A 238,234-nucleotide genomic window follows, 5' to 3' on the forward strand; every position below is an offset into this window, starting at 1 on the left:
ATTATATTTCGGAAATCGTTAGGGGATTCAATATGGCGAGATCCAAATCGTCAAGACTGTGCCGAGAACACCAAATTTTAGGCATTATCTCTCACCACGGACAACGCAGTGGTCGCGGCCTTCACTTAACGACCGAGAACAACATCGTTTGTCAGCAACAGCCTAGAGTTGTCAGTATTATCAGCCAAGCTAACCTGCGTTAAACGACTGCAGAAATCATTGTGAGACGTACGATGAACGTATCTGTTAGGACAGGGGTGCAGAATTTAGCGTTAATAGACTGTACCAGTACACGACCGACGCAGGTACCTTTGTAAACAACTCGATATCGTCTGCACCACCTCTGTTGGAATATTGACATTAGACTTCTGGAAATCCGCGAACTGATCACATGAGTCCAGATTTCGGTTGCTAAGAGCGAACCCCACGTAACCATGGGCCCAGGTTGACAGCAAGGCGCTGTCCAAGTCGGGGACGGCTCCACAATGTTGTGGGCTGTGTTTGCATAGAGCGTATTGGCTCCCCTCGTCCAATTGAGCCGAACGTTGCCTGGAAACTGCTATGTTGTGCTGTTCGGAGAACATTTGCAGCCATTCACGAACTTCATGTTGCCAAACAACAATGGAATTTTTATGGATGACGGTGTCCCATGGCACCGGGCCACAAAAGTTCACGATTGGTTTTAAGAATTTTCTGCACAGTTCACGTGAATATCTGCCCTCCCAGGTCGGCCGACATGAATGGAAAAATATGGGACATAATCGAGACGTCACTTTGTCATAAAATCTTCCAATGGCTACATTTCCGCAGTTCGTAACGTATATTCAACAAATAGATGTAACGTAGCTACAGCCAAAATTGCCTATGTTCGTCTGTGAAACTGGACTTGGTAAGCAACGTGAGCTATCAGTAAGCGGAATGTAACCTGCATATAACACTGTGCGCGTGTCGTATGAGTATCAGATTCACTGTCACTTCAGCCCTCAGCAGACCGTTACATGAAAAACTTAAAACTAACATTTGGATGAGCTATCTGACTGCGTATTTTAATATGAAAAACTACAGGAACAAATGAACCTGAAACAATACCCAAATTATGTGACTGCATTTTTGAACAAGAATTGAAAAGTGATGCAGAATCTGACTTGTGCAACGGAATGTACTGGATTCGAGTACATGACATGTTGTGGTGAGTCAGTGTCTCTGGTTTGGCCCCAAGTTCTGCACTCACCTCTTTAGATGGCTGCCTTTTGCCATGTGGTTTACAGCAATGCACAGCAGTATGCAGCAGCAGCGGCTAAAGCTTATTGTTGCTAAGAGTAAATTTAATAAAAAGTAGTTTGCTCGGGCCCTGTAAACTACTAAATGACTTGTAAGAAGGTAATTAATCAATTAAGTCTATTGTAAATTTCAGAATCATCATGAACAAGTATTAATAATGACAATGACAAATGACATATGTGTCAATAATGGCTGAGTGTCAGATTAAAAAATTATTTCAGTTTCAGAATTGCGTTAACATTTAGTAACCACATCATATTATTTATATGTGGAGAATATTTATTATTATTTGCTCTATGCCTTCTTTCACTGACAAGTGAAACATGGGATTATTGCAAACTCGAACTAACAATCACGAGTCTAACCTTGCAATTGCTTTTGCGCTAGGCTTGCGAATTTTACCTGGAATTCCATCTCCAAGCGTAGTTAAGCCATCTAAATCTCTCCTGGCTGTATAAATGACATCAGGCCTCGAGTGTGGTGAGGTCTGCCGCCACAGCCGTGAGGGCAGCATGACACGTCTTCTGTCTCCGAGGTCTCGACCGACATCACTGCTTCCACTCCCGCAGACACACCTCGTCTCACAACAATTCTTAGAATCGCGCTCCCATCTTTCGCCCTCTGATTGTTACTACCGATATCTGAGTGCTTACACAATGGAAAGAATAGCGTTGAGTTGGATATATTGTTTTATGTAGTGGAGAGTTCTGACACACTCTTTACAAATCAGTGGCGGCTATAGAGGGAGCATGGTTCAGTATTTCGGCAGGGGCCTTCCAGCGACTTTTTGAGTCTATGCGACGTCCAGTTGCTACGCGCCGGCGAGCAAATGGTGGTCTGACACGGTATTAGGAGGTGTCTCAAGACTTGTCACCTCATAGTGTTAAATCGTGAAAAAGTGTACGTTCTGTCTTAGTGACATATCACCTGTACACTGTACATACAAAATATGGGATGTAGAACGTAAACCATTAAGAGGTTAAGCCTTAGGTCTGTTCAGTCTGGGCAACATCAGACTGATGAGCTGTCAATGACCGTGGCCCGGCCGGCCGGAGTGGCCGTGCGGTTCTGGGCGCTGCAGTCTGGAACCGAGCGACCGCTACGGTCGCAGGTTCGAATCCTGCCTCGGGCATGGATGTGTGTGATGTCCTTAGGTTAGTTAGGTTTAATTAGTTCTAAGTTATATGCGACTGATGACCTAAGAAGTTAAGTCGCATAGTGCTCAGAGCCATTTGAACCATTTTTGAACCGCGGCCCTTGTGATTGTCATGTAGCCAATAATCCATCTGCTACTGCCACAGATGAATCCTGATGGTATCACCAGTTCTTTATTCGAGGTGCTACTCCACTGGCCTCAAGGGCTGGGTGGACCCTTTTCCAGACTTCCTGGCCTCATAGAAACACTGAGGTGGTTCCAGGATTCGAACTCTCTTCCCTCTGCACTGAAGGCAATGACGATAACCATTCGGCTATGCTGGCAGCAAAAAAAATAGTAACTCATATATATATATATATATATATATATATATATATATATATATATATATGTTTTAAATGAAACCGCACTTAGGATTGAATATGCAGCAGGATTTTGGAACATGTATTGTATTCGAACATTATGAATTACCTCGAACCAAAGAGTCTATTGACACACAGTCAACAATGATTTACAAAACATCGTTCTTGTGAAACACAACTATCTCTTTATTGGCATGAAGAGTTGAGTGCTATTCACAAGGGATTTGAGATTGATTCCCTATTTCTGGATTTCCGGAAGGATTTTGACACTGTACCACGCAAGCGGCTCGTAGTGAAATTGCGTGCTTATGGAATATCGTCTCAGTTATGTGACTGTATTTGTGATTTCCTGTCACAGAGGTCACAGTTCGCCGTAATTTGATGAAAAGTCATCGAAGAAAATAGATGCTCTTTCTGGCGTTCCCCAAGGTAGTGTTATAGACCCTTCGCTGTTCCTTATCTGTATAGACAATTTGGGAGATAATCTGAGCAGGCATCTCGGTTGTTTGCAGATGACGCTGTCGTTTATCGACTAATAAAGTCATCCGAAGATCAACACAAATCGCAAAGCGGTTTAGAAGAAATATCTGAATGCTTCGAAAATTGGCAGTTGACCCTAAATAACGAAACGTGGGAAGTTATCCACATGAGTGCTAAAAGAAATCCGTTAAACTTCGGTTACACGATAAATCAGTGAAATCTAAAGGCCGTAAATTCAGCTAAATATCTAGGAATTACAATTACGAAAAACTTAAATTGGAAGGAACACACAGAAATTATTGTGGGGAAGGCTAACCGAAGACTGCGTTTTATTGGCAGGACACTTAGAAAATGTAACATATCTACTAAGGAGACGGCCTACACTACACTTGTCCGTCCCCTTTTAGAACACTGCTGCACGGTGTTGGATCCCTACCAGATAGGATTGACGGAGTACATCGAAACAGTTGGAAGAAGGACAGCACATCTCGAGATATGGGAGAGAGTGTCGCTGAAATGATACAGGATTTGGGCTGGACATCATTGAAACAATGTCGTTTTTCTATGCGACGGAATATTCTAACGAAATTTCAATCACCAACTTTTCCTCCGAATGCGAAAATATTTTGTTGAGACAGACCTGCATAGGGAGAAACGATGATCACGACAAAATAAGGGAACGGAGAGCTCGTACAGAGAGATACAGGCGCTCGTTCGTTGCACGTTATACGAGGTTGGAAAAATAAAGAATTGTGAAGGTGGCTCGATGAACCCTCTGCCAGGCACTTAAATGTGATTTGCAGAGAATCCGTGTAGATGTATATGTTGTTGATACTCCCCAAGTGAAGGTCAATAGCTGTGCAGCTGAAGTATGAATTCCTCATTATCTATAGGTAATGATAGCTTAACTTTTACAAACGTTTGATAGACATATTACGCTTTATCATTCACGGAGACTCAAAGAAGCTGTTTAATTTCCATCAATATGGATATCAGCAACTCAGCTGACGGATCACTAACTTAATCACAACTATTTACTTGAATTATGGAAAAAGTATCAAATTATTCCCTGTACTTCTGTAATTACCGCCTCCGTTGCACCATTCTGCCTAGGGTGGGTTCCATTTCATGTCTATCTTTGTGAAATTTGTTTGACTGTCTTGTGTTCATAGGTCACAGTTTCACTTTTGCCTGAATGGGAACTTCTACCCTTTTGACAACTTTATTTGGATGATGAAATGTGTGCATGATGAAATGGAGATGGTATCAGTTTCATTTTTGATGTGTAAAATATTCCATTTCCCATCCATGGACCATAGACCTTGCCGTTGGCGCGGAGGTTTGCTTGCCTCAGCGATACAGATACCTGTACCGTAGTTGCCACCACGATGGAGGGGTATCTGTTGAGAGGCCAGACAATCGTGTGGTTCCTGAAGACGGGCAGCAGCTTTTTCAGTAGTTGCACGGGCAACAGTCTGGATGATTGACTGACCTGGCCTTGTAACAGTAACCACAACGGCCTTGTTGCTCTGGCACTGCGAACGGCTGGAAGCAAGGGGAAATTACAGCCGTAATTTTTCCGAGGGCACCGCTTTACTGTATGGTTAAATGATTATGGCGCCCTCTTGGGTAAAATATTCTGTAGGTAGAAAAGTCCCCAGTTCGGATCTCTAGGCAGGAACTACTAAGGAGGACATAATTATCAGGAGAAAGAAAACTGGCGTTCTGCAGATCGGAGCGTGGAATGTCAGATCCATTAATCTGGCTTGTACGTTAGAAAATTTAGAAAGGGAAATGGACAGGTTAAAGCTGGATATAGTGGGAATTAGCGACGTTCTTTGGCAGGAGAAACAAAACTTCTGGTAAGGGGAATACAGGGTTATAGAGGTAATGCAGGAGTAGGATTAATGATGATTTAAAAAATAGGAGTGCGGGTAAGCAACTACGAAAAGCATATTGAATTCATTATTGTAGCCAAGATATACACAAAGCCCTCGCAGTGGTTGAGAAGGGAGTGAGACAGGGTTTTAGCCTATCCCAAATGTTATTCAATCTGCATATTGAACTCAGCGGTACATTTTCTGCAGTTCACCACGCTGCTGACTAGGGCACCCGCCCTGCCAGAGTTGCTGCACCTGCAGGCGCTCTGCTGATGTGACACCTGGTGCAGGGAGATGCACAGACGACGGATGGAAGGCAAAAATTGAAAAAGGGAAAATATGCTGCAGCACCCTGCAATGTCACCGTGAAGGTCTATTTTACCCCACACATCGTAATGTGTTGTGGAACTACAGTTTTACAGCTCTGTTGGGACATGTGTTACTAACGGTTTTCTACAATTCGTTGTAAATAAACGTAAACCTATTATATTGTTTCATATCATGCGCAAACGATATGGTGCAAATATTGGTACTAACGCCATGCCATGAACACACTAGCTTTAAAACCATCTCTACTGCTGACACATGAGTAAATTTAGTCTGGGATCAGAACTAAGTGGTGTGAATATTGCTATTAATGTCATATTATAACAGAGGTCGCCAATTAATGTATCGTCTGCACACACAGAAGCAGTCTTAGATTTGAAGTGAAAGTGCATTCTAACCATAGAGTTCATATGCCAGTAATATGGATGTGCCACACACGTGTTCTGTTTTCTTGGCACCAGTGTGTATCAGTAGCTCACGGGCATTCTTTGGTTCCAGCGAAGCTAAGAGTTCCTAGCTCCGCTGGTCAGCCGTAGGTGCCCGAGCACAGGGTATTTTGGGCACATGAAGGACAATTTTACATGGCCGACGGAGAATTTCGTGGTCAGAGTCATGGACGCTGAGGGGGACCTATTATTGCTGTGTTTGCGGTTGTTGGACTTTGCAGAGTCTTGGATTGTAGATGACCAATGGAGCTGCGTGATTAATACATCAGGCCTTAGGCGGAAGGAAAATGGTTTGGACTGCCCGATACTGCGATTCTTGTAATTAACTGTGACACTTGATATTTCTGACCAAGTACTGGTTTCACATCGCAGTAATACATCGCATTCTGGTTCCACCTCTATCTTTGTTCAGTTAATGTTCTCCTCTATGATTTTGCTGGTGCCTTTACCTCGTCAATTTGTACAAAGTTTGGCAGTTATATATTGCGTGCAGTGGTGGAACTTCAAATACATTTCTGTGTGGTCAATTCATGGGCTGTGAGAATAACTGATCTTCGGTGTTAACTGCAGATTTCGTTAGTTGTGATTGATTTGTGTTAGTATTCCGCGCTTCTCTTACACACCTATGCTCTGGTTTACAATATGTTTTAGTGTGAGCCAACTGATGGACTGTTCTGAGAAAACTACTGATTTGGCTGCTTGTTATTTATTTTTGTTGTTGTGTACTAATTCCTACTATTCTTGCCAGTGACTTAAGATCTAGTATAAATGTCCATTATTAAATAAAAATACGAATAGTACAGGCCTAAGCCAGGTTTTGTGACCAAGGTCATTACTTGTCTTAAAGGGGAGTCTGGCTAAGTTCAAAATTGTACTAATCCACGTAACACTGTTTATCCACTGTCACTCATTCTTTGTTCGTATCGTAATTGAGGTATTTGGGTATGTTACGTTTCCTTTAATAGTAACCGTAGGCCAGTGTGTATTAATTGCATAGTGAGCTTATTTACTCTTCCTCGTGAGCCTCCTACAGGTATCCAGCGTAGTGTTAACTTTACTCTGTTTGTAACCTGTGGAGCGCTGTTGGCTGTTGGGCACTACTCTGCCCAACAAGACTTCTGCTAAGTCGTTGCAGTTAGAGCAATTGGTTACTCAAGTTTATTTTCGTCTTCTTTTTATATACTAGTTTCACACAATAGGTATAAGTTTATGTCAAATTATATGTATGGTCACATTTGACCGACATATATGAAGTTCCTTTTCATACATTCATTTATTTACAGAGAGAAGTTAAGCAAGAGCGCCTTATCTGATGCCTCTTGACCAGCTAAAACGCACACATCAAGAAAAGCTTTGCATCAACTCGGTTTCGGAGAGTTTCGGAATATGTACAGAATGTGGAATAGAGCTCAACATAAACATCATTTCCTCCCTTTTTATTGCCCATAAAAACCACACACTGCATGTTGACCACCATAGAGCGAGACGTTCAGAGATGGTGATCCAGATTGCTGTACACACCGGTACCTCTCACCCCCAGTAGCACGTCCTCTTGCATTGATGCGTGCCTGTATTCGTCGTGGCACGCTACCCACAAGTTCATCAAGGCACTGTTGCTCCAGATTGTCCCACCCCTCAATGGCGATTCGGCGTAGGTGCCTCAGAGTGGTTCAAGGGTCACGTCGTCCATAAACCGCACTACCTCTCCCAGGCATGAGCGATTGGGTTCATATCTGGAGAACATGCTGGCCACTCTAGTCAAGCGATGTCGTTATGCTGAAGGAAATCGTTACAAGATGTGCACGATGGGAGCGCAAATTATGGTCCATGAAGACGAATGCCTCGCTAATATGCTGCCAATATAGTTGCACTATCGATTGGAGGATGGAATTCACGTATCGTGCTGCCATTATGGCCCCTTCCATGACCACCAGTGGCGTACGTCGGCCCCGCATAATGCCACCGCAAAAGAGCAGGGAACTTCCATCTTGCTGCACTCGCTGGGCAGTGTATCTAATGCATTCATCCTGACTGGGTCACCTCCAAACACATCTCTGACACTTGTCTGACTGAAGGCATATACGACTGTTACCGGTGAAGAGAACGTGATGCCAGTCCTGAGGGATGCATTCACATATTGTTGGGCCAAACTGTACCGCACTGCATGGTGTCGTGGTTGCAAAGATGGACCTCACCATCGACATCTGGAGTGAAGTTGTGCATCATGCAGCCTATTCCACACAGTTTGAGTTGTAACACGACGTCCTGTGGCTGCACGAAAAACATTATGCAACATGGTGGCGTCGCTGTCAGGGTTACTCCGAGCCGTAATCCGTGGGAAGCGATCATCCACTGCAATACTAGCCCTTGGGCAGCCTGAGCGAGGGATGTCATCGACAGTTCCTCTCTCTCTTTATATCCTCCATGTCTGAACAACATCACTTTCATTCACTCTGAGACGCATGGACACTTCCCTTCTTGAGAGCCCTTCGTGACACAAAGAAAAAATGCGAACGCAATCAGACCGCAGTACTGACCGTCTAGGCAGGGTTGAACTACAGACAACACTAGCTATGTACCTCCTTCTTGGTGGAATGACTGGAACTGATCAGCTGTCGGACTCCGTCCGTCTAATAGGCGCTGCTCATACATGGTTGTTTACCTCTTTGGGCGGGTATAGACAACTCTGAACAGTAAAATAGACTGTGTCTGTGATACAGTAGGCAAAGTCAACATCTATCTTCAGGAGTTCTGGAAACTGGGGTGATGCAAAACTGTTTTTCATGTATGTAATTGGCTTAGAATAACATGTAAACATAATCTTAAATTACTCTAGATGGGATACAGCTCTGAGCATTGTTTGATATATTGTTACATTGTCTCTTAAGGTCAGATTAATAATATTTTACCTTTTATTTCTTACGGTTTGCACTTTGTGCAGCATACTACATGGAAGAACCAATCAGTAATAGTTTTACCAAAGATGATTTATTTTCATGATGTGGACTCCTTCAATGAAAATTTCTGTGGGTGTATGCCTTATCATGAATTTTGGAAATTGTTGCATTGTGAACACATTTTCATCTCCGCAAGACATGGATATAATTAGTGAATGTGTGTTTCTCTTGTAAATGCTTGTTTTGGCAAATAAGAAAATTCTTGATGTTTTTAAGAAGTGCTGTAATACGAGGGCAGTTCATTATTTTTCTGAAACAGGGGTTGTTTTATTCAGCATTGAAATACACCAGGTTATTCCCCAATCCTTTAGCTACACAACACTATTTTTCAACGTAATCTCCATTCAATGCTACGGCCTTACGCCACCTTGAAATGAGGGCCTGTATGCCTGCACGGTACCATTCCACTGGTCGATGTCGGAGCCAACGTCGTACTGCATCAATAACTTCTTCATCATCTGCGTAGTGCGTCCCACGGATTGCGTCCTTCATTGGGCCAAACATATGGAAATCCGACGGTGCGAGATCGGGGCTGTAGGGTGCATGAGGAAGAACAGTCCACTGAAGTTTTGTGAGCTCCTCTTGGGTGGGAAGACTTGTGTGAGGTCCTGCGTTGTCATGAAGAAGGAGAAGTTCGTTCTCATTTTTGTGCCTACGAACACGCTGAAGTCGTTTCTTCAATTTCTGAAGAGTAGCACAGTACACTTCAGAGTTGATCGTTTGACCATGGGGAAGGACATCGAACAGAATAACCCCTTCAGCGTCCCAGAAGACTGTAACCATGACTTTACCGGCTGAGGGTATGGCTTTAAACTTTTTCTTGGTAGGGGATTGGGTGTGGCGCCACTCCATTGATTTCCGTTTTGTTTCAGGTTCGAAGTGATGAACCCATGTTTCATCGCCTGTAACAATCTTTGACAAGAAATTGTCACCCTCAGCCACATGACGAGCAAGCAATTCCGCACAGATGTTTCTCCTTTGCTCTTTATGGTGTTCGGTTAGACAACGAGGGACCCAGCGGGAACAAACCTTTGAATATCCCAACTGGTGAACAATTGTGACAGCACTACCAACAGAGATGTCAAGTTGAGCACTGAGTTGTTTGATGGTGATCCGTGGATCATCTCGAACGAGTGTGTTCGCACGCTCCGCCATTGCAGGAGTCACAGCTGTGCACGGCCGGCCCGCACGCGGGAGATCAGACAGTCTTGCTTGACCTTGCGGCGATGAGGACACACGCTTTGCCCAACGACTCACCGTGCTTTTGTCCACTGCCAGATCACCGTAGACATTCTGCAAGCGCCTATGAATATCTGAGATGCCCTGGTTTTCCGCCAAAAGAAACTCGATCACTGCCCGTTGTTTGCAACGCACATCCGTTACAGACGCCATTTTAACAGCTCCGTGCAGCGCTGCCACCTGTCGGAAGTCAATGAAACTATACGAGACGAAGCGGGGACGTTTGAAAATATTCCACAAGAAATTTCCGGTTTTTTCAACCAAACTTGGCCGAGAAAAAAAATGTGTTGCATTACTTATTGAACTGCCCTCGTATCTTTATGGTATTGTAAGAGGAATGGTTTGTTTTGAGTAATCATTGTTATTTTTTCCACAGTAACTGTGATACTGTATTACAGTATTCTGAGGCACAAACTAAGCCTCTGGGGTTTCCTTGGGGATGACTGATGTTCCTGCTCAATACAACATGCTCTTTTTCTGTTCAGACGACTGTCTTTGGACTTTCATCATAACTGTTTACTTAAAGTCATACTTGGCCGACCTGCACTGGCAGTGTTTACAAACTGCACAGTTGGCTCAATAAATGAATTGTTCTTGATTAAATTAAAGATTTATTGTTACTGTGGTCCAACAACTTACCGCAACAGTACAGCGCCTTACTGCCACACTGGATGTGGTGTTATTTGTAGTAGCATATTCTTACCAATTACTTTACAATAATGAATTTAGTTAAAAACATGTTTATTATTAATGATATACGTTTCGATTATTGTTGAGTTTTCATGGAAGGAAACTCGCTTCTTGCTACACACATTAGTTTATATGAATCTCACACTGTCGCTACTGTTGTGATTTTGGTAGACTAGCGTTGTTTTTACTTCAGAGGTGTGTATTGTACTGCTAGTCTCGTCTTATCCTGTCTATCCAGTGTTGGTGGTTGAACTGCCTGGCGCGGTCCACTGGGGTTTTCCCCTTGTGATTCCTGGCCCCGCTGTCAGCCCCTGCATCGAGTAGTGCAATCGCCTCCTCCGTGCGGCCATGCTCGGCCGCGAAGTGCAGCGGCGTGTCCCCGTCCACATTCCTGGCATTGGGGTCTGCAGAGGCCTCCTCCAGCAGCCGCACCACGGCCGGCCGGCCGCCCCATGCAGCCCAGTGCAGCGGCGTGTTCTGGACCCAGTTCCCGGCGTCCACCTCCGCGCCAGCCCCCACCAGACAGCTCGCCGCTTCCACGTGACCCTGCCAGGCTGCCCAGTGCAGCGCAGTATTCTTGTTCCCATCCGTCGCACTCTTGTTCCCATCCGTCGCACCCACATCAGCCCCAGCTGCCAGCAGCATCTGCAGCTCTTGCACTGCCCCATCGCTAGCTGCCTTAATCAGCCTCCTTCCTTTCTCCGCTGCTGAGAGGGTCCTACACAAAACACAGAAATTCTCGTACTTTTGTTCAAACACACACTTCTGATGAAGAAACGTATCAGAGTGGTACAACTGTAACCAATTCTATAACTCATCTCTCTGACAACTGATAAATCTCCCTTCTGTGATACAGAACCCTGAGAAAGTTGTTTTATATTAACGTACAGATGCACAGTTACGTCATCCTCTCAAATTCTTCATGCACTCTCTACAAAAAATTCCTACACTCCAACTCTCAAGATACAAAGTTATCACATTTTGTCACTTTAATTCGTGATCGTTAGTTTTTTGACCTTAGAATTCAGTCGTTATAGAAGTTGTTGCCTTCCACTTCGTTCAGCCATTACTACGTCTCTGTGTGCAGCAGTCCTCTCTGAAACTTGCAAATGTGACAAATAATGCTAATGACGTCTCCTGCTATTTAAAGAGAAGTTTCTGTTATTACAGGGGCAAAAGTAAACCCAATTATCAACAAGTTTCTTGACACAAACTCGTCAAACAGAGAAAGCCACTGTTAACCAGGAAACCATTTAGTAGTTACGTTTCGGATACAGCAATAATACCAAACTGGACTCCTCTACCACTACACACAATCACACTCATTGACAGATGCACATACACACAGGAACTAACACAAACAAACAAACAAACAAACACACACACACACACACACACACAGAAACATACACACAGAGAGAGAAAGAGAGAGAGAGACAAAGAGAGAGAGAGAGAGAAAGAGAGAGAGAAACTTTCGTCTTATATTCCTCTGGCTGTGATGCGCCTTAAGGCGACAGCGAGACCGTGAGAGTAAATTAAAGTTTAATGTACTTGTATCGATATGACAACCGTTGGAAAGTAAATCTTGTTTCCTGGAAAGTGCTGAAGTATGTAACTTACATGCGACAATCTCGCTAGGACGGGTCTAAACGAAAATACCTACATGCTGATACAACGCACTGTGTGGCATGTGCTCAGGGGAGGAATTTAGTAACATTTTTTGAAACTAAAGGCAATTAAGAAGTAATTATTTCCATTATTCTGGTAAATGACGTATTAAAATAATGAATCCAATATCCACTGATCGATAAAATACATAATTCCTTTTTCTAGAAATATTTTGGGCAGACAGATTTGCAAATGTTGCTGATTCTATTGAAAATCATACAGTTGACATACTCAAAACTCATTTTATAGTTCTGATAACTCCATCAGATAATAATGGATGTTTTCTATATAGAGAGAAACAGACGTCAATCCTGAATGACTGTACAGGAACGAACAGCTCTGAAGCCCTTTTGACTCCCACAGTGCTTAACTTGGTGTGGTCCTGGTGAAGGCAGTGTATTTATGTTTGCCTCGCACACATGTTTGAGTGTGTGTGTGTGTGTGTGTGTGTGTGTGTGTGTGTGTGTTTGTTTTGTGTGTGTGTGTGTGTGTGTGTGTGTGTGTGTGTGTGTGTAGTCTGGTGAAGGTGTACCCACGGTGTGACACTGAATGTTTGAAGTAGTGCTACTTTGTTTTTAAATGCACAGATCACTGACAGACGTCAAAGTCACATCTCCAGATTCAAAAAACTCCTACAGATGAGAGCCAGACTCTGAGCTGTTTGGGCAATTTAATACGGAGCTGTGGAAGCTGCTTCACAAACAGGCGTTAATCTATCATTACTGGTACTTTAATGGTAATCATTTATAACCTGACCAGAATCAGTGACGATTTAAGACACTTAATCTACTACGGTTTCTCATTACTACTGAATATTTTGTGGAACCCCCACTTTAATTACAGCTCGTTGCCTCATGAGTACACCCAGTGCATGATCCCCTCTCCTCCAATCCAACAGATTTTCTGGGTGGACAAGATGCTGCAATTCTATATTCTGTTAGATCAGTCGTATGTGGGCTTCTGTGCCACAAAGTGTTTCGCTGTTAAAAAATGATCCGCTACTCTGTACTCTAAATCTGTTGCTGAAGCAGCCACACACAACTTCTACAGAGCGATGAGTCTTTGCCTTTCATATGTGTGGTTATTGGGGCTGGTAGTGGTACCACCCAGCATGGGCGTGCCTCAGCTATGAACCGATGATAGCCACCTCCTATACTCGAGTGATCTCTGATGGGGTGTGGTGTAGCAGGCAATTTGTTGAGTGGTGTTTCTAGCACTGATGTTCAATGGATATGGTAGAGACCTGCCAACCATGCCCAAAATTGCATGCATGAAAATGAAAACTACACATCATAAGCTTTCCTAGCATTTTCTCTCATATTTTTGACAAATATTACATACATATAAACTTTGTTAGTAATAATGAGTCACTCCCAATTCTTTCAGTATTTAGCAGCGGTCCTTCCACTGCCCAAAAAATTTCCTAACAGAACACAGCCAGTGGTGTGTCACTTTCTATGTAATGACAGCATCTTCAAGACTGCCTTTAGTGCCACAATGCTACAGTACATGCAGATGTAGGATCTCAAACCATGGGACTGACCGTGCTCCCATAAATTAAAAGTTTTCTCTCTGCATATGGATTACTGTACGTAGAATACTAACAGGAAATGGGGTAACTTATGATCCACTCTGAAATGTATGAATGACTTTATAAAAATTTTGTTACACTTAACGGACTTTTAGCTGAATGATTCTCAAAACAGTGTTTTTCATTTATAATTTTGGCACACAATTTTTCCTCTCTAGTGATGAAAAATAATGTTTCACCTCATGAAAGTAGCAGGAACACAAACCTACTATAAAAATATAATTCAGTTATAGTAAGTAGTTTTGAGAGGCACCCGGCCGGGGCGGCCGAGTGGTTCTAGGCGCTACAGTCTGGAACCGCGCGACCGCTACTGTCGCAGGTTCGAATCCTGCCACGGGCATGGATATGTGTGATGTCCTTAGGTTAGATTGATTTAAGTAGTTGTTATAGGGGACTGATGACCTTAGAAGTCCCATAGTGCTCCAAGCCACTTGAACCATTTGAGAGACAGTATGTGCCATAAGCAATAATTGAAGTGAAATTAATCTAATGCACTAAGAAAGAAGAAGCCAATCACACTGAAAACAATGAACATGCACTGAAGTGAAATGATATCCTGGAAAACCACTCAGAAAACTTGAACTTGCAAAGTAATGTAATGAACATTAGTGACAGTTTAAATTTTGTTTCACATCACGACCGCAAGTTAGATTTCCTGCTTAGCATGAACAGACACTTTAACAGATTTTTTAATCTTTCACTTTGAGAGACAGTTAATAGAATTTCTTTTCTTTAAAACAGTGATTTAGTGCATTAGTGATCAGTATATTTCGGTTTAGGAATGCACTTGAATTCCGTGTGTTTGTAAGTTGCTCTGTTGGTGAACATGTTTTTTCCACCATGCAGCTCCATTCTTCGTTTGTCTACTATTCAGAATTGCAGGCAAAGTAAACTTGGAGGGATAGGAAACTGTATAATTTATCTGTGACGGGAACATTATCACAAATTACCTCCTACCTGCTGGCTCTGAGTTTTGTGGTCAGCAAGGGATTATTTAGATTATTCCCTGAAAAAAAACTGTGTCCAACTAATACTCAGAAACAGAATCTAGCTTGTGATTTATTAGATCTACATTGATCGAAGTGTATTTGCTAGATGCTTCATATGGAATGAGAATGCATTTGGACATAGCAATAATTTCTTGTCTTCCGTGACGTTCAGTTCCATGGCTTGAGATCCAACATTTGCATGTCCTGTAGCATTGTGACACTAAAGATGGTCTTGAAGGTGCTGTCATTACACATGAAGGAATACACCACTGCCTGTGTTCTGTTTGGAAATGTTGTGGACAGCGGAAATACTACTGTTAAATGCTTTTACCAATGGTATAAGTCTTCATGAAAGATACCACTTGGATCTTATAAGTAATTTTTGTGTCACAGACGTCTACCCTTTCAAACACTGACATACGGTTATGTTCCTAACTAACTCAAATCGTATTGTAAATTGTGGGAAAATACATAAGATCCGCAAGCATCCTCTCGTCTGTTACATTTATGGAGACGATATTTAGGCTAGTTTTATGAGCTGGAATTGTTTCGTAGTCAATTACTGGTCTTGCTGTTCAAACGTGCGCAGTTTTCTGCAAATTTTAGTTCCTGTTGAACGGCAAACTGATTTATGAGCATTTTCCTTACATATCTTCTTCATCTTGGAAACCTGAAGTCCTTGTCATATTACGAGATGTGATTTAAAATCAGAAGCGTGTGATGTTGCTGGCAGCAGACATCCCATACTAATCTGGGTATAGTGGTGTCATAAGATGCTGACTAACGATGACTGTGGATGCCTCGTTAATTATAACACTGTATATCATGTTACTCACTCATCTGTTAAATCGCATTTTGCTCACAGTCATATTAAAAATTGTTTTTCACTCAGTCATATGCATTGTCAAACCCAACTATCATTTTCGCTGGATGTGATTTACAAGCTGAGGTCTGATATAAAATATATATGTACATTCTGGCAATAGATCTGACTTGTTCCTAGCTATAGTACTGCGAAAACTGCATTGAGCTCGATTCTTTATGAGAAGCAGTTTTAGTTGGTTGGTTGGTGTGGTGAATAAAGGGGTCAAACTACGCTGTCATCTGTCCCTTTCCCAACATTCAAACAGCTCTCGGGTTAAAAACATTACCAAAACGATTTCGGGAAAGTAAAAGGAGAAAGACTGACTCGAAACTACACTGAAGAAGAAAACAAAAAAGGCTAACAAAAGGGGAAAACGTAAACTAAAAGAAAAAATAGTGAATGGTATCAGAATAACATAGCAGATGGCCAGGACTGGGTGATCACGACAGAAATAAAGGATGAGCGAGCCACTCTGCAACACACTAAAACCTCCAGCCTTAAAGACAAGGCTAGACGAACTTGTACAGGGAAAATACGAACACCAAGGCTAAAAAACAGCAAAGAAAGAGTGAGGAAGAGTTAAAATAAAGGTAGATTGTGTGATAAAAATTCCCCTCGCAAATAAAACGTAAAACGATGTCAACCGTTAAGACATTGACTCCAAACACCGTTAACAGTGTGATGGGAAGGTTAAAAGTCCACTGCAGAGCAACTAAACTAGGGCAGTCCAGTGAGATGAGGACGACAGTCAAGTGGGACCTACAGCAACACTGAGGTACAGCCTAGCGACGGAGGAGGTGTCTATGAGTCAGCCAGGTGCGGCCGATGTGGGGTTAGCTAAGGACAACAGACTCCCTGCGAGTAGCTTGCATGGATGATTATCACAGATTCGTATGCTCCTTGACAACACATAGTTTATTTGGTGTACTGACCGTGTGTCATTCAGCATCCCAGATCCTGAAAACTTAACAGCATATGGATTGGGGGAAGAAATGAAAGAGGAAGCCGCCTTGTAGAAGCTTGCAAAGGGTGGTGAGGGAAGCACTGATTGAGAGCTTGTATGCTACTTAAAAAGTCACTACAGATGACGAAGGACTCACCTGTGCAGGAATGGATATGCTGAAGAGTGCAAGAGATAGCTACCAACTGTGCAGTGAAAACACTGAAGCAATCCAGCTAGGAACTCTGTTCAGCATGTCCAATGTGAGCATAAGCGAAGCCAACAAGAGCCATTGAGCCATCTGTGTAGACTGTTTCTGAGTCCTGGAACTCACCAAGAACAGAGAAAAACTGCCATGGAGGCCACAGGTGGAACTGAGCCTTTTGGGCTTTGCGATAGGTCCAGACGAACCAGTGGCTGTGGTATGGACCACGAAGTGAACACATAGAAAAGTGATAGAAGGAAAGTGTCGAGATCAGTAAGAAGCAAACACAAACTGCAATTGGCATCCCCAATCTGCGCTGCTGTTGTCAGGGATGGGTAGCCATATTAGGGAAAGGAGATCATAATTTGAATGGTAAGGCGAATAACGAATATGGGCAGTATAGTTCGCAAGCAACTGCTGTCACCTAATTCGCAATGGAGGAACACCAGCCTTTATTAGGACGCTGGTTTAGGAAGCTCCTGTCGCACAGTGGTGTATAGAGTCCAGCAGTTGGAATGCTGAGGGCAAAGCAGAACCACACACCAGGCATCCATAGGAAAGGACTGCAAAGTGCTTTGCACAGCTGCAGCAGTGTAGGGCGATCAGCACCCAATTCGTTGTGGTGCAGGCATTGCATAACATGAACATGCTGCCAGCACATTTTCTTAAGCTGACGAAGATGGGGAAGCCAAGTTAAAAAAGTATCAAAGACCAGTCCCAAAAAGCAGAAAGTCTCCACTACATTAAGTAGTTGGTCATCAAGGTAAAGTTCCAGATGGAGATGGCAGTACAACAAAAACAGAAGGGCATGACACAAGTCTTGGCAGCTGAAAACTGAAACCTGTGAGTGAGGACCCACTGCTGCACCTTTTGTATGACTTCCAGCAGTCGACGTTCAGCCACCAACAGAAGAGGAGCAAAGGGAAATACAAAAATCATCAGCATATAGGTGGGGAGATATTGAGGACCATTAACGATGATTAAAAAGATTGGAACGCTCAGGACAGAGCCATTTGGGACCCCATTCTCTTGGATGTGAGGCGAACAGTGTGAGGCACCAGCTCGAGCTCTGAAATGCGTAGCGACAAAAAGTTCCGTATAAAAATCGGGAGCGGGCCCCAAAGACACCACTCATGCAGAGTAGAGAGGATGTGGTGTCGCCAAGTGATATTGTAGGCTTTCGTCAGACCAAAAAAGGCGGAAATCAGGTGCTGACGCCAGGAGAAGGCCATTCAGATGGCAGTCTCTGGGTAGAGTAAGTTGTCAGTGGTGGAGCGAACTCGCCAAAAACCGCCCTGGGAGGGAGCCAGAAGACGCTGAGACTTGAGGAGCCAACACAACGGCCAGCTCACCATACATTCAAGCAGCTTGCACAGAACGTTGGTGAGGCTGATAGGACGATAACAGTCCAAATCTAGCAGGTTCTTACCAGGCTTTAGCACTGGGATGATCATACTTAACTGGCACTGCGATGGGGAGTCGCCATCGCTCAAGATTCAGTTGATGATGGCAAGGAAGTGGCGCTGATAATCCACTCACAGACATTTAAGCTTTCGGGAATGGATGTAGTCTGCCCCAGGGGTTGAGTCAGGAGAATCGGCAAGGGCCCTGAGCAATTCCCACTCACTGAAGGGAGCACTATATGTCTCGGATTGGTGTGGAGCGAGAGATAGGAATTGTCGTTTCACCACGATTTAATTGTCAGATGCAGAGACGCGAAGATAATGATCCACAAGACATTCTGCAATTACATGTGGATCGGCATATACAGCTCCATCTGTCGAAATTCCATGTATACCTGAAGGAGTCTCATATCCGTAAAGGCATCTGAGATTGGTCCAGACCTGGGAAGGAGAGGTTTTTGTGCCAGTGGTGGAGATGTATCGTTCCCAATAGTCCCATCATTCAATGAGCTGACAGACCTGGACACAATGCAGTTTGAGGGCAATGAGGTGCTCTAGAAATCAATGGCGCTTATGATGTTGAAGGGACAACCTACAGTCTCTAATGGCCACAGCGATTTTGAGTGACCACCAAGGCACTGACTACCACTGGGACAACCTGAGGAACAAGGGATTCAAGATTCAGCTTGGGAAACAATGATAGTAATGGTGGTCCCATGCAAAGGAGATTCAATAGTTGTAGTGCCCTTGAAAGCATCCCATTCAGCCTTGGTGAGAGTCCATATGGGCAAGTGTCCAAGCGATGCTGGGGTAGGGACAGAAAGAGTGGTAAGTGGTCACTACCACACAAGTTGCCATGAGATCTCCAGTGGATATAAAGGAGCAGACGAGGACTGCAAACCAAGGGATCAATGGCTCAGTATCTGTCAGATGCCACACTAAAGTGAATGGGAGCACCTGTAATGAGGAGGCAAAAGCCGAGGTGAGTTAGTAGATCCTCGACAGCTTTACCACAGCAGCAATCTTGGTTCCACCCCAAACAAGGTTGTTGTTGTTGTGGTCTTCAGTCCTGAGACTGGTTTGATGCAGCTCTCCATGCTACTCTATCCTGTGCAAGCTTCTTCATCTCCCAGTACCTACTGCAACCTACATCCTTCTGAATCTGCTTAGTGTATTCATCTCTTGGTGTCCCTCTACGATTTTTACCCTCCACGCTGCCTTCCAATGCTAAATTTGTGATCCCTTGATGCCTCAAAACATGTCCTACCAACCGATCCCTTCTTCTAGTCAAGTTGTGCCACAAACTTCTCTTCTCCCCAATCCTATTCAATACTTCCTCATTAGTTACATGATCTAACCACCTTCTCTTCAGCATTCTTCTGTAGCACCACATTTCGAAAGCTTCTATTCTCTTCTTGTCCAAACTAGTTATCGTCCATGTTTCACTTCCATACATGGCTACACTCCATACAAATACTTTCAGAAACGACTTCCTGACAGATCTATACACGATGTTAACAAATTTCTCTTCTTCAGAAACGATTTCCTTGCCATTCCCAGTCTACATTTTATATCCTCTCTACTTCGACCATCATCAGTTATTTTACTCCCTAAATAGCAAAACTCGTTTACTACTTTAAGTGTCTCATTTCCTAATCTAATTCCCTCAGCCTCACCCGATTTAATTTGACTACATTCCATTATCCTCGTTTTGCTTTTGTTGATGTTCATCTTATATCCTCCTTTGAAGACACTGTCTATTCCGTTCAACTGCATTTCCAAGTCCTCTGCTGTCTCTGACAGAATTACAATGTCATCGGCAAACCTCAAAGTTTTTACTTCTTCTCCATGAATTTTAATACCTACTCCGAATTTTTCTTTTGTTTCCTTTACTCCTTGCTCAATATACAGATTGAATAACATCGGGGAGAGGCTACAACCCTGTCTCACTCCTTTCCCAACCACTACTTCCCTTTCATGCCCCTCGACTCTTATAACTGCCATCTGGTTTCTGTATATATTGTAAATAGCCTTTCGCTCCCTGTATTTTACCCCTGCCACTTTCAGAATTTGAAAGAGTATTCCAGTTAACATTGTCAAAAGCTTTCTCTGAGTCTACGAATGCTAGAAACGTAGGTTTGCCTTTTCTTAATCTCTCTTCTAAGATAAGTCGTAAGGTTAGTATTCCCCCACGTGTTCCAACATTTCTACGGAATCCAAACTGATCTTCCCCGAGGTCGGCTTCTACCAGTTTTTCCATTCGTCTGTAAAGAATTCGCGTTAGTATTTTGCAGCTGAGACTTATTAAACTGATAGTTCGGTAATTTTCACATCTGTCAACACCTGCTTTCTTTGGGATTGGAATTATTATAATCTTCTTGAAGTCTGAGGGTATTTCACCTGTCTCATACATCTTGCTCACCAGATGGTAGTTTTGTCATGACTGGCTCTCCCAAGGCCATCAGTAGTTCTAATGGAATGTTATCTACTCCCGGGGCCTTGTTTCGACTCAGGTCTTTCAGTGCTCTGTCAAACTCTTCACGCAGTATCTTATCTCCCATTTCGTCTTCATCTACATCCTCTTCCATTTCCATAATATTGTCCTCAAGTACATCGCCCTTGTATAAACCCTCTATATACTCCTTCCACCTTTCTGCCTTCCCATCTTTTCTTAGAACTGGGTTTCCATCTGAGCTCTTGATATTCATACAAGTGGCTCTCTTCTCTCCAAAGGTCTCTTTAATTTTCCTGTAGGCAGTATCTATCTTACCCCTAGTGAGACAGGCCTCTACATCCTTACATTTGTCCTCTAGCCATCCCTGCTTAGCCATTTTGCACTTCCTGTCAATCTCATTTTTGATACGTTTGTATTCCTTTTTGTCTGCTTCATTTACTGCATTTTTATATTTTCTCCTTTCATCAATTAAATTCAATATCTCTTCTGTTACCCAAGGATTTCTATTAGCCCACGTCTTTTTACCTACTTGATCGTCTGCTGCCTTCACTACTTCATCCCTCAGAGCTACCCATTCTTCTTCTACTGTATTTCTTTTCCCCATTCCTGTCAATTGTTCCCTTATGCTCTCCCTGAAACTCTGTACAACCTCTGGTTCTTTCAGTTTATCCAGGTCCCATCTTCTTAAATTCCCACCTTTTTGCAGTTTCTTCAGTTTCAATCTGCAGTTCATAACCAATAGATTGTGGTCAGAATCCAGATCTGCCCCTGGAAATGTCTTACAATTTAAAACCTGGTTCCTAAATCTCTGTCTTACCATTACATAATCTATCTGATACCTTTTAGTATCTCCAGGATTCTTCCAGGTATACAACCTTCTTTTATGATTCTTGAACCAAGTGTTAGCTATGATTAAGTTGTGCTCTGTGCAAAATTCTACAAGGCGGCTTCCTCTTTCATTTCTTCCCCCCAATCCATATTCACCTACTATGTTTCCTTCTCTCCCTTTTCCTACTGACGAATTCCAGTCACCCATGACTATTAAATTTTCGTCTCCCTTCACTACCTGAATAATTTCTTTTATGTCATCATACATTTCATCAATTTCTTCATCATCTGCAGAGCTAGTTGGCATATAAACTTGTACTACTGTAGTAGGCATGGGCTTTGTGTCTATCTTGGCCACAATAATGCGTTCACTATGCTGTTTGTAGTAGCTAAGCCGCAATCCTATTTTTTTATTCATTATTAAACCTACTCCTGAATTACCCCTATTTGATTTTGTATTTATAACCCTGTAATCACCTGACCAAAAGTCTTGTTCCTCCTGCCACCGAACTTCACTAATTCCCACTATATCTAACGTTACCCTATCCATTTCCCTTTTTAAATTTTCTAATCTACCTGCCCGATTAAGGGATCTGACATTCCACACTCCGATCCGTAGAACGCCAGTTTTCTTCCTCCTGATAACGACGTCCTCTTGTATGGTCCCCGCCCGGAAATCCGAATGGGGGACTATTTTACCTCCGGAATATTTTACCCAAGAGGACGCCATCATCAAACAAAGTTAGGGGCATTAAAATCACCCAGAAGTAGGAAAAGTGGGGGTGGAGGCGAGAGATGAGAAATTAGTGCAGCTAATACATGGTGCAACACTTCACCGTCTGGAGGGACGTATAACTTGCAGATGGTAATTTCTTGTATTGTCCTCACAGTTTCCAAAAGTGTTTCAAGGGGGAATAGGTTCGCTACAGACATAGACATAGATGCAGACTCCACCTCGCAGTCTGTCACAGTGAGTACAATTTTTGTAATACCCCTGTCAGGCACAAAGAACTGGGGTCCACATCACAGGAAACAACGTTTCTTGAAAAGCAATGCAGAACGCAAATCTAATGCTTAAAAGTTGTCATAATTCAGCGAGGTGGGAGAAAAAACCGCCACAGTTCCACTGGAGCAATAGGTTGTCAGTCATTTGGTAACCCATGAAGGGATCAAGGAGACAGTTTATGCCTCAGTGTGACCATGAGTGCTGGTATCGAGGACTGTTGCGTCTGAAGCGTCAGCACGATATAGGACCTCGTCATCAGACCTGGAACTGCTAGGGACTGGTGGTGTTAGGACCACTGGTGACCTATGTTAAAGTTAGCTTTGAAAAGCGCGCCACAGCACGTAGCGTCAAGCAGTTGCCCTCCGTTTTCTGGCGGTGGCGCCGTTGTCGCAATTGAAGGCATTGGTGTCTCCCTCTAGAGGGAAAGGGGAAAAGTGAGCTGTTCGCGTGGGTTTAAGATGTGGCTGTATGGGCTCTTGTGGATAGTTGGCAGTTGCGGCATGAAGAAGCACTGTGAGACTTAACATCTGAGATCAATCCCCTAGAACGTAGAACTACTTAAACCTAACTAACCTAAGGACACATCCATGCCCGAGGTACGATTCGAGCCTGCGATCATAGCAGTCGCGCGGTTCCGGACTGAAGTGCCAAGTACCGTTCGGCCACCGCGGCCTGCCACCTGCGGGTTTATTCGACTGTTAGCCTCTGCTATGTCTGTGAAAGTCTAAGGCACCAATGGTTGTACTGTTTAAAATGCAGGGCACTAAGACCTGATTCATTCTCTCGCCTGCCATAACTGGTATTACTAGACTCACATGTAAAAGGTACTCTAAGAAAGAAGAAAAAATTCCTTTTTCCTCGTGGTAAAAACTAGTCAATAGCATAAGGAATTCCTGCTCATCTGGAAGCTCTGACTTACGTAAATTTGTGTTTATATATATATATATATATATATATATATATATATATATATATATATATATATATATTATATATGTGTGTGTGTGTGTGTGTGTGTGTGTGTGTGTGTGGCTATAATCAAGCAAGGTTGTTAATGAAACTTCCTGGCAGATTAAAACTGTGTGCCAGACCGAGACTCGAACTCGGGACCTTTGCCTTTCGCGGGCAAGTGCTCTACCAACTGAACTACCCGAGCACGACTCACGCCCCGTCCTCACAGCTTTACTTCTACCAGTACCTCGTCTCCTACCTTCCAAACTTTACAGAAGCTCTTCTGCGAACCTTGCAGAAGATTCAGTATAACTGTCACCCTTACTTAGCCTTCCTGTGCATAATTCTGATTAAATTTATGTGTGTGTTATCTCTACATTTACACAACACTGTGCTCTCGAAAATTATGGACTATTGTTTTGTAAGAGTGGAGGTGGCGTCTGCTAGCGGGCCAGATGTGTTCCATCAGGTTGACACTATGCAAATTATGTGGACGAGACAAGACGAGTTCAGTATCATTCTCCTCCAGTCACTGTACCACAATCCTGTCTTCGTGACAGGGTCATCGTCGTTGAGGAAGACATAAAGCGTGAAAATGTACAGTTTATCTGCATTAGTGTACAGGTAATCCTCAGCTGTCATGGTGGCATCGGTTACAGATGCCATGTAAGCCCAGATGATTACACCCACCACATAGTCCAGCTCTCACTGTCCAGCATATATGTTGTGCATCTTTTGGGTAACTATTCACCTGGATGATGGCATGTCTGGATATTGCCATCAGCATAATGTAACCAAAAGAACATGATTCATCCTACTAGACCATACGTTTCTAGTGATCTACTGTCCAGTCTCGATGAGCCTGCTCCCACTACAGTGGTAATGACTGTTCTGGTGTAACAACTGGCGCCAGAACGAAGACAAAGAACGCAAGACCAGAGAAGGCAGTGAAACGACATGGGCCAGTGGTGCACTGATTAGGACCGCACCATGACTGGAGTGACAACTGCAAGAAATGAATATAGGCGCCGCTCCTGCTAGCCTCGGCCAGACATTAGTGGACAGCATTAGCATGGCCTAGCAGAGACTGCTACGAGAACTGATAGTTGTGATCCACAAACTGAGAGACAGACTTGCCTGAACATTGCATACTGCACTAGACTAATTTATATTGCATTTCGCCCATCGCTTGCGACTCCTTTTTACATTGAAGTTAAGTATTGTCAATCTGCTTTAACGAAGTAAAACTATTAAAGTTATTTGCTTGAATTGTTGTATAGCATTCTGAGAACGAAGCATCCATTAGGCACCCTACACAAGACGAGAGGACAAGATCCAACAATGATGCTTTAATTCTGTCCACATGCAAACTTGTATCAGGTCATATAGTATGAATATTCACATTCAACAACTTGTGTCAAACTTTGTGCTGTGAACCACTTGTGCCGGCACCAGAATTATAATGTGTCGCCAGATCTGCAACAAATCACCACTTGCCCTGCTGTACAAACCTGTGACCTCGGTGTTCTGAGATGAGTTGTGGGCGCTCAACACATCACTATCTGCTCTTGGTTTCACTGATTTCCAGCCACTTTCTCTAGATGCCGACAACGCTGGCACATTCGAAGCCTCTCCGTTTCAGAGGTTATCATTCGTAGGCACTTAGTCTTTCATAGCTTGTGATCTTTTATGTAAGGTGTTTTACGCGATCGCACAGCTGTCAGCGAGAAAGGTCTTAACTTTCTTCTACCTGTACATTATTGGAACCATGCATAACGAAAGTCTTTCTCGACACACGTTCTGCTCTCTTCTTGATATACTTACTAACACAATTCTCGGCCATTCATTTAAATTCTGTCGTAATTTGTTTTGTGATCTGTTTTAACATTTGTTTCCTTTTCCAGTGAGTTCCCTCATCGGTTTTTGATATTTTATTGGGACTGCGTCCCTCAAGTTTTCGTAACTCTATAAATTGGTATAATTCCTTTTCTGTTACGTACTTTACCGAGATTCCACTAATTTTGAATATACTACATACAATATATTTTAAAGTATTTCCTCGACAGTATGTACACTGTGTTTAACAATATCGTATGTTTTGCGGTGTGCATGTTTGCTTGTCACCTCAAGCAGAGAGGTACCTGGCATTTCTACAGATTCTCGCTGTGGTCTGTCTCTTTAATAATTTTTTCGATTCTTTCTTCTCGTTGGCTGTTAGCATGCACCTCTTTTTGTGTTACATCACCTGCATTACTTTTATGCACGACATTTGGCAAATGCTTGTCAGTTTCCAGTTCGTGATGTAACTTCAGAATAAGTGTTCTGTCTTCCATGATTAGGTATTACTGTGTGTGAATTGTATAGTCCACCTATGGCGTACGAGGCTTTTAAATGTAAATTGGATCCACAGTTTATGCATGCCCATGGCTGACTGTCCTGGTTCACCAAAGCACGAAGTACTGGAATCTCTGTGGAGCAGGCGTTGTGTTTCCTTAAATTCACTTACGGACTTTGTACCAAAATATATACTTTACAAAACTTCTTTCGCTCCCATACATCCCCCTGAATAATAAAGAAATTCTTATGTCAAACAATGCCTTATTGTATTACACCTTAATTATATTAAGAAGGCATGTTGAACACTGTCATTGTTGCTAATTGTGGGCATGTATACGCATTGTTCACGTGCAAAATTCATTGTCTTTGACTTTAACAGTAAGTGCATTGGCAATGAAATCAGTATATGGCCCTGTGCATGCGCTACAAACATATGACACAGCTCTCTCGGAAGCCTTACTATGCTTCGCAGCAGGTGCATAAACACACTGCCTGTCCAGTGGCCTATAGAAGCAGAGTGAGGCTGGGGCAGAGGAGCATGCTACTCAGAATGCTGCGTGCTTTTGGCACCACGTCAGTAGAAGCCGTGTGTGTGGATCTGGGGTCTTGCCGCATTGACGTCATTATCTACCACAGAGTGGTGGTGTGCTGGGTCAAGAGGGGTACACACTACAAGATTCCACGAATAACAGGAGAAAACATTGTAGACATGAGTCAATTAAATAACTGCCACCTTGACACCTGAAAAATGGACTGGGAGATGACCGACAAAGGTCATCGTGTTTTCTCCGTCTTCCACAATTTACAGGTACAGCTTCATCACAAGCATACGGATCCACCCATGCCATTGTTCACATTGCGACTGGGCTTGAACGGAGTGTGCCTTGGCTAAAGTACTACATGCATGTGTGGTGCATATATGTCTCCTGAACATGTGACATTACATTCAACACCCTCACACATATAAGATCTGTAACAGAGCATAACGACATCAAAGAAATGCTACGAGACCCAGACAAATAGTGTGCTCTAAGCAACGCAACCGTTAAGGTTTCAAGAACACTGCACGAAATCTACAGACGAGGGAACTCATATGGCAGATCTCAGACAGGCACATAACAACCTCAATAACACGATCCTTGGGATGACACAAACTCAGACACATCACAGACATTGACGTAGATGTGGGCACAGAAAATGACACAAGCACAGCAACAACATCAGACAAAGACTCATATTATAAGAGGTTCAATACCTAAAACAGACAAAAAAAGATAACTATAAGAAAGGAGGCATCGCATGTGATTTTTTCATTTACCTGATATACATTTTCAATACAACAGTTAAAAATGGGAAGGAAAATGACTAACTGAAGAACTGAGACACTCATTACATGTAAGGAATATGCTATATGGTGAGGCGAATCTTTAGGTTCTGTGGTTCCACTCCAGCCTATGACATTGCTTAAAGATAAAAACATCATGCTCAGAGACATACAAGATAACAGCACACATACGACATGTATATGGGGAACTACATCTAGCCATGGCAACACAAATAGTGCAATAGTATGCCCTAGATAAGATCTAATTAGTGTCACTACTCCATAGACAGTATAAACAAATACACTCGCAGTCACTCGTGATGTATTTCATTTCGTAAGGTTTCTGCCAAGGCCCTCCCACATGGAATGGCAACGACACAAATCATAATTTATATGTTATATTTTGTTTTAACAGTAAAATAATATTTGGAGATCATTCCTTTCCTATGTTTCTATTTTCTGTTCTAAATTACCATGATTTATTGATAATCTATTTCCTACAACTAATTTAATTTACTTTGTAATTAATTGTTATTTCCCTCCTTTTATAGCTCAAAACTAATTTTACTAGTGATGTAGAACAATGCAGTATTATAGGTAAAATTGCATAATGCACGAGATGCTTTTTAAAGTGTCAGGTAGCAGGTCTTTAAATATGCAACAAATGTAATGCAATGTGCCTTCACATTCGTGAAGCCAACTACCATTATCTGCTACCATCGACAATCGATTTGCATTAATATAAGTCGATATCAGGATCCATTTAGGCAGAAATTTCCCCATGCTGAGTCAAGATCTGTTTACAGAAGACCTAGTATGCCACTACATACGACTCCACCCGACCACACGCGCAGCAGGATTGCAGATTAGCACGAGCAGCCATCTTGACCGTTATGTAGTGACCACCGAAAATTTGTCCCATACTGGCTGTCGAATACGGACTTCTTGCTCATCACAAGCAGTCGCCTTTACTACTAGGCTGCCTTACCACACGACTGCACGTGTGACTTCCAGTTTCATTGAGTCTGATGTTCCAAACAAATGAATTCCAAGAACTACTGCCAGACGACCTCATATTCAGCTCTCGTGGCAGACTGAACCTCCATCTCTTACAGACGCCATTCATCCAATGGTGCTGTTCCGGCTCATTCTGTGAAACGCAATTACAGTGTCTGCAAAACAAACATGGAAATAAAACTGACAGCTGAAAGTTTGAGCCAAGTGAGATCGTTTGATAGGATGACCTACTAGTTAAGGCTACTGCTTGTTGCAAATGTTAAAGAAGTATTTTACACCCAGTATGGCGCAAATTTTCAGTTGTTGCTAAATACTGAAACGTCAAAACTAATTTGAAGAAAAAATGCAGGAAATCACATAAAAATTAAACTTCACTCTACAACATTCCATAACCTTATTCTGCTGATGGATATTATTTTTACGTCTTTTCCTTCATAATGACCCATCATCATTTCCTTTTGACGACCATAACGAACTTTTACATAATTATTTATTCGCATTAAAGTAATATTTTTAGTAACAATGCATAAATGTAGCTGTAACACCAATTTTATACAAATTTACTTTAGGAGATGGAAAACCACCACTGACACGATAACTTTCACCCGACACACCTATTCATTCACTAAATATGGAGAGAAAATGTTGTTTGTCGTACCTTTGTCAAATAACTGCATGAGTGGACCAATTGTGGTCTGAACAGGTTGTAATTCACACTCTGTTCCCACAAAAATATCTCGAGAAACACTATGACAAATGCTTACACAAACATCAAAAATTAACAAATAAAATGCCGTTTCTTGACAATTATAACTTCTATTTTATCGAAAAACACAATAAAGTGAAATTCTGTTTTTGGATAATATCACTTGGCTAACGCCCTCATAAGTGGTATGGTGAATGTGGAAATCGTGCATGTATAGCGACAGTACTCACCGCAGGAAAGAGACGGAAGCGTCGTCAAATGTGGGAGTGGGGCAGGTAGCTGTGTGCTTTGCAGCTGGAACAGCAGCCCTGCTGCAGTTTTTGTGGCCCATGGGCAGCTGACTGGTCGGGGTGACCTCGCTGTCTCCAGTGGCTGGAGTGCTGTGCAGAGACACAGGGTGTGGTCACGCAGTGCACACGGAGGACAGAGGGCAGCCTACTGCAGACAATGCTGCTGAGAATTTGTCCAGACACAACTAACAGAACACACACTTTCAACATCAGTAGTGGGTCCTCTGAGACGAAGGACTTACCCCTGTGCTAATCGGTTTAGCCCCCACACTAGTAGCATCGCTTAGCAAACAACAGGCTGAATAAATTAAAGTACAAATAAAAGGTACATGCTAAGGTCAACATTTAGGTTGAACTGATATGACAACTAGTCATCAGCGTAGTTTAAATACATAAAAACAACATTCCCACAGAAATAAAAATGGAAATAATCTCTACATGTACAACTTGTACCATTATCATCAGATTGTATCGGTAGCTGTGAAACGTCCCCTTTCAACAATTATGCATGACTGTGTTTAAGCTGAAACACAATATTTTTAGCGCAACGCAATCTGACTTTCAAAAATCCATACAAAAGAATGGCCCTGACTAACATTAACCTATACGTTTCACAAATCACTTACCTCACAAAAATCTTCGCTACTCGAGCTACTGCCACCTAAATAAAAGATTCAAACTATGGAAGGCACTAACTACTGATAGGGATAGTTAGCAAATGAAAGATATTAATAGAGAACAAACACTGTATTTACCTTAATAGTCATAATATATAAATATAGCAGTTCATGACAAATTTCAAAACTCCGCCATCTCTCTCCCCACATCCACCACTGCTGGCGGCTCACCTCCAACTGCGCAATGCTACGTGCTGTTCACAGCCAGCTGCCTAACACTACAATGGCGAGTATTACAACAATGCAAAGCAGACACAGACTGCACACAGCACAGCCAGTGATTTTCATACAGAGGTGGCGTTACCAATAAAAAAACCTAAACAGCCTACTTACATAGCCCCCATGCACCGCTCTAAAAATTTTACAAATTGTTTTGGGCACTGGGCAATACATATTTGTTAAAATTTTACATAATCGTAATTACAATAACAAAGAAATCAAATGCACACACTTATTGATACAATATTGGTCAAGAGCTAAAATTTTCTCACAGTCCATAAAGATAGTCCTGATCATTCATCATAATAGTAATTACAGTTTTTTTTTCACAAAGTCTCATTAGTAAAAGAAATTGCACACAGAAGTAGTGGATTTCCATGCAGTGTTGAAGAAGTAGTGTTGTCCTTCCAACGGAAAGACAGTGCTGACTCTTGACATGCTGACAGGTAATGGGCCACAACAGAGCAAACCCACAGCAGAGTCAATCGACGTTTTGAAGAATATTGTTAGGTAGGTCATCACAGAGTAGACCCACTGTAGTCCTGGTAGAGATTACGGTATTGGTGGGCCACCAGAGGTGTAAACCCACTGCAGTCCTGGTAGAAATAATGGTACTGGTGAGTCAGCAAAGGTGTAGACCCACTGTAGTCCTTGTAGAAATGACCAGCAGCCATCTGTTGTGACTGTGCAGGTGCATAATCACCATTGAAGAGTCTTGCGGACAATATAGCAAGTCCATAAACCACCACTTGTGCACTCACAAAGTTTTTGGAATTGTCCTTAGAACCAGCAATGCTGTTATCCAGTCCCTTGCTGAATTATTAACACACGTGCAAACACTAACAGTCCCTACCTCTCACATATTGTCCATATACTATGACCAACAGAAATGTGTGCAGTGAAATGGAACTTACAAGTTAATAATATGATGAACTGGTGTCAATTACAATTTTATAACATAAGAATACAATTACAAAGGTACAAAATACATCATTAAAGAACATAACAATACAGTTGACATTTGTAGTAACAAACTTTACAAAAGAATCGAAATAACATATACATCAGTGTTACAGGAATTATGACATGAGTACATACATAAAAGACCAGAATAACTTTCGAAACATCAACTTCACACATGAGCAGTAAAACAGAAAAGAGTAAATAATGTTTAAACATCTTTACAAAGTAAATAACATAGTATAAATGCAAATTATATTTGAGGATAACAGTATTCCTCATCATAGTGAATGTAGCTTAGTACTAGAAAAATTCTGCAACATAAATCTTATTAACTAAACACATAAAGACAGGAAGAACACAAATACACAAGGGTACACAAACACATACCAGAATAACACAGGGGGAAAGAACAGTGTTTGTTTTACTGCAGTATTTTGCAAACAAAACTTCTTTACTTCTTGGAGATCTCCCTTTGTTCTTAATTATTTCAAAAAGTCCTATATATAACTGCTTTCTGTAAAGGGACGAGGCAATGCAGCAGTACAAAACAATTAACACAAACAGCAATGACAAAATATTCAAATTGGCCAAGCAAGCAGCAATATTACAGCTAATATTACGCAATGAGCAGCAAACAAGAAAAATAAATCAGTAGTAAAACTGGCTTAACAGAGTAATGTAAAGTGAAATTTAGTAGCGCTATGCCTGGCAAACAGCAGAAGCAAAGGTAATAGATTATATCTAAACATGACAAAGCTCAAGCAGAAAAATATTACAGTAAAGACAACAATGCAGACAAGGGAAATGTATATTGACATCTTAATGTTTATGTAATTAAAGTGGTGCACCACAACTTATTCTACTTGAAAAGATAATTATGAATGCAGTTCCTGTGAAGGTAAATGTCTTTTTGTGCTCCCTCATTTTTTTGAAAAAACTATTATTTACTCGATCTGTAAACAGAAAATATTTATATTAGTACATCTATAAAATTTTATTTTAACCAATGCTGCAGGGCAGCTAGAAACTAGATATTAAACAAATTGAGCAATCTCTTAACTAGAAAGACAATGGATGTAAAATGTTTCTTATCATTTAATTAGGCATTTTAGAAAATATCATAAATTAAGAGCTCCACAGTGTAATCATATGTTTTCAAGTTCGACCGTGTCGTTTTTGCGATGCTTTCTACAAAGGAATGTCAGAAGCGAGGTTAATGGCCTCCTTTTTCTTCTCCACCTAATGGCTTTTTCTCCGGCGGCTGGCCCAGCTGGGCGCCACAACGCATTACATCAAGGTCACTTAGCTTTCTTACCAAAATATTTACGACAGCAGTTTCCGCTACAGTGGCAGTCTCATATAAAAAAATTCAGAGGTCGAGAATTTTCGTTGCAAATGTGTAGATACAAAATCCTATGAATATAACAGTGTTCAAAATGTTTTCGTCGGCATTGTAATACATTCACGCATTTACATACATTTCATAACTCTTAAAGTACGATTCTTGGTTTCCAACAACCTGTTTCACAAACCAGAGTGAGTCCCTAACCACTACTCATTATTCCTTACCTTATTCGTCGACACTTCTTCAATATTTTATGATAACAGATACGTAGCATACTCAGATAACTCATATAGCATCAGCTTATTGATCATAAACATACCGCAACAGCATAATACACATAGTCATCGTAATAATATCATAACACCTCAATCAACTCTCAAAATCGTCGTAGCTTCCTCCAATAATTTCAAAACCTAAAAAAAAAAAATTCTCTGCTCATGTCAAAAGTGTCATCTGCCTCAAACGTACTTTATAAATCGTGATCCCATTTCAAATATATCATTCAAAGCTCTCATAGTATCACAATGGTTCCAAAAAAATATGAACAGTTCACAAAGTACAAACAACATACAATTTCGTAAGTGTGAAGTTATCCAACTGTGTAATTACGTAAACATCTGTCACTGACGTAGTAAAAAAAATGTTTCTTTCTCTGTTAAATGATCAGGTAGCTGTGTAATTTATGTGTTAGAGAAATATGGTACGGATGTGTAAAGTTGTATAAGCAAATACCATATTAGCTAGGGCTCCTTGTGCTTGCCAAACACATGGTACACAAAGTAAGTGTGTACCCCCCTGAGGATTAATGTAAGTATACCCTAAGGTGTTACAGATTATTGCAATGGAATGAAATGTATCACGGAAAAACTTCATATCATTGTACTTCAAATATCGTTAAAAATAAATGTTTTAAATACAAAATTAATCACTCAAATATGTGTCCTATAGCGCTAAATGTGCGTCTTGCTGTAAGATAATTCTGTGGAAGTGTCGTAATTATCGTCCTCCGAAAGCTAAGTTCTGCAGAAGTCAATGTACTTACCTGATGATAAACAAAAGTGAAATGCTTCGAGTATAGATATCTTAGTTATTACACTTATTGCCGTGATGAAGAAAGTACTGTGCTGTAATGTATTGTTGTGCTACAGAAAAGCTGTCTCCTTGTAGCTATACCACAAAAGTTACTACTAAAATATGTTTTACTTTCCAGAAGAATTCAGAAAAACTGTGCAGATATAAAACAGATACACCGCAAAAGCAACAAGGCAAATTGTGTCACACATTAGTAGCGTTGTGCTATAGTCGTGTAGCTGTCGAATAAACTAACCACTGTGTCATCTGGTATCTCACAGTAAGTACTTTAAATCCAGAATGTATTTTCAAGTAAACCAAAATGTTGCATTAAAATCTCATTAGCAGTGCCAGTATATATGTTCTAAGTATGTAAGCCTTATAGTCCTTACGTAATCGTGCAACTAACAAGCAAGAATGTACAAATACAACACTGTGTCATCTGTTCACTATGACAATGCATTCACAATTTCTGTTGAAGTAAGTTCTCTTGGTTCTTGACTGAATATTTAACTTCAAACAGTGTTGCATGTTAACAGTTTCTTAAGTCTGACAAAGCATACTAGAAATGTGAAGTGAATAGTTTTATGGCAAAGACAATATTAAAAAGCAGATTATTTTTCAATAAACGGTTTTACATGCGAAATGTGGTGTAAACCTTTGCTCTTCCTAGTACTCAGAGTTTCAACTTTAACGCAATTATCAAGTGGTATACGTCAGTAAAGAATACTGGAATTTTTCTCAAGGTTAGCGTCTATGTTATTTTTCCCTGAGCCAGCTGGCGCACGCGGCTGCCTGCTGTGCGGGTCATTGTCTGTCTCTTTGTTGGCGTGCTTCGTTATTGGGATTAGGAGACCTAGCTTCTACAAATTCACGTTGTCGAAAGTGCCCTGCTCTGTTTGAATCCCGCCAGTTCTGATGGAATTCAGGTCTGTCGTTATGATTATCTCGTCTGTCGTCATGTCGGTAGATTTCATAATTTCTTTCTTTTCGGTCATGTGGTGGAGAATTTCTTCCTGGATCGTAACTGCGCGCTGAACTGTTGCGTCTGAAGTTATTCTGTCTCCCTTGATAATAATTGTTTTGGTACCCATATTGTCTGTTTCTATGGTAATCTCTGTCATATTCATTGCTACGGAAATGCGAACTTTCTCTGTAACTATTACTCTGCCAGTGGTTGCCATACAGGTGGTGTCTGTTTTGGTCACGATTTACGTTGCAAGAATAGCCTTGACGTGTCCAGTTATTATTTCTTTCATCGTCGAATTGCGACGGATGTGACCTGTAATTGTTGTGGTCCTGTTTCCGCGTTTCGCGATTGTCAGTGTCAATTTCTAATTCTTGTAAGAGTCCCTGAAAAGCTTCAATGTCGTCTTAGCAACGTCCTGCCAAAATAATATGTCGTAAATGTTCAGGCAATTTGATTAAGCAAATGCGGATGAGTTCTGATGGGCTGTATGGGTTTGAAAGATACTGATTCTTATGCAACATGTCTTCAAAATATTTGACAAGACTGGAAAATTCAGATTGTTCAAAGTGTTTCATCATCATGATGCTATGTTTTACTCGGTCTTGTGTAGCTTGAGACCAATATGCTGAGAGGAAGGCATGGTAAAATTCTCCTTCACTGTGACAATCGTGAATGACCGATCGCATTCTTACAGCTGGTTCATTCTCTAAATAGCCACACATAAATTCTAATCTGTGTTCTAACGACCAGTTGGGAGGAAAACAATGAGAGAATTGATGGAGCCATGCTTGTGGATGAATGTCGTTGCCAGAATTCTTAAATGTTTTGAATTTACGTGTAGTAATGAACAGCTTATAGTCAAAGTCATCATGTCGGCGAGTCGCATATCGGTCATTGTTATGTCGTTTCCCCGGTTCCATTTCAAAATTCGGTGCACCTTGCCAATTTCTTTCATAATTTCCGAAATGCGCTGTGTTATTATTTTGTAGCTGTTCCGTATTTCTATGTCCCTCTTCCCGTATTGGGGCGCGAGTGTCCTTTGAAATACGTAATTCTCGTATTAACTGTGTCAGCTGATCTTGTACTTCCCGGATTTCTCTTTGGTGTTGCGTATTAATTTGATTCTGATTTTGTTTGAATTTCTTAATTTGTTCATACTCTTCTGTGTCAGTGATGGCTACAGGTCTTGTGTCATTCAGATCATCATCTACCGTTGCAGATAAGTTCGTGAACTGATCCGAAAGTTCGGCTACTTTCTCCGATAGTGTACTTATTTCCTCAGTGTGTTTTTCTGAACCAAGTTTCAGAGGGTCCATTTGTGTTTAAATCGTATCTACTGTGTCCTTTAAGTTTTCTTGAGTTTTTGCAAGTTGCGTAACCGAATCGGTAGATGCAACTGAGTCAATTTTAGCTTGCAAAGTGTCGTGATTTTCATGAACAATAGTTTGCAATTCTTTTATGACTGCTTCGTGATTCTGTAATGCATTTTCATGACGCGAAAAAATAGGTTGGAAATGCTCACAAATTTGTGTTTTTACGTCATTACAGACTTTTTGACATTTCGATTCGATGTTATGTAACTCAGTAGTTAAATCTTCACGTGTTTGTTCAAGCGTGGTGTGAAGATTTTGTTCCATTGCTTCTAACTGTTGCTGTGTTTGTCTCTGGTGTTGTTCCATTGGGTCTAACTTTTGAAGCTTTTGCTGTGTTTGTCTCTGATTTTGTTCCATTGTGTCTAACTTTTGAAGATTTTGTTCCAGTATGTCTAACTTTTGAAGATTTTGTTCCATTATGTCTAACATTTGAAGCTTTTGTCCCATTTGTTGCTTTAATTGTAATAACAATGCACTGGTGTCTGAAACATGTTCCTCAGTGCTATTCGGCAATGCATTTGAACCGGCAATATTCGCAGTTTGAAAAGCAGAAAATGTGTCTTGACTTATTTGAGAAAACGGTGAGGACGCAAAACCTGAATCTACAGTATTTGCAAGATTGTGTCCTGTCATTTCGGATTCCTGAGGCAAGCTGTTGCCGACCGATCGATCGATAATGCTTCCCTGTTCACTAATTGTTTCACTGTCTACACCATTGTTTGCAGCCCACTCCATTTCCCTATGCACAATTACCAAATTACTACTTTGAACATCAGTTAATTCATTACTCGGTGGCGCTAACACACTGCTTTCATTTTCACTGTCATTTCCCAGTTTACTTTGGAGCCTAGTATTACGTTTTTCACACGCCATTATTGTCACAGTATTTCACACGACAACACAGAAAAACACAATTTGGAGAGCAAAAATAAGGGAACACATTAACATAACACTGAAAATAATATCTAGTTAATTGCAGCTGCGAAATACTTGGTGCAAATCTACATGCATGCCACAACTGTTTTACTGTACAACAATGAAAGACTGCAACTACAAAGGAGATTCTCTCTACAATCACGCGCCAGCAATAAACAATAGTTACACTAATTACACAAACTACAAGAAAAAAAATCAGAAGATTCCAGTGAGGTATCCTCGGCCAAGGGTCGCCATATAAAACGTCCCCTTTCAACAATTATACATGACTGTGTTTAAGCTGAAACACAATATTTTTAGCGCAACGCAATCTGACTTTCAAAAATCCATACAAAAGAATGGCCCTGACTAACATTAACCTATACGTTTCACAAATCACTTACCTCACTAAAATCTTGGTTACTCGAGCTACTGCAATAAAGCGAGCGCCACTACTGCCAGCTAAATAAAAGATTCAAACTAAGGAAGGCACTAACTACTGAAAGGCATAGTTAGCAAATGAAAGATTTTGATAGAGAACAACCAACGTATTTACCTCAATAGTCATAATATATATAGAAGTTCTTGACAAATTACAAAACTCCGCCAACTCTCTCCCCACATCCACCACTGCTGGCGGCTCACCTCCAACTGCGCAACGCTATGCGCTGTTCACAGCCAGCTGCCTAACACTACAATGGCGAGTATTACAACAATGCAAAGCAGCCACAGACTGCACACAGCACAGCCAGTGATTTTCATACAGAGGTGGTGTTACCAATAAAAAAACCTAAACAGCCTACTTACAGCTGTTAGGGACTTGGCTGTAGGATGCACAGCTGGTAAATTACAGAAGAGCAGATTCTGAACTGTGCACCAAAAGAAATTTAGAGAAGCAAGGGATACCGATGTGTGATACTGTGCAGCTATTCCCTTAATACGTTTAACTGTCACCAAAATAGGCAAGTAAATATATTTGTTTCACATTGGCCAACGAGCACTCTCAATAAACTAGCGAACATTGAGCAATGAGTAAGATAAAAAAGGCAAACAGAAGCATTCTATACATACACTTATGCATGATATGTAGTCAGAAGTTGTTATTCGAATGAAAATAGAAATTATGTTTAATTATTATATTCTATATATACAGTTCTATCAGACTGTGATAAGAAGATCTCCTGTAGAACACAGGAAAGAATTGGATTTAAATTAAGGAGACATGGGTTATATAGCACAGGAGACAATGCAATGTTGTGTAAATACGCATTAAATCATTATCAGTCATTAAATGTGACTAAAGTAAGCTGTGGTTGCTACAAGTGAGGAGAAGATACAGGTCGATGAGTGGAAACTCTATCAGTGACGGAAGCATGCATAGGGTGTTCGGAAATTCTCTTTAAAAACTACTAGGACTTGTAGAGGGGGGAGAGAACGTAATATGTTGAACAGGAACTCCGTCTGGAAATGTACTGCATGCATTCTACGACAGTTTGAGTTCACATGTTTAAATCATTCACTTCTGCTTCAGGAAGTGAATTAGGCATGATGTAATACAGTTATTAGGTAACAGTCCGAAAGTAAACACAGCTAAGCATCCCTTTATCAGTTCCACACATCTGTTTGCATTAACACTTAAACATTACCTTTTGTTTTGGAGTAATGTGAACACGTAATATTTAAATGATAATACAAACAAGGAGGCTTAGCTGATAAAGGAATCTTTCGTTGTGTTTCTTGCGAATTGTTATCTAGTAACTGTACTGCATCACACCTAACTCAGTTGCTCAAGCAGAAGTGGATGAGTGAAACATCTGAACTGAAACCGTCGTAGGAGGGAAACGGTATGTTTCTGGACATGGATTCCAGTACTCACTCCCCTCTACAAATCATATAAGTCTCTAAAGGAAATTTCTGAACCTACTGTACACACAGACACAGACACACACACACACAAAACATCTGCAAAAAGCAAATATGTGTGAACTATTGGGCATTAGGATTTTATGGTGCATTTGTTAAGTGATGCGGCATATAGAAAATGATAATGTGACAAAAGGTCTTATGAATACTCATATTGTGGGAGATGTATCAGTAACTGCAATGTATGGGTTAGGGAATGTCCTAACACTGTGAAAGGAAATGGGAAGCGTTATGTGGATCTGCGCATTTTGTGGATCTTTCTGGGTTGCAGAGACTGGTCTGTTGTCTCCTGAAGTGGCCGCAAGCTCTTTGAGGAGTAGGTACCTACAGCTTCCTGCAGGCGTACTTGTGTCACGTCCTGCAACGGATGTCTTCCTCATGATTCGATTCAGCACCGCACCCTTCTTCTTGGATTCTAGCACACATCTTAAGACCTATATCTAATAACACTCTACTACTTGGGGAGAATAAACAAAGTTTGTTCTGTGAACCGTAGGTATATTTCAGAAATGAACATAGAAAGTGAAGGAGAAACATAGAAATCAAACTGCAGTAGTGATGTGGAAATAGCGATCAGTCTGACCGTCTTCTGTACAGCACCTATTTTTTTCCAAGGATTAATTTTTATGTCATGACAACATCAGAGATGGAAAGTTTTAAATTCTTTTCTGATCTCTCTGAACTGCGCTGCAGAGTTCCTGGTGTTAATGCCGGACTACACGCTTGTTGATCAACGCCATCCTTCCTTTATGCAGCATATGTCGGTTGTAAGTATCTCATTGTGAACACCAGAAGAGACAGCAGACAACAATATATGTAATATTGAGTAAAGAGATTTTGGTGAATTGCTCAGCACACAGAATAAAGCCTGCAGGTCGCTGCCATGGCTGCTGACACTACACATCGTTGTGTCTGGTGTACATCCGTTGTGAGCAGCACATCACTGTGTCCACCCCACTGCTGATACAGCTCCTGCCCTCTTCACAGCAATATACAGCTTATTCAGATACTTTACACCAGAACCTATAAGGCTGTTGCACATATGCAGTTCAGCACAACTAATGGCCGCAAATAATGATAAAACCATTTATAAATCTACGAATAATTAAGTTCTCCAATGATTTTTTTAACCTAACCTATCCGGTAATAAACCCAGTTGGATCTAGTACTTCTTTAATTCTAACAGGTGTGAATATTACTGAACTATCAGTTTAAAAAGTAACAGCAGAATAATAATAAACACGAATTCTTTACAGACGAATGGAAATGGTAGAAAGCGAGCATGGGGAAGACCAGTTTGGATTCAATAGAAATGTTGCAAGATGTGAGGCAATACTGACCCTACAACTTATAAGATAGATTAACGGTAGGTAAACCTACGTTTGTAACATTAGCGGACATAGAGAAAGCTTTTGAGAATGTTGACTGGAATACTCTTTTTCAAATTTTGAAGGTGGCAAGGGTCAAATAGAGGGAGCGAAAGGCTGTTTACAATTAGTACAGAAACGGCAGCCATAACAATAGACAGGCTTGACAGGAAAGCAGTGTTTGGGAAGGGACTGAGACAGGGCCGTAGCGTATCCCTGATGTTATTCAATCTATATATAGAGCAAGCAGTAAACAAAAAACAAAGAAAAATTAAGAGTAGGAATGAAAATCCATGGAGATGAAATAAAGACTCTGAGGTTTGGCGACGACATTGCAATTCTGTCACAGACAGCAAAGGACCTGGAAGAGCAGTTGAAAGAAAAGGACAGTGTCTTGAAAGGAGGATATAAGATGGACATCAATAAAAGTAAAAGGCGGATAATGAAATGTAGTACAATTAAATCAAGTGATGCTGAGGGAATTAGATCAGGAAATGACAAACTTAAAGTAGTAGATGAGTTTTGCTATTTGGGGAGCAAAGTAGCTGATGATGGTCGAAGTAGAGGGCATATAAAATGTAGACCAGCAGTGGCAAGGAAAGCGTTTCTGAAGAAGAGATTTTTGTTAACATCGAGTATAGATTCAAGCATCAGGAAGCCTTTTCTGAACGTATTTGCATGGAGTGTAGCCATGTATGGAAGTGAAAGATGGGTGATAAATAGTTTAGACAAGAAAAGAATAGAAGCTTTCGAAATGTGGTGCTACAGAAAAATGCTCGAGATTAAATTGGTAGCTCACAGAAATAATGAGGATATACTGAATAGAATTGGGGAGAAGAGGAATTTGTAGCACTTGACTGAAGGAAGGGATCCGCTGCTTGAACATATTCTGAGGCATCAAGGGATCACTGATTTAGTATTGCAGGGCAGCGTGGGGGGTTAAAACTGTGGAGGGAGACCCAGACATGAATATATTAAGCTGGTTCAGAAGGATGTTGGTTGCAGTAGGTACTGGGAGATGAAAAAGCTTGCACAGGATAGAGTAGGATGGAGAGCTCCTTCGAACCAGTCTCTGGACTGAAGACCACAACAACAACATTAAACTAACATGAGAAATCAATGTAAGCATCGCGAGATATCAGAAAATGTCTGTCAGTGATGGTGTATTTTGCTGCACAGATACACGTAAAGGAGCTGGAAATACACGCACACACACAGAACTACACAGCACTGGACAACGTAGACATGTAGCTTGTCTTGTATTTACCTGGTTTCTGCTGGTGACTCAGACAGCAGCTTGAGCACTTCAATTAAACCTTCAGGCTGACAATGTAGCGCATCTGCCCAGCCCTTCGTGGCCATCACGTACAAAATATGAGTCTTTATAAAGGCGGCGGCGGCCTTCTTAAGGCTGCTACAGGAGTTCCGAATAGCGAGCACAGCTGTGGCCACCGCAGTCTCAACAGACAGCTGTGCAGCCAACTGCTGCTCGCACTGTGCCTTCAGGCCTGACAAGCCGTACATATCAGCCGCGACCAGCAGCTGGGGGGCCATTCTGGCCAGCTGCGGGGCCTGCAGGGTATACATGTAGGCCACGAGGTGGCGCAGCAACTGGCCCCCTACGTCTGGGACTGCGGCCTCCAGCGTGCCGTGGCTGAAAATAGAGGCGAACACGGGACTCCTGGCGGCAAGGACGGCCCTGTGCGCTGCCAGACGTGTGTCGCCCGCCACCAGAGTCACCACGGCGCTGTCTCCAGCGTCCAGCAGGGTGCCCAGGTCCACAGCTGCAGCGTCTTTCCCCTCCTGGACCTGTCCTGCTGGGGGCGATTCTGAAACACAGCGTCACTGAGTAGCCTTCCCCCTTGCACAGCACTCTCCATGTGAGAACATGCTTGAGCCACAAGTGGATCTGCATCAACCATCACTTCCTAACACTAAAAGAAGTAGACTTCGCCATACCGCTGGTAGTATCATGTGGGTCATTTTTTACCTGCAGTAGAAAACCACCATTTTGTTCGTATTTGGGTGGTATTTTGAGTGTCTTCATGTTGACAACACGTCTCTAAAATGAATAGTACACGGTAAAATATAAATTTTCTCTAAGTAAACATTTTTTTATTTTAAATGTCACACAAGAAATTCCACAATCTTTCGTAAATTTGGTAAAGCAATGTTGAAATGTTTTTCTTTATAAAAAGATTGAAACAGAATCAAAACATATTGTTTATGTATTAATAGTATTTTTCCTTTTATATAATAATAAGATAAGTACCAAATATTTGTGGAAGATTCTAAAAAGCCGCAGGTGACTAAAATGCTCTGCATTTTTTGTAGTTATTGCTATGAAGGAAATAAAACATAAGAACAAATAACTTCAGCCTATAATTATAAATATTTAAGTATATTTAAGAACAAGGACGTGACAGAATTGCCTAATCTGGGGTTCTGGGATTGGCCACTGGCAGTATCGAGTGCCTGTAAGGGGAGACTGACTTTTTTCTGCAGTGTGTAACAGGCAGCGAGGTCATCTGCTACTCTGAGGATAAGGTCCCGAAGTGAAATCTTCTTAGACATAGGTAACTTAAAAATTGTGCGAGCGTTAATCATGGCGGGCTCAAGGAAAAGACATGTACAGGGTATCGTTGGGTAACAACTTAGAGACTGTAGTATCTAGCGATTTGGTCAAAAACATTATAAAACTTCACAGTTTATGGAAGTTACCTCTCAGTATTCTCATTCATCTGACATCCAGCAGGCATGTTATTTTTTTTCTTTATTGTTACTTAAACACCTTTACAAGAAAGGTACGCCGGCAGCGGCCTATCTATGCCGCTCTTTGGTCACAGATAACACACATGTAGCATGATGAGAGACGAAAAAACAAAACGAACATGGTGGATAAAAACCGGTAGTCAGACATATTCACAGGAGCAATGTCCGAATAAAAAACGTTCAGTACTTGTTCACAAACAGAGAAGACAGAAATTACACATGTGAAACGTTGGAGCACTAACATAGACACACTTAAGCACTAACACGAAGACACACACAAACACTAGCGACAATCTCCGGCGCATGACTATTCACTGTTCATGCATAAAGCCAGGGAACTGCCAAAGGGGAAAGGTGTGGGTAGGACGGAGAGGGGGAGGGTGTAGATGCCAGTGACAGAGGAGAAGTGAGGGGGGGAAGAAGGAAGGGGAGGGAGGGAGGATGAGATGAGGAAGAGAAGGAAGAGAGGGTGCCCTGGTGAAAAACCTCAGGTGGAGGAAGGGGAGGATTAAAATTGGTAGGAGGGGTAGGTGGAAGGGGTGAGGGCATCATCAGGGAGGGGGAGTTGGCAGAAGCCACCTTGGGGAACGGTATGGAGTGTGGAGAGATGGAGAGTGGGTGGGATGTGGGAGTACAGGCGCAGAAGTGGACGGGGGTGGGAAAGCATGGAAGAGACGAGTGGGTGAAGGGAATCAAGTCTCAGGAGGTGTAGAGGATCTGTATCAATTCAAGGAAAAGGAGGAGGTGTGGGAATGGAATGAGGTCCACGTGGGGGAGGGTAGGCAGATGCAATAGGCGAGGCAGAGCACATGGTGTTCCACGATTTGAAGGGATTTGTAGAAGGTGGAAGAGTCAGAGATCCAGGTGGGATGGGCATAGCAGAGGATAGGGTGGATGAGGGATTTATAGATGTAAAGGATGGTGGAGGGGTCCAGACTCCATGTGCGGCCAGAAAGGAGCTTGAGGAGGCGGAGTTGGGAGTGTGCCTTGGCTTGGATTGTCTGGAGATGGGGGATCCAGGAGAGGTGACGGTCAAGGGTGACGCCAAGGTACTTGAGGGTGGGGGTGAGGTTGATAGGATGGCCATAGATGGAGAGATAGAAATCCACAGAAGGAAGTGGTGGTTTTGCCTACAGTGATTGCCTGGGTCTTTGAAGGATTGACCTTGAGCAACCACTGGTTACACCATGTGATGGATCGGTCAAATTAGGATTGGAGAAGGTGTTGGCAGCATTGCAGGGTGGGGGCGAGGGGAAGGAAGGCGGTGTCATGGGCGTAGTGGAGAAGGTGAGTGGGGGCTGAAAGTAGTGGCATGTCCGCCATACATAGAAAGTAGAGAAGAGGGGAGAGGACAGAACCTTGCGGCACACCGGCGGAGGGGTATAAGGTGTAGGAATCCGTATTATGGATGGTGACATAGGAAGGACGTTGCAAAAGATAGGACCCGATCAGGCGGGCGTAGTTAATAGGAAGGGCGAAGGTTTGGAGCTTGAAGAGGAGACCGGAATACGATACACAGTCGTAAGCACGTTCAAGGTCGAGCTAGAGGGAGATGGCGGAGAGACGGGAGTTGAGTTGTTCAGAGGGGAAGTGAGTGAGGTGAGGGAGAAGGTCATCAGCAGCGAAGGAAAGCCATGTTGGGTAGTGAGAATGAGTTGGTGCTGCCTGAGATGCTGGTGGATGCGTCGGGTAAGGATGGAATGCATGCTACTCGGGATACAGATATCTTTTACTTTTTCCTGTGGTAAGCTGCGAGAAGATGGTCGCCTGACTTGTGTGTTGCATACCATGTGTCCTCTCTACTTCGTGCTGCAGGAAGAATCTCATTGAGTGAACTCCAAAGACCACAAACTAAACTTGTTCCTTTTCGTTTCAGCTCATCTGCCTGTTTCATGGAGGTGAAGAAGCTGTCAGTCGTGACGTTCCATAAGGTCGACGCGACTGACATTTGCTGTAGTGTAAGAGAACTGTTAGCAGTGCTCCAGACAGTAGTGTAGGAGGGGGCGAGGGGATTCTGCACTGTATAATATATTGTCTCGAATGAAAAACAGCCCGCAGTTGCACTAAATTTTGTTTATTTTAAATATGGACCATCGTTTCTGCTGTAATAATATAGCCTTGTTCAGAACTCATAAACACAAATAAATGAAAAATGTCTTAGACCAGCAGCTGCGTCAAGACCAATAAAATAGCTTCAAGAGACATAAGCCTGTTCCGAACATAAATGAAATTACATATGGCAACGTATGTACTCCGGCACTACCTCTTTTATACTGTCGCTGCCACGATGAAAATAATGAAGTGTAATATGTCACATATTATTCTGTAGTTTTGCAATGTTACTCCGCGTAGGTCTGCACGTCGCCAGTTCATAGAAAACGGAAAGCCTCGCTGATATAAAGTATCATTCGACAACCGAATAATTTGTATTTAACATTCTTTTTGGCCCAAAGTATAATATACTCTAACAGCTCGTGAATAACGTTGAGGCGTGCCCAGATCATATTTAGTGCCAGAAAACTTGTATTACCTGATGTCAAACTGTGCTTGAAATAGATACGGGTCAAAAATGACCCACATCGTACTACTGATATAATAGATAAATTTTTCGTACTTATAGGTGTGTGAGCTAGGGGGGATGAAATTTGGGTAAGTTGTACAACCCCATAAATGATGAAAAGTCACGGGAGCATTTGGTCGTGCGATGATTATAGAGGCGGGTAAGCTGGGTCAAAAATGACCCACATAGTACTCCTAGTAGAAATATTGTTCTTCACAAGTCAGTAGAACAATACGACATTCTTCCTGTGTCAAAAAAATGAGTCACGTGAATACCCACATATCCTTAACGACGCCATTTGATCCAGCACATCTTAGATTCCACCTTAAATGAAGTGGACGAAGTCATGACGAAACTATTTTTAATGGTTTGTGACAAAACGACGACAAATCAGCGTCCGAGTACCTGTCGTGGATGGCCACGTACTCTAACACCTTGTTGCTTATTTAGGAAATAAAATAGCTGGAGGAGTAAGGAGTGAGGAAAATGTAAGAATCAGAACAAAACCTAGAAAAAAGATGTTAGCCTCTAAAACTGACTGATAACACACCAGAAAAATGCTTCCAAAAGCGTTTGTAGCGTTGCATCTTGTAAATGTGAGACCTGGACTCTATGATATACGGAACTGAAAACCGAATACTTTTGAAATGTGTTGTTAAAGGCACACTGTGAAATGTCAAAGGGACTAATAAGATAACAAACAACGAAATCAATAAAATAATGCTGGCTAGAAGGGGTTTGTTGATTATCTGTTTAGGTGCAATGGACATTTATATATCATCAGAAAAATACCAGAGGAAGTCCACGGTTGAAGTTCGAGAATCAAACTACGAGAGATGCCTGCTGCCACATCCACACAGAGGTAGCAAAATCATGGGATAGCGGTATGCATTTTCACATATGGCGGTAGTCCGGCATACAAAAGGTATGAAGCGGCAGTTTATTGGCCGAGCTGTCGATTGTATTCAGGTGATTCACATGAAAAGTTTCCAGCTTGATTATAGCCGCACGACGGGGATTAATAAACTTTGAACGCTCATTAGAAGGTGGAGGTAGACAAATGGGACATTCCATTTCGGAAATCGTCAGACAATTCAACATTTGGAGATCCACGGCGTCAAGAGTATGCCGAGAGTACCTCTCTCCACAAACAAGGCAGTGGCCGACGGCGTTCATTCAGGGGCCGAGAGCAGCGGCGTTTGTCAGTGCTAAGAGGCAAGGAACACTACGCGAAACAACCGCAAAAATCAATGTGAGACATACGATAAACGCATCTCTTAGGACAGTGCAGCGAAATTACGTTAATGGGCTATGACAACAGGTGACCAACGTGAGTGCATTTGCATAACAGCACGACTTTCCCTGTAGCCCCTCTCCTGTGCCCGTGATAACATTGGTTGGACCCTAGGCGACCGAAAGACGGTGGTCTGATTGGATCACGAAGTCCAGGCCCAAGCTGTCAACAAGACACAGTGCAAGCTGGTGCTAGCTCTATACTGGTGTGGACTGTGTTTACATGGAGTGGACTGGGTCCTCTGGTCCAATTGAGCCGATCATTGATTGTAAATAGTAATGTTTGGCTGCGTGGAGACAATACACGATCGGGCTTTAACTGTGAGATAAGTATTTGTTCGCTAAGTATCAAAAAATTTTATTACCACATGAAGCTACAACAATTCCAAAACTTTTCTATGCCTAATGCAATTTATATATTTCCCCTCACTTTGCAAATTTGCCAATATCGTACATTCAACTTTATTTAGTTTACTTTGCCAAAGAGGACGGTGTCTTCCGTAAGTACTGTCTGTTTTTCGCTATGACAAGTCTGGTAAAGGTAGTAATCAAAATGTTATAGCCCTGGAAAACTCCAAGTTTCTGGTGTACAAGTAATGATCTTCAATATTTCAACATCCAGGCCTGCAGTACTTACTATATAGCTACTCCAATTCATGGTCAAAATTTTGTTCACATGATGATGAACAAGGCAAGAGATATGAAACATCGCCAGGACCAAGGCTTGGTGGAACAGGTGGGAAGGAAACAGAAAAGGGCTAGACCCTCTCATCGATGTGGTGATTATCTGTGGATGTCAGGAGATTGCATTAAGGCCCCCTTAACGACTTAGATCCTACTGAAGTTGACAAACAAGATGACAAATACATGGGTAACTTCCGTGCAATTATAAAGCATGTTTCTGAGGACAGGCCTATGACTGTGCTGCATCTATGTGGGGGAATGCCTGTGGGGTTCATGCATTCATACATCAGAACTACCCTTTAGCTGTTTATTCTCACTGTGGAGCTCATAATTTCTGCACAATCCATCTGTTTTTCATTATTGAGTATCCAAGTTGAAGCAAAATATATTGTCTTAGTTTCATTATTGTCCGTTCTAAAGGCAAATTAACTGTTTGTCACAATTTTTAATTACAATCTGACTATACCTCCTCTGCGTTTCCGAACAAAATACAATTCTGTGGATTTGGCTCCACCTAAATCCCTGGAGCCGGAACTAAACATTGAAATGACCAACATTCAGTGAGAGCTGTTTTCCAAATCAGAAGCCTACTTCTCGCCGCTACATGTCGTCATCGATGGCGTATAGACAATAGCATGAATCGGCCAACTTTCGTCGATGGGAACTGTCCACAGTGATCCCTGGGTTTCCTTAAATAGTTATTCTCCAGGAAGAACCGTGCTGTCCCACTCTAACTCGTGACCGGATACAGGCACGGTCTTGCGATAAGGCCAGCGACCTCTTACTTTTGCCTGTCGAGATATCTATTGGTCTGTAGTTCTTGGTGCGCCTTCTGAAAATCTTGCGTGGCTGCTATGGACTGCATGAGTGTTACATTCTGTGACATACATGGTACAACCATAGTTCATGTTGCCGCTGCCCGCCCTTCTCCCCTAAAATTGCATCTAGGCCACAGCAGGCCCTGGAGGCCTCGACTGTGTTGGAGCATTCGCCATTCTGGGGGGGGGGGGGGGGGACTGGATCCACTTCTATTCATATGGGATGAGAGTGTGACGAATTTTGGCTGGCCACAGGAGGTCTTGGGTGGGGGAAATGGTAGATGGCGCAAAGAGAGTCGCATTACAGGCGTCTGGAGTGCAAGAAGGAGTTATGGCACCCATTAGTTGTTTGGATCCATTATGGGCCCTTACTTCATGGATATGCCAGCAGCAACAGCTTCTTCACAACAACTGGAATTCAAACATTGCCTGCCCAATCAAATGGAGAATAAATGGAGGGTGTCCACAGCTGCACTGGATCCTGCAAAGAAAACCTACACCATCTATAGATCCAAGAAGGTATGGGGCTGTTCTGATTCTAGGGAAAATGGTGATTTGTGAGGTTGACCATGTGGACTGATGAAATTAAATTGAACAGCAAGAATCAGAATTCTGCTGATGATAATTGGGGCCATTGTCAGTGACCAAGGCTTTTGGGACGCCTTTAAGGGCGAACAACCATTAAACAATCTGGATCGTCTTCACTGAGGTTGTGAATGGCATGAAAAACACAAAGCAGAACCCACTGCTCACATTCAAAATCAGACGCCACACGGATCCAAGGAATGGGCCAGCAAAGTCCAAATGAAGACAGGACCAATGAGTCCCCATAGGAGGCCATGGAAAATACTGACAGGGGCACAGCTTGCTTGTTTTGACATGTGAGGCACTCTTTCACCATTCTCGCATCAAGTGTCTCCACACCCTTCCAGTGGATGTATTGCTAGGAGAGTCAAAATGACTTCCCAATGCCATAGGGTTCTGGGAATGAGGACCTGAGCGCGGCCCATCACGACCTTTATCAGCACAATGTGATGCAAAGATAAAGACGTTTGCTGCATGCTACAGAAGGCTTGGAGGTCTGGGTACACGAGACATTACTTTGTCAGCAGGCCATCTTTCTGTTGTATAATGCAAATCCTCCTGGAGGACATGGCCTGTCACTGTGTGTTATGCCACAAGGCGTGCATCAATTTGGGAAGATAGGTCTTTGATGATGGCAGTCTCACTGTCCTCAGGAAAACAGACTTCTGGATCCTCATGAAATTCTGGGTTCTGGCTGACATGAAATCGCGATAGGATATTGGCGGCATTAGGGTGATATTGGATACCATAGGCATATCCTGAGAGAAACAGAGCCCACAGTGGCAAGTTGCTGAATACTCGAAGAGACGCATTAGAGGCTTATGATCAGTCATGAGTGTGAAACGGCGGCTATAGATGTAGGCATGGAAGCGTTTGCTGCCAAAGATGATGACCAAAGCCTCCTTTTCTATGTGGTTCCTCTATCCTGCTGTAAGTGTCTTGGATACAAACGCAGTGGGTCACTCCACGCTATTCTCAATATGGGACAAAAGTGTGCCAGTCAGCATCGACCACTAACACCAATGGTTTCGTTGGATTGTATGCCATGAGAGAAGTAGGTCGAAGAGGGCCTTCTTCTGGTTTTGGAACACCTTATTACATTAAGATGGCCACTTCCAGGGAACTCTGTTACAGAGCGAGTGGTGCCAGAATCGCTGAAGCATGGGGCATGAATGGTCTATAGCAGTTTCGCTGACTTAGACTTCGGCTGGAATACATCTATCGAGGCCAGTAATTTTTGGATGGCAGGCACACAATGTGGTGTAAGCCATTTTCCTGATGTCCTGAAGATGTGTCGTAAATATTCGACCTGGTGGATTGAAAAAGAACATTTGCCAAGATTACAACGAAGGTAAACTTCTGTGAATGGGGAGAAGAGCAACATCAGCTGTATACTTTCCAACAACCAGAAAATTGTCAAGGTAGCTCACGGTCCTTGAGACATCCTTTTAAGTGTCGCTCATCCCCCCCCCCCCCCATGAACCATGTACCTTGCTGTTGGTGGGGAGGCTTGCGTGCCTCAGCAATACAGATGGCCATACCATACGTGCAAACACAATGGAGGGGTATCTATTGAGAGGCCAGACAAATGTGTGGTTCCTGTAAAGGGGCAGCAGCCTTTTCAGTACTTGCAGGGGCAACAGTCTGGAGACTGACTGATCTGGCCTTGTAACAATAACCAAAACGGCCTTGCTGTGCTGGTACCGTGAACAGCTGAAAGCAATGGGAAACTACAGCTATAATTTTGCCCAAGGGCATGCAGCTTTACTGTATGGTTAACTGATGATGGCGTCCTCTTGGGTAAAATATTCCACAGGTAAAATAGTCCCCCATTAGGATCTCCGAGCAGGGACTACTCAAGAGGATGTCGTTATCAGAAGAAAGAAAATTGGCGTTCTACGGATCGGAGTGCGGAATGTCAGATCCCTTAATTGGGCAGGTAGATTAGAGAATTTAAAGAGGGAAATGGATAGGTTCAAGTTAGATATAGTGGGAATTAGTGAAGTTCGGTGGCAGGAGGATCAAGACTTTTGGTCGGGTGAATTCAGGGTTATAAATACAAAATCAAAGAGGGGTAATGCAGGAGTAGGTTTAATAATGAATAAAAAAAATAGGAGTGCAGATAAGCTACTACAAACAGCGTAGTGAAAGCATTATTGTGGCCAAGATAGACATGCAGTCCATGCCTACTACAGTAGTACAAGTTTATATGCCACCTAGCTCTGCAGATGATGGAGAAGTTTATGAAATGTATGATGAGATAAAAGAAATTATTCAGGTAGTGAAGGGAGATTAAAATATAATAGTCACAGGTGACTGGAATTCGAGAATAGGAAAAGGGATAAATAGTAAGTGAATATGGATTGGGGATTAGAAATGGAAGAGGAAGCTGTCTGGTAGAATTTTCCACAGAGCTTAACTTAATCATAGATAACTCTTGGTTCAAGAATCATAAAAGAAGGTTATATACATGGAATAATCGTGGAGATACTAGGAGGTATCAGATAGGTTATATAAAGGCAAGAGAGAGATTTAGGAACCAGGTTTTAAATTGTAAGACATTTCCAGGGGCTGATATGGACTCTGACCACAATGTATAGGTTATAAACTGTAGATTGAAACTGAAGAAACTGCAAAAAGGTGGGAATTTAAGGAGATGGGACCTGGATAAACCGGCTAAACCAGAGTTTTTACAGAGCTTCAGGGACGGCATAAGGGAACAATTGACTGGAATGGGGGAAAGAAATACAGTAGAAGAAGAATGGGCAGCTCTGAGGGACGAAGTAGTGAAGCAAGCAGAGAATCAAGTAGGTAAAAAGACGAGGGCTAGTAGAAATCCTTGGGTGACAGAAAACATATTGAATTTAACTGATGAAAGGAGAAAAAATAAAAATGCAGTAAATGAAGCAGGCAAAAGGGAATACAAACGTCTCAAAAATGATATCGACAGGAAGTGCAAAATGGGTAAGCAGGGATGGCTAGAGGACAAATGTAAGGATGTAGAGGCTTACCTCAATAGGGGTAAGGTAGATACTGCCTATAGGAAAATTAAAGAGACCTTTGGAGAAAAGAGAGCCACTTGTATGAATATCAAGAGCTCAGATGGAAATCCAGTTCTAGGCAAAGAAGGGAAAGCAGAAAGGTGGAAGGAGTATATAGAGGGTCTATACAAGTGCCATGTACTTGAGGACAATATTATGGAAATGTAAGAGGATGTAGATGAAGATGAAATGAGAGGTACGATACTGCGTGAAGACTTTGACAGTGCACTGAAAGACCTGAATCGAAACAAGGCCCTGGGAGTAGACAACATTCCTTTAGAATTGCTGACGGCCATGGGAGAGCCAGTCCTGACAAAACTCTACCATCTGGTGAGCAAGATGTATGAGACAAGCTAAATACCCTGAGACTTCAAGAAGAATATAATAATTCCAATCCCAAAGAAAGCACTTGTTGACAGATGTGAAAATTACCGAACTATCAGTTTAATAAGTCACAGCTGCAAAATACTAACACGAATTCTTTACAGGCGAATGGAAAAACTGGTAGAAGCCGACCTCGGGGAAGATCAGTTTGGATTCCATAGAAATGTTGGAACACATGAAGCAATACTGACCTTATGACTTATCTTAGAAGAAAGGCAAACCTATGTTTCTAGCATTTGTGGACTTAGAGAAAGCTTTTGACAATGTTAACTGGAATACTCTCTAACAAATTCTAAAGGTGTCAGGGGTAAAATACAGGGAGCGAAAGGCTATTTACAATTTGTACAGAAACCAGAAGGCAGTTATTGAAGTCGAGGGGCACAAAAGGGAAGCAAATGTTGGGAAGGGAGTAAGGCAGGTTTGTAGCCTCTTCGTGATGTTATTCAATCTGTATATTGAGCAAGCAGTAAAGGAAACAAAAGAAAAGTTTGGTGTAGGTATTAAAATCCATGGAGAAGAAATAAAAACTTCGAGGTTCACCGATGACATTGTAATTCTGTCAGAGACAGCAAAGCATTTGGAAGAGCAGTTGAACGGAATGGATAGTGTCTTGAAAGGAGGATATAAAATGAACAGCAAGAAAAGCAAACGAGGATAATGGAATTTAATCGAATTAAGTCGGGTGATGCTGAGGGAATTAGATTAGGATATGAGACGATTAAAGTAGTAAAGGTGTTTTGCCATTTGGTGAGTAAAATAACTGATGATGGTCGAAGTAGAGAAGATATAAAATGTAGACTGGCAATGGCAAGGAAAACGTTTGTGAAGAAGAGAAATTTGATAAGGTCGAGTATTGATATAAGTGTCAGGAAGTCGTTTTTGAATGTATTTGTATGGAGTGTAGCCATGTATGGAATTGAAACATGGACGATAAATAGTTTGGACAAGAAGAGAATAGAAGTTTTCGAAATGTAGTGCTACAGAAGAATGCTGAACGTGGGTAGAACACATAACTAAGGAAGAAGTGTTGAATAGAACTGGGGAGAAGAGGAGTTTGTGGCACAACTTGACAAGAAGAAAGGACCGGTTGGTAGGACATGTTCTGTGGCATCAGGGGATCACAAATTTTGCATTGGAGGGCAATGTGGAGGGTAAAAATCGTAGAGGGACACCAAGAGATGAATACACTAAGCAGATTCAGAAGGATGGAGGTTGCAGTAAGTACTGGGAGACGAAGAAGCTTGCACAGGGTAGAGTAGCATGGTGAGCTGCATAAAACCAGTCGCAGGACTGAAGACCACAACAACAACATAGTACCTTTAAAAAACTGATGTAACTTTGGCGATGCCAAACGGAAGCTTTGTATATTGGAGCAGTCTAAAAGGAGTGGCTATGATGGTTATGATTACAGTCTCCTGGGAGCCGTTACGCAGTTTGAGGTGGAGATAAGCATCATGAAGGTAATTTTTGGCAAATAAGCATAATGAAGGTCATTTTTGGCAAATACCATAGACCCAGCGAGATGTAAACAGTGTCCTGAAGCATGGGAGTGATATATCTGACGACTACAGATTGGGCATTCACAGTATCATGGAAGTCACGACAAATGCAGCCAGTGACTGATGGTTTCTCCACAGTCAAGTTGGAAGGGCCCTCTGGCTGTGTGTTACTGGGTTGAAGACGCTCTCGTCCTGAAGATGTTGCAAGTCCTGTTGACACTTATCCTGGTGTGAAAACTCGACGCTACAGACTTAAATAATTTTGGAGCTGCAGTAATAGATATATAAGTCTGGAGCCACAGGATGCTCACTGGCAGAACACTGGTCCTAATTTAACCAAGATGTAGGTGGTGTAGGGAGAGGCACAGGGCTTGGACTGCATCAGAGGTAGCGCAGAACTCAAGCCCCAAGGCATGGAATAAGTCTACGCTGGATAGATTAGAGACCTGAGGCGCCACAACCATCAGAATCCAAGCTGGAGTTACTGTGGCACCACAGTAGCGTTTGCTATGGAAAAGTCCTCTAACAGATACGTCCTGTAACAGAAATGGTGTTGTTACTAGAACTACATAACTTGTTTGTGAAGGTATGGAAATGAAAATGCCGTGTGACTAGGGTCTCCCGTCGGGTAGACCGTTCGCCTGGTGTGCCTGGAGGAGACTTAATGGCTTGTGTAGGCCAGTCGATTACTGTAGCTGATGACCCAGTGTCAGTCTGGAAGGTGACTGGCTTGCGTTACAACTTAGCTTGCATAGAAAGCAACTGAGTAAACTGCAAGATTATAGCCTGTACCAGTGTCGCTTCTGTAAACTATGGATGGGTAGAATATTCCTTGGTGTCGCCCAGTCACCAGTCCACAGACATAGAAGTGCACGGGTGGCAAATTTCAGCTTTGTGGGTACGCTAACACCTAGTAACACAATTCACCTTGTGGAAATGGCATTGAGGACTTTTCCAGACTTGGGCTACAACCAATGTAGCAAAGCTTCCAATTTGGGTTATGTGGCTAATACCAGATTTGGGTCTTCGATAAAAGCTGCTGCTGTGGCAGCCTGCCCAGAAGCTCGAATGATAGGAAGTCATGAGATGAGCAATGGATCTTTGAGGTTCAGAAGATTCTATTGGAGGTTTTTATCAGGAACGTGAGCTAAAATCTTGTCACAGATGAGAGCTGATGCACAAGTGGTGCATTGTGGCACATGGGGACCAGCATTCCTGAGAGAGACCCCGGACCCTAGCTATTGATTTAGGAATGTAGATTCTGACAGCTAAAGAGCTTGCATTGAGCCGCAGCAATGTGTATCGGAGCATTGAAGTTTTATACGGCTTTCATGCGTTCATGGCTGGACCATGGGTGCATGGTTTATGCATTGGCGAGGCCTTTTGATTTGAATTGACACTGTCCACCTTGAGGGGCTCCAGTTGGCCACAGGTCGCTATAGGACCAGTCCCATACCCAGCCTATGTGCAGAGGCTGGGGGGTCACCGGCAGCTCCACCTAGTGCATCAGGCATGCAAGTTCCTCACAGCTCCAACTTCACCCACACTCTATAATGTTGTTCATCCCCCTTATTTCCAACCATTTAAGAGCCACATGCCATTTGCGATCCAGGTGCACCATGTACTGCCCCAAATCCAGGGTTTTAACTGCCTGCTGCCATGGTTACTGGAGAGACCCAGAGTGATTTTAGATTTGGGGCGCTACAAGAGAGATTACACTCCTGCTTCCGCTTTTAATGACATATTTCCTGACATTTTACCTGGGCACCACAATATAGCTGTTTTTATGCATGTATCGCTACAAGGGGATCCTGTTGGTTGCTCTTTTTTTTTTTGACAGATCTTGTCCTCAAGATCAGATTGCCTTAAGCGCTTACTGTCTTTTATGCAGAATTTTATGCGATCTTGCGGTCATTGGAGTAGGTGAGACGTTCTTCCAGTGATAAATTTCTTGTCTCATCCGATTTTCTAAGTTCCCTTCACTCTGTAAAACGTTTGTACTCAGCAGGGAAGCTAGTCCCTCCTCCATCTACATCGACTGGGGATTTAGGTGTCTTTTTGCTGGGTACCAGGACACATAGGAATTGCGAGGAACGAAAGGACAGATCTGGCAGCCAAGAGGATTGTCTCGTTTCTCAAGTATTACAGTGTGCCATCCTCCTGTATGCTATCGCCTCGATGTTGAGCTTAATAGTCTTGCATCCGTGGTGAGTGGCTGGAGGAGACTTTGGTCCACAAAGAAAGCTCTGTTCTGGAATACAGATGTAGCGTAGGTGCATAGGAAACACGACAGAACCCAGACGACAAGTGCTGCATTCCACTTGGTAATGTATGCAAGAGTTAAGAAGAATCAGGATACTTGTATAGAATTCTTCGACCTAGGAAAAGCGTTCTACAGTGTGAAATGACTAGAAATACTCGGAAATTTGGGTATACAATAATATGTATAGGAACACAAAAGAAGCTATATGAACAGAAGACTATGAGAAAAGAGATGTGCTTAATGAGAGTGTAAGGTAGTGAAACGGTGTTTCTCTCCAACTGTCTAATCTGTACATTTAGGAAACCGTAATGAAAATAAAAGCGAAATGTAGGAGTTGGATTAACAGTCATGGTTATAAAGTGCCATGGGGAAGATTCGCTGAAAACATTACTGTCAGTGAAGACCAGGAAGAATTATAAGGTCTGTTGAATGGAATGGGGAGTCAAATGAATGCAAATATGTACTTAGTGTGAACAAATGACCGATTAACGTAATGAAGAATGCCAGAAATGAGATTAGCGTTAAATTTAACGTCAAAGACTGGGATGACAAAATAGATGAAGGAATTTTGCTTCCTTGAAAGCAAAATTACAGATGAAGGACAAAGTAAGGCGGATTTGAGAGGCAGACATGCAGAGGGAAATATGGCTTTCCTCCGCCGAAGGTGTCTACGACAACCAAACATAAGGAAAACATTTCTAAGATATTACATCCTGGTATGAATTTTCAACATGGTACGTGAGATAACCCGTTCTACTCTGAAGGTAAGAGGTTGGCACAGGGAGGAAGTCGCGACAGTGCATCAGACTAGGCAGAAGGCACATGACACACACTGACCAGGTACATGAGATGCTCAAATGTCACTGACATTAGACTTGCAGTGTATATCGTACAACAACTAACTCCCAATATTTTACATGAAAGTTATGAGTCACCTGTGTGTAACCACTGGGTAACTCAACCACACCATCCTGTCTTCCAGAAATAAGCATCACATCATGTGGCAGTACATCATGTAAACAGCTGAAAACCTACTCTGGGGAAATAGATGGAATAAACAGATTTCACTTATGTTTTAATGCAACACTTCACCACAGTATTGGTCTTATCAAAATGAAATACACCATCATAGGAACTCTTTAGAAAAAGGTGCCCTACACAAAATTCCAGGGAACTCTAATTGGATGTTACAAATGTGGAGAACCTCAAATTATTAAAATAATTAATTCATACAATTAAATGTATTTAATACTTTGCAATTAGGAATAAAAATAATTTGGCTTTCAGAGGAATATTCCTATCTTTGTATTTGTGTATACCTTAGAGCATTTAAACAGAAATTCTTTTTCTGTAAATATCTTGTTTGATTGGACTAAAGCCTTTGTGCTGTTCAGCCTGCTATTAGCAGTTATAAAATCAGTAACTCATCAGTTAACTGGCTAAAATCTTGTCCCATCACAGGAAGTTTCTGTGGCATCGGAACAAGGTGTTACATTTTTGTATAGCCTAGCGTCCCCTTATGCTTCGAATTTCTGGTAACAATCTGCACACAGAAGGCGTTAATTAGATGTGAAATTAAATTAATGCTTACAGACGACACCAACGTGGTTACTTAAAATTTATGATCTACAGACATCAATTACGTCCCATTCTTGAATGACATTTTGTTTACCATGTGGTTCCTTTGAAACAGTGTGCATATCAGCTACATACTGCTACGAAAATGTAGACCTACTTGTAGTTACTTTCTGTAACGTATTGTTACAGAAAGTAAATAGCAATAATTTGATGGACATTCACTCAGATAGCAATCATAATAGAGAACATGACATATCTCACACTGTGAAGAGGAACATGGTTTATTATTGAATTACTTATATTACTAACAAGAGAACGACAATGCTACTGGTATAGTTGCAGCATGTGCCATGTAACTGGCTCTTAAGCTCATACCTGTCTTCCTAAAATAATCATTATTTCCAAGAAAAGAGAAACTAGTATATTGTTCAAAATAAATTGAAGGAGTAAGTGCTACAAGTTATCTATATGGATGGGAATACTTAACACTCCTTCAAAATTTACTGTTTGTGCCCATGTGAAGGTTCTATGGAACTCTGTTCTACATGCAAGCAAATGTTCAGCTGAACCACAATGATGACATCCACCATTTATTTATAAATTCTGCCGCTGATGAAAGGACACGTTGGAAGCTAACGTACCATAATTTTGAACCCATACCTCAATGAATTTAAACAGATAAGAAACAGGGAATAACATAGTCAACACAAGCATTACAATTTCTGATGGATACCTCCTGAGATGATTACCATTGTCAGATTCGTGTTTTTAATTGGTTATATAAATATTGTGAACGTAAGAAGGTTTCTCTGTAGTCAATATAAATTTATGGAAGGCGGTGTACAATGTACTACCGTAATCCTGGAAGACATGTCAAATACCTGTATACCACGACTACTTATGTGAAATAGATGCTGTTTAGCTTCGTCTATTCATGTGTTATATTGATCTAGACGGGACCAGTAAACCTTTATGAAAATAATTTAGAAAAAGGCTATGATTACCACTCTCAAGGTCTACCAACACGTATGTAACACATATGTAAACTGTATTCCAACTCATACGGACTATAAAAACAAAAATAATAATATAGGAACTCAGTGAAGTTAGAGATTTTACACATAATAATAAAATGACCCAAATCAGTTATTAAATCATCAAATAATTCTAGAAATGAGATAAGTTTGCACTGCATGAATTTCTTGAACCATGAAAAGTTTCTGGAAGTAACGGAAAATAATGGCACTTACTCAAATTGTCAGTTTCAAAGTGGTAGACTGTGAGTTCAGGATCGAAAAACAAATATATAAAATACTTAATGAAAATATGGAATATGTTCTTCATTACCTACTAAAACTGGTTATTCATTATCATATACAGACTTACGTAAATTTATACAAGTAAAATCTTTACCTGTACTGGGATGAGAGTCGCTATAGTCGGCAGCTGTGAGTACTGCGACAAAAATGCAGATGAACCAACTAACGCTTCTGCAGAACATGATGTAAGGACAATGCTGTCAGGTCAAATAAACAACTGCTGGAGAATCTGTAAATTTATGAGTAAGTAAATCTCCACAATTTATTTACTTTCAACAAACTGGATAGAAAATCTAAATTAATATAACAACCTAATCTGGATTACGATGGTTAATGGTGAAACCACACTGGGAGGTTCGAAAAATCTAGTTTTTATTGTATAAGTCGTTAAGCTAACTATCCAAGAATACTCTGTCAAAATTTCAAAGCGAAATTCGCATTCGTACAGAAGGAAATTCTTCCGATATAAGATTTATCAGGGGATGAATTACTGGAGAAATATGTAGGTGGCCACACACAAAATGCTAATGAAACTTTTAATTCCACTATTTGGTGATTAGCTCCCAAACACTTGCACTCCGGACTAAAAGTGGTTGATTTGGCGTCGTATTTAGCAGCTGCCTTATTCAATGAAGGAAATTCATCCCTTCTGATGGCCATGAACGAGGCAGGAATTGTAAGAGACACGTAAAGATTCAGTTATGCCGAACAAATAGATAACCAGCGCGTATGCTGGCACAATCGACGTAGTTCATTGAATCGAAGGAAAGACGGAAGGCACGTAAAGCACTGCAGCAAGCGCAAAATGAAGCCTGTGAGGAAGAAGAATGGTTACTATATGGCACTGGAATCGCAGATGAATTGGTAAGTATTTTACATTATTGTTGACTTCCTTGAATTTCCAGTTTCCAAGAATTGATTTCTCAAACGCGTTCATCTCCAAATGACTTTTTTCACATTTGCGTGCAGTCTAACTCAAAAAGTATTGAATCGATCATTATTAAATGTGATAGTATGATTGTGTGTAAAATTACTAATTATATGAACCAACTTATGAGGAGATGTCATGATTTCACGGGTATTTTTCTTCGCCTAAATGGAGAAAAAAATGTGAAAATCGCTGTAAATTGTTCCAACGCCTGCACAGTTTTTAATTTACATTATTTTCACCTGCACTGAGGCTCATATTCTTAGAAAATAAGTTAGTAACGTAAAATCAAATACTTTCTGATTTCAGATGAAAATCGGAATGGCTACACTGCACGTAATTGGAGAACTATACTCACAATCTTCAGCGGATATCACAGAGCAACTTTGTTATTTTTGGCTGAATTTAATCAAAAAATTCAAAAAAAAGTCACGGACTTTGAACATCGTCTGGCGATTAGACGTCACTTTTATAATACGTGTGTATGCGAGATTTCCACACTCCTACACATCCCTAGGTCCACTATTTGACATGTGACAGTGAGATGCAAACGTGAAGCGCCAAATACAGCACAAAAGCGTACAGGCCGACCTCGTCTGTTGACTGACAGACTGCCGACAGCTTGAGAAGGTTTTAATGTGTAACAAGCAGACATCTATCCAGACGGTCACACAGGAATTCCGAACTGCATCAGGATCCACTGTAACTACTATGACAGTTAGGCGGGAGATGAGAAAAGTTGGATTTCACAGTCGAGCGGCTGCTCGTAAGCCACACATCGCGCAGGTAAATGCCAAACAAAGCCGCGCTTGCTGTAAGGAGCGTAAACATTGGACGACTGAACAGTGGAAAAACGTTGCGTGGAGTGACGAATCACGGTACACAATGTGGCCAGCCGATGGCAGGTGTGGTTATCGAGAATGTCCAGTGAACGTCATCTGCCAGCGTGTAGAGTGCAAACAGTAAAATTCGGAGGCGGCGATGTTATGGCGTGGTCGTGTTTTCCATGGAGGGAGCTTGCACCCCTTGTTTTTGCGTGGTACTATCACAGCACAGGCCTATATTGATATTTTAAGCATCTCATTGCTTCTCACTGTTGGAGAGCAATTCGGGGATGGCTGTTGCATCTTTCTAAACGATCGAGCACCTGTTCATAATACAGAGCCTAAGGCGGCAGTAGAAGACAATAACATCCCTGTAACGGACTGTCCTGCACAGAGTCCTGATATGAGTCCTATGGAACACCTTTGGGATGTTTTGGAACACCGGCATCATGCCAGGTATCACCGAAAAACCGATATCTCCCTTCATTGCAGCACTCCATGAAGAATGTGCTGCCATTCCCCAAGAAACCTTCCACCACCTGATTGAACGTATGCCTGCGAGTGTGGAAGCTGTCATCAAGGCAAAGGGTGAGCCAACACGATATTACATTCCAGCATTAGTGATGGAGAGGCCACGAACTTGTAACTTATTTTCAGCCAGGTGTCCGAATACTTTTGATCACATTATGTATTTCCAAGGTCAAAATCTTACATGAGTCATCTCGCATATATTAAGAGAAAATCAGGCACTCCCTCATACATTACTCACTCACGTTCTTTATGTACAACAAAGCATTTGCACAGCATTACACAGAATGTTACCAGTTTCCTGTATAGTGGTAAAGTCAAAACCAGTTCACAGTAATTGTACAAATCGCACCAGTTGTGGAAGTGGACTGTGTCAAGAATGCGAGAGAAGAGCACTGGCAGAGAAACCAACATTCTGCTACATTTTGAAAACTACGGAGTACGCGAGGTCTTGTCCAGGCTGGAGTTTAGGGACGTTCATCAGTCTGTTAGTGAAGTACTGGTGCAGGAAAGAGAGAAGAAGGTAGCGCGCGTTTAGAGCAAGCTGGTTTCTGGACCAGAGAGCAGAGAAGGGAAAAGTCGGCAAAGTGCGGTCAGCTACGACAGAAGGCTGAAAATACAGGAGCGTCTGCTCTGCATGGCGACTGCGTCACAAGAGGGCGACTTGAGTGTCCTCTGCTCCACAGGACGCGCCCAGTGGCAACACGTGACCCCTTTCTCAAGCTTCCCAAATGGCTGTGGGGTACATTCAGCAGAGGAATGAAATCGTACCCTGTCAACGGATTTTTATAGATAGAGCCCCATATGCTATGCAGGGCTCTACATCTACATCTACATCTACGTGATTACTCAGCTACTCACAATAAAGTGCCTGGCAGAGGGTTCAACGAATCACCTTCAAGATGTCTCTCTACAGTTCCACTCTCGAATGGTGCGCGGGAAAAGCTAGTACATAAATTTTTCTGTCTGAGCCCTAAATTCTCTTGTTTTATAGTGATGATAATTTCTCCCTATGTAGGTGGGTGCCGACAGAATGTTTTCGTAATCGGAGGAAAAAACTGATGATTGAAATTTCATAAGAAGATCCCATTGCGACGAAAAACGCTTTTGTTTTAATGATTCCCACTCCGATTCACATATCATTTCTGTGGCACTATCTCCCTTATTTCGCGATAATATAAAACGAGCAGCCCTTCTTTCAACTTTTCAGGTGTCATCCGTCAGTACCACCTGATGGGGATCCCACACTGCACAGCAATACTCCAGAATATGGCGGACAAGCGTGGTGTAAGCAGTCTCTTTAGAAGACCTGTTGCGCCTTCTAAGTGTTCTGCCAACGAATCACAGTCTTTGGTTTGCTCTACCCACAACCTTATCTATGTGCTCGTTCCAATTTAGGTGATTTGTAGTTGTAATCCCTAAGTATTTCATTGAATTTGCAGCCTTCAGATTTGTGTGAGTCATCGCGTAATCGAAATTTAGCGCATTTCTTTTAGTACTCATGAGAATAACTTCACAGTTTTGTTTATTCAGTGTCGATTCCCATTTTCCGCACCACACAGATACCCTATCTAAATCATTTTGCAATTCGGTATGGTCATCTGATGATATTGTAAGACAATAAATGACAGCATCTTCTGCAAAGATCCTAAGATGGCTACTCAAGTTGTCTCCTATGTCGTTAATACAGACCAGAAATAATAGAGGGCCTATCACACTTCCTTGGGGAACGCCGGATATTACTTCTGTTTTACTCGATGTCTTTCCGTCTGTTACTACAAATTGTGACCTTTCTGACAGGAAATCACGAATCAAGTCGCACAACTCTGGAGATATTCCATAGGCATGGTTGGAAGAAGCTTGTGAGGAACGGTGTCGAAAGCCTTCTGGAAATCTAAAAATAGGAATCCCCCGTCGACAGCACTTATTACTTCGTGAGTAAAAAGACGTAGTTGTGTTTTAAAAGAACGATATTTTCTGCGTACTTGCTGATTATGTGTCAATAGATAGTTTTCTTCTCGGTGCTTCATAATGTTCGGATGTACTGGTTTGTCACATAGGAACTGCAAGAACTCATGCTAGTTTCCAGGACAGCAGCTTGGATGCAGCTATATGCGTAACAGAAAATGTAAAGTATACATACAGGGTGACTAACATAAAATTTGCACCGAAAATATTGCGGAGATGGAAAGTGCTATTGATGCGCAGTTATCACAGAACGTACAGGTAGTCAGGGCTCCGTATTGTTGGCCAATAAACAGTTTGTAATAATATTTGTAAAGTGTATTTTTTGTGCAAAGGTACACTTTTTGAATGGAACAATGCTTACTGTCATTAAGAAACTAAAAATAGTGTAAATTATAATGTTGGTTGGTTTGTTGCAGGATTCTAGTGCAAGCTGCTTACAACATAAATACTTTGTAAAGTGGCCACACTGTCAGTTGTACAATACCTGTGGTAGTACACACTAAAGGACAACGTAAATGCATGCACTAGTTATGTGGATTCTGGGCAGTAACGAGGTAACTGACCATCACAGATTGTGTTCAAAATGACCACCAGCAGCGGCAGCATACGTTTCCTATCTGATATGGAGCGACTGCTGCACACATGCTAGCATTTCGTCGAACATCTCCTAGCAGGCTACAGTTATGACTCGTTGCGTATCATCAAGTGTAGTCGGTATGTCCTTGCAGGCAGTGTCATTCAGCTTTCCCCACAGAAAAAGTCTACACGCATCAAATCTGGAAAATGGGGCAGCTAACGTACTGGTCCTCGCCATCCAATCCAACGTTTTGGAAACAATTTGTGAAGACACGCTGTAATACTCCACGCACTATGTAGTGCACAGCGGTCATATTGGTAACACAGGTTCCTCTCTGTGTGCAGAGGAAAGCCTTCTAGTATCTGTGGGAGATGGTTTGTTAGGAGGCTGTGATAGTTGTGCGCATTCATTGTTCTATCTATGAAACTTATGCCTATGATTTGATGTTTTACTATCCCACAGCAAATGTTTACACTGCATGGGCACTGATGTTCCACCCAAGGAAGCCAATGGGGATTGTCCACATACCAATAGTGCACGTTTCCACCGTTTTCTTGGCTTCACCACGAAAGAAGACACATGAAACATCTGGAGTACTAGTCGTAATGCTTATGTACAGAAGTGAACACGATTCTTATAATTGTTTCCATGGAGCTCTTGACTGAGGTAGATGTAATGGGGATGGAATTTACGCTGATGGAGAATGTGTAGGGCACTTGCCTGACTCCTGCCACTCCCACAATCGATTGCACAGGAGGTACTGTGTTGATCAACTGCAACAACAGCAAGAAAATTAATTTCCCCCCATCTGTCATCACTTGTTTCATTCTGTTGCGTTCCATAGTTGTTACACTATCATTTTCACACAACCGATTGAGAAGATGGCCGAGATTGGCCTCCTGCCGCATGCACTGCATTCCTACACTCTCCATACACCATGAACATGTCAGCTCTTTCTGCACCGATAAATCCCATTGTACACACATGAGATACTGCTTAGACTGTCACTTAGTAACTCATAGCAGTGCACTCAAGGAACACACAAGCACACTCTAAACCAACGTAACAACATCGATCTAACAACTATGCAGGTTGAATGGCACAAAGAAGTGTCAATGTGGAAACATTTCACAATGTGATATCCCATACCTGGCTCGCACTAGACTTCTGCAGCAAACAGCACTGAAATTCTAGTTTACCCCATTTTTAGTTTGTTACTGGCAATAAGATTTGTTTCATTTGAAAAATTGCAGGTACAGAAAATACAGTTTCTAAGTATTATTACAATCTGTGTATTGACTAACAGTACAAGACTCTGGCTTCCAATTCATTCTGTGAAAACTGCACTTCAATATCACATCCCATTTCCATAATATTTGCAGTGCAAGTTCGAGATGGTTCACCCTGCAGTCGCCATACAGAGCACCACAACATATAAATCAAGAGAAGAAAATGGCCTCAAGCCCTTGACATGTAGGCCACACAGTATTATAGGTGTGTTGTGGGAGTATTATCAGCTTGTTTTGTCATCACGTTTAATAGGGGCTACATGTCTGGGGAGGTTGAAATACATAGGGAAGGGAATGCTAGAGAAAGGGGCAGATGGGGATGGATGGGGGTAAAGAGGGATGGAAAGAGAGATGGAGCACCAAGAGATGAATACTGAGAGCTTTATAGCGTAAACTCACGAATCCAGTCACAGATGATACTCCACAGGTATGCAATTTTATTAGAAGCTGGTTGTGAGGAACGGTGTCAAAAGCTATCTGTGGGTCTAGAATTATGGAATCAATCTGTCGATAGCAGTAATTACTTTGTGTGGACAAAAAGCCAGTAGGGTTCCATAAGAAAGATATTTCCTGAGTCAGTGCTGTCCATGTGCCGATGATTCAAGGTACTTTATAAAGTTGGATCAGCCTGTATATTCCAAAATCTTACTGACTATAATGTCTGTGATATGGGTGTACAGTTTAGAGGATCAGTTGTATGTCACTGTTCCCACAATTTCACTTGCAAACCTGTATGGCACATATATTGCATACATCTCTGCCTGCATACTGTCTTCATTCATCTCCTCCTCACCCCTCTGTCTGTCTGTCCAGTCCTATGTCCTCATCATTTTCCATCTTACAACTACTCACCTACACTATCCATCTGGCTCCTGCAACCCCTGTCTCAGTTCATCTCATTCTCCCTCTACCTCTGATTATCTCCTCTTTTTTCTCTCTTTCTACATCTCCTCCTCCTCCCTCTCACTCTGTCCATCTTCTCCACCCCCTCTCTCCATTTTCTCCTTTCCCTTTTCTCACTGTCCACATCCTCCTCCCCACGTTGTCCATAGTCCTTCCATCACTCTCCCTCTCCACCTCTTCCTGCCTCCAATCTGCTATTCCATCTAAATCTGCCCCCTCTATATATCCATTTCCTCTTGCACCCTCTCCCTTTGCAACTCCCATCCTTCCCTATCCACTTCCTCCTGGTCTCTTTCTCTTATCCATCTGCCACCATTTCTCTTTCCATTATCTCCTACACCTCTCTACCTTTCTGTCCTCCTCTTCTCCAAACCCATCTCTTCTTCACTGGCGGTTCTAGGCGCTTCAGTCTGGAACCATGCAGCTGATACAGTCGCAGGTACGAATCATCCCTTGGGCATTGATGTGTGTGATGTTCTTAGGTTAGTTAGGTTTAAGTAGTGCTAAGTCTACAGGACTGATAACCTCAGATATTAAGTTCCATACTGCTTAGAGCCATTTTGAAACATCTCTTCTTCCCTACATTTTTTCCTCTCCTCCTGCCCATCTCTCCTACCCATCTCCTCCTATCCCCCACTCATCTACCCCAGCCGCCTCTCCTCATTCATCTTCTACCCCTGGCCACTCAGTGTTCACCTCCTCCCACTCCCATCTATGTCTTCTCCTGCTCCTTCTCTCTCGGTCCATCGCCTCCTATCATCTCCCCCTGCCTCCACTTACCCAGTCCATCATTTCCTGGTCCCTCCCTCAGTCCATCCCCTCCTCTATCCATTTAGAAATTCCCCAGCCATGCCCACCCACATATGTAGCCATTACTAAACATGTCGATAAAGCAGGCTGATAATATTCCCACAACAAACATATTGTGGATTGCAGCTTACACATGAGGGACTTGAAACCAATCAGTGCCCCTGATGTCATGCAAAGAAAATCGATAAACCAGGTCAGTTCTACTTGATCCCAACACACTGTTGTTCAGTACAGCCTACCCACTGTAAAACCATTTTGTTCAGTCGATTAGTAGGCATCACAGCAAAGCAGGTTCCTAAGACCAGCCACCTCTATATGAACACAATATGCCTATTATATGGAGCAGCTGATATGGCATGAGCTGTCAAAATACGATATGGTCCATATTCCCACTCATATCGACCTGGAAGGCTACAAGACAAGCAGTGATGATGCTCATACAGTCATGTAGTTTGTTTGTTTGTCATATTTCGGTGAAATGGGTCCAGGGGTGTAATGGGAGGTCATAGGCAAACACTACGAGAAGAAAAGCATCCGGACACCCCCACAACAAAAGCATCCGGACACCCCCATAAACATAAGTTTTTCATATTAGGTGCATTGTTTGCTACCTACTGCCAGGAACTCCATATGACCGACATCTGCAGTCATTCGTCACCGTGAGACAGCAGAATGGGGCGCTCTGCGAAACTCACAGACTACGAATGTGGCCAGGTCATTAGGTGTCACTTGTGTCATACGTCTGCACGCGAGATTTCCACAATCCTAAATATCACTAAGTCCACTATTTCCAATGTGATACAGCACAAAAGCGTACAGGCCGATCTCGTCTGTTGACTGACAGAGAGCACCTACAGTTGAAGAGCGTCGTAATGTGTTATAAACAGACATCTGCCCAGACCATCATACAGGAATTCCAAACTGCAATAGGATCCACGGCAAGTACTATGACTTAGGTGGGTGGTGAGAAAACGTGGGTCTCGTGGTCGAGCGGCTGCTCATAAGCCAAGCATCTCGCTCGCAAAACTGTACGAGGTTAAATTAAAGCACCATTTCTATTTATCTTGTTGTTACTGGTCTGTTGAATCTAATAAAACATGACCCAGACGTCTATCTGCAGTGGAACGTCCAGAGAAGTCAAGGTTGTTATACAAGTAAATTTGTTTACTTTTCATTAAGAATGTAGAAACGTTTATGTCATTGTTGGTTACCATTAATGAGTTGTTTCAGTCGTTCCCTAACCTTCACACGAATTAGTTTTCTGTACTGTTCAGTCAAAGAACACAATAAGAACAGTGTATTTAAGTAAGATTATTTCTGAAATAGGGATGCCTTTCAAATTTACGAAGTATGAATACGCCGATATATTGTTTATTTATGGAAAATGTGATGGCAATGCTACGGTTGATATTAACGAATATCGCGGACGTTACCCATCTCGGAGGATTCCGAATGGACGAATCATTAGTGGAGCATTTCGAATGTCACAGGAGACAGGTTCTCTACCTAGCGTTCATAATCAGTACGAGAGCTCGACACGTGAAGACGATGATGAAGATATTATGGATGCTGTTCAAGGTAGCCTGTGTATGGTACACGGCGTATCTCTCAACTATTAGGCATTTCACAATGTAAGGTATGATGTACACTGAAGTGCAATAATGTGTGTCTCTACCATAAACAAAAGGTGCATCATTTACACCTGGGAGATCCTGCCCTTCGCTTGGAGTTTTGCAACTGGTTAAAAACTAATCGACAGTTACACAAATACGTTTTATTTATTGATGAGGCACTGTTTACTCGAGATAGTATAAACAATTTTTTTAACGAGTACGTATGGTCTGAAGGAAACCCACAAGCAACAGTGCAGCGCAATTTCCAGCAGCGATTTAGCATAAATTTGTTGTCTGGTATAATCAACACTCACTTTATTGGACCATTCATTTTCCCAGGACGTCTAACTGGCATGTCGTACTTACAATTCCTTCAAGAAGAAATGCCCCACTTGCCCGAAGATATTCCGCTTGCTACGCGACTGTAAATGTATTTTCAATATGACGGCGCGCCTCCACATTTAACCAGCGCAGATACTGCACATTTAAATGAACATTTTCCCCAGAAATGGGTTGGTCGTGGTGCTACACGTCTCTGGCCACCCAGATTGCCCGATTTAACACCAATGGATTTTCGTTTATGGGGATGGATGAAAGGCATAGATTATGATGACAAAGTCAATAAACGTGAGGCACTACTTGGTTGCATTATGAATGCAATAGACGAAATTATGAACAAGTCTGTGAAACTGAAAGGAGCAACAAAATCTGTTCATACACGTGCAGCTAAATGCACTGAACTCGGTGGAGACGTTTTTGAACATTTATTGTGATTGTGATTGTATTGCGAAATTTTATGTACTTTGTACAAGTTTCTTAACAGTGAGCTTCGTTTTTTTTTCGGTTTAACACGAATTCACGTGTGCTGTAGTATAAATAAAAGCAGATTATGTGACACATTCATACAGTTGCAGTTAATGCTTTTACCACAATTATTCCAAAATTTAATTCTCTACAACTTCTGTTGAAAGCTTTCTGCAATTGTCAGGAATTTAAAAAAACAAATTAGGCCAAGTATTTAATAAATTTAAAATTTCACGAAATTACGCCTTTGCTTCTCTGGATATTCCGGAAAACTATTGTAGATACATGCCTGGGGCACGTTTTATTAGATTCATCAGACCAATAACAAGAAAATAAATGGGAATCGTGCTTTACTTTAATCTCATCCAGTTTTGCGATATCTTCATATTAGCGAAGTTGCTAAATTTCAGGCAAAATTTTTACTAGCCATAACTCCGTAACTAAACATTTGCATATCTTCGTGAATCACTCTGTATATGAGGACTGTACGGCAGTATTCCAGCAGATCTGTACTCCTTCAGTTGTCAGATCTGACAAGTTTGCATCGAAAGTAGCATGCGCTCGGGAACCTGTTTCTAGTGCACACAACATGTAACAATAGTTAGTGTGACCAGTGGCGCCATTACGTCGACTGTGCCGTAAGAATCAGTAGCTGCTGAAATGTGTAGATGACGGGAATCGATACCGGAATGCATATCAAGAGTTGTTGCGCTAGAGGTCGTAGAAACATTTGAGAAAATTGTGTTGAAACTCGGTACCACCTCTAGCTAGTCTCGTTTTCACAGATACAGATATAAAAGGAGGATAACATTGAGACCGTCAAGTTGAGGAAAGTGATACGCACAGCACATCGCACAGTGCTGGAAGAAACACATAGAGACTTACCAGATGTGTGAGTTCTGTCCTGTGCCGCTGCGGCCAGTGTAGTGGGCTGTCGCGAAGACCGCCTTTTATCCTTATCTTGGGCACTACCGGACTACTCTGTCCGCAGTGTGCCCTCCGCTCCAGAACCCCTCCCCCTCTCATCCCTTGCCCCCCTCCCTCCTCCAGCGCTTCCTGGTCAAACTTTCTCGGCATCCGACGTTGGAAGTATTCTTGCGCAACGCCTCGCAGCACTGACCTCAAGGGCACGAGATAATTATGGCAACTGCTCTGCTGCTCATTCTGTCCTCGCGGCATCTTCCAAACTGACTCCGCACAGCAGGGTGCTCACATCAGAGCCTGTTCCAGTCCATCCCCTGACAAGCACGCCATGAGGATGCAAATACCGTCAACACTGTGTGTACCCTTGACAGTGGCCTCCATTCGGCTACGAAGGAAATACACGGATTTCGCATGATATGCACCAAATGATGACTACATCTGCATAGCTACTAGTCGGGGGTGAGCTGCGATCACACGCTGTTCCAGGAACTCACAGACTCGCATTTCTATGGGACTAAGGTCGATAGATTTAGTGGGGCTATTAAGATGTGATCGGGTTCCTGAGCGTTTGTCAAGAGGGGAACGTATCCATTCAGTCCTGTGAATGTGGCTGTTGTAATCTATCGAAATGGGAGTGTCTACAGCATGCTCATCAGGAAGTGCAGAAGTGAGTGGTAAGGTGGTAGAACAGTAAGCAGGGCACATGGGCTTCTGGAGTGGAATGTTGGCCTCATTTGTGGACACAAAAATTTATTCTCACGACGTTAATTAAAACAGAGCACGGTTAACAACACAATGCTTAATTAGCATTAGCAAATTGGGATGATCTACACCGGTTATTCAACTGAATAAAAGCAATGAGAATAATTCCAAACATAATTTTAAAGAGAAACAGCCTCATGGTCACAACTTTAAATTAATAAAAAATTACTTTACACAAATGTAACCGTATCATAACTACAGTTCTGAGCTCACTAATCACTTGTGAATATGAAAAATTACAATTTGTAGAAGCTATTTGCTTTCAAAACAAATACTCAAATAGCAAGGTCTGATAAACACATGAAATAACTATTATGGAAAACATTCGTGAATATGATGTTACGATAGCCTGAAAGGAATCAGCACCTTCTCGACGTCTGGCGTTCACATCGGCTGCGCACCTGAATTCCATGCTCGAGAGCTAAAGTGACACCAACAGGCAGGAGAGCCTTCGCAAACCAATAACGGCTTCTAGATCACACAAACCCAGTATTAATACACAGTTCACTAAAATCCTAAAATCAGCAGCCAAGTACTGGATAGCGCCAAACGCTGGACGAGATGTTAAACGTTATAGTGTGTCAATCCCAGTTACTGTTAAAGCAATAGTTCATTACACAGTCTCCAATGACGTCAAATTTCACTTGATAAATTTTTAAACCACAACTAGTTCAAGGTGATAATGATCAGACAATCCGGACACATCGTTAAAAAGCAAAGCGCCGTTTGAAGATGCAAAGTTGTTACTATTACAGTTGCCAACGACAATGAAGTTGGCAATTCCAGTTTAAATTGGCGGCTCGAGTTTTATACAGAGAATAAGCTTTGACTCATAAAATTGACGACTTAACATATTAACAATAATAGTAATAAAAGGAATCGCCGAATATCGGCCACACTTGTAGAGCAACAGAACCAGGGCACAGTGCAGTTAGACGGACTTGCAATACCAAGTATCCCACATCCAGGTGGTTGAAGGAATGACTAGCGGAAATCAAAGAGGCTACACGGAGCAATGACATCCAAAAGTTCTACAACAAATGGCTCACCATTTACAGTTAGTCCAGGAGATCGCCGTTAAGTTGCACGGCAGGGTAAATTCCCGCGCTCTGCTCAGGATTCCAGACAGACCCGGCCCTTTCAACAGAGCCCGTGTTGGCCGGTGACTGCTTCCGCCAGACCCAGGCGCCGGAGTGTCAGCACGGTGCGTCCCCGCAGTACACGGAGCGCCGGCCGGCTGCTCGCGGCGCCCCGCGCGCTGCCTCCTTCCCCCTCTCACTGCCGCCTCTCCTCGCGAGCCGCGGCCGTCCCAATTAGAGGGCGCTGGCCAACCTGGACGCCGCAAAGTGCGTAGCTTCGACAGAGAAACTATCCTGCCAATAGCATGGCAGGAGATCACGGCTCAGTAACGGCATCGCCTGGACACCGAGAATATACGAAAGTACACACGATGGTTCATGTTCACGGTAACCTGAATGAACGGGCCTGAGTAACGGTAGACGAAACACCGCGAAAGCTGACTGAGCCGCTTCCAGCGTGAGCTGCAGCCTCCACACATACCGGGCAGAACGCCTCGTTGCTTCTTCGGTGCACTCAGGGCCTCGCGTCACTTGACGAGGGAGCAGACCTGTGATACGTCGGGCCAAACGGCACACCTGCAGCCGCCCACTGCCCAGTTCCTGTGCTGTCTGGCACAGCTGAAGACCAGCAGTCTCGTGTGCTGCTGGCTACCAACGCTAAATGCCCATTGCATTCGGTTCTCTCAGCAAAGTTCACTCGCAAACTTGCCGAAATGGCCATACATACAGTGGCAGCAGCAATCAAAAAATGGCTCTGAGCACTATGGGACTTAACATCTATGGTCATCAGTCCCCCAGAACTTAGAACTACTTAAACCTAACTAACCTAAGGACATCACACAGCAGCAATCAATAATAGGTTTGATGCCTGCTGTCGTTAACGAGGTGTGACACTCGTCTTGCTTGTTACGATCACTGTTCCCATGTCGCATTACATGGAGTGAGCATTAAGACACGTTGGGCAGTCCGCTTTGGTATACACTCAAATCAGCCACCTTTATTCAAGTTTTAGTCCTACCTTACAATCATCATACAACTTCCGTTGATTGTTTCCAATGAGGTCATCGGTCTTTTAATTCCTGTATAACTACAGCAATCTATATTCATTTCAACGTACCTACTCTACTCAAGCCTCGGTCTCCTTCCACAACTCTTACCCCCACTGCCCACGTATCTTTACACAATGAAATTGACAATTCATTATTGCATCAAGACGTCTCCTATCAACTAGTTTCTTCCTTTAGTCAAGTTGCGTCATAAATTTGCTTTTCCCCAATTCATTTAAGTACTTCCTCACTTAATCAAATGAAAGTATATGGCTCCAGAGATCTCTTCAAGTCTGAAACATCAGATATATGTAGACTGGAGAGATGAATGAAAATTCATACCAGGGCCAGGATCTGAACCTGCCTGGCTGCACACTAGGCAGCTGTGCTGGTCAGTACGCCACCCTGCCACAGTTGGTTTGCAGAACAGTGTGCACTACCCTTGCATGCCTCAATGTTCAATTAAAATTCCCATTCCTACCAAACGGCCTCAGGTGTGAATATGGATTTGGTTTTGGGAGGGAGGTGCTCTAGGATAGTCTGTGGAGTTGTGCAAAGCCATTGTCCCAGCGTGGCGTAGTGGTTACTGCTTCTCCGAAGTGTGCAGGATCCTCATTTCAAATCCCTGCCTTGGTACAAATTTTTGTCTGTCTCTTCTATCTTCTTCATTTGTTATTCAGTCCATCATACCTTCAACATTTTTTTTAAATAGCACCATGCTGTAAAAGCTTATATTCACTTCTTGTCTGATCTGCTAATCATCCACGATTTACTGCCAAACCAATACCTACATGTCATACTCCCTAACACTTAAACTGATATTACACCTTAACAAACACTTCTTCAGTATAGCTTTCCTTGCTATTGTCACTCTACACTCTATATCATCTGCACTACGATCTTCATCAATTATTTTGCTATCCAAACAGTAAAAGTCATCTACTACTTTTAGTGTCTCATTTCCTAATCGAATTACCATGGCACTGCCTGATGTAATTCTGCCACACTTAATTGTCATTGATTACTAATCTCGATGTTCATCTTATAATATATCATCAAGTCGCTATCCATTTATTCCCAGTGCTCTTCCAAGTCCTTCGCAAGCCTTATAACATTAGGATGTCGTAACCATACTTAAATGTTTTTATTTTTTTACGCTGAACTTTAATTACCTTCCCAAATATCTCCTGATTTTACTTCAAAGCTTGCTCCAAGTACAGACTCAATAGAAGCGGCGATTGTTTACAATCCTGTCTCTCTCCATTCTCGACACTTATAACCACCTTCTTGTTTCTGTACTTAATTGGAATAACCTTTCACTACGTACAGTATCTGACCAAAACTATCCAGACACCCGGTTCATAATGACTTACAAGTTCGCGGCGCCCTCCATCGGTAATGCTGGAATTCCTTTTGGTGTTGGCCCCCCATTAGCCTTGATGACAGCTTACACTTTCTCGTGCATACCTTCAATTAGGTGCTAGAAGGTTTCTTGGGGAACAGCAGTTCATCCTTCACAGAGTGCTGCACCGAGGAGAGGGGTCGATGTCGATCGCTGAGGCCTCGTACGAAGTCAGCGTTCCAAAACATCTCGACGGTGTTCTATAGGATTCAGGACAGGGCTATGTGCAAGTCAGTTCATCCCGGTTCTTGTCGTGTAACCAATCCGCCACAGGCCGTCAATTATGAACGGGTACTCGATCTTGTTCAAGGATGCAATCACCATCCCGAATTGGTCTTCAACAGTGGGAAGCAAGACGGTGCTTAAAACATCAATTTAGTCGTGTGCTGTGATAGTGCCACGCAAAACAACTAGGGGTGCAAGCCCCCTCCAAGAAAAACACCACCACACCGCAACACCACCGCACTACACATGCTGGCAGATGTCGTTCACTGGCGAACCATTCCCACACCCTGCCATCGGATCTTCACATTGTGTACGGTGATTCGTCACTCCACACAGCGTTTTCCCACTATTCAATGTTTACGCTCCTTAAACCAAGCGAGGCATCGTTAGTCATTTACCGGCGTGATGTGTGTCTTATGAGCAGACGCTCGACCCTGAAATCCAAGTTTTCTCACCTCCCGGCTAACTGTCATAGTACTTGAAGTGGATCCTGATGCAGTTTTGAATCCCTGTGTGATGGTCTGGATAGATGGCTGCCTATTACACATTACGACCCTCTTGTACTGTCGTCAGTCTTTGTAACTTAACAGACGAGGTCGGCCTGTACGCTTTTGTGCTCTACGAGTCCCTTCACGTTTCCACTTCAGTATCACATGGGAAACAGTGGACCTAGGGATGTTTAGGTGTGTGGAAATCTCGAGTACAGACGTGTGACACAAGTGACACGCTATCACCTGACCACATTCGAAGTTCAGAAGTTCCGCGGAGCTCCCCAGTCTGCTCTCTCACGATGTCTAATGACTATTGAGGTCGAAGGTATGGAGTACCTGGCAGTAGGTGACAGCACAATGCAGCTAATATGAAAAACGCACGTTTTTGGGGACGTCCGGATATGTTGGATCACAGAGTGTATATTTCATCTCAGTGTCTTTGAGAACTCGAAGAGGTATTTCAATCAACATTGTCAAAAAATTTCCCTAAATCTACAAACGCTATAACAAAATGTTGCAGGGTAAGTGCAGCCTGGTGTATGCCTGCATTTCCTTGGAGCATATGCTTATCTCTCCTGACATGGGTTTTTTGTCACTTTTTCCGTTCTTCCATAAATAATTCGTCTGAACATGTGGCGACTGTACCTCACTAAATTTGTGGGTCTGTAGAATTTTCACTTGTGAGCATCTGCATTATGTGAAATAGCAACTCTCACATTCTTCCAGTGGTCTGAGGATATTTCGCTTGGGCCTGTCAACACTGATATTGACTGTTGATGACTGGAAACATGTTGACTGGTCGGACGAGTCACGTCTGAAATTGTATCTAGCGTCCAGACGCCGCCTCATGAATCCATGGGCCCTACATGTCAGCAGAGAGAGGTCTGTTCACTGTTCTATAATGGTGTGGGGCGTGTGCTGTTGGAGTGATATGGGACTCCTGATACGTATAGATACGACTGTGACAGGTGACACGTATGTAAGCATCTTGTATGGTCACCTGCATTCATTTCTGTCCATTGTGCATTCCGACGCACTTGGGCATTTCTAGCAGGGCAATGCGACACCACCACACGTCCAGAATTGCTACAGAGTGGCTGCAGGAACACTCTTCTGAGTTTAAACACTTCCGCTGGCCACAAAACCCCCCAGACATGAACATTACTGAACATATGTGGGATGCCTTGCAGTGTGCTGTTCAGAAAAACTTTCCACCCGTTCGCACCCTTACGGATTTATGGACAGCTCTACAGGATTCATGGGGTCAGTTCCCTCTAGCACTACTTCAGACAATAGTGGAGTCCATGACACGTCGAGTCCATGACACGAGACACGTCGAGTTGTGGGACCCTCTATGAAAATAGGCAGGAGTACCAGTATCTTCAGCTCCTTCAGTATATATGATGCAATTAAGACTTTTTGTAATTTTGCAATAAATTCTTTAGATATGGTAATGTTAATAGCTGATCTTCCCAAAACCCATATATATTTGCAATTAATATGAGAAAAATAAATATAATATATCATATTTGAGTAAAATAAATTATCTGAAATGAATGGGCTTAATAGAATGAGAGAGATGAAATGTAACAACGTGAAATCATACCAGTGCAATGAACACATCATCAGACATTAAGATTCAATTATTTTTGAAGGTTTTGTGGAACTCCTTTCGTCGTGGAATGACAGTCGAATCGTTTAGTTGTGGTTTCGAAGCTTGCTTGAAACCAGTGGCCAGCTGCACTGATGAGTGACTATCCAGCATGAAAACACTCAGGCGCTTTCTGGACGCGTCGCGGGTCAACAGCGTAGGGGTCGCCAGCGATAGCGCGGGCCTCGCCTTCACCAGAGCGTGCCGTTTTGCGACCAGATAACACGAAGTAAAGGAGAGTTCATTTCTTGTTGCCGTTCTAATGAAAATTCGAATGGCAAAAACCAAAAGAACAGCTTTAAAACAAGAACAAGTGGAGCAACGAAGTAAATGAAAAAAGCACAAGTCTTGACATTTTCCAAGAAGGAAATTAGAAGCAATCATTGCTGACGTCAAGCTGCTGTTGAGTTATGGAACAAGTTTTATGCTCACGTATCACGTACTCTCCTTGAGTGTCACAGCGCTGTAGACATCGGTGGCCAGCTTGATTCCTCCTAGTTTACTGACTTCAGGAAGTCACTTGGGACAGTGCCGGCTCTCCGTTTGCTGAGGAAACAAAACGTCGCCGGTCAGGGGACCAGGCTCAAGTCTTCCCTGCGGCCAGAATTCAGCACGCTGCTCTTAAAGGAACTGCATCGTCAGGTGGAAAGGTGATTCCATTCGCATCAGAAGGACGTGTCAAAGGACCGATACTGTTAACATTACATACCGCGTGTTTCCGTAAGATCGAACAAAAATTCAACAGGACATAGAGATTGCTCCACTGAACAATTTGAGGTATGGAACCTGGGGTCTGAGAAACAAGCTTAACAAGATATGGGAGTATACTCGTCCACCGCTCTGTCTAGTGTTACTGTTCTCCAGCTTATTTTCAAATAACACGTGTAGAAGTTTACTGTTGGCCCTCTGAATTTTACTGTTGGCACGACACACACTGGCAAAAGACGTTCACTTCGCATTCGACATACCACACCCTGCCATCGGGTTGCCAAACTGTGCTGTGATTCGTCACTCCACACAGCGTTTTTCCATTGTTCAATCGTCGAGTGTTTACGCTCCTTACAGGAAGCGAGGCGTCGTTTGCTATTTACCGGCGTGATGTGTGGCTTATGAGCAGCCGCTCGACCACGAAATCCAAGTTTCACTCACCTCTCACATACCTGTCGCAGTACTTTCAGTCGATCTTGATGCAGTTTGGAATTCCTGTGTGATTATCTGGATAAATGTCTGCCTATTACACATTACGACCCTCTTCAACTGTTGGCGCTCTCTGTCAGTCAACAGACGAGGTCGGCCTGTACGCTCTTGTGCTGTACGTCTCCCTCCTCGTTTTCACTTCACTATCAAATCTGTAACAGTGGACCTATAGGATGTTTAGGTATGGGGAAATCTAGCGTACAGACGTGTGACACAAGTGACACCCAAATCACCTGACCACATTCGTAGTCTGTGAGTTCTGCAGAGCGCCCCATTCTGCTGTCTCACGATGGTTAATGACTACTGCGGTCGCTGACATGGAGGACCTGGTAGTACGTTGCAGCACAATGCACCAAATACCAAAAACGTATGTCTTTGCTGGTGTCCGGGCACTTTTGATCACATTGTGAAATTTTTTTTCTCTTTTTTTTCCCTACACTCTACTAAAATTAAATTTTGCTCTCCGTTAACTTATGAATAATTTCTTTTATTTCATATTAAATTGTTTCATTTTATGTATCATTTGCGAAGTTGGTTGACGTATAAATCTGGTACTGCTTTGGTTGGTTTTAGCTTCCTGTTTATCTTCGCCATGATAATGCATTCTCTGCGCTGTTTACAGTGCGTTAGCCACGTTTCTGTTTTCTTCTTCATTGTTAGACCTACATCTACATTACCCCATTTGACTTTGTATAGGTAAACCTATATTGACTTCACCAGAAGTCCTGTCCTTCGTCCTACCACACTTCACTACTCCCACTGCATCTAAATTGAACCTGTTCACTTTCTTTTTAAATTCTCTAAACAACCTAAACGGCTAACGTATTCCCCTCTATGACCTCTAGAACGCCAGTTTCGTTTTTTTTTTCTGTTGATGACTTCCTCTCGAGTTTCCCCCGCCCAGAGATCCTGATGGAGGACTACCATACCTCCATAACATTTTACCCGACAGTGTGCCCCCATTATTTAACAATACAGCAAAGCTGCAGGCGCCGCGCGGGATTAGCCGAGTGGTCTTAGGCGCTACAGTCATGGACTGTGCGGCAGGTCCCGGTTGAGGTTCGAGCTCTCCCTCGGGCATGGGTGTGTGTGTGTGTGTGAGTGTGTGTCTTTGTCCTTAGGATAATTTAGGTTACATAGTGTGTAAGCTTAGGGACTGATGACTTTAGCAGTTAAGTCCCATTAGATTTCACACACATTTCAACAAAGCTGCAGGCGCTCAGAAAAGTGAAGACAACTAGTAATATTTTGATAATAGATTTTCTTCCTGATCCTGCAGCGTCAAAAGACGGCAGAATATTTAATGAAGTATGTATGTATTCTCCACACATCTATGTTCCCTCGACACACACTGGGGATTGTTATAAACTAAAACTGTACTCCGTCCGAACAGGCCATGAAGGTCCAACTGTAACAACCGGCCGCCGTATCACCGTAAGCCTACATGCGTCACTGAATTCGGATATGGAGGGGCATGTGGTCAGCACACAGCTCTCCCGACCGTACGTCAGTTTACGAGACTGGAGCTGCTACTTCTCAGTCAAGTAGCTCCTCAGTTTGTCTCGCAAGGCCTGAGTGCAGCCCCCTTTGCAACACCAATCAGCCGATCATATGGTCACCTATCCAAGTGCTAGCCCAGCCAGACAGTGCTCAGCTTCAGTGATCTGACGGGAACCGGTGTTACCACTGCGGCGAGACCGTTGGCACTAGGGTTTATTGCACGTCGTTGTTAAGTTCAGCTCTGCAGCCTGCCCACTGAATTAGATACGGCCCTCTCTCCCTGAAGCAAGAGAAATTAAACCCCTGTTTTAGCAATGCTTATTATGACTAACTTGTTTTAGGTGAAAAGTATACTCGATGCACAGTAGCCACGTTCTCGCTTGCCCAGATGGCAAGGCAACTTCTGCCACGGTATATTGACTGCCGTCCTCTAAAATCGCTACACCAGGAAGAACAGCAATTAACAAAATATTTGTTGACGGTATGCAATATGACAAGGAACACACACGATTAACTCTGTAAGTGACATAAGGTATGGACCTTGGAGAGGCTGCTACACCGCGCGGTCTCAGGCGTCTAGTCACGGTTCACGCGGCTCCCCCCGTCGGAGGTTCGAGTCCTCCTTCGGGCATGGGTGTGTGTGCTGTCCATAGCGTAAGTTTGTTTAAGTTAGGTTAAGTAGTGTGTAAAAATAGGAACCGATGACATCATCAGTTTGATCCCAAAGGAACTTACCACCACCCCATCACCTTAAAACTCTGAACAAAGGTGAAGCCAAAACGAAAATTAGAATTTAATATCTCTCCTTAGATAGTTTAAGAAATTCGGTATTGTTGTTATTGTTGTGATCTTCAGTCCAGTGACTGGGTTGATGTGGCTCTCCGTGCTACTCTGTCCTGTACAAGCTTCTTCATCTCCCAGTACCTACTGCAACCCACATCCTTCTGAATCAGTGTATTTATCTCATGGTCTCCCTCTACGATTTTTACCCTCCACGCTGCCCTCAAATACTAAATTCATGATCCCTTCATGACTCAGAACATGGCCTACCAACCGATCACTTCAGCTAGTCAGCTTATGGAACAAATTACTCTTCTCCCCAATTCTATTCAGTATCTCCTCATTAGTTACGTGATCTATCCATCTCATCTTCAGCATTCTTCTGTAGCATCATATTTTGAAAGCTTCTATTCTCTGCTTGTCGAAACTATTTTTCGTCCATGTTTCACTTCCATACATAGCTACACTCCATACAACTACTTTCAGAAAAGACTTCACGACACTAATTCTATACTCGATGTTAACAAATTTCTCTTCTTCAGAAACGCTTTCCTTGCCATTGAAAGTCTAGATTTTATATCCTCTTTGCTTGGAACTATTATCAGTTATTTTGCCTCCATAATAGAAAAACTCATGGACTACTTTAAATGGTTCAAATGGCTCTGAGCACTATAGGACTTATCTTCTGAGGTCATCAGTCCCCTAGAACGTAGAACTACTTAAACCTAACTAACCTAAGGACATCACACACACACATCCACGATGGAGGATTCGAACCTGCGACTGTAGCGGTCATTCCAGACTGAAGCGCCTAGAACCGCACGGCCACACCGGCCGGTGGACTACTTTAAGTGTCTCATTTCCTAATTTAATTCCCTCAGCATCACCTGATTTAATTCGACTACATTCCATTACCTTCGTTTTGCTATTGTTGATGCTCATCTTATATCCTCCTTTCAAGACACTGTCCATTCCGTTCAGCTGCTCTTCCTGTTACTATGCTGTCTCTGACAGAATTACAATGTCATCGGCGAACCTCAATGTCTTTATTTCTTCTCCATGGATTTTAATTCCTATTCCGAATTTTTCTTTCGTTTGCTTTACTGCTTGCTCGCTATACATACTGAATAACATAATATTCCATGTAAATGTCGTGTGGCTAGGACCTCCCGTCGGGTAGACCGTTCGCCGGATGCTGTTCTTTCGAGCTGACGCCACTTCGGCGACCTGAGAGTCGATGGGGATGAAATGGTGATGATTAGCACAACACAAAACCCAGTCCCCGAGCGGAGAAAAATCTCCGACCCCACTGCGAATCGAACCCGGGCCCTTCGGATTGCCCTTTTTTCGCGCTGATCACTGAGCTACAGGGGGCGGACATAATATTCGGTAAAATCACATTCGATGTTATACAATAGATTTCGATAAATGATGTTTTCTTTATGATTCTTAGAAAAAATAGTAACTAAGCACCAATCTATGGGAGGACAGGCAAGCGGTGGTGGTGGTAGGTTCCTATGGGACCAAACTGCTGAGGTCAATGGTCCCTAGGCTTACGCACTACTTAACCTAACTTAAAGTAAGTTACGCTAAGAAAAACACACCCACGCCCATGAGAGGGCTCGAACCTCCGACGGGGGTAACCGCCCGAACCGTAGAAACGCGCCCAAGACCACGCGGCTACCCCGCGCAGCCACAACTAGCCGGTGAAACCTTGGAACCTCAAGCAGGGCTGCACTAGTATGTGCGTGGGACTCTGCGGCACAGTTTTTGTGCCCGCAGTTCGCAACACGAGAAGAACATAACACTAAGTAACCTACACCTGAATCATACATCCTAAGAGACTTTCAAGATGTTCTACTATAAAGAAGCTGGTTTAACGCTGGACTGCTGAATTTCTTTTCTGTGAATACAACAAATAAACAGCTTAAGCAAAATTTGGAAGCTTTTTGGTGTGCTTGCAGGAGTGTAAAATCTAACACCGAATGAACTGAATACTTCTGTTTCAGAGACGCTCACGCATAAAATACAGAAAGGAATATGTGAATCGAATTTTGCCTCAGTTTTTCTTGTATGTCTTCCCAATACTTCGCTAGGTCACAGCTGTTGCTGAAGTCGAACAAACATTTTTTTTTAAAGGTAACGAACATTCTCAGAGCTACGACGGAGCTGCAGTTATTGTCGGTCATTTGTGTGGACACGACTTCTAATGCAATGTTGGGTCACCGTTTCGCTCATCATCTGAATTCAGTGCTGTTGCTAGTCTTGTCAGAGGTAAATGCAGTAATAGTTTCCCCCCTTTAAATGGTCTCGTTCCTTCCATTCCACCTGAACCCATTTCACTTGAACTCTATAGGAGAAATTAAACAAACGAATGCCTTGAGCATGAGCCGTGTGGTGCAGTACAGCATATAGTTTGGCAGACAGGAGTACGTACCCAGAGCGGCAATTTCACAGGGCGCCAAGTTCATATTCTTGAAGAAAGAAACCTTGTTTCACATGTCGTCTGAGCATCTAGTGCATGTTGTCTATTCTAAGTTGTTATCTGAAAGAATCATAAGTTGTTTTCGCGTGTATACATAGTGTAAGTGATATCTCTACCAGGGAATTCCCTCGCGTCTAGAAATAAAAGCAGAGGACGGTGCTATACGAGCTGAGCCGAATAATCCCGAACGGGTGAATGCTATTTGCAGTTTGTTTATGTGGTTGATTGGCAGTGCGAATTATCAGCGTTATTTTATTAGTTAAATCCATAAATTCAGACTATCAGAGTGGAAATAACTGGTAAGACGGATTACATATTATATTTCTGCGCTTATCCAATAAAAGGAAATTTTGACAGACAATTTTTGCCAGATCGCTACATTACCAGTTGTACACTCCCCGGTTAGCAGTCGCATTAAGTTCTGTTCTCGGTAGAGAGCGGAAAACGAGTCGTACGAATACGTAATGACTCCTGAGCGGGGAATAAACGCGCGATAATTGAACCTGTGGTGCTGGCAGGGTTACTGAAATTAACCAGAGAATAAGTTTTCACAATGGAAGGAATACTTACAGAATTTTTGAAGAAAAGATTCTTGTTAGAACGAGGAAGGAGAGGAAACGGCGACACCAAACAAATTATGTGGTAGAATATGAAGACTGCAAATTTATATAAAAGATTTGGTACTACTGTTTTTCGATCTTATGAACGAAACGTGATACTATTTCTTTATATAAAACTTTCTGCTTGTAGTAGGTCTAATAGGCATTTCATATTGATACTTCGTGAATTATGCTGTCATGTTACTTACGTAAGCGAGGTAAATAAAAATGATCATTTGTGCGAAAACAGTCTCACTTATTTGGTGTGTCTTACAATTGCAGCAATATTAGGAAGGCCAGTTCATTTTATCTAGCAGACAATGGAAAAATAGACATAATCAAGTCGAAAAACCACACAAGTCTTGAGTACTACGCGTATTAACAGTTTTTACAGTATTAGAAGACGACATCTTGATTTTGCATATAGCAGACCGTTTGACGGACATTGATGAGGTAGTAGATTCTTTCACAGGAAGGAAGGCACACCATGTAAATCTGTAGCAAGATTAGAGACAAAAAAATTCTGGGACCTAAGGATTAAAGAGATGTGTATTGTTTTGATGGTCTCTTGTTTTTACTGTTTTTTTGTTTCTTCCATAGGAGGAGGCAGGATGTGAAACCGAATGACTAGGAGCAGGAAAGACACTACAGGACAATTTAAATTCCACTGCCCTGAATATACGTTTGATGGCTTCCACTGCAAAATATACACGATCGAATTCCACAGAGCAAAATTCAGTGACGTGTGATAGAAGAATGCTGTGTGAAGAGGCGTGGCACTCCAGTTTGGCATACTTAAGACCGAATAACTTGTCTTACATATCCTAGAACATATATATTTTATACATCAAACCCTCGAGAAAGATGCGCAGTTCAAAATGAACATATGTTTGAATAATTTAATCTTTTTAAATTTTTTACGTCATATCACAAACACTCGAGGTGGTGGGGGGAGGATGGGTTCCACTACGTTCCTGCCTCGCTCGCCATGTTGTAACTCTGCGAACTGAAACAGCCTCTCCAGAGCACCGCGCTTTGTCGGTGTGACGTAGGGAGCCGCCGACTCAGCGAAGGCGAGGCGCCGCATATCGCTTGTGAACCTGTGCCCTCGACCGCCAGCAGTCGCTATCAAGGTTTATTTTTTCTTTTCTGAGAAGTAATTACTCACCAGTGCAGCTGAGCGACAAACAAACTGCGAAGAAGGGGGCTGCACATGAGGAAAAAGACGTAAAGTCTCTCTCTGTAGGTGTGGAGTCGGCCCGCATCTCGTGGTCGTGCGGTAGCGTTCTCGCTTCCCACGCCCGGGTTCCCGGGTTCGATTCCCGGCGGGGTCAGGGATTTTCTCTGCCTCGTGATGGCTGGGTGTTGTGTGCTGTCCTTAGGTTAGTTAGGTTTAAGTAGTTCTAAGTTCTAGGGGACTTACGACCACAGCAGTTGAGTCCCATAGTGCTCAGAGCCATTTTTTTTTTCTCTCTCTGTATGCACATTTTATGATATGTTTCATATACAGTTCACGTCAAATTATATCGCCGTTTTCATTATACAGGGTGTATGAAAAAGAATCATCCGATTTGGCACGTCTACATTTTTGAAACTAACAAAGATATAGGAGGTTGGTTCATTAAGTAATGCCCCACATTTTTTCCTCAGAACGTATATATTGTTAAGACTCAGAATTTTGTGACAATATACATCAACATGTCTTGTTCATGTCCTATTTTTCTACGTAGTCTCCATCACGATCTTTGGCTGTACCCCAATATTGTGGAAGAGCATGTACTCCCCGCTGGTAAAAGCTCTTGTCGTGAGGGCGTAGCCATGTTTTCACTGCATGACTGACACACTCGTCATGAACGAAGTGTGTTCCCCGTAGAGAATCTTCAAGCGGCCCAAAGAGATGGAAGTGGGGGGGGGGGGGGGTGCAGGTCTGGACGGTAGGATGGATTCGGTAATGATGTACATCCCAGTTTGGCGATGTGTTCCCGGATACTTATGTGCGGGCATGCATTATTGTGTAGGACCAAGATCTGGATTCTTGTCCGATCGGACATGTCGGAAACGATTCTTTATTCAGAGTCTTCAGGTATGTCAATGAATTGATGGTTGACTCCCTTGGCATCACATCTACCAGAATGACGCCATCACAATCGCAGAATACTGCTATCAGGATTTTTCCGGCAGAGAGGGTTGTCTTGAATTCCTTCTTTTGTAGTGAATGAGGATGATCCCACTCCATCGACAGCCTTTTTGTTTACGCGCAAAGTGGCGCACCCAGCGTTCGTCACTGGTAACGATTCGTGACAGAAAGGTCCCTCCGCCGGTCTCAAAACTTCAGATGAAGTGGCTTTTCTTTGAATCTTGTGGTCCGCTGAGAGCATTCGTGCAACCTCTCGTGAGCCCCTCTTTGCATATCCGAGAGTCTCGATCATTGCAGACGCATTTCCAATGCTGGCAGACAACTGCCGAGGCAATTGTCGAGTTGTGATGCGCCGGTCGGCACGAGTAATGGCTTCCGCACGACTCAGCATGTCTGAAACAGTGGCTGTGACAAGACGTACCGAGCATGGCTAATCATGGAGTTCTGTTTCTGACATTCCTGAGGCTGTAACTTTCTTTACCCATCGACAAACTGTACTCCTATCAACTGCATCATCGCCATAGACTGTACGCAAAATTTTATGGATGTTCACCCCAGTTCGTTTTTCCGCACACAAGAATTCAATAACAGCACGCTGCTTGTAACGTTAGTCGTATGCAGACGCCACGTTGACTCTGTACTACGGCACTGCCATCTACCAGAACGGTTCGAAACTTCACCGGGCACATAACAAACATAAAATGTGAAGCATCAACAAGGACATTTGTCTTTTTACATTAACTCATTTTCCAAAAAAAAATTGGAACATTACTTAATCAGTGACCCTCGTACAATGAATATTCTTTTTTCATTAACGGGAAACTGAAAAAGTTTCTTTTTCATACCTTTCAGTAGGTGTTCAATATGCTTCCCTTGACATGAATGGCAAATGTCAATCCGGTATTCAAACTGTTCCTCACTGCAGCTAGCATGTCTTGAGTTACAGCCTCCACAGCTGCTCTCATGCGATGTCTCAGTTCACTCATTGTTGTGGGTAATGGAGGCAAATAAACACAGTCTTTTATAAACCCCCATAAGAAATAATCACATAGAGCCAGGACCGTAGACCTAGATGCCAGTAATGTAAGGGTGAATCATTTGGTCCATTGCGATCGATCCATCGTTCAGTAATCCTTTGATTTAAAAATTCCCGCACTTCCAATTGCAAGTGTGGCGGTGCCCCATCCTGTTGGTAAATGAAGTCGTTCGAATCCAGTCTCCAACTGTCGGATAGGATCGCTCACAAGCCTATCGAGGCTTGTGCTTCCTGTAACAGTGTTCTCGGTAAAGCAAAATGGACCGTACATCTTTTACCGTCTAACTGCACAAAACACATTAAAATTTGGAGAATCCCTCTCATGTTGTACAACTTCATGTCGTTGTTCCGTACCCCATACTCTCGCAGCATTACGGTCCACCTTTCCTTTAAATGGAATGTTGCGTCGTCACTTAACACTAAGGGTGGAAGAAAACTGTCACCCTCCATCTTGCTGACACCGAAATTACAGAACACACGTTGTTGTTTGTCACCTTCACGAAGAGCTTGCAGTGGCTGAATTAAGTACGGTTTCGTGTGTAAACGTCTACGCAACACACGCCAGACGGACATCGGAGGCATGCTGAGCTGTCGGCCTGCACGACGAACGGATTTCTGCGGCCTCCTTGTGAAACTATGGCGGATGCGTTCGACGTTTGTGTCAGACACTCGCAGATGTCCCGGCGATTTGCCTTTACAGAAACAACCTATTTCTCGCAACTGTTCGTGCCATCGTCTAATGCTCTGTGCTGTAGCTGGATCCACACCATACCCAGTACGAAAGTCACACTGAAAAGCTATTACCGTCCTGCACTGCACAAAACGTAGAACACAAAACGCTCTCTGTTGTCTTTACTAGAACTGAAGTGGGTGCACACTACTGCTACTTGGCGAGAACCATGTAAAACTTTAGAGTCTTCTCTTTCCATCAGTACATTATTCACGCACGTATCTCAAGTAACGTAATAGTTGCATTTTTACCGGGTCATCGAATTTTACACTTACTTGATTGGAATCGAAAGAAGCTCAGAAAACTCGGAAAGAACAGCTGCAAGCGCTAAACGGAGCATATGAGGAAGATGAAGGGTTACTATTTGCTGCTGGAATCGCAGAAAGCAGTTTACAGTATTGTTAACTTGAATTTCTAGTTTCCGAGAATTTATTTTTCAAAGGCGTTCATCTCGAAATGACTTTTTTGACATTTGCGTGCAATCTAACTCAAAAAGTACAGAGCCGATCAATATGAAATTTAATCAAAATATCCACGGGTGTACTGCCGGTCTACAGTGTCCAACGGGCACAGTATTTCGGCGATCATACATGTCGCCATCATCAGGTGAACTGACGGACTGAGCTCCTGTGAACGTGCCGGCACGGAGATCCGTACACTATGGCTGCTCAGGGGGAACTGGGTTCGGTCGCGGCGGCGGCCGATTTAAATACCCTCCGCCCACGGCGCGCTCACTCCGCCGTCCGCGCCCCGCGCCACGGTCGCGCGGTGGAGCAGATTGGGACGGCGTCTGAGATGACGTCGGTGTGATGGCTCTGTCCGCCGTGGTCGTCACAACTTTACATTTGCTCGATTTACTCTTGATTAACCCAGTCGCTGGTTCCCAAGCCTTGCTAAGATTATAGCCACAGTCACGGTTTATGAGGTCGTCATTGGTGCGAATTTCGATGGCCTCTCTAGCAACGCTGTCCCAGTATCTCGACGTCTGTACCAGAATCCTCGTGCGTTCATACTCCAAATACGAAATTTGATAGTATGATTCTTTATAAAATTACGAAATATTTGAACCACCGTGTGAGATGATATCCTGGTTTTAAGGGTATTTTTCTTTGCTTAATTAGAGAAAAACAATCCTGAAAATCGAAGTAAATTGTTGCAATGCCTGCACACATTTTAATATTCATTATTTTCACCTGCACTGAGCTTCATATTCTTAGAAAATAAGCTATTAATGTAAAATCAAAAACCTTTTGACTTCAGATGAAAATCGGAATGGCTGCACTGCACGCAATTGGAGAACTATACTCACAACCTTCAGCGGACATCACAGCCTAACTTTGTTAATTTTAGCTGAAATTATTCAAAAAAATTCACAAAAACTGTTCGAAATATGAGTTAAGTGATATAAAAATTGCTTAAAATTCTGATTAAATCTTCTCACCCCAAAATAATCTCGAAAATTCAGTGTCAAACAGCTTCCTCATGTGGTTTCCCCCATCAATCACAAGATTATCGACATTTTTATTCACTTTCAGGCGCGAACGCCTTCTCGTCCAACAGGAAGAATATAGAAAAGGCCAAGGACTGTTTGGAACAGCGAGAGATATGTAGCAGTCGAGATCTTCTCAATTTTGTAGCTCTACAAATCTGGTCATCAATTGTAGGGCGCATCGCTGGATCGAGACCACTGCCATGGCTGGACGTAGTGATGACGGCACGTGCGGGGCGTCTCCTGAGGGCGAGTAATTGTCTGTCCGGGGTGCGTATCTCGCAGAAGGAGAGGGGAAGGCCACTGAAATGAACACCTCGTGGTGGGCAAGTACGTCGCTGTCGGGGAATGGAGTGGGCAGAGGCTGGGAACGAACAGCATCTGATGTGGCCCCCGTGGCTTTCTGCTAGTCAGAGGTTCCAGCCACTCTGTTCCGCGATCGCTTATCTCAGTCTCTGCAGTTTCGGGCTTCGTGCGATGGTTGAAAGGAGGGACCGTATTTCGCGGTGAAGCAGTTTAGAAATAGCGAATGCATCACTTTGCATTACGGTGCCAAAATGGCCACTGGGCGACAGAATACGCGATATGAATTGACTTACAGCCTTTGCGTAAGAGCAAGAATTCTTAGTGTTTCGGCTAAGATCACTTGGCAGAAATATTTCGAACGTCAGACCTATCCTAGGGTTATCGTTGTCGGTGCGGAGGGGGGAGGGGGAAGGAGTGGGGGAGGGAGGGGGTCTCGAGGAAAACTGCGGACAGAGTGGGTGGGAGGCGGCAGCCCAGTCCAGCACAAGAGGCGAGTCTCGCTGCCGACCACCACTGCACTGGCTGCCGCGGCGCCCGACGTGTCTGGTGAGTCTCTACATACTCCTTCCATCAACATACGCTATATACTGTGCGTGTAACTTCCCTCAATTTGACATTCTCGTGTTCTCAGTGTTATCCACACTTAAAAGCGGCGGGTATGAAAACGGGGGAAAACTAAAGGGAGACCGAGACGTTTTTCTCTTCTCCCAACTCTTTTCCTCTGCCTGTAGCGTGACAGCTCTTATTATGAACTCCTGTATTGTATCATGTCAGCTATGATCTTTGGTAAATACTGATTCTTACAGCACAATGGAAATAATGGTGCTACTAGCAGTAGTTATTATTGTCCCGAGTTGCATGGTTTTGAAAGTGGTTTCAGAACGAATGTTGCTTTTGATGCATACTTGTCGGATCTAAATGACAACTGCAGCAGGCGAGGCTTCCGCAGTAAAATTTTCCCTCCGCACCAGAGTGTGCCTAATATGAATCTTCCTGGCAGAGCACTTTCCAGAGAAAGACAAATGTCCCGAGTTCGGGTCTCGGTCCGGCACACGGTTCTGATATGCCAGGACGTTTCAGGCGACAGTTGCTGGAAGATTTCTACAGAGTGGTAATGTACCTAACATCTGTTTTCCAGCAGGAAGAACTTCAGATGCTCTGGGTTCATAAATGTTTTTACTAAACTAAGTAACAACGTGGAGGAAAGTTGAATGTTCAGTTTATGTTCAGGCTGATTCCAAAAGTTTACTCAGCAACGTTGTGCACAACAACAGGTGTTCGAAACGACGACTAATTGGAACGCCTGCAGCCTTATCTGTGCAAGTACGTGAAGTACACGATGCCACATATCCCAGTCACTAGATCGAATGGGGAGACCAATTTGCATGTCTCCTGCGCTCCCCTGATCGGACGCCTCTTAATGTTTTTCATCTCTTATCATATCAGAAACATTGTCTACATGACACGGTGTCTGTAAAAGTTCAGTTTCGTTAACACATGTTGCCGTAAAATTTACAGTCCGTCACTCAAGTTGGATGGCGTCATTTTATTTGATGTCACACTTTTGAGAACGTGTGTTTTGGTCCTGACATTAAATAATTTGTGCAATACTTAATCAGTTTATTACTTCCCATTCGCTCAAGCACCAAGTCGGTACACACTCAAGTTTTATATCAAAGTCTGCAAAAAATGGTTCAATTCGCTCTGAGCACTATGGGACTTAACTTCTGAGGTCATCAGTCCCCTAGAACTTAGAACGAATTAAACCTAACTAACCTAAGGACATCAACACATCCATGCCCGAGGCAGGATTCGAACCTGCGACCGTAGCGGTCGCGCGGTTGCAGACTGTAGCGCCTAGAACCGCTCGGCCACTCCGGCCGGCTCAAAGTCTGCACCATTGCTGTAGTTCGCTCTATTTCTCAGACAAAATAACTCTTTTATTTCGTACACAATCTCTCTTAGTGTAATGTATACCCGTGTTCTGTAATAACTATTGGTTCCTTCTCGTACTTCCCTTTTCTCCACACTTCTTCTTAATAATCTTATATCGTTTCCCTCGATACACAGCTGAAATTTGAGTTCTTGGACCTTTTCTCTTTCCTTCTGTCTTCTGACTTCTCTGTCGATAATTTCGAAACGAATAGTGGTCTCTCCACACATTTTTGTATTTTAATGCGACAGTGCTGCTGTGTTACTTTGCTGGCTACTTTATCTTTTCCTTAGTTTCTGCGTGCTCAGACTACTTCCACTGCCGGCGTGGTATAATTCGTTTCCACGTATTGCACAGTCCGGCTATTACTATATTCTTTTCAGTAAAATCATTACTTTTCCTACTATTAAAACAAGACTGCCCTTCGGCCCACCTGTACACAACCACATCCCTGCTTCAGCTAACTCGCTTTCGTGTTAACAAAATTTCTACATCTGCATCTACATCTATGTGATTCCTCTGCTATTCACAATCAAGTGCCTGGCAGAGGGTTCAATGAACCACCATGAAGCTGTCTCTCTACCGTTCCATTCTCGAACGGCACGTCGGAAAGAAGAGCACTTAATTTTTTCTGTGCGAGCCCTGGTTTCTCTTATTTTATCGTGATGATCATTTCTCCCCATATAGGTGAGTGCCAACAGAATGTTTTCGCAATCAGAGGAGAATAGTGGTGATAGAAATTTCTTGAGAAGATCCCGTCGCAACGAAAAACGCCTTTGTTTATTGATTGCTACTCCAGTTCACGTATCGTGCCTGTGGCAGTATCTCCCCTACTTCGCGATAATACAAAACGAACTGCCCTTCTTTGTACTTCTTCGATGTCATCCATCAGTCCCACCTGATGCGGATCTCACACCGCACAGAAATACTCCAGAATAGGGCGGACAAGCGTAGTGTAAGCATTCTCTTTGGTAGACCAGTTGCACCTAAGTGTTCTGCCAATGAATAGCAGTCTTTAGTTTGCTCTACCCACATTATTATCTATGTGATCGTTCCAATTTAGGTTATTTGTAATTGTAAAACCTAAGTATTTAGTTGAATTTAGAGCCCTCAGATTTGTGTGACTTTTAGTACTCATGCGAATAACTTCACACTTTTCTTTATTCAGGGTCAATCGCCACTTTTCACACCATACAGATATATAAATCATTTTTCAAGTCGTTTTGATCATCTGATGACGTTACAAGACGATAAATGACAGCATCATTTGCAAACAATCTAAGACGGCTACTCAGGTTGTCTCCTTTGTCGTCAATATAGGTCAGGAACAATAGAGAGCCTATAACACTTCCTTGGGGAACGCCGGATATTACTTCTGTTTAACTCGATGACATTCCGTGTATTACTACGAACTGTGAACTTTCTGACAGGAAATCACGAATCCAGTCGCACAACTGTGGCGATACTCCGTAGGCACGCAGTTTGCTTAGAAGACACTTGTGAGGAACGGTGTCGAAAGCCTTGTGGAAATCTAAAAATATGGAATCAATTTGACATCCCCTGTCGATAGCACTTATTACTTCATGAGTATAAAGAGCTAGTTGTGTTTCACAAGAACGATATTTTCTGAATCAGTGAAGACTATATGTCAATAAATCGTTCTCTTCGAGGTACTTCATAATGTTCGAATACAGTATATGTTCTAAAACCCTACTGCAAATCGACGTTATTGATATTGGCCTGTAATTCAGTGGATTACTCCTACTTCCCTTTTTGGGTATTGGTGTGACTTGAGCATTCTTCCAGTCTTTAGGTACGGATCTTTCTGTGAGCGAGTGGTTGTACATAATTGCTAAATATGGAGCTATTTTATCAGCACACTCTGAGAGATACCTGACTGGTATACAATGTGGACCGGACGCGTTGCCTTTGTTAAGTGATTTGAGCTGCTTCCTTACTCTGAGGATATCTTCTTCTATGTTTCTCATCTTGGCCGTTGTTCTTGATTGGAATTCAAGAATGTATACTTCGTCTTCTTTGGTGAAGGAGTTTCGGAAAACCGTGTTTAATAACTGTGCTTTAGTGGCATTGTCATCAGTGACTTCACCGTTGTTATCGCGCAGTGAAGGTACTGATTGCGTTTTGCCACTGGTGTGCTTTATGTATGACCAGAATTTCTTTGGGTTTTCTGCCAGATTTCGAGACAGAATTTCGTTGTGGAAATTATTAAAAGCACCTCGCATTGAAGTACGCGCTATATTTCGAACTTCTGTAGAACTTTGCCAGTCTTCGGGATTTTGCGTTCTTTTGAATACGGCATGCTTTTTTCGTTGCTTCTGCAACAACGATCTGACCCGTTTTGTGTACCATGGGGGACCATTATCATCAATTTGCACAGATTAAAATTCTCATATAGAGCTAAAGTATTCTCTTTTACTCACAAAGCAATAGGAATTTTATACACACTGCGATTAATTTAGTTTAAGATCAGTAATGCCTACTTTTGTTGGCAACAGCTAATTATTGTTTGTATGAAATCTCACTTTTAAGTCGCTGGAAGGCGATATAGTTTTATGAGGATTAACAAGAAGAGTGTGCCTTTTACCGATGTCTTTATGGGACCTCGCACGCTATTTTCCCCCATTCGGAGGCCAGTTTCATTCCTGTGACACCCATCTATTTCCGTTATGAAGGTCAGTCTCCACCAGTGCAGAAAGGATTCCGTTAACGCCACAGCTGCCCTGTAGAACTTTGTGGCCTACACAGTCAAAGACTTTGGCCACTTCACAAAATCTACAGCGGAATATTTGATTTGGCTTACCTCTGCAGTCATTCATTTACTGAGGTTCGGTCCTGTTTTCTCCATACAGAACTCGTGGCAGAAGTGAGCGCTGCTAAGACGTTCTGGCTAGTCACATGAGTCAGTATTCTATCCGAGCCACACTCTCATAGACTTTTGGAAAGAATTGAAGTACTCTAGTAGATCTGGAACTAATTTCGCCTATCTGCGTTTTTACAGATCTCTGTTTCCACGCGTCATTGAAGTCTGTCAGGAAGTACGGCCCCAGTCATTAAATGATCACATGCAGACTTAATAATATTCCTATCAACTCAGAACCAGATTAAAATAGAAATAAATCTATTGCGCCTGTACTGGGTTTGTTGCCACTTTGAAGAAGTAACCAGAGTCGCTATGGCAGAAACTGACACGGTAGCGGGTCGGCCCCACATGGAACTGACCCTTTGCACAGATACTAGGTACACTCCTGGGAACAGCAGTTATACCTGTGTGGAATGCTACTTAGCAACTACGAAAGTTTGACCATTACCTGCAGAGGGAAAGGAAGGACTGAAAACCGTACCTCTTATTGTTAATAAACTGAGGAAGGAATGAGGTAACAAGTCCACATGAGCATTTTACACTATGTCCAGAACACACATGATCACACTGCCATGCAATTGTTGACCAGGTATGTAAGCATACTTCATCATTTTTGTGTTGTTGTTGTTGTAGTAATGGTATTAGTAGTAGTAGTAGTAGTAGTAGTAGTGGTAGTAGTAGTTTATTAGTAGATCACGTTTTACATTTTAAGTAAGTTAAGGTAATTCGCATATATAGACTTATGCACGCTTATAAGTGTAGAATGGCAAGATTGCGATAAGTAGTTATCTGTTGCCTTACAGTAGGAATAAACCTAGCATTTACCTGAGATGATTTACGGATACCACGAAAATCTAAATTAGGGTGGGTGAATGAAGAGCGGACCACCCACCCTCCCGAATACAAGGCTAGTCGGTTTAAGATGGTGCTACCTCATTCGGTTTATCCCTTACGTACAATACTTCTGGCGGCAGGGAACTCGGTTGGATGGGTAAGGTGCTGGTGGACAAATGAGCCAATCTAGCACACAATACGAATTCATCAAACAAACTCGATATCTTGAATAATTAAAGAAGTCGAGCATTAAAGCATTAAGCATGATACATGATAACAAAATTTAAATGTAGTTATTAGTCTGAGGTCATATAGTAAGATTATACATGCTTCACAGAGCAACAGCAGAGGTTGCTTCGAACTTTATACCGATACAGGTACTTAGTTAAATTCAGACTGAATGAAATAATTTGTCAAAAAATGAAGGAATCATTAAGTGAAATTAAATGCGTATTAGGCTTGCAGTCAAAGAAATGCATAGCACAGTAACCAATAGCAAAGGATATACTAGTTACATAAATAACAAAATCAAAATGACTTAATGAACAATATGGAGATGCTCTATACAAGCAACAGCTGCAATAAGAGCTTATACTGATTGAGTTTTCCCGGTAACTTAGCCAAGACAAATATTCAGGGAATCTGACATCACTTACACCTTATAATGGTCGGTCGGTGAGACAATTCCAAGTTTCAATTAAATACCAAAAATCATGACAAGCCACTCAGTTGAAACTGGTGAGTTAATGGCTCAATTTATTATTTAACACAAACATGCGCTTAAAAGGTGAAAGGCTCGCCAAAACACATAAAATGAGCATGCTAAAAGCTGCCAAGATTCAACAGTTATTAATCTTGGGCCCAGAACACAACGAAACAGTTTGCTGATGTAGGGAACAAAATTAGGACCAACAATTATACATGTTGTCACACAGGCTAGCACGCTGTGGAACTAACTTTAAGCTCTCTCGGATTCAGCAACTTAGGTAACCAGACATCCGCCCCAAAGCAATGGTCTACCTTGGTTCGTTTAAAACAACTTCGTCATAACTGAAACATGTGGTTTTTGTGGTCTTCAGCACAAAGATTGGTCTGATGCAGCTCTCCATGCTACTCCATCCTGTGCAAGCTTCTTCAAGTACCTACTGAAACTTACATCTCTCTGAATCTGCCTAGTGTATTCATCTCTTGGTCTCCCTCTAACATGTTTACCCTCCGCACTGCCCTCCAGTACTAAATTCAACATCTGTTGATGGCTCAGAACATGTTCTACCAAACGACCCCATCTTCTAGTCAAGTTGTACCACAAATTCCTCTTCTCCCCAACTCTATTCAGTACCTCCTCATTAGTTACGTGATCTATCCATCTAATCTTCAGCATTCTTCTGTAGCACCACATTCCGAAAGCTTCTCTTCTTGTGTAAACTATTTATCGTCCAAGTTTCACTTCCATACATGGCTACACTCCATACAAATACCACCAGAAAAGACTTTCTGGCACTTAAATCTATACTTGATGCTAACAAATCTCTCTTCTTCAGAAACGCTTTCCTTGCCACTGCCGGTCTGCTTTTTATATCCTCTCTACTTCAACCATCATTAGTTACTTTATTCCCCAAATAGCAAAACTCATTAAGTTTCTCATTTCCTAATCTAATTCCCTCAGTGTCGCTTGATTTAATTCAACTACATTCCATTATCCCCGTTTTGCTTTTGTTCATGTTCATATTATATCCTCCTTTCAGGACACTGCCCATTCAGCTCAACTGCTCTTCCACGTCCTATGCTGTGTCTGACAGAATTACAGTGCAGTTGCAAGACCCAATGTTTTTATATCTTCGCCATGGATTTTAATTCGTACTCCAAATTTTTCTTTTGTTTCCCTTACTGCTTGCTCAATGTACAAATTGAATAACATCAGGGATAGCCTACAACCCTGTCTCACTTCCTTCCCAACCACTGCTTCCCTTTCATGCCCCTCCACTCTTATAACTGCCATCTGATTTCTATACAAATTGTAAATAGCTTTTCGCTATTATACCCCTGCCGCCTTCAGAATTTAAAAGAGAATATTCCAGTCAACATTGTAAAAATCGTTCACTAGGTCTACTATTGCTAGAAACGTACGTTTGCCTGTCCTTAATCTATCTTGCAAGATAAGTCGTGGGGTCAGTATTGCCTCTTGTGCTCCAACATTTGTACGGAATCCAAACTGATCTTCCCCGAGGCTGGCTTCTACCAGTACTTCAATTCGTTTGTAAAGAATTCGTGTTAGTATATTGCAGCTGTGACTTATTATACTGATAGTTGGGTAATTTTCACACCTGTCAACACCTGCTTTTATGGGATGCCAATTATTACATTCTTCTTGAAGTCTGAGGGTATTTCGCCTGTCTCATACATCTTGCACACCTGAAGGTAGAGTTTTGTCAGGGCTGGCTCTCTCAAGGCTATTAGTAATTCTAATGGTATGTCTATTCCCTGTGCCTCGTTTCGACTTAGGTCTTTAAGTGGTCTGTAACATTCTTCACACAGTGTCATATCGCACATTTTTGAGACGTTTGTATTTCTTTTTACCTGCTTTATTTACTGCATTTTTATATTTTCTCCTTTCATCAGCTAAATTCAATATCTCTTCTGTTACCCAAGGATTTCTACTAGCCCTCGTGTTTTTACCTCTTTGATCCTCTGCTGTCTTCACTGTTTCGTCTCTGAATGCTACCCATTCTTCTTCTACTAGAGTTCTCTCCCTTATTCTAATAAATTGTTTCCTAATTAAAAAATGGTTCAAATGGCTCTGAGCACTATGGGACTTAACATCTATGGTCATCAGTCCCCTAGAACGTAGAACTACTTAAACCTAACTAACCGAAGGACATCACACAACACCCAGCCACCACGAGGCAGAGAAAATCCCTGACCCCGCCGGGAATCGAACCCGGGAACACGGGTCCTAATACTCTGAAACTCTCTACCACCTCTGGTTCTTTCAGTTTAACCAGGTCCCATCTCCTGAAATTCCCACCTTTTTGCCGTTTCTTCAGTTTTAATCTGCAGTTCAATAGATTGTGATCGGAGTCCATATCAGCCCCTGGAAATGCCTTACTATTGAAAACCTTGTTCCTAAATCTCTGTCTTACCATTACATAATCTATCTGAAACCTTTCAGTGTCTCTAGGCCTCTTCCACGTATATAATCTTCTTTCATGATTCATAAACCAAGTGTTAGCTATGATTCAGTTATGCTCTTAGCAAAATTCTACGACGCGGCTTCTTCCTTCTTTCCTTACCCTCATTCCTTGTTCAGCTACTACTACTTTTCCTTGTCTTCCTTTTTCTACTGTTGAATTCCAGTCCCCCATGACTATTGAATTTTCGTCTCCCTTCACTCTCTGAATAAATTATTTTATTTCTTCATAGATTTATTCAATCTCTTCTTCATCTGGGGAGCTAGTTGGCATATAAACTTGTACTACTGTAAGCTTCGTATCAAACTTGGCCACAATAATGCGTTCACTATGCTGTTTGTAGTAACTTATCCGCATTCCTATTTTTTTATTCATTACTAAACCTACTCCTGCATTACCCCTATTTGATTTTGTATTTATAACCCTCTATTTACACTACCAGAAGTCTTGTCCCTCCCGCCACCGAACTTCACTAATTCCCACTATATCTAACTTTAATCTATCCATTTTCATTTTTAAATTTTCTAACCAAAATGCCTGATTAAGGGATCTGACATTCCACACTCTGGTCTGTAAAGCACCAGTTTTGTTTCTCTTGATAACGATGTCCTCCTGAGTAGTCCCTGCCCTGAAACATACAACACAGTAATAACCGAGCAATCCAAAATACAAAGGTAGACATTTGTAAACACTAAAGGAACAATTTAGTACCCAAATGTGTAACACCAAATTCTTTTTCTCGAGTGTAGGAACTTGACAAGTCCTTAACCTGTTACCTTGTTTGATCATGACACATACCACAACCTTTAACTAACGGACATAGTAAGGTATTCAGATTCAGTGTCATATCCCACATGCCATTACACAGTATAATAGAGAAACCATAAACGGCACATAGTCTGCTTACAACAGAAATAGACACAACATTAAACTTCAGAGGTAAGATATACAAATCCGAATACACACGGTGAGAAGACTTCTGAGTGAACCCCAACTGACAGCCCACACACTAATGATAATTTGAAGCGTCAAATTCTCTGTCCACTTGACAGGAATTTACAAAATAAAAATTAGAACTCTCATGGGATAGGATTACGAGACGCACGACCGACTGACACTTTAATTCGGATCGCACTTTATGAAAGTTCAGTGGGCCTGTGGTAATTTAACTGGTACGGCAAACGGCCTTAATGCATTCAGCCCAGCTCACAGCCAAACGATCATTTGTAAAATGAAAAGGAGCAATTTAGTACACAAATGTCTAACACCAAAGGCTTTTTCTCGAGTACAGGAACTTGACAAGTCTTTAACCTGTTAACCTGTCTGATCATGATACATACCGAAACCTTTGACTAACACACACAGTGAGGTATTCAGATTCAGCGACACGGCCCACGCGCCATTACACAGCATAATAGAGAAACCCTACATGACACACAGTCTGCTTACAACAGAAATAGATACAACATTAAATTTCAATAGTATAAAATAAAAATCCGAATGCACACGGTGAGAAGACGTCTGGATTGAACCCCCCCCCCCTCTCCCACTGACAGCATAAACGGTAATGACGCATTTAAACGTTAACTACTCTGTCCCATTAACAGGAAATTAAAGTACAACAGTAATTACAAAATGACAGTCTGAACTCTCATAGGATAGGACTACAAGACGCACGACCGACGAACGCTTCAGTTCGGATCACACTGTACTTCAGTGGGCTTGTGGTAACTTAACAGGTACGGCAAACGGCCTACATGCATGCAGCCCAGCTCGCAGGCAAACGATCATCACAACTCAGCACAAGTGCCTCGGCGACACAAACATCAAAACCCGCTTACTGAACAGACGCTGGGATGCTCACCGTAAGGACCGGATTGTAAAGTCCCAGTTACACGATGCGCATAAACCGTATGCCTATGCACCAGCGCCCTAAGTGTGCATATCTGTAACTACAGACTAGTCCATGTCGACCTATTACACTACCCACGAGGGAATGTACCCGTCGCACATGCGCAATAGATGGTAGTAACGCGCGAAACACAAATAGAACTGTCTGATCTCTTGTAAAGTCGTCCGTTCTACCGCTAGAAACACAAGTGGAACGGTGTGATATATTGTAACGCTATTCGATCAGGGTACCTGCTTAATAAGAAGTTGTTTTCTTATTATTATTTATTCAGTAATTGTTATTCTCTAATGTAGGTTACTACTGTTCATAATTACAGACCCAACAGTTAGTTTTATATTACGACACTTGGTTACAAATGTATATGTATATCAAAATTTACATTTATACCGCATTCTACACACGGAGGCCGCACTTGTCTTAGGAGTTGTTGCTCTGGTAGTGACTGTCAATCTTCGGATTAGTACAGAACGACGGTGTGAACGAAGAGCCAGATTTTGTTGGGTTTGACTCTGGGACAGGGCCTATGCGTTCCTTAAGAGTGCTTAAAAGCCAGTGGCTGAAAGGGAGGAACGAAGGCATTCAAATATATTCACTGCTAATGAAAGAAGTGAGGCCCGGAGATCCACAAGAATTTCGGAACTTCGAGAGGATGGACATGGCTTGATTCCAGAAACTGTTCTCTGAGATTGAAGAGGGAATTAGCAAGTGTGACACAGTCATGAGGGTGGCTATCCTATCTCACAATCTCGAAAAAGAGAATTAAATCATATGTTTGCAGGTCTTGTGATCATACCAGCCTAGATCACTGATAAAATAACGGCTCATGCCCTATTATGTGGCAGGCTGTTTGTAACATTACGTTACCTGGCGACTGTGGAATCTTGCAAGTCCGGCTTTTAGCCACAGGATAGCACAGCCCACCATCCGAAAGTTGTTTTGGGTATATTCACTCCATTTAGCAACACTTTAAAGGCCAAATATTTAAAGGTGCACTCGTGTTATTTTTCCAAGTTCGGTATATATATATATGTCCTACTCTGCTTATTGCAGGCCTCATCTGTCGCACTGGGAAAAAATGCACGCTGTGGAACTAATTTTTAAGCTCTCTCGGATTCATAACTTAGGTAACCAGACATCCACCCCAAAGCAATGGTCTACCTTTGTTCGTTTAAAACAACTTCATCATAACTGAAACATATTGTTTTCGTGGTCTTCAGTACAAAGATTGGTCTGATGCAGCTCTCCATGCTACTCTACCCTGTGCAAGCTTCTTCATCTCCCAGTACCTACTGCAGCCTACATCCTTCTGAATTTGCTTATTGTATTCATCTCTTGGTCTCCCTCTACGAATTTTAGCCTCCACGCTGCCCTCCAATACTAAATTGGTGTCTGGAACCGCGTGACTGCTGCGGTTGCAGGTTCGAATCCTGCCTTGGGCATGGATGTGTGTGATGTCCATAGGTTAGTTAGGTTTAAGTAGCTCTAGGGGACTGATGACCTAAGAAGTTAAGTCCCATAGTGCTCAGAGCCATTTGAACCATTTTTGAACCATTTGAACTAAATTGGTGATCCCTTGATGCCTCAGAATATGCCCTACCAACCGATCCCTTCTTCTAGTCAAGTTGTGTCACAAACTCCTCTTCTCCCCAATTCTATTTAATACCTCCTCATTAGTTATGCGATCTACCTGTCTAATCTTCAGCGTTATTCTGTAGCACCACATTTCGAAAGCTTCTATTCTCATCTTGTCTAAACTATTTATCGTCTATATTTCACTTTCATACATTGCTACACTCCATACAAATACTTTCAGAAACGACTTCCTGACACCTAAATCAATACTCGATGTTAACAAATTTCTCTTCTTCAAAAACGCTTTCCATGCCATTTCCAGTCTACATTTTATGTCCTCTCCACTTCGACCATCATCAGATATTTTGCTCCCCAAATAGCAAAACACCTTTACTACTTTAAGTGTCTTATTTCCTAATCTAATTCCCTGAGCATCACCCGACTTAATTCAACTACATTCCATTATCCTAGTTTTGCTTTTGATCATCTTATTTCCTCCTTTCAAGACACTGTCCATTCCATTCAACTGCTCTTCCAAGTCCTTTGCTGTCTCTGACAGAATTACAATGTCATCGGCGAACCTCAACGTCTTTATTTCTTCCCTATGGACTTTAATACCTACTCCGAATTTTTCTTTTGTTTCCTTTACTGCTTGCTCAATATACAGATTGAATAACATCAGGGAGAGGCTACAACCCTGTCTCACTCCCTTTCCAACCACTGCCTCAATTTCATGTCCCTCGACTCTTATAACTGCCATCTGGTTTCTGTACAAATTGTAAATAGCCTTTCGCTCTCTGTATTTTACCCCTGCCACCTTCAGAATTTGAAGGAGAGTATTCTAGTCAAGGTTGTCAAAAGTTTTCTATAAGTCTAGAAATGTTAGAAACGTAGGTTTGCCTTTCCTTAATCCTTCTTCTAAGATAAGTCGTAAGGTCAGTATTGCCTCACGTGTTCCAACATTTCTATGGAATCCAAACTGATCTTCCCCGAGGTCGGCTTCCACCAGGTTTTCCATTCTTCTGTAAATAAAACACGTTAGTATTTTGCAGCAGTGACTTATTAAGCTGATAGTTAGGTAATTTTCACATCTGTCAACACCTGCTTTCTTTGGGATTGGAATTATTAAATTCTTCTTGAATCGAAATCATTCTGGAATCTTCTTGAATCGTTAGTGTGGTAGAGTGATAATCTGGTACAGTTAATGGATCGTTCGTTCGAGTCTCGCCTTCGTCATTTGTTTCGGTCAATTTCACATACCTACATCTAGTAATTGCAAAATTCATCATTTTTATGAGTAATGCTCCTCTTCTTGCATCAAATTACTAATTCTGCGCGAAATTCCTGTTTTGATTAGAAATATAAATTCTTAATCATCGAGTTTTATGAAAGATTGTTAATAAAGGTTGCTTAAATTAAGAACACATAACAATTTAATTTTTAGGCGTAAAATAATAATAAACAAACACTCTTTATTTGCACTGTGTCCATTGTTTTATACTATTGATGTAGTGTCACACGAACGAGAGTGATGAGTGTCGCAGAAACATGAGAAACAATCATTTTCACAACATCGAGCACGCCATAAAAATGTAGCATTCTTACGGTTGTTACTGTTCCATTACAATATGAATCCAACAGCACTGATCTGGTGCCAAGCTAAGGGAATGGCTTGAGAAATAACAAGAGTGTTAATCTGCCAGACATACGTACTGGAACTAACGCACACAGCTTTTTCACATGCCATTTCCGAACGCCGGAGGGATATAGAAGGGTGCCTTGTAAAATAAGACGAGAAAATACGGCACCTGGGTGACTTCTAGGATTCTGTTGTTGATCGCCTCGTTATCAATGTAGCAGATCATAGCTCCAAAACTGAAATGTGTTTCTCGCATTCAGATAAAGAGGAAGCTGAGAGATTACCAGACGACTGACTGTAATTAATGCTTTCAGTAGCTTCAGTATTCAACAGTATGGTGAAATACATGCAGTATGCTTTTGTATCTCACATAGCTCGCTCAGAATATTGACCTTGAATTTAAGTTCTAATCACTCTTGTTTGTAGTTAGAATACTACTGAAATTTCCCCTTTGTATGTAAATAATGACAGCGCTGGAAAAAATCTTATGTTATTTGATTTTCAATCAGCTCAGTAAAATTCAACGTACTCAGACAGTTTTCTCTTTACTTATTCTGATCATCACTAAACTGACAGATAACATTTTAGAGCAACGCAATGTGACTTTCAATAATCCTACAGAAGAACTACTGCAATACAGCGAGCACCAGTACTGCCAGCTGAATAAAAGATTCTGACTACTGAAGGCAGTAACTACTGACAGGCATGGTTAGCAAATGAAAGAATTTCATAGAGAGCAAACAATGTATTTACCTTAATAATATTCAAAAGTCATAATAGACATCCAGTCTTACAAGTTTCCTTTTTTCTGACGGACACACGTCCAGATCGTCCGCTCATAGTAATCTCTCAAAATTCCGCCATCTCTCTCCCCACACCCACCACTGCTGGCGGCTCACTTTCAGCAGCCCAACGCTACGGGCTGTTCTCATCTAACTGCCCAGCGCTACACAAACGAATATTCCAACCGTGACACTAACCAGCCACGTACTGCACTCAGTGCAGTCAGCGATTTTCATACAGAGCGCTACGTGGCATTACCCACATAAAAACTTAACAGCCTACTTACATAGCCCCCATGCGCCCCACAAAAAATTTTACAAATTGTTTTCGGCAGTGGAAAATACTGATTTGATAAAATTGTTCATAATTACAATAACAAAGATATCAAATGCACGCATTTATTCATACAATGTTGGTCAAAAGCAAAAATTGTCCTCACAGTACACAAAGGCAGTCCTGATCCTTCATCACAGTAAGAATAATAGTTTTATGCCCAAGCCTGAGCAGTAAAAGAAAGTGCACACGGAAGTAGTGGATTTCCATGCAGTCTTGAAGAAGTTGCGTTGTCCTTCCAACTGAAAGACAGTGCTAACTCTTGACATGCAGACAGGTAATGGGCCACAACAGAGCAAACCCACAGCAGAGTCATTCGAAGTTTTGAAGAATATTGGTAGGTAGGTCATCACAGAGTAGACCCACAGTATTTCCTGTAGATATGATGGTAATAGAGGGCCACTACCGATGCAGACCCACTTTAGTCCTGGTGGAGATAATGGTATTGGTGGGCCATCAAAGGTGCAGACCCACTGTAGTCCTTGTAGAGATGGCCAGCAACCATCCATTGCGACAGTGCGGGTGCACAATCACCATCAAAGAGTCTTGTGGGTAATATAGCAAATCCATGAACCACTACTTGTGCAGTCACAAACTTTTTGGAATGTCCTTCGAACCAGCAATGTAGTTAACCAGTCTCTTGGTGAATTATCAACACATCTCCAATCACTAAGACAGTCATTTAGTATCCGAGATTTTATACATACAATATTACCAACAGAAATGTGTGCAGTAAAATGAATCCCTACTATTCACTTAATTTGAAGAACTGGTGTATATATAATTACCAATTTACAGCATAACAATACAATTATAAACGTACTGAAAACGTCATTAAAGAACATAATAGTACAGACAACATTTACAGTAATACAGGCTTTACAAAAGAATAGGAATAAGCATATACATGAGTATTGTGGGAATTGTGACATAAGCAAATAAATGAGAAATGAGAATATTCTAACATTAATCTGACATATGATCATTAAAGGAAAACATAACAGAATAAATAATATCTAAGCATTTTTTCAAAGTATTTGAGGATAACAGTTCTCCTCATCATAGTAAACTCAGCTTAGTATTAGAAAATTCTAGAACATTACTCATATCAGATAAACACATAAACACAGGAAGAACATAGACACACAAGGGTACACATAAACACATAGCGGAATAACACGAAACGAAAGGACAGGGTTTGTTTTCAGTATAACATTTGGTACTACAGTCCAACCCAAAATTTCATTCAGTAGATCTTTCCTCTCATTTCAAAATAATTTTTCGCAAAAAGGTCCTATCTAAGCATGCTTTCTGTATTTACCATTACCGTAACACATCATTTATTTTTCATTATCTTACCTCATCATTTGTTTCCAAGAAAATCCTGCCTAAACCTGTTGTCCCTAAACTCTACATATTTTGTTTATATCCTCTTTCAAAATAATTATTCTTCATTGTGCACAACATTTTTTTTGCCAAACCTTTCTCTTATAGCTTCTCAATGCATTCTTCCGCTATTCTTCATACTCATTTTCTTATATAGTATCCGCCCTCCTAATTTAACTTAAGTCTACTGAGCTCATATACATAAACTAAGGGACGAGGCAATGCAGCACGACGGACATTAATACAAATAGAAATGACAAAAAATGGAAATTGGCAAAGATGCAGCAGTATATCTAAATTAGCAAAGCAAATGCAAATTACAACTAATATAAGGCAATATGCAGCAAACAAGAAAAATAAATCAATGGTAAAACTGGCTTATAGGAATAGTACAAAGTCAAATTAAGTAGGCCAATGCCTGACAAACAGCAGCAGCAAAAGCAATAAACTATACCTAAACATGACAAAGCTCAAGCAGAAAAAAATTACAGTAAAGATAGCAATGCAGGTAACGGAATGTCTATTTGCTTGTTAATACCTGTCTCACATCATGACGCTAAAGTGATGTACCACAAAAACCTATACTACAAAAAAAAATTACCAAGTCCTTGAAAAGGAAATTATGTATTCAGTTCCTGTTATCAATCACTTCTCCTTCTTATGCTTCTTTCGTTTCCTAGTGCTCCTTTAAAAGAATGTAGATCATAAAACTATTATTTGATAGATCTGTAGACAAACGGTATTTACATTAGTACATCTATTAAATTCTATTTTAACCAATGCTACAGCGCAGATGGAAACCAGTTATTAAACAAAATGAGCAAATATATACAAGGCAAAGCATACAGATTTCATTCCCTAGCCATATGGCATTTCAAAAGGCAGTAAAAAACCGCTCAACCAGAAAGACAGTAGTCATAATCAGGCATATAGATGTAAAGTATTTCTCATCATTTCATTAGGTATTTTAGTAAGCATCAGAAAGTATGAGCTCCAAACTGTAATCATATGTTTTTGAGTATGAGAGTGTCGTATTTGCGATGGTTTCTACAAAGAAATGTCACTACCGAGGCTAGTGGGCTCTTTTTCCTACACCTGCGCCTCTGAAAGGCACAGACTAATGGTTTTTCTTTTCTGGGTGACTGTCCCACAGCGCATTATGTCAAGGTCACTAACTTTCTTTACTGAAACACTTGCAACATTGGTTTCCACTACAGTGGCAGTGTCATATAAAAAATTTGACAGGTTCAAAATTTACGTTACAAACGTGTAGAAACAATATGCCATAAATATAACAGTGTCCAAAAATTTTAGTCAACATAGTGGTAGTCACAGTCATGCACCCTTCATAACGACCACAACCACCCCTCAACATCACAATTCACATTGTTGTCGAAATAATAACATCATAACACCTCAGTCAAATCTCAAAAACGTTGTAGCTTTCTTCAATCATTTCAAAATCTCTAAAAATGCTGTCATAGTATCACAGTGGTTTCTAAAGTAAGTACGAACAGGTCGAAAAATGTAGGCAAAATCCAATTTCATAAGTGTGAAGTTATCTAACTGTGTAATTACATAAACATGAGTCGCTCATGTAGTCAAAAGAATGTTTGTCTCAGTTAAATGACCAGATAGCTGTGTAATTCTGTGTTAGAGAAATGTGGTACTGAGGTGTAAAACCGAATAAGCAAATGCCATATTCGCTAGGGCTCCAGGCGCTTGCCACAGGCTTAGTACACAAAGTAAACTTGTACCCCATGAGGGTTAGTGTAATTATAACCTCAGGTGTTACAGATTACAGGAATGGAAAGAAATTTGTCACCAAAAATCTTCTTCGTATCTTTGTAATTCGAGAATCTTTAAAAAATGATTCAAGTACAAAAATTAATCACTCAAATGCGTGTCCTATAGCTCTCAGCTGTGCGTCTTGCTGTAAGATAATTTCTGTCATTACTTAACGGTAAAAAATGTCCCAAGTGTCTGAGTTACGTCATCCATAAAAAAATTTCAGCAAAAGTCAATGTACTTACCTCGTTATAAACAAACGTTAAATGCTATGCGTATAATGTCGTAGTTATTACGTACATTACCATGACCAAAACAGTATCGTACTGTAATGTATTGTTGTGCTACAGAAAAGGCTGTCTCCTTGTAGCTATACCACAAAAGTTACTACTAAAACATATTTTACTTTCCAGAAGAATGTAGTAAAACTGTGCTGATATAAAACAGATATGGCGCAGAAGCAATAATGTAAATTGTATTACTCATTAATAGCGACATCATGTAGTTGTGTAGCTGTCAAATAAACTAACAACTGTGCCATCTGTTATCTCTCAGAAAGTTCTTTAAATCCCGAATGTCTATTCAAGTAAACCAAAATGTTGCATTAAAATGTCATTAGCAGTATATGTTCTAATTATGTAAGCCTTATAGTCGTTACATAATTGTGCAGCGAACAAGCAAGAATGTACACACAATAACATTGTGTCGTGTGTTTACTACAGAAATGCATTTGTAATTACTGTCTAAATAAGTTCCCTAGGTTCTTGACTGGATAACTGACTTCAAAACATTGTTACATGTTAAGACTTTCTAAGTGTGACAAAGTGTACTAGTAACATGAAGTAGAAATCTTATAGCAACGACTAATTCAGAAAGCAAATTATCTCTCAATAAACGGTTTCACTTGTCAAATGTGATGTAGTCCTTTACCTTTCCTAGTACGCAGAGTTTCAACTTCAATGCAATTATCATGTGGTATATGTCGGATCCTGTAAGGTCCATTGTAAATCAGAAAGAATTTGTGGCTCAAGTGTTTTTTCTTATGTGACAACGAATAAGCTTTAATGAGAACTCTCTGACCAATATAGAGTTTCTTTGCATTTGCTTTACCGTATAGTTTTCTCCTTTTGTCTGCAGCAGAATTTATATTTTTAATAGCCAAATCAGTCATGTCTTTGTGTCGAAGTTTACGTGTATTCGGAAAAGGTACAACCTCTCTGATACTGTTTGGTGGTTCTTCATTCTTCAGTACAAGAACAGGTGATAAAGCAGAGGAGTCATGAGGCATTTCATTCAGCACGTTTTGAAATAAGTGTAAATATCTGTCCCGATATTGATGCTTTCTGTGACAATAAAGTCAACGAAGCTTATTGATTTCTTTCATAATCCGTTCAGAAGGGTTGCAATGTGGTGAGTACAATGATATAATAATAGATTTGATTTTACGATTCCGAAGCATGCATTACCAAACCGCAGATATGTATTGCCGCCCGTTAGCTGATATGACATTAGCAACGTGTCCAACTTCACGTGAGAAGTTTTTATCAAAGGCATTGGATACAGACCGTCCAGTGGCTTTACGTAACGGTGTGAAAGAAATAAATTTTGAAGTTCAACAGCGATTAAACGCACTAAAATCCATTCGATGTTCAGACAAGGGGTCCCAGGAGATCAACAGCAGCAAATTCTTTTAATTTGGAAGGATTCATAGGAAACAACGGAGCACGATGTGAGATGGTAGATGGTTTAGCTTTTTGACGAAGTTTACAAATAGACAAGACTCTTCGAATTTTTTTTTCCATATTGTTAAAATAACAAGTCGTCCGAAGAATTTGATAACATTATCGTGGACAAAATTGTGCGTACCTGAAATAAATGAACCTTATTGACAAAATCGTCAGGAATGCAAAGTACGCATATCTAGTCATCAACAGTGCAACGTTTGAAGAGTATGTTGTTTCTTACCAGATAATAATACCGAATCTGTGTGTGTGTATTTTCATGCCATTTACTTGTGATGTCTTTCCAAATCGAATCTTTATCTTGTTCATGAGCTATTTCCTTTAAAGATGTGATGATGAAGTTCTCAAAGGGGACATTTCGAATGTAAAGAATACTGAAATTTTTCTCCAGGTTGCTTCTGTGTTACTTTTCTCAAACGCAGCCGGTGCATATGATAGTGCGTCCGCAAAAATGTTCTCCTTGCCGGGAATGTAGACTATTGTGAAGTGGAATTCTTTCAGAAACAATGCCCAATGTTTTAACCTCTCAAGATTTAATTTTGAAGACATAAGAAATTGTAATGCATGATGATCACTGTATATTTTTACGTGTTTACCGGAAAGAAAGAAACAGAATTTATTGAATGCCCAAACGATAGCTAAAGCTCCTAATTCCGATTTTGTTAGGACGTGACTATCAAAAGCAATGGTTTTCTGAACAGTGATGTCATTTTATATGGCTTTTTGAAACAAATGGGCACCAAGACTGACTTTAGAAGAATCTGTGTTAAGGCCGAAATCTTGTAACAGGTCTGGATGAGCGCATTAAGTAGCGCTTCTTTCAAAGAATTGAATTCCTACTGTGCCTCTTCGTCCCAATTCCAAATAGTATCTTTTCCGGTGAGAGAACAAAGTTTTGGCGTTACTAGAATTTGCATATTCACAAAACGACGGTAAAAGTTCACGAGATTTAGAAAACTATGGACTTGTTTTTTTGTGGATGGAATTGGAATGGCTCTGATTGCTTCTAACGCTTCAGGATCCAGCTGAATGCCTTCAGAAAAATAATGCGTCCCAAAAACTTCACCTTTGTCCTACTGAATTCAGACTTTTCCAAGTTAACTGTAATTCCAGATTCTGAAAAAATTTGTATTACACTGTTGAGGATGCTATTATGTTGTTTCCATGAAGCTTCTGCTGTTAGAATATCGTCCACATATAAGGTGATGTGACGTTTTAAGAACTCAGGTAATATAGAATTTATCCCACGAATAAATGCTGCTGAAGAAATGTTCAAACCAAAAGAAATTTTCCTAAATTGATAACAAACGCCGAAACAAAGTAAATCTGTGTATTTTCTACATTCTGGATGAAGTTCGATCTGATAAAAGCTGGATCTGAGATGAATAGAGGACAACACTTTTACACCATTAAAATTTTGAAGAATTTCTTCCAACGTATGTGGCCTGTTTGCTTCAGGAATGATGATAGTATTGATTTGTTTCGAATCTAAGACAAGCCTGATCGGTCCATTTTTCTTCTTAACAACATGTAATGGATTGTTGTATGAGCTTACTGCAGACTCAATAACGCCCTCGTCAAGCATAGATTTTATTTCTGTTCTAACACGGTCCCTATAATCTGTTGGAATTACGTATGGTCTAACACAAAATTTAGTATGGAAATCCTTTGATGGTTCCTGTTTCGTGAGTAAAAACTGTGGAATGTCAAGAAGGTGCTGCCTATCAGTGTCACTACATTTCTCAATTGTTTGAATTTTTTCTGAATTAAGTCATAAGTATCGAATACTTCGTCGATATCATCCCTCTCAACACTTGCTGAGTGATTGTTAGTGTCAAGTCCCGTCGGAAGTGTCGAACTGTTGTCTAACAAGAGGTAAGGCTGCTTAATTTCCTCATCATGGTTTGAGAGCCAATCTTCAAATTTCCAAGCTATTGACTTACCTTCTTTCTATAAACTTATTTCAGCATCGTGAAGGTTTAAGATTGCTTCGTATTTATTCAAAAAGTCTACTCAGAATATAATTTCTGTCGCCAATAATGGAACGATAAGAAAGTGCATAGTGAATCTGTGGCTTTGACAAAAGAATTCTGTTTGTTGGCGTTTATCTACACCTTTTCCCAAAATTGCTCCTTGTAATTTAATCTTACATAGAGGAAGTGTGGGGCAATGGTTCGATTTGTTGCATTTGCTAAAAGCTGTTTCACTAATTACTTAAATGGGACTGCCAGAGTCAAGCACTGCCATAAATTTTACGTTATACTATAATGTGAATTACGGGATATGCAATGTTGTTATGTTTTACGTCGTGTTCCTGGAGTAAGAAGTCCCTAAAGTCTTCCATTTTTACGTAATTAGTAGCCACGGCAGCTACATGGTCAGCTCCATAAGTACGTTTTGTGGCTGCCGGCGGTGTGAGTCATTGTCTACTGTCTCTTTGTTGTCGTGGGTCGCTATTGGAATCTGGAGATCTAACCTCTGCAATTTCAGCTTTTCGAGAGGGCCGTGCCCTGTTTGAACCACGCCAATTTTGGTTAAATTATGGTCTGTTGTTCAGACTATATCGTCTGTCATCATGTAGGTAATTTCTTTATTATCTGTCACGTGATGGAGAATTTCTCTCTCAATTGTAACGGTGCGGTGGGCTGTTGCGTCTTAAGTTATTCTGTCTCCCTTGATAAGAATTATTTTGGTTCCCATATTGTCTGTTTCTATGTGTCTGTCGTAGTCATTACCACAGATAGGTGATCGTTCCCTGTAATTATTATTACTCTGCCAACGGTTGTCATACGGATGGTGTCTGTTCTGGTCACGATCTGCGATGTAAGAATAGCCTTGTCCTGTCCAGTTAATATTGCTGTCGTCACGGAATTGTGACGGATGTGACCTGTAATTGTTGTTTTCTGGTTTTGCGTCCCGCGATTGTCAGTGTCAGTTTCCTTTGTAAGAGTCATTGAAAAGCTTCGATATCGTCTTTGTAACGTCCTGTCAAAATAATATGTCTTAAATGTTCAGGCGATTTGATTAAGCAAATGCGGATGAGTTCTGAGGGGCAGTATGGGTTTGTCTTCAAAATATTTGACAAGACTGGAGAATTCAGATTGTTCAAAGTGTTTCATCATTATGATGATATGTTTTACTTGGTCTTGAGTAGCTTGAGAACTATATGCTGAGAGAAAGACATGACAAAATTCTCCTTCAGTGTGACAATCACGAATGACCAAACACATTCTTACAGCAGGTTCATTTTCCAAATAGCCACACATAAATTCCAATCTGTGCTCAAATGACCAGTTGGGAGGAAAACAATGAGAGAATTGAAACTTCCTGGCAGATTAAAACTGTGTGCCCGACCGAGACTCGAACTCGGGATCTTTGCCTTTTGCGGGCAAGTGCTCTACCATCTGAGCTACCGAAGCACGACTCACACCCGGTCCTCACAGCTTTACTTCTGCCAGTAACTCGCCTCCTTACAGAAGCTCTCCTGCGAACCTTGCAGAACTAGCACTCCTCAAAGAAAGGATATTGCGGAGACATGGCTTAGCCACAGCCTGGGGGACGTTTCCAGAATGAGATTTTCACTCTGCAGCGGAGTGTGCGCTGATATGAAACTTTCTGGCAGATTAAAACTGTGTGCCCGACCGAGACTCGAACTCGGGACCTTTGCCTTTCGCGGGCAAGTGATCTACCATCTGAGCTACCGAAGCACGACTCACGCCCGGTCCTCACAGCTTTACTTCTGCCAGTATCTCGTCTCCTACCTTCTGGAAACATCCCCCAGGCTGTGGCTAAGCCATGTCTCCACAATATCCTTTCTTTCAGGAGTGCTAGTTCTGCAAGGTTCGCAGGAGAGCTTCTGTAAAGTTTGGAAGGTAGGAGACGAGATACTGGCAGAAGTAAAGCTGTGAGGACCGGGCGTGAGTCGTGCTTCGGTAGCTCAGATGGTAGAGCACTTGCCCGCGAAAGGCAAAGGTCCCGAGTTCGAGTCTCGGTCGGCCACACAGTTTTAATCTGCCAGGAAGTTTCATATCAGCGCACACTCAGCTGCAGAGTGAAAATCTCATAATGAGAGAATTGATGACGCCACGATAGATGAATGTCATTGCCGGAATTCTTAAATGTTTTGAATTTACATGTAGTAATGAACAGCTTATAGTCAAAATCATTATGACGGCGAGTCGCATATCGATCATTGTTACGTATTGTCGGCTGTTCCATCTCAAATTTTGGTGCACCTTGCCAATTACTTTCATAATTTCCGAAATGACCTGTGCCATTATTTTGTGGCTTTTCCGTATTTCTAAGTCCCTCCTCCTGTGTTGGAGCGCGATTCTCCTCTGAAACATGTAATTCTTGTATTACCTGTGTCAACTGATCTTGTACTTCCCAGATTTCTCTTTTATACTGTGTATTGATTTGATTCTGATTTTGTTTAAATTTTTTAATTTGTTCATACTCTTCTGTGTCAGTGAAGGGTACCGGTTTTGTGTCATTCAGATCATCATCTACCTTTGTAGAGAAGTTAGTAAACTGATCCAAAAGTTCTGCTACTTTCTCCGATAATGAACTGATTTCTTCCGTGTGTTTTTCTGAACTTAGTTTTAGAGTATCTATTGTGTACTTTAAGTTTTCCTGAGTGTTTGCAAGTTGCATAACCGAAGCGGTAGATGCAACTGCGTCTGTTTTAGCCCACAAGGTGTCGTGATTTTCATGAACATTAGTTTGCAGTTGTTTTATAGCTGCATCGTGATTCTGTAATGCATTTTCATGCCGCAAATAAATAGTCTGAAAATGCTAACAAATTTGTGTTTTTACGTCATTACAGAATTTTTTACATTTAGTTACGATGTTAAGTAACTCAGCAGCAATTCTTCGTGTGTTTGTTCAACCGTTCTGTCTAACTTTTGAAGCTGTTGCTATGTTTGTCTCTGATTTTGTTCCATTTGTTGCTGTGATTGTTTTTGATTTCGTTCCATTTGTTTTTGATTTTGTTTCACTTATTGAATTAATTGCAATAATAATGTATTAGTGGCTGGAACTTGTTCTTATATGCTTTTCGGCAGTGCATTTGCACCCGAAACATTCGCATCTTGAAAAGCAGAAAATCTGAGTTGACTTATTTGAGAAAAAGGTGAGGACGCAAAACCTAAATCGACGGTATTTGCAAGATTGTGTCCTGTCATTTCGAAATCCTGGGGGGTGCTGTTGACGACCGATCGATCGACAATAGTATCCTGTTTACTAACTGTTTCACTGTCTACAACATTATTTATTGCTGGCCCATTTCCCTATGCACAATTATCAAATCACTATTCTGAATATTCGTTAATTCATTACAAGGTGGCGCTAACACACGTCTTCACTTTCTTTTCTCAGTTTACTATGCAGCCTAGTGTTACGTTCTTCACACGCCATAACTGGCAAAATATTTGACACAATAACCCAGAGAAACCCGATTTGAAGAGCAAAATAAGAAAACACGCTAAAATAGCACTGTAAATAATATCCAATTAATTGCAAGCGGGGCTGCTAAATACTTGGTGCAAATCTACATGGATGTCACAACTGTTTTAATGTACAACAATGAAAAACTAGAACTAAAAAGGAGATTCCCTCTACAGTTGCACGCTACCAATAAACAATAACTACACTAATTACACGAACTAGAAGAAAAAATCAGAATATTCCAATTAGGTATCCTCGGTTAAGGGTCGACCCATGAAACTGGCCCTTTGCATGTAAAGAATGACAGCGCTGGAAAAAATTTTACGTAATTTGATTTTCAAACAGCTGAGAAAAAAATTCAACGTATTCAGACAGTTTTCTCTTTACTTATTCTGATCATCACCAAAGTGACAGATAATATTTCAGCGCAACGCAATCTCACATTCAATAATCCCTACAGAATAATAGCCCTGACTAACAATAACTTATACCTTTCATGAATCACTTATCTCACAAAAATCTTCGTTACTCGAACTACTGCAATACAGCGAGTGCCAATACTGTCAGCTAAATAATAGATTCTAACTACTGAAGGCATTAACTACTGAAAGGCATAGATAGAAAATGAAAGATTCTGATAGAGAACATAGAATGTATTTACCTGAATAGTGTTCAAAACAGTTTATGACATCCTGTCTTACAGATTTCCTTTTTCTTACGGACACACGTTCAAATCGTCAGTTCATAGTAACCTCTCAAAACTCTGGCATCTCTCTCTCCCCACATCCACCACTGCTGGCGGCTCACCTTCAAATACCCAACGCTACGCGCGGTCCAAGTCTAACTGCCCAGCGCTACGCTAGCGAATATTGCAGCAATGAGTCCAACCAGCCACAGACTGCACACAGCACAGTTAGCGATATTCATACAGAGAACTACGTGGTGTTACCAACATAAAAACCTAAACAGCCTACTTACACTATTCCAGGTGAGAACGAGAGAATTTTATGGTTTCCGTCTGGACAGCTAATAAGCGTGTGATAGTGCTGGAGTTTTGCCGAAAGTTATTTCATTCTCTTTAAAGATTAGACGACATTGGAAGCTCATCTCTTTCTATGTCTGAACTGCAACTGCTCACATCACTGCAGTTCAGTTGGACCAGATGGTTGGCCAGTGCAGCCCAAGTTTAATGCGTGCCTACACCTGTTGTCCTGCACTATCACGCAGTCTATGTGCAGGTAAACACAGCATAAAACGTATCCTTATGACCGTACTTGATGCTACTGGACACAGCTTCGGTTCCGCTCCATGTGATACCTCACTGTCTTCAAGTGTAAACACGGCTCAGCTCGGCTCACGCTGCCCGGGCCTCTACAGCCTCGTTTTCGGCAGCCTCGCGGCCTTCTCAACGCGGGAAGTCCCCAGGCCAGGATGAGGAAACGGCGCCCTGTTGACGGGTAGCCGGCACCTTGGCAGGAAACTTGCGTGCGTGGCACAGTACTGTCTCACAAATGGGTTACTTCACAGTGATCAAACGCTAATGCTACACTGTCCATTCACTTCTCACTCACAGTCAGTTCACACTCTAAACACGCTGTACACACACAGCACTGCTTACGCACACACTATCAGCTGACGTCAGGAGCATTTAGTGCATCGCAGCTTCGCATCCGCTAAGCTGGAAATCAGAGCCTGCAGCCCTCTATAACGAGTGGGGTGCTTAGCTCTGGTAGAGGACAGCGTCTCACTCGTATACACTGCACAGCTTTGGGAGGCGCAATCCCTCCAGAGAAAAGGAAGGGAAAAAAAGGGGGGGGGGGAAATGTAGAGTGAAAAACTTACGTCGAATGTTAGGTTTTTTACTATCGTTATTTTTTGTATTACATTTTCTTACCAGGCCATTCTCTGCGTTATGTAAGTATTCCTTTACTGTATAGAATGTTTGGATTAACAGGTACATTTCAATTTCCTGCTTAAATAGGTTTGTTTTAGCAATTTACTTAATCTCCTTCGGAAACCTAGTGTGCAGGTTTATTCCTTGACTTAAAATTCTGCTTATTTTTTCTTGCTAAAGGCAAGTTCCGTCTTTATCCTGTTCCAGCTCTTCGTGCAGTAAAAGCGAATGTCATCTTTGATGTGTACAACTGGTTTGTAAATGTACACACACGGTGCACTTAAAGCCCCAGCGTTTTGAACAGATCTTTGCAATCACCTCGAGTACTACGCTTGGTTACTGATGTTATGCCACTTTTCTGCAGTTTGAAAGCTGTGATCGTATTTTGTACACTTGATTACCAGAAGACAATATCATAATTAAGAATTGAGCGTACACATGAACGGTATGTAACTAAAAGATGCTGGCCGTAATATACTGAAGAGTCGAAGAAACTGGTACACGTACCTGGCAACGTGCAGGGCTCCCGCGAGTACGCACAAGTGCCGCAACACGACTCGACTAATGTCTGAAGTAGTGCTGGAGAGGATAGACACCACGAATCCTGGAGGGCTTTCCTTAAATCCGTCAGAGTACTAGAGGGTGCTGATCTCTTCTGAACAGCACGTTGCAAGGCATCCCAGATATGCTCAATGATGTTCATATCTGGAATTTTCCTGCTGGAATTGGCCAAGCCCGTAGGAATGCACAGCGGACATCAATCGGTGAAGGTGAGCAGAAGGATTCTTACGCACATGTCACCTGTTAGTGTCGGATGTAGATATATGCGGGGTTCCATATCAGTCCAACTGCACATGCCTCACACTATTACAGAGCCTGCACGGGCTATAACAGTCCCCTGCTGAAATGCGGGGTCCATGGATTCATGAGCTTGTCTCCATACTCGTACTCGTCCGTCCGCTCGATACAATTTAGAACGAGACTCATCCGACCAGGCTACAAGTTTCCTGTCGTCGGTAATACAATTTCGGTGTTGAGAGGTCCAGGCGAGACGTAAAGCTCTGTGTTGTGCAGTCATCAAGGGTACACAAGCGGACCTTCGGCTCCGAAAGCCCATATCAATCACGTTTCGTTGAATGGTTCGCTCACTGCCACTTGTTGATGGCCTAGCATTGAAATCTGCAGCAACTTGCGGAAGAGTTGCACTTCTGTCAGTCATCATTGGTCCTATCTTCCATGATCTTATTCCGGCCGTAGTGATGTCAGAGATTTGATGTTTTACTGGTCTCTCGGTATTCATGGTAGGCTCGTGAAATTGTCCTACTGGAGAATCCCCACTTCATCGCTACCTCGGAAATCCCATCCCTCGTGCGCCGCCTGTAACACCACGTTCAAACTCACTTGAATCTTGACGAAGTGCAATTGTAGCATTAGTAACCGATGTAAAAACTGCGTCAGACACTTGTTGTCTTATGTGGGCGTTGACGACCACAGATCTGTATTCTGCCTGTTTAGGTATCTCTGTATTTGAATACGCATGCCTATACCAATTTCTTTGGTGCTTCAGTGTATAATGACGGTGGGTCTCTAAGGTCATAGCATGCTGAATACGTTACCTCGCAAGTACCTTTGGCTGTTCAACTGAGAATCAGTATTCATCCCTAGAAGTTTTCCATTTGTTATATTGCCTATAGAGGTGCCATCTTCATTTAACTGATTAGGATCACTTTCACTCTTAAAACTGATATTCATGCCGTTCGTTCTCTTTATGTTCAGTGTCACTTTATTGCATATTGTCCGTTTGTAAAACTCCTTAAGGGCCTTGTTTTCTCCCTCTACAAGGAGTTCCCTAGTTTTCTCAGAGACTACAATGTTGCTGTCATCAGAAAAGATATTATTTCTCCATGACTGTCACAAGTGGAAAAGCCTGAGATGTATATGTAGAAGAGTATTATTCCCAACACGCAACCCTCCTTCACTTCTGTATTAATATGTTTTGACTCTTATAAATGCTTTACTAAGACATTAGACTTATTTGAGGTATGTGTTATCTGTACAATTTGTACCCTGTGTGCTAGGTATGATCAGAACCAGTCGTTAGCTACTGCTCTTATCACTAATGTTTCTAACTTATTTAGTAGAATGTTATCGTTTACAGTATCAAAAGCATTGGAATAATCTAAAAATTGTGTGTCACTCACTCGTCTTTGTCAAGAGCATCAAGTTATGAATTACACTATGGCTAATTCTATACTCCTACTACTTCGAAAACCAAACAATTATTCACTTAAAATATTGTATTTATTCAAGTAAATCATTAATTTGTCTTTCATAAATGTTTATATTTTCTTAGAATGGTCATAACAGCGTGATGGGCCACTAATTTTCTATACTGTCTTCTTACTTCTCTTTAGCAGGGATGCAACTCTTGCCTGTTTTAATAATTCAGGAAATTTCCCAGATAAGATTTCACCTGTCGTGTTTATTAAGGGAGGTTGTATACTCTCCACGCAGTGTTTCAGTACACACATTGTTACTTCATCTAATCCTTTAGACCTTTTATATTTTAGTTTTGCATAGTTTTACTAGCTTCTTGCTCTGTTGTTGTAGCAACAAAAGTGTACTTATGACTTTTTGCCGCAGTTAGCAACGTTTTGTAAATCTTTCGGCACCTTCGATAAAGATTTAATAGTTCTGGCTCATTGCATTTTTAATGTAACTGAGGCACAGAAGGATTTGGAAGGACTTCTTAACAACTGCTGTTATACATTTATTTTTGTGAAACATTTTTTAGTGATTTGGGTGCTTTTCAAAAGGCCTTTTGAAAATTCAATTTAAATAATGTTGAGAATATAGACGATTTTACATTTACATTCGTTTCTCATTACAAATCATCCCAGGTTTGGTTTGCTGGTTCTTTTGAAAAATCTTGTATTTTGATTTCTGATAAATGTACGTATTTTAGAAGTTTGCAGTTTAGGGAATTTTCCATACCCGATTTTACTGTTATTTGACAGAAACGCTCTGAGAATCCAAGATCTTGTACAGCTATTTCACACTTTTCTCTGTCCCTACTTTTGGCCACATGGTGAATCACTGATGCCGTTGTTGTAGTAACCATTGTTGTACTATTGACCAACTGGGACATCCAAAAACTCTGAAGGGTATTTATGAGGATGCTACCAATTTCATTTATGGTACCTGTGTTTATGTTTATGTCTTTACACAACAATATGTAGACTTTTCTACCTCAGATTTTAGCTAGTACTTCCGTTAATTTAATGAGCAAAGTGTCCACACTATCACTAGGATATCGATACGCACACGTGGTGATTAATTTCTTGGCGTCATTAGGCCCTGTCCATTCAATGGCCGATATATGAGAGAGTTTTTCTTCACTTATTGTACTAAGGCCATATCTTGGTTCGAACTCTGATCTTTTTCTGAAATAAATACATGACCCTCTGCCATTTGAAGTAGTCATACAATAAGAGTCTATCCTTTCATCCAACGAAAATACTGCATGTTCTATATCTGTGACTCCACACAAATGCTCAGTGACAGAAAATATTGTACAGTTGAACGATTACACTCAAGATAAAGGTTTTGTATTTTACTTTGTGTCTATTCCATGTTTATTTCTTATTCACTCTACCTATCTAATCTTCAACGCGCTCCTGTTGCACCACATTTCAAAATGTACCATTATCTCCTTGCTGAACTATTCACCCATCACATCTCACTTCAAATCACGGCTGCACTCGTAACAGATACCACTAACTGGCACTTAAATTGCCATCAGATCTTAATAGATTCCTCCTTTTCAGTAATTCCTTTCGTGAAGTTCCAGTCCGCATTTTATATCCCATATACACTGGGAATCAACAGCTATTTGCCAGTCCGTAGAACAAAGTTTTGCAACTGCTTTTAGTGACTCATTTCCTAACCTAATTCTCTAGTCAACACTTCATTTAATTCGACGACATTTCAGAACTATTTCACACTTTTATTGGCGCACATTTTACACCCTATTTTGAAGACTGTATCCGTTATGTTCAACTGATCTTTCAAATCATTTGCAGTCTGTGACATAATTACAGTTTCGGCAGATAATCTTAAGTTTTACATTTCTTCTCTCTTAATATTTTATTTCCTTTCTCAATTTGCCCTTGGTTTCTTCACAAGACGATCAACGTGTACTTTCAATTACGTACGCTATATGCTTCAAAGCTACCGTCTCATGTCCTTATAATTGCAGTCCTATTTCTGTACAAGTTGTAGATAACGTTCCATTACCTTTTTTTATTTCTAATACAATAAGAAATTGTAAAGAGAGAATTCCAAATCTAGGAACGCTTCGCTCCTCAAATGACGTACGGTATATTGCTGCTGGAAGAGGAGAAAATTCTTTCGCATACTGCAAATAGAAACAGATTGATGTTCTGTCAGATCCAGTGCCTATTCCTCTGCAGAATAATTTCAGTTGTTTTTCTTTCCAATGGATATTTATTTCGATATCTGTTGTGCAGACGTTCGCTTGATGAATTAAACAAGGCACCATAGTAAGATCTTCCCGAGCGAAACAATTTTGGAAACGAAGTTTAGTCTGTCCGCTGTCTGTCAACCCCCGTTTCGATACCATTGCGTCACATAGTGTCGAGACATATGGCTTCAATACTTCCACTGAATTAACTTTCAAATTTGTTGAATCATAAAGCTTATTGTCTTTTGTCCACAGTATTTGGAAAGAAGTAGAATAGAATAATTTATTTTTCCAGTTATTAAGTTCTGTACTGAGAGTAGAAAACTTCATATTTTCTTACTTCCAAAAGAATTCGTGAATTTACGTACAACAAAGCTTCGGTTCGATGTTCAAAAGACATAAATCCTAAACTGTAAATTTTATTTGCAGATGAATATCCTCCTTGTCTTCTGGCAGCGGTGTCTGGACGCCGCAAGGGGTTATTGCTGTACACCTTATATTTAATATAGCCGCACAATGAGGAGTCACATGTGTTCATATCCGGAGACTATGGCAGTCAGTCAAGGCTCTGGCCGGGGGCCTCTGGGCACCCAAGTTCCAGGATGCGGTCCCCAGAGTGCTTCTCCAGGACATCAGACACTCTCCTGCTTCGATGCTGTCGAGCTCCGTCTCGCTTGAACCACATCTTATTGATATCAGGGTGATTTTGGATGATGGGGACGACATGATTTTCGAAAACCTTCACGTACCTTTCGGTAGTCACCGTGCCATCAAGAAATATCGCACCGATTACTACGTGACCCGTTGAGGATGGAGAGATTTCTCGATCGCGGAGTACGGATTCTCAGTCCCGCAAATGCGCTTGTTTTGCTTATCGACGAACCCATGCAAATTAAACCGGGCTTTGTCACTAAAGCAAACCAAACGCATGCTGATATTAATTCCCATCATGCCACATGGCTAACCGCGTAGTTTTAACGTCCTAACGCAAACCGTTGACACGTTATGGCGATTTTATTTCATTCACTTCAATAATATTCACCCTGTAATTTCATTTCTGCCTTGATTCTCACTAGTACGAAGCTAAAGTTACAACAAGTTCTCCAAAATAAATCATCGAAACTATATTTAGAGTATTCCAAATCCTGGACGAAGTAAAAGTGTGGGGCAGAGCTCAGTAAATTAAGGGAAGTCCAGCGCTCTGCACCCACAAACAGTTCGCGTTAACTCGCCGACCAGATCACTGTTCAGATCTACCTCTCGTGAGATCAGCGGAACGACAGTCCGAGACAGGAAGCTGCCGAAACTCGAACGACGAAACACCAAATACCGAATGAACCGAAAGACGCAAAGAGAACACGCGCAGTGATCCACGCCCTTCCACATTCTCTGTGGCATCGCCCAACACTGACTGGACGTTTAACACTGAGAAATATTCATATTGAAGGCTGTCCCTCATACGTACTTTACATTAAATTCCAAATCATTAAATTCAAAATAATCTCAAAGTTATCACAATCATTTTGTGACCACTCAAAACATCAGCTGTGTGGTATTACCTAATATATTAAGAAAAATGTAAATCATATTTAGGTACGTTGTTCAGTACTCTCAAGAATTGTGCTACTTAAATATATACGATTAATGTGTGACTAATGTAAAAGGAATGTTAATCTGCCATCTGTTCATTTATTCTTTAAAACTTGAAGTGCACATTTTACTAACGCCGATTTGCATTTATGAATAAACCTAGTATGAAATGGTATTCAACATTAACTATGGTATTCATCATCGATTATGATTACCTATGCAACTGAGTAACTTAAACTATCATCTTATTTCGTTCAACTGTGGCTAATTCAGAATATTGTCACATTTACTCAATCGTGCTGCTAGAAGACAGAGCAAGTTACATAAATGAAATCAGACTTTTTTTAGTGTTTATGACCGCCTTTAGCTTTGATTTGACACCATATATGGCACGACACCTCGAAGAGCGAGCTAGTTATTAATTATGAAAGGCCTATCGCAATATTCGTAATCAAAAGCATTCCTAAATGTTGCAATAAATATCGCAAAATTGTGATCCATGTTGTGGTGAGGTCATTTCTTCTCGAAAATCTCTCTCATATCCTCGGTTTCATGATATGGTGTTTAGGAGAGTGTCGCGTTTCGAGCCACCGTCAGTTGCCGACACTATACAGGCAGCATCAAAAATAATCATCCTATACGGCACACCTATACTTCTGAAACTAATAAACAAATACAATTGATTTTGTTTTTTTATGAACGGGAAATTCAAATTTTTTTTCATACCTTCTCATAGTTCTTCAATATGCCGGCCTTGAGACGTACGGCAAATGTCAATGCCGTATTCAGATTGTTCCCATACTACAGCGAGCATGTCTTGAGTTACAGCTGTTATGAGATTTCTCAGTTCGTTCACTGTTGTTGGTAATGGAGGCACGTTAACAAAGTCTTTCATAGACCCTCGAAAGAAAAAATCACATAGAGTCAGGTCTGGTGACGTTGGGTGCCAGTTATGTAAGGCTGAAACGTTTGGTACAATGTGAACGATCCATCGTTCAGTAATCCTTTGATTTAAAAATTCCCGCACTTCCAGATGCCAGTGTGGCGGTGCCCCACCCTATTGGTAAATGCAGTCGTTCGAATCAGTCTCCAATTGTGGGATAGGAACGTTCTCAAGCATATCAAGATATGTATTTCCTGTAACAGTAACCTCGGCAAAAAAAAAAAAAAAAAAAAAAAAAGATAAAGGAAAAAATGGGCCGTACACCTTTTACCGTGAAAGTGCACAAAACACATCCGATTTTGGAGAGTCGCTCTCATGTTGTACAACTTCATGTGGTTGTTCCGTACTCCATATTCTCACATTATGGCGGTTCCATTGAAATTGAATGTTGGCTCGTCACTAAACACTAAGCGTGGCAGAAAACTGTCATTCTCCATCTTCCCAAGAGCGAAATTACAGAACTCCAAACGTTTATGTTTGTCACCTTTACTAAAAGCTTGTATTAACTGAATTTTGTATTGTTTCGTGTGTAAATGCCGAAGCAACACACGCCAGATGGACATCGGGGGCACGTTGAACTGTCGAGCTGCACGGCGAACGGATTTATGACGACTTCTTGTGAAACTATGGCGAATGCGTTCGATGTCTGTGTCAGACACTCGAGGATGGCCCGGCGATTTGCCTTTACACAAAGAACCTGTTTCTACGGATTGTTCATGCCACCGTCTAATGCTCTGTGCTGTAGGAGGATCCACACCATAGCTAGTGCGAAAGTCACGTTCAACGGTTATTACTGAACCGCACTGCGCAAAACGTAAAACACGAAACGCTCTCGGTTGTCCAGACACCATTTTTACTACAACTGAGGTGGGCGCTCACTCCTGCAAATAAGCGGGAACCATGTAAAGCTCGAGAGTTTGCTTTTTCCTTCAATATGTTGTTCACGCACATATCTTAAATAGCATTATAGTTATGATGTTTTTGAAATGGGATTATACTTTTTCATACAGAATTCGTTTGTTAGAGAGCAGTTTCCCCGAGCACCACACTCGGAAGTACCTGCTGGAGAGGCCTTACCCGCCCAAGGTTCGTCTAGCCGGCTAACGCCACTGCTGTAGGCGAGACCCGCCCACATCCTAGACCGAGCGAGGTGGCGCAGTGTTCAGCACACCGGAGTCGCATTCAGGAGGACGAAGCTTCAACCCAGCGTCCAGCCATCCTGATTTTGGTTTCCCAGGCAAATGCCGGGATGGCTCTTTTGAAAGGGCACGGCCGACTTCCTTCCCCCTCCGACCTCGCCGTCTGGCATCCTCCGTCACAACAACCCCCTAATCCCCCATCGTCCCCCTCCCCCCTCTGCACAGTAGATCACCACGTATTGACATGCACACTACTGCCCATTAAAGTTGCTACACAACTAAGATGACGTGCTACAGAAGCGAAATTTAACCGACAGGAAGAGGATGCTGTGACATGCAAATGATTAGCTTTTCAGATCATTCACACAAAGTTGGCGCCGGTGGCGACACCTACAACGTGCTGACATGAGGAAAGTTTCCAACCGATTTCTCATACACAAACAGCAGTTGACCGGCGTTGCCTGGTGAAACGTTGTTGTGATGCCTCGTGTAAGGAGGAGAGATGCGTACCATCATGTTTCCGACTTCTTTTATAAAGGCCGGATAGCAACCTATCGCGATTGAGGTTTATCATATCGCGACATTGCTGCTCGCGTTGGTCGACATCCAATGACTATGGAATCGGTGGGTTCAGGAGGGTGATACGGAAGGCCGTGCTGGATCCCAACGGCCTCGTATCACTAGCAGTCGAGATGACAAGCATCCGCACGGCTGAAACGTATCGTGCAGCCATGTCTCGTTCCCTGAGTCAATAGATGGCTACTTTTGCAAGACAACAACTATCTGCACGAACAGTTCGACGACGTTAGCAGCAGCATGGACTATTAGTTCGGATACCACGGCTGCGGTTACCCTTAGCACTGCATCACAGACAGGACCGCCTGCTATGGTATACTCAACGACGAACCTGTGTGCACGAATGGCAAAACGTCATTTGTTCTGATGAATCCAGGTTCTGTTTAGAGCATCATGATGGTCGCATCAGTGTTTGGCGACATCGCGGTGAACGCACATTGGATGCGTGTATTCGTCATCATCATACTGGCGTATGACCTGACGTGATGGTATGGGGTGCCATTGCTTACACGTCTTGGTCACCTCTTGTTCGCACTGAGGGCACTTTGAAGAGTGGACGTTACATTTCAGGTGTGTTACGACCCGTGGCTCTACTCTTCATTCGATCCCTGCGAAACACTACATTTCAGCAGGATAATGCACGACCCCCTGTTGCAGGTCCTGTACAGGTCTTTCTGGGTACAGAAAATGTTCGACTGCTGAACTGACCAGGACATTCTCCTGATCTCTCACCAACTGAAAACGTCTGGTCAATGGTGGCCGAGCAACTGGCTCGTCACAATACGCCAGTCACTACTCTTGATGAACTGTGGTATCGTGTTGAAGCTGCATGGGCAGCTGTCCCTGTGCGCGCCATCCAAGCTCTGTTTGACTCAATGCCGTTATTACGACCATAGGTGGTTTTTCTGGGTACTGATTTCTCAGGATCTATGCACCTAAATTGCGTGAAAATGCAATCACATGTCAGTTCTAGTATAATGCATTTGTCCAATGAATACCCGTTTATCATTTGCATTTCTTCTTGGTGTAGCAATTTAAATGCCAGTAGTGTACTATAGTTTCATTTGAAAAAGAGAAGTTGATCCCCATCTCCTGGAATGAATATGAGTATGACAACGGACTATACGTCGCTCTCTCATTTAATCAGGTGCAAACATCATAAAGATCTCTTAAATGCTTTCAAAAGTTTTTGAAGTAAACAGTTCAGCTGATCAGCCAGTATACAGATTGATTTACGTTATGCAGGTATTTTAATATTTTATTCTACTAGTAAAACTAAAGGAAAAAGTTCATATAAACAGAGATACGCAAAAGTTTAGTTACGGAGTTACGGCTAACAAAAGATTTTGCCTGAAATTTAGCTACTTAGCTAATATAAAGCCATCGCGAAACTGTACGAGTTTAAAATAAAGCACTGTTTCCATTCATTTTGTTGTTGTTGATATGGTGAATCTAATAAAACATTTTCCCAGGACGTCTAACTGGCGAGAAGTACTTACAATTCCTTCAAGGAGAAATGCTCCACATGCTCGAAGATCTTCCACTTGCTACGCGACTGCAAATGCATTTCCAACATGACCGCGCGCTTCCACATTCCACCAACCCGTCACTACACACTTAAATGAACATTTTCCCCAGAAATAGATAGATCAAAGTGCTACACGTCTGTGGCCACTCAGATCGACCGATTTAACACCAATGCATTTTTGTGTATGAGGATGAGTGAAGACATAGTTTATGAGGACAGAGTCAATAGACGTGAGGCATTGCTTGCTCGCGTTGTGAGCGCAACGGACGAAATTAAGAACAACCCTGTGAAACTGAAACGAGCAACGAAATCTGTTCATACACGTGCAGCTAAATGCATTGAATTCAGTGGAGACATTTTCAAACATTTATTGTGAATGTATTATGAAATTGTATGTACACTGTACAATTCCCTTAACACTGAGCTTTGTTTTTTCCGGTTTAACATGAACTCAAGTTTGCTATGATATTAAAAAAAGCAGATAATCTGACACCTTCATACAGATTCAGTTAACGTTATTACCATCATTTTTTTCCAAAATTAATTTCTCTGCAACTTCTGTTGAAAACTTTATACAGTTGTCTGGAATTTAAAAAAAAACCAAAATTGGGGCAAGTAATAAATTAAAAATTTTACGAAACTACTTATTTGCTTCTATGGATGTTCTGGAAAACTACTGCAGATACACATATGGGGCATGTTTTATTATATTCAGCAGACCAATAACCACAAAATAAATGGAAATCGTGGTTTACTGTAATATTCGTTCAGTTTTGCGATGGCTTCATATTAGCAAAATCGTTTATTAGCCGTAACTTGTTACTAAGCATTTGCGGATCTATGTTAACTTGAACTTTTTTCTTTAGTTTTACTTGTAGAATAACATATTAAAATATTTGCATCTCTTCGTGAATCACACTGTATATTCGGAACAACGGAGTGGCATCCACCTTGTAAAATGGTGTGATTCAATTTAATTTACGCTACTTTATTTACTAGACAGGTAGTGGCAAAAAAATGTGTTTTGTGGTTACACTTGTTCGTAAAATTTCAGGTTGTTCAGCAGACTGCAAGTTTGGTGAATTTATTTTGAGAGAAAAGTTCCTTACTTGGCTCGACACCTTCGTCCTTCCACCATGTTGTGCAGAAGTTTTAGTTGGTTCATCCGCATTTTTGTGGCGGTGGCCATATTTACTGGCTTCTGTCACCCAGTTCCTGTTACAGGTAAAAATTTTACTTTGTTCGATTCATAAGAGTCTGAGTATGATAATGGATAACAATTTATTGTGAAATAATGAACAATAAGTTTAATTTTTTTATTGAGATTTTTGCGAATTTCTTTTTCAGAATCCTATACCGGAGTCACCTTGCATACTTTAACAACCGACAACTCAGGTAAGTGTTTGATCCGTTACTACTAAAAACACCTCATGGTCCACGGGGTTCATTTGGTACTATTTTATTTAAACACGGCAGTCTTATCTGGTGGTCTGAGACGTCCACGAAGGTGCCGTGGGGCGGCGGTCATATTCAAACACAGTAGATTGCTACTTGAATATATCGAGCTTTTATTTTTAAAACAGCGATAGATGATCTAAAATAATTGTTCACTAATTTAATCTTAATAATGTGATATCTCATTTGTTCAGAATGCTGTCTCGTCCAAGGGTCACATAAACTTGTATTCAGTACTGTTCATTGCTCCTGGATGACAGGCAATACGTACGTCCCACGCTACTGCTTTGCCAGTAGCGTAACACCCGTGGTATACGCCGGAGTGACCTTGTTCGGATATCTGCTTTGTGTCACGTTGCAGACATAAGGATACTGCGAGCGAACTTCGCAACATCATTGGGTATCAGCGTATCATCGCTTTTGGTGTTCTAGAAAGCTCCAGTTCGAATGCCATTTAGTCATCACGTAGCGTATACAGGATGGTTTTTACCACCGTATACAGACTCTAGGGATTGATCGATGAGAGGATACGGAACAAAAAGGTCTAATGAATTTATGTTTGGAAACGCATGGTTTCCACACCAGACACAAATTATTCATACAGTGTTACAAAGACTGCGGTCTAATACTCGCTGTACCACGCAGCGACAGGTACAGTACGTAATGAAAATGGTTTCCATGTGCCTCAACGCACGCGTGTATACGCGCGGTAGCGTGCTCCGTCTGTCACGTTCAAATCGGCCAGGCTGCATACGAACAGCGTCATAGGCAGGATGAATACACTGCTCCAGTGTCTCCACATCTGCAATGTCCTCTGCGTACACGATACTTCTTAGGTGGCCCCATAACCAGAAATCGCACGAGTTGAGATGCAGTGAACGAGCAGGCCATGCAACTGGACCCTCTCATCCGACCCTTCAACCTGGGAAGACACGTTTGAGATGCATCCGGACGGTAATGGCGAAGTGGGCTGGAGCACCATCATAACATAACCATTAGAATCATCAATGGCACTTCTTACAGCAAGACGTCCGTAAGAAACGCCGATAGTTCCCGCCTGTTAGGTGACATGGAAGGAAGACTAGTCCCAAAATACGGTCGCAAATTATCCCAGCCCACACATTCCGGCTGCTCCGATGCTGATGATTCGCTGTCATCGTACCACAGGGGTTCTGCATTCTATCCCACCGATGACTGTTATGAAAGTTGAAGATGCCACTCCACGTAAGGCTGGCCTCATCGGTGAATAGGATGGATGACACAAATCCTGCAATCATGGTTGCCTGGTGAAGCAACCGGCGACAAAACTGCTGCCGATGTGGAAAGTCTGTCGTTAGTAACCCCTTCACACGCTCTAACTGATAAGGGTAGCAACAATCGTCATGGAGAATGTTCTACACGGTCGTCTGGCTTACCCCGTACAGGCCGGTCCATTGCCTGGTACTGACAGTTTTAATCACATTTTTTTCCATGTCTAGTGTCTCTTCATTTCGGGTACGTCCTTCATGATTTCCTGCATGTTAGGTCATGACGTGCGAGAAACAGTACGACCCTCTAGGAGGAAAAAATGCATTCTAAAGTATGGCTGCGTGGTATTGCACTGCAGCTTCTGTAACAATGTATGATTAAATAAATGGTCTCTGTCATGGGAACCATGCGTTTCTGGACATCATTAGAACATTTTTGTTCCTTATCATCTCATTGATCAACCCCTAGTGTCTGTAGATCGTAGAAAAAAATCACCTAGTATCTTCCATAGACCCTTACAGTGATAAAAGCAATCTGTCTACGGAAGGTAATAGTAAAATTTTCAATGAGGGTTACCAACGCGCCTTTAGTTGCATTATGCTGCACACTGTACGTCTTTTTTTTTTTTTTTTTTTTTTTTTTTTGAGACGTACTGATGTTGCAGACTTCATCTTTCACACGCAAGTGCCAAATGTGACACGAAACCAGCAAAATGGAGAATCCGGCAGTTCCCTTGGCTACTCAATCATAATTTCGTATACAAGCCAACTTCCGCTATTTCCTTCGTGTCCGAGTAAAACCAGATGTCTCAGATAAATTCGCCTCTAAAAGTCACATCCTAACACTTCATATCAATTTTAAACAAGTTATTCGTGTTAACTGTATCAAAATCCGTGTTTGTGTCGCACTGTATTCCGTATTTTCGTACGCTGTGTGCCATGAGAAACCAATTTTGTGCTATAGCATCCGTTACGAGCAGCATTTATCCTCTATAAAAATTCCGGAGTAGCAATCTCATTCAATAATACGTTTATCCCATCATTCATTGTATATCAACGTGAATAAATATAAATTTTTGAGAATTTTGATAAGTTACCAGTGATGAGAATTACGTCTGTCGTAGAAAATCAGTGCTTTTGTAGCGCTTGTTGTAAGTTGCATGTCGTGTTCCATTGTCTGCATTCACCGCAAAGTAATTATTTTCTTGATTTTGTTTTCGACTACCGTCTCTAAAAAAATTCTGGAGATTAGTAGCGTTTATAGAAGGTGATACTGAGGCTGTAAAGGAAACATCGATTTCAGTACGGACTGCTTCAGACATTAACGGTAACTGGTCATACTTGGAGCTTAACTGGTCCAGAGTATAAAAATGATTCTCTAGGCTTAATTTAATGACACTTGTTTACTATTCTGTAAGACATTACACCAGCCACACTGCAGCCATACTATGAACACTCTCCTCGAACGTGGGAAGAGTAAGCCGACGTTCATAAGCTAAGATCAGCCGCCTGCAAGCTGCTGTGCGTGGGTGTTTCGGGAGAGTTACCAACAGTCATGTATCCGATATACCACAGGTACCTGAGTTACTATCATATCTTGCTGTCACTTCTACACGAGGTACATGATCTGTCACCGCTCATGCACTTGGCTGTGAGCGGTCTGCTAGTGGTAGTACTAGGCTGCATGGACGGTGGAGGCAGGGACCGGGGAGGAGTCAGCACGTGGTACTCATCACCATAACCAACAAATATGAGGTGCAGGCTTCCACTCAAATCGAAACTGAGTCAGTGAGACTGACTTCAGCTGTTGAGTAACATGGTATGTGCTGTGTCAAGAAGAGGCAAACATAAAAGGATAGGATCTATTAACAGCAGGAAGTTCAAATGTATGGCAAGTGAATGTATCCCTTAGGGAAATGCAAAAAGCGATGTGAGGGAACACTAAGTGCACTCAGTGTGTATGGCTGGGAGCCTTATTCAGCATTCTACAGAGGCCATTAAGTCAGCCACTGAGAGAGCAGCGCGCTACCAGCTGCTGACTGTGCTCTGCGGCCACACTTGAATCATTCAAATGGCAGAGAAGGTTGACAAAGCTAGCCTCATCTAATTTCAGTGAGACTCACAATTTGCTGCAGTGCAAAACTGGTCGTGCATCCCACGTTCTGAATCGAATGGAACGACTGACTCAGAGTTCGAAGGTTCTGTGACAAAGCAGCCTGAAAATTCTTGGACTTGCATCAAGGGGTTGAGTACGCTATGGACACCCTAAATGGATCAGATGTGTGGTACACATCAGAGGCTGCTGCTCAGGTAGCTGTTTGGGTGTGGAGTGTACATGTTTTTAGATTAGACTACTCTTCATCCAGTCCAGATAACGATAGGGACCTGAAAGTGTCAGTAATAATTCCAAAGAAGTGTCACATACTTGCAAGAGTATTAGAGTTCAAATGACTAACTTCCGAAGCACTGATATCAACGTGCCAGGGTTTGAAGCTGCCCCAGTACAGCTCACATAATACCCGGTACAGAAAGTTGGTGAAAACGCGGAATGGACAGCAGTGAGACACTGATAAAACTTTCAACCTGTATCGAAAATATACACTGAGATAGTATGGCATTTGCCGCAGGTCACAAACAAATTGTACCAACCAAAACAGAAACATAAATTGCGTGTGAGGCTTTCTGGGAAAGACTCAGTATCATGGTGGGCATTAATTTGGAATCCGGTCCCTCTGTCAACTTCTAGACCTACTCCAGATGCAACCAAAAATTATGCAGAAGGCTAAACCACTGTTATATAAGTTTCCAAGTCACTCTCTTATTGTTGAAATAGATGTTAATTGTGCAACAATCTACTGGTTAAATGACAGTTCAGTAAGGGGTGGGGGAGACAAGACTTCTGGTGAAACATTTCTAAATGAGTTGTCTGATGATTACCTAAAACAGTCTGTTTGGGAGCCCACTCATGATGTTGCGCCTGATAGTTTCAAAATGACCATACCTCTTTGAGGAAGCTCACACAGAAACTAGTATCAATGACCATGATTTACAACATGCAAATGGCCACTACAACAAGTAGCAGAATACATATATGTTCAGCAAACAGGATAAAGAAGCAATTGTGACCTATTTGAATACAAAACTCGAAATATTTAGCTCTTGAGAACAACATGTAGAAAAATTGTGGTTGAGGTTTACAAGAACAGTCAGCTGTGCACTTGATACGTATGTAATGCAGTTCACGATAAGAGGGACACTCAACAGTCTACATTCATTTGAAAGAAACATCTAAAGAAAAAGAGACAACTGGTCAATGAATGCTAGGCAAAACGTAGCCCTACATGTAGGAAGATGCTAAATGTATTTGGCTGATGAGAGAAAATTCCGTCCAACCTACTAAACCTACTGAGTCAGAGATAGGTACAACAAAAAGACTCTCATAATTAAATAAACACTGTCTTTCGTGGTGGAATGACGGTTATGTAGTGCTGGATGGGAACTGGGCACCTTGCTGGATGGGTGAGGACAGTGACTGACAAAGGTTCCCACAACCTGCCTGGTGTCCTCCTTTGTTAGTCACTGCCCTCACCCATCCAGCAAGGTGCCCTGTTCCCATTCCAACACAACCCAGCCATCATGCTACCACCACCCCAGTCTTTTTATTCCTCTACTTTTCTGCTACTTCCCCTCCCTCCACACCCTTCTGCTGCCCTCTGTCTAACCTGTAGCACTTCACTGTCCACCACCCCACCATCCTGCCGCTCCTCCTCTCCCCACACCCAGTCGCCACTCCCACCATGCACTCGGGCTGCTGGTCACAATGTGGTTTCAGTTGCCTGAGACTGCAGTCGTGTGTGTGAGTTGCGTTTGCTCTTGCGTTTCCACGCGCGCGTTTGTGTGTGTGTATGTGTGCGTGGGGGGAGGGTGTACGTGTATGCATGTCTGTCGTCTATTGTTGACAAAGGCCTTATTGGCCAAAAGCTTTAATTCTGAGAGTTTTTTGTTGTGCCTATCTGCAACTCAGCATTTCCGTTCTATGGAGAGTTGCAAGTTTCCTTTTCGTAATATTGTCACATTCCATCCTGGATTTTTCATAATTTGCTTCCTACTAAGACTATTGTAATAGAATAGGAAGGATCTCTCACAAAACCAAGGAAATTCCGGTACTATGTAAAGCTGGTACCAAAGTTAGTGTTCAGACACTCGTAGACTGGGTAATGACAGCAATTAAGAATAGCAAAACAAAATCAGAAACTCTGAATTAGTTTTCCGAAATGTTTGTTTAGAGATGGTACTGTGGGGTATTGCTCCAATTTGTGACAATGACAGATGTAGATGTAGAATTAATGTCACTAGTGTTAAGAAACAGCTGAAATTTAACAAGGCTCCAGAGCCTGATGGACTCTCTATCAGATCCTACACCGAATTTGCGACTACGTTAGCCCCCCTCTTAACCAAAATCCTCGTACAAATAACACAATAATAAATTGTAAATCTCTATCACAAATAACAATGTCCAGTAGTTGGAAGAAGTCCGAGTAGAGGGGCTGCAGGAGTCATTCACAAAACTACCGTATAATATCCTTGCCATCCATTTGTTATAGGATTCTTGAACATATTATGAGCTCAAAGGTAATGAGGTTCCTTGAATAGAAGGACCTCATTGTCAATCAGTATGGATTTCAAACATAGTGACATTTACTTCATGACATCCTTAAAGCCATAATCGAGACAGTACGACAAATGCAGTAATTTCGGATTTTCGATAAAATCATTTGACTCAGTACCATAACCACACTTATTACCAAAAGTAAGATCATATGGCGTATGATGCGAAATTTGTGGCTTAACTGAGGATTTATTTGCTAGGGAGGACTCAGCGTGTTACCTTCAAAGCAGAGAAATTGGTGTGGACAATGTAAGTGTATTGGGACTCACAGGTTCTGCTATATATTAATCGCCTTGCAGCAATTTAATAGTTTTATAATTTTCGTGGATGATGCAGTTATCTATAATGATGTACTATCTGAAGAATTCTGCACAAATATTGAGTAGGACCTTGATAAAAAAAAATTATAGTCACCAATGAAAGAGTACAGCTGGTACCAGTTAATTCATACAAATCTCTGGGCGTTACAATTTGGGACATCAAACGGAACGATGATGCGCTCTCAGTTGGAGATAAGACTGGTGGAAGGCTTCTGATCATTGGTAGAATACTAGGGTGTTGGAATCAGTCCACAGAGATGATTGTTTACAATTGTCTCATGTGACGATACCGAGAATAGTGCTCTAGTGTGTAGGAGCCGTATCAGATAGGACTGGCAGCAGGTATTGTAAACACGTAGAGAAGACCGACACCAACATTCAATGCTTCTTTGATCCATGAAGAAACTGAACTGGCACACTTTGAAGATAGACGGCAACTATTCCGATAAAGCCCACTCTGAAAGTTTCAAGAAGCTGCTCTACACCTCGAATCTAGCAATATACTACAACCCACCACTTATCGCTCTCACAGGTGTCGTGAGGATGAAATTAGCAGACTTACAGGACGCACAGAGGTAATTTAAACAATCATGCCCAAGCTCCATATGTGACTGGAATGTGAAGAAGCAACTGATACATTAGGAGGTACCCTCTGCCATGCACTTCAAAGTGGTTTGCAGAGTATGGATGCAGATGTATAAGTAGATGAACAGAGTTGATGGGGTTATCGAACAGAAAATGTAAGATTTGTGTTTGAGAAATAACTTCCCTTTTTCTTAAGCGTCTAAATTCAGTGGAGAGTGAGTTAAAATTAAAAGCTATTAGTTTCTAATATCTCCGTTAATCAATAGCCGATTTTTCAGTCCATTGTGGATCCCACTATTCTGGATTACGAGAAAATTTGCCGTCACGCATACTTGAGGACCCTACATGACAGTTTCAAGCGAGCTCTCGTAGCGATCACTTTTTGATGTGCTCCCGTGTGTTGACTGTGTTGCGTGTTTGACGATTCGCACTCTACACGTTCTTATAAGTCTTTTGGTACTTGTAGCGTCGTTACTGTAGAGGAGGAGCGTATAGTGTGACGTCCACACCTCAGCCTAGCCACACCTTCAAGGTCGTAGTCATCGTCAGTTAACCTCACAGGTCGCCGATCCTTCTGACACTATCCTGGTCATACCGCCACCCTAACAGCTTCATTCTTGACACCAGTGCAGCAGGCCATTAGCAGCAGAAGGGCAGGCCATATTACTAAAATGACCTGTGCCGACTCTCTAATACTGTCCCAGACTGTGAGGTACTGGGTTCAGATCCCCTTCTGCTGTCGGCACAGTGCTGAAATCAGGCCCCCACAACCGTACGAGTGGTCGACTGTGAAGAGCGGACAAATTGAATAGCTGGGCGGCGGCCATTAGAGTGGTAAACTGACGCGCGGAGTTCGAATGTTTATACATCGCTTTTGGTTATAAAATGCCTTCCCTCTAGTTAGGTCACAAACATAATGCCTTATTTAAATACGTTACTACAATATACTTTTTAATTTATGAACAAACAGCAACTAGTCACTGTTTATGAATTTATCTTACGTAGTACATGGAATCTGCCGTTGCTCAAAGTTATGTACTGGACCCCTAGCATTTTTCGTAGTTCATTTACGATAGACGCACGCAAAATGCATCAAAATACTCGAAGACTTGCCCACTATATTAATAGATATTTTCTGACTCTACCTTGCTTTAGATTTTATGACGAGAAGTGCGTTATATATGGCATAGTGCTTTGGCAACTCACGACCAAATTATCAAGTTTCAACCTAACCTAGACCATGAAAACACTACCGATCAGGCAACTTTCTTCAAAATGATCAGAACAAATAAAAATTTATTCTGTAGGTCGGAAATCTTCCCTCCTGACAGCATGTAACCATTTCTGTAACAGCTGTGGTTTTGAGAAAGGAAACCTGCAAATAGATGCACAGACATTATGCTAATACTGTGTTACAAAAACATTTGTTAAGAAAGTGGACTGACATTAAAAAAACAACTTAAAATATCCATGTACCTGTGAAATGTAATATGCGTTCCTTTCTCGAATTTATTTGTACAATTAATCGCTGCACAACTCTTCACCATTGTACTTCTTCTGATTGGAACGTACAGACAGAAGAATTACGAGTAACAAATACTGTATGTACGCCCCAACAAATATACAACGTTGAATTAAGGGTCTTCATAAACAAGAATACTACACAACACATCAGACTACAACCACTATAATGGCGTCCAGCCGAAGGTTCAAATTATCCCGCGACTGCAGCGCCATAAGTGAGTCTAGTTATTTTTTACAAGGTCTTTGGCTGAAATACAGAGAATACTCTCGGGGTCATCCCCCGACCCCCCCCCCTTCCCCCACCACCCCACGACACATTTGCGCGGTCAAGTGTCTACAGTGTGAGTCACTAACTATTGCCGCCAAGAATAACTTGAAAAGTGTGATAGAACCTGAAACGTTTGTGGGACAAAGGGTGCATGGGACGATGGGGGCGATAATATGACGTTGGTTTTTTGTTGCTTGGTGGAGTCGTGTCAGAGATATGAAGGTCAATTTTGTTTTTTTTAGATAACATGCTACAGTTTGGTACTTAGTTTATGATAGCGGCTATCGAGACGAATCCAATGACGTGTAAGTTCTTTGAAGGTCAACAGGGTCACAAAGGTGGCATGAACGTCAATTTACAGAAGGTGTTCGAATGGCTCCAACCTTCTTATCATGGACTGCGTGGTATTCGTCATCACATCAGCACTTATGAAAGCACCATCTCTGACATTTCTCTCTTGAATATCTTAGGTGTAGTAGGAACGTCTTTATAAATAATGTCTTTTACGAATCCACATAAGAAAAAAATCCAGAGGTGTCAGGTCTGGCGAATGAATCCGCAACGACACATCTCCTACGCATCCAATCCAACAATTTGGGAATGGTCCCTGCAGCTCATTTGTAGCCATCAGCGAAAAATGTGCCGGACACCCATCGTGTTGATACCACATTCTGTTCCTCGTTCCTAAAGGTATTTCTTCCAATAACAGACCTAATGTTCCTTGCAGGAAGGTGGTGTACTTCCTACCATTAAGATTTCCTTGGATGAGTAGGGGCCTATAATTCTGTCCTCCAGCATCCCACACTATAGGTTCACCAACCACGGTTTTTGGTGTGGTTCAAATGGCTCTAAGCACTATGGGACTTAACAGCTATGGTCATCAGTCCCCTAGAACTTAGAACTACTTAAACCTAACTAACCTAAGGACAGCACACAACACCCAGGCATCACGAGGCAGAGAAAATCCCTGACCCCGCCGGGAATCGAACCCAGGAACCCGGGCGTGGGAAGCGAGAACGCTACCGCACGACCACGAGATGCGGGCTTTTGGTGTGCAACTTGCCACTACCAACATGAATTTTCAGTTGCTCACTAATGCATGTTATTCAGATTAACATTTCCATGAATGTAGCCTCGCCAGTAAATAAAATCAAATTAATAAATCTGTCATCCCTCTGAATATGTAGTTGAGCCCGTCGGCAGAATTCAATGCGACGCATACAATCGGTAGCAGTTAATTCTTGGTGGAGACTGTTATGGTAAGGATGATATTTATGTAGATGCAGAACACGAACAACACTACTCTGGCTCAAGCCAGATTCCCTTGTGATTTGACGTGATCTAACACAAGGATCTCGAACCGCAGTGGCAAGAGTACCAAGTTCCGTTTCCTAGTTAGTAACTTTCCTTTGCCAGATATGCTTCCGATACGTTCAATTTCCAGTTGTTCTCAATTTATCATACACATATTTAAATGTACGTCGTGTAGGGTGAGTCGGTTGAGGATATCCTTCAGCATATAAGTCTCTATTTCTCACTGAATTTCGTTGGCGCTCCCCGTAAATGAGAAACATATCGACTTGTTCTTCGAAGGAATACATCATACACATTCGCTTGATTCGACGATATTAGTGCTGTATTGCGAAACCGTCGAATGGTGTTTACATGTGAAAGGCACGTTAGATGGATATACCATATTCGGCGAATATTTACTATTTGCATGATATACGAGAGAGAGTTGTCAGATTATGTGCTTCTCTAAGTGGTGATGTGGTAAGGAATACCAATCAATCCATGATAACAAGATTGCAGTAATGCATTGATACTGATGGTCATCACTTGGAACACCTTCAGTAAATGGACGTTCATGCCACCTTTGGACATTCGTTGACCTTCAAAGACCTTACTGTTACACATCATTGCATTCGTCTCGATAGTCGTTATCAGAAAACAAATACCAAACGATAGCATCCCATTTAAAAAAAAAAAACAAAGTTAACCTTCATACTTCTGACACGACCCTATCTAGCAACAAAAAACGAACGTCATATTGTAGCCCCCGTTGTCCCATGCAACATTTGTCCCACAAACTGTTTAGCTACTGTCATACTTCCGGAGTTACTCTAGGTCGCATCAGTTAGTGGCTCTCCCTGTACATACGGTACAGTTGATCTGATGCATGCCCATACTTCCTCCTCGTAGATAACTTCGATAAGGACAATGGTAAACTCAGTAACATTTATTTGGGTTTGTGACTGCATTGTCAGTATATAAAACTGCTGGCGTTTCGGTCGCTATTGCATATGTCCTTCTTCAGGGTGCTTTTGTTTACAAAACATTAAACCAAAACACACTGAAGAAGGTCACTTGCAACAGTGACAGAAACGTCGGTGGTTTTACAATGCAGTCACAAACCCAGAAAAATTTTACTGCGGAAGACTACGGTTATATTTAACATTGTTAAACTCCATCTTGTGTTACTGGCCAAGCTGTTGCATGCCTGTAGCTCTCATTTAAAGCGCGACATTATCAAGATTAGCCTGCCAGGCAGAAACAGAGTTAATATATGACTGAAGTCCGATGTGGCTGCCAGTAGAGTCGTCCGTTCTCAAAGTTCGCTGTATGTACCACTACCTTCCTGCTTCATACATAGCGCATTATTCGCCATGTTGGTGTTAATTCGACAGACAAGCAGATAGGCGACGAAATGCAGAGCCTGTACCATATCGCAAGCTCCAAATGCTAAGTCAACAAACATCATTTAAATCCCGAATTAAATGTGCTGCTTCCAGTCTGCGTGGTAATTTTTCGATCACAAACTACCCTCACATGTTGCTGTCTTGGGGACCGACCACTGTGTCGAACCTGTTTGTCTGTATTTGTCTTGCATCTTATGTAACTTCTTTGCTCGTTTCTACTTGATACGGCTTCTGTATGCAAAGCTCTTTAATGTAACAACGACCCAGCATTGAAATCACTCGAAAACAACTTAAGCAATTGGAGAGACGAGATTATAGGAGAGGTGGTGCGCATATGTGGCTATTCATCCAAGTAGCGTTCCATACCCGAAAACGGCGGTTCAGCCTTATGCAACCTGACTAATGCACATTTTCGTCAACTGTGGCGGTGGAACATTTTACCAAAACAAGGAAACGCCACACAAGGACTGTGTAAATGTGGGAACCCAGTTTGTTTTTGCCATATAAATAAATTATACTTCTCTTTCAGCTCTAAATATTAGCCAAAGCTAATTCATAATGTATTAGCAATGAATGTAATATTCTGAAACAGACAAACTAAATACGTTAAAAATCAAAAAAAATTTTCTGCTTGCACAACAACTCATTAATTTTTCAAGATGTGTGGGTAATGTGCAAACGCCTTAAAATTGTGGAAAACTGACTGCTTTAAACGAAAACTGTTGAAAATATTAGAAACTAATTTATTTTATATTGAATTAAAATTAGACAAAAATATTTTTAAACGAAACAGTAATAGAAAAATGCTTCATATGCGAAGTTCACTTGCAAAATTCGCATATGTTAAAATCTCCTTCATTTTCGGCACGCAAAGGGTGACTCCACTCCTCACGCACTACACATTTAATCTACAGTTCTCCCTGAACGTCTTTGGAAAATGCTCCTCCAAAAAAAAAAAAAAAAAAAAAAAAAAAAACACCAATGGCATCTTCTTCAGTAGGTTATTTTCCCCACCTGGGAGATCCAAATCTGACTCACCTGAAGAGACATTTGGGGCATTGTGCTCTTGAACTATTCCTCAGATAACTTAAGCCGTTTTCTGCATGGTTTTCTAGGAGGAGCTTCACGTTTCTTCTTGCTTTTGGCAGGTGCCTCAGGAAGCTTCTGTTTCCCTTCATTAAGGGGTCTTCAGGGCGTGTTTTATAAGGCGAAGATGTCAAAGCAGCTCTGTTGTAAACCTTCCTCTTTAGAGGAGGGATTGGCGTGATGTCTTGTGCAGACACACCCGTGTTTGATGAGGTATTTGACAACGATGTTGACCTTCTGTTTTCTCTTTGGCCATCTTCACTTGGGCTGTCAGTTGTCACAGGTTTCAGTGCGTTTTGAGTGTCTTCTTGTCTGAGGTCATCACTTCCACCTGGAGATACTGGATTCTCATCAGGTCCTCTCAGACTTCCGGCCTCATCTTAAGCCGACGTTACAGCTATAAAGTCGATTTATGCAAAAACAGTCCTGTCACATAGGAAAATTCCCGTCTCCAAAAATCATTTTGCAGCAGTAGAGCCAGTCTGGCACTTTAGGTAGGCTTTCCCAAACAACACAGATATGTCATATGGTCCTAAGGGCCGGCTACTGTGCCGCAACTATTGACGAACAAAGCGTAATAGGTTTTTAGAGTGACCATAAAGGTCTTATCAAGTGGGTGAATTTTATGAGAGGTGTGAGGCGGGATGCTTACGATTGTAACATGGTTCTCCCTTGCACGTTCTATAATTTGAAGGTTTCTGGCATAACTGTTGTGCCCATCAAGAATTAGCAGCACAGAAGATTCTTTTGAGGGATGTGCCTTAGAGCCGGCCGGTGTGACCATGCGGTTCTAGGAGCTTCAGTGTGGAACAGCGTGACCGCTACGGTCGCAGGTTCGAATCCTGTCTCGGGCATGGATGTGTGTGTGTGATGTCCTTAGGTTAGTTAGGTTTAAGTAGTTCTATGTTCTAGGGGACTGATGACCACAGATGTTAAGTCCGAAAGTGCTCAGAGCCATTTGAACAATTTTTTTTTTTGTTCCTTAGAAATGAAGTTGTCAAACCACTCTGAGAAGAGCTCAGTTTGAATCCAGCCTGAAGGATGGCATTTACTAATTACCCTTAGGGCTATTATAGTCTTAATCATGTTTTCAGCATCCCACTTCTTCACAATAACTCTTGGTTTCCCATCAGTTAGCTTTCATGGCATCTAGAAACAGACGCAAAACGTATTAGAAGTAATGTATTTGATGTTGGTATTGAGGAAACGTTTCCACAATGCCATCCTATGTATGCTTCCACATTACCTACACAATGGCCATTTTCAATTTCGGTAGATTACATTAAGCAACTATCCGTTTAAGGTTGACAAAGGACTGCTAAAACCTTCTATGCACCTCCCTTTATAAGCTATCAGATGTAAAGAAAGATAAGTACAAAGTAAGTAGATAAATATAATACCACAACTTACCTCGAAAAAGGTTTAGAAAATGCGCGAACGTAAAGTGCATCATTGTCACAGCGTCTGTTGCCCAACTGACTGCTAACCCTCAACCATGACAAATAGGAACTCTTGTAACAATTTCTGGCTGCCCTATTAGAGTACAACACTCTGCAGGCCAGGTACCAGACGTTTCCACATTACCCATACGCTTCCACATTTGCACCCCTACCTCTATATATGAACGTTTCTTTATTTGTCCTTCCTTCGATCCTATACCAATCGAATATTTGTAATTGAACTTTGCTGATATGTTGTGTGTCAACAAACGGAGGCTTTTGAATTGTATTAAAGTTGTTTAAGGAAAATCTAGAAACTGTAAGTGTCGAGAATAGAACACGCCAAGAAAAAACAAGAGCAATTATTGATAAAAGTGAAGCAAACATTTTAGCAGCAGTAACACACAATGCAAATGTAACTGAGACGCATCTCGGAAGTTGCCAACTTGCAACTGAATGCAAGTGGCGGCAGGTGAAAACGCTATCCGTCTGTGCAGGTGCGCCAACATCGAGGCGTTACCATAGACGTCTACTAAAATTTTATTTTCGAATATGTGGTGCGCTGTCCTTTCAACATATTTGTGTGTGTCACATTGTTCAGCGGCTGTTCTTACATTCCCGTATGTATGACGTATGTGAAATGAGTTAAACATAGATATTGATATCTCAGTTCGTGTCTGACGTAACAAGTGGTGTTAATTATAATCTTCAAACTGCAACTCGGCATAACACAACTGACTCCATCTTCTCTTCTTTTTACAAACTAATTGTAATAGTTTCCGCGAAGCAATACTTTCACTTTCAAGCGAACCGGATGGTGCAGTCCTTACCAAATTGGATCCTTATTAGGGAAGACGAAGGTTTCGAATCTGTGTCTGAGCATCCAGATTTAGGTTTTCGTGATTACCTTAAGTCGCTCCTGGCAAATACTGGAGTGGTTTCTTTGAAAGGGAACTGCCGGATTCGTTCCCCGTCATTGAAACATTCCGACCGTGTGCTCCGTTTCTAATGACCTAGATCTCGACGGGACTTTGAGCCCCAATTTCCTCCCTTCCTCCCTTCAAATCAGACTTTTACAAAGAGCTATTGGTCAATGTAGACCTCTAGCACGGAAGAAAAAGGCATCACAAACCGCAGAAACAAACGAGCAACGTGAAGTAAGAACGGAAAGCGATCGACAACGCGCTTTTCGATTCAGACGAACACTGCATACCGATCTATATCTTGGTGAATTAGACTGTGGTTCTAATTATGATTTGAGGCTAACACAGGTGGGGTTATCGTAAAAACTGATAATTGGAACTTGTAGTGCCCTCTAAAATGAAACACCAGCAATTCCCTGAGCAGGTGGATAAGAGAAACAGAGGAAATTACATTCATCACCCTCAACATTATCATTGTTAGTGACAGGTGACATAACCCTATCAACATTTGTTTGCACAAATGACCACTCAGGTTATTTTAACATATTCACACGCAGACATTCATGGGATGAAGTAAAGGAACTTAGGTTGACTGGAGGGTCATCACCTGAATGTCATAATATGTTCTGCGCCTGACATTAACCAAACACAGAAGCTCTGAATAAGTTTCATTGCAGATCATCATGGTTTTGGAGAGACACGCTTCTGGATGTATTCCGTTGAACGGCAAAGTAGAGGAGTGTCACACGTATACATTTCTATTTTATTGACCACAAAATCCAGGCAACTTCACACTGATCAACAGAAGCACAAATACCCGAAGTCGACATTGACCCATACTTAATAGAAGTCTTCAACAAAAACATGATTTATAGTCCATATGACTTCTGCAACAGCGATTATCCCTGCATGCCTGTCGTGAAATGCAGGAAAAGTAAGAAAAGATGACTGTCGGCGAGACTACACCTGGCAGTGATACCAGTTTTGTCGTTGACCATTGACTGAAGATACCGGAAAATCGATCACTTTAAAACTATGTAACAATGATAGTGAAGTAGTTAATTCCTCGAAAACGTGCAAGTCTCACACCAACAGCGAGTAGTGGAATTTGGCAATTTGGGAAAATGTTAAATCCAGCCTAGTCGTTAAATATGGGGCGCCTAGATAAACCTGCTTTCTCGGACCGCTAGGCAACACTCAGACAAGTCGTATTCGTGAGTTTTATTACAAAAGGAAAAGATAACAAAACTTTGTCAATTAGACAGATGTGTCGCAAGCAAAGGGCGACATGAAAAATACGCAATGATCTTCAGTATAAACGCCGGCCGCTTTGGCCGTATGGTTCTAGGCGCCTCATGCCGGAACTGCGCTGCTGCTACGGTCGTAGGTTCGAATCCTGCCTCGGGCATGGATGTGTGCGATGTCCTTAGGTTGGTTAGGTTTAAGTAGCTCTAAGTCGAGGGACTGACCTGAGAGTTAAGTCCCATAGTTCTCAGAGCCATCTGAACCATTTTTTCAGTATAAAAAATCCTAAGTCTCTGATATACAAGTGCCTAATCTCGAAGTTGTTGTAGAACTTGCTGGCCTTGAAGCTGCCACTCAGTTTGGGCGCGGCGCTAATGTCGTCCTCTGGCGTTGTCTTCCTGGAGAAGCGTCGGCCAGCGTGCGATTCTCACAGCCACCTGCTCTCTGTCGTTCACGACTGGTATACCGGCGCTTGAGTTTACGCTGCAACAGAAAACATAGGCGAACAAGTTGCAACGCCGCCAGGAACGTAGAGCAGTTGCAGGACGTCCTGGTTTGTAGTCGTCTGACGGGTTAGGCCGCTTGTATACTGGTCACCCAAACAATGCAGAATGCTTTTGTTTACGATTCAGAATAACGATGTCAGTCATGCGATGTATGTTCCTGTTATCTGCTTGAGATTTCATAATATGAATTCTAGGGAAGAAAGAACAACTAATGGACGCGCTACTCTCACTTAGAAATATTTCGAAATTTCATTATGAACTGTCAAAAAATAAAAAATAAAAATAGCTGCTCAGAGTATTTGACAGTTGATGAACTGCTTTGCCCGTTTAGACGGAAATGTTTTTACAGGGTTTATATGAACTCGAAGTCTGCTAAATATGGTATCAAGATTAAGTGCCTTTGCGACGCTAAAACACACTGTTTATACAATGCTTTTATCTATACCGGCAAAGCAATTACTAATAAAATAAGCCAACTTTCAGTTCCAACACAGAATGTACTGCAGCTTGCAGAACCTTTATTTGGAACAAATAGAAATATAACTGCCGATAATGGGTTTTCTCCTGTGGAGCTCGTTGACAGACTGATTGAAAATGGTTGGACCTTCATTGGAACGATGAACAAAATTAAAAGGGAAATACCACCAGAATTTTTAGCCAATAAACAACGGGTAGTAGGATCTACGTTATTTGGTTTCATGATGGATAAAACATTGGCATCTTATGTCCCTAAGAAGGACCGAAGCGCAGTTGTGATCTCATCAATGCACCATGACAATTCAATGAAAGTAGTGGAAAACCCGAGATAATTGAATTTTACAACAGAACGAAAGGTGGTGTTGATACATTACATCAGAAATTCGGCAATTATTCAGTCTTTACAAGAACATTCAATGTTGCGAGTGAAAATGGATTCGTATTATGGAAGGCATCAAATGGTGGAAAACGTACGAAAAGTAAGAATTACAGAAATGAAATTGGACTAAATTTGATAAGGCCTTTTATCACAGAAAGAAAGATTCTTCATGTTCAGTAGATTTGAGAGAAGAATAGAAAATTTTAAAGGGGCAGCTGATGAACCACAAAATGACCAATGACCAGAAAAATCACCTTTTAATCAATGTGGATCACGAAAAAGAGGAAAACGTTATTTATATGGTCCTAAAACTGACAGCAAACAGTCACAAAAATGCGACACTTGTTTTAAATCCATCTGTAAACGGCATGCAGGAAAAGAAGTGTTGTGCGCCAAGTGCTGTTCTTCGTTCAGGTACTGATATAGATAACATTTCGACACCTCCATGTTTCATTTTCATTATTTTTGTTTCTGACTGATGGCATGTAGAGTCGTTATTTATGTTAAGCGGAAGTTATGAGAAACCCCACAGTATATCTAGTTTTTTTATGTAAGCAGTCATGTAGCATTCCAAAGTAACATGCTAAAAATTCTATATAAAATATAAAACATAGGACTTAAAGTTAAACAAATAACACAATATAAAACTTTTCCTCAATAAAAGTTTATTTATATTTGAAATAAAATTTATTTAAATACAATCATTACGCATTTACATATGAATTATATCTTTTATGGGGATTGTGTTGAATTTTTATTCAAGGGTCCATTTGGACCCGCGATTTTAGTTACGTTCGTTAAAATATCGCTTTCAGTTAAGGGTTAACATCCATGCATTCTAATAATCAAAATCCGAACATTCGATTCACGCCAAACCTCTATAACGAAGTAATGGTTTCGATGGACGACATATGCTTATCAGTCCCTAACAAACTATTGGGAATGGCTGCCCCGAATCTGCCTCAAATAACGTTTTCGTTACAATAAGCAGCAGGAAACACTCTATGACGTTTAATAATTGGGCACATCTGTTCAAACGAATCTTCTGGGATTGGTTCCAGAACAACATATAGGCTATGACACAACCACGCGTACAATTACAAGTCAATGTCGTTGATAGTATATCCTACACGCCCCAGGAGGCAAAATCAGAACGTTGTCCGTTTCATTTACTTAGAAAACATATGGTGGGAATAAAGTAGTACCCTTGCAGCTGCATCATCTGGAACTGCAGCAACTCTTTTCGATAGTGGCCAAGCATTGCTTTCAGCAACTAAATTACTGTCGACTGTTCAATCAGTGCGATATCTCCATCCAGTACCCACAAAACTGCCGTAATGGGTACAGAACTCCAATCACGTCAGCTCATTATGAGGGACGAATGCACTACAGAGCAAAAAAGAGCTCATCGTACTCTCAGAGTTGAGAGAAAATGAAGAGCACTTTGGTGGCGCACTCGCCTTCTTGTCTGCTGCTTCTTGACGAAGCTCTATCAGTTATACCTCATTCAGAAGCCACTGATGAAGTGAAAGCACTTCTCAAATTATCGCTATTATAGAAATATGTGCAGAACGGGGGTGACCCACAGGATTTCCTAATGGCGACCCAAGAGGCAATCGACTATTTATTATCTAAGCTGGACGTCTGATTGTGATTGCTCTTCTGTGAGTGTAAATTTACAATTGGCTGTGTCCTTATATAGAAACTGTTATTTGTTGCTCTGTTTATACATACGTGATTTTTTTAAATCGTGTTGTTTCTGTAATTTTTACTGTGATGTTATGAGCCATACGCTAAATAAATAAATAAATAAATGTGCAGAACTGACTTTGGAGACGAATATCAATGAGAAACAGCTACATGATGCATTTGCTGAACGTTATGCAGCACAGTTGTTCTATATTTGGAATGGAAGGGTGACAACCGATGAATCAACACAATGCATCACATTGGCAACGAACTTCCGCAAAGCCACAGCAATCATATACAAAATGATGCTCAAATTTTTCAAAATATCCCACACAATTACAAAAATTGTGAGATGGGCGATCCAGTTCTTTGTACACAACTACTCCTTTAGGGATATTTCTTCTTATTGAATTAGTTGGATGAACCAGAAGTGAGCAAAAAACGAGAGCAGTAATAAAAACCCACAAACGCCTAAACCACGCAGCCACTCCGCGCAGCAATAATTAGAAAGTCATATTTAATAATTTCATTGCCTACAAAACTGAATACAATGATGATGCTTGTGGGTACGCCAGGAGCCTCACCAGTGTATGTCCAACAACTTGTTGCAAGGCTTTTCAGGAGAAGTCAATACGGCGCCTAAGTGTCGATTGGGATGAAATGATGTTGAAGTCAACACAACACCTAGTCCCTGGGTGGAGAAAATGTCAGCTATGCCTCATTGACCACTTTTTTTACCATATTTCACACATTCTTGACTATAAATAGGCATACAAAGAAAAGAAGAAGTTAATACCATCGCCACTCTTGTCTTAAACTTAATAAGAAGCCCCCCCCTGAAAAAAATCTCCTCAATGAGAAAACGTGTAGCCCCAGTTAATAAGACACCATTAATGTTTACCAGAGGGGAAAGGAGGATACAGCGAACTTCTTTTTTAATTGTGATTTTAAGCCATCTCCGCTGCACCAGCACTTCCCCATGAAGACTGACGATAGCCTTCAGCATCATCGAGAGAAAATCTGGGTGGTAGGGATGCGTTAGCAAATCACTGACACATAGCTTTTCACAAGTGTGTATGAATAACTGTTCAGGGGATAGATTCTGTAAAATGGAGGAAAGGAAGGCATGTCGCTGTTGCTAGCACGCATGATCCAGCTGTGAAGGTGGTTACAGAAAACACCCTTGAGAATGTCCGATAAATATTGTTGGTTCTTAAAGTTCTTGACAACTGCACAATGACAGTCATTAAGGTACTGCCACAAATCGACCACCACCAAACAGGTAGTCCGCTAATCCAAGCTTCTGATTGAGTCTTAGTCCACAGGAAACAGTCCATAGCTGGGAACAGAAGCTTTTGGGCTGTGATAATGTCAGGAGTCATGTGTGAAATAAATGCCGACATCTGCTGGGCCAAAGTCTAAACATTACTCGCCTGGCCTTCACAGCCATCGTTGTAGGCCACATGTGGTATATAATGGCGATGCTACGAGGTGTATCCTGGATAGAAGCGACTCCAATACCTGCTTCCCAATAACCAACATGTATCAGGTGGATTGGACATCTGACGAAATACAGCATTCCACGCAACAAGGGATTGTTTCTCCTCAATCACATTCAGCAGAAGCTACGATTGCAAGTGAGGCATAATCTTGGTCATCGGTAGATGCGGAGGAAGATGCGGGGTCCAGATGTAGTTGTATTAATGGAAGAAATAGCTCCAGCAGGGAAAGGACATTGGGACATTTGTCAACGGCATACGGGCAACGAGAGCGACTGCTCAATGAGCTGATCAGACGTCAAAATACGTTGCCACATCTTGACATCCAAGAATTTAAAGAGGACAATTGCTTGATGGTGGAGATGACAAAGACTGAGGCCTCCTTTGCCCTTCACAAAGGTGGGGTAGTCATAGCTCACCTTAAACAACATGCCAGTGTGGATAACTTGTGTCTATCCATTGACGGCGGGATGGGAAAAGTCTGGGCCATGTGCAGGATTTGCGATGCAACATAAATGTTTGCATACTGTGTGCATTGTAGATGTGCAGGTTTCAGAGTCAATGGTAAAGGAGCTCTGCCCAGATCCAGCATAATAAGCGCCTATTGTTAAGGGCGACAAAACACCCCAAGTTGGCTGTAAAAATTAATGCCTAGACATGTTATCACGTCACGGAGCTGCAGCAGAGCAACGCATTCAGCGGGCAGTCCACGTCCTATAGGCAACGTGCGAGATTTGCAAACGTTAATGACACTGCCTGAAGCAATTCCCTAGTACCCCACTCACTTCAGTGTTGCTTGAACGTCGTTTCTGTTGCGCAGGACAAGGATCAGGTCGCCCACAGACTCACTGAGGAGTTGGTGGAGGCCGCAAAGTAACGGTTCCATGGCGAGAACGTACAGGACTTTGGGAGAGCATCTGCCACACGAATCCTTGTACCAGGATAGACGGCATAAGTCGACGATCATATAGGATCCAAGATGTTGCGCACCAGAGCTGTCTGGGAATCCCATGTTCTGCATCACTGCTGCCAGATAAGAGTGATGAACCCTTTCGAATGTAGCCGGCCGCGGTAGTCTAGCGGTTCTAGGCGCTCAGTCCGGAACCGCAGGACCGCTACGGTCGCAGGTTCGAATCCTGCCTCGGGCATGGATGTGTGTGATGTCCTTAGGTTAGTTAGGTTTAAGTAGTTCTAAGTTCTAGGGGACTGATGACCACAGATGTTAAGTCCCATAGTGCTCAGAGCCCTTTCGAATGCCTAGCTGAAATCAAGGGAGGCCAAGACTCCCATCAGACACAGTGTCTGCATAAGCACAGTAATGTTACAGTACCGACATAAGGCAGTGCAGATCTTGTGACAGCCTGCTACAGACGCCTGATTGTGGGAGACCACGAAGCATGCAACCCTTCTCAGGTGTGGTGTAAAAAGTCGAGCGAAGATCTTCATGTCAGAGTTCTGGAGCAACAGGGATCAATAGACACTGATGCTTCCACGCTTCAAGGAAGCCATTAGGGTGCCGGATTTCCACATCGCCTCCATGAGCTGTTGGCATTCAGGCTTGAGAGAGAGATGCCGTGTATGTGGATGGGAATTGCTGGTATGATGTGTGAAACCCTCCCTATCGCCATATACTTATTTCCACGGGTCAACAAATCGGAAGTCCGCCCCCAGTAGCTAAGTGGTCAGCGCGACAGAATGCCAATCCTAACTGCCTGGATTCGATTCCCGGCTGGGTCGGAGATTTTCTCCTCTCAGGGACTGTTGTCCTCATCATCATCATTTCATCCCCATCGACCCGCAAGTCGCGAAGTGACGTCAAATCAAAAGACTTGCACCCGGTGAATGGTCTACCTGACGGGAGGCGCTGGTCACACGACATTTATATTTGAGTGAATCGTGGAGAGGGCTTCATATGGTGTGTAGTTGTCAGATGGTGTAGATATTTACAGTTCTGATGCCATGGAGAGTGAGCGCCGTGCTGCTTCTGTGAGGCAATCAAGCCTTCACAGAGAAGGACGTCATGATGCGTGGAAAACATGAGTGGTGTATCTGAAAGAGCTGACGAAATACATCACATCTCCTGGAGGAGGGCTATGCCTGCACCTGATGTATTCTGTGAGCCTTGTAACATCATCAGTTTATGGTGTGCATTGATGTTATTGACATTGAGCATGGCCTGTCAGTATTATTTAGTCCCCATGCGCACCTGGAAAGTTACGTGCCCTCTGTCAGTGGCTCTCCATGGTATACCAACTGTGGCATTTGTAGCATTGTCAGTCACTGTGTTGTTGCTCTGCTCCACTAGTGCGGTGTCATGCTCCACCTCATATTCCCAGAAGCTCATTACTATAGATGTTGTGTCGTCTGCTGTGCACACAAGTGGAACGGTACCAAAAGAGTTATGCCACCTGGGATGCACGCAAAAAGGGTTGGCACGACTCTGTCACTATGACATTAAGCAATCATGAGACAAAGTGTCAGAGGACTTGGCGTCATCAGACATTTGGTCATCATCAGGTACCATTTGTTAAAGGTAGTCATCCAATGGTCAGAGTGCCATTTCTGGCGCTTCCATTGAGGCTTTTGTTTGTAAACATGCTTTTCAGAGTTGTGGTAGCAATTGCCCATTGGTTCAATGGCTGACAGAAGGCAGGCAGAAGGTACAACACTAGGAGCCATTTCTGTGTTGTTGCCATCGGTGCTAGGCAGGAGAGTGTCTCCTCCCGTTAACAGCTGCGGTTCCAGTGACGTGATAAGTGCCAGATCAGTCTCTGCGATGGCAGTCATCGTTTGTAATGGATCACGTGAGTAGTGCTGAAGATCTGCAGTTCGTGCAGTGCGCACAGCATAGGTGACAGGATGGACAATGGACGTCACAATGGGGGCAGCGTCGTTGAGTGGTGTCTCTCCAAGCCAGCTCCAGGGGCAGTTTTGGCGGAATGTCCTTCCTAGTTGCAGCAACTACAGGTACGGGGCTGCATGTCATATGTGATGATGGCCCTGCATGTTCCTATAAACAGGTATAATGGCACATGCTTCACTAATTCAAATTTCGGTTGACGGACACTGTTGAGAACAGGATAGGTATCAAAGGTTTTCCATCTGTCGGCCTGGTGACTGTGTACATTGCCATATGGTTTGGAAGACGACATGATGATATGTGGTGGGACCTCAATTGGGAGCTCAAAGACCCTAATTGAATGGAGGCCCCTCCTTGTCCGTCAGGGTCCTTAAACTTGACGTTGGGCACGTGGTGGATCTCAATGTCGGTACACAATTCTTCGGTGCGCATATTGACACCTTCAACGTTACCAGTAATAGAAAAGTGAATGGATAGCTACATCCTGTGGGTCCAGGCGAAGCTCATCCCGTACAACTCATTTTCGAAAGGTCGTAGCCGTGCATATTCAACTTGAAAAGTGATCCTGGTCGCTACCCGGCGTTCAGTGTGCGCCACGGCTCGCTCGTAGCAGGGAGCAGTGCACGGAGCCGCGGTGGGGAGTAAACAGAGAAATCGATCTCGTGCACTCCACGACGGGCGGGACGCGAGCAGACATCGGCGCGTCATAGCTATGTGAGACGAACTATGACTCAGACCTTTAAAAACAAATCCGACTACATATTTCTATGGTTTCTTTACATGCAGTCTTTTTGACACAATAGGCTGATCGTTTTCAGTTTTATCCAAAGTATTTAGTTGGGAACCCAGGAAGTGGGAAGCACTAAGGATGAAATTATTCTCCTTGTCACCAAAGCGATTATCTGCTATCTAATTTTCAATCTGACAAGATCTAGAAATAGGAAAAACTCGCTCTTATTAATTATTTCGCAAAAATTAAGTCTTAACTTGAGAAGGAAATATTTAGATACAGGTACTGTAGACTGAGGTGAACAAAGCCAACTAACGGAATGGCTTCTCTCCTCTATCCCACGCAGTTGGCACAGTTCGGAACTGGAGGCTGAACTTAAGTAAGAGGACATGTGACGGGACATCCTCCTCTAGCACTACTTTTCATAACAGTACTTGTCGATACCAGTATTATTTTCCTAATCTTGGACAGGTCAATATTATGTCAGCTGCCTTTCTGAAAACTTCCATATAATTTCATACGTAGTATGTAATATTACGAGCTAAAATGTATGAAATGCAATTACTTTATGATCTATTTTAGTTTAGATGTTATAATCGATAAGTACTAGTTCTGAATGTATGGTTAAAATAATTTTTTTAGAAACATTTGAAATTAGGAGGTTTTTTTTTTTTTTAGTTCATCAGTCTACACACTGGTTTAATGCGGCCCGCCACGAATTCCTTTCCTGTGCTAACCTCTTCATTTCAGAGTAGCACTTGCAACCTACGTCCTCAATTATTTGCTTGACATATTCCAATCTCTGTCTTCCTCTACAGTTTTTGCCCTCTACAGCTCCCTCTAGTACCATGGAAGTCATTCCCTCATGTCTTAGCAGATGTCCTATCATCCTGTCCCTTCTCCTTACCAGTGTTTTCCACATATTCCTTTCCTCTCCGATTCTGCGTAGAACCTCCTCATTCCTTACCTTATCAGTCCACCTAATTTTCAACATTCGTCTATAGCACCACATCTCAAATGCTTCTATTCTCTTCTGTTCCGGTTTTCCCACAGTCCATGTTTCACTACCATACAATGCTGTACTCCAGACGTGCATCCTCAGAAATTTCTTCCTCAAATTAAGGCCGGTATTTGATGTTAGTAGACTTCTCTTGGCCAGAAATGCCTTTTTTGCCATAGCGAGTCTGCATTTGATGTCCTCCTTGCTCCGTCCGTCATTGGTTATTTTACTGCCTAGGTAGCAGAATTCCTTAACTTCATTGACTTTGTGACCATCAATCCTGATGTTAAGTTTCTCGCTGTTCTCATTTCCACTACTTCTCATTACCTTCGTCTTTCTCCGATTTACTCTCAAACCATACTGTGTACTCATTAGACTGTTCATTCCATTCAGCAGATCATTTAATTCTTCTTCACTTTCACTCAGGATAGCAATGTCGCTGCAGTCTGGAACTGCAAGACCGCTACGGTCGCAGGTTCGAATCCTGCCTCGGGCATGGATGTTTGTGATGTCCTTAGGTTAGTTAGGTTTAACTAGTTCTAAGTTCTAGGGGACTAATAACCTCAGCAGTTGAGTCCCATAGTGCTCAGAGCCATTTGATAGCAATGTCATCACCGAATCGTATCATTGATATCCTTTCACCTTGTATTTTAATTCCACTCCTGAACCTTTCTTTTATTTCCATCATTGCTTCCTCGATGTACAGATTGAAGAGTAGGGGCGAAAGGCTACAGCCTTGTCTTACACCTTTCTTAATACGAGCACTTCGTTCTTGATCGTCCACTCTTATTATTCCCTCTTAGTTGTTGTACGTATTGTATATGACCCGTCTCTCCCTATAGCTTACCCCTACTTTTTTCAGAATCTCGAATAGCTTGCACCATTTTATATTGTCGAACACTTTTTCCAGGTCCACAAATCCTATGAAAGTGTCTTGATTTTTCTTTAGCCTTGCTTCCATTATTAGCCGTAACGTCAGAATTGCCTCTCTCGTCCCTTTACTTTTCCTAAAGACGAACTGATCGTCACCTAGCGCATTCTCGATTTTCTTTTCCATTCTTCTGTATATTATTCTTGTAAGCAGCTTGGATGCATCAGCTGTTAAGCTGATTGTGCGATAATTCTCGCACTTGTCAGCTCTTGCCGTCTTCGGGATTGTGTGGATGATGCATTTCCGAAAGTCAGATGGTATATCGCCAGACTCATATATTCTACACACCAACGTGAATAGTCGTTTTGTTGCCACTTCCCCCAATGATTTTAGAAATTCTGATGGAATGTTATCTATCCCTTCTGCCTTATTTGACCGTAAGTCCTCCAAAGCTCTTTTAAATTACGATTCTAATACTGGATCCCCCATCTCTTCTAAATCGACCCCTGTTTCTTCTTCTATCACATCAGACAAATCTTCACCCTCATAGAGGCTTTCAATTACGAGTTATGTGACACTTAAAATTTGTTTAATTAATTACACAATCCTATACTATTTACTATGTTGATATCTGGATCCAATTGTGAAACAATAATCGAAATTAATTATTTAAACAAACATAGTAAAAATTAATTTGTTAACTAAAATTGTAAACCCTTTCGAATATTGCAACTTCTGCAGAATGAGAGAGTCGTAAGCATGTCTGTGATCGGACGTATTTTTGTGCGAACACTTTAATTTCGGCTTTGTTAATGCGAAAAATCAAAATGCTGTTGGTATACTACAAAATTAGAAAATATATTTATGTGAAAAACTTGCTGCAACCACAATCTTCAAATGTATTTGGTTTAAACCAAGGACGAGGGGCTGATGTGACATTTATATCTTCAAAGAGTCAGACCTCTAGAAAAGAAGAACTGGAGACAACTAAAAATGACAAGCTAAGTAATCTAGAAAGTTAACTATAATCTTCGCTCCTCTCAAATCATCATAAAATCTTTTGCCTTATGTGGACGACAAATGGAAGTAGCAAGGAGGGGTGAGATTACAAACTGACAGAACGGTTTCAGTCTTCTAATCAGATGCAGTCCGTACAGTCCACCACTAGGAGGTCAGAACGAAGGACATTTACTTCCTCGGAATCGGCTGTACTCAGTATCAAGGGAGGAGAAATTTGTTCACGCGGATGCTAACTACCAATATGTAGGGGAAACCAGAAGTAAACGAACTACGTTTTACTAAGAGAAAGGCCACTTCAAACAGTTCCTTTCTCAGAATAGTTGATTTCAACTAATTCGTTCATGAACTACACATCATTAAACATACTTATTCATCTGCATGTAAAACAAAGTATCGGGCGAAGCGAATGTATATCTATGAACTGATACTGCAATGAATCAGAATGTTGTTGTTGTTGTAGTAGTCTTCAGTCCTGAGACTGGTGTGATGCAGATCTCCATGCTACCCTGTCCTGTGCAAGCTTCTTCATCTTCCTGTACCTACTGTAACCTACATCCTTCTGAGTCTGCTTAGTGTATTCATCTCTTGGTCGCCCTCTACGATTTTTACCCTCCACGCTGCCCTCCAATGCTAAATTTGTGATCCCTTGATGCCTCAGAACATGTCCTACCAACCGGTCCCTTCTTCTTGTCAAGCTGTGCCACAAATTCCTCTTCTCCCCAAATCTATTCAGTACCTCCACATTAGTTATGTGATCTACCCATGTATGAAGTTGTTAAAAGTAGTATGAAGTTCTTAAAAATTCAACCAAATTCCTAAATTCACTTCAGGCCTTCCGCTGCACGGTTTAACGATGGAAATTTCCTTGGATGTCATTCTTCTTCGAATCATAAAGCCACCACAATTTTCCAATGGTACCACTTGTTTGGCAAAAAAAATTGACAATATCATTAATACCACACGTTTAAATGGGAACATTGCTGGAGAAGATATACTGTTGCTTCACAACTCAATGAATCCAGCAGATATGCCACTCGAGTTGAAACGTTTGCTGTTTCCGGTTGCGACTCACATTTTCAGAAACCAGCAGCAAAGCACAGGAACTTTCGCTGCAAGTGTGATTACTAAATTAGGCTAATACATGCTTCCCACATGCTGCATGTGGCCTGATGACACGTTGGAAAACCTTCTGATTTATTCGTGTCCGCGCCACATGGAGAAACTAAAAATACTTCATATCCAAAAATACTTCACTACACAGATCTTACATACAAACACTTCCTTTGATTGAATGGCAATGGACCGCATGTACAGTACTCGACACAACTCGAAAATCGAACTTTAAGTAATTAACGTGGCTGAAATAAAAGTAGTGCTTTGGTCTGCGTATACCCGACAATAATTATGAAAGGAAGAGAATTAACTGTGAGCAGTGCTTTTAATGAAGTACATGTGCGTTTAAGGGGAAGACATATGACAAGATCATTTAATGATTAAGACTAGTAAGTTACGTCTGGATATATGTACAAACTACATAACCACAGAAACGTTTTCCGTGTTGTTACAAACGTATGGAAGGAAAAGTTAGCAGGCAATGCGCAAAGAACGTGTATGTCTGTGTATACAGTGAGATTTATGATGAGTTATCTACACTGGAATGCCAAAGAAACTGGTACAGGCCTGTGTATTCAAATACGGAGATATGTAAACAGGCAGAACACGGCGCTGCGGTCGGTAACGCTTGTATAAGACAACAAGTGTCTGGGGTAGTTGTTAGATCGGTTTTGCTGCTTTTAATGGCAAATTATCAAGATGTAAGTGGGTTTGAACGTGGTGTTATATTCGGCGCAGGAGCGATGCGAAACAGCATCTCCGAGGTAGCGATGAAGTGGGGAATTTCCCATACAACCATTTCGCTCAACGTAACAGAAGTGCCATCCTTCCGCAAATTGCTGTAGATTTTAACGCTGGGCCATCAACAAGAGTCAAGCTGCCAATCATTCAAGGAAACATCATAGATAATGGACTTCGGAGCCAAAGGCCCACTCGTGTACCCTTGATGACAGAATGAGACAAGTCTTCTCGCCTCGCCTGGACCCATCAACAACGACTGTTGATGACTCTAAACGTATTGCCTGGTTGGGCGAGTCTAATTTCAAATTGTATCGAGTGGATGGATGTATGGAGACAACCTCAGGAATCCATGGACCCTGTATGTCAGCAGGAGATGCTTGGTCGATGCTCTGTAATGGTGTGGGGCGTGTGCTGTAGGAGTGAAATGGGACCCCTGATACGTCAGGACACGACTCTGACAGGTGACACGTACATAAGTTTCCTGTCTGATCACCTGCATCCATTCATGTCCATTGTACATTCCGACGGATTTTGGCAATTCCAGAACGACAATACGACACCCCGCACGTCCAGAACTGCTACAGACTGGCTCCAGGAACACTCTTCTGAGTTTAAACACTTCCACTGGTCACCATACTCCCCAGACACGAACATTATTGAGCATAAGTGAGATTCCTTGCAACGTGCTGCTCAGAAGAAATCTCCACCCCTTCGTACTCCTACGGATTTATGGACAGCCGGACAGCCCTGCAGGATTCATAGTGTCAGTTCCCTCGGCACTACTTCAGACATTAGTCGATCCCATGCCACGTCGTGTTGCGGCACTTCTGCGTGCTCGCGGGGCCCCGACACGAAATTTCTTTGGTTCTTCAGTGTATATAACATTCAAATGCTTAGTGTGTGTAATTAGTTGTACGTACAGATCATTCACCTTCCTACATGTAGACATACATGGTGTAATGGGTATAACTGGAGATATTTCTACTGGTGACTGAGAACAGTGTACTAAACAATATTATATCAGTACTTGCGCCGTTTGCAGACTAATAATTATGGCTGTTGGTGGTCGTACGTTTCAGATGGGTTATTACTTGCAAGTACATATGGCACAAGCAAGCCATTGAAAGTGTACTTTTCTATGGGCAGCAGATCAGGTATTGAAGGGTGGATGCGTAGAGGCAAAATGAAAGTCTATAGTGTCAGGCGTAGTCCATTTTTTCGTACAATTACGACGGTGAAGTACACAAGATATATAAAAAAAACTGAAAGAAGTATATATGGTTGCTAAATACCTAAGTGCCTATACAATTTAACTTAATCTTATTAACCTTTAATTTGTGTCTCAGAAATCTTTAAATTTTTTTGTCAGGAAAACCTGGTAACAAACAGATGTAATGTGCATACAGCAGAGACGTCTTTCGTTATTCAGGAATGAGACCAGAAATTATGGATGAACCGTAGAGAATTAAAAAAAAAATAGGCACAACAGTATAATGTTCACTGACGAAAGAAAGACACTGAAGCAATCTCCTCCTCTCTGTTGACCACACAGGGGCAGAAACGAAAGTAAGAGAAGAATTGTGAAAACATCACCGAGTTTTTTAGCATCGAGGAACAGGGTGTGTAGTCTCCAGACGGACTTGCATTTAGACCAAAACATCTTTCCAACCTTGATTCCTTGGCGACCAAGTTGTTTTGGCATGGAATACGACGACCACAGTGAGGTACAGCTCTCTGTGCTCGGCAACGAGCAGCCTCAACGACAACATTTAATGAGTAAGCACTGTCAGTTGTGTGTGGATATACGTACAAAGAGACACAACCATAGAAATACTTGCCAAAGAGAATATATAAACGTTGTCCGTGTGGTTGCAAATGTGTGAAAGAAAAAGCCAACACACAATGCACAAAAGTTCCATATGTGTGGGTATGCAGTGATTCTGTATATGTATTCACCCCAGAAGTGCCGAGGAGTAAGCTGGTGTGAGTCATCAGCTTAAATACCCAAACACCACCTTTATTAACCCTTTAGCGAGAGGCAGAAGAGGGAGCCTTTTTCGTCCAGGCAACCCCTTTCCATTGTCTTAAGACTTGGCACACGGCTCACCTCCAGAAACAGGTGTTCCTCCTGCGGCAGTGCGTGTCTGCGGCCAATCACTGGCAATGAGGACAGTTGACGGTGATCAAGGACAGCGACAGGTCATACGTAAAGCACACCAGTGGCGAGACGCAATCAATACCTTCACCACGCGATAACAACGGCGAAGTCACTGATGACAGTGCCACTAAAGCAGAGTTATTAAACAGGTTTTCCGAAACTAATTCACCAAAGAAGACGAAAAAAATATTTCGGAATTCCGATAAAGAACAACTGCCTAGATGAGAAACATAGAAGTAGACATCCACGGTATAGCAAAGCAGATTAAATCACTTAATAAAGGCAAGGCCTCCGGTCCAGATTGTGTCCTGCTGAGGTTCCCTTCCGATTATGCTGATGCTGTAGCTCCATATTTAGGAATTAGGTACAACCGCCTGCTCACAGAAAGTTCCGTTCCTAAAGACTGGAAAGTTGCTCAAGTCTCACCAATACCCAAGAAGGAAAGTAGGGGTAATCAACTGAATTACAGGCCCACAGCGCTAACGTCGATTTACAGTGGGGTTTTGGAACATATACTGTGTTCGAAGATTATGAATTACCTCGAAGAAAACGTTTTATTGACACATAGACATCACGGATGCAAAACACATCGTTGTTGTGAAACACAACTACTCAAGAAGTAATGGGTGCTCTCGACAGGGGATGTCAAACTAATTCCAAATTTTTAGATTTCCAGAAGACTTCCGACACCGTTCCTCACATGCGTCTTCTAACCAAACTGCATGAATATTGAAAAGCGCCTCAGTTGTGTGACTGGCTTCGTGATTTCCTCTCAGTAAGATCACAGTCCGTAGTAATAGACGGAAGGTCATCGAGTAAAACAGAAGCAATATCCTTCGTTCCCCAAGAAAGTGTTATAGGCCATCTGTTGTTGCTGAGCGGGGTATCCGCGCCATCTAGGGCGTCTTGTCACGCTCCGTGTGACTCCCACCGTCGGAGGTTCGAGTCCTCCATCGGGCATGGGTCTGTGTGTCGCCCTTAACGTAAGTTAGTTTATGTTAGATTGAATAGCGAGTAAGCTTAGGGACGGATGACCTCAGAAGTTTGGTCCCATAAGACCTTACCACAAATTTCCAAATTTTTCCATCAGTTGTTCCTGAACAACATTAACGACATAGGAGACAATCTGAGTAGCCCTCTCAGATTGTTTGCAAATGATGCTGTTATTTACCGTCTTGTTAAGGCATAGATGACCAAAACGAACAGCAAAATGATTTAGATAAGATATCTGTATGGTGCGAAAAGTGGCAATTGAAGCTGAATAAAGAAAAGTGTGAAGTTATTCCCATGAGTGCTAAAAGAAATCCAAAGAAATTTTGATTACGCTATAAGTCACACTTAATATTAAGGCTGTATATCCAACTAAATACTTGGGGATTACAATTACAAATAACCTAAATTGGAACGATCACATAGATAATTTTTTGCTTAGAGCAAACCAAAGACTGCAGTTCATTGGCAGAACGCTTAAAAGCTGCAACAGCTTTACTAAAGGGACTGCTTACACCAGGCTTGTCTGTCCTATTCTGGAGTATTGCTGTGCGGTGTGGGATCCCCATCGGGAGGGACTGATGGACGACATAACAGTACTGCGCTCGTTTTTCATTCATAATTGACTCTTGTCTTCCAAAGCTGAAAAAAAAATTATTTGTCTAAGGTGAAAGACGTAAAAGCAATACACTGGCGTATGTTTACGATTATTTGGTTTATTAAGGAAAGGCAAGCCTACGTTTCTAGCATTTGTAGACTTAGAGAAAGCTTCTGACAATGTTGACTGGAATACTCACTTTCAAATTCTGAAGGCGACAGGGGTCAAACACAGCGAGTGAATGGCTATTTACAATTTGTGCAGAAACCAGATGGCAGTTATAACAGCCGAGGGGCATGAAAGGAAAACAGTGGTTTAGAATGGAGTGAGACATGGTTGTAGCCCATCCCCAACGTCATTCAGTCTATGTACTGAGCAAGCAGTAAAGAAAACAAAAGAAAAGTTCAGACTAGGAATTTAAATCCGAAGAAGAAATAAAAGCTTTGAGGTTTGCCAATGACATTGGAATTCCCTCAGAGAGAGCATAGGACCTGGAAGAGCAGTCGAATGGAACGGACAGTGTCTTCAAAGGAGGATAAAAGATGAACTTAAACAAAAGCGAAACGACGATAATGGGAATTGGAATTAAATCAGGTGAGACTGAGGGGTTTAGATTAGCAAACGAGGCACTTAAAGTAGTAGTTGACTTTTGCTATTTGGGGAGCAAATTAATTGGTGATGGTGGAAGTAGAGAGGATGTAAAATTTAGACTGGCAATGGCAAGGAAAGCGTTTCAAAAGAAGAGAAATTTGTTAACATCGAGTATAGTTTTAAATGTCAGGAAGTCGTTTCTGAAAGAATTTTTGTGGAGTGTAGCTGTGTATGGATGTGAAACATGGACGATAAATAGTTTATACAAGAAGAGAATAGATTCTTTCGAAATGTGGTGCTACAGAAGGATGCTGAAGATTAAATGGGTATACCACGTAACTAATCTGGAGGTGCTGAATAGAATTGGGGAGAAGAGAAATTTGTGGCACAAATTGATTATAAGAAGGGATCTGTTCGTCTGCCTTTTTTTGAGGCATCAAGGTATCACCAGTTCGGTACTGGAGAGCAGCGTGGAGGGAGACCAAGATATGAATACATTAGGTAGACAGCCGTAGGTACTTTGAGATGAAGGAGCTTACACAGGATAGAGCAGCATCAAACCAGTCTCTGAACTGAAGACCACAACAACAACAACAACATGTTTACGATAGAAATCAGGAAGGAAAGCTATTCATACAGGGTGACAATTCGAGATTGAAATTTTCACACTGCAGCGGTGTGTGCGCTGATATGAAACTTCCTGACATATTAAAAGGGTGTGCCGGACCGAGACAAGAACTAAATACCTTTGCCTTTTGCAGGCAAGTGCTCTACCATCTGAGCTACCCAAGCAGGACTCACGTCCCCTCCTCTGGGCTTCAGTTCTACCACTACCTCGTCTCCTACCTTCCAAACTTCACATTAGCTCTTCTGCGAATCTTGCAAGGCTAGCACTCCAAAAAAGAAAGGATATTGCGGTGACATAGCTTAGGCACAGCCTGGGGGAATGTTTGCAGACTGAAATTTTCACTCTGCAGCGGAGTGTACGCTGATACGAAATTTCCTGGCAGGAGTGCTAGTGAAGTCTGGATGGTAGGAGACGAGGTACTGGCAGAACTGAAGCCCAGAGGGCGGGACGTGAGTCGTGGTTGGGTAGCCCAGTCGACAGAGCAGTTTCCCGCGAAAGGCAAAGTTCCTGAGTTCGAGTCTTGATCCGGCACACAGTTTTAATCTGCCAGGAAGTTTGAGGGTGACAGTTATTGACCTACATGAAATGAAATCTTCACAGCTTCTGGACGGTTTGCTTTATGACGTTCAAATTGCACTGTTGGCTGCGGGCGATGATGGGAATTAGTTTGCGTATGCACGTGCGTCTTGTTGTTGTCGGCTATGTGCACGAGAAAACGTCACGGTACAGCGTACCTGAACATGTACCACTTGTGAAGGTCTACTACACGAGCAATAACAGCCCAAATGCGGCTCAAAGGAAGTGGTGTGATCGAGATCAAGATGAAGACAACCGGTCCGTGTGTGCTAAAAATCAAGAATATGATTCGCAAGTTTGAGAGAACGGGTAGCTTTCGTGCTGATAGTGTTCGCAATGTCGGTGGACCGAAACGGATGGAAACGCCTGAAAACATCAAGACGACAAGCGTTGTGTTTCAAACCAGCCCCAGGAAATCTATCAGACGAGCTGCACAACAGCTGGGAATCAACTGGGAGGCACTGCGACGTATAGTTGTTGAAGACATGCATCTTTTCCCATACAAAATTCAAACTCCTCAGCCATTAAGCTAGAAGGCCATGGAACAGCAGTTTTGTTTCGCCTACACTCTTGTCTCCAGAATTGACGAACAGGACTTTGATGTGAATATGGTTTCGTTTCGCGCCTAAGCCCACATCTATTTGGATGGGTTCGTCAATAAGCGAAATTGGCGCATTTGGTGGACTGAGACTGCGCATTCGGTGATCGAGAAGTCTCTTCACCCTCAACGGGTGACTGTGTGGTGTGCAGTCTCCAGTCACGGAATAATCAGTGCAATATTCTTTTCGTGACTACCGAACGGTACATAAAGGTTTTTGAAGATGATATCATCACGATTATCCAAAGTTACGATCATTTCGATAAGATGTGATTCATAGTGCTCAACCCCTTCGAAGCAGGGAAGTGTTTGATGTTCTGGAGGAGCATTCTGGGGACCGCATTCTGGCTCTGGTGTACCCAGGAGGCACTGGCATGGGCCTCTATTGGCCGCCATATTCTCCGGATCTGAATACATCGACTTCTTTCTGTGGGGCTGTATTAAGGTCAAGGTGTACAGCAATAGCCCAGAGACTGTTGCTGAGATGAAAACAGACATTCAGGAGGTCATCGCCAGCATCTATGTTCCGACACTTCAGCGGGTCACGCAGAATTTCGCTATTCATCTGCGCCACCTCATCGCCAATGACGGCAGGCATATCGAAGATGTCATAACCTTAATCCGAATATATGTAGTGACGTTTACATTTTGAATAAATTATAACATGCCGAACTTTGTAACTAATTAACATTTTTTTATTCTTCTTTATATACAGTCAGCCAGAAAAATGTATGCACACCATAAGGAACGAAAACTATTACTTAAGTGTTTATTTTACAATTCTCCGGCATCAGTAGCTGAGTGGTCAGCGTGACTTAATGTCAATCCCAAGGTCCCGGGTTCGATTCCCGGCTGGGTCGGAGATTTTCTCTGCTCAGGGACTGGCTGTTGTGTTGTCCTAATCATCATCATTTCATCCCCATCGACGGGCATGTCGCCGAAATGGCGTCAAATCGAAAGACCTGCACCAGGCAACGGTCTACCCGACGGGAGGCCTTAGCCACACGACATTTCATTTCATTTTACAATTAATAATTCATCACATATGTTGTCCAACTTTCAGCTTAGCATATGGTTACTTTAAGTGTTAAAATGTTTACAGTCGGCGGCTATACACATAGCAGAATGACGAGCGGTCATTAAATGTCTCTAAGCACTCTGGTACTTAACATCTGATGGCATTACTCCCTTAGACTTAGAACTACTTAAACCTAACTAACCTAAGGACATCCCACACATCCATGGCGGAGGGAGGATTCGAACCTGGGACTGTAGCATGTGCGCGATTCCGGACTGAAGCGCCTAGAACCGCTCGGCCACAGCTTCCGGCTCGTCGCAACTATGTCAGTCACTGTTAGAGTGTAGATCGCTGCACATGTCGCTGTAATCTCCTGGCGAAGTTCCTCCAGCGTGCGTGGCTTACATCGATAGACGTTATCTTTCACAGTTCCCCACAAGTAAAAGTCCGTAGGTGTTAGATCTGGCGACCGTGGAGGGAACTCAATGGGTCTTCTTCATCCAGTCCAATGCCCCAGCCGCGGGACTCGATGGGAATTAGAATGCCCATCGAACACACCATGTTGTTGTCGGCCACTTTTATTTGTATGGATTCGTTAGTAAGTGAAATTGGCACGGTTGGGGGCTGAGGGCCAGTATTTGGCGATCGAGATGTCACTTCACCCTCAATGGGAGACTGTGTGGTGTGCAATGTCCACTCATGGATTATCCAAATTCACCATGGAGGTGCACTTTTGGGACCATTCTGGTTCTGATGCACACAGAGGCCACTAGCATGGGCCTAGATTGTATTGACTTTCAGATAAAACAGCTATGCCCTGCATACCTGCTCTATTCTCCTGTATTACTACATGTAACACTTCTCCGCCTTCCTAAGTACCTGTTCGTTGAATAGATTAAAGATAATTGTTTGTACACCACCCTGCCGGACTCATTTGTGAACATGCGTGGAACTTGTGTAGAGTGCACTCCAATGGAAGTCTTCTCTTTTATTATACAGCTTCCACATAACATATCACTCTCTATGCATATTCCTACTCTCTCCTGTATCTCAAACTTTATTTGGCCATTTTACATCATGAGACGTTTCCTGTATACCTACCAAAACTATGTATTTACAATTTCAAATTAAGTTTAATGATATTACTCCTTCTTGGATTCTTCGTTTTTTTCCGAATCCAAACTGACTTTCTGATAATCGTGTGTCCACTGTTCGAAGACAGTGGAAGCCTTTATTTGATAAGGCATTCACAAGTAAGCTACGACTTCGGTAATTTTCGTATTTTAAGACATTCCTCCTTTAAGGACAAATATCGTATAATGTTTTTCTTGAATCTGAGGGCAAATTCCCGTTTCTATATGTTACGCTAGGGAGTATTTAACAGATTTCTAATTCCAATTCTTCCACGTTCGACAAATTCAGCTATAATGTTGTCTTTCCCAGGGCTTTCTTGTTTCTCGGATTTTCAGAGCTAGCTGATAGAAAATAAGTGCAATAAATAGTAGTAATTTAAAATGTCAATTAAAGGATCGACCAGATCATCTAACGTAGTAACCGGAACTGTGACTATTTTCAACGCTAATAACAGCTTGTAATGAAGAACTCACACGAACAAAGGTCAGTTATCAGCACCATCTGCAACAATTTGGTAGGGTGTCATAAATTATCAAATGACGGAAAAAATGTGTGTTGAAAATATGGCATATTCTCTATGACTGGCTCTGACATATCCCCCTACAGTAATGGCTTTATCCCAGAGTGCAAACAGACACTAGCTAGAGCTCCACCTACCCCACTCCACCCCCCTACCCTCCCAAACACACACACTAAGTAATCGTCTTTAGCAATTAACTAAACTCCACTAAGAAGAATATTTCCTTTGAAAATTTTTATTTTGAAGGTGATGAAAGGTAAATGATACTTAGCTTTTGTAGACGTTTTATTAAACCTCAGACTAATGTGTCAATTATACAATTGGTACTTCTTATTTGTAATGATGTAGCCGTTCTCATTGTGTCTAAGACTACTCAAAAATGGAAGTTAGCTAACTGTCTGCAGTGAAGTTATGCAGTTGTTAAAAAACTTGTTTCCTCTACACCACTTCTCTCTCTATTGACACTTGTGTCACTGTCACCCTGCACCTTTACTTAAAATCAGTCAAGTGCAAATTCGTGCACTCTACTTACTGTTTCTGTATCACTTGATTGCTGGACTCCTTACTTCTGCAGTGTCAGAAACCGAACGATTTTAACTTGCCAACGCTTTGAGTCTGACTAAGTGCCACAAATAATAATAAAAATAAAGTACTGTACACATCTTACACTACAATAGTAGCCACTACATAGTAAGTGTTGAGTTGAAGTTTAATATTTTCATTTATTATTATGGAGTGAGTGATGACGAAATTTCTGGTAATTTGCTACAAATTTTTATGTGTTCTATATGTCTCGATTTCTCCATCATGGTACAAAGTGCAAACTATTGTGTGCAGCAGGAGGATTATGTATGGAAGATGAAGTTCATATATTCGTTTGACAAGCTGTAGCATGCACCACATTGTATCATTCATTACTTCTATAATTTAAAAATAAAAATTAACTAAACTTAACTTATGTAATAACTATTACATTGTTGTGAAATAGTAATGATAAACATGATCTTTTAGGTATAATTTAGTATTGTGAGCGAAACACAGTTGGACACAGTTGTTTGTACCCCATACAAAATTTAATTTTATCCACTGGGGGAGGGGGGGGGGGCGATGGGGCCGTTATGCCACTACCCTACAAAATATTGGGTGTTGTCATGTTGGAATTTGTGAGAAGTTGCCATCAAGCTATGACCGCCACCTCTATATAATGTTTCTAGAAAGTCATTCGAGACTGTGACAGCAGTTAGTTGATCCCCTGTATCAGTTCCTGGAGAGAAACATGCTGGGCTAGCGGTTAAGGGCAGAGGGATACAGATTTCAGACATAAAATATCATTGTTTTCTTAAATAAGTGCAGAAATTGGGACTGTGTGTTGAATAAAATAATGTCTTAGTTGTGTTATAGATCTCCATTTTGATACTTTGAGCAAGTAATTGTACAAAGAGACAAACGATAGCCTGTATTCCTCCCGTGGCAGTTTTTACAAGCAAATAGAGAAGTTTTAAGAGGAGATGTAATATATTTGCAAAAGTATTATTTCCTTCATCTACACACTTTAATCTATGTTGTGTGTGAATTTTATACTGATGGCAGCTTTATAAATTCCTTTAAATTGATAAAATGATTAACTCTGCACTGGCAGCCACTCCCACCTTTCCCTTGGGAAACTGTGTTCCAGAATCCCTCACAGTGGGACTCGTTCAGGAGGCTGACGAGGCCACGGCCGTGGATCTGGGTGCCCTGCTGGACGCCGGGGACGCCGCTGTGGTGACTCTGCTGGCCGGGGACACGCAGCTTGTGGCTCACAGGGCTGTCTTGGCCGCCAGGAGTCCCGTGTTTGCGGACATGTTCCGTCGCGTCACTGTAGAGGGCAGCAGCAGCCAGCTCGTACTCTCGGACACAGAGGGTCCTGTGCTGCGCCAGGTGCTGGCATACCTCTACACCCTGCAGGTGCCCCAGCTGCCCAGCATGGCCCCAAAGCTGCTGGTCGCCGCCGACGTATACGGCCTGTCGGTACTGAAAGCGCACTGTGAGCAACAGGTGGTCTCCCAGCTGTCTGTCGAGACTGCGGCAGCTGCAGGTGTTATTGCGATTAGGCATTCCGCCAACAGGCTGAAGCTGGCCGCCGTCGCCTTCATAAAGGCCCACTTGCTCCGTGTGATGGCGACGCAGGGCTGGGCCGAGGCTGTAGTTAATGACCCACAAACCGTTGTGGAGTTGACTCACCTGATTGCAGAGACACCGACAGACACCAGGTAAGCATGAGACAAGCTGCTCAACTATGTTACACAGCTCTAAGTGTGCATACTGACAAGCCTTCAATGTCCACCACAAAGTTTAATTAGATGTGCATGCGCAGTAAAATACACTACTACTGATATCCATTTTCTTGTATACACTATGTGATCAAATGTATCCAGACACCTGGCTGAATATGACTTAGAAATGCAATGAAGCCCTCCATCGGTAATGCTGGAATTTAGTGTGGTGCTGGTCAACCCTTAGCCTTGACCTCAGCTTCTACTCTCGCAGCCACAAGTTCAATCAGGTGCTGGATGATTTGTTGGGGAATGGCAGCTCATTCTACAAGGAGTGTTGCACTGAAGAGAGGTATCGATGTTGGTCGGTGAGACCTGGCACGAAGCTGGCGTTCGAATATATCCCAGATGTGTTCTGTAGCGTTCAGGTCAGGACTCTGTGCGGGCCAGTCCTTCACAAAGACGTTACTGTCATGCAACCACTCGGCCACAGCCCATGCATTATGAACAGGTGCTCTTTCATGTTGAAAGATGAATCGCCATCCCCGAAGTGCTCTTGAACAGTTCGAAACAAGAAGGCGCTTAAAACATGAATGTAGGCCTGTGCTGTGATAGTTCCACGCAAAACAACAAGGGGTGCAAGCACCTTCCATGACAAATACGGCCATATCATAAAACCACCGCCTCCGAATTTTACTGTTGGCACTACACATGCTGGCAGAGAGCGTTCACAGGGCATTCGCCATACCCATACCTTGCCATCCGATTGGCAGATTGTGTACCATGATTAGTCACACCACACAACGTTTTTCCACTGTTCAGTCGTACAATGCTTACGTTTCTTACACCAGGCGAGGCGTCATTTGACATTTACCACTGCGATGTGTGGCTTAAGAGCAGCCGCTCGACCATGAAATCCTGGTTTTGTCACCTCCCGTCTAAATGTCATTGTACTTGTAGTGGATACCGATGCAGTTTCGATTTCCCATGTGATGTTCTGGATAGATGTGTGCCTATTACAGATTACGACCCTCTTCAACTGTCGGCAGTCTCTGTCATTCGACAGACGAGGTCGGCCTGTACGCTTTTGTGCTGTATGTGTCCCTTCACGTTTGCACTTCGCTATCACATCGGACCTACGCATGTTTAGGAGTGTGGAAATCTCGCGTACAGACGTATGACAAGTGAGACATCAATCACCTGACCACATTCGAAGTCCGTCAGTTCCGTGGAGCGCCCCATTCTGCTGAATCACGGTGTGTAATGTGCACTGAGGGCGCCAATATGGAGTACCTGGCAGTAGGTATCAGCACAATGCACCTAATATGAATAACGAATGTTTCTGGGGGTGTCCAGATACCTTTGGTCACATAATGTATGTCATACAAATACCGGCGTTGTCTGCATTAGATTGTCACACACTAACAGAATAGCTTGTCTAAATGCTCTCAAGGAACACGCATACTCGAAGTAAGCAAACATAAAGACATTGTACTTCGCAACTAAGCAGGTTGAATGCCACAAACAAGTGCCGATGTCGAACAGTTCAAATATGGTATCTCGTAAACGACGTGTACTTGGATCCTGCAACAAACACCACTGACATTCTGAACTACGCTACTTTTCGTTTGTTAATGTCAATAGGAGTTGGTCTATTTAGAAAAGTGTATCTTGGCACAACAAATACACTTCCTAGGTATTAGTACAATCTATGGATTGGCTAACAATGCGAGCTCCAATCCACTGTATGAAAACAGCAGATGAATAGCACTTTCAATACCCGCAATATTTCTGGAGGAAGCATTAGGTGGTTTACCCTATATATTGGCAAAATAGTAAAATTTCTTCCATACTGACTCTCTAACCTGGATCCTGGAAGTTGTTAAGGCCACTGCTCGCATAAAGTGAGAAATCCAGGTTCGGGTCACAGTCTGGCACAAATCTTCTAATGTCACCAGTAAATTGTAGAGTGAGAATCTCATCGTATTTTAAACTGCAAACACATTTCTTATGCTAAATACAGCTGTGAACTGCAGCAGGGTCTGTTCCATCAGACATGCATCCTTGTCTGAAGGACATGCCGTAGGAGGTTTTTAAACACAGGCACTGTAAGTAGAATTCATATGCCCAGGCAGAGGTCGTGGCAACAATAAGTAAGTTTCTTCCTGTGTGAGAGCTACAGTGATTGTTCTATAGCAAGACATGGAAACTCAAGGTGATATGTGGAGTTTTAGGTCGGTCACTGAAGCATCCTCGCATAGACGAAGTTGTTCGGCGATCATACTTGCACATTGGGAAATTCAGATTCCAGTCCAGGTCTGAGATCAAGCTTTTGACATCACCAGTAAACTGTACAGTTGGAGTGTCATCGTATTCACGATTGTGAATACATTTCTCGTACTTCATGCAGCTGTAGCTCACAGCAGTACCTGTTTCTTCAAACATGCATGGATGTCTGAAGGCCATTGCACAGTAGACCAATAAACACACACACTGGAAATAGAAATAGCACTTTCTGATGGCTCACAATGCTTTCGTTCAATTCTAATAACATTTTCAACAAATCTTTTGTTAGCAGATAAGTTAGCAATCATGCAATAGCCAATATTTCCATAGCTACGTGGATTATTTAGGTCTTATTTGCAGTCAACATTTCTATTGAAATGCATGTGTACAACAAGCTGTTATTTACGTTAGCTCCTGAAGTGTTTGAAGAAAAAGGAAAATTAGCTGGGGCCACTGCAGGTTCCGTTCTAGTGATGGACACAATGATGGACTGCTCAGATCACAGACAGACACCACAGTGACATGTGCTGTTGGCAGCTAGGGAAAGCCCGCTCTGTTCTCTGTGCTGTACATGCTACCCTAAACCTCTTCCTTCAAAGTACCCTCTGTTCTCGTTTGTTGTCTCCCCTGCTTCTGGGATTGAGATACCTATAAATGGCGTTATACTGTGTAAAGTGAAGGTGAAGAAGCGGAGCAAGTCTGTCGCTCCTTACCAGGACCAGGGAAACATCTACACTATGTGGTCAAAAGTATCCGGACTCCCCATAAAACATACGTTTTTCGTATTAGGTGCATTGCGCTACCACCTACTGTCAGGTACTCCATATCAGTGACCTCAGTAGTCATTAGACATCGTGAGAGAGCACAATGGGGCGCTTCGCGGAACTCATGGACTTCGAACGTGGTCAGGTGATTGGGTGTCACTTGTGTCATACATGTGTACGCGAGATTTCCATACTCCTACACACCCCTAGGTCACTGTCTCCGATGTGATAGTGAAGCGGGAACGTGAAGGGACACGTACAGCAGAGAAGTATACAGGCCGACCTCGTCTGTTGACCGACAGAGACCGTAGACAGTTGAAGAGGGTCTTAATGTGTGATAGGCAGACATCTATCCATATGATCACATAGGAATTCCAAACTGCATCACGATCCACTGCAAGTAGTATGGCAGTTACGCGGGAGGTGACAGAACTCGGATTTCATGGTCGTGTGGCTGCTAATAGGCCACACATCATACCAGTAAATGCAAACAATGTCTCGCTTGGTTTAAGGAGAGTAAACATTGTACGACTGAACCGTGGAAAAACGTTGTGTGGCGTGACGAATCACGGTACACAATGTTGCCATCCAATGGCAGGGAGTGGGTGTGGCGAATGCTTAGTGAACGGCATCTGCCAGTGTGTGTAGCGCCAACAGTAAACTTCGGAGGCGGTTATGATGAAGAGCAATTCGTGGGTGGTGATTGCATCTTTCAACCCGATCAAACACCTGTCCTGAATGCACGGCTTGGGGCGGAGTGGTTACACAGCATAAACATCCCTGTAATGGACTGGCCTGCACAGAGTGCTGACCTGAATCCTACAAAACTTCTCGTGATGTTTTGGAACACCAACACCGTGCCAGGCCTTGCCGACTGACAAAGATACCTCTCCTCAGTGCACCACTCCATGAAGTATGGGCTAGCATTCCCCAAGAAACGTTCCAGCACCTGATTCAACGTATGCCTGCGAGAGTAGGAGCTGTCATCAAGGCTAATGGTCGGCCGACACCATATTGTATTCTAGCATTACCTACAGAGGGCGCCGCAAACTTGTAATTCAATTTCTGCCAGGTGTTTGGATACTTTTGATCACATAGTGTATCCTAGAATGCTGCAGCACAGTTCAAGGTGTGCAGCAACGTATTTTAAATTCCCCATTCGTGATGTTTCCATTCTGTAAAACCTGAAATCTTCGTTGTAGTGGTCAGTCACATTAGTCGCTACACCCATATCAGTACAACAGTTTTGTGTGTTGTGTATCTCCCTTTTACTTTCTAGGTATATATGTGGGTTTCGCTGACAATTTCTGTAACAAAATTCATTAACTCTAAAAAACTATTCGAGGGGAATTAGTAAAAACGTTTTTGAAGTTTACTAATCTCTAAGGAATATGTTGTCATTCTCAATCGGAGCATACTTGGAACATCTCCCTTGAAGAAGATGGTATAAAAACATAATTCTTAAACACCACATGACCACCTCACAAGAAAGGCGACCGGGTTTCACAACAGCTCTGCCGCTTCAGGCAGTTCCACATAATGCTCTGTCTTCCTTCACATTTCCTTCCCGCTTCTAGTCTGTTCTTTCCCATGACATTGCCATACTTCAGTGCACTCCCTTGTGCAACACACAAAGGAAGGCGCTTTTTTGTGTGAAAACTCCGTACTTGGCTCTTAGAGGAGGGTCTGTCAAATATCTACTGACCAGTCTTTGCTTAATTTTCCCTGTGGTTTTTGTAAATATTAGTCCTGCAATGTTTTCTTCTGGTAGAACTTAGTGTTTTCCTTTTCTGACCTGTTCCAGTTATTGGTCCATCCCCAACCACGTCAAAATGAAAGAGATCTTTAGATACTTCTATTCTTTTTTATGAACATATCACATTATAAATACTCACTACAATGCTAGTGACTAGTAATTATCATAAATTACTTTTATTTTTAGATATATCTGAATATTTATGCACCACTTACTGAGCTGCTCCAAAAACTGGAATTCATATCCTTCACATAATAATCCTTACACTCAATGATTCATTTCTCATTTATTTTTATTGTTACAGAAGTGTATTCCATAATTTTAAACGAAAATCAATGTTTGAATGAAAATGCTTATCGCCACAGCCATGTTTTCAAGATGCCTATTATTTACACATTAACTTTAAATATGTAATTCTATCTGAATTATTTACAAATAAAGTTGGGAAATCCATTTCTTAACTTAAATAGCGTGCATGTCACAAGACCTAACCAGTATCTTCTTCATTGCCTCAAGCTATGTACACTATTGCATTGTAGCTATTCATCTGCTTACCATGACAACCAGTTCACGCACAAGTATCCATCCACATTACGTGCATGTACATGAAGCCTCTCTTCTTATGTCAATGGTAAATTCATCGCCCAGTTTCGTCGTGAGAAATCACAAACGTTAACCAACACACACACGCACACAACTACAACTGCCAAAAGTAGAAATTGCCACATCTTCAGTAACATAGTTCTCATTTGATACACGTATCTCCAACCAGGTTACTGCCATTGAACACCGCTGCTATATGTAGCATTGTTTGCAGAGCTCTGGAAATACTTGTATTTTTCCATGACAACACTTGCTACATAAGCACTACTTGTAAACTGCACGTCGTCCAAACACCAGCCACCACTTTTTCACTGGTTATCACACTACATACAAATTTCCATCAACTGGCATATGTAGCATAGTTCCTTTGTCTGTGCATTGCACTTATGTTTAAATTACTATGCATTAATATAAAACACACACACACACACACACACACTCAAACACTTCAGTTACTACCCTGCAGTCTCCAGATATTTGCCTGTATCTTCTTCTAACTTGAAGAAGGCACAATGGACTTTCTCTACTTTCTATGTGAAAGCATGATTTCATGAATCTTTACTGAGATATATTTCGTGCATTGCATTATGTAACCTATTTCTCATGGTTTTCAATCATATTGAATCATTCTTGTATCCATGACATATACTAATACAGTCTGATAAATATCATTACACTGAACCTAGTAACAAAACCAAATTCTTGATTTCAGTGAGAGACAACCCGTAATCAGCCCTTAGGCGTATATATATATATATATATATATATATATATATATATATATATATATATATATATATAATTAATGTGTCTGCTTATTTTGCTGATCATACTCAGACTTTTTCAGCCTCCCAGTCAGGTACTATTCAACGTTCACCTGTTTCGTGTGAGTGCTCATTGGCCAGTGTGAATCAAATAAACCTATTGGCCGAAGCTTCAATTCTGTAATAAAGGTTTTAATGGAAGTTAAATTTTTACTGCAGTAGCTTCGTAATATGACAAATACTGTGCTCCATTTTTCTCTGAATTTCCTTCCCCAGTCATTTCAGAAGTATCTGTCATCATATTTACTGTATGTTCCCCCTACTGCCCAGTCTGTAGCATATGACCTACAAACACCATCTGATGGACATAGTAGCAAATTAAGTAAATTTAAACGTTTTGCCAATCTAATTTCTGAGTGATTGTAACTTGGTATGTTAAACTGCTAGTATGAGGAACTCATGAGAGGCAGTGTGTAACCTGATTGTCTCACTAGGTAAGTCATTTATCTTAGTGGATTAGTCGACCCACTGTCGCCTTTGGCTGTATTGGTCCCATTATCTGTGGATGGACAGCTGCCCAGTGGTCCCTGTGTGAATACATGTATCGGAACAGTCTACCTCTGCACTGTGGGGCAGCCACTGGACACAGCAGGACCAACCCCCAATATACAGCCACACACTGAGCACAGCGACTGTGGCCGGACCCTCACCACAGCTGTGCAGACCACAGGTCCCCACTCAGCCCCCGTCTGTGGCATGTCGTGAGTTCTGTTACTACATAAGCATATCTTTAAACAAATTAGAGGAGGGTGGCGTTAGCGAAGTGTTCTGGCGAAAAAATCGAATTTTAGTTTCTAAAAAGCAGAGATGGCAATGGTTAACAGTAAACTTATTGTTTTAATCGATGTCAACATCTTTCTTTGTATTATGTTCATTCACTGTGGTAGTATGGGGATTGTTTCCTAAGCTAAAATTCTTTTCCAAGGTTTCTGTATAGGTTAATGTAGTGGATGGAGTTTCTAGTTTCATTGTTGGTTATATATCTCCCAAATTAATCTTGAAGGGAATGGATGTGGAAGTAGGTTGCTGGTGCATTGCTATATGAGATGAACATAAATTTATGGACTTTACCAGCTGCAGAAGTGAAAGGTAGAGTCTGCAGAAAGTGAAGCATGTAAGACTGGAAAGATAACCTCCACGTAAGACTATGAACATCACTTCATGTGGAATTTTAAATATACATTACATCAACAAGAACTGAAGTATCTGGAAGGGCTAACGAAACTAAATGATACTTCACAGGTTGAGACGGTATGTGACATTATATCAGTCATTGAAAAATCCAATCAAATTTACACAGAACTTAGTGGCATGAACCGATTTATAATTTGGCATTGCAACCACACTTACCTGGACACATGCGTTGGTCCTGTTGGGAAGAACATCCTAAAGTCATTATATCCTCTCTTGAGGCAAAGTGGCCCATAACCATTGCAATTCGTCCTTGATATCACGGTTACTACGACTGCAATGGACTGACACCCGACATGATCCTACTTGTTAGATCTGGATGTCTTTCGGGACATGGGGGTATTTCAACGTCATGCAGACAATTCATGGAGATACATCCCATGTGTGGGTGAGCATTTTCCTGTTGATTGTTGATGTCACAACACTGTTGCAAGAGAGGCAGCAAATAGGGACACGGGATGTCAGTGGCGTACCATTGTGCCGACAGCGTCCTCAGTCAGTATGAGTCTTGAGCTGAGGTCATACCCAGTGGTTCCACACACCATGACACCAGAAGTAACACTGCTGCACGTCTCCAGAAAACAGGAAGAATGCGACCTCTACCAAGGTCGCCGCCATAGTGCCTGACGATGCTCATCTGGTCCAGTACAAAATGTGATTCATTGCTGTAATGCCAGTAGTCTATGCATTATATTCACAGCACCACCCCAGTAGTAGCCTTTTCTGTGTTGGTAGTAATGACAGCTACACATGGCTCAATAATTCCATAGTCCATCTGCAAGTAGTCTCTGACACCAATGCAGGGACGAGGAAGACATGCTCATGGCTCAAAAAAATGGCTCTGAGCACTATGGGACTTAACATCTATCGTCATCAGTCCCCTAGAACTTAGAACTACTTAAACCTAACTAACCTAAGGACAGCATACAACACCCAGCCATCACGAGGCAGAGAAAATCCCTGACCCCGCCGGGAATCGAACCCGGGAACCCGGGCGTGGGAAGCGAGAACGCTACCGCACGACCACGAGATGCGGGCCATGCTCATGGCCTTAGGGACTGTGAACAAAACAATACATTACTGCGATTGGCTGGTCCAATAACAAAAGTGTTAAGGGAGGTGACCACGAGTGTATCTAAGAAGATTAGAAAAATGAGTGAAATATAAGTGATGCACTTTGATCGGTTGCAATGCTGTCTCGAGGCAGTAAAATATTGCCGGACATGATAGCGTGGCAAATCTGCCTCCAAACCTAGAGAGACCTTAGATACTTCTGTTAGTACAGGGTGGAGCAAATGAAAGTGGCCTGGGAGAATGAATACGATTGCACGTGAATATATGCATATAGCCACACCCTGTGACATGCACGTCATGTGATCCACCACGTGATCCACATGAGTTCAGATTTTAGTGCGGGCTGTGCCAGTGTGAGTGGAGCAGAGCAAAGGGGGGGGGGGGGGGATGGTACTCTCAGTGGAGCAGCAGGCGTTCGTTGTGAAAAGTTATGTGGGAACGAAGTCATGGAAACGGTGTGGTCAGTTGTTTTCTGCAAAATTTAGTGGTGTTAAAGTGTGAGCAACGAGTACCATGCAACGCTTAATCCGAAAGTGCTGTCAAACAGGATCTGTTTTGAACCAGTAAAAAAAGATGCCTAAACTCCCCTGCACACCACAAGACATGGCTGCAGTGCGCCAGAAAATGTTTCAGAGACCTACCAAATCAATCCAACACCTGTCACAAGAGACCAGGATGTCACACTGATTATGCAGACCTGCCTATCCAGGGTGGTCCATTGACTGACTGGGCCAAATATCTCACGAAATAAGCGTCAAATGAAAAAACTTGTCTAGCTTGAAGGGGGAAACCAGATGGCGCTATGGTTGGTCCCCTAGATGGCTCTGCCATAGGTCAAAGTGATATCAACTGCGTTTTTTTAAAATAGGAACCCCCATTTTTTATTACATATTCGTGTAGTACTTAAAGCAATATGAACGTTTTAGTTAGGCCCCTTTTTTCACTTTGTGGTAGATAGCGCTGTAATGGTCACAGACATATGGCTCACAATTTTAGACGAACAGTTCGCAATAGGCAGTATTTTAAATTAAAATACAGAACGTAAGTACGTTTAAGCATTTTATTGCGGTTCCTCCAATGCGATACACGTACCTTTGTGAACTTATCATTTCTGAAAACGTATGCTGTTACAGCATGATTACCTGTAAATACCACATTAGTGCAATAAATGCTCAAAATGATGTCCGTCAACCTCAATGCATTTGACAATACGTGTAACGACATTCCTCTCAACAGCGAGTAGTTCGCCTTCCATAATATTTGCACATGCATTGACAATGCGCTGACGCATGTTGTCAGGCGTTGTTGGTGGATCAAGATGGCAAATATCCATCAACTTTCCCCACAAAGAAATCCGGGGACGTCAGATCCGGTGAACGTGCGGGCCATGGTATGGTGCTTCGACGATCAATCCACCTGTCATGAAATATGCTATTCAATACCGCTTCAACCGTACGCGAGCTATGTGCCGGACATTCATAATGTTGGAAGAACATCGCCATTCTGTCATGCAGTGAAACATCTTGTAGTATCATCCCGTAATTTCTCTTGTGCCCAATGGCAGAACTATACGCGACGTTCAAAGTCTGCGCCATGCAATTCCTGGTGGACAGAAATATGGAACGGGTGCAATCGATGTTGATGTAGCATTCTCAACACCGACGTTTTCGAGATTCCCGATTCCCGCGCAATTGGCCTGCTACTGATTTGCGGATAAGCCGCGACAGCAGCTAAAACACCTACTTGGGCATCATCATTTGTTGCAGGTCGTGGTTGACGTTTCACATGAGGCTGAACACTTTCCTTAAATAACATAGGCTAACTATCCGGCGAACGGTCCGGACACTTGGATAATTTCGTCCATGATACCGAGCAGCATTCATAGCACACGCCCATTTGGCGTTTTGATCACAATAGCCATATGTCAACAAGATATCGACCATTTCCGCAATTCGTAAATGTCCATTTTAACATGGGTAATGCATGACGAAGCAAATACCGTCCGCACTGGCGGAATGTTACGTGATACCACGTACATGTACGTTTGTGACTGTTACAGCGCCATCTATCACAAAACGAAAAAAGTGGTCCACCTAAAACATTGATATTTCTTTACATACTACACTAATATGTCATAAAAAATGTGGGTTCCTATTTAACGGGCCAACCATAGCGCCATCTGGTTTCCCCAGTTCAAGCTAGACGAGTGTCTCTCTTTGTAGTGTTTCCGTTTGATGCTTATTTCGTGAGATATTTGGCCTGATCACTATCAATGGACCACCCTGTATGTCCCTATCGCATGTCTGTTGATCATGCATTAAAACCACCAGATGTTCCTAAGCACCTCCACACTTGTGGATGGCCATTCACTGAGATAACAATGAATGGCTTGGACATGGATCTTTTCTTTATGTCTGATGGAGACTAATTTCAGCTGAGTTGTTACGTCAACTAACAGAATCACAGGTCCTGAGTAGCAGAGAGTGAGCAGAACTTCCACGAAACACCTTTGCACGATCATAAGGTTGGATTTTGGTGTGCAATGTCTGCACGCAGCATTACTGGTTTCACCCTCTTCAATCAGCTGCTGACTTTGGCCCATCACATTGCCAACATTTGGGAGCTATTTGTGGCAGCATTAAAGGAGGAGGGAAAGGCGTTCAGTTCCAAGAAGATGGAGCAACTGGCCATACAGCAAGCCGAACCTTTGATCACAGATACACAATTTCATGATTCACAGTTGTTAGCCTAGGTCAGCCTGGTTGGGGCCCTACCTGGCCATCTTTGTCACCTGATCTGTCAGTGTGTTATTACATTGCACGAGAGCCCTCAAGAGCAGAGACAATCACAACAACCCTCACAGTCATCAAGAACTGCAGTAGAACACTCCAGATGAGACTGCAGCAATTCAAGCATCCAACCTTCGATCCGCCTTCAGCAACCTACCGACCAGGTCCCAAAAGCATCAAGAGATGAATGGTGCTCATTTTCAACAGCTGCTATAGTCATCTTAGTGCTGCATTTACTTTCCTCTGTTGTATTGCTTTGTACTACAGAACTCTAATCTCTGTTTGCTTTTATTTGATCCCACCTTCTAATAAATTGTGTGTGTATGTGTGTCCACCTTAGACTACTGTATATGGAAAGAGCAAATATATACAAGGCAGTAAGATAGTAACCTTTCTCTCTGAGTCAGAAAATATAATGTAATCTTTTGTAACTGCAGTACAAGTATTTGTATTAGTGTTAATATTAGTAACAACTGTCAGTAGTAACATAGTAGTAACAGTAGTAGTTGTAGCTTCTAGAGAAAATTCATGGTGATGTAGTATTAACAGAGGTTTTCAATAGTTGTAAGAGTTATATTGTTTATTACTGCAATTACAGTATCAGTTCTCATTGTAGTGTTAATAGCAATATGTAAAATGAAATAGGAAAGTTAGGCAAGATGATTTGAAATAACGAATGCCACTATGTAGAGCACCACATCGATATCCATATAAATGTTGGGGCATACTTGTAGACAGAAATAAGGACAGTGAAAATCTTATATTTTAGACATACCATATTATAATGTTCAAAGTAAGAAAGAAATAAGAGAAAAACAAGCTTGACATATTTGAGGTACATAGTAGTTTCCCGAGAGCATGGCAGAGGATGTCCTGAGGTGGTATTGTGTACCAAAACCAGTAACCAGTAGGCTAAATGAAAACTACTACTAAGGATTAAAACATAAACACTCATCAGCCAGAACATTATAATCACCTATGTAATACCTGATAAGTCCACCTTTGCAATGGATAGCAGCAGTGACACATCATGGTCTGGAAGGGAATTGGCACCACACTGCCCACACAAGGCACCTAATTCCCAATAATTCCTCACCGGAGGAATGAGCTCTTCCGCCACGTCGAGGCACATCCCATCTGGTAAGTTGTGGGACCAGCACATTAATTGAAACTCGCCACTCTGTTCCTCTAAATACTCCATCACTTCCATTCCTTGTGATATGGTGCATTACCTGGTTGAAAAACGCCACTGCCATCGTGAAACATGATCCTTATGAAGAGGAGTATGTGGTCTGAAACAAATGTATATTACTTGTTGGCCATCATGGTGCCTTGAACAATCTCTACTGGACCTATGAATGTCAAGGTGAATTTCCCTAGAGCACAATGGAACCAGCGCCAGTTTGTCTCTGTCCCACAGCATAGGTGCCCAGGAGCTGCTAATGGTCAAGTGCCCATTTCAGTCATAGTTGCTGATGTCATGGTGTTAACATTGGCAAATGTATGGGTTGTCAGCTGCAGAGGCACACTGTTAGGAGTCTTGAGGGCACTGTGTGTTCAGACACACTTGTAGTCTGCACCATCTGTCACGGTCTACCAGTCTGCCTGGCCTTCAACATTCGCGATATGTAATGAGGGTTGGCCACCCAACCCCATGACGTCTGAACATAGTTTCACCTTGGTTTCGCCACATGTCGAAAGCACTCACCATAGCGCTCCTCGAACACTCAACAAGTCGTGCATTCCGAAATGCTCGTCATGAGCGTTCAGGTCGTCATAATATTCCCTCCTTCAAACTGAGACATATAGCATACCTTCCCCATCTACAGATGGACATCACATTTGCTGATCCTACATCGACTGTGCATGCGTCTGACTAGCAGTCATTCCTTGTGAATTGACGCTGCTATTGCCAGTACACGTTTAATCGATGATAGGTGATCATAATGTTCTGGCTAATGAGTCTGTTATTTATAAATTGCAATGATCGCTGTTCCACCCAAGAGGGTATTGAGAAAATGACATAAATAAATAAATAAACCAATAAATGAATCTCTGAACCAAAGTGCAGGATAACACATTGCTGATAAAAGACCATTATTTGGTCTCAGATGGTAGGTACAGTTGTAAATGGGTCACTGTGAGCCCAGTATGCAATATGGCATTCTTCCCTTGTCCTGACCAGACGTGATAGACTGTAACGTTGACAACGATAATGCCTGCCCTCGTGGTCATGTGCAACTCAACACTGCTACATTGTAACATCTAAATGCCCCAAAATCTTATTGCTGCACAATTAGACCAGCCATGCAACTGGAGATCAAGAGTGGAGCCGCTTCCAAATTATGTCAGCTGCAGATAACGCATGCGTAGAAAGTGTCTCTGTATCCTTCACAAGTATCACACAACATCTGACACTGTTCACGGTCATTATATAAACGTGCTGTGGTGTCCAGTATACCAGTCATGGAGATTTGAAACGTTGATCAGTTACACTGCAGCTGATGGCGTCTTTGTGTAAGAAGCCAGAATGACATCTCACCGCTTTTTCGGATTGCTTCAATTTATCTGTCATGCATCGAATTATATATTCTGAAACAGTGACTTGTAACAGTACACTTGTTTCAAACGGTGTCTTCACTCTTCTTTGGATTCACAGACTGAATAGCGTTCAGTTTTGAATTTGAATGTGACACCTTTTATTTCACAGATAAGAGAGACATCAGAAACTACCGACCTGTTTCACTGCTTCTATCATTTACCTAAATTTTTGAGAAGGTGATGTATTGTAGAAGATTATCTCACCTTGGCAACAATAATATTGTCATCAAATCACAGTTTGCCTTTCAGAAGGGGTGCTCTATTGAGAATGCCATTTAAATGTTCACACACCAGATAGTACAAGCATTAAATAACAAAACAGCACAGGTGGGTATTTTCTGTGACCTATCCAAGGCATTTATTTGATGGTGTAAATCATAGTATACTGCTAGATAAATTTTGTAGGGTTGATGGTGTAGTCAATCTTATCATATCTAACCAAAAGGTTGGAAAAAGCTGTATTTAGTAGTAACTCAACCAACAGAATTCAGGGACATAATTCTGACTGGGCGGAAAACACATATGGGGTTCCCCAAGGCTCAATCTTAGGTCCACTACTGTTTCTCATATATGTTAATGATCTACCGTCTAATGTACAGCAAGCAGAATTCTTTTTGCAGATGACAACAGTATTGTTATCACTCCCAGTATTAATACAGAACTGGAAGAAATGGTAAACAAAGTTCTCATTGTTTGGTTTTCTGCAAATTGTCTCACCCTGAATTTCACAAAGACACATTATATACAGTTCTGCAGCTCTGGGGGGTACTGCATCAGTAATAAGTGGAACACATGGTGGTGAAGTAATGCATAGGGTGGAAATTTTTAAAATTCTTAGGTGTCCATATTGATGAGAATTTTAATTGGAAAAACATAAATTCTGGAACTCCTAAAAAAACTTAGTTTAGCTACATTTGCACTTAGAATCATAGCAAATTTAGAGAAGAGATAGCCGGCCAGAGTGACCGTGCGGTTCTAGGCGCTACAGTCTGGAGCCAAGCGACCGCTACGGTCGCAAGTTCGAATCCTGCCTCGGGCATGGATGTGTGTGATGTCCTTAGGTTAGTTAGGTTTATTTAGTTGTAAGTTCTAGGCGACTGATGACCTGAGAAGTTAAGTCACATAGTGCTCAGAGTCATTTTAGAAAAGAGATAAATCAGTAAGTTGACATATTTTGCTTCTTTTCATTCAGCAATGCCATATGAAATAATGTTCTGGGGTAATCCATCTTTAAGAAATAAGCTCCTCATTGCCCAAAAACGAGTTTTAACAATAATATGTCGCGCTCACTCGCGATCGTCTTGTAGCCATCTCATTAAGGAGTTGGGCCTACTGACTACCGCTTCACAGTATATCTTTCCCTCATGAAGCTTGTAAACAATCTACTACAGTTCAAAAGGAACCATGAGGTACATGATTAGAATAATAGAAGAAAAAATTACATTCATTACTGAACATTAAGGTTTTCTTTAGGTTGCCATTAAGGTTTGAACAAAAAATTTTGACCACTTACCCTGTGATATAGAATGTCTAACAGACAGTATGGTAAAATTAGGAAATAAATTGAAAAATTTTCTGCTTGAGAACTCCTTCTACTCTGTAGGAGACTTTCTATGAAACTTCCTGGCAGATTAAAACTGTGTGCCCGACCGAGACTCGAACTCGGCAGAGGCAAAGTTCCCGAGTTCGAGTCTCGGTCGGGCACACAGTTTTAATCTGCCAGGAAGTTTCACATCAGCGCACACTCCGCTGCAGAGTGAAAATCTCGTTCTGGAGACTTTCTATGTTTGTAATGTGTAAAAGGTTATGGGTGGGAACTGATAACTCAATCTGTATTTCTTGTTACCATTTTGGGGGAAAAAATAGCAATTGCATAGTGATGTTTAGAGTACAAATAGACGTATAAATTAACTGGCAATTTGAATCTAAAATGACTCATTCCACGACATAACGATCTATCGTGCAATCTGATGCATGGAGCATGAAAGTAAGTAACAAGCGTTTCTTTCTATTCACCGTGAGTGGGCAAAATTCACTTAAACATCTGAAAATTCGGTAACTGTCTTCTATCGTACCTCATTCGTTTCATATTATGCAACATTTATCAACGACATTGTGCCTTGTAGACATACAGTATTTGGCTATTTTGTCACCTCCTTGTGAGGCATTAAAATACCAACATACAGAAAAAACTCGCAGAGCAGCTATTACTCGGCAATGGCGTACGAGCACTCTGTCTAAGACTCGTGGAAGTGTAACGACTTGATGGAACAGTAAAGTGATAAGAATTAATCCCTACATGTTACATGTCTACATCTGGTATTCATAGATCAACTTTTACATTATACCATAAATACCTTACGCCTCAGTTGTCTTTGATAGCGAGTAGCGAGCGGCGAGACGGAAATGACGCCCCTTGTGACGGTAGTCTGCTTGGCAAAGGAGCAGTTCTGCGCTTTCGTGTTTCTCTCGCTGTACACAGACATGCAGGTCGACCCCAGTTTTCGGCGCAGCATCCGCCTCACCCAGTGGTGACCCCCGATGCAGCCGCCGGGCTGTCTGCCATTCACCCAGGGGGCGACGCGTTGCCTGGGGCGGTTGACAACTTAGGCTGTCGTCGTCGTGGCCCCAGGGCGGAACTGGCGCCATTCACCGTGTCATCTCACGTCACGCGAGCGTTGCGGTCCTTGTGTTGTTTTTGGCCATCAATAATGTTCGGAAGCGACATCCCACAGACTAACAACCTTGCACAACATCATATCACTGGCATAATTCATCTCCTTCTTGATTTATATCCCATTTCTTCGTGTTCTGGGATTATTTTCGCATCATTCTGACAGACAACAGCGACGAAAGAACGCAAAGAGATTTCTAGATACCTGTCTCCAATTTCTTCCCCCTATAGTTCGATTCCTGTCTCCTAAGCGGGTAGGAAGTCAAAAATATAAAAAAAAATCGACTTTTCGAAAATATGTCTGTTTTGTAGAGTACATCTTTCTGAATAGTTTGATGTATAAAACAAATATATTTCAGTGATTATAAGGCACGCTATTTGGTCCTACGTGTACCAAGATGAAGCACTACACCCCTTACCACAGACGTCTGCTGTCATACATACGTGTATTTCACTGTGTAGAACTCGAATGTTTATATTTACGCCAGAGATGGACATACGTGTAACAAAGGACTATTGACATAGAAGAAATGTCTTGATGGCGGCACCCAAACACCAATGAAAGCTTTAATGAATGTGCATGGATAAGATTGCCAAAAACCAATTTTTTTGTGGAAGAGATGCACTTGCTGTTGGTGTTTATGATGCAGTTACATGTTTTAATGATGGTGTGCAAAGCCGGATATGTATTTTAGAGAAAATGGGAATCAAGGGCAGAGCGAACTGCATCAAAGCTTTATATGCGATAAATAGAGAGCGTGTAGTGAAAGCACGTAAATCATTTTTGGAAGTGGAGGAATGTGGAAAAGACGAAAACTGATTTACAAAATGGAAAAAAACCTCTTTATGGTGCTGGACAGTTCTAAAAGATGCCAAATGCAGCCAGAAACGTTAATGGCCATTTTCTGCAAAACACAAATTTCTGTTCTCAGGTACATGTAATACCCAAAATAAATATCTCATTCCTTTTCCAACGTGGTATCCTTATTAAACACAAACTCCTTAATGCAAAACTCTAGAATTTTCCATCTCTATTAAAAACTGTGGTAAAGTTTGAGATAATTAACTATAAAATTTGAGTTTTTTTCTAAACATGAAGTTTAAAATGTAACAGGTCATTCATTTTCTTGTAAATTAAATAAAATCTAGAATTTCATACACCTTTATGTATGGATTGTATGCTGTGCAAAATTAATCGAAGAATCTCTCTTACTTATGAAGAAAAGTTTACCTATAGCAAAAAATGCAGCCAATAGTAAGCGAAAAAATTATAAAGTTTCAGATGTAAAAAAAATTTATTTCGTTATGTTTTTGATCTTTCACTGCTATGATTGTGAACCCTGGTCATACTGACAAAAATTCTATGAATTTATTTGTAAAAATATAGACAGTAGAATTTAGTATCTTGTGGTACCTCTTCTGCTCCATGTCGGCCCGTTTGATGTCCAACCCGCTTAACATACGAGCTACAAACACTATCTCATAACGGTAGTACCACATTAAGTGCATTTAAGGGTTACTGTCATTCAAATTTTTTTTGTGATTTACGCTGTTGTGTATTGAAGTTATGTTGACCAATTGGTGTTGTAAGCACAGTTATTGAGCTTTGTACACATCTTATATTTATGCTTTATTTTGTACCAGATATTGTGTAATATGCTAGGCTACAGGTATGAGAAAATGAGGAGAAGGATGATTACCTGAATGCTGTCATTCATCTTACATGGGCCACTACTGTCGTTGGCAGTGTGTGTTCTATTATCTGTGTGTGGACAGTACCTCAGCTGTACAGTCTGTGGTAATCTGACCACTGGACTCGATGTGAAAACCCTTTTGGAAGCAGTGTTCCTTCTGCGCAGCACGCCAAGCGCTGGAGAGAGCAGGACCGGCCCCTCCTCGAAGCCGCACAGTGGCCACAGCGACGACGGCCGGAGGCCAGCCACAACTGTGCCTCCCACCTCTCCCCAGACGACTCTACAGCCTGATGACGTCGCCATCGCTCTCCTGAGGTGAGTTCAGTCACTTTATGTGCAGACTGTCCACAATCACAGAGCGACATGTTGGGCAGTTAGCCAAGTGATAAAGTCAAAAAATCCAATGTCGCTATTTTACGTTTTTGACGAAGCAGAGGTTGTAGTTCTCGTATAAAGTTTTTCCTTTCATTAATTGTGGCGTTCGACGAGGCAAGGATATAAGGGGATCTATACACCCTTCTACAGGTTTGTTGCATGACTCGTTTTCAGCTCCTAACACAGCTGACTTGTGTAAGACAACACTAAATATTTCCACATAAATAACGACTGTGCTGGTGTGTTGGGAGAAATTTCAGTTTTCAGCGAAAACTCTGTCTAGTAATCTCGCAGAAATCCCTAAGATATTCTGGTAATACATTAAGCACACTAGTGGAAAGAAGCAGTCAATAACCTTCACTGTGTCGTAACGATGGTGAAGTCACTGGTGACAGTGCCACTAAAGCAGAGTTATTACACATAGTTTTCCGAAACGCCTTGACCAAATAAGAAGAAATAAGTATTCCTGAATTCCTATCAAGAATAACTTCTAAGTGAGAAACATAGAAGCAGATATCCTCGTAGCAGAGTAGCTTAAATCACTTACTAAAGGCAGGGCCTCCGATCCAGATTTTATATCTGTCAGGTTCCTATCAGAATATGCTGTCACAAAAGTTCCATATTTAGCAATTACATACATCAGCTTGCTCACAGAAGGATCCGCACCTAAAGACTGGAAAATTGTTCTTGTCACACCAATACCCAAAAAGGGAAATACGAGTAATCGGCTGAATTACTGGCTCATATCACTAACGTCGATTTACAGTAGGGTTTTGGAACATATGCTGTGTCTGAACGTTATGAATTACCTCGAAGAAAACGATTTATTGACACATTATCATCAAGGGCTTAAAAAATATCGTTCCTGTGGAACATAAGTAGGTCTTTATACTTGTGAAGTAATGAGTGCTATCGACAGGGGATGTCAAAATGATTCCATATTTTTAGATTTACAGAAGGCTTTCGACACATTTCCTCAAAAGCGTCTCCTAGTCAAACTGCGTGCCTATTGAATATTGCCTCAGTTGCGCGACTGGATTCGTGATTTACTGTCAGAAAGACATCGAGTAAAACAGATGTAATATCCGGCGTTCCCCAAGGAGTTGTTACAGGCGCTCTCTCGTTCCTGGTCTATATTACTGGCAATTGACCCTGAACAAAGAAAAGGATGAAGTTAGTCACACGAGTACTAAAAGAAATCCACAAAATTTCGATTACGCGATAAGTGTCACAAACCTGAAGGCTGTAAATTCAATTAAATACTTAGGGATTACAATTACAAATGACCTACACTGGACCGATCACGTAGATATTGTTGTGGGTAGAGCAAACGAAAGACTGCGAATCATTGGCAGAACACTTAAAAGGTGGAACAGGTCTGCTAAAGAGGCTGCTTACACCACTCTTGTCCATCCTATTCTGGAGTATTGCTGTGATGTATGGGATCCGTATCAGGTGGGACTGACGGATGACATCGAAAAAGTTTGAAGAAGCGCAGCTCACTTTTTATTACCGCGAAGTAGTGGAGATAGTGCCACGGACATGATACGTGAATTTGATTGGCAATCATTAAAACAAACGCGTTTTTCATTTCGACGGGATCTTATCATTAAATTCAACTACCAGTTTCCTTCCTCCGATTGCGAAAACATTCTGTTGGCACCCACCTACATAGGGAGAAATGATCATCACGATAAAATAAGACTCGCACAGAAAAGTGCTCATTGTTCCCGCGCGCCATTTAAGAGCGGAACGGTAGAGACACAGCTTGATGGTGGTTCATTGAACCCTCCGCCAGGCGCTTTATTGTGAATAGCAGAGTAATCACGTAGACGTAGACGTAGATGATTTCCTATCTTATGAATTACCTATGTAGGGAAGAACCCTTCACTTGCATTTCCACGATTATTCTCCGAATGGTATGATGAGAAATTCTCTCACAGGGTGTGTGGTAACACCGTAGCTGAGGGAGTGAAATGAGCTGAGATCCGTGGCTTATCCTACTACGAGAGACGTATTTGACAACGGGTATTGGCAGCTTTTGGAAATCATTCGTGGCAACATGAGCTTCTACGAAAGTGGAAGTCGGACCTGTCGGTGTCCAAGTGATAAAGGCGGCCATTTTGGATCAATAAATATGAGGTCAATCCTGTTGTGTGGGCATGATTGAGTGGAGATGGACACAGTAGCCATATATCGACAGCTGTAAAATCTTCTGTAGCTCAGGGAGTTTTACAGGCGAAGTGACAAAAGTTTTTCTTTTTATTCATCGCAGACCAGTTTCAGCGTAAATTCGTCAGCACTTCACTTTTCTTCTTTGAAATCATTGATCTATAGTGGTAGTCACCGATGTTATATTGTCGCTTTGTGAAATAATAACGCTATCTGATAGTGAACTGATATTGTTACAAGACACAGTTCAGTTGATGCCTGAATTCAACAGGCCCAAAAGTGGCAATTCAGGGTATTCAATGTGCCTTTACAATTAATCAGAGCAGAATCCAACAAGTTATTGGGCAATAGAGGAGTCTGTACCTATTCACGAGAAAACAAGGAACCCTACCAGGTATTTTAACAATGACAATGGGATCAGTAATGTTTCAGTGGACTTATGATAACTTATTCTCTCCCAGTGATTCAAGGATTTTGGGCTTTAATTACATATTATGGTCAGCCACAGATGTACGATGTCTGATGATCCAGGTGGCCAAATCATTTACTCTAGTGGTCCACAAATTGAGCAAATACTTCTCAGAATACTTTTCCCAATCTAAAAGCTTTATGCACACACGCAGTCAACAAAAGTTCATCCATGGGTCTGATAGTATAGAAAGATACAGAGAATGTACGCTGAAATTTTATAAGTAAGAGAGCCTGACAAGTATTTACCCAATTTGTCGTATACAAATAGCATCAGCCATTTGACATAAGAAGACAACCAACGAGAAGTAAGTCTAATAGGAAAGACTAAAGATAGAGAGCACTACGAAGAATACTTTGTAGATAAAACAGAAACTCATAAATGTAAGATGATGCAGCATAATCAAAAATAATTAATGTATATGATCTCAGGCAAAGTCTGTAAATTATGTTACACGTAATAGATATAAAATTAGCAGAATCTCAGAAGAAAAGGAGCTGAAAAAAAAATTGAAAATAAATTATTGTTGTTGAATAAGAAACAAGACATGGAAATTGAAAAATGTTTCTGCATAAAAAGACTAATATAAAAAGAGGAGAAAGCTGGCTAAAAAGCGACAGAGAAACATCAGCATGGGGAAATAAACTATTAAGAGCAGGAAATGAAACATATTAAGACAATACTCGATAATGGAGTTGAGAAAACCAGCCTGGAGAGCAGATCGTGCGTAACATGGTAGTAATGTGAATAGCAATGTACAGGGCAAAGAGAGCCAAGGCTTCCTTTTTTCTTCGGCATCAGACGGCTGTGGTGACTAGTAAGAGGTCCTACATAAATATAGGCTTTGGAAGACTAAAGGCGAGAACAGCTTTAAACAAAAATAGTTTACAGTCATAAACACACGGATTTAAAAGAATCACAAAACCAAAAACTTGTTAAAATAGAACAGTGAAACGTCGGGAATACATTTGCCAGGGTAGCATATTTAACTGATTAACATTGCAGGATCGGAAGTTAATGTAAGTGCGAGATAAGCCACTGGAAACGTGAAATGCTGGTGCACTGCCAAAAGGTCGAATGCAGGCATGCAAACATGTATGGATTGTGTTGCTCAAGTATCAGATATCAGTATTTGAAATGGAGTTCGATGCCTGATGCAGCTGGTTGGTCAGTACAGGGACGGTTAATGCTGTTGGTGAATGATGCTGGAGTTACTGTATGATGATGTCCCATATCTGCTCGACTGGAAACAGACCTGATGATTGAGAATGCCAAGAGACTTGTCAACACTCTATAGAGCATGTTGGGTTACAAGAGCGGTAAGAGAGCGAGCGTTATCCTGTTGAAAAACTCCCCCTGGAATGCTGTTCGTTAATGGCAGCAGAACGGGTCGAATCACCAGATTGAAACAGACACGGTGTGTGGGATAGCCATGAGAATGTTCCTGCTGTCATATGAAATCAAACCGCAGACCATAACTCAAGGTGTAGGTCCAGTGTGTTAACACACAGAAAGGCTGGTTGTAGGCCCCCAACTGGCCTAATCAAAACATGATCAATACCGGCAGCGAGGCTGGTGGTTTGGGATCAGTGAAACGCATGCTACAGAGCATCTGGTTCGGAGCTGTCTTTAAAGTAACAGATTTGTAATTCTTCATTGTGTTACTTGGTGACACCTGCTGCTCAAACTGCTGCTGGAGATGTATTGCAATGCGCCAGAGTAATACGCAGAACACGATAGTATTCCCTCTCAGTAGTTCCACGTGGCCGTATGGAACCCAGACTTCTTGCAACCGAATATTCTTGTAATCACCGCTGCCAGCAGGCATGTATTGTGGCTACATTACTGTGAAATATTTCTGCATCACGGAAGGAACAACCAGCATCTCGTAGCCCCATTACAGACTTCGTTTAATCCCTATGAGATGTTGATAAACGCGTCTTTGTCCTCTCAAAGACATTTTTGCCCTACATAAACTCACTACGTCCAGTCTCAAAATGTAACTAACACTCGAGCCCGTTACAGCGTATAATTAAAGCAGGCTTCATTTGCTCCCTCACTGTGGTGCTACTAGCGCCACTCTTGAGCGACGTGACTGCCGCGAAAAGTCATCATCATTCAGATGGAGAAACACGCCTACCAACTTTCGTTTATGTCGCACTGCTTCTTCTTGGTGCTGCAATCCTTCATTGTATGTACTATTTCGAAAGTAAAAGACGTTGTTAACAATGATACCAAAATCTCAAAAAGTTCTTGAACGACTTACTTCACATTTTTATACGATACTCTAATAAACGTTGGGACAGTGTTTGCTTTTATATACCAATGGCTTAGGAGTGCGTCATTGACTAGTGATAAAAATTTTTAGTGTCCCAGTTTTTAACACAGGCACTGCTTAACCTCTGAACAAAAATTAGCAGCAGTGTCAGCAGAAGACGTCCAGCATAAGAAGTCGCCATTTTCCTGACAAAGGCTTTGTCAAATAGGGTGGAGGAACGACAGAGCTTCAGGGCATTCCCTTGCCCTTGGGGTGGGAAACTGACCTTAAAAGGGAGAAGAGTCAGTAATGATCAATGACGCGAGGATGCAAAGGGCAATGAAATCGAATAAATTAAAACCACATAACGTGTATCCATAGGACATACGTCGTTGACAGGGAAACTGTCTTGAAGCAATCTGCATTGAGAAAAGATTCCGCACAAGTTACCCTTTTGGATCTCTGGGAGTGGACTACCAATGTCGAAGTGACCATGAAAACGAGAAGGAATAATTTACAAAGGGATAACCTTCTACGACTTGGAGCTTTGAATTCAGAGGTTTGATCGTAATTGGAAAGCTAGGGAGTCTAAATACGGAGGTGCAAAGGCCCCAGTCTAGATACGGTGGGGGTCATTGATGTGAAACAGAAGAAGGCTAAGGATTTGTCATAAGACACATTAGGGTAATATCAACAACAACAGTAAATGGTGTAACAAGAGTAGGAATCGTTATGTATAAGAATTAGGAGAGAGAGAGTGGGCTACTGGGAACAGCTCTATGCCAGAGTTTTTCTCACCAGATTCTAAATCAAACGAACGCCGACAACGATAGTCAGATACACATGGCAACGACACAAGCAAAAGGAGAAAAGAGAGGAAATATGGAACTGAAATGCAGTTGCAGGGGAAAGAAAAGAAGAAAGGGTCATGGGGTATACAGGCTTGGCATAGGGATGAGACAGGTGAAAGTCTAATTGATTTCTGCAATCAAATTGAGATGGTAATAACGAATACTCTGTTCAGCAATCATGTGAGGAAAGAAGAAACTTGTAAATGACCCAGAGACACTGGAAGATTCCAGCTGGATTACGTCATAGACAGAGATTCCGAAATCAGATATTGGAATGTAAGGCGTTCCCAGATGTAAACATAGATTTAATAATTATGAAGAGCAGAGTGAGGTTTAAGAGAGCCGACCAGAAGAATCAGTGTAGAAGGATGTAGCATACTGCAGTACTGAGAAATGAAACTTAAAGTTTACCAACGATGTGGATATTGCGATAAGGAATATCACAGTGGGCTGTTCAGTTGAAGAGGAGAGGACATCTCTAGAAAGTAAAATCATAGACGGTGGACAGACGAACACAGATAAAGGGAAGCTAACTTCGAAGAAATATTCAGTAAGAAATTAAAACACAACTGATCGATGAAAGAAGAAAGTATAAAAATATTCAGAGAAAGACAGGAAGACAGCTAGATTCACTGAGGTGGCCAGAGTCGTGGGATACCTGCTGATATCATGTCAGACCTCCTTGTGCCCAACCTAGAGCAAGATTTCGAGGTGGTGGGGACCCAAGAAGTTGTTGGAAGTCCCCTGTACAAATAATATGCCATGCTGCCCCTATAGCCACCCACAACTGCTAAAGTGTTGCTGGTCCAGGATTTTGTACAGGAACTGACCTGTCGATTGTGTCCCATAAATGATCGATGAAATTCATATTGAACGATCCAGGTGGCCAAATCATTTACTCGAGTGGTCCACAATCTTCCCCAGGCGAGTTGTGAACTGTTTTGGCCCACTTACATGATATCGTTATTTGAGAGCATGAAGTACACAAATGGCTGAAAATGGTCTCCAAGTAGCTAAACATAACCGTCTGCATTCAATGATAGGCTCAGTTGTACCAGAGGACCCTGCCCATTCCATGTTAACAAAGCCCACGCCGTTATGGAGCCAACACCATTTTCCACAGTGCCTTGTTGGCAACTAGGGTCTGTAGCTTCGTGCGCTCAACGCCACACTCGAACACTACCATCAGCTCTCACTAACTCAATCCGAGACTTACCTCACCAAGCCACGCTTTCTCACTCGTGTAGGATTCAACCAATATGGTCATCAGATCAGGAGCTGCATGTGACAACATACTGTTAGTAAATGCACTTGCATTGGTCATCTTTTGCCGCAGCCCACTGACGCCAAATTTAGCCGCACTTCCGAACAGATACGCTGGTAGTACCTTGTACATTGATTTCTGCGGTTATTTCACGCAGTGTTGCTAGTCTCTTGCACTGACCAACCTATGTACAAGCCGCTGCTTTAGGTCGTTATCTGAAGGCTGTCAGCCACAGCATTGGCCGTGGTGACAGGTAATGCCTGAAATTTTGTATTCTCGGCACACTCTTGACACTGTGGATCTTGGAATACTGAATTCCCTAACGATTTCCGAAACGTAATGTCTCATGCGTCTAGCTTCAACTACCTTTCGGTGTGAAAAATCTGTTAATTCTCGATGTGTGGGCATATGGCCACAATCACGTCGGAAACTTTTCACGTGAATCACCTGATTACACGCCCGGGTTCCCGGGTTCGATTCCCGGCGGGGTCAGGGATTTTCTCTGCCTCGTGATGGCTGGGTGTTGTGTGCTGTCCTTAGGTTAGTTAGGTTTAAGTAGTTCTAAGTTCTAGGGGACTTATGACCACAGCAGTTGTGTCCCATAGTGCTCAGAGCCATTCGAACCAATTTGAATCACCTGATTACATACGATAGCTCCGCCAATGCACTGCCCTTCCATACCTTGTGTACACGATACTACCGCTATCTTCGTATGTGCACATCACTTTTGCATAACTTCTCACCTCGATGAAAGTCATTTAGGAATGACATAAGTACCATGTTCTAGGTAGCCAAGGCTAAATAACTGCAGAAAACTTAAGACAAAACTTTAAACAAACAGTCGTAGGAAGGACTGTCACAGAGTATAGAAGAGTCAAAACAATAATTACCATGGGAATTCCATTCCCAACGTCAGAAGAGAGAGCAGATAAATGGAAAGATTACATTGAGAGCCTCTATGAGGGAGGAACTTTTCTGGTGACATGTAAGACGATGCAATCTGTGTTGGCGTGGAAGATATAGAGGATGTACTGTTAGAGGCAATATTTAGAAGAACTTTGGTCGATTTGATAACAAATAAAGCTAAAAGGATACATAAAATTTAATCATGACTACTGAGTTCATAGGGGAAAGTGGCACCCAACGACTATCCAAGTTAGAGTGTAGAATCAATGTACCGTCACACTTTCAGAAAAAAATTATCCAAATATTTCCAGAGGTAACAAGGGCAATTAATTGTGAAAACAACAGCACAATCGTCTTTGGAACTCATACATCCGGCTGCTGATGAGAATGATATAAATAAGAATGGAACAGAAAATTGAGAAACTGTCAGATAACGGTCAGTTTGGTTTCAGGAGAGGTAAAGGCGCCAGAGAGGCAGTTCGAAACTTGTACTTGATAATGGAAACAAGTCTGACGAGAAGTCAAAATACAGTCAAAAGTTTTTTTACCTAGAAAAAGCGTTCGACAATATATAATTCTGCAGGATCTTCGAAAGTCTTACATAAATGTAGGTATGTTACAGGGAAAGACAGGTAGGTACAAGAACCAAGAGGGAAGAATACTGGAAAATAAAGAACAAAGTGCTCAGATTAAAAGTTTGTAAGACAGGGTGCAGTCGTTTCCCCTACTATTCAATCTATTCATCGAAGAAGCTATGATGGAAATATAATAAAGGTTCAAATGTGGGATTCAGATTAACAGTGAAAGGATGTCAAAGAAAAAATTTGTTGATGACACTGCTGTTCTCAGAGAAAGTGAAAAATTACGGGATCTGTTGAATTGAATGAAGAGTCTGATGAGTAAGGAATATTAATTGAGAATGAACGACGGAAATAAATTTCTAATGGGAAGTAGCAGATATTGGAATTTTTTACATTTAAATTGGTGGTCATGAAGTAGACGATATTAAGGAATTCTGTAAGCAAAATAACCCATGATATACAAGACAAGAAGGACATAAAAAGCATACTAGCAAAGGCAAAATTAATACAACTAGCCAACATAATTCTACTACTAAGAAACAAAGGTCATAATTTGAGGAAGAAATTTATGAGAATCTATGTTTGGACAACTACTTTGTATGATACTGAATCGTAGACAGTGGCAAAACACCGTGACTGAGGAGACTACGAGCGTCTGGGATGTGGTGCTAGAGAAAAGTGTTGAAAATTAGGTGGACTGTTGGATATGGAATGAGGGGGTACTTTGCAGAAGTAGTGAGATGGGGAAAGACTGACAAGACGAAGGGGATGTAGAAACTGAAGAGAAAGACAGAGTGGCCTACATCCAGGAGTTAATTGAGCATGTAGTGTGTAACTGCTATTTTGAGATGAAGGTTGGTGCAAGAGAGGAATTCGTGGCAGGACACATCAAACCAATTAGATAACTACTGGCAAAAACAATTTCATTTGACAGATTAATAGAATTTATTTGTACTTAATTGTCTTTAGTTCACAAAGAAAGTTTTACATGTTATTCCTGAGGCTGAAACACACAGTTTGTAACATCAAATTGTAGGTGTTGCTGTCACATGCAAATAACATGGCCCGTTTATCAGTAGACATTCTGTTACATCGACAGTTTCTGGACACTCATTAGTGAACATTAATCAGGGATGTGTCAAAGTTTCATCTCTATGAAGGCTTTGACTCTGCTGAGGAAACTTTCAGTAATGGGTCTGAACTTCAGTGGAAAAATGAGAACCTATCCTTCCTCAACGTTGGACTCTTCAATCTGCAGCGAAGTCAGCTTCTAACTCATCCCAAAGCAGTTACATTGGATTCAGCTCGGAATTCATGGCAGAATAGTACATTCATGGAATGTTGTTGTCCACAAACTCTCTCATGATAATGATTTATTACAAGGAACACTGTCTTGCTAATACAAACAATGATACTGTATTGTATGCAGTACATAAAGCTGGAAAACGTGATTCATATGCTGTCGAATTTAGTGTTCTCTTAAGCTCAATAGGGGAATAATAACATAACCATGGATATACCCCATAATGTAACGTCATCTTCTCACCCCTTCACTTTTGGCATTACACAAAATGTCAAGTATTAGTCATCAACCAAAAACAGAACCTTCCATCGGACTGCCACAGGTGGTTCATCTGTCTGGACCATTCGTTTCCACTCATCCATCGTCCAGCGGCGTCACGCTTTACACCAACGTAAGTGTTGCTTAGCACTGACTGCAGATATGTGTGGCTCATTGGGGGGGGGGAGCTACTCGACCATTTTACCCCCTTCTTTTTACCTCCCTGTGGACAGTCGTTATGCTGGCTGCAGTGCTTCATGCGATTTTTTACAACGACCCTCCATAAAGCTCCATGGTCCCTATTGGTCGGTGCATGGATCCGCCTCTTCTACCTTTTGCTATGGTTGTTCCTTTGCATTTCCACTTCACAAGGGCTACTGTGTAAGGGTCGAAATATTACTGGTACATTTGTTACTCAGGTCCACATTCGAAATTACTGAACCTCCCTGATGGACCCATTCTGCTATTTCTGGTTCTCTGCTGACAACACATGTGTCTCTGCCTCCTTTTATACTGACAGATCGTCCTTTCATTACATTTGTTGGTCAATCACACATTAGATAGACGTGTTTAGATAGTTTTGATCCTATTGTGTAGCTTGTCCCAAATGTTATTCAATCTGTATATTGAGCAATCGGTAAAGGAAACAAAAGAAATATTTGGAGTAGGAATTAAAAGAAATTGCTGATGACTGTAATTCTGTCAGTGACGGAAAAGGACCTACAAGAGCAGTTGAACAGAATGGACAGTGTCTTGAAAAAAGGATATAAGATGAACATCAACAAAAGCGAAACGAGGATAATGGAATATAGCCAAGTTAAATTAGGTGATGCTGAGGGGATTAGATTACGAAATGAAACGATTAAAGTAGTAAATGAGTTTTGCTATATGGGGAGCAAAATAACTGATGATGGTCGAAACAGATATGATATAAACTGTAGACTGGCAATCGCAAGGAAAGAGTTTCTGAAGAAGAGAAATCTGGAAACGGCGAGTATAGATTTAAGTGTCAGGAAGTCGTTTCTGAAAGTATTTGTATGACGTGTAGCTATGAATGGAAGTGAAACTTGGACGATAAACAGTCTACACAAGAAGGGAATAGAAGCATTCGAAATGTGGTGCTACAGAAGAATGCAGTGGATTAGGTTGGTATATAATATAACTGATGAGAAGGTACTGAACAGAATTGGGGAGAAGAGGAATTTGTGACACAACTTGAAGCAGGGATTGGTTGCTAGGACATGTTCTGAGGCATCAAGGGATAACAAATTTAGTACTGGAGGGCAGTGTGGAGGCTAAAAATCTTAATCAGAGACCAAGAAATGAATACACAAAACAGATTCAGAAGGATCTAGGTTGCAGTAGTTACTTGGAGATCAATAAGCTTGCACCCGGTAGAGTAGCATGGAGAGCTGCATCAAAGCTGTCTCTGGACTGAAGACCGCAAGAACCTCAAAAGTTTATGTAAATGCTGTCAGGTCTTTAGTGTGTTCACGCAGCCAAGATCCAGATTGCCTAGTAATTTGAATGGTATGAAAAGCGCATGAAGTTCGATGTACACTGGTGTCCAAAATTAAAGCAACAAACTGAAATTTTGCAAGGTTGCGTTTATTTTGCCATAAAATAGTACAAACAGGTGATAGTGAAGTAGGAAAAAATGTTAAGAACAAAGAACATAAACAACTACAATATGCATAAAGGTAGAAAAAAATGTTCTTCGTTTTTTCCAACTTAACAGATTTGCAACACAATCCAACAACTGGATAATGTGCTCAGCATGGGCCGTGACCACCTCTGGCTCATACAACCCTGACATCGACAAGGCAAGCTGTGAATGATGTCATCAATCTCACGTGGAGGCAATAACTCCATTCCTCCTGCAGAGCTACTCTCAAGTCTTATGGAATTGTTGGTGGATGCTTGTGTGATGCAACCCATCTCACTAAAACATATATTTCGTATACGTACTACAAACAATTTACAATAAATCCACACGTTATAGAATAATTTGTCCTCTATAAAATTTACAGTATGATAATGCTAATTTATAAAATAAAATTCATGGAAAACTATATACAGTATAATAAGATTTTATACAGTCTTTGTTTCACATGTCATTGTTCCAGAAGTCCACATATGCCCTCGCTACTTTGCTGCACGCCATCAGGTCTTGGGCCGTGCACGCTCTTGGATGGTTTAGTAATGGACACTGAACCAGGTGGTTCATCGTCTGGATGTTCCCACACGGACACAAAGCACTTTCACTAATTCCCCACTTGTGCAGATTTCTGTTACATCTGTCCATTCCTGAACATAGCCTGTTCAGGGTTTTCCATCTCTCCCACACAAGTTCCGCATTTGATGGCAGCACTTCCTCAGAATCGTGTGCATATTCTTGTTGTTCCTGCCACAGTCTTTTTCTAGAAGTTTTTGGTGAACCTGTGAGCGGTTCGGTTGAGTGGAGAAAACTACTTCTTGACGTAAGGCGTTTTGGTACCATTTGGTACCCATGAAGCAGATGACATTGATTTTGAACCTGTTTTGTTGGTTCAATTCTGATCTGTATTGAACATCGGACATTTGGAGGAGCAATTCCTGACCAGCAGTATAGGTGTTCTACTCTTGTTGGTTTAAGACATCCAGTAATATGTCTACACATCTGGTTCAGGACAGTGTCTAGCTTGCAAACTCAGCAGCAGAGTAACAGAGTGCCATTGCAGTGGTGCGTAAAACTTTTGGATTAGGTCGACATTTGGATGTTGTTAGTTTGCCAAGTAAGTTATTCTGCGATTGGATTTCTGTTCTGCTCTTCTCAATGTGCCACTTGAAAGTGTCCTATCAAGAGTACCTCCCAAGTACACTGGGAGAGGGCAGTGTGTTAATCTTGTGCCATTCCACCAAACATTCAGTTCTTGTTTCGCATCTCTGTTATTAAGGTGGAATAGCCAAGTCTGGGTCCTACTTGGATTGGGTTTCAACTGATTTTCATTGTAATAGTTGGTGAGATTTTCCAGGTTCTCAGCTAGTATTTTCTCAATATCCTTGTAGTTTTATACCTGAGCTGCTATTGCCCTATCATCAGCATAAATGAAAGATCTTGACCAGGGACTAATAGGCTGGTCATTTGTATAAATATTGAATAACATGGGGGCAAGAACACTGCCCTGGGGAAAGCCATCTTTTTGTAGTCTCCATCTGCTCTTGTTACCTTGGTACTTAACAAAATACCTTCTGTTAAATAGAAGAGATTTGAGTACAGCAGTCAATTGAGGGCTTTTTGGTTTTTTTTTTTTTTTTTGCACTTTTGCAATGAGATTTCTGAAGTTGATGGTATCATATGCTTCCATAAAATCTATAAACACCATCCCTGTAGTAAGTCTTTTCTCAAACCCATCTCCAATTCAGTGGGTTAGGCTGAGAGCTTGACTGGTACAAGATTTGCCAGGCCGAAATCCTGCTTGCTCTTTTATTAGGGTGCCCTCAGTAAGCTCTTTGAATCTGCTTAGTATCAAACAGTTTGTGTGTTGTACACAACAGAGAGATTGGCCGATAACTCTTAGGATCTTCTGGGTCCTTATCAGGCTTAAGATTTGCAGTTATTTTTGCCTGTCTCTAGATTTCAGGAATTCGTCCAGATGGCCAACAGCAGTTCATAAACTCCAACAGCCACAATTTAGAGCGAACACCAAGACGTATCATCTGTTCATTTTCAATATCATCTAGGCCTGCTGCCTTACCAGTCTTTAAACTTTTGATTGCTTCTTTCAGTTCTGATATTGTAAATGTATGATCGAGTGTATCATTATTTTCTTCTTGGACAGCATTTAGTCTAGTCGTTTGCCCTTTCTTCAGTCTGTGTTTCGCTTTACAGTTTTTCAGCAGTTGGGAGGCTATTTGGTTTGCTGTACCGCCAGCAAAGCCTGGTGTACCTGCAGGTATACCATCTAATTTTTGAGCAGTCTCTACGCTTGCGGACTACTGTGAGTCATGTTAATGCTTTCTACAGTGTGTTACCACTTCTATCTCCTATTTTCTATCATTGTTGTTATGACTTCTTCGCCTGCCTCCATTGTTTATGGGGAGAATGGGTTGGCGTCATAAAGACCACAATACGTTTCGTATTTCTCTTTTGTCTCTTCGCTGTAGCCTTGAATGTACGATTTTCTACATCCTCTCGTGTACTCTGCCGTGCACAGTATTTTAAAGCTTTAACAAACTCACTGAAGTTTTCTGGTAAAGGTTTGTATCCGAGATATGCTCTATGGGATATTCAAATTGGGAGATCGAGCTTACCATCCCAGGTGTGCAATATCTCCCATTTCCAAGAAAACTTCAATCAGCTGATCTCTATGGGGCATACCTTTATCGTCCATCAATACGAAGTGGTAGACCACAGCACCTCGCGCCGACGGCATATGAGGTTCCAAGATCTCGTCACGATACCTGACATGAGTTAAGCCTTGCCAATTCACCCATACAATGTCATGAAGAGGTGTTCATGTAGTCCACGTAATCGCTGAGGACACCATTAAAGAACCTCCCTATCAGTCTCTTTTACACGATATTTGGGTCACGAAATCCTGTTCCACGTTCCCTCCATATGAAAATCCGTCGAGAATCACTCTCCAGACCATTTTGGGACTCACGTGTGAAGATAACATTGGCCCACTGTTCGGCCATTCCGTGGGATGTTGACGACTTCACTCTACACATTTCTTTTTGTGAAGTGTCAGAGGTACATAAACAACGGGCCCCTCACAATAAGTGGCACTCTGGTGAGATCTTCTGTATAACGTTTGCCTAGATACAACACATCCAGTGCATCCTGCGAGGTGAGGTGCCAGTTCCCGTGCAGTAGTAAGGCAGTACTGTGAAGCCCTTTTAACCGAATAACGGTCCTCCCTTTCTCGTATCACGTGGTCTGCCCTCGTCTTCGAGATACAGTTTCCATCTCTACGAACAGTCGTCACATCTGAGAAACAACAGTGCAATTCACATTAAGCCATCGGGCCACATCAGGTTGTGACTGTCCTCCTCCCATTCTTCCTATGGCCCTCCACTGCGGAGAGCCTGGTATGCGTCTTCTCTGTACCATACTGCACCATCTGTGACTGTGTCTACAGCGATTGCGGATGTGGGAGTACCCAGCAAACACTACCCCATTGCTAGCTGCGCTGCCTTCGTCGTGGGCGTGGTTGTCCGTTGACTGGAATGCTAACTTCCGTGTAGAACACGGTTGTGCAGACATCTGTTGACAGTTTGCATGATTACATCGTGGATTGGGCACAGGACGGAAAATCGCAGTTAGAAGCTTTAATTTTGGACACTAGTGCATTGCGGTAACTTTCTTGACCTTTAGGGACTCATCACAGTTCTGCTTCTGCCGTAGTGTTTCGTCCTCGGGCGTGTGTGTTTGGAGCAATTTGTAAGTATTCTCCTTTTGTTGCAGGGATTTTTCTGGAGAAGAGAAGGGCAAGATGCTGATTGCGGCAGCTAAGGAGGGGTCAGTGAGCAAGGTGCGAACGTTGCTTCTAGTGGGGGCGGACGTGGAGGCGATGGACGAGAACCAGCAGAACTCACTGCACTGGGCAGCAGCCAAGGGACACGTGGAGGTGGCGAGGCGTATGCTGGAGAATGGAGCTAATGTCAACGCCAGGGACCTCTGGCAGAACACGCCTCTGCATCAGGCTGCATGGAAAGGCCACGCACCCGTGGTGCAGCTGCTGGCAGCATCCGCTGCCGACCGGAACGCCAGGGATCACACAGGGAACACGCCACTGCACGATGCGGCACGGCGTGGACACCCAGACGTGGCGACTGCACTACTGGAGGCAGGGGCCGACAGAGAAGTCAGGAATGACAATGGGGACACGCCGCTGGATCTAGCCAAGCGGAACAACCACCAGCGGCTCGTAGACATCCTAGGATCAAGCTAAATATAGTGCAAACGACTCTGAAGTAAAATAAAAAAAGCCTTCTATGTAACCTTTGTTACCTATAAAATAAAGAATACAGAAAAGTTTATCCTGCAGCCTTGGTTTGCACCCATATTTACATAGTACATACAACGACTCAAGTACCATTACACCAAGACTGCTTATAGACTACTATAAGTTCAAAGAGGGACTCTCCTTTTGTTGAAAATTCAAAACAAACTGAATAATTCTCGATTACTAATGAACACCAGTTTTCTACAATATTTTTTTACTGAAAAGTACTTTTTAGATGCATGTTTGGTGCTATGTGGAACTTATATAAAACTCTTATGAATTTCCTTATATCCAGATTGCTGACACATAAGCTCTGCACTTAAAATACATCTTCATTTGAGATCTTTCACTGAATTTACTTCTGTACCTAATGTGCTGACAGTCCAGCAACTTGTGTCTGCAGTTAAAAAGTTGTATTATTACCAGTACAACACATTAGTTCCGATTCCAGACTGAATTTGGTTGTATACTGCCAAGCTGTCGAATACCAGTGGCCTAGGAAATTTCCTTCTCGGATCACTAGACAATAGTTCTAGCAAATCATAATAAAGATTTTCATTACGAAATGAATCAATGACAATACTTAACTCTGACAATAACAAAGAAGTGCTGCAAGCAAAGGGCGACATGCAAGAAAGAAATCTCTTCAGTATACACAATTCCCAAGTCACTGGTCTTGATGTGACTAATCTCTGATGTAGAAGTGGCCGCAACAAGCTGGGAGTGGCGCGTATGTTATCTTCCCCTGAAGGCCGCAGCTGTCGCGTTGTCGTCCTGGACAGAGGTCGGTCAGCGTGATATTGGGTGACGTCTTCTTCACAGCCCTGTCTGCTCCCTAGTTCCCGACAAGTGTGCAGGCGCTTGACTTTACGCTATGTAAAGTGTGGATGCTGCGATGGACTGGAAACTGTGGCTGCAGGGGACGTCACGCTTCCAGTTGTAGCCCGCCATCTGGCCTGCGCTCAGGTGGAAACGTCCTCCGGAAAACGCACAGAATGGCACGCATCCGACTCCTGAGACCCATAACCAGATGCAGAAGCCGCAAACTGCTGCGGCGTTGGCGGGTCCAGCTCCATCGGTAGGACGAGAGGAGGCGAAGGGGCGACGCCTCCGTCTCCATTGGGTCGTCCCGCGGTGTCGTCACGACACCATTTGACAGCTGCTGTGGCCACACTGTCTCGGGATCTGTGAATCTGGGGGAAGAGATACACAAGGATCACTGTGCACATTACAGTGGCGAATTTGATCCTGATGTCGGCGCTGCAATCCGTCAGGGCCTGAAACGCGATATACACAAGAACCAAGACGACGAACGATCTCGCCTCGCGCCCACCGTCTGCGTCCACACTTCGACGCTGGATATTGAGGATGGTGGAGCAGGTGGAGCAGTGTCCGCCAGCGATGGTCCATCTTGTGGATGCGAACGATAGGAGGTGAGAAACCGTTGCTATAAGCGTATACCACAAGCAACCCAAAAGATCCCACGAAATCAATGTGCACACGTTGCCATGGTGATTGCGACTTAAGCCAAGAAGAGAATTTTTATGGTGGAGCAGACCGAATTTCCTCACATGCGTGACGCTGTTCTATTTGGCTGACCGTACCCTTTCAAGTACAGTCACGATGCGCTAACTGTTTCGTAATAATCCCCCAGTGTCAGTCCACTGTCATTTTGAACAAGAATCACCCCTCGCTTTATAGCGAGGCTATGTCGACGTGCAAAGTATTGGCGCACTACGAAGTTCTTAATGCTATACTATGAGCGAGCAAAATTGTGCGAATGTAGTTTAGCAGAATGTCCTAATCTGAAACAGCTTCCGTGGCCTGTGCAATTTTCCTCTTGTTCGGGAGAAAAGGTTGAAGCAATTCAGAATCCTGACCATCGATGTGACAACAAGATCCTGCAGAAGCGTGAAAGTCTGTATCAGGATCAATCGGAAGACGTGAAAATGCGCCCGCATTACCACGTTGATCTGTCATAAGATTTACAATCTCATACTGATACTGAGACACCAACAAAGCCCATCATTGCAATTTTTTGCCAGTAGGTACAACGACTGCAAAGGCTTGTGATACATTACTAAGTAGAATTTCATGCCATACAAATAGTGGTGGAATTTGGTGACACCATGCCCCTCTCTCTATTTGTGAAAATTACACTAAGTTTTGGAAAACACTTTTGATGTGAATGCAACAGGCCTGTCTTTATCACCAAATCTATGTGAAAGAACTGCACCGAGTCCATAAGAGGAAGCGTCAACTGGCAACACAGTTGATTTGTCAGGATCAAAGTGAACTAAGCATCGATCACTGAGCAACGCATCTTTAAGTTCTCGAAAAGCTACTTGACACTCATTTGTTGAAACAAAGTGGACATTCTTGCCACGCAAGCGGTTCTGCAGCATTCGGTATTAACCGAAAATAATAGTTCATTTTCCCTAGAACTGACTGCAATTCTGTGACATTGCAAGGAACTGGCAGGTCTCATATGACTAACAAATGCTACTGAAGAGGATGTAAACCTTGACTGTTTCTGTCATGACCAACATAATGTGACTCAGGTTTAAAAAAATCACACTTGTCCCATCTACACTTCAGTCCTGCATCAGGTAACACACAAAGCACGCAAATTTGCAGTGTGTTCTTCAGGTGTACAACCTGCAACAACAATACCAAAAATGGCTCTGAGCACTATGGGACTCAACTGCTGTGGTCATCAGTCCCCTAGAACTTAGAACTACTTAAACCTAACTAACCTAAGGACATCACACACACCCATGCCCGAGGCAGGATTCGAACCTGCGACCGTAGCAGCAGCGCGGCTCCGGACTGGAGCGCCTAGAACCGCACAGCCACCGCGGCCGGCCTACAACAATATCGTCTAAATAGTTTGAACAGTTTGGCACTTGAGCAGTCAGCACTTCCTAATAACATTGTAAAACATCATGTGTAGAAGCACTGCCGTAAGACAAACGCACATATTTAAACAAGCCCTAATGAGTATTCACTATACACACTTTTCGAGATTCTTCATCAAGCGTTGTTTGAAGACACGCATGACACAAATCAATTTTTGAAGAGTAGTGACCAGCGCCTAATCCATCCAAGAGATCCTCTGAGCGAGGTAAGGAGTAAGTATGAATCACAGTTTATGGGTTGACCATGTACTTGAAGTCGAGGCAGAGGCGAATACGACCTGAAAGTTTGGAAGAAAAACCAATGGAATTGCCCATTGACTAACTTGTATGCGAACAATAGCTCCGCTAGCTTGCAATTCTTTATTTCCAGCGGCTATTTCGCCCAGTAATGCAATAGGAACAGTTCTAGCCCGGTAAAATTTCGGTTGACCATTGTCATTGAGAGTAGACTAATATGTGGAACAAAACTGTTAGCCTTGCCGAAACGTTCAGAAAAGAGTTAACGGAATTCTTTTAGCAAACTAGCTACACTGTCTTTAGCAGTGAATGCATTGACTGCCAACACATTGTACTGAATTTGAAAGCCAAACAAATCAAATGAATCAAGGCCAAATAACTTCTCACAATCGCATGACTGTACCACAGTGAAAGTTAAAGTTCACTAATGTGAGCGATACATGGCAGGCAAAGTACATTTTCTTAGAACGGGAATGGCTTGTCTGTTATAAGCTATCAGGTACATGCTGGGTTTATACAGGTGTGGGGAACCTAAAAGTTACGAATCAGCGATGTTACTGAGGCACTTGTGTACAACTGAAATTTCACATGTTTTCCACTAGTGTGCAAATGAACAATAAGTTTGCCCACAAACTTTTTGTGCGTACTGAAGAAACTGCACTGAGGAAACTGTTCGCTTGCTGGTTATGCTGATGCCTGCAGCAGGCTTTGACTACACTGCATTGATTACATGGGCCTTGTGACTACAATTTTGTTTATGTTTGTTCTATTGCATACATATGGATTGTACATGACCTTTCTTCCCCAAGCATAACACTGTGATTGTGTAGACAGGCAGTCTTGGCGTCTGTGAATAGCACCAGGGGCATGATTTCACTCTGTATGCCTGTGTAGAGAGCTGTTTACATGGCGTGGCGCTCGCAAGTGGATGATGCCTAATGGGCCTGTCTGGAGCAAGGGACTCAAAAATGGTTCAAATGGCTCTGAGCACTATGGGACTTCTGAGGTCATCAGTCCCCGAGAACTTAGAACTGCTCAAACCTAACTAAACTAAGGACATCACACACACCCATGCCAGAGGCAGGACTCGAACCGGCGACCGTAGCGGTCGCGCGGTTCCAGGCTGTAGCGCCTAGAACCGCTCGGCCACTCTGGCTGGCTAAGGGACTCAACCTGACGGATTGGCGGCTGCTTAAATTTATCAGCCGACATGGCACCCTAATTGTGCTGATATAGTATTTGCACTACTTGCTGAAATGATGGATCAGACAGTTTCAAAGTCTGTTCACTAAGTGTGATATCAGTTACATTGTACACGATCGCATCACGTGACATAACATCTGAATATAAAGCACCACAAGCACTTTTAAATTAGCATTTCCTCGTCACACCATGCAAATCTGTTACCCACTCACAGTAAGTTTGTTCTGACCGTTTCTTGCAACGAAAGAATTGATATCTAGCTGCTACCACATTTACTTGTTGGTCTTAATAGTTAATTAGTGAATCTACAGCCTTATCATAGGAAAGTTCACTCAGAGTTGCGGTAGGGAATAATTTCTGAATGAGACAAAACACAGCACTTCCTACTGTTGGTAAGAAATAATGAGGTTCCAGAGTACCTGGTATGTTGTGACCAATTATGTGGGCTTCAAACTGTTGCAACCACTCGAGCCATTCGTCTGGTTGTTAATTAAACTGGCGGAAAGGCAGTACGGCACTCGGAGCTAGAGGTGTGGTATTTTGCGCTTCGTTAGTGGCTTGAGCGGTGAATAGCTGCTGTACTGTACTCAGTAGAATTGCGATTTGTTGGCTCTGAAACTGAAACATCTGTGTCAGCTGCGTTTCATATATCGCTAGCAGCTGTGCCGCTGGACCAAGGGGGGGGGGGGGGGGAGAAGTGGGTTGTTCGATTTGGAAGAGAGAACTGTAATAAACAGAAAAGGCAGGCAATAAAAATAAGTACAGAAGCAAAGAAAATCTCCGCAACGCCCACCTGGAAACACTGATTAGCGAAAACAATATGAGAGAAACTATTAACCCTGTGGTGCGTGAATTTCACAGCAATGGACAACTTATAATGGTCAATTTTCTGCCATTTTCAATCAGTCATGCGGCTGCAAATGCATGCAGAGCACAACACCAGTAGGGACTGACGACTGCAGTGAACTGGATGCATTAGCAGCCTCAGGAATGATTGAAAATGCCGATGAAACGACCATTAACAGCTGTCCACTGTAGTGGGCGCTATGCGTCACAGGGTTAAAGCAAGTAAACACACCCTTGCAAAGAAAACCGCCAGTAAAATAGAAAAGGAAATCCGTGGCCGTCAGGGACTGAGTTCTTCTTAATACTCATCGCCAATGTTGTATCATGCCTAGATGCCCAATATATTGTGCCTAGGGAACCTGCTTCTCGGATCGCTAGACAGCAGTTCAAGCAAATAGTATTAAAGTGTTTTATTACAAAATGAACGAATGGCTACACTTCACATTGACAATAACACAGAAGTATTGCAAGAAAAGGGCGACACGCAAACAAAAAAATCTCTTCAGTATATACAATTCCTAAGTCGCTGGTCTTGAAGTGGCTAATCTTGACGCTGTTGTAGAAGTGGTCGCGACCAGTCGGGACCTACCCCTATGTTTCTTCGCCCAGAGGCCGCTGATGTCGCGTTGTCATCTTAGAGAGGTGTCAGTCAGCGTGCTATTTGCAGACGTCTTCTTCACAGCCCTCTCTGTTCTCACGTTCCCGACTGGCGAGCCGGCACTTGACTTTACACTGGAACTAATTGACTCATGTGTGTGCGTAACAGATAGCTCAGAGATTAATCTGTATAACTGCAGTGTGCCATCTGTAGCAATAATCAAACTATTTTATGTTCTAATCATTTGAAAAGTCTATCTTAAAGTAGAAAGAATTGTAGAATGACATATAATCACAAGTAGAACACACAGCAGTAATACTCCACTTAGGAGATGTATTAGCCCGTATCATGTAATATTATTCGCCCTATCACATGACAGGAAGCTAGAGATATTTTTCCCTTCTTCCACACTTTGCTTCTGCCCATCTTCAGTGCATTTGCCTCTGTCAGGCATCACGTCTACAACGCGTCTGCAGGGGCCACCCTGCTACCAGCTGCACAGCAGCCCTGGCCAGACAGCCACCCCTGCCGACAGCGTCTCCACTGCCTCAGGCATCGGTCTGCCCAACTACAGCCTGCGGGAAGTGTACAACTGAATGAGGAATTTGCATAAGCAATTCTGTCAGAAAATTTAACATGTGAGATAGTGCGTGAATGCCACTCCTCTCTCAAGGGGTAAAACCCGAAACCGCTCATAATATTTAAAAAATGGCTGCAAAGATAAAGAGGTATTTGTTTACCTTCTGCCGAAACAGACAGTAGAAGATTACAGTCAACAGACTCAGTTCTCAAACAGTGGACTGCCAGTGACTGCCAGGTAATATCTAACAAGCTCTGATACAATGGCAATGTAATATAATACTCTTTGAGACTATCGGAAACCACGTTATATTCAGTAAAATATGAACACAGATCAATTTGGTTTAGATTAAAGAAAGATGAAGGAGTGACCAGATGCACTAATACAGTCGTGAATGAATGACGGCGTATGTGGAAAATAAAATTAGTGTTTTCTTGATATTATCCTGCCAATTTTGCGACATCAAAGTACAACCGTCAAAAGAACTGAAGTTGCACTTCAGACAGAAGGCAGACTGCCAACTATGAACACAAAACAGCAACACATAGTCCACAATGCTGGACGCACACATCAGCCACAAGGGTGCAATTACGGTTGTAATTAAAGTAATTGAAATAAAATTCCATACTTTGGCCCATAAATCAAGTGCATAATAAAAATTAATTTATTGTTTCATGAATTAATTGAAAGGTCGATACATTTATTAATCACAGTTATAGACTTGCCCTCACTTTCGTAGAATTCTAAAGCAGAATATTTCTTCTCATTTTTTGTATAAAGTATGGTGTCGAATGCAGCTCCAAGCAAAATCAGCTGCAGACAATGAGTGCCTCATACTTCAGTATCTAGATGGCGTATAACTTATGTCTTACATATAATCACCTGTCCCAAGTTCAACAGTGAATAAGGAGATTTTATTGCAAACATATTTTACAGTTATCTGCAGATAATTCAGGTTTTGTATATATTATATGCTGTTGGAATGTCACTAGGACTGCTACTAGAGATTTATCTTGGTTTAATGTTCTAATCGGATGAGTATTTCCAAACAACTGACCTCATCCATGCCATACTGTACGGACCTTGAAAACATTGATCATAAGCACTCCAGCTCACAGTTTCCTCGCAAGATACCCTAAAACAATGGATAAAAACACTCAGGTGGATGAAGTGCACAAATGTTAACAACTTGATAAGATTTAATATCATCATCATCATCATCATCATCATCATCATCATTTAAGACTGATTATGCCTTTCACCGTTCAGTCTGGAGCATAGTCCGCCTTGTAAAATTCCTCCATGATCACCTATTCAGTACTAACATTTTTACCTCTTCTGATGTTAAGCCTATTACTTCAAAATCATTCTTAACCGAATCCAGGTACCTTCTCCATCGTCTACCCCGACTCCTCCTCCCTTCTACTGCTGAACCCATGAGTCTCTTGGGTAACCTTGCTACTCCCATGCGTGTAACATGACCCTACCATCTAAGTCTGTTCGCCCTGACTGCTACATCTATAGAGTTCATTCCCAGTTTTTCTTTGATTTCCGCATTGTGGACACCCTCCTGCCATTGTTCCCATTTACTAGTACCTGCAGTCATGCTAGCTACTTTCATATCAGTAACCTCAACCTTATTGATAAGCTAACCTGAATCCACCCAGCTTTCGCTCCCATGCAACAAAGTTGGTCGAAAGATTGAACGGTGCGCAGATAACTTAGTCTCGGTACTGACTTCCTTCTTGCAGAAGAGAGTAGATCGTAGCTGAGCATTCACTGGATTAGCTTTGCTGCACCTCGCTTCCAGTTCTTTCATTATGTTGCCGTCCTGTGAGAATATACATCCTAAGTACTTGAAACCATCCACCTGTTCTAACTTTGTTCCTCCTATTTAGCATTCAATCCGTTTATATCTCTTTCCCACTGACATTACTTTCGTTCTGGAGATGCTAATCTTCATACCACAGTCCTTACGTTTCTGATCTAGCTCTGAAGTATTACTTTGCAAACTTTCAATCGAATCTTCCATCACAACTGTCATCCACATATGCGAGACTGCTTATTTTGTGTTCACGTATCTTAATCTCATCCAACCAGTCTATTGTTTTCAACATATGATCCATAAATAATATGAACAACAGTGGAGACAGGTTGCAGCCTTGTCTTACCCCTGAAACTACTCTGAACCATGAACTCAATTTACGGTCAACTCTAACTGCTGCCTGACTATCTATGGAAAGACCTTTAATTGCTTGCAAAAGTTTGTCTCATATTCCATAATCTCGTAGAACAGAGGATAACTTCCTCCTAGGAACCCGGTCATATGCCTTTTCTAGATCTATAAAGCATATATACAATTTCCTGTTCCACTCTAACCACTTCTCCATTATTTGCCATAAGCTAAAGATCTGGTCCTGACAACCTCTAAGAGGCCTAAACCCACCCTGATGTTCATCCAATTTGTCAGACTGAGTGAGGAGGCGCAGTGGTTAGCACACTGGACTTGCATTCGGGAGGACGACGGTTCAATCCCGTCTCCGGCCATCCTGATTTAGGTTTTCCGTGATTTCCGTAAATCACTTCAGGCAAATGCCGGCATGGTTCCTTTGAAAGGGCACGGCCGATTTACTTCCCCATCCTTCCCTCACCCGAGCTTTCGCTCTGTCTCTAATGACCTTGTTGTCGACGGGACGTTAAACACTAATCTCCTCCCACTCCTCCTCAACTGTTACTCACACTTTCCTTCCAACATTACCTGAGAAGATTTTACCCACAATGCTGATTAAAGAGATACCTTTGTAGTTGTTACAATCTTTTCTGTTTCCATGTTTAAAGATTGGTGTGATTACTGCTTTCGTCCACTCTGTTGGAACCTGTCCCGACTTCCAGGCCATTTCAATTATCCTGTGTAGCCATTTAAGACCTGATATTCCACTGTATTTTATGAGTTCCGACTTAATTTCATCCACCCCAGCCGCTTTGTTGCACTGCAATCTATTGACCATTTTCTTCACTTTCTCAAACGTGATTGTATTTCCATCATCATTCGTATCCCATTGTACATCGAAATCTGAAGCATTACTGATCGCATTTTCACCTACATTGAGCAACTCTTCAAAATATTCCCTCCATCTGTCCAAGGCATTAACAGGATTCACCAGCAGTTTTCCTGACCTGTCCAAAAGTCATTTCCTTCTTACCTCCCTCTCGAAGACTGCTAATTATACTCCAGAATGGTTTTCCAGCAGCTTGACCCAAAGTCTCCAACCTGTTTTCAAAGTCTTCACAAGATTTTGTTGTGGTTGGCAGGAGAGCCAACACTGTGTTACTAGAGGAGGCCGAAATGCACGCGTTTTAGCTCACGCAGGCTGGCGTGAGGTCTGGAACAGGACAAGGAAATTAGAATTTAGAAAAAACGGACGTAGCTGTTGGAATACTTAACTTTATTCCATTAATGATGAACGTCGCTCTTGACGGTACATGATTCACAATATTAATGGTAACTTGCTAGGTCGTAGCAAATGACGTAGCTGAAGGCTATGCTAAACTATCGTCTCGGTAAGTGAGAGCGTATTTTGTCAGTGAACCATCGCTAGCAAAGTCGGCTGTACAACTGGGCGAGTGCTAGGGAGTCTCTCTAGACCTGCCGTGTGGCGGCGCTCGGTCTGCAATCACTGATAGTGGCGACACGCGGGTCCGACGTATACTAACGGACCGCGGCCGATTTAAAGGCTATCACCTAGCAAGTGTGGTGTCTGGCGGTGACACCACATTCCTCCCCCGCAAATCGGCGTACCGTTGTGGCATAAGGCTTGCGCCCGCCGTGAGGAGGACCCCATGTTGACGTATGCGACGAGGTGGGGAGCCTAACAACAGGCGAGGCCGTGCCACCCGCACCCTGCCATTCAGACCGCGGGGAGCTAGGAAACGCCTGAAAACCTGCTGCAGGGTGCACGCCAACATGCAGTGTATGCGCCCGCAGAGAGACAAGAGGGGCCGAAGCGTCGACCTCCATCGGGCCGGGGCACCCGACGGGCGAAGACGACATGTGGTCCGGAGCGGGCAAGAGTTCCATGTCGGAGGACAACTGGTCACGGGAAGCGACCGGCGGCGCGTGACCCAGGGAGGCGCCCGGCGGTTGCAGCGACGTGTCCACTGCGGGCGTCGCCTGCGGGAGGACAGGCGGCGGCGGCGGCGGCGGCGGAGTGTCGCCATGGGGCAAAATGGAAGGCAGCGTCGGTAACACCTGGGGCTGAGGCGAGCCATTAGATGGGTCCCCAGGGCGCTGACTGGGCGGCACCGTCGCTGAAAGCAGACGGGGAGCGGCAGATCCCGTGCGACGACAGAGGCGCAGCTGATTGAGATGCCGACGCACCTCACCAGAGGCCCCCAAAACCTGATACATATCGCGGCCGAGGCAGTGAAGAATGCGCGTCCGCAGCTCGTTGTCGTGCGGTGGCGTTCTCGCTTCCCACTCCCGGGTTCCCGGGTTCGATTCCCGGCGGGGTCAGGGATTTTCTCTGCCTCGTGATGACTGGGTTTTGTGTGCTGTCCTTAGGTTAGCTAGGTTTAAGTAGTTCTAAGTTCCAGGGGACTGATGACCATAGATGTTAAGTCCCATAGTGCTCAGAGCGATTTGAACCATTTTTGAAGAATGCGCCCTGAAGCTCGATAGTGGCGATAGTAGACAACGTCGCCTGGAGCAAAAGCAGGTGTCTGCCGCTGCACGGGAACCTGATGCGGCGGATGTAGCAAATTCGATGATGACGACCGTGGAGCCACTCAGCCGGCGAGCGACCACCTCGGGGCTGAGAGCGATACGAGGACAAAAAGAGCAATAACGCGTCCTCCCGAGAATAAGACTCTTTCAACTTCAATATCTGTGACTTGACAGTCCTAACTAATCGTTCAGCGGCACCGTTTGACTGTAGCGAAAACGGCGCGTACGTCAGATGTTGAATACCATTGGCCTTGCAGAATGACTGAAATTCTGCGGACATGAATTGTGGGCCATTGTCGGAAACAATAGTCTGTGGAAGACCTTTCATGCAAAAGATAGCTGATTACGCTTGTATGGTGGCAGATGACGTCGTGGAAGACATCCGGACAACAAAAGGAAAATTACTGAATGAATCTACCACAACTAACAATCGAGCATTCCAGAATGGACCAGCAAAATCGATGTGTAAGCATTGCCAAGAGGAAGTGGCTTTTGGCCATGCAAAGAATTTCCGCGGTGGTGCGGACTGTTGTTCGGCACACACCATGCAAGAAGAGCACATATCCGTAATCACGGCATCGATTCCGAACCAAGTACAGTGCTGACGAGCAAGTTTTTCGTTCTTACTATACCCCAATGTCTTTGGTGGAGAAGCTGTAAGACAGAGGACTGTAACGAACGTGGTACCACGACCCTGGACTGATCATTATCGGAACGCAACAGCAAAACACCACGTTGTACAAAAAGTCTCTCCTGGTGAGCAAAAAATCGGCGAACCAACGAATCCCCAATCCGTGACTTTGACAAGGGCCATTGCGTAGCAACAAAACGCAGAACGGTAGCAAGGATAGGGTCGGCAGCTGTGGCTGTAGCTACACGACGAAAATCAATCGGAAACGATTCGACCACGTCATCGGTTTCCGCATCAATGAACATGCAGGCAAGTTCGGAGGAATCGAATGCCTTATCCTCAGCAATAGGCAAGCAGGACAACGCATCGGCGTTTCCGTGCTTAGCAGTGGACCGATACAAGATATCGTAGCGGTACTGCGAGAGGAAAATGGACCAGAGAATGAGTTTCTGCGCTGTACGTGGAGGTACAGGCTTGGTCGGATGAAAAAACGATGTCAAAGGTTTGTGGTCTGAGATAATGGTAAAGTGACGACCATACAAGAAATCATGGAACTTTGTAACACCAAATACGAGAGCCAATGCTTCTTTCTCGATCTGTGAATAATGTCTTTGCGCAGACGACAGCAATTTGGACGCAAAGGCAATAGGGCGATCGTGCGATCCATCTTTGTGTGCAGGCACAGAACCGATCCCGAAATCCGATGCATCCACCATCAACAAAAAGGGCTTCTGGGGATCGAATGGCGTAAGGCAAGTATTGGAAAGCAACGCCGATGTCAACTGGCGAAAGGCGCGTTCGCATTCCGTCGTCCAGACGAACGGAACACCTTTACGGCGTAAGCGATGAAGCGGAGCTGAAATGGAAGAGGCGTGTGGAACATATCAGTGATAATAGTAGATTTTTCCTAGCACACTCTGTAGCTGCTTCAAATTCTGCTGCAAAGGCAAGTCTTGTATGGCACGAAGGTGCGTGGGACTGGGATGTATGCCTTGGGCATTGAGTACATGTCCCAGGTATGGAAAATCACGAGCAAAGAACACACATTTGTCCTTCCGCAAGCGAAGACCATTCTGTCGCAAGACCTGAAATAATGTTCTGAGATTGGTTAAATGTTCTTCTTCCGTCTTTCCGGAAATCACAATATCGTCCAGATAATTTGCTGCAGCAGGGACCGACGCACAAAGTTTGTAGATATTGCTGAAACAATGTAGGGGCGGATGCACACCCGAATGGCAGTCGTTTGAATTGATACAACCCAAGATGCGTGTTAACCACCAAAACGTGCTGGGATTCTTCATCCACCGGTATTTGCAAGTACGCATATGTGAGGTCCAACTTCGAAAAATATTTACCCAGGCACAGTTTGTCAAAAAAGATCTTCCGGGTGGGGTAAAGGAAAAGTTGCAATCACTAGTTGTGGATTCACTGTTGCCTTGAAGTCCACACAAGGTCTCAATTTTCCCGAAGGTTTTGGCAAAATTACTAAGGGTGATGCCCAGAGAGAAGCCTGCACACGTTCAATTACACCTTGTGATTCCAAATCGTGTAATGTTTTTGCGACCTGATCACACAATGCGTGGGGAACATTGCGCGCTGTGAAAAATTCGGTTGCGCGTTTACTTTCAATTCTAAATGCGCTTTATAGTTCTAAGCGCAAACCAAGGCCCGGTGCAAAAATGTCTGCAAATTCTTCACGTGGACGAGAAACACTGTCTGAGGGCACAGTCTGGTTCACTGATAAGACCTGATTTACTATAGACAAGTTAAACAACTGGAACCAATCGAAACCAAACAAGTTCACTGCAGAAGAAGAACGAAGGACGTAAAATGACACATGTTTTGTTTGTCCTTTGTATGTTGCAAGAAGGATGCACTATCCTAACACAGGGATATCTTGACCTGAATAACTAGTTAACTTAACATTTGCGGCATGCAACGGAGGTATGCCCAGCTGTTTGTACGTGTCTTGATTGATCAGTGAAACTGCAGCTCCGGTATCGAGCTGGAATGGTATCACTTTGCCGTTAATGTCCAAGTCGACAAAAAGTTTATTGTCCTGCTGACGACAAGAGCGACTCTTGTGCAACGTGAACTGACACTGGTACATAATCACTTGCGACTTGACGGAATTTCTGGCGATGTCGATGCACACTATTTGTGGGAAGAACACAGAAAAATGTCGGGATGTTCAAATTCCAACAGGATAATGCATCACACAGCGGTTATCTCCACTAAGCTAAGAAAATCGCGGGAAGACAGCTAACTTGTGCTACCCCCACTAACCAAAGTCATCCGACCGCCACTTCTTCCTATGAACTGGCGCCAAGCTTGAATTTTGGCTGTATAGAAAGGTCACTTGGGGTTTCTCCACCAACCTAACAAAATTGCAGGAAACAAAGCTCACCTCCACTAACCTAAGTCACCTGACCGCCACCTCTTCCTAGGGATTGGTGGGAAATGGACTAAGCCTGCACTGGGATGCTGGAGAGATGAAGGAGTGTACTTTATTTATTTTCGAACAATTTATTTAGGGATGGAGTATATTTGTCAAAGCTATACAGAACACATGCTCTGACATGCCACACAGCATACATACTTGCAAACTACTCATAAATAACTCATGTATAATGATCTACACTTGCACTTGCTAATTGCAAACTGTCAAAATAACGCATTGCACAGCCCACAGACATGCAAACCACTCGTAAATAATGCAGTACATTTACGTCCTGAGAGCCAAACAACTCGTAAATTGTCAAAATAATAATCCATCTAAAATACTCTGCAAACATGCTTGCTAATCGTCAAGTATCGAAATCATGCACCAGTCTTTATTTAAACAATCACAGACAGCACCACCATCCATTGTGTTCGCCAGGAGGTCCGCACTCCAGCTGACCTAGTACACACTACCACCACCAGAGGGTGCTGTCCAAGATGACAGCCATTACATCAGCTGATGATGCAAGTACAGTTATCCAAGATGGCTTCAAACAGTTTGTTCACCACTAGGTCAGGACCTAGCACTCAGTACCACCACCAGAGAGCGCTGTCATCCTTTTCATGACATAACCCAAGATGGTGGGGGTAAATTGGGGGAAAATGACTCTGCCTGTGCGGGACGTGAGTTTTTATTTTGCAAGCAGTGTCTCCGCTATGAGATCTAGACTCCAAGTGAACTGTACACATTAGTGTCACGAGAGGGTGCTGTCATCCCTCCTGTGCCGTAATCCGAGTTGGTGGTCTATAGGGGGAAAATGACGCGAAATTGACTCAGTTTGCGCTGGGGAGAGTAAGGAAGGAGTGCACTCTATTTATTTTGGAATATTTTATTTAGGGATGGAGTATATTTATCACACTGACACAAAACACACGCTCTGACATGCCTGGGGTCACGCCACACAGCCCACAGATCTGTAAACTACTCCTAAACAACGCTCTCCAGACACACAAACAACTCCTAATTTACCAAAATAATTTCAGTACAGACATGCAGACTCCTCCTAAGTGATGCAGCACAGTGATGTGTAGACATGCTCAGTACTCGTAAACTGTCCAAATAATGAACAGGGCAGCTCACAGACTGGCTCGCAAAATAATGCAACAGACACACAATCAACGAGCAGACACTGTCCACCACCCCTGTCCAGTAGAGTGCACAGGAGGTTAGCGGCAATCCCCGCTAAGTGATGCGGCCGTCAGCTGTCAAACTACACACAGGTTCCCTCAGGCATGAGGTCGCGACATCCCTTTCATACTTGACACCAGAGAAATTCCTATCCAAGTACGTGTTCACCTAGACACAGGGGCTGACATGACTGGGTGAGAGCACAGCCGCAATCCGGGGCTGGACACAGGTGAAAGCTGCCTCTATTTCCGAGTATACAGTCACTGTTATACCGACCTAACAGAACTCCAAGGTGCAGCCCCCATATGCGAGACATCTATGGACAGCACTTGTCTTTAATGCTGATGACAGAATAGCACAGGCTGCTTCCTCCTAATGGAACACATTAGCTGTGTTCAGCTGTGCATACCCGCCCCAGCATGTCTGACACCTCGCCGTGAAACGTTCGCATGGCGACTCGCCATCTAAAACGTTCTCAATGTTATTCTTACATCACATGGCTTTGTAAAAAATAATAGCCAATTCAACATCTCAGGAATTGGAAACGAGAGAAAATTTCTGACTGATGACCTAGGATAGAGAGAATACTAACTGCTGAGACACTTTCATTTTCCACAGCAGTTGCTAATGAGAACTGCACAGCGTACTCGTTTGAAATTAATACTGCATCATATTCGCCGGCCGGAGTGGCCGAGCGGTTAAAGGCGCTACAGTCTGGAACCGCACGACCGCTACGGTCGCAGGTTCGAATCTTGCCTCGGGCATGGATGTTTGTGATGTCCGGGGGTTAGTTAGGTATAAGTAGTTCTAAGTTCTAGGGGACTTATGACCACAGCAGTTGAGTCCCATAGTGCTCAGAGCCATTTGAACCATTTTTTTTTTGCATCATATTCATCTAATTTTGATTCGGCTTGTTAAAGAAAACTGCTAAAAACAAGTGAGGAGAGTTGTTCTCTGAGGAAAACCGCAGGTCTGCGGCTCTACGTCTGCATTTGAAGTGTATACGGCAAGGCACCTGACGGTGTGTGGCGGATGGTAGTTTGTGAACCGGTGTCACTTCCCCCTTTTCCTGTTCCAGTCATGTACGGTTCGCAGGAAGAGAGATTACCGGTAGGCCTCTACAATCTTATTCCTGTGGACTTTTCGCGAGATATACCCAGATGTGGACTCTGACCACTATCTATTGGTTATGAACTGTAAATTAAAACTGAAGAAACTGCAAAAAGGTGGGAATTTAAGGAGATGGGACCTGGATAAACTGAAAAAACCAGAGGTTGTACAGAGTTTCAGGGAGAGCAAAAGGGAACAATTGACAGGAATGGGGGAGAGAAATACAGTACAAGAAGAATGGGTAGCTTTGAGGAATGAAATAGTGAAGGCAGCAGAGGATCAAGCAGGTAAAAAGACGAGGGCTAGTAGAAATCCTTGGGCAACAGAAGAGATACTGAATTTAATTGATGAAAGGAGAAAATATAAAAATGCAGTAAGTGAATCAGGCAAAAAGGAATACAAACGTCTCAAAAATGAGATCGACAGGAAGTGCAAAATGGCTAAGCAGGGATGGCTAGAGGACAAATGTGAGGATGTAGAGGCTTATCTCACGAGGGGTAAGATAGATACTGCCTACAGGAAAATTAAAGAGACCTTTGGAGAAAAAAGAACCACTTGCATGAATATCAAGAGCTCAGATGGAAACCCAGTTGTAAGCAAAGAAGGGAAAGCAGAAAGGTGGAAGGAGTATATAGAGGGTCTATGCAGGGGCGATGTTCTTGAGGACAATATTATGGAAATGGAAGAGGATGTAGATGAAGGTGAAATGGGAGATAGGATACTGCGTGAAGAATTCGACAGAGCACTGAAAGACCTAAGACGAAACAAGGCCCCATGAGTAGACAACATTCCATTAGAACTACTGACAGCCTTGGGAGAGCCAGTCCTGCCAAAACTCTACCATCTGGTGAGGAAGATGTATGAGACAGGTGAAATTCCCTCAGACTGCGTTAGAAAAAAGTGAAATAATCAACACAGAAAACAATACAAAATTGTTTAGGCTTTCGTGGCCACTTGTTGACAAACTGCCTATTGGCTTCTGTCTCGGGTTCTTCGGCCGAAGAACCCGAGACAGAAGCCAATAGGCAGTTTGACAGAAAACAATGCTGTACTGCTTCATTTTGTTGTGTGAATGTTGAGGACTCTAATGGCTCGATACATTTACATAATAAAACGGTCATTTTGTTTGTTGCTTAGATACCTTTGGCCCCATGCTGCTATCCACCACCAGATTGATGGTGCCTGACTAAATAAATAGTTGGAATTTCATTAGTTTTGCTATAGTTTTTAACTTCTACGTTTTTATTCACACAATTGTGATTGACATTTTATTGGACACATCGTTTCTGGAATAATTACAGGGCTTGAATTCTCTCCAGTGTCCAGAGTCGCCCTCTCCAGAGCAGGCGAGCCTCCAGCAGAGCTCCGTGGCCACTGGGGTGACACCCGCTGCCACCGGCCGCGATACCCCCTTTGCCGCTGAGCGCTCAGCCCTGCCAGAGGAAATCCAGGCCTGGCCGCAAAGCTACTCCATCGGGAACAGCTCTCAAGTATAACTCTGAAACGTATTCATAAGCCTGCGACTTATCCAGTATTCGCTTTGACTTATTGTCTCGAGAACAGATCGTTCATAAGCTTCAGGAGTTAGATCTCAACTACAACTTTCGATGTTTATATCGAAGCACTGGCCTGGACGAAACAGGCGGTCCGTAGACATGCCGTCGTCTGTCGCAGAGCAACAGCAGACCAGCAACAAAGCTACGATCATTCTTGAAAATGTCCTCCCCACAAGGGGACGAAACGTCGTGCTTTAAAGTGAAATCCCTTCGAACACGGCATAATAGCCCGGAATATTTCATTAATTATGACAATTACGGGCGTGGAAGTTTACACTTTACAATCAGATTAAAATGTTCGCCCTGAATCTTGTTAATCTTTATCTTTAGACTTACAAACGATCACTTTACGAGAACTGTTACTGTAGTTATAGAGCAAAGGAACATAAAACGTAAGACATCTGTCTTTGTGTTACAACAGTTTCAAAACTCACAAGATAACACCAGTATGAAATCATTTGCTGATTAGAAACCTCTGAAATTACATTATATTTTCACAGATACATTGCAACAGTCACTGTGCATTACAGTGGACATGAACTCTGATGGTAATTACATTTTTTGGCCTACCTGTGCGAATGGAACGTTCGTCTGCTCTGCAACATATTACTATTAAGGTAAGGATGAAACTGTCAGAAACGAAATTTCAGTTACCGTGCTTGCGAGCGACAGTACACACAGCGAGAGCTGTATGACAAGCACAAAAATTAATGAGACGTCGTTAAATATGGTGATATCAGGCGGTTCTTTTTCTTTCTCGTCTTAATATGTAGTTACAAGAGTAACGTAATCTGTGTGGCGTCGTGATGTACGTGCGCGAGCGGTTACGCATAATCTGTCGGAACAAGCAGGTGCTACCAGTTTCTTATGACCAGAAGACAACGTAGCTTCATATGTCACCAGTCTTAACTAAACTAAAACCTGCTAAATATTGCGTCAAGACGCATATGTGGATAAGCTCGGCAAAACTTTACTAGCAGCTGGAAGTTTCGATACTTACATCGAAGCACCGGTCCGAACGAAACAAGAAAGTCGTAGCATGCGTCATTCACAGAACTGCTGTGAATACCAGAGACGCTTTGGTACATAAAGTCAGTATACTAAACAGAAATTAAAGATTTCAGTAGTACACAGTAGTTCTAGCATAGCAATTCTGTTCGCACTAATCGCGCCAGTTCCTAGTAGGTTTCTGCTATGGACTAGTCAAACACTTGTGAGTGCGGTCACCACATTTCATACGAGCGGCTACTAATTATACATTTCTCCTCTGCCGTCATCAAGGCTACTACGGTACTGTTTAAGTACGTGGCCGGAATGTGTAAGATGTCGCAGCGGGAAAAAGTGACTGGACCGAAAATAGTTTGGCAACAGAGATTGCGCGATTCGATTGTCGAGGCTTGTCACCCGGCGTATTCCAAACGATGGATTACATGAACACCATTTACACGTTTTAAAAATGTGTTAAAGCTGTAGCAAAATAAAAAGTACGACCTTAAAATGCTTAAACTTGATAAACGTTGCGAATTGTTGTAGTGATAAGAGTTTAAGGACAAGTTCTGTCGATTGTAAGGACTTCGTACGTGTGGCGTTGCAAAGTAGGTCGTATTGAACACGAAGCCTGTGTCGATGTCATGACGCCACGGGTGTGTACCATGGAACGATGGCTGCCGCGATGTGTACGGAATGCACGTAAATTTTCTCAAGCAGGTGTCTACACCTGCATATCGTACGTCTCCAGGGCCGGCTTGGCGAAGCTGAGTCGGCACTGTGTATGAGTGTGGACGAGTGTGCCAGCGCTACCAACACAGACGTTCAGCTGAGCGGCGACATGCTTGACACTGACCTTTCGTTTACCTCGAATGATAGTCCGCACGGTCTAATGTTGCAGGAACCACAGCTGTGCGTGGCCGCCCGGCCGCCACACGGGACATCGGACTGGTTTGCGCAACTTCGCTGTGAAGACGACGGACGCCTCGCGCGCCGACTCCCCGTGCTTTTGGTCACTGCCAGGTCTCCGTCAGTGGCGGCTATGGGCTGGGAACGCGCCTCCGTTACAGACGCCATTTTGAAGTCTGCGTATCGTACCACCACCGGTCGCAACTCCATGAAACTGTGACGGCTCAAACGGGAGTACTCCACGATTCCCCACAACATATTCTGCATTTTTTTCAAGCGAAACTGGCGGAGAAAAGCAAATGTGCTGCATTACTTACTTAACGCCTCTGGTTAACCCTAAATTACAGATACTGTAATTACTCCGAAAGTACTAACTAGATTTTGAAGAGCGAAATGTTGTAGACTTGGTCTCTTTCAGAACTACGATACTAACAGCAGAAACTACAACAGTCCTATTGCAAAAAGCGAAATTGATACCGATATCCCTGCGATTAATATAACTATGGAAAGAGACTATACATCGTTCACTGAAGCCTTTCTCACAGTGTTTAATATGGGGGCAAATCGTATTACAGTATCTTAAACGAGTCCAGAAATGTGACTTGTGGTGCTCAGCTGTATCACTGTGTATCTTGGGATGAGTGATCAGTGTGCTACAGGTGGCTTCACTCGCTTTATGGGCGACTGTCGACAGCTCCACATGTGAGCGATCCTTCGGTGATTGGAGGCAAAGTGACTCTGGCGCCGAAAGGCTACGTCCTCTGTCATTTAACCACTAACACGTATTATGCACTTTGCTTTCAAATCCTCACGATACAAAAGACAACCAAAAAACCCAAGATCTGCGGAGTACATGACATTCCTTCAGAGTCACTAAGATGGTTGGCTACGCCAGCCAGGATAAAACATTCCTCCCCCCCCCCCCTGGTGTGCAAGACATATGAGGCAACGTATCCTCAGAGTTCAAGAAGAATGTAACGATTCCTGTCCCAAGGAAGGCAGGTGGTTACAGGTGCGGCGACAGCGAAACTTCACTTACCCGACCCTCCTTAATTCAGATATGTCGCTCATCTGAATAACTATATAGTATTGGATACTGCAGAGGGAGCAATCGATGGTGACAAACACTAAATTTAAATACAGCCACTGGCATACAGGGATCCAAGCGCAGTGGCAGTTAACAAGTCAACATCGAGTTGTGTAGTTTCCTCTATTGGCCCATCTGTTGCGAGTATAGAGGGACATCAAAGAGAAGCAACGTGCTTATGTCCACGGTCAGCAAGATAGATGTCTTGCAGAGGATGGATAAAGTAGAACTGTTGAACAAAATTGTTGTTTAATTTGTTGTTGGAGCTTCAACGATGTCAGATAGGAAGAGGAAACGGAAAGAAATTGAACACCTTTGTTTTGAAATGGTGAGTCCTTATGGTGATATTACTTCCTTTTGTTCGTCTTCGGCCAATGTAAACAATTCAGTAGGGACACCTGTGTGGTCCTGATGAGCACAAACAATGTACGAATACGTCTAAAAATAAATGCACCGGTTATTATTTATTTAGCGTATGGCATTTAGACACAATTGTTATTACAATCAATATGCAAAATTGTAATAATTTGGCATTAGATATTCTTACAGTTGTTACAATAGTTATACAGAATTATACAAAATTATACAAAATTACACATAATACACATGTTACAGTAGTTATACTAAGTTATAGTAGTTTGGAAGTAATTACAAACAAACATCTAATGAGTTAATATATGCTATTGATTCTGGAGTCGCCATCAGGAAATCTTCTGGGGTCCCATCATAGGCTGTCCTGGGGCAGTCTTCTATTATGTGCTGGATAGTTTGGTTTTCTCCACATTGACATAGCGGCGATTCTGTCATGCCCCACTGGTAGAGGGGATAGGCGCATCTGCCATGTTTAGTTCTAATTCTGTTTAAAGTTGCCCAGGTTTTGCGTGGTAAGTCAAAACCTGAGGGCTTCTGGGAGATACATGGAAGTTTGCTGATGTTCTTTAAGGACCATTCTTGGTGCCAGGCGCTGGTTATGTTGAATTCTTCCTCTGTTGCAGATGTGGCTATTGCGGTTCTGATGGGTGACCTTCTGGAGCGGAGGCGGCTTTGGGTGGCATCTTCAATATTCTCATGGATGGGTAGATTCCGATTGCTCATTATCTTTTTGTACTCTCTTATAAGAGCGTTTGTGCGGCGTAGGTTAGGGGGTGGTATGTGGCTTAGTACTGGGAGCCATTCCACGGGTGTAGTCTTTATTACACCAGCGATCATTCTCATTGTGTTATTGAGCTGTGCATCGATTCTATGGGTGTGGGGGCTGTTTAGCCATACCGGCGCACAATATTCGGCAGCTGAGAAGACGAGACTTAAGGCTGATGTCCGTAACGTAGTAGCTGCCGCTCCCCATGTCGTTCCACAGAGCTTCTATATAATGTTATTCCTTGTTTTTAGTTTCTCTGCTGTTTTCATTAGGTGATCTTTGAAAGAGAGTGTTCTATCGAGAGTCACACCTAGGTACTTTGGAGTTTTATTGTGGGTAAGCCATGTGGTCTCGAATTTTATTCTGAGCTCCCTCTTAGCCGCTTTATTGTTTAGGTGAAAACATGATACTTCTGTTTTGTTGGCGTTAGGTTGCGGGTGCCATTTTCGGAAATATTCTCCCATCTTCTCCAAGTCAGCTGTTAGGGTCTCCTCTGCCCCTTCAAATGACTGACTTCTCGTTGCAAGGACCCAGTCATCGGCGTAGCCAAACTTCTTTGATCTTGTTTCCGGTATTTCTGCAATGTAGAGATTGAAGAGGAGTGGTGCAAGCACCGATCCTTGAGGTAGGCCATTTTTTAATTTCCTCGGTGAACTAATATCTGAACCCATGGTGACTTGGATCGTTCTGTCATTCAGCATGTTGTTTAGTAGGCAAGCTGTTAGTTTACATGGGATTATGCGGAGGAACTTATAAATCATGCCTTCTCTCCAGACTGTGTCGTAGGCAGCTGTCAGGTCTATGAATGCTGCAGAGGTTTTAAGCTTTCTTTGGAACCCAGCTTCAATGTACGTCGTGAGTGAGAGAACTTGATCGACACAGCTGCGGTTTGGTCTGAAACCTGCTTGTTCGATTGGTATAGCATTGAGTATTTTCTGGCAGATTCTATTGTAGATGAGCCTTTCTAACAATTTATATATTACTGGCAGTAGTGCTATGGGCCTGTAGCTCTTCGGTGAGTTTGTTGGTTTCCCTGGTTTTAAGATGGCTATTATTTTCGATCTTTTGAGGTCACTAGGCACATTACCGGTTTGGATGATGTCGGTGAAGAATCTCGCCAGCCAGAGTTTTGTGTATTTACCGCAGTGTATCAGGAGTTCTGGGTTAATGCTGTCGGGTCCTGGTGCTTTCCCTGGCTTGACCTCTTTGAGTGCTGTTTCTATTTCTTCGAGTGAGAAAGGGAGAGCGTATTCAGTTTCTGTCGCCTTATTCCTCAGATTCCTGAGTTCTCGTTTTATCTTGATCGTGTGTGCTCTGTCACTAGGGGCTCTGGACGTGGCCACTATATGAGATGCCATGGTGTTTGGGGAGACGTTTGCTGTCTGTCTTTGAATAGGTGCTCCACTTCCTAATTTCCTTAACAGGGTCCATGCTTGTCGGCTTGAAGTCTGGAAATTCAGGCTCTCCATTGCTTCTGTCCATTTACGTTGTCTTGCAGTATCAAGACTGTGGAGAAGGTCATCGGCCAGTTCTTTGTCGCCCGTCTTGAGGAAGCGCTGGTAGAGCTCGTCACTGTTTTTGGACCACCCTGGGACATACTCTCGTCGGTATCCCCTAGGGATGTGCTTCTTGGCAGTGCTTATTACTGCTCCGATGAATCTAATGCACCGGTTATTTCACTGTATAAAAGCCATTGTACTGCTTCTGTATCTTGGCAAAATTTAAGTGAAAATAACTTACAATTTGTGTGTTGCAATGAAAATAAATTTAAAGTGTTTTAATGGCATTTAACCAATGTCTTTTAACTGTTTTTTTCATTTCCTGGTTACCGCTGTCCCACCTACATACACACCTGCGTCCACATGACTGCTCTACAATTCACACTTAAGTGCCTGGCAGAGGACTCGCCGGACCGCCTCCGCACTCTGTCTGCACCGTGCCCTTCTCGAACACCACGTGGATAAAACGACCACTGAAATGTGGTGTGTTGTCTCTTAGTTTACCACGGTGATCATTTCTCCCTGTGTAGGTGGGCGTCAACAAAATATTTTCGCCTATCATATCCATGTCACTCTGGTCCTATATCGCGATAACACGAAATGAGCTGCCCCTCTCTCAAATTTTTCTGTGTCTTCCGTCAGTCCTATCTGGTGAGGGTCCTACACTGCACAGCAGCACTCCAGAAGAGAACGGACGAGTTTCGTGTAGGCATTCTCTTAACAAGACATGCTGCATCTTGCAAGTGTTCTGCCAATAAACGCCGACTTTAGTTAGCCTTTCCCGCAACATTATCTATGTGATCGTTCTAGTTTAAGTTGTTGGTAATTGTAATCTCTAGGTATTTAGCAGAATTTACGTCCTTCAGATTTGTGTGAGTTATCGTCTAACAGAAAACTACCGGATTCCTTTTAGTACTCGTGTGGATCGTGTCAACTGCCGCTTCTCGCATCAGACAGATATTTTGTACTTTGCAGCTTCGTGTGGCGAGTGTTTCAAATTGAAAACTTTTGTTTATCGTAACTTCACACAAACGGATTTTTTCCGATAGCGTGAGAGATGTTGAATTCTTGGGCAGCATTTATACTTGCTCTGGGCTGCATGCGGCTCGTGTGCTGTGCGTTGGACACCCCTGATGTAGATTAACGACAACAGTGGGCGCTGTAACACATTCTTGGGTAACGCCACGTAGGACACCTGTTTTAGTCGATGACGTGTCGTCATTTACTGCGAACTGTGACCTTTCTGACAGGAAATCACGAATCCAGTCGCTCAACTTGGACGGTACTCCGTAGGCGTGCAGTTTGATTACAAACATAGAGTGTGTTCCAGAATCCTATAGCAAATCGACGTCACTGATATGGGTCCGTAATTCAGCGGATTATTCCTGTTCCCCTTCTTGTGTACTGGTGTGACGTGTGCCACTTTCCAGTCCTCAGGTACGGGTCTCTCGTCGAGCAAGCGGTCGTATACGATTGCTAAGTACGGGGCTGTTACATCTGGAAACCAATTGGTGTACAATCTGGACCTGAGGACCTGCCCTCATTAAGTGATTTAAACTGCTTAACTCCTCTGAGCATCTGGACTTCAAAGTTTCTCATATTTGTAGCTGTCATTGACTCTAATTCTGGAATATATACTTCATCATCTTCGCTGAATTTGGGAAACCGCTTTCAGTGACTGTCATAGGAGACATCAGAATTCCTATCGCAGAGTGCGGGTGGTGGCTGTGTCTTTGGGCTGGTGTACTTTTACTACGACCTGATTTTCTGCCAGTTTTCGAGACACACTTTCTTTGTGGGCACTATTAGATTCATCTCGCGTAGAATTCCACTCTAAATTTCCAGCTCCAGTAAGGACATCGCCAGTCACAATCTTGCGTTTTTTCTGTCTTGCGACGTCGGTACCACACTTGGTAGTTCTCATGCACCAAAGGCGTACCTGTCAAGTGAAGATGTTCATGACCCTAGGTATTAGAAAAGGCAGTTAGTCCTGAGTACACATTACATGTTTACCGTTACTGTTTGATCAATGTAAACCGTACCTGAATCGTCTGATAAAGAATAGTGCCATCAAAAGGATGTGAAGAAAGGCGGGAGAGAGGTCAGACACATTACACCGAATAGCTAAAAGGGTTGTGACTAAGACGATACCTAAAAGTAACTCGTACAAAAACTTTATAATGCAGCCTTGTTAAAATCTCAAGCACTTTGGAATTACTATAAAGGTCCCCTAAAGTTTGGGAAACCTATATGGAAAATCCCCGACTTATCCATGTCAAAGACGATGGAATACACAACATAACCACGGGACCTGTGCAAAACATGCATAATGTCAGTATTTGGAATAAGTTTAGTCATTGTTATAAGCGTACTTGTAGGAATAAGAGGAAACATTTTTAAAAACTAACCGAACGACGTGAAATAATAATCGTGGATTATGTATGATACGTTCATGTTTCCAGAAATGTGTTTTGCATTCGGACTGTTTGTCCCGGTTTGTACGAGTGGCAGAGATCATGAACTGTCAGTGCATCCACGTAACCTGTAACTTCCACTCGAGAGGCATTTTCAGTTACAGTGAGCACGTTAGATCATGGTGGCTCTAGGTAAATCAGAATTGAAGGTGGCAATGGCAGATATGTCTGTCGTTTCAGAAGGTATACTCGATTAGGAAAGTCAACTTGTATAATGGCAGATATAGCGGATAACTGCAGTGGCCACAGACATTATCTGTTACTGTGCTGTATACAAACTGTCCAGTTAATAAGCGCTTTACAACAAATAAAATTATTTTTGTAGCAAGGTGGTATGAAGAGGGAGACTGTTATTCCTGTTTAATAACTTAGCTTCGTAGAATATAGCTGTGAAGCTCGCCACCCGCCATACCCTTTTGCGTGTGACAGTTGAAAGTCTCCTTTAAGCTAAATTTTCCGCAAGTAGCAAAATTTTAGTGCAATACTAATATGCAATGACAGAAGCCGGTTAAAAAACTTTCTAACGATACCTCATTTACCCCCGTACGATTAGTATGTGTTGAGAAAAAGAGATGTTGGCTTGTCTACTAGTATGAAAAATAGGCCTTAATTTGAGGACGAAATTTCTTGGGGTTTACGTTTGGAGCACAGTTTTCTATGACCGTGAGACACGAACTGTCTGAAACCCAGAACAGAAGAGAATAGAAGCATGTAAGACGTGGTGCTACAGGAGAATATTGATAATTAGGTGGACTGATAAAGTAAGGAATGAGGAGGTGCTCAGCAGAGTCGGCGAGGAAAGGAATACGTGGAGAAAACTCTGACAAGAAGGAGGGACAGGATGGTAGGACAGCTGTAAAGACATGACGGAATAACTCGCACAGTACTAGAGGGAGCTGTAGAGGGTAGAAACTGTAGAGGAAAACAGAGACTGGAGTACACCCAACAGACAGTTGAGGACCTGGGCTGCCTGCGCTACTCTTAGGTGGAGAGGTTGGCGGACCGCATCAAACCCGTCAGAAGAGTGATGAGTGAAAAAATAAATAAATAAAAGCTACGGAGTGTGGAGTAGTGGTAAAGACAGCGATGATAGTGACTCAATGACAATGACTCAGAAACGTCAAGATGTGAAGGGAACGTCAGACAAGAAGTGATAACTGATTACAATGGTTCCGGTTCGGTAATTTCGTGGTCCGCTAATTGCAGTGTAGATAGGAGTAAATTCCATTCGACACGAAATCTAGATGTAAAAATTTCTTTGGAGATCCTCCACAATCACTTTTTTATGGGAGCTTGCTAGCAAAGATGGCGAGCGAGACGAACGAATGTGCTGAACAGTTCATAAACGCACACGCAGGACACATTAAAACAGCGATCGTGTGTTCGCAAATGGGTAGAAAAAAGTATTGGAGGATTGTAATCTTTATTCGATATCTTATTCCTCTCAGGGATTATTTAAAGACTGAATTTTGAAATGTACTATTTGAGGTTCCTTCATTTTAATGACAAGAGTGTTTATTCAAAATGCCTCTGGTATTCCCGCTGAATTGTGTGGATACAGATCTGTCATTGATCATCTATAGAAAACATTTGAGGAGGCTTTTCACTCCCGGACATGAGTTATGCCATCATAAATCGCTGTTAATTGTGGAAAGGGCGGGACGTCTATCAATCTCGCTTTGATATTAAATAGTTTCGCTTGTGTAAAGCAGGTAGCGATTCTTTGTGACACTTTGTAACTTGCAGTGGAAAAGACATTGTGTTTAAGCCACAATATAGTGAATATCCTCTAGTGTCTAAAGTCTTTGCTTCACCGATGTTTTAACAATGGATATACTTTGTCTACCGACAGGTTCTATATTATTAATGAGCGGTTCCATTTTCTCGTTTCTAAAAGCAGTGGCTGTATTGGAACTGTTAGTATTAACGGGAAAGAAATGCCAACAGCTTCGAAGGAGGCAAAAGTCGAGAGAGGTAAATGTAAGACCTCTTACAGAGGGAAGCTGATGGCAGTGCGGTGGCGAGACAGCAGAGACGTGTACACGCTTCCCCGTGTTTACAGCGGCGAACTGCGGCAGACTGAGGAGATAAAAGTACAGTGGAAACTTGGAGTGATCCTGGAATGCACGGACAGAACGGCTGGCGTTGATTCAGCTGACCAATACGGGACCAGTTATTCGGCCACGAGGAAACGTCTTAGAAAATATATATGCAGTGATTTGGCCACTTCATGGACGTAGCAGGTCTGAATCTGTACCTGTTGTACAACCGACTTGGTGGAAAATTCCGAAGAGTTGAGTTTCAAATGAACCTCACAGAAAGAGGCAGTATCGGTGTCAGTTGATACTCTCAGCATGGAACCTTGACAGGTGTCAGTGCCGACACGTCTGGTGGGACGACATCTTCCAGAATCATGCATACGACCTTTCCGCGAAAAATCAGGCGCCAACGCGAAAATGCCGTGTGTGTTGCCAGTCGGGAATAAGCGAGAAGAAAAGCACGTTTGTATGGTGAAGAGTGCGAAGTTGGGGTTCGTGGAACACGCTGCTTTGAACTGTACCATACAAAAAGTATTTTGTAATTAATTTGTTCGACAGAGCTGTACATGCACTGATTCCACCGATATAATACTCCCTCAGAATATCGAAACAAATATAAATTATAATTATTTTTGTAAAAAGATCGTTATTGTGGAAAGGTGGAAACTGTTTTCCAATAACAGTCGCAACAGTGGCCCGGTTTGAAAATCTCGCGCCAAAGCGCCGGCCGACGTGTCGCGGCTGTGCACTTTACGTGGCGCGAGGCGCGGGAACAGCGCTGCCAACGGCAGCGGAGTTGCTTCATATCCACGGCTTTCCGCCAGAATGCAGAAATTGTAAAAAATATGCTTGTAATTCAATTTGTTTTACCTGAAAGTAAAACCCGCGTAAATTTTCATTTCAAAGTACAAAAATATTTAATCCAGTATTACGTTAATTTTGGATCTTCAGCAAGTTAGAGAATAATACACATTTAATATGTACCCTACTCTGCATGTTAGCTACAGTTTAATCTGCGCGCTCCCATCTTCATTTTGACGAACAATGTGTGTTTTCGAATCTTGCTAAACTAGGAAAAATAATACTAGTGTTGCAGCATTGCAATGCATATATTGAACGGGCCTTCCCGATAACGACAGATATATAAAACTACAAAACATAACAGCCTAAACCCTGAAACTGTAACAAAGTAAGTGACTTGAGAGTGCTACTAGACATGCTAAACAAGCACTATTGGAGCATTTTGCACTCACTTACGGAAAAACATATTCTTCAGTTCACACAGGCGAACAGGTGATGGACTCGTCTGATGGAGAGTTCTAATAAAATCAGCTTGACTCGATATTTGGATCGCCGAAATATCTAGTCAAGTTGATTTTATGATCCGGCAACAAACCCGAAGAGACTTTCATCATTACAATCTTAAAATACAAAAAATAGCGATAAAGAATAATTTCACTAAAGAAAGCATTGTATTAAAGATAAGTTGAGGTGACAGGTAAATGTAATAGTATACTGTCCTCAATAAGATGTGTACTGTATATATCGATACCCATAAAGGAGATTCACCAGAATTCTGGCAGTCAGTTGGACAGTTTATATGTATACAATGCTACTGCAGTACGTTGTTATTCCTGAATATTCTTAAGTTTTGAAAATGTTTCGCTTCACTAACAAACATAATCAGGTGCCACAAGGTGAGCAAAATATTGCTACATTTACGGCCTTATGTAATTCACTGACGTTTTAAGAGACATTAAAACATTTCAGAGATATAGCTAACAAAAGCCCCTTGCCAATAAATACGTTACATCTTCGCAGATTCAAATATCACACAAAGAGGAAGGTACCTGTTGCATCAGACTGCAGTTGCTACATTAACAGCGACGTTGTGAGTGAGCCACGATCTTCAGGTTCGTCACAGTCGTGCTTGGTGCCGCTGGTCGTGAAGCGGCCGGCTAGAAAGGCACGGAACGCACTTGTTTACAGTTGGGGTTCGTTCCTCGGCCTACTCGCCGTCGCTGACTTGTGCGGGCTGTGCGGTGAACTGCAGCTGAGGCCGCAGCGCCCCGGACAGGAGGCCCCCAGCCGGCCCTCCCCCGCCGGCCACAGCGGCTGCCCGCCTGCGGGGCTCTCACGCCACTCTTCACGCTGCAGTGCCGGCCACAGAGCGCGTGCCCCCAGCTGCACTGTCTCACGGGCACAACACTCTCACCTACCGAGTGGGTTGGTTTCTTTTGGGGGAGGAGACCAGACAGCGACGTCATCGGTCTCACCGGATTAGGGAAGGCTGGGGAAGAAGTCACCGTGCCCTTTCAGAGGAACTACGCCGGCATTTGCCCGGAGCGATTTAGGCAAATCACGGAAAACCTGTCAGGAAGGCCGGACGCGGGATTGAACCGTCGTGCTCCCGAATGCGATCCAGTGTGCTAACCACTGCGCCACCTCGCTCGGTACTCTCGCGTACTGAACAGCTAAAAGAAAGCGTTCGTAGACACAACTAGTACAAGTAGCACATTTCACCTTTTTTTTTTTTTTTTTTTTTTTTTTTTGGAGGAGTTCGGATTCTAGTTCGAATTTCTCACTGTATCCCGACCGATGTACCATTTCCTCCAAAGATGGGTCAAATGGCTCTGAGTACTATGGGACTTATCTTCTGAGGTCATTAGACACAACTAGTACAAGTAGTACATTTCACTTTTTTTTTTTTTTTTTTTTTGCAGGAGTACGGATTCCAGTTCGAATTTCTCACTATATCCCGATGTACCATTTCCTCCAAAAATGGGTCAAATGGCTCTGAGCACTATGGGACTTATTTTCTGAGGTCATCAGTCCCCTAGAACTTAGAACTACTTAAACCTAACTACCCTAAGGACATCACACACATCCATGCCACCATAGCGGTGGCGCGGTTCCAGACTGAAGCGCCTAGAACTGCTCGGCCACTCCGGCCGGCACGATTTCGTCCATTTTAGCTTATAAATACCTACAAGAAACTAATGTTACTTAATAACGTTCAGTGGCCACTAGAAAATTTGTCCCACGGGGGTTAAAACACACAAGTCAAATATGGCACATTAGCATCACAACCATGAATTCACAGTCCGCTTTTCACCAGCCAATCGCAGCATAGGAGGCTGGCTGATAGTCACCAATGACCGCTAAAAATAAGTGAAAAACGAAAAACAACACCAAACACGCACACACACACACAACACAGTGGAACGAGACCAGCGCACCTAGCAGCGAGAAAGCCAGCCGTGAGATAAACATTAGTTTTTAATAATTTTTTTACTTAATTAACGAAATGGTTACTCTACTGTTGCATCCAAGCATTAGTAAATTAGCCAGGGACGTGAATGGCGGTGAAATAAATGTCAAAACAGCCGAATTTCATTGATTCTGTGACGTAAGCTACAATTTACTCGTGAGGTAATAATTTGTATAACTGCAGCTTGCTCCTCTTAAAGGAAGACAACGCAAACACATGTTTGAAGCATGAGATACACATATCTCTGTTGCTCTCTGTTCTTGTTATGATGGACAGTCTCTTTGAGAAGTAACAGTTCTGTATGGAGTTTAACCATTCACAGACTCTTACACCGCAATCGATTTCCTAATACAGGAATATTTCTTTCGATGTAATTGTTTTTGATTCAAGACCAAATGTATTGTAAGATTATTCCCGTTCTTGGCAGAGATGTAGCAACAGTTGTGGAATTGATGTGATCCGTGTTGGAAAAAGTTTCATTGTTTTTTACGTCTTATTATCACATTTGTGTGTTTTTCATTTCATCTACAGTTGTGGTGGCTTATTTGGTACCTTACGTAATGCAGATATTGCATTCCATACAAGTTCCCCACGTTCCACGTTCATTCATCCGACTGGAAGTGTTGTGAACAAAACTTCACGTCGCCGAATAAATATACGATGTCTCTCTGTTGAATGTCAGGTCTTCTGCTGTTTACTAGCCATTCTTCTTCTCGTTGTAAGAAAACGATATCCTTCATTAAATATATGTTACTTACAAGAGAATCGTAAGTAAAACGTCCCGAAATGTACCACTTCATAGCTCCCACAGTCCTTATTAAATTAAAAAAAAAATGAGATGTAATTTTTTAGTTACTGCAGATTTTTACAGCATTACAGACGCTCCTTGTTGAAAAATGTGTTACAAATTAATATAAATGATACTATTCGCATTCCTCGCATATCGCATTCAGAACTATAGCTTAGTGTCCGCTTTGAGCGCTGCTGTCAGGGGTGTACAGAGAGCGGGAAGGAGTGTCGGCAGTGTGTGTGTCGGACTGCGGTGACATCCACCACTTTCCCCGTCTCTGTCCATCTGTCTGTCTATCTGTCTACGTATCTGAAGGACGCAGCATGTTATCTCGGAAGGAGACTTACCAACACGTGTGGGAGTAGCTTGAGACACGCCTCAGGGACGTGTGTTGCATGAACTGCTTTCCACGTCGTATGCTACTGACATTGGAGGCAATGTTAACAGTAAGGTTACAGTTTGTGGAGATGATACATTATCTATAATGAAGGAGTGTCTGAAAGAAGATGTACAAATATTTATTCATATTTTCACATGATTTCAAAGTAAAGGAGGCTTTGACAAATTGCTGTAAGCGGGAAGAAATGTAAAATCGTATGATGGTGGCTAGACGAACACCCTGCCATCCACTCCAGTCTGTTTGGCAGAGAAATTACGTACAAAATTGTGCACTTAAAAACTCGCAGAAACGTGTATTCTGTGGTTGTTGTAACATTAGTGAGTCACTTTTGGAATCAGTCAACTCATACAAAGACACGGGTGTGGCACACTGTGGTGCTATAAAATGGAAGTATCACATAGTCTCAGTTGTAGGTAAACTAGATGGCAGAGTGGACGAGACACTGGATGAATGCGGTGAGTCTACAAGGGAGACAGCTTACGGAACACTCGTGTGGTCCATCCTAGACTATCGCTCGGGTGTGTGGGACCCATTACAAAGAGAACTAACAGGGAATATTGAACGCGTACAGAGAAGGGTAATGCGAATAGACGAAGTAGTGTTGGCGTGAAAGCCTGCTTACAGGAAATTCCAGGGCCAGCAGTGGGTGAGCAGGGCTCAACCGGCGTGGGGACGTGTGCCCAAGTTCTGCGAGGGGCTCTCCCACACCCTCCCCCCCAAAACTCCCAGCCCCTCCTCCAACACAGCTCACATATCTCCGTGACGTTCAAAAGAATTCTAACTTCCGTCATTAACGCAGTACCAGTGCATCAGTAGACTGTTACCGCAGGGGACCTACTGTCGTTGTAGGAAAATAGTTAATTGGAGAATAAATCGTAACAGTTATGGTTATTACAAAAATGTTAATAATAAGACTGCTACGGGAATCCTTCCAATTCAATGAAATTCAAAATCAGGTAAGGTTCACAAATTTTGTTCAGGATATACGCTTCAATGATTTCATCACTTGACTGTGCTCTGTGTTTACAAGATATTAAATGAGTTGTAGGTTATAAACATGGTATTCACACTTTGCACAGAACTTCTTTTCCACGCTTTTTGAAGAGCACATTCATGCATAATATGTTCAGAACTTAATTGTGGAACTACGGCGACAGTTACTGGCACGCTGGCAAAATTCTGTGGCCGATGTAAATGCTGGGAAACGGGTATGCAGCGTCACTCGAGTACTTCAGTATTAACGTAGGAGCTTCCACGTCACCAGGCACCGTTTGTCTGAGCACATTAATGTCTGAAAAGAAATATGGTGCAACAATGCCTTTCGAACATTCACAATTTGTGTTTAAGTTTAGCTTTTTCCCAAGGTTTTTAGATAGCATTTTCAGTTCTTCGTCCTGTACGCATTTTTAAACTGTCTGGAGAAAGAAAAGCCGAATATTTCGGAATACTTAGCCAGGTGGCCAAACCTTTCTTTCAAACTTTTTAACACTGTCTCAACGACAGAGTAGAGAAAATCGATTCTATATTTCTCCTCTGAAGGTTGCGCTATGGAAACCACGTCCTCACCTTCATAACCAAATTGCTTCGCCTTCTCGGCAGATCTCCTTCCTCCAAATTTTGCTTAAGTCTGTGAAGTTTCAGGTATCTCTTTCGCTGTTAACTGCACATTAACGAAACCTCTTTCGCGGAAATTCTCAATAAACGTAACTAGACTTTCGAGGTATTTAGTTCCTACTTTCATGTCCACGTCTGCTTCTTGAAGTGCGTTACTTGCTGCGCTAATGGCAAAGAGAACACCTACAATAAACTACAAACTTTTCAAATCGTCCACAGCAAGCGAGTGAGCTTTGCTCTTTGTTTTCGTTTCAACAGCGCTGTCGCTCACCTCAAGAAGGGCGCCTCTGACTTCTCTCGTCTGTCACTTTAACAGCTTTGACACTCTACACCCTACTTTGAATCTGAAAGATTCATCGCTGTTAAAGTTGGCCCCCTGTACAATAAGATTTCCCATCTCTGAGTGGATGCACTGAAAATAATGTATATCCTTTGAATTACACCAGAAAATCTGATTGCTTTTGTGCAGTAGATTCCGCCGCATCTGATAATATAAGATTAAGACTGTGGCTGTCACACGGCATATAAAATGCTCTTGGTTTGCACCTTAATATTCTGGCTTGAACACCAGTTCGATAACCTTTTATAATCGATAACGTTGGCTTCTGCAATCATGAATATCGAGCCCTAGTTCATCTAATTTCGACAAAACGGTTTCAGTCAAACTTTCTCCTGTTGTTGAAGTGGCGCTCAGGAAGTCGAAGAAGTGTTCTTCTACAGTCGCTGCGTCTTCTGATAAACTTACAGACCTAACAATCAATGTCATTTGTTCCTTGTGGCATGTGTCAGGAGTACAATCAAGCATGTCAGAAAAATATTTACTGTCGTTTACAGAATTAACAATGCTGTTTTTTACTTTGTTGGCAAGCAAATTTATGAGTTCATTTTGAATGATTTTTTCCAAGATAATGGTCATGATTTTCTTGAGTCTTTACTCAACTCTAATCTTCCTGTAAACAGGGTCAAATTGTGCTGTCATCTCGATCAAACCAAGAAAACTATCATTATTTTCTTGATAGGCCTTCTCGCTCCTTCCCTTTAAGGCCATATTACGTTGAACTAGGTACCTGATGGTGAGTGTAATGCTTTTTAGAACCAGACGCTAATGTACTTTCTGTGACGCTTGATTGTTAGCGACAACAGTGAGTAGAAAGGGCGCGGACAGGGGCTGAGAAGCAATGAACCGAATATACGCATGGGCAATAGTCATGTGTTA

The 238,234-nt window shown here is 42.4% G+C and overlaps 2 protein-coding genes across 4 annotated transcripts; one reads left to right on the forward strand and one right to left on the reverse strand.

Moving 5' to 3' along the window:
* Positions 1 to 10,852: 10,852 nt before the first annotated feature.
* On the reverse strand, positions 10,853 to 70,163 carry LOC126212841 (ankyrin-3-like). The gene is made up of 5 exons (XM_049940259.1): positions 70,142 to 70,163; positions 59,107 to 59,241; positions 41,484 to 42,045; positions 29,334 to 29,483; positions 10,853 to 11,536 (listed from the first exon to the last, which is right to left on the reverse strand). Exons 2-5 carry the CDS (start codon positions 59,192 to 59,194, stop codon positions 11,029 to 11,031), a joined length of 1,308 nt encoding a protein of 435 aa, XP_049796216.1. The 5' UTR covers positions 59,195 to 59,241; positions 70,142 to 70,163; the 3' UTR covers positions 10,853 to 11,028.
* Positions 70,164 to 89,549: 19,386 nt separating this feature from the next.
* Positions 89,550 to 202,809, forward strand: LOC126212840 (serine/threonine-protein phosphatase 6 regulatory ankyrin repeat subunit A-like). Of its 3 annotated transcripts, none has more exons than XM_049940256.1 (6): positions 89,550 to 89,641; positions 127,739 to 127,908; positions 128,032 to 128,079; positions 167,516 to 168,092; positions 186,517 to 186,666; positions 202,237 to 202,809. In XM_049940256.1, exons 2-6 carry the CDS (start codon positions 127,821 to 127,823, stop codon positions 202,721 to 202,723), a joined length of 1,350 nt encoding a protein of 449 aa, XP_049796213.1. In that variant the 5' UTR covers positions 89,550 to 89,641; positions 127,739 to 127,820; the 3' UTR covers positions 202,724 to 202,809. The 3 variants fall into 3 exon arrangements, with proteins under 3 accessions (XP_049796213.1, XP_049796215.1, XP_049796214.1); XM_049940257.1 differs by lacking the exon at positions 89,550 to 89,641 and adding an exon at positions 95,460 to 95,481; XM_049940258.1 differs by lacking the exon at positions 128,032 to 128,079.
* Positions 202,810 to 238,234: the final 35,425 nt, after the last annotated feature.

This window comes from Schistocerca nitens, chromosome 11 (genome assembly GCF_023898315.1).
Source record: "Schistocerca nitens isolate TAMUIC-IGC-003100 chromosome 11, iqSchNite1.1, whole genome shotgun sequence".
In the NCBI taxonomy this organism is placed as follows: domain Eukaryota; kingdom Metazoa; phylum Arthropoda; class Insecta; order Orthoptera; family Acrididae; genus Schistocerca; species Schistocerca nitens.

Coding starts and splice junctions, on each gene's coding strand:
- LOC126212841 (XM_049940259.1), bottom strand. CDS start 59,194: ATGTTCTGCAGAAGCGTTAGTTGGTTCATCTGCATTTTTGTCGCAGTA. Junction 42,046..59,106: donor CGACTCTCATCCCAGTACAG/GTAAAGATTTTA, acceptor GCTGTGTTTCAG/AATCGCCCCCAGCAGGACAG. Junction 11,537..29,333: donor GCTTCCGTCTCTTTCCTGCG/GTGAGTACTGTC, acceptor TGTTTTGTGTAG/GACCCTCTCAGCAGCGGAGA.
- LOC126212840 (XM_049940256.1), top strand. CDS start 127,821: ATGTTGTGCAGAAGTTTTAGTTGGTTCATCCGCATTTTTGTGGCGGTG. Junction 127,909..128,031: donor TCACCCAGTTCCTGTTACAG/GTAAAAATTTTA, acceptor TTTCTTTTTCAG/AATCCTATACCGGAGTCACC. Junction 128,080..167,515: donor TTTAACAACCGACAACTCAG/GTAAGTGTTTGA, acceptor ACTGTGTTCCAG/AATCCCTCACAGTGGGACTC.